Source organism: Chroicocephalus ridibundus, chromosome 1 (genome assembly GCF_963924245.1).
Source record: "Chroicocephalus ridibundus chromosome 1, bChrRid1.1, whole genome shotgun sequence".
NCBI classification, from domain to species: Eukaryota; Metazoa; Chordata; class Aves; order Charadriiformes; family Laridae; genus Chroicocephalus; species Chroicocephalus ridibundus.
The window spans coordinates 117,183,672-117,472,029 of NC_086284.1; the positions used below are offsets into that span (position 1 = coordinate 117,183,672).

Below are 288,358 nucleotides of genomic sequence, written 5' to 3' on the forward strand. Positions count from 1 at the left end.
GTACATAAGAATTGTGGTCCTTCTACCTCCAGTAAATGTAGTGGCCCTGTATGCAGCTACTACCTGTCCATTGACATCTTTTTTTTTTTTTTCCCCCAAATGCAGGAGATTAAATAGCTTTGTCTAAACTAACGCAAATATCACTTAAGCTAAGTCAAACTCTCCCACCATTGCTTCACTTTGTTTGACACACACTTTTTCTAAATGGCAGTTTAACAAAATCAAGAAATACTTTTTCATAAGCTCAATGGCCAGGTGTGCTGTCGAACAGCTTGCTGGAGGGGTAGAGTGGATACTAAAAGTACAAATGTGTTCAAAAAGTGTCTGTAGACACTCTCATAAAAAAGACCTTTCAAGGCGATTACACACAAAGGCACAGCTAGCTTTTCAAACTTGTATTCCCTGAGCTTCAGCAAGGTGAGAGGGTGTGCCAGGACAAGGATCTCTCTGTATTTGCCCAGGTCTTACACTTATTCCTAAGCACCCGCTGCCAGCTCTCCTCAGAGAGAATATAATGGACTTAGAAGGACTTTCTGTCTGACCCAGTATGGCTGTTCCTATGTAAAAGAACACAACAAAAAATTTACTCTGAAAAACCAGCTTTAAATTGCTATCTGTTATAATCAAAGCAGAAAAGCCCCTTCTTGCTATCATCAAAGCTGTTGCTGTGAGGCACACCAGCTGAACAAGATGCCACCACACAGAGCAGGGGGCAGCTTGGCTGCTGAAGTACAGTCTGAGGATGAGCCACAGTTTGAAACCAAAAGAGCACACAAAGAACAAAGTTGCAATGAGCAAACCCAAAGCAAACACCACAGGAAGCAAGAGGACCTAAGGAGATATTTGCAGAAGGGGCTGAGAGACTACTTGCTGACACTGTGGCATCCAATGCCCTTGCACGCTGTTTTGCGAATTACTGGAGAATTTCTGCCACCATCAATGTCACTTGCGCAGTTTTCCCTAGGAGAAAATCTTTTTAAAAGGTTTACAGGCGCTGCAGAAAAATCATATACTACATTGTCAGTTCTAGAGATGTACTTTCACATTTCTGTTAGACTGAGTGTAATGGCATCAATCTGAAGCCAGATGCAGACCACAGAGCAAACACAGGTTAATCATAAACAGTCAACTCTTACTCATCAGGAGCAGTGGACAGAGCGGGACTGTTTTGCTTAACCTCTGCTATTTCTAAGGTCACCTGTGGCATAATTAAAACTTAATTCATTAGTTCAAACAATGGCAGGAGATCCATGTGACCGGTAGCTGAGGGAGGAGAAGACTTTATTCACTAGTGCCAACACCTGCAAAAGAGAAACCTGCGTTCAGCTCACATAAAACTGGAACTTAAAAAGCGTACAGAAGACAAGTCCTAAGCAGCCACCTCAGAACCTGGCAGGCACCAAAGGATCCAGAGACTGCTTCTAATTAGACTAATGAAATCACAAGTGTGGCTGTATGATGCAGGTAGTTGTCAGAGCTGCTGTCTAAAAATGTTTTCCTTTGCCTTTTTGAATAACCAAAGGTATAAATGAACTTCTAGCACTTTCAGCTTTTTTAAGCTTTTGTGGAATAAAAGTTTACAACGGCATGTAGGGGCCAGTTTCACTGAAACACATTTTGGTTTGCTTCAAAAACAAAGACTTGTATAAACAGACGTCCAAGCGAACAACAAACATGATGAGCTGAAGGAAAGGGTATCTATGATTTACTAACTAGCCCAGGGATTACTTAGTACCAAGACAATATATGCATCAGGGAAGTGAACTGCACACAGTGTGTAAAGAAGAGCTCAAAGCACTGCTTGCAAATAGATTGTCCATGTGGTACTCAGCCTCCTCGGATGATGGGCTAGAAGCCACCCCTGGGATGTGTTGAACCCCAGTGCTGAGTGCCGAGAAGAGGGAGAGAGAAGGCACAGAATAGATGTGTAACTATGTGTTGGCAGGTGCTGAAGAGCCTGGGGCTCAGCCCAGGGGCAGCAGGTCAGTTATCTCCCACGCGTGTCTAAGCGCATCGCTAAGGTATCACTCACTTCAAAATCTCCCGGTCCAAATATATGACTGCCAGCTGCTCTTTTGCCTTTGCAGAAGAACTGGACACATACTTGTCCACCTCTGCACCGCATTACATGCAGCCTGGCACCTCTTTTTCTCACAGCCTGCTCACAGCCTTTTGGAAGAGGCTAACAGCCTCATCCATGAGCACGCACTTCTGAGGATCCAGACTCCCACAGAAGTCGGGATGCTTGAAACACACCTTCCCCTTCTCCCCCCCCCTTTCCCCCCCCCACCCCCCCACCCCACGGCAGAGACCGAAGAGACGACGCCTAGGCTGCAGCCTTTCCTCCCAATTTAGGAAACGCCACGGCCCCCGGAGAACTCGGGGAGCCGGGAAGGTGGCAGAAGCGCAGGGCAGCCCCCTCAAGGGACCCCTGCTGCTGCCTGCGCCGTCAGGCGGGGGGGATGCAGGGGACACACACACACACACATCCCTCCCCGTGGCACATCGCAGGGCAGCTGGGGGGACGCATCCCCGGGAGCGGCGGGCAGCGCGGGTGGAGCATGGCGGGGCCGAGCATCGCCGCGCCGCATCCCGGCGCCCTCCCCCGGCGGCGGCCGCCCCTCCCCTCCCCTCCCCGCCCCGCCCCGGCGGCTCCCGCGACGCGCGTAAGTTGCGAGGCGGCGGTGGGGAGCGGAGCCGCCTCCACCGCAGCCCTCCGGGCCGAGGAGGTATCGGGGCGGCGGAGTTTGCCCGGCCGGCGCCTCCTTCTCCTTCCCTCCCCTCGTCGTGTTTTGCTTCTCTCTCGCTCCCGGCGGGGGGAGAGGCGGCCGCGGAGGGAAGCGCTTTGCTCTCCGCGCTCCGGAGCCGGCGCCTGCCGCGGTGCGGATGCGTGTGGACGAACCCTCCTGAAAACAGCTCCCGACGTTTCCAAAAAAAAAAAAAAAAAAAACCAAAAAAAAAACCAAACCCAAACAAACCACCTACTTGGATAATTAAAACGGTAAATCTAGCTAACTTTTCATTATATTGCTTGCTGTGTGCTTATATGTGTAGATATTTATGGCTTATCTGGCTTCATTTTGTCATCCTTTGGTTTTAGTTAATTAGCTTCTCTTGTGCTGCCGGAGAACTTGAAATGCCGGGGTTTTGAACAGAGCAGGACTCTTTCTGCTTTATCCTAAAGTTGGACCGAGGAATAAAAACCTTCCTAGTTCATACCAGCCTTGCAAATATGTTTACTTGTTTTATTAACCTGAATGTAGATGAGATTTCATGTGGCAGCATCTCTTTGAGTTTGCTTTTCCTTAGTTTAATTTTTGCCGATGCTATCTAATTCAGCATAGATTTGTGTATGCTACACACGTGCAATCCTGTATGCTGATTGATTTTTGTATGCTGGTACTCACACCTGGAAATCCAGGTAGGCTTTGAATCTCTTTAGTTTATGATGTTAACAAGTGAACTGTCTTCTGTTTTCATCCTAATTCAACTTGTAGATCCTGCCAATACAAGGTCAACCAAACCAAATCAAGCAGTATTTCTCAGCCCTGTAATTACTTAGTTTCCATTTAAGTGATGAACCAGTGATGAAACACAGTGCAGTTTTTACAGTTTGTACAATTTATATAGCTTATTAATCCAGTAGGCTTTTGTTTGAGAGGTTATTAATTTTATACAGTCAGTGTATTAGCTGGATGCTTTATGAGACTGGGCAACCCCAGGCTTTCTGCACGTTATGAAAACTGACTTTAGGAGATTATATGCCTTTGCTTTGTTAGATATTATAATTTCATAGACATTTATGGGCTCTACTACGAGCTGTTCTTAGAGTATTAACCTAGCAGACACTTACATGAGGAAAATAAAAATGAGAGGTCAGTTAAAAAAAATAATAATTACTGTATATATGGAGAAAAGACTGCCTGATTCTCATAAAATAAGCGAAAATAAGAGTATCAGTTGCATAGTTGGTAAAAACGACTGACCTGAACTCTGCTGTAAAACGTGAGCTAAACTTCCAAATTTAACTCAGGAAAAACTTAGTGTAGAGTCTGAAGCTCTTAATTGATTTTGTTTCTTTCTTTTCTGAGAAGTCATTCATGTGTTGATCTTACCTACCTGTACGTATGTGTGCATATACACCTGTACAGGCACATAAAACCAGCCTGAGAACAGCCAAGCACAGGACTTGTGATTCCAGGTTTTGAGCCGCAGAGGACTACAAACAATGCTGGGGAAAGGGAAAAAGAGAAGACATTGACAACATTTACTTCTGGGCACATATTTTAGGGACCTTAACTTGGAGGCTGGTCTCAGTAGTCAAAGAGAGATGGGACCCCACGTGTCCTTCAAAGCGCCTTCTGCTCTAAACTGCTGCTTGCTGTGCTTACATCTCTATTTGAATTCACCTTCCAAAATCTTATGTTCATCCACCATTTATCTTGTTAGTGTTGAAAGTGGGGTAGAATATGCATTCATTATTTATTTCTAGTCTGCTAAATATTAAGATCTGTTGACCCAAGAGACAAATATTTTGCTTAGGGACTAAAAATAATCTTTGTTCACAAACATACAAACTACTGTGTGCTGACACTGCACACTAACTTTCTCCGGTGCTGCATTAAAGGGGAATATGGAAGTAGGGGGCCTTGTTTCTCCTGCAGATAGGACATGAGTGGTTAAGTGACTGGTTAGCAGCGCTGCTCAAACCATTAGCAACTCTGGGGAAGAGCTTGAACACTGCAAAAGGTTCAGCTGTGACCTTTGCATCAGGTTGTTTTAAGGTACAGTCAGCATACTCCTCTTGGTACCTCTGCCCCTTTGCAATTACCACTCACAGGCGTGATGATAGTGCCTTCTTTCTTTGCTGTGATTTCTGCCAAGCCTATCATAAATCTCTGAAAGTTTCTTCATTTTGTCTGGGGAGACTGAAGTGCTCGGAGTGTCAATGGAGGAAAAAAATAGATAATCAGCTCCAAGCCATTGTGAAATCTTCATACAATAACTGAAATAGAGTTTTAGGTAAATCAGAAATTCTGCTCTCCTAAGAATCAAGCCTCTGTTGTTTTTTATTTGTCCCAGAAGTTTCGGACTCTCCAGCTCTCACTTCCTTCAGTGAAACCTACAAATAAGCAAATTTCCTTGCATAATTCCTCCTCCTCCTTTCCTTCCTTCCCCCCTGCGAGCTCCAAATTACCCATTTTTTTTTTAATCCAGGCAGCAAATGAAAGGGCTAACAGAATACACTCAGGCAGGAGGCACTCACTGCTTGTAGAATCTGCCTTCTCAGTACTAAAATTCCCCTTGAGCTGGGGTTACAGACAAAAAAGGGCTCGTGCTGCACATGCCATCTCTCAGGTGCCCATGGCATTTTGTGCCAATTCCACACCTGAGGATGACATACCACTACTTTAGTGTTCAAGAGGACATAAGTGATTAAAATTCAGGTTTCTTTTATAACTTAGCGATGCCCGTCTGTTAGAAGTTACAACAGTAGGTATTGGATCTGAAAGAGTAACATCTATTTGCCCCAGTATTCTTTAAGTTATTAATTGGAAAAAGCCTAACATGCTGCCAGATTCAGTGGATTGCCCCTAGTATTAGCCCTTCATCCAGAAACAAGGCAAAAAATACGCATAGCTTCAAAATGAAAGGGAAATTTACTTCAAGACAGCTTTAGTATTTGAAATCAGTTCTTATACCTTTGTCTTTTAAATGACTAATCTCTACCTGTGGGTGTCCATTTTACCTGTGAGATAACTTTAGAAACTGATGGAGGCAATTTGTACTATAGGATTTTAGGTGATTAACAGTAGGTACACAATATAATGTATTTTCAGTATTTAGTGGGTTGTACCTCTTTGGCTTTTTTAATGTTACATTCTTGCCTGCAGGGTTTCTCTGCAATTTATGATCACAAACAAAGGTTACAGACTCTCTAATTCAAGCTTCAACTGTTATGGCATTTTTACACAAATGCTCATTTACTTTGTCGTAGAATTTAGCAGGAAGGATCAGTCGATGTGACCCATTATTCTGCAACTATTGTGTGAAGAAGTGATTCTGTCAAAAATGCTTCCCCTCATTATACTTTTTTGCAAACGAATTATATATACCGGACATAATGTTGCCCTCTACTACTACACTATGTTTCTAATTCTAATAAAGTTGGAGAAGTTTCAATGCAAGAACAAAACAAAGTAGATTTTCAGTTGACCTTTGGTGTCCATGGTGTGAAAGTTGCACAAGGCAGCTGCTCCTGGTGGACATGAAGTCCTTCAGTATACACCCTTCACATTCTAATTAAGACCAGGGCACACTTCAGAAAGTGTTGGGGATGTGTATTACATATACTTAATTTCAAGCGTTACTTTCAGGACGGTTCATCTCACAAATTAATGATGGAGCAAGAGAAGGGAACTGGTGGTCATTTCCTTCACACTCTCTCCATGTCTCCTGTTCTCCTGCAGTTCCTGGAGGAAGAAAAGCACGTCAGAGTACAGTAGACTATGCAGACCTAGACATCCTAAGAACTGACTACACACTTCTGAGTTCCCCTTTCCTATAGTAGGAGTGTATAACACGGTAATTACGGTAGCTTACTTGGAATGGTAGAATTAGGAAATGGGGTTCAACTACAGCTGTGCATCTCTGTGTATGCATTTGCAGGTTTTCTGCAGGAAAGGGTCAGAAAGCCCAAGAGTAAAGGTTAGGTAGCTAGTTCTAAATAGCAAACACGGATGGTTCTGCCATGAAGCATCAGCAGCTCAGCACCACAGCCGAATCTAAGGGCTCCCACATCACTGGCTTCATCAAAAAAATTAGAGGATTTCTATAAAGCACTAGTTGTGATATTGTCCTTTGAAAAACTACATCAGCACACAAGCAAGTAGCCTAATTGAATATGTTTAAACATTGTTTCTTCTGGTCAAAATGAAAGTTGACTTTTGAAAGTTTTGGGTTGAGTGGCAAGAGGCCCAGAATTGAAGATAGGGCTTATCAAAGTGAAAAAATGGCCACCTAAATTCAATTTTATTATTCCTTTTCCCTAGAAATGCTCCATCACCATCTTAGGCCTTATGCATTGCATTTTCTAAGAAACAATTACGCTACTATGTTAAATGGCAGTGTTACTTTTTCAGGCTTTGACTTAACTGAGTTTTCGTTCATGTTGGAAAATATAAGGGTTTGATGGCAAAAACATCCAAAAAAGAATTAGAAACTTAGATAGCCCATGTGCAAACCCATCAGTAGTTACGCTTTATGTGCTTAACAGTTAAAAAGTCATTCTCTGCCACAGGGAATACTGGTTTGCATAGAGAGCTTATTAGCAGGACCATCGCTCTGAGGTGCAAAGAGAGGCTAAGCTGATCTAGTGTATGTACTGCCTATATGTGTATGTACACAAACATGCACACCAATTTCATGGAGGCCAAATATAAAACCCACATGAATGAACAAAAAGTTGCAATGAATTCTGAAGGAATATTTGGAATGTGACCTGCTGGAGAAAGAGGAAAGGAGAGCAGAAACGAAAACTAGGAAAATCACAGAAAGGTCAGATCCATTATGCAAATTTTGGACAGAGTGGGTGAGAAGGACTGGAATGGGCTTACCTAACCCAGAAAAGCTGCTGCTTCTGCAGTAATGAGAGGTGATTAGAATCTGATGGATGTCTTACAATAATGCAAAACGAGGAATTCCTCCAAAGGGTACTTTGTACCTATTGAAGTGTGGTTGCATTTGACAGCTTCTCCTGACTTAAGAACTTCTGAACTCTGCTGCTATAAGTCGCAATCAAAATATGACAATTTTAGAAACTTTTAACCTTCAAAATAGAATTTATGAGCATTTAATTACTGTACCTGTGTAGTCATGTCTGCAATAACAATTATGGGCAAACAGACAACAGTCAGATTCTTCTTCCCCCTGTTTCACAGTAGTGGGAATAAAAGTTTATTTTAATCAAGTTTCATTCCTTTTCCCCATAGTAACACTTCCTTCCTAGAGCTGTCCGTAGTTGGTTCCTACAGCAGCTGAATGAGGAGCGCAGAACAGTTGGCTTGGGTCTTTTCATGGACAGGAATGCCAAATGTTCTCTGCTTATTGCTTCCTACTTCTGACAGAGGACACGGCGCTCCGTGAATCACTCCTAAGGTCAGCAGCACAGCGTGACTTCAGCATCGCAGTGCATCTTCTCCCCCCCCCGGCCCCTTTATCCCAGTCTCACCATCTTTCTTACCATACAGCAGCTGTGTTTTAGTCAGACCACGATCTCCTCATCCCCAAGCGTCTGAATTTCCCGGTCTTTCGAATTCCTGGATTGTTACTGATTGCACTCGCATGAAAGAACTGACACTGCCCTGACTGAAAAACTTTCTGTGTGGGTAGCAATAATCATCGTGGCTGTTGTTTTCGCCCAAGCCCAGAAGGCAGTGTGCATAACCCTTACTGTAGGGCTGCTGCAATATATGAAAACCAAGCATTTTCCAGTTGTAAGTGCAGATGATTTCTTTGTATCATAACCACATTTGTTAGCCTCTAGATGCATAGATTTGGGTCATAATTGGATCTTTTGCTGAAGAAAAGTGATCCTTCCTCTGGGAGAAAAGGAACGTTTTCCTGTCTTTTTACTTATCATGAACACCATTGATTTGATACCGTTAAAGCTATTCAGTTTATTTGTGCCAAACCTAAGATTATCTATGAAGTTCCATACGGAAAAAGAGTAGCTATCAGTACTCATTCTCTTATCCTTAGCTTTGTGCTAGATTATAAGAGATCAGCATGGCTTGGACAAACCACTGTAGTAGGCGGTGATGGAGCCCATGGAGTACAAGTTTCCTAACTCACTGCGATGACTGTGGTTCACTGAGTCACTGATGAGAAGGGCGTGCTCTGAAACCGAGACAATTGAAACAGAGAGGTCTATTATCAAAAGATGATCTTTGGGAGAAATTTCAGGCTGTGGTTTATTGGTATCTCAACCACTAGGGGATGTAGGCAAGTTTGGACCACATCCGTATTGTTTACAGATGCAGCCCAGTCAGTTATCATAGTATTTTCTTCCAACCGGGGTTATAATAAATCCTAGTAACTGCAGGGCAAGCTTCTAACTTTGCCACAGACACAAAGCAATAACTGTGGTTTGGGTGAAAATACTAGGAGGGGTGTGCACCACTGTCTGAAAAAATTTACTCAGAAAATAGGTCTTAATAACTCATTGTAACAGTTACTGTCAAGTTGAAAGGGTTGCACCACTTGTCATTGTCCAGGAGATTCTCCTGGGTATCATGTAATATTTTAACTAATAGTTTAATAATAATTAGTATTTAATTATTCATTAACAGCTTAGCTGAGGGAGTAACTTGTGCACTTGGTGGTACAAGGTTGAGGAGGAATGCAAACGGGTTGAACAATTGAGCGAGGACTTAAACTTGTTTTAAGAAGTGTAGCTCAATAGAACAAGTATCAAGGATACTCTTGGGCAGGAACAACCAAGAGTGCGAATATAACAGCGGAAATGACTGACCGGGCAGAGATATACATCCCAATATATGTCAGCAAAGTCACAGAGCTGATTCATGTTCAGATGATGTAACCGGCGGATCCTTTTTCAAAAACTGCTACGTGGCCATCCACATCCTGACGCTGGGCATGCAGGGAACGGGGACAGCAGGGCTGTTCTTCAAGGGGGAACGTGCTGGGAGCCGAGGTGACCCCAGCACGGGCAGTGCCTCACCGAAGGGCTACAGGCAAGTGCAGGCAGGCAGAGCCAAGTGCTGGTAATGGGACCCACTGACAGCCCCAGCACAGTGAGGGGACAAACCAGGGCCAGGGGCTGCCAGGAGAAAAAAAAGGTGACATTGACGTTATTTAATGACATAGAAAAAAATCCAAATGTACCGGACACAATAAGCAAATAATATAATTATACGCTTAAGAAAACAGGAAAGTCAACTTTAGAAGTCTAAAAGCATTTTGGTCTCTGTGAAAGATGCATTCGAGGCTGTTGATTTCTTTCCTAGGGAAATGACTTCCGTTCTGTCCTCTCTAACGCTTGTATCTACATAAACAATCTTCTATATTGGGCTTGCCCAACATAATGGCATCATTACCATCTCTTCTGCACAAAGAATTTTTACATTAGGGTTATAAATTAAGCTCACTTTCACTCTGCCTTCTATTGAAGGCTTTTAATTTTTTCTTCCAGCCAACCCTCAGTCTTCTCAAGGACTGTACTGCAGGTCTTATTATGAAATTACCTGAAGACTGACAGTTGCCAGTGGCAAAAAAGGCCCCTGCTGTTTTGGAAAAGACAAAATGTGTGTTTCTTTTCATCTAGACCAAAAGTCTTGGGTGGTTGTGAGGTTTGGAAGTTTTTTTGCTTGTTCGTTGGTTTTTAATTAATACTTACAGCTGTTTATATCTAGAATAAACAACTATTTTCTATTAATAATGAGGATCCGTGGGTATGTGTACACTGTCATTTCTGCTGTTAAGTCCCTGTCCCCTAATCATCCAAACTGCATCAGTGTTAGTTTGTTTGGACTCTGTTACAGAGCAAACCAACCAGTTTCGTGCAAGATAAAAGCCAGGTGTGGATTTGGAGGTGATGTGCTGAGGAGGCCATTTCAAATAAGCTTAACAGTTTAGACTATACACAGATTGGCATCTTTCTGTCCTACACAGTATTTTCCATCAGACTTTCTGCCCTTAAGGGCCTACAAGCCCCCGTGCCCTGTCCAAGGACATGAAATCTATCTCCCCCTTGGTATTATGCTATCAAGATACCATTCCACTGGGTCAGCCCTCACACCAATTTAGGTATTTTGAACCATAAAGCCTCTCAAAAAAATAATAATAATTTCTTTCAGCCACAGGGACCTGTGTTAGGTACCATGCAGTGGGGGCACAATAGTGGAGTTAACGTGAATATTGTGGGCACCAGCCACGCTTAGTCTAGGGAGCAGGGATCTCTCAGCAATACAAGCATCTTTTCTATTTGTTTAAGATATACTTGGTTCAGGCTTAAATTTTTTGTTTGCTTTTCAGATTTTGACAATAGCTTAGTGACACTAATTTTTCTCTTTGGGGAAAGCAGACAAAGCTCTCTTCAGTCCAGGGCAAGCCAGTTACTGCTAGACAGATGACAAAATCAAGCAGCAAGACGAGCAGCCTAGGATGCCTCCATTAATTTTTGACACAACAGTCGGTGGTGCTTTGAACTATCTCCAAAGACAAGTGTGACCTAGAAAAGACCTATATTTGGATACAGCTACTAAAGAAAGACAAGTAAAGAGGGCTTCAGTGTGGAGCCTGCTCATGACTGTGTGTGCTGGCAGCAAGTACCTGTAAGTGGTGGGCTATCCAGATTCCCAAGTGATAGCAAAGAACAGGAGCTTTCCAAACGCCGACAGTTTTCTAGAAAATTACTTGCTTTTTGGTGAAGCAGTTGCACAGTCTCTGGCAAACAACAGTCGGAGCTGCGTATACATGATATGGTTACATGATTTGGTACTCACACTGGAATTCTCAATACACTGTAGCCACCTAAAAGCCAAGCGTGTCATCTGCATTTAGTTATGCGATCTTTAATCAGCGGCAACAGCTCCGGGTGTATATCTTGTTTTTAAGATGACCTATTAAGCTGTCATCTGTAGCTGCTTTACCTATAACAGATAATGCTATCAGGAGAAACAAGCGCTAAAATGGAGAATGACTTTACTTGCCTTTGTTAACATTCATCTGACGCACCAAAAGGCTGCAGCTGGGCCAATGCAACCACACATGGAGTGCAAGTTCACCATGATGGTACACCTTAATTACCTCTTTCTAGCGTGGTTATGTGTCTTCTCTCAATTCTCAGGTAACAAGTCAAGTCTGCTGCTCATTAGCCCCATGCTTGATCTTATCCTGAAACTATTTATTGGCTCTCCTGGTAGTTTGTTAAGCTAATGCTACTCGTCTCCTGTTATATATAGCTATATGTAAGAAAAGAGCTGACCAATTTAGTAATTTCAAACTACTAAATCTCTCTAATAGAAGAAAGAAAAGGGGCACATAGCTTGACTGAAAGCTCACCTGTTTTTTAATATTAAAAAGCTAAATTCAAAAAACACCACAAAAGTGTGAAAAATACGAATGAGAAAAAAACAGACATTAGGTTTCATAGAATCATAGGGTTGGAAGGGACCTCTGGAGATCATCTAGTCCAACCCCCCTGCCACAGCAGGGTCACCTAGAGCAGGTTGCACAGGAACGCGTCCAGGCGGGTTTTGAATGCCTCCAGAGTTGGAGACTCCGCCACCTCTCTGGGTAGCCTGGTCCAGTGCTCTGCCACCCTCAGGGTAAAGAAGTTCCTTCTCATGTTTAGGTGGAACTTCCTGTGCTCAAGTTTGTGCCCATTGCCTCTTGTCCTGTCCTCAGGCACCATTGAAAAGAGCCTGTCCCCATCCTCCTGACACCCACCCTTTAAGTATTCATAAGTGTTGATAAGGTGCCCCCTCAGTCGTCTTTTTTGCAGACTGAAGAGACCCAAATCCCTCAGTCTTTCTTCATAAGAGAGGTGTTCCAGTCCCCTAATCATCTTGGTAGCCTTCTGCTGCACCCTCTCCAGCAGTTCCCTGTCCCTCTTGAACCGGGGAGCCCAGAACTGGACACAGTACTCCAGGTGCGGCCTCACCAGGGCAGAGTAGAGGGGGAGGATGACCTCCCTCGACCTGCTGGCCACACTCCTCTTGATGCAGCCCAGGATGCCATTGGCCTTCTTGGCCACAAGGGCACATTGCTGGCTCATGGTCATCCTGTTGTCCACCAGGACGCCCAGGTCTCTTTCAGCTGAGCTGCTCTCCATCAGGTCAGCCCCCAACCTGTACTGGTGCATGGGGTTATTCCTCCCCAGGTGCAGCACCCTACACTTGCCCTTGTTGAATTTCATAAGGTTCCTCTTTGTCCAACTCTCTAGCCTGTCCAGGTCTCTCTGTATGGTGGCACAGCCTTCTGGCGTGTCAGCCACCCCACCAGCTTTGTGTCATTGGCAAACTTGCTGAGGGTGCACTCTATCCCCTCATCCAGGTCATTGATGAATATATTGAAGAGGACTGGACCCAGTACTGACCCCTGGGGATCACCACTCGTCACTGACCTCCAACTAGACTCTGTGCCCCTAATCACAACCCTCTGAGCTCTGTCTTTCAACCAGTTATCTATCCACCTTACTGTCCATTCATCAAGCCCGCTCTTCCTAAGCTTCCCTATGAGGATGCTGTGGGAGACCGTGTCGAACGCCTTGCTTGAGTCAAGGTAGACCACATCTGCCGCCCTCCCCTCATCTATCCATCCAGTCATGCCATCATAGAAGGCTATCGGATTAGTCAGACATGATTTCCCCTTGGTAAATCCATGTTGAGTACTTCTGATAGCTTTCTTTTCCTCCACATGCCTTGAGATGATGCCCAGAATGAGCTGTTCCATCATCTTTCCAGGGATGGAGGTGAGGCTGACCGGCCTGTAGTTCCCCGGCTCCTCCTTCTTGCCCTTTTTGAAGGCTGGAGTGACATTGTCTTTCCTCCAATCCTCAGGCACCTCGCCTGTCCTCCAGGACCTTTCAAAGATGATGGAGAGCGGCCCAGCAGTGACTTCCACCAGCTCCCCCAGCACTCTCAGGTGCATCCCATCAGGGCCCATGGACTCGTGAATATCCAATTGATCTAATTGATCCCTCACTCTATCCTCCTCAACCCAAGGGAAGTCGTCTTCTTTCTCCGTTACTTCCCCCAATGCCTGGGACTCCTGAGGGCTGGGCCGAGCCGTAAAGACCGAAGCAAAGAAGGCATTCAGTATCTCCGCCTTCTCCGCATCCTCCGTCACCATAGCTCCTGTTTCATTCAACAGTGGGCCCACAACTTCTCTGGTCTTCCTTGTGCTTCCAATATACTTGTAGAAGCCCTTCCTGTTGAGCTTGACATCCCTGGCCAGGTTTAATTCCAAGGCGGCCTTGGCTTTCCTTGTTTCATCCCAGGTTTACAGTGAGATTCTTTGTGGGTTTTAGACGCTATCCTTCATAAGCAGCTGCTGTCTCAATGGTTCACATCACTGGTTACATGAAAGATTTCTGTCTAAAGCATGATGTTTAATTCCAGAAAAGCAGTCATTAATTTCTGACTTCAAAGGTCTGTAAAGCACGTCAATCATTAATGACAACTAGCAAAAATTCTGAATGTAGCAATAACTTAATATTTAAAAAGAAAAGAGGATAAATGCATCTTGCATATTTTCAGGGCTATATAATACAGCATTCTGCCATGAACAGTACTTCTTAATATTTAAACACTGTTTCCTTCACGGGTACTGGTGGGAAAAGAGGAGAACGCATAAGGAAAAGGCTGGGTTGTGAAACCAAAGAGGAGGAGAGGAAAGAAAAGTGGGAGGAGTACAAAAGTAGCCCTCAAACTCCAGTGATGAGGTAAGAAAATTTTGTTTAGGTGCAAAATGTGAAATGCACATTGACAGTTAAAAACTGGAAAATAAAAACATTAACTGAGGGACACTGAGCCAGAGAGCAGAACTACATAGTTTTGAAAACACATTCTGCCTTCAGCATCAAACTGTTTCTTGTCTTGTGTTCTGAAGAACTAAAGTTGAGGAACAACTGTAACTGATGCAACTGGGGAAATAAAAGTCGTGGTGAACCACATAACCACTGGAATGATGCAATTTAAAGCAGTAAAATTATTTGTGAATACACCTAAATAGTTTTGCCAGAACAAACTTTGACAAAACATTGAGCGCAGAGACCTTCATTTTTTAACAGTTTTGATACAGCAGTAAAGGAAGACAGTTGCAACAAGATAGCAGTATTTTGGTTTCCCTAATAGTTAGTAATTAGAAAGCACGTTCTAGACACAATTTCTTGCTCTTCAGGGGTTTTCCACTTTGCAGTACTCTTAACCTCGTGACGGACCACGCTCTCTGGCTCTCCTGCTCATTACAGGCTGTTCTCAAACAGGCTTGGAGCCACTCAATAGCAGCAAGAATGGCTCTCTAAGCAGCCTGTTAGGGAACTCCTGAAGGTACGGATGACCTGGTTCAAAGCACCTTTTTCTCCATGTAAGAGGGCCGAGATGTGTTTTGGTTAGTAGCTGTGAAGGGAGAGGAAGAAGAAACCAGCACTTTGTGTTGCTAGGTGTGCAGGTGCCCACACTTTGAACTATTTACCCTTCACCAACACTGACAGAGCTGACCTCTGCTGGAATAAAAGTGAATAAAAAGAAATTCAAGGGATGCAGCACTCCACGTTTGTTTTTTTTATTTACATCCAAATGAAGAAAGGAATGGGATTTTTTTGGCAAACTCCTCTTTCCTTTTCAATACCTATTTGCAGAAAATCCCATTCAGTTAGTCTTTCTCAAGAGACGTTTGTGAAGGCTACCTGGTGCAACGCATGAAAACCAGAGCGGGAAACAATACACTAGAAGCACTAGATACACTGTGTTGCATCTAAATCACTTGCAATAATGGTCTGTATCTGCTGTATTTGGACATATCCTGAGGCAAGGACGGAGAAAGAGGAGCATGAGTCCTGATTCTCTTTGGCAAATGATTTCTGCTACAGACGCACAGAGATGATTCTCTTCCTTAAAGCACCCGTGTGGTCTCCAGTACTCTAGTATCGCCTGTTTTTTACTGAATGTTCATTTTATTGATTCAGAGCAAGAGGCAGATCCCTGCCTATGGACAAAGCCAGGGATGATACGTGAGGTCAGGGAGTTTGCCTCTCATCTTTCTAAGTGATATAGCAATAATGCCAACTGACTTCTCAGGTGTGTGCTGAGCCTAACTGGTGACCATCTGCACAGTTACCAGGACTGGTGCAGCATGAATATCAGCTTGTAACAGTCAAAGGGAACTTCATCCAGTGGTTTAGAAATTGCTCGTCTCTGTCTCCATCAGAAAATTCACAAGGAAGAGCTTTGTACGAAATTTATCTGGCAAAATTTGGGATTAAAAGGGACTTAAGATGCAGAAAGATGAGAAAGCAAATGGTATTTTTCTGGCCTGGATGCATCTGTCTACTGAAATCTGACTTCCAGTGTGTATCAGAGAGGTCGGCAACCAAGAAAGAAAGAGAGGGGAAAGTAAATATATTTTTACTTCTTTCATAAACCTGTGAGGCACCTCGGTGGAAGTGTCACAGGAATCGCGGCAGGCTCTGTGCTGTTGCATTGAAGTTAAAAGGCAGACTGACAGCGAGACGTGTTGAAAATAAATGTAGGACAAGGCACCATTTAGGCAGGAAGGAGCAGCACTGTAAGCATCAGGAGCTGATTTAATTCATCAGAATTTACTTCGCTTAAAAATGCAATTCTGACCTTTTTACTGCCTTTTGGGGGGTTTTTTTGGTTGTTTTTTTTTTTTTTTTTTTTTTTATATATATAAAAGCAATACTTATTCTAGGTGCGGACAACTCTTTTAAAGTTTCCTTAACTGTTATTGAGAGAAATACTTTTCCAATGTCGTAATTTTGTGATGCCTTTCCTGCATATCTAAGGTGTAGTATGTCTGTGACTAACTGATTTTTACTTTCTCATATTTATTGAGACAATATTGTGTAGACTTCTTTGGCAGTGACCTGACATAAAGCTTTGTCTGTTGAGCCCAAACACATTTACCTTCTGGAAACTCATTCGTTTAATCTAGAGAAGTGTAGATTATTTGAAGAATGATAAAACTACATGTGCAGCCTGAAAATGAAGCCATTTATACAAAAGAGGTTTGGTCTTGTACAGCTGTGGGTACAAGTCACTGACCTAAGAACTCAAAGCATTGCAGGGATATTAAGAATATAAAAACATAGGTTTTAATAAATTGGTGAAGTAATTGAGGAAGACAGGAAGAAGAAGACTTGTTCATCCTGACTGAAGCAGAAAGCTTCTTTCTGTGGTAATGAGAACAGATCACACTCCTCATGTTCCCTGTTACAAATCTTCTGGACCAACACCTCTCAAGCAAGTGCTATCGCTGGATGCGCTGCCCTTTAAAGAGTTGTAGGAATCAATGAGAGTAAGGATCAAGTTCTTGCTTTGGGTAAGGAAGACTTTGGCACCCTGTCTCCTTTCTTCAGACTCTCCTCTTCCTGCCAGCTCCAAAACAGCCGAGCTGCAATAAAGAAATATCCTGGAAGTGTGGAGAGACCCTGTGGGCAGAACTGTCCTTCTCAGCTCACAGCTACCTCCCAGCCAGGGAAGAGAAGGAAGTTTTGATTGGGGGGGGGCGGAAAGAAGGGGAGAAAAATACCTTTCTTCCTTTCTTTGCATTTTTACCTCCTTCTAAAACCTAACCTAAAAGTGAGAATCAGATTTTTCTTCTGGCTCTGTAGTGGAGGGAACTACAAGAAACTGTTCTCACCTCTCATTCGGTGCCTTTAAGAGTGAGCAGCGTCACACTTGGCTTTCAGGCAAAAGCCTCATCTCCAGCATCTACAGGGGAGCAGCTCATACACTGCAATAAACTGGCTTAGAGTCAATTCAATTTAGATCAAAGTGATGATAATGTGCTAAAGCAAGGAACTAAAGAGGTAATTCAGACGATGTTTCTGCCTTCTAAAGGTTATCCAACTAGCTACTCTGATGCTTTTTGTTTGTTTGCAATTTAGATTCCAGGTTATTTCTAAGTACTCAGTGTCCAGACCCAATTTTTCATGTGTGTGCAAGTGCTTGTCTGTTTTTTACCCTGTTTTGTATATGTGATTGGAGGAGCCAATGAGAGGTAGAAGAAGGGTCCCTACCAGAATCAAGGAAATATAGGAACAAACAAATTAAAAAGATAAAAATATTCCTCGTGCAGTGTTTGCTTTTCAGATTCTCCACTGTGATAAGAAGGCGGCTGTACCACAGCCCGTGGCACTGTGTGATTATAAAAGCAAACCCTTATTTGATCAGGCTGTCCTACTGTTAACTTGCCTTTTCTCAGGCACACGCACAAGCCACCACCACCCCTTTATGCTTGGTGCTGACTGCAGCACGACTTGGGAGGGAGTTTTGAAGGCAGGAGGCTTGTCTTGGAGGTTTGGGCCACGCTGTCTGAGAAACTGCCTCTCCTCCTTGCACCATGCTGAGGAACCAAACTAACACAGTCACAGAATCACAAAACAATAGGGGTTGGAAGGGACCTCTGGAGATCATCTAGTCCAACCCCCCTGCCAGAGCAGGTTCACCTAGAGAGGTACGTTAGTTGCCACCTAACTGAGGTATGAAAGCTGCTGCTACCTCCAGCTTCATGTGGGCTGTGAGGGATCTGCTAGTTCCGGAGTTTCCTTCCCTGCCTGGTTCCTCTACATGATGAGCGGTCTCCTTGCCCTGGAGAACATGCTCCATGCCAGCATCTGTGAGTGGGCTGCAGGGTGGTTCTTCCTTATCAAGAAGGCAGGAGTTGGGATGGACGTTGGAATAGTACTTCCCTGCTTATCTGGAGCAGGGAAACAGAAAAATCATTTCTGAGCTGGGGGAAACATTAATGGATTGCAAAAGTTCAGCAAGTCTGAACTAGGCATTCCAGTAAGAGTAGTATTCAATATGTAAATATACATATTAAATATGATCTTAAAGAGGCTGCTAAATCAAAATGCAGTTGAATAAACACAGACGACAAGAAAGAGATGGAACAATTACAGGCAAGAGACTGAAATAGAACATCTGTTATATCATCTACCTGTTTTTCCCTGATAGAACCCAAGCACTCTCACTAGACCTTTATGAGCCACAAAATATACTGTCAGTTCAGCCTTAACAGAGCACTAGCTGGGGATAAGGTACCGCGATTAAAAACTCACAGAGACTATAACAGAATAAATCACATTATGTAAGTAGTTAATTTTCATAATTTGAAATTACTTATCTTTTATGCAGTCAGAATCACAATCTAAGCTGTTGGCAACTACTTTGGAGTATTTCTGGACATAGCTTACGAGTGCTGAAGGGGAGGGTAGGAAGCCGTTTTGTAAGCACATTTGTAATACTGACTCTTGCCCTGGGATACACATAGAAGTCACTTCAAAAGTGATGACGTAATGGTCAGTTCCATTCCATATCAGACATCTGATATGCCAAAGTACAATCAGAAACAGTGGAAGCAGGAGTCACAGAGCTGGCCTGAGAAGGGAAGAAGGGCACAGATCACATGAGAGAGCTTTCCACCCTACGGGGAGCCCGAGGCTGCCCCTTCCCACAGCACGGCTCTTGGAGTCGCTGCTGGCGCACGGCACAGAGGCTTGGATTTAACTTCATCCTCTGACAAAACATGTGACCTTGGTCTCACTATTTGGTCTCCCTGTGTCTTGTTTTCCTGACTCATAAGGCAAGGTGAGGAGCATTCCCTCATTTAACAAAGAACTAGGAAGAGAAATGCATTGAAGACTAAGAGGTACTTGAACTCTGCAAGGATGGGCCATGCGTGTATTGCTCGGATTGACAGATCTTCCTGCGATGAGCTTCCCCATGGCTTTGAGTTCAGCATGACTCAGTCTGTTGTCTTGGTATGGGAACATGCAAAAGTTTAAAGGACAAGAATTAGCAAGTGGTGGTTCAGTCTTACAGCTCTTCCCTCCCAGCAAGGTGACAGAAGGCTTTCACAGCTTGTTCTGCAGACCTTTGCAAGCCCTTTCCATCTTCCCTGCATGCAGCAATGCCAACTGATCATCAATTTTCTATATGGCTTTTCATCACTGAAATGTTGACGCTTCAATTATCTGGAGGCCCTGCGCTGGTTGGAATTAAAAAATTAAGAGTACTTCTATCATAGAGCTTAGTATAGTGACTCCCAATGAGTTATCCAAGCAGTGAAACTTTTGAAGCATGCTTTCCTGTAGTTCTTGTAAGAGTTTTCAGTCCTTATGTTCTCTGATACAGATTCTCTGATGTCTAATAATAAGTTGAACACATGCTGTGGTCTTGCCATTAACAGGGGCTTGCCTTGTGTCTATTTGGCAGCCTGTTTTCATCAAACGTATAGGGACTCTTGATCTCTCTGCAAGTTTAGTTAAAACTGGGCAACGAGTTCAAAAGGAACTCATGGGGACCTACAGACAGCACGATCTTGTAAGTGCTATTTCCCAAGGAAACTGGATTAAAAGGCTAGCAGCTGGATACGTGGTAGGCTAATTCAAACCTTCCTTTTCTGGCAGTAAAAAAAAAAAGGTGAGAAAATATGTTTTTAAACAATGCTAATTAGCAGAGTTTCAGTCAGAGGGAAACTGACTCCCCAGATTATTTATTTTTTTCAGTAATAGGGTCTAGAAGAAGGAGTTTTATGTCCTTGGATGACTAGAAGAAGTTACTCCAAGTGCCCCTTTTTATTAATTACTGGTGATTTGCTTTGTCAGGGATTTCCACGGCATGGTGTCTCCTTTGAAATAATTGCAAAATCATTATCTCTTTAAGGTTGTTTTGAGCAACATGACGGAAGCCTCCCATAGCTTGTTTTCCTACTGGAATTTTTATCCTTCTTGATTATCGGCTGTGTTCCCATGACAATTCCTGTACTCACGCATCCCAGAATTAGCTCCTAACACGTTCCAGCCTGATGGTACATCAAGCCCACTCAGTGCTCTGGAAACTACATGTGCGCAATAGGCTCTGAATGTGTGGGGAAAGGAAGGTCTCTAATTCGGGTATTAAGGCTATGTGATTGAAAGACGGGAGAAGGGATGGAGAGAAGGGAGTGGAGGAAGTAAGAGATGTTTGTTTATTCCTTTTTAATTTATTTTTTTTTTAATTTAAATGCTTCATGTCTGTAGGCCAGCATCTACATAATTAGTATATACTTTTGGTGAAATGGAACACTTTCTTGAAAATGACTTATCAATTCATCTTCAGAGTCAGCTTATAAGGCAAGCAGTTCTATATTTTGAGTTAACTTTCCTGCAGCTTTCCTTCATTGTACCCTCAGTTTACCTGGAAGCTCCCAGTTTCCATGAGGTGCTTAGGTGCTATTTCCACTTTAAATGCTGCAACATAGCTGGGTGCATTCCAGCTGCAGAACTGATTACCTTTCTCAAGATTGCAACAGTCATCTTAGTCAAAACCTGAGTAAATCCTAGTACAGATATACTCAAAAGAAACACCTCTGTGCTCAGTTCTAGCTGCCAGAATAGTGCCAGACCTGATGGTATGTATCCAGCAGGGCCACTAGCTCGGAAGGGACCATCTGGATACTCCACTGCTGCAAGCTAAGTCAAGGTCCATTGACAAAAAAAAGCTTCCAGCAGGTGCTGGTTTGGCTCCAAACAGCGATGACGGTTTGCTAGGAAGGCTACCATCACATTCCCATGTTCTATGGTCAGCACTTGTGTTTTGCAGCCAAGGCACAATGAAGTCCAGTCAGGACTCCTGATAGATCTTGGCGGACAGCCAACACTGCCAGCAGAACATGTTCAACTCTGATACAGCTACCTAGAGACCTGCTAGCTAACTTTTATCTGCTGGTAGTTGAGTTTCACAGATGAAAGCCGTTCTGAAGCTTTCTGGATGTTTTTGCCCCCAGCCTGTTCTGAAGAAGCTGTCCAGACTGGAGAAGTAAAGCTCTTCAACATGACTCCATCTGAGAACAGCCTACCATCTCACCATCTGTCACAACAGCATTTTCTAACATTTTCTTCTCCCTCTTGGTGCTTCTTATGCCTTTTCAAAGTTTGCCCTCTGGCATTCTCCAAATGGCACAGCAATGTTAAGCAGTGACAAATACACCTTGGGACACTTGCATTTATGGAATATCAAAAAGTCTTCTCCCTCCCAGCTAAGTACCTTTTTTTCACTCAGTATGACGGTGCCATGAGGGTTAAAAAACCAAGCTAATTATAATGCAAGCACAGTTACCAAGATAGCAGGTATAGGAGAAAATGCAATTGAGATAGTAGCTTGCTTTACTGTTTGAATGATGCTCTGAGCTTTCAGTTACCTTTACCTTTTATAGGATATATTACCCAAAGTAAGGTATTTAAAGATGCATACAGATTTTCAGTTTGCATTAATCACAGTCTCAGCACTATTAATGATTTGATTTAGAAAAAGTTATTGCAAAAGCGTCTGTTTGCTATGCAATTTGTGCAGACCTTCAGATGATCCAAACCCAAATTTCAAGTAAAGATAATACATTCAAAGGCAAGAGGGTCTCTCTGAGGGGTCACCTATAAAAGCAATATTGACCTCTCCTCCTCACAGAACCTCTGCAAGAATCCTTCCAACAGAAACATTGCTGCCTATTGTGCCAGCTGCCATTGCCATTTCAGCAAGACCCTTTTTGTTCCTCAGTGGCAAACCTGGTTGCCTCTGTCCCCCCACCATAAGGACAGCCAGCAGAGTTGCACAAGGAGGTTACTACTTTTTTCTCTGCCTCTCACCAGTTTCCCAACAGCCCTTCCAACAATTCAAAACCATGCAGGCACCCTCCAAGTCCCTGTGCCAATGCTGGTCTCCAGGCTGAGCCCAAGGCTCTGCGCAGCTCAGCCCAGCAGGAGACCATAGGAAGGGAATTCCAGGAGTGAGGGAAAAACATCACATTACTGTTGCTATGGAGATGAAAATTAGCACAATAACTATTGTGTTCTGTTTCAAAGCTTCCCAGTCTCCAGTTTCCCCCGCTTTCCCCTCATTTCTCCAAAGCTTCCCCCGCTCCACCACTGCTTCAGTTGTGTCCCAGCAACATCCCAGCACATCTGACAGACTTCTGGGTCAGGAACTGGAATGGGAATGGCAGAACAGATAAGCTGAAGTCTGGCCAGGGACCAGAAATGGAGAAAAAAAGTGAGGGAAGGTGTTGTAGAAAGAGAAGAGGAAAAGGGTTATAAGAGGCAGGGACATGGAAAAACAGCTTTTGGAGACGGCACAGAAACAGAAAACACTGTGGTACCATATGGTTACCCTCTACCTTTCCTTAACAAAGCTCTGCTCCTCATGGAGAGTGATGCATAAGCTGTACACTACTCGACAGTGAATACTGAGACTGTCATCTTCCCTCCTGTATGCACCAGCCTCTCCCTTTTCTTCAGCACTGAGAGGAAAAGCAAAGCTTCTATGAAGCAAATACAGCATTACACTTTCTTCTGAGAGGGAGAGCAAAACTTGGAATTTGATAATTTTAAACACAGTTTTCCACATCCACATTGTTACATTCAATTAAACGGTTGTGCCATTTCTGATGGGGTTTATGTTCTAGTGCCCTAAAGCTTGCGCCACTTATGTACGAGTTGTTGTTGACATGAGTTCAATACATTTCTACAAAATCACCCATGCTGTAAACATAATGCCCTGCCCTTCTGCAGAAACAATAGAAAAGGATTAAAAAGGGGTAATAAAGATTCAATTGAGCTTGTAGATGAAAATTAGGAGGACAAGGCATTTCTGATCCACTAGGCTTCACAATTAACCACAGGTGCTGGAAGCAGCATCACCGGCTGTGTAAAGTGTCTCTGAACACAATATTCATCTGCCGATACTGTCGTCTCTTGCTGCCACAGCCATTGTGCAAAACCCAGCAAACGAGCCTTGCTCTGCTACCTCTGACCCTGCAGCAAGCACCACCCCTTTTAATCTTCCAAAAACATATTCCTCTGCAGCCACCAAAAGTACAGTTGAACTTTTATTTTGCCTAGCTAGCTAAAGACACGATAAGCCAGTTGATAAGCAGAGGATAAAATGTGCCTCCGAGGAGAGCAGCAGGATGCCTGGCCCTGCCCGGACACCCCCCACCAGGGAGCAGGGCACCAGATGGAGGGAAAGCAGGCTGCAGAAAGGGCCTAAAATGTGTCTGGGGGCATTCCTACTTATGCCATTTTTATATCATAGAATCACAGAATGGTTTGGGTTGGAAGGGACCTTAAAGATCATCTAGTTCCAACCACCCTGCCATGGGCAGGGACACCTCCACTAGACCAGGTTGCTCAAAGCCCCATCCACATTGAACACTTCCAGGGATGGGGCATCCACAGCTTCTCTGGCAACCTGTGCCAGTGCCTCACCACCCTCACAGGAAAGAATTTCTTCATGATATCTAATGTAAATCTAGCCTCTTTAAAACCATTACCCCTCATCCTATCACCACACTCCCTGATAAGGAGTCGCTCCCCATCTCTCCTGTAGGCCCCCTTTAGGTACTGGAAGGCTGCTATAAGGTCTCCCTGGAGCCTTCTCTTCTCCAGGCTGAACAACCCCAACTCTCTCAGCCTGTCTTCATAGGAGAGGTGCTACAGCCCTCGGATCATTTTTGTGGCCCTCCTCTGGACCCACTCCAACAAATCCACGTCTTCCCTGTGCTGAGGACTCCAGAGCTGGACACAGTACTCCAGGTGGCGTCTTACCAGAGGGAGTAGAGAGGGAGAATCACCTCCCTCGACCTGCTGGCCACGCTGCTTTTGATGTAGCCCAGGATATGCAGCCCATATATCCTCATCCTGCTTCACATCCTTTTCTAAAAAATGGATACTGATTTTCTGAGCCCAGAAACCGAGCTACTGGAAGTTCGTTTGGTGGAGGCAGAACTCACCAAAACTACCCCTTAGTTTTTATCCTCCTTTATCCAAAATGACATAGGAACTGGCTGTTCATGCCACCTGGCTTGTGCATGGCACATGCAGCCAGCAGCATCCCCGCAGTGCCAACTCTGGGGATCTCGCTGCACCACCTTCTTTCCCTGCTGGCTGACAACAACTTGAAAATGGGCATAGTTTGCAAAGGACACATGAACAATACAGATGACTTTTTTGAGTCTTTGCTGCCCTCCAGACCCAGCATTTCCCAAGCCTCTTACACAATTTCTAACCGAGCTTTGAAGGGAAGAAAACCCCACAGCAAATTGCTTCCAGCCCCATGATGGGAGACAGCACCATGAGACTAACCTTTGCTGTGGTCTCAGAGTCACTGCTGACCAGATTTAAAAGGGCAGAGAGAAATGACTAATTTTGGCTATTAGTTGCTGTGCAAAAATTTTCAAATAAAACAGTAATTTCTCATAATTTGTCCTCATAGGCAAGCCTTCAAAAGCAGGAAAATTAATGCTTTCCCTTCAAGAATTTGAAGAGGAGGGAGAGTCTTCACGCATTTATCCATCTCTACAGCGTATTTCATGGGAGCTTGGGAAAGTCCAAAAGCAGAATAAGGTTCAGTGAGTCTCTCAGCCCAACTGTAATTCCACCCTCACTATCTCATTCCATCCCCCCTTCCCTCCTCCAGCCCTGCAGAGGGAAATACCTTCAGACTAGAAGTCCTATATTTGTTACTCCTGAAGATTCCATTATATTTCTGGTGAAGACCTACGCTTTTAATACAACACATGTAAGGACACGCCTTTCCCAGAAAACTTAAAACCAGACACGAAACAGACAGAAAAACTGCTCTTTCAATCTCAGAAAGTTAAGGAAAAGACACCCCAAATCAGCACTTTGATGTAATACTTCTCCAGACAACAAAGCATCTGACTGCTTTCTTATATGCTTATTACTAAAAGGTTATCTTAGTAGCAAATTGTAAGGTTAAACCTGAAACTCAGATGCACTACAGAATGGCGAAAGTCTGAAAATGCAGGAATCATGGGGATGGGTGAGGATATTAATAATTACCCCATTCCTTGAAAATCTTGTCTCTGTTTATGAAATAAATTAATAAATAAAATTATTACAAATAACAATGATCTTCTAAATGAGAAAGTATCAGGAACAAAAGAAGAAGCAGGGTATGTTTTTTTGCTCACATGCCAAAAGCGCAGTATGTGAAAATGTCATTGCAAAGTTCCAAAATCACAGCCAAGAGTCTCGCCCAGCAGCTACGTAGTTGAGAGAGGGATTTACCTGCTTAACCCTCTAGTGATGCAGTAACTTTGAGTGCAATTTTTTACCACATTTCCCTGTTATGCTTTTGAAAGACAGGCCGATGAAATCCATTATTTTGTGAACTTTAAAGAAAGACAAGGGATTACCAAGAGAGTTTTTTTAGCTATTGTACCCTAACCTTTCTGTATTTCTGAGAAGTTTTCTCTTTAGGATTATTTACTTATCTTAATCCCTGGATTTTTATGTACCGCACTTAGAACATAATTTTTAATAACATTACATATTCATGTTTCTATTCAGGGGTCATTTCATAGATGAAACACTCATATGAATGCCTAAATTATTTCAATTCTCAATCACAATGAAAGTCAATACAATTCAAATACCTAAACTACAAAGATGGTTTTTGAAAATGCTATGTTAGGCTGGGATCATACTGTCTTAATCTAGATACCACTTGCATCCAAATGACCTCACTGAGATATGTTTGTTTTTGCAAGGATGATTAATTTCATTTTCTCTCTAACATCTTGAACAGTACTGATCACCCCATCTAATTTTGTTCAGTGATGGTATTAGTTAGTTTCATGGTGCGAATAAAATTTAGCCCAGTGTCTCAAGAACCTGAGCATTATCCATATTAACAAAGAGTTATTGAACAAGATTTCTTTTTATAATTTTAAGCCTGAACACAATACGGTCGGTGTCAAGGTGCAGGAGACTTTCTCGCCCTTAGCAGGGTCCAGTTTGGACTAGTTACTATGTCATGAAACAGCTCAGATGGATCACAGTGGCGGTCTGTTACATGCAAAGCCATGCCTGGGTCTTCGACTCTGAATGATACCTGGATGACAAACAGTAGAGCTTCTCAGGGTACTCCTTCCCACCTATACCAACTTTATCCTATAGGAAACACGCTACTTTCTTGGCCTCTGGTACGAATGCCACCTGACAATTAGCAAGAACATCTAAGGTGACGTAAAACACAGAAATCAAGGCTGAGCAATATTAGTTTGAATCTTGAACAGGCAGAGTCATGCCACGCCGTCCAGCAGAGAGCTGCTAGATGGTGACAACTGCTTTCTCTCTTCCAAGGAGTGCAGTGCACTTAGCAAAAGGAGTTAAGACTTTTGTACATAATGGCGCGTAGGACATAAAGTACTGCTGGGGTCTCTTCACTGTCATGTAAAAATCACAAATGTTGCAGGAAGTGCTGTGCTCTGATTGCAGTGTTTTTCAAGCCCATTTTCACTTTCTCTTGCACTTGCCTTTTAAGCTTTGATCACAATGCTGTACAGCTAAAGGCACCTGAGAAACGGATTGCTAGGCAACAGATGCTGCAAAGGACAGCTTCCCCTCCCCTAGCACCGAGACGGCAAGAGACCTTACAGTGCTCAAAGTTGCCTGTTACAAAATATTCAAGGCAAAACCAGCTTAATGTTATGAAGGCAGTCAGGTGAAGCAAGAAATGACTTTGAAAGTAGGTGTTAAAAATAAACAGCAATAGGGAAAAGAGGCAATTCAAGCAAATGAAAGAGAAACATGATGGGAGGCAATAAAAGGCAACGTTAAATAAGGAGTTGATATTAAAAGTGTGGGAGCAGGTAGAGAATGAGAGGAACAAAATTAGCAAAACACAGGTACAAGGCAGCCTTGAAAACTCGCCTGAAAGCATAAATATATATAAGCTTAATTTATTGTCATTCTTATAAAAGTTTATTTACTGCTAAAAGTCTGTTTAGTGTTCATTTTACACCACCATATCAAAAATTATGTCTACTGTGAAGAAACCAATACTACTGTTGTGTTTTTCTTCGGAACGACCAGAGAATTTTACATCATTTCTACTCAGTCCATAAATGTCATCCATGAAGTAAATAGAAAAGTTCCATTTGACCACCATTTAGGAGAGAATGCAGAAGTTACATAAAAGCTACATAAATCTTTATAGAACACAAATTGGTATTTCACCCAGAACATAACTTGGAAGCCAACATCTAAATGCAAAATGTACACACTAAGCAAGCAAAGAGAAGGCTGCATCTGTCTAATGAGAGTTTCCTTTAGGATAACAAAAACAAGCTGCTAAAGTAACCTGACCTGGAAGTTGTGAAACATAGTACAGTACCACATTTAGGAAATGTGTTTTCCTCATTTAAATCCTTAATTGCCTTTTTAAATATGTAAATAGGCTTGCCCACTAGGATGAACAGTGGCAACAAAAACAGATGCTGGGTATGCAGAACCAACAAGAAAGTACTGAGCAGCAAAGCAAGCTGAGTGTTAGAGATGAAGAAATGCCGACATACAGTGAAAATTAGACTTTGCAAAGGATATTAAAAACAACAAGGGGAAAAATGGAGTTGCTATGCAGGAAGAATGGGACAGAGATTAAAGATAATCCAGGTACAGCCCAAAAACTAAGTAAATACTCTGCCTCATTTCAATCAGAGGAGATGATGTTGAGCATGGAACAAAAGCCAGAATGGCTAAATGGAATCAGGTTAGGGAAATTGCTAAGGAGCTTATTTGGTCTTTTGAGACCATATAATCGTCACAGCAGAATTCTGAAAGAACAGGATGCAAAATAGCAGGTAGAGTAACTAGTATTTTCAGTAATTCTGCTGGGTCAATCCATTCTTAAATGACTACCCAATTGCAAAGAGGTTGCTGAAAGACTGTTTGAGCTTGCTAAAATAAGAGCCGAGATGCGGATAGGGGTTCTGTCTACAAACATATCATTGAAGTAAAAAACAGAAAGAGAAAATAATGTTTTAGCTAAAGGGCAATGTTGACATGACAACAAACACATCATGAAGTCAGAAAAATATTTCTAACCTTCAATGCAATGAGGTTTGGGAACAATCTTCCAACAAGAGTAACCAGCAAAGAACTAGTGTTCTGTATATCAGTTTGGAAAATGGATTTAGTGATAAATTTGCCTGAGGCAGGTAGAAGAGAGACCATTCCTAGTCCTTTTTTCTGTAAGTTTCTTTATAATCAAGTCTCTGTGATTCCTCCACAGTTTTGTAAACATTTGACTAGATAATGTTCCAGGATTTGGTAATAAATCCTTTGCCTTGGTACTACTTGCAGTCAGCTTAACTATCATCTGTCTTGCGTACCTCTCAGTCCAACAACAAACAGGGTACATCTATGCCCTCACAAGGCAAAGGTTTCTGTTGGACATGCTGACATGGCACAAACTTTTCTAGTTCTGCCAGTTGATCCTTGATCTGAGGAAGGAAATGGAAAAGTTGAGCCCTGCCTGCCGTAACAGTGGTTAAAATCCCTCAATGGCTCAACCACCACTCCTGTAACCTTAGGCTGCACCCACCCATGCTACCCAGGGGGGAGACACATTTAAGGAAAAGTAACCAAGTATTACCTCTCGGTCCACTACTTTGAAACTTTAACAGAGTTTATGTAAAGTGTGTCAAAGCTAAAACCAATTATTGTGAGTGTTGAAATAGGAGAATAGAAAAGAAGGCACAAATCTTTTCAGATAATTACCTTTATGCTTTTCAAGTTTGGAGTACATAGGATATTCCCTCTACAGGTTTAACCAAACTTAAGTACGTGTTTTCTTTGGGAACCCTTTAGCCAGCTTTTTGCCACTGACACATCACCTTGGTAGATCCCTTTTTCCATTTGCTCTAAATATCTGACTTGTTTCACAAATATACTCTGAAGTTTCTTATTAAAAAGCCTTGCAATAGTCTAAGAGAAAAAGGGTTCCGCAAATAAAGAATAATGTTAACTATTCTATTTTTGGAAAATGGGAGTGCAGTGCCAATTAGCCTGCAGCAGTCTGAAGGCAAAATTCCCCATCCCCTACCAGACAAGGTCACTGAAGTTGTGTGTCATTTTGACATAACCTTTTAATGCATATACCCATTTAAAATAATTATTTTGCATGCCAAGCCATATCTTCTTCTTCTAAGTTCATTTCCACTGTGTAATGGATGGTTTGACATCCAATTTAATTTAGTTTTGTGATGCAATTTTCTTCCATGCCTACTATTTTCAGTGCATATTACATCTTCACTACTTCTGAATGCATCTTATTAAGTAGCATTTGCAAATATATATATATCTATCATAAATTTCAATTCTGTAATTTCTCCTTCTAGTCATCTCTAACTTCCGCCATTCATGAAAGCACAAAAAAGTCTGTAGAACAAATATGCATTTCAGTTGTACTCTGTATCCCAGTCACTGAAAAAAGACATTTCATAGCTAACCTGTATTTATTTATTCCTAAACCCAATTCCTTTTTCTAATGAATCTTCTTAATGTATTTTTCCTTTGTAACAATTGATATATAGTTATGCAATTCAATTTGATGACGGACTTTTCTTTCAAAGCTAAAAATTAAATTTGCTAACAGCTTTTTCTCATCCTCAAAACATCAGTTTGAGGTATTTGAAACACCTCTAAACCAGAACTAAAGAGAGAAACAAGAGAACTGAGGATTGTGTGAAGCCTCAGAGAATCCACTCCCTGTCTTCCCCAGCTGAAGCATGGAAAGGGCCTGGAGGGAGGCCAGGACCTTGTTACCCTTGGATCCCACATGGAGGAGGGTTTGGGGACTGGGTTTTGGGCAAGTTGTTTGGGTTTTTTTTTAAATTTGTTTTTGCAGTCTCCATATGAAGTTTTTCCTGCTTATGCAAGACTAGTTTTTTTAAAAAAGAAAAAGAGATTAAACTTTAAAAAGAAAATTCTTATATACATCTGCTTTTTAAAAAAAGTAAAAATCAGTCTATCTTAAATCTGGCAACTTCAGATGCTAAATTTCACACACACTAAACTTCAGAGAGACTTCTATTAAAGCTGTTTTTTCTACACTTCTGTTTCACAGAAGGGACAAGTTAGTTAGTTACCAACAGGTTTTTTTTTATGTTGCCTTTGAAGAGGTTCTGGACCCGACTACCCCATTCTAAACAGATTTAGCTTGATCACAATGAAACCTTTGGGAGAGGGTGGTAGTCTTTCTACTTCTATGTAAATGGTAGTTCTGCCTGCAAAGCAGCCATAAAAGCAGTAGGCAGGAACTTTTTAAGTTGTTGTCTGTCAGTTATTTACATGTACAGTATACATTATTTGCAAGTTAAATTTATTTTGTTTTCCGCAATCTGCCAGTTCTACATACTCAGGCTGACAATCAAGCAAAGTTCTTCTCATACATAATTACCTTTAGCGACGAATCCTCTGGCCAAATCGATTCACTGACACTAGAGCATTTTGTTTCCTGTCAGCATTTTCTGCACAGCCCATGCAGACCAGAACTTAACAAACAATGCTAATATACAAGAGAATGTTGACCCTGGTTCACTGCCAGCTCACCTCCTCCGCTGGGCTTGCACACCAAAGAAAACAGTTAAAACATCAGCTTTAAATGCAAGCTAGTAGCTATGACTTTGAATACACATAAATAACATACCGAGTAGGCAGTAATTTTACATCAGAGTGGGAGATGTTAGATAAATCTCTTCTCAGTGCAGCTTTTGAAGTACCTGGGACTGAGTGCTGTCGTCTTTCACATTTATTTCACTCCGCACTTGTGGCACCTTCACTTTACCCAACCCCATGAAAAAAAAATTTCCAGGACAAGTAAGTTTTCAGGGCTTGGGAAGAGATAATTAGACAAGTACTTTAGTTTTGTTCATTAAGAAACAGTGCAGATTTTAGTGCCTAAATGTCCTGGTTTTGTTTTCATCTGCTTTTGGCCTTAGAAACCTGGAGAGCGTTATATGCATTGTGCATAGGTCATAGCATGGCCTGAACACAGGTAGGGCATTCCCTGTCTGATACAATAAGCAGTTATTTTAAATTGAAAGCAACAAACTGATAACTGCTACTTAAAGAATAAAAAAAAATGTATTGTATAAAACACACTTTACCATAAGCTATTTACCTTATATCCAAACTAGTGGGCGAAGCAAAAGCTGATTTTCATTTGGAACAGAGGTTGGGAATCCCTGCCCGTCTCATGTCAATATTCAAGTACTCATCCACAGGAGTGAACTGATGACCCCCCTTTTCTTTGTTCACACAGGGTAACATACACTGGTACCTGCAATCAATATTTACTTTTGTTGTACTGCTATCTGCTTTTCATAATAATTAATGAAATCATATTACGCAACACTGGTCCGGCAGCAAGGAAACACCCATAAATTCTGCTTTGATGAAAGACCACTATGCAACACGTAATATCTGCCAGACACGTATGTCGTACCCCCTCACATCCAGAAGTCAGACAGTCCTTTGTGCCTAAGCGATTACTTTCAGTGGCAGGTGAAACTCTTCCCTACTTCTCCAGATGCATGAATTTTTCAGCTTATTGCCTTTTTGCAGAAGAGGATCAAAGTGAGGACGGTGATAAATATCTCTAACCCCATCCATATCAATATCTTCAGATATAAAGATGAAGAGCTTTAAATATGTTTGCACAAAGATTCTTTCAGCATTACAATCTGCAAGACATTATATACCTACTAGTGTCAACACTGCAGAAGTTTATAAATATACTCTAAGATGAAATTGTCAGTTAATAGCAAATAATCCTAACATTTGCTAACATAGTCAACAGAAGACTCTTTAAAACAGACAGATTGTTATTTACAGCTGTGCCAGATGGGGCAGTTTGAAAAATGTTTAACTGCTCTTTAGTTAAAATTTAAAATATATTCTTCAACATCTTTGAATATTTTTAAATTGGGGAGGTGGGTTTTTTTTGAGTAAAATTTATTTGCAAATATTTTTATGTTCCCACTGTCAAATACAATTATATGTGCCTGTAAATAAAAGACAAATTGCCTACAGAAAACTATTACTGCAGCTCACACAGCAGAAACATTAAATATTAAGAAATGAATAGATCAATTTTAGTACAAAGTGACTGAACTTTGTGGGAAACTTGTGTGTTAGTCATTGTAATATATTATTTGAACACGACACTTATACTACACTATACACTGGAGGGGATTAGTGCCATCTGTGTGTCTAGCTCTCAGATAAATGGTCATGACAAAACCTTTAAGGAAGGGGCACTGGGGTGGTGTTTTGATTCAGTGATATATTTATTTAGACCCTCCAAATCAACTGCAGGTCTCTGCTGTTTTCTTCTACCCTTTTGCAATATCCCCTGAGAAACGTAAAATCATTTTAACAACAGATTGTATCAGAATGGCTGAACCAATGGGGCAGAAACACCGTGGCACGCAGAGCTGGACACAGCTTTATGGCTTAAAACTAAAGGAAGCATTAGTTTGTCTAGAAAGACAGAAGCAATCAATAAAACAGAATTGCAATGTTCTCATCAGACCGTCAAGCAAACCGCTAGACAACTAGTTCATACTTGAGCAGCAAGCTATACTGTTTTACAAGCCTTTACCAATTTTGTTAACAGTGTGCGCGTACAGGTCAGGTAGCTGGTGAATATGCCTGGGTCTATATGGATATTTTTTGCCCCTGCAAAACAGGTATGCAGACTAAAGCAGCTGAACTGCATAATTATCTTCCATTGCCCCTTGGATATGATTCAGCTCAGATCTTCAATGAGATCTCTGGGGACGTCAAGACTTCAGTCTTTGGGTTATCTGCTAAGACTTCTAGCAGTGCTATCAATTATTTTGTGAAGTACAGCCTCTGATCCACTGAAATCTGGGGAAAACTAATTTTACACACATCGAAACAGTGATTTTTAGCCTGGGCTGCATTTGAAATGGCAGCAGGAGATACAGGGAATTAACTTGTCTTCTACTGGCAACCAGTAAAAAGAGGAGGTACTGCAGAGGATGAATACTTGAATATTCTCCCTTTTTTACCCCATCACTCCCTTGCACATGCTCACTCTCCACTTAGAGACAGAGGTCAGAGAGAAAGGAGGCAGAGAGAGGAGGAAGGCAGCAAAGACAGCACCTCTTTTATTTGGGGGAGAAGAGGGAGAATGCCTACAGCACCCACAGTACACAAGACAGTGGATCTCTTTCTGGACCACACAAACAAAGGGGTGCAAGCCGACCCACGTTCCAACTGCTCAGGAGCCTCCAGAGCAGGCTCAGCCAAGGTCACTTTGTTGGACCCACAAGCTGTACTACAAAATAAAAGTAGAGCCAAGGATGAATTCTGGCCCTGAGGCACAGGGCTTCAGGAGGACTCCCTTCCCTATGGCACACCAGGACATGATTTCCCTATGTGGTCCTGCAGTTCAGAACGCCAAAAATCACACCACCGCGCGGTTTTGGGTGCCATGCTGAGGGGTGGCGCAAGGACACAGGGGCTGGTGGGGTGGTGGTAGGACTGCCCCAAGCACAGAGCAAGCCCCATCCTTTATCTCTAACCCACAAAACCACGAGGGAACTCTCCTACCCTCTGTGGCAGGGCTTTCTCTGCTTTTGGTCTCACACATTCAAAGAGGAAGATAAAGTGATTTTTGTTTTTAGATGCACATAACACATTAATACAGTGCATCAATATGCATAAAAGTCCTCACGTTTTCATTTTGGTGCACACCAGTAGCTTAGTTTTCTCTCATGGCATTGCCTAAAGCATGAATTTTAGCACAGCTGTAGAGTAGAATCTTTGACTTTCCATTAGTATTTTAAATACTATGTCTTCCCTGCACAAATTCTTATTGCAAGTGTAGGCATTTTGGATGTATGTCTAAGAAAACTGAGTGAGAACTTGTTCTAACCTTTTATTTGTGCCAAGTAGCTTGGACATATTCACTATTTTATTAGCTGTTAAATTATCTAGCCTGTGTACTATTTCTACTGTTATGAGCTGGAAACACAAATTGCAAGATTCTTGTAAGTGGGGGGGCAATATTCTTTGTACTTTTTCACTTCTGGTTTATCACAGGTGGGGTGTGGCGCTGTTTCAGTCTCTTCTTGTATAGACCCAAAGCTTCTGTGATTGTAATTTGTCTTTTACTTGTCCTAATCTTCAGTACAGAAAAGCAGAAATACAAGCAGAGCTAACGTTTCAAACTTGCAACCAAAAGTGGTTCTGGGTTTTTTTGTTTTTAATATGGTACTAATAAAAGTAGTCTCTACCACTCAGGAAGAGTTAGGAGTCAGAAAATGCAGTATTCCAGCTGGACAAATTTAAGATGAGTATTTCTTTTGTTTTATTTTCCAACTACAGTCGCTCTAATGGCAATGGTAGAAGTGTTAACACATTAGATCAATATCCAAATGGCTTCTACTCTTTTGGTCCTTTTTTACACTTCAATAGATGAACAGGGAAAAGGAACAACAGGGAACAGAAAGAAAAAAAGCCCTGAGAGACCTGAAAGCTGAGTTTAAGTTTTCTTGTTCTCATTTAAAAATGAAATTTGCAAAGTGATAAACCCATAGTTGTTAACTCATGGTAGTTTCAGATCTGGCACAGTCTTTTGAATGCTGTGCACATCTCAGGAAAGGTCTACAACCTGTTTTTAAAGTGCTCACTTGAGACAAAGACTAACTAAATAATCTATATTCCGTATTCTAGTTTAATATATACCTTCAAAAAAGATGTGTTATTAGGGAACATGAATTTTCCAGGACTGTGGAAACTACAGCAAGTCACAGCAACTGGAGACTTCTCAAACAGTTAAAGGCCCCCTAAAAGACCTAATTTCTAGGGGCTCCTGATTCTCACGAAGAGCTGCTGCTGAGCACGGGTCAGTACTCTCTAGTCAGAGCTGTGAAGGTCTACCAATGCCAAGGTAGAACCTCAAGATATTTGATTCCTGCAGGAGGTTTCAGGCTAAGGCCATCCAAATAATATGAGCTACCTAACACCTCCACTGCCAGGTGGGTTCTTGACTGTATACTTAAGTGCGTTACACAGGAGTTGCCCTATGTCCATTGTCTCAGTAGGAAAAAAACCCTAGCTTAATAGGTGAGATTTGCCAAGTGGTATTGCTGATCCACTTCAAAGCACACCAGATTTATCATAGCCAATTTTCAGCCCAGCCAGGTATTCATACAAAAGATAGTAATTCATAAACCATGTATTACCTATAAATCTATTTCGTTATGAAGTTTTATCAATTGCTGCCACTGCTCAAGACAAGATTTTTCACATGTAACTGAGAAACCTCTGTCCGAGCAGGTCATCCTCTACTCTCTGTAGGCAATGAAGAGAAAGAGATACAATGCAAGTCTTCTCATTGTTTTAGACATTTTATTTTCAGATGCAAAGCCCTGCACCCTAGAAAGGCTACTGAATATAAATGGAATGCAAAAAAAACCCCCAAACTCCAGTTTATAGATGGGCGCATTACATGCATTCAAAGAAGAGTAAAAAAGCTGGTGAAAGCACAAATCTTATGAGGAGCAGCTGATGGAGCTGGGGTTGTTTAGGATGGAGAAAAGGAGGTTGAAGGGAAACGTTACCACTCTCTACTACTACCTGAAAGGAGTTTGTAGCGAGGTGGGGGTCAGTCTCTTCTCCCACATAACAGGCGATAGGACAAGAGGAAACAGCCTCAAGTTGCACCAGGGGAGGTTTAGACTGGATATTAGGAAAAATTTCTTCACCTAAAGGTTTGTCAAGCACTGGAACAGGCTGCCCAGGCAAGTGGCTGAGTCACCATCCCTGGAGGTATTTAAAAAGACAGGTAGATGTAGTGCTGAGGGACGTGGTTTAGTGGTAACTTGGCAGTGTCATGTTAATGGCTGGTCTCGATGATCTTAAGGGTCTTTTCTAACCTAAATGATTCTATATGTCTACATTTAACCAAATTAATCTCTTCCCTGGAATTTTTTAGACTACACTGCTATCATTAGAAGTAGAAACTGCATCTCTTCTTTTAAATGGGGGGATTAGAATTGCTTAAAAATCATGCCCCTCTCAGTATTGTGCCACTTGAAATCCTGTGTTAAAGTTCCCCAAATAAAGGGACTCTCTTACCGTAAAAATATTCTTAATCAGATTGAGCCAGCCCTGGACACTGAAAGCAGGACAGAGATCTTTATAGCTGATTCACAGAAGATGTATTGATTCTAAACACTTAGGAATATAAAAAAATTAAAAAAATAAATAAATAAAGCTCATTTCAGGGAAGTGTAATAAAAGATATAAACACTATGCTGAGCATAAAGGATGTCTGGCTGTCATTGGACCTGAAAACCTTTTAATTTTACAATGTATTCTCTTCCAGATGTAAAGATTGCTCACCCATGCTGCTGTCTGTGATTTTTTAGTTTCTAGCCTACAAGATTAATTAGCTGTTCATCAACCAAGGTGCATATAAGACACATGGCAAGAAAGATTATATTGCTGCTATGATGGCTTTTAAATAAGAGGTTTCTGGCATTTAATATTTGCTGAATCTCATCTATTGATTGCTTAGCCTCGGTGCTAATTAACAAATAGTCTTTACTTAAATTACCCCTTCAAAATATCCTACAAGAAATTCTTGACACACAAAACAATTCTCACACAGCATTTCTTTTCAGCATAAGCATTTCACTTCAGATATGGATTTTGTATGCAGCAATTTATTCCCTAGCTTTCTGTGAACTTGACTTTGTAACGCTTTGGTAAATTTCTTAAGCTTTCAGATGAACTCTTCTTCTGTTTGCCTGGTATGCTTAGCTGCCCACCTCCTCCTGTTATCAATGCATCTACATGTATGTGTCCCAGCGACAGCAATGGTGTTGTTTAGTTGGTCCTAATTTTAATCATCAAAACACTTTTGCAAACATTGTCTTTAGAAATTGCATGGGTAAGATTTCAGAGTATCATTAGTGCCTTTCACTACAGAAATAGTGGGAAAAGCAGATGGCATAAAGCTTCTGAAGGAGCAAAAGGTTATGATTAGAACTCACATCTCTGTAACATTCAGACTCCGTTTGAACCTCTCTTTCAATACCAAGCTCTGCTTTGGTGACTTAAGTCAGATGTGATAACAACCCTTTTCTGAAGTATTTTTAAATTATGTATCTTTTGGTGTAGAATTGGGCTGCTTTGCTTTTGTGCATCTAGTCAAGAACAGAACATCATCTGCCCTCCCCTCCATCCTCCCCCATCCCACAACCTTTTCAGCATCCCTCGCAGTTCAATATTCCTTGAGACGGTAGAGATTTGTGCTTGGTATCTGCAAGCTTATCAGATGTAGACTTGTGGGAGGCATGGATTGTAATTTTGTGTGATTTGTCATTATTGGGGAATAGAATAGTGGCTTTTGTTTGATTAGAAATAGTCTACTTTAAACATTATTTCTTAATAATTTCAAGTTTTTACAGTTAAATGTATTTTGTTTGATTGTGCCATTCGTACGTTTAGCTCATAACTAAAAGATTACCTGATAAATATTCTAGATATAGACAGGATAGCAGAGTAAAGTCTGGTAAAAAAAAAAAAGCTATAGTAAAACTTCAAGATCATCTGCTAGTATGGCAATCTGGAGTTGTTGTTTTTAACAAGTGTCTTGTTTTTGAAAGTATCTACTCAAAACAATCAGTGATCAAATGATGCCTACGCAATAAGAATCCATTCAATATATTTTTTAGTATTTCTACTATATTCAAAATTGTATTTGTTTTGACTTTTACACATTTTAAATACATAAAAGTTTAGTAAGTCTGAGTACTTAAAATTATCTTAGTTCTGCCTATTTTGTTTTATTTATAACTTTAATGCAAAATAGTGGATATAGCAACTGAAACCGTGTCAGGGCTTGCGAGACTCTTGCAACCAAGACCACCAACTGCGTGAATCACATTCTTAGCATTTCATATTCTGGGTCACATTTTAGGTTTTATACGTAGTTTGGGAAAGTTTCGAGGTTTTATTTGATCAATGAAAGAGATTTATGCTTTTTTACCCCTCAGATATGACCTTGCTGAATTCTGCCCAATATGACCAGAGCTCTTGAGTATCTGTGCCAATAGGCAATAACATGTTCTCACGATAAAAATGGAAGACATTTTTAGGAGATGGAGTTGTACAATGAGGGATCAATAACAAGAATTCTTACTATTTCCATGGAGATTATGTACTGGAGATGGCTAAAGGAGGAAAATCAGGAGGTACTAGTCAATGATCATATGGCTGTGAGCTGCTAGTGTGATGCACTTGAGGAAAAAGCTAATGACACCTTAAGATGCTTTAGGCAAGATAGTTTTGAAAGTGAAGACTCTCCTTTGAAAGGCCTCACTGACACCCTATTTGAACTACTTTTCTGGTCATTTACATTCTGAAAAAATCAATGTAAGCTAGAAAGGGTACAGAGGAAGAACAGAAACATTATTAAAGGAATGGATTATTCAACACAGAAGTTACAAGAGTTTGGACAGTTTTGTTTTACCAAACACAGTTGAGAGGGGGCAAACTGGAAGGTAAGAGATCTGTTTCAAAGATAACATCAGTAAAAGTTGAAGTAAATACAAACTGGTAATGGATCAACTGAAACTGGAAGTTGGGAAAGAAAAAAAAAAAAAAGTGTTTTCATGCTCATCTGCATGATCTGGATCAACTTTCCAGAAAAGCACCTGAGAAAAGTAACTTGCACTGTTTTAGGACAGTTCAATCAACTTTAGGCAAGGATTTATACACCTAAGAATTACAGCAGACAGAAAACTAAGTCTATTCTACAGGTTCTTGAATTACTGGTGCAATAGTACAGCCAAAAGATTTACTTGCATGACACCTATACTGTACTAAACCTATATACTGCATATAAACCATTTGTTAAACCTACTGAACCTGTAACTGTATCAAACCATCAGAATTTCTTTTGGTTACCAGCCAACAGCAAGAAAGTTCTTTCTGCCAATGACACATCATTTGTTTTCCAAGTTCTTCTTTTTCCTCTGAATCCTGTGAGATTAAGCCTCGCGTGCCTTTCAGCGTTCAGCTTTACTGCCCTGAAGTTGGACCCATCGATTGGCTGCAGCTAGAGACAGGCTGCAAGCAGCACGTGCCAGCTTGCCTACCAGCAGCCAGTTCCCTGGGCTAGGGCAGCAATTCCTCTCCACTTCCCTCAAGCTAAGCCAAACTACCTCAGCCCAAGCTGAAAAAAGCAAAAAAGATGAGCCAAAAACAAAAAAATAAAGAAAAAATAGCATGAGATCTTACCTTTAGCGTCAGATGCAGTTTTAGGACCTCTGGGCATTTCTCACGTCATATTATCTACTACTGCAAGTACTTAGGGCATTTACAATACTCTTATTTGTTCCATGGCTTCTGTTATTTTACTACATCTCGGCTGTGTTTGTAACAGCATTATCAAGCAACTTGTTCCTGAACTGCTTGTGAACATGCAAAGTACATGTTTTGCGGAACTTCTAAATCAGACATCTGTGGTCAAATAGCCTGTGCATGCAGGAGGCTGGAATAAGCCTTAAAAACCATTAATAGCACTTAAAAGAAATTTAATTCTGTAAAACAAATAATTGTAGCTGTGAAACATATGTTTAATTAAGTGCTCTGAAACAGCAGTTGAATTCTTCTGAAGCTGATACTGTTTACCTTAGGTAGGAGCATTTTTCAAGCTGTTTGAAATAACTGGCAGCACGCCCTATAAAACTTACTCTGAGAAATTATATTGCTAAAACACAGTAAAATGCCCAAATCAATTTCCTAATACTCTTACAGCCCAGAGCCAAATTTTAACACCTCCCCCTCGACCAGCACCTCTGGCTGACAACTCCAGAGAGAAGCCTCTTTCTACTTATGATAATGTATTCAAATACTTACTGTACACAGAAATCCCAGAGTGTTTCTCGCTCCCCACTGGAACACTTCTTGAGGGTCTTAGCCTCTCTCTGGCTTAATTTTGGAAACTTTCCCTTCCCCAGGTGGCCTCCAAAAACCACCAGTTCCCTGATCTCCCCTCCCAGCCCACCATAAACAGGGACCAAATTGATTCAGCTGGGGTTGATCTACACCATCATGCTCCTTACCTGAGTCAACCACACAGGGCAGGAGGGAAGGCATTCAGCATACTATTTAATGAGGCTATTAATCATTAGAATTGTTTTTACTGAACAAAACGTGCTGCAAAACCAGTAGGCAGTAACGCTAACTATTATCGTTTCATCTGCAGTGACAAAGCAGTATGACCTAACTGCAGCTTTCCTGTAGTTCAGTTATTGTAGATATCACAGCTGTGATTTTCAAGAATGGCCTTGGTGGTTTGGACATGCTGCTGACAAAAACAATACGTGAATTTTGAGTTCAGTGTCACAGACAGCTTTAAAGATTAATTCATTCCTCTGGTTTTGTTTACTAACATCTAATATCTCTGCTTTTAGTTGTTTCTGATCACAACGCTTGCTGAAAGAGAAAGGGAATCTTAGGGATGTATGCACGACAATTCCTTCTCAAAACAGGAATGGATCAAAGACGAGACCACCCTCCCATATAAATGCAAGGCTGAATTCTACATAGGAGCAGAATTAGTATGCTGACTGAAAGAAAACTGGGGGGGAAGCTATATCCCTTATTTAATAATGTTTTTTCATTACAGTTTTCAAAAGTGTGATCTCCTTGAGCCACGCGTTACTTCTGAAATGGTTCAAAACATGTAGTGGAAGTTCTAGGTGTGGGAGTTACAATATAAGCTATCAAGGAAAACAATATATAGATAGATACAAATCAAAACAGAGGAAGATGACCTATTTAATCATTTACATAGGGCTGTAGTACATTATGAGATCTCATAAATACCAATCCCTGTAACATCAGAGATTAATTTTCCTCATAGAGCAGTATCTTTACAGGCAATTATATACCAATTAGTATTAATTAAGATCACAAAAGATGAAGTGTCATACAGGAAGCAACTCTCTAGGGTGCGAAATCGTGTAACATCAGGTCTACAAAGCATCTGCCTGCTTAATAGGTTGAATCACTGTCACGTCTAAGCACCTTAATCCCACCCTGCCAGGTAGGAAGCTATCAGGATCCACACACGGTCTCTTGTATCCTGCAGGTACTCTCAACCTATTTTTCATACTTCCTAGGAGTTTAGCAATGGAGTCCGAAACACTGGTTTTAAACAAACTGCTGTAAGGATTTGGACCATGTTACCCAATGGGGCTCCAGTTTCTATATGCTGCTGGTCACTTTTGAGTTCAGATCACAAAAGGTGTTCAAGCTAGAGACTGAGGGAAACTAAGTATTCCCAGTGATGGGCCCTTCAGCTCCAAATTGTGCTTTGCCCTTTCAACAGCCACATCCTGGAGACAGGCATGGTCCCTCCACACTGCAAGTGTGTTCCTGGTGCCTTCTCATCAGAAAAAAAAAAAAAAGAAAGAAAAAAAAGAGAGGAATTTGGAAAATAAGAATGAAGTATCTACAAATTATAATAGATGGTTACCATAGGGAAGGAGATTTAGCAGAATCTTTGTTAGGGGAATTCAAGCCACCAGCAGCCCTGAAGCTAACATCCAGCAAGTAAAAAAGAGCTGACAACGAATGTCACAGCCCTGAGCCCAGCCAGCCAAAGCCCTTGAAGCAAGAGGTTGCAGAGCATGCTGATGCACTCAGTGTCCTGACATCAAGTCTAACCCTTCTCTGGATAGAAAGGCAGGTCACAGAGGGGACAGCAACGTACAGGAGATAGTCAGTTCTCATCTATACATATATTGGAATGGGGTGAGAAGATGAATCAGTTTATTTGGAGATGAGATAATTAAAGAGGTTTGAACCGAATGTGCAGGGAAAAAGCAGCTAATTATGCAAAAAGAAAAAAAGAGGGGAAAGTAAAAAGATTCTGGTGTCAAAACCACTAATTTATTAGAAGAAGAACATCAGCCAGCAGGTTGGACTGCACACTGGATGGAAAGCAATGAGGAAGACGAGAAGGCAGAATGATATGAACAAAAAGAAGCAGCAGCTAATGGGACAAGTTTCTGTGAAAACAAGTCTAAAGAGTTAGAAATGCATATGCAGAAGTCCCTGCCATGTACAGGTCTAAACGGGTGTGGGAGGAGAGTGAGGGGGTTCACGCAAGCAAAATCTGACATCAGATACCGATTTTTGTCTACTGTCCAAAGTTGCTGAAATGCCTCATAAAGAAAGCATGCTTTTACAGTGACAGGCTTATAATAATTTCTTCTCTTCAATCCTCGAACCCATCAAAGAAATTTAGGAAGAAACCTAAAATCATGCTAGTAAACACATTAAAAGGTGACTGTTAAAACAGATGTCATTTTAGTTTCTTTTCTCTTGCTGAACTCAAGAAAAAGCGTGAAACAGAATATAAAATGCTAGAGAGAAAGTGCTCTTTGCTAAAAGGTCATTCAAACCAGGAACTTCAAAAGATGTAAAGCCACTTAAGTATTCTGTAGTAATAGTCACTCAGCGAGGTGTCAGCAGTGAGAGACCTGTTCTATTAACGGATATCCCTCCAGACTATGCCAGTACCTGAAACATTGAAAAACACTTATTTATGCTTTTCTATTTTACAATGATCACAAAGAAAAGCCTTCCCTGGTTTCTAGGTCTTAGGCAACAAATTTCATCCAGTTTTGTAAGGAGATGTCTCCTGCAGATGCTCTAGTGAACCTGCGGAGCAGAGTAACAAATTCTGGGCCTTATTCACAGCCCTGTAATCCTATGGACTCCTGAGGAGAAAGTGACACATCCAGTGGAGATCAAAAGTACTTAGCAGCAGAGGCTCGGATCCCTAGAGACAAATGAACAGCAGAAGAAATGCTCTGAGGCATGGAACAGCCAAAAGTACAACTACAGAAACTAGGTAAAGTCAAAGTCTGACAGGGTTTGGGTTTTAGCATTAATGAAGAGGTTAAACAGTCAAAGGAAATCTTGTTAAACACCTATTCCTTGTGTTCCTTGCTGTTGCGTCCAAATGTTATTTAAATTCTGTTCTTTCCTTAATTAGTTTTCAAGTTACAATATCATATCACACTCACAGTCAGTATTTTGCTTCTCCTTTTAAAACCCAGAAAAAACTTTGCTTTTATTGAGAGCTGCCTACTCTTGGTGCTTCAGTCCTTCACTTATCTAGAAATATATGCATAGATACAGATATATACATATAATAGCCCTTATGATCTTGACAATCTATAGTAGCTGGATACTTTAACACACTATTCCTGTTCTTATGAACGTTGAGGACCAATATCCAGAGATTTGAAGACACACAACATAAAAGTGTTTACTTTAAAATGCTCAGAACAAAAGCCCGCTCTAAAAAAAAAAAATAGTCACCTGTATCTTGTCTTTTGCACAGGAGAGAAAGAGGCTGCAGTGATCTAAAGATACTAAAAGTGGCCAGGTCACTTAAACAAGCATCAGATCATTTACTGTAAACATAAGGGAAAGGTGTAGCTTGCAGCCTGCTCAGTTTTTGAGAGGGCATAGACTAAGTCAGGGTATATGCAGAAGACAGGAAGGAGGACAGGGGTGAAAAGAGAAGCCCTAGGAAATTGCCTTTGGCTTTTGTCTCTTCCCTCACCTTTCATTTTTCCACTCATATTTTCTCTCCCCACTCCTAGCAGCCTCCCCTGAAACTCTGCTCTTACTGGCAGCATCCAGCATTCACCCCTGGATTGCACCTACCCTCCTCTCAATCCTTCCTGCGTAGCTGGAGCCAGCTGCTCTATTTTATCATCAGCTCTTTCCTTAACCTGCTGTGCAAGCCTGTTAGGAGGCAAAAATAAACATAATTCTTTAAACCCTGTTGCCCAGCTCCTTAACTGTAATCCTTGCCTGAATTGCAGCCTAAACCAGAGTGCACTGACATCTTTCTCCTGCAAAAGCACCCATGTGCCAGTGGGTTTTGTCAGCAGAAGTCCTAAAGGTCCTGCAGCAACCATCAATAAATCTTATTCTTCAAATCAGCATGAGCTATAGGCATTCACTACAAGTTATATGCTCAGCTTCCAAGTCTGCCAGTGCTGGAGCCCCATAAATCCCATTTGGCTGCCCCAGCAGTGCAGAGTCCCAATGTGCAGGGAGTCACTGTCCTCTCTCCTGTTTCCCATGCAACAGCCAAAGCAGCAAATGTGACTTTCCCCAGCCCACCCTCCCCCCTGCCTCACCACTATCCTTCCCTCTGCCTCCCCCTCCCATGTCCGAGACAGACCTGACCCTCATCCTTGGGATCAAAGATTTCAACTTTATCTCCAGCAATGACAAACCTTGAGCATATTCTGTCTCAGGTGTTAGTGCCTCCAGCACTAACCAAGGTATTAGCCGCTACAGAGACCTTTCCCACAGCAGAAACCCTCCCTGGAACTAGCTTTCATCTAGCCATGCGGGTCCTGTGGTATTTACAACTAAATCTACTTCCTCAGGCTTTTTAAGCATAAATCATAAACCCAATACTAGCATTAGCCACATCCTCAGCAGTACACGGCTAGTCATGAGCCATGTGTCTCATCTCCACCATTCCTCCAAACTCCTCCTCTTCTGCAAAATCCTCCCTAACCTGAAGGTTATGGTTAAGCTGAGGGCCAGCAGGATCCCCCTATCCAGCACTCTTCCATCGCTGCATTGCTGTGCCTCTTGTCCAGACAAAATAGCTTGAGAAGAACAAGCCCAGTAGGGTAGGAGAGAATATCGGTTCACCTCACTCCTTCCTAGACAAATAAGGCCTGCCACAGACACATTTTGGCTGGTCTGCTTCATTTTATAGTCCCCGCAAGCAGATTACATGCTGTCAGAGATGGAGATGACAGCACTTGCTAGAAGCAGTCCCGGAGCAGTCTCAGTCTTCACAGGAACCACCCTGGGGCCAGTGTCAGACCTCCTTTGCAACGCATGATGCAAGATACAGTGACAGCAACTATCAGTTCGCACATTTCTGAAAACACACAGCCAGGTGTCCAGGCCTTGACAGGTGCCATGTTGGTTAAAAGAGGCTTCAAACAACAGGACCTGTCTTAAAACCCTGGGATCATTCCTGTTTGAATTTCCTTGCTTAGGGGATTTGCTATTGTAAGACTGTTAACCTGAAATGTGACACACAAAAGGGAAAAAAACAGTACTCCATTTGTATTTTCCTCCTGACTAGGCAGGCTTGAAGTCCCTCCCTAACTCTCCATCAGGATAATGTGACATTTGGTTAGACCTTATGACTTCTGGCTTAAGCAGTACCAAGCTCCAATGCTGGGAACTATTTCAAGAGGTGGTGGAAAGGTGTTCAAGAAGGGGAAGCATTACTTGGGATTGACAAGTAAGCAGTTGTGTCTGCAGAAGCCAAGGGGGAGGGTATGAGCCTGAGATTTAAGAGAGGAAAATAATGAGATGAAACACTTCTTTGCCTTTTCATTATACATCTGGTTTTCTTAGAGATTTTTTTTTTCTGTGGGAATCTGAATATGAAACTGGAAGATGTTCTGCATATTGCCCTCTTACCTCACAGCTTTTATCTGAAATTTTGCAGCATCAAGTCTTGGCTTCAAATTCTTGAACTGTCACTAAACAACAGTGGAAAATTTATAGCGGAGTGAGTGGAGTGGAATTCTCATAAAAAAAAAAAAAAAAAATCTCTTACTCCCAAACAATATGGTCTATGGGCACTTACATATTTTCAGTGTAAAATTGATTTGACTAATCTGTATGAACACTGTGTACTTAAAATCAATAAATCAATTGCATTTTTTCCATTTTAAAATGTTCTGATTTTGAAGACTGCTTTTCCTGCTACCTCTACGTTCTTACCATTTGTAATGTAAAGGGATGCTGATGACAGCGAAAAATTTGTTTTCCATGTGCTGGAAAGAAGTGAAAAACCCTGTTTCAATTATGGTTAATTAGGGTAGCTTTGCCTAACTTTATCCCCTCCTACTGAAAACGCACGCCTCATTCCAGCCTCTTGTCCTTCTTTGACCTCTCCTTGCTTACCTAATGTTTTATTCATTAGTGAGATATGGCAGGAAATGTCATGTCATTAGCGCTGAATTCGTCTGCTTTGAAGAACATCTACCACTTTGTGACAAATTGTATGGATTCTTCCATTAACAAATCAACGGATCTACTCACTTCTTTTAAAAAATCGTTAATCCGTTGTTACTACTGATAGCATGTTGCTTCTTCAAGGCAAATATTTAAATATTAATAAGTTTTAAATCCTAAAAGTTTCTAATAAGGTGAAAGCACTTCGACAGGACCTGTAGTCTGATCAGTATCTCCCTCCCCCGCCTCCCTTTCCTTATTGTTAGATGCTCAGTTTCTCAGATGTGTTATACATGGTAAATTGGTGAGATATATCTTGAAATTCCCAACTTTTCTGTGATATGCATCTGCTCCAGAGAACTGGCAAGCCTAAAAAGTTCAGCTGCGAATGCGTCAGCCTGAACCTAAAAAGTACAGATTGGAGGTAGTGACTCATTAGTTCACGATGGAGTAGCTTTGTGCAGCCAACTTTTTCCTACATTACATAGATCTGGGAGAAAAAGTTGGGAGGCTGGGGGCTGTTTTGGTTTTTTTGCTTATGTGTAGACTTCCATTCCACATTAGCCTCTAGTTTTGTATAAAATTAAGTAAATCTAGCTGTCTTCGCAGTGGGGAAAATCTTCAGAAGAGGCATTTAATAAACTCCTTTGTCTATCACTCATTTTTTTCTTGGAATTTGCCAAGATAGGCTCAAGTGTGCATAGGTACCCCCACCCACTCTAAGAAGGAAAAAAGAAAATTTCTCTGCAGAGACGGATCCAAATGAGTTTGTATGTGTGCGCATTTACTTAAGCAGCGAGAAACTGGATGAGGTGCAAGTGACCATCCTTAACATTAAAAAGTTGCCTGGTTTCTGATCCATAGTGAAAGAGAACATTGGAAAATTTCAAATCTTTCCACAGAGAATGGATAACAGATAGCGCAGCTATCTCGGCTGTCACAGGTGAGGTGGCCCACGGCAACTGGAGCAAATGAGAAATAATGTAGTTTTTACTCATAGTAAAAGGCCAGCCATCAGGAGTTTGTAGCCTGTAGTTGGAGGTTGTGGAGATGAATGTTTGTGTCTGAGAATAAATAATAGCAGCAATGGTCTGTGAATTACACTGGAATATAGTAATTACCATGAAGGATCAGATTTGTACCTCATCTTTAATCAAAACAAGGCAGAAGACTAAGGTGGCCACCCTGTGTTGGAGAAGAATAAGGAAGAGAAGAGTATTTTATATATTTGGCACTAGAAACTGAACTGCATGGTTTTTGAGCTATAACACACAATTTTTTTAATCTAAACCATACTGTGAAGCATAGACACTTTTAATGGATAGAAAGATGTGGTTTAGTACATGATTAGGTAAAAGAGATTGGAAAGCTTGTCCTTGAAAATATTTTCATTCAGATGAAATCCAGACATCTTTACCTAAATCTGAACCATCTCTAATAAATTTTCTGTCCTCAATGTAAAAGAAAGTTGGCTATTCCTCACTTCACTGTCTTTTAGAGAAAAATGCAATTACTTTCATGCAGCTTTCAGGTACAAAGCAAAAATAACCAATGCACAGTATTTTCAAAATTCCTCGGTTTCAATAGCATTAAAAATTAATTTCGTCATAAAAGAAGTCCTACTTTTTCCTTATTTAATTATAAACCTCTCTACAATGTTCTCAAATACATTAACAAGAAAACGCCCTTTGTGCAGAAAGGTAAAAAGTGATTTATCACTGCATATAAAAACAATGTGCTCAAGATGTAAACTCAGCCAGGCTGCTGGCTAATTTTTCTAAACTGCTGCAGCTTTTGTGTATGGCTTCAGATTGGAGTCCTGAACTGAAAAGCAGTTTAGCAGAATGGAGAGTAATTCTTCGACTGCACATCACCACTAAATAAACCTGTTTGAAAAAGTACCTTTGAAAGTGGCATCCTTTGGAGCTGTATTCACCAGGACCCCACAAACACCAGCCAATTTTGAAAATATTGAGTAGAAGTTGAGATTCTTATATTGCCCAAATCATATCTTATCTTCCTTTTACAATGGTACTTGCCCTTACAAATATCCACTTTCTGTTAAGCTGTATCAGTTGCAGAAGTGGTTCTTTCTTGTACATTCTTGCAACTTCAAGGAAACTCTGGTGAGAATTTGCTTTGGCTGAGGGGGAGCTTTCCCTTCGGTCGCATCCTGCTCACGTTCTCCTCCCTGAGCCTCCCTGGCAGCAGCTCTTGACGTTTGCTCCAATGCCAACCAGCATTGCTGAAAAACAGACCAAACAATGATGGAAATATTCCTAGACTGGCTGAAGCTATTTGTCTTCAAAAAATACTTATAAAGAAAACAATCCAAACCAGTGAAAGATAATAGAAACACCTCCCACTTATGCTAGGTCTACAGGCCTATTTACCTTCTCAGGAAGAAAAATATAATCAGTACCTTTAGCAGGCCCCAGTGATATCCATTGCCATTTCTATACCCTACACAGAAATTTTTCCCCAAAAGCTATTCACACAGCAGCACCTGCATCAGGAAGAAAGGAGTTAAATAATGGGAGCAGGTTTCTGTAACCCACCGTGGTGTCCAGTACCCCAAACTCTGATAGTAAAGATGAACCAACACAAAAGTTGTCTGTCTCCCAATCAGTGACCAAGCCACTGATAAAGTTTACAGCGAGATTTCCTCGCTTTTTCCAATAACTTTGTCTATATTAAGCTCTACATTAAAACAGTGTCACCGTTTCAGGAAAGTTTGAGCTATATGATCACTTTGCTAAAAGAGTATTATGTAGGACTAAAATGCTGCCTGCTTTAAAGATACGCCCTTGATACGCAAGACATTTCTTTGTGAGACAAACATACTTAGTCTACCTGTTGTACCAGTCAAGAAAAGGCATATAAATTTTAAAATCCCAGGCCCTGTCCCCTGGCTGTCAATCCCTGCCTTTCCTCACTAGAATTGCTCTGAGTGATTAAATGACAAAAAACCCTAAGTGATTTCAGTAACACAGCTTTCACAGAGAGATACTGGTGTACATCATGAGTTCAGATGATCGAGAACCAGCATGTTGCATCAACAAGTCTATTTAAGACAAGTGAAACTGTTATTTTCCTTTAATTCTGAGGAGACAGAGGCACTTAATTATTTCCTTAACTAAATCAAATATTGTTTTCCAAATGACTTAGAAAAAAATTTTTTCATCACCCAAAATTAAAGCCTAAAATTTGGCATGGGAGGGACAGACAGAGATGTGCAACTCTGTTTAAAATGTTGTTGATAGGTTAGAAAAGGAGGTAGTTTTACTGCATATTTCCTTATCTTAATTAATAAAAAAGAATCATTTCTCCTTGAAAATGAAGTTCAAGCTCTTTATTAGTCTTAGTCAAGAAGTTTCCTGATCTGTCAAGGTTTGACAGACAAGTCCTGAAAATTGTGACAAAACTCTGTGGCTTTCATTAAATGTCTGAAGATAATTTAATTCCCTCTGGCTCAGTTTTGCCATTTTTTTAAACTGCTGAGTCACCTTTTCACCTTGTTGCAGGGCCTGAAGAAAGTAAGCTTTGAAAGAACAGAATATTTTTTTAAAAGCAGATGAAGGGGCATTTATGTTAACTTCTTTCCTCTACTTACACAGTTTACTGAGGAATGATCTGTACAGAGAAGTGCAAAGCAACTCTGGCTGCTTGGCCTTGCGTATTTTGTCTTATCTTCTTAGACGTCAACCCATCAAATAAGTTAGGGCTAATATAAAGTGCCCTTCCAAGCAGTTCATGGGCTCACATGGAAGCTTTTAGGTTCTTTATGATATTACATTTATCTTTATGAGAGAAAGTTCTCTCAGTCATGGTTAATCAATGCCCAGGACTCTAAATTGTTATAAACGTGTATCCATTATTTTGATTTGTGTTTCATAATTGATTCATGCTGAAGCAAAAGAGGGGGAAATGCATGCTGACATAATGTTGCTCTATTGCAACTTAAGTTATGTAATTCCTTAAGCTTATTAGTCAAATTGCTACCCGTTGTTGACATTAAGTAACAGTAATGTTTGCAGATGGTTAGGGCTTCTGTACGTTACCATTACTGTTTCCACACTCACAGGAAGCACTTATATGGTATACGTGAGGATACAATGACAGTACGCTGAAGTTCACAGTCTAATAGAAACAACAAAAAACTTGTGGAGGGGGAAAATATAATTCCGCAACTGCAATCTGGCATTTTTGTGGAGTTTAGAAGTGATCCCTGTTTGCAACTGCTCCTTCTCTTGTGCTTTTATAAACCAACTAACTGTGTGTTGTCCTCATGGTAGTAATGGATTTTTAGGAACAATGTACAACAGAGAAATCAGCAGAAAAGTTAGTCTTTCATCATGTTCAACAAAAAAAAAAAAACAATTTTCCCTTGCCATAAGATGAGGACAGCTGTGGAAGCCAGGCTAACTTCCTGGAGCAGCAGAGGTCGAAGCAAAGCATCCATCCAGTCTGCAGCAAGACAGGTTGGGCAGCCTCATCTTTCTGCTGCTCCTGCCCACCCCTGCTTTAAATCCTCATCTGCGACATGTTCTAATCCTCTTCATACAAGCTATCAGAGGATTGTAATGTCATATGGGAAATACCAGGGGAAGAAAAACTCGGAACAAAAATCCTTCTTTCTTACAAAAGCATTCAATAACAAAGAAGGGAGAACTAAAAATAAAAAGCAGACAGGCTGCATGGGAAGGTTTGTTTAGAACTAAATAACTTCAGAAAAACAACTGGGCTTTCAATGTATTGCTGTTCCTTTGTGGGATTGCAATCTTGTTTGAGGGTGCAATATATGCCTGCAAAATAACGTCATACAGAAGTAGTCATACTCGTGAGTAGATATTATCCTCTTTAGGTAACAAAAGAAATAATAATAATAATCAGATTTGTTTCTAGAATTGAGCGGTAGCTTAAAAATTGTCAACAAAAATTACTCATAAAGATCATCCTACATATTTAACCCTTCACTTACTGTTCATTTTCATTTTTGCTGCCACCTTCTTCACAATCAGATGGCAAAGATTTCTTTGAAGTTCATGGCAATGAACATTTGAAAGGAATAATTTATTTATAGACAGATGATATTATGTAATGCTACATCCTCAGCTTCAAGCTCAGAAATATTTATTGTGCTCAGAAAAATTATCTTTCTTATTACTATTATTATGCCTATGCAGAGTAAACACATTTTGAGCATATATCTTTTTCTTTCATTTATGGCAGGGAGTTTTTGACATTTGAGCATAGGCTCTTCCTTCCTATTTTATGCATTTGCCCTCTGGTCATTGTCAACCCCTGCAGTCAGAATAACAAATTCCTCTTTATTGCACTGTCAGTATGCTGTCATTATTGTGGACTTTTTCTTCTCCTGTAAGGCTGTTTTGTAAGTTTTTTTAAAAAAGATATACTACATATGTGGTCAGGATTTATAGGACTGTACTGATCCATCATTTTCTGACACAGCCAATGCAGTCACTGTAAATTTAATGCAAAAGAGAGTTCTCATCCAACTATGGACATCAAGACATTTTGAGAAATATTATCTACTTCTAAATCCTTCTCCCTTTTATACAGGAAACACAAACTCAGCTCAAGATCACAGATTGATTTCTCTTTGCCGTTGCAGTAAGGCTGTCATTTTCTTTATGCCACCTCCAGTTCCTGCTGGCTTTGGAGAAAACAAGAATTTGTGTGTGTGATTCTGAACATAGGTCTTCCGCAATATAGCAAATGGTGCTGCCAGTTGAGCTTTCAAAACAGCTGTCGGATTCACATAAAGCTGGTTTTTTTCCCATAATTATCTTAGCACAAGATACCATTTTGAAAGTCCTATTTAGTATCCTCCACACAGTAAGAAAGACACTTTTAGTCTTGTCATGGAATTACTGCAGATGCTATTCTGAACTACAAAAAAGCTTGCCTTCGTATTCCACACATTTCACAAGACTTTTTCCATTGCTTTTCACAAGACCAAAGCCCTCATAATATCAATGTCTTTGCTAGGAAAGGAGGGCTGGAATTGATAGTTCTGCTTTTTGGTTACTGGCAGACCTCAACCTGACATAATAAATATTCAGACTTGAAGCAGGAGAACTCTGAGCCATGAGAAGTGATGGAAGCAATAAATATGAGTCAGAGATGGAGGCAGGTCCAGAATTACTTTTGCTGGCTTAATTTCTTAAAGGTACTCGCTGCCATACATAAACTGAGATTATTGGGATTTTGAGCAGATGTGAAACGATTTTATATTGGGTAAAAAGAGGTTTGTTTATGTTGTGAAATATTAAGTCCTGATATGTACAACACAACCCTCTGCATCTGTTAAAATCTTGGCTTCTGTTTATTAAACAAAATAGTTAGTGCATAGGATTTCATGCAATTTCCTAATTTTTCCCTTTAGCTGGGGACGTTCCGCCATAACAAAAATTACCCTGGTTGTAAATTACTTATCAATGGTTCCAAAAGTGATTATTTCTGTGGTTCTGTACATGTCTTCCTCTCCCATCTCAGTTTATAGGAATCACTATTCTAAAAACAGCCTCAGTTAAGGACTGGATATTAATTTGTTTTTTTAATGTTCTTAGAAAGCTAAAAGAAAGCATAATGCCATATGAATTTCACCTGCTGGCTACGGAGGATTCTCCTTGGAGATGTCTGTTCAGTTCCCGTGCTGAACCTCTAGGTCCAGGGTACTTACATTTTAATTAAACTGAAAATGATGGGAGGTGAAACAGCTACATCCATATTACTACATCATCAACAAGGACACCCACATCCATCCTCCCTTCCCATCCCAACAAGGTCTTCACAAGAGCTTTTAGGCAGCTCGCAAATCTGCCTGTGCAGGAATGCCTGGCAGCACCCCAAGCCAACAAGGTGCAAATAACGATCTAAGCACCCAGGTGGCCTCCCGGTCCCCTTCACAGGACACTGTCTGTCCATTTCGGACAGGAATGAGGTTATTGGATAGCATGCCAACAGGAAAATTCTCGACTACATGAGCACACACATTGCAGAAATATTCCTTTTTGCATAAAAGGACCAGGAGAGAAAAAGGGAGCACAATTAGGGAGGGCCTGAGTGCAAAGAGCCAACTGCTTGCAAACACAGTTGAGATAAGGAGGATGAAAATATGAAGATGCAGAAGCTGGAAGGAAAGGAGAATGGGAAAAGGATAGACTGTAGACAGAAGGCATGTACAAAAAAGACTTAGAGTTTGACAAGAAGTAGAGGCTTCTTATCTTTCTACAAGAGCTAAACAAAATCTCTGAGGTGTGTAGGTGCTACCTAGACATTTTGATACCTATAATTTCTTACCTTGGAATGAAACATAGCATACAAGATCCCAAATGGGAACTAAAGCCAGCTTCCCCTCCCCTCCACCCCTTAAGACAGAAATCCTTTTGAGCATTTTAAGTTCACCTTTAAATTATCCCAGCTCTCATACACTCTTGCATTCTCATACAGAACATAGTTTTGCCATGTCCGATGGAGTTTGTTCAGGGAAGAGGATGCAGGCAACGGTTATACTAAGAACTTCCAAGCAAAACCAGGCAAGAGGGTTACTCTGCTTCTACCTTGATCAGTTGTTGCTGATCATCTGTCAAATGCTTAATGAGATACAGCTAAGTACATTATTACTCACATCTTGAGTGCTGCATATTTCCGTAGTAGGTCATGCTGGTCACTCTACCTTCTGTCCTTCCTGGCCTTGCACAGAGATAGCGAAATTTGCATTGCAAAGGAGGGGAGGGAAAGAGAGAGAGCATGGGCACTCATTTTAGTATTTAAACTCTATTTTTGCTGCCAATAAGTTAGATTTTGAAGGTTAATGCTCTGTACTGAGAAGGAGACTTGTTTTTGAAAAATGTAAGTCTCGCGTCTACCAGTGGCATGGGTACAAAAGTACTAACAGCATTTACTTTTCCATGTTTTTTCAATACATAGACTGATGTTATAATTCATTATTTGCTGTGTGCTTCCCAGCACCCAGGGAGGCCATTGCCCTTCCTCTAGCAATAATGAAACCCAGACTTCCCGAAGTTGCAATGACAGCCTCGAGAAACCATGCTATTGACTATCGTAGCCTAGGCCATAATGTCCTGTAGATGGTACAACAAACAGGTCTGTAGCCATCCTCAAAACCTGCCCGACACAGCTTTGAGCTGTAAAAACTCATCTGGTACCATGTCACAGCCAAATGGTAGTAGAATTATATTCTGGCTAAATCACCATGTTATTCGATAACGTGTGAAAAATTATTAGGTTTTATCGTTTTTCCAGGAAATGAATGATCTTTCCTAATTTCTTTTCTCACTTGGTCTTGTTTTTGTTCATTTTTCTCTGCAGTAAATAGGATTTGACTATTAGCACCTCACTGATGCACTTGGGTGCTAATAGCATGAGATACACTAAACCTGCTGGCTTGGCTACACAGCACAGACTTCCTTCTCCTTTTCCTTTTTCTGACCATTGATCTTCAGAAAAATTCAAGGATGACTTTTTGCTTTCTCGCAGGTTTTTGGCAGTTTCTGGTGTTGCTAAGGGGGATTTTCCTACTTCCAGTCCAATCCCCAGGCTTCCTGGCACAGAGGCACCTTTTCCAAGGCTATCCAAAACACAGGAGATGGTGAGTTGCCTTCTACCATCTTACACAGAGACTCTACACATGCATTTGTGAGGGATATACCTAATTTAAAGGTGACCAGATCCATTAAGTTGGGTCATCCATAGGGGTTCTGCAAAGCATGTTGAACAGAGAGTTTTGCTGAGCTCTGTGAAATTGACCTTTCTGCAAAGTAGCGCAGGAGAAAGAGAGAAAAGTCTGCACTGTGAAAAGCCTAAAGTAATAGAGGAGGCAAACATAGCCAGGTGAGGGTTGACCTACAGGCTCATTGCAGGCTTAACTGGGCAATTACCACAGTGCAATGGAAAGCTGCAGACCAGCCAGGGAAAAGATGTCAAAAAGGACAATTAGTTTGAGAAAAGTCAGGCAGTGGCCAACAGAGGGACAACTAAATAAATGGAGAACATCCAGCACAGTCTAAGAAGTTCAGGCACTGCAGGAGAAGCTTAGTCTGCAGTCCTAGATCTGACTGACCTTCTCTGCAGCCTTGGACATTTAAACACTCAACATCCACTTCAACTGAGGGGGAAAACAACAACGGTGGCAATATAACGCTTCATTTCACAGATATATTTTAAAGACTTAACCTTTGTAAGACACTTTGAAGATGAAAAGCACAGCAGCACTCATTACTTTGCTTAACCAAATTTCTCTGTGCCTAGCTGAACTTGAAATCTTTTGATGTTAGCTCATCACAAAGATATTTTGTGAGATTTTTCTCACTTTTATGTTGGCCTGTGGCCATTTCATGCCACTATATGCTTGTTTTTATTTCTGTTTTTCCTATGCACAGTCTTTCAAAGAAGTGACTTTTCCCATAGCACATAAATGTAGTTTTTTAACAACATGAAAGATGAAATCCCCAAATTCTTGTTTCCATAATGATAACATTTCATAAAGCACTTACAACTGGTTTGAATACAAAAATATTTAAAAACAGAAGGGTAAAACTTCCTGCAACAGTATCAGGAGACAAGACTGTCATTTAATATTGAGATGTCTGGATAATAAAGTAAGAAGAAACAAATTAAAATCTTTAGCAGCCAATTGCCTGTGCAAAGGCACACAAAGTATGATTGCTCATAAGCAGACGTGAAAATTGCACAAGCTGAGAGGGGGTAGAGCAATGTGCCACCATTGGACATTTGAAGATATTCTTCCTGCGGTATTCAATCTCATTACTTTTTTGCTAGAGGAAGAAACAAAACCTCAAGGCTGATGTTTTCACATGTTTAGCACTCCTTACCCTCGCTTATATCTACACAAGTTCAGAGTCCTAGCATCTCAGGATTGTGTCCGCACTCTGGGTGTCTGAAAGATCTGGCAAGGTGCACTCTAAAAGTCTTACAGTGAGAGAGGGAAAGACAAGGTTGCTGTGCTTGTAATAAAAGAACAATCAAAAAGTGTCACCGGGTAACTGCAAAACTGATGAAAATTAAGTCATCTAATAGTTTCAGGGTAATCTTAATGAACCATAGAGATTTTAGTGAAAAAACAGGTCGGAATACAGGCCAGTTTCAGCCTTTGCAAGCCTCTCCTGCTGCCATGAAGAACACGTACAGAAAGACAAAGTGCCCAAATTTGTACAATTTTAAACTTCTAAGTTGGTTTTTAGTTTGGCCAGGAATTCCTACAACTGCCAAATAAGAGGACGAACGAACCAGGTACTGGAGGTGTATGCTGAATGGGAGCTCTTCTGATCTATGACCTCACCCCATTGCTGCCTAATTTAGCTTTTAAAAAGGCTATTAAAGAATGCATCATAAATCAGGAGAAATTCATTGCATATCTGCACGTAGCAAGGAGGAATAACTATCAAAGCTTCAGGAAAACAGCAAGGTAGATGATGCTCTTTGTCTCTAACAGAATTTTAGCCCGGGAGTTGCATGCTAGACTGCATGAAATGCGTGCTCTGCTCCATACTGGGTTCAACTATGAAAGTTAGCAGCACCTGAACCAACTGCAGGTAGGGGGTTAATGCCTCTCAGTGCAGCTGTGCCCATAATGCAGTATAAAACTCATCCTTTTCTATATATGGGAAGTTCATCAGATGTGGGGAATGTTTGGTTTGAAAGCTTCTCTCTGCTTTTCTCTTACCATTTTTAAAACCTACTTTCTTTCTTACTATTTGTTGCTTTGTCTCTAGTACAAGAGAAATTTTGGGTATTCGTTAATTCTATTATAATACCTGAGGTGACATTACAGAGAGAAATTACCTGGTAGGAGAAAATGGAAAGGAATTATAAACAGGGTTTTTTTCTTTTTCTGATGGAAATGGGCTTGCTGGCTGCATGATAGTTTCCAAAAGACAATGACAGACTGGCAGCTTAAAGAAAACAGGTCTTGACAGCACACTTTAGTGCACCGAACATTTTATAACAGTTTGTGTCATATAAAGCACTTTCATACCATCTGTGCTCCAGCAGCAAAGGGTTGCTCTGTCCCAGGCAGAACCTTTTGTCTTTGCATAGTCACAGGAGTCAATGGAGCCAGGTACCAGAATTATAAGACTTGTCTCTGGCTGGATGTACGCGGAGTGTCAGCTTCTCCCGTAAGCCCTCTCTGTATTCCTGTCAGCACAGCTCAGCAGACAGGCAGGGATGCAGAGAAGTATCAGGCATGTACCACTGTTACGTTAGTGCCCCGTTTTGTTTAATACTGGGCTGACTTGCTGAGGAAAAGAAATAACATAAGCAAAGGAGGGAAAAGGAATGCAGTTGAAAGGCGAGTGTGTGTCTCATTAGCGCTGCTACGCGAGTTCCTTATATTCTGGGGAACTAAAAATATTTTAATGAGGAAAACAGCACCTTTTCAAATATTTCTTTGTAGAAAAAGGCTTTATAAGGACGACTTATTTCTAAGATAAATATAGGTAACACATGCACTATCTGCAACTTAAATAGAGACCAGGAGGGAAACTGGAAAGCAGAGTATCCTGATTACATTAAATTGCCTTCTTCAAGTGGTGGTGGTTGTCATTATTAAATAATTGTATGTTTCTTAGTATTGAAAGAAGGGAAATCATCAATACTAATACTTACCTAAGTAAAAAAAAAAAGGATTATTCCTTATAGCACTATCAGGCCTAGGATTTTCTGCTAGTAAAATCCCGTACGCCTATGCCTATGGCAATGTAAAAGTAACTGAGTTGCCAAAATGTTCTTTGATTTCTTAGAATTTAAAAAAAGAGAAAGATGTCTGAAAAGAGAAAACAGCCCCTCCCATACAGTAAGCCCTAAATGCAATCTCTGGTTTTAGTATTGTCGACTTTAAGGCTCAATACTTTTCTCATTATCATTACTGTTTCATGTATTTTTCTTATTTTAATGAATTTCTGTGCTGCGGCACATAGCTATTTTCTTGGCTATCTTGCTTCATTATTCTGATGGAAGCAGTCTTTTAATTTAAAACATTATTATTAAAAGTATTGTATGAAAGGTTTATCTGAAAGATATATTGTTTTGGCAATAGATGCAAATCAAAATGCAGCTGTCTAGATACTCAATTATATATTTTAATGGAAGACTTTGAGTAAAGCTTAGGCACAAAGGAGAAAAGTACTTATCATCATTTATCATTTAAATTACCAGCATATTTGTAGACTATTCATATATTTCTTATACCTCAATAAGGTCGAGACTGAAGCTAGTTCAAAGGACAGCAGTTAGCTTGTGAAGCCTCTGTCCTTGGAAAAAATTGCCGCAGTGGTATTCCAAAAAGACAAGCTATTCTTGCATCTTTTCTCCAATGCATTAAGCACTAGTGTTTTTCAACATCAGGTAGGCTTATATTACGCCACTTCCTCTTTTGTAATCCACATAAATATTCACCATCTATTTGTCTTTGAATGTACTCCAAAGTTGGGTTTTTTTTTCCTTTGGGATCTTACAGGCTACTCGGTATCACTTCTGCTAAGGGTGGTCCATAACAATGCATACTAAATAATGCCTTCACTGGGATGCACATCAGAAACTAAGCTGTCCAAATTATATTTGGTTTTACTTTTAGTTTTAAAACTTGCGGGGTTGTTTTTTTTCTCAGCTCAATACAACACAACTGACTGTAGTTTACTGAAAATACTGAAGTTTACCAAATAGCAGTTAGAGCATCCTGAAGGCTCATGCTGACCAACAAACTCACACGATACCAGTTCATCTGTACCTTAGCTGAGGACATGCCATGGAGTTTAAACCCTGCAGCACTCCATGTAACTCGACCTTTCTTCAAAGCTGGTGTGTTCTTTACTGCTCAATCTTCTGCAGAGATCTCTGTAAGGCTGGGATCTGGGATAGTATCCTGAATGCTTATGAAGTCAGAAAATCATTTGGGCTCACAGAATCTTCTAAAATATTCAAGAAGACTCTCTCGTACCTTAGTCCTTCCCAAAGGGCAATATAATGCAGACTTGAAGTGCCAGCCTACCAAGTACACTCTGAAACCTCAAGGTCATGAAGTACTTTTCTTCCCTGTGCAAGTACCTCCAGCAAGACAGAGACATAAGCTTATGTCTCTGTGCAATTCAGTTTCTGTGCAACTGATTCATATCTAATATGCAGAGGGTTGGTGGTGTTTTCTTTAACTGACTTTGTATTCGACCACTGTTACTTGCCTGCTGGCCATCTTGTTGTTTTGTAGCAGTCTGTCATCTGAAAGATAGCTACATAGATGTTCATACAGAAAGTCACCATATAAATACTAGCACTTCCCTATTTGTAGATAGCTCAACTAAAACAATTCCTGAAGTTTGTATACAGCAACATTGCTGGTAGGTATACGTTTTTTTCTCAGAAACTTTTTGGCCATCTGGTTTCTTCTCTGATCGCTGTACCTGCGCTCTATTGACATATGCACTGACCTAGTCTTTTGATACCTTAACAAGGAGTCATCATGATAGACAAAAGATAGGATTTAGAAATGGAAAACTGAAATGCAGATAGGCCTTGCTTGCAGAAGGGTTTCATTTTGAAATAGTATTTGCCCCCATTAATATAAAATAATAGCCTGAACAGGGCTTTTTGTTCAAAGACTTAGGACTTTCCCTGACATTCGCTCAAATCTTAGCAGCCTCAGCTACATTCAGAAGGACTGATAATTTAAAAATTGTTTTACTTTCATATAATAGAGTTCATTCAAAGAGCTTTATCTAAATTCCTACCTGTTAAATTTGACTTTGAGGTTATTTTAATTATACTAGAACCTTCTAACTTGAAGACACTGAGATGCTGCACTTCAATCAGAAATTCCAGACAATTGGTTTAGACACTGAGGCAGAAGAAGACGACCTATCAGAAGATTGTACTTAATGACATTTCTACAAGACATCTGAAAAGCTGACCTTTGCCAAGTGCTTCTTTTATCATGCATTGTAAGAAATGTGTTACTTCTTTAGGTTATAGCTGCAGAAGACTCTATCAGCTGAAATCATGCAAGTTGCAATTCTGTTGAAGTCAGTGTACTCCAGGGAGGAAAATTTTAGCTACAAACGAATAGGGTCATTTACACTTGAGCTAAGGGAAGGCAAGTTACTGCTATTTCAGTAAAATACATACATTTATAATAGTTGGGGGAAAAATTGTTCAGACTTTAAAAATATGTTTCTAAAAACGATGGTAACTACAATATGTTTGATAAGTTTGTGTCCTGCTTTGAACACAATATGTCATCAGCTAAGCATGTTTAGTTGAATAAACTAAGCTCTGTTACTGCAGATAGGGTTAGTACAGCAAAGCTCAGCAGATTCCCTTTTGAAAGGCTCAGCAGATAAACGCTCAAATTTGGGATTTTATTCAGGACCTAAGATATAGTAATACAGATCTTTTCTGTTGGACTGGACTCTATTTCAGAGAAAAGACATCTCTTTCCCTTTCCAAAATGCCTCCAATGTTAGATTCTTGGATACTACGCATCGGGACAATGCTGTATTAGAGTCTATTCCTGCTAACTATGTCAATAACGCAATTTTCCCAGCAAAAAAATTGTCATACATCCCTTGTTGTTCTCAGTCAAAGCTTAAACATTCAGTACCTGCAAATTTAGGGTAGGATTCATCTGGCCAAAGACAGGCATCTGTACCTGAACCAATCACTCCAGGCTTCCTTTTGCAGTAAAGGAGAGAAACAGCTGCTCATAAGGAGTGAGTCTTCTGGTCTAAATAGGTCAGCTCAATCTCACCCTGGTAGTTACTTCACTCCTTGCCCATAAAGAGTGCCTAAGGTGCCAAACGGTATCTGTCTAGCAGAGATAAAAGCATCACATTGCTTTTACCTTAGGCAAACACCTAAAAGCAGGTAAGATGAATCCTACCAACAGTAGCTGGAAAAATTAGAAAAATGGAGAGTTTAATTTCCCTTTATATAAACAGCTCCATGAAACTCTCTCAATTTACTTTAGTAAGCAGCAATTTCCATGGGTTCTTCTGGGTAACAGTTGTTGCATGCTCTAAGAGTCCTTGCTGCAGAGCTGTTTTTTTCAAAGATCTCTGTTGTAAGGCTCGTCTATAGCTAAGGGCTATAACCCATGAAAATCAAAGCTTGTATGTAAGTCCTGAAAGAGTGTGTTGGTTTTTAATTGAGCCTATCATTAGAAATTTCTCCTCTGGGATCTTTCAGGTCCTTGGAAAGAAAGATCAATGTCTATAGAGAGGAAAAATGCACTGCAGCCAACTGAAAATACTACTTATTCTAAATACAGGATTTCTTGATATGGTTGTAACCCACAGCAGCTTGAAAAGATTAATTTGCTAATAAAGACTGGTTTGACAAAGCAGGATACTTCAGAGTCACACTGCTGACATGTTAGAAGTGATGGAGCAGCTAAGAGACTGCCGATGGCCTGGACATGGGATGAAAAAAAAAACGCTGCCTTGGATTTTTCCTGTGAGCGAACAGGTATTCTTTGCAGAACTTAGTTGTCAAAAAAATCTATAAAGAATGTACTAAGACTGTACACATTGTGATTTATTTTTTTTCAGTAACTCAAATTTAACAGAGCTTTCACAATGATGCCAAGGCCATGTGTTTCACCAACAAGATTATCCCATGTCAAATGCCAAGGTCATAAAAGTCTGCTAGAATTTCTCAGTCAAGAAAAATATTCACAGACATTTTATGTTGGCAAAACAACTTAACTTTTCTATGTCTGCCTCTGGATAAATGGCTCCTGGAAAATTTTCTAACATATATTTCCTGGAAATGTTTTTTCCTCCTTTTCCTACTGTTTAAAAAAAAAAAAACAAGGCAGACTGAAAATGTCAACCAGCTGGTTAAGGTTAGCTTAGAGAGTAGAGAACAGTAGAGAAAACAGTCCTGAAAAAAAGGGCTTTAGAATGCAAATTTTTCGACAGTCTTAATCAGATCTCTGCCTATCCCTGCACCAATCTAGAAATGCAGATTTAAGTCCATACTCGTTAAGATCACAAAAGGACTTGCTATTTACTTGACCAGGCAAACAAATGTCCAGTTCTCTGAGGTCAGTTACGAATGAATACAGTATTTCCTTCACTTTGGACAAGGACTTGTTTTAAAGCACACACATTATCTCTTTAACTTTACCTCAAACACTAGCAGCAGGGTAGAAAAAAAAAAAAAACCAACAAAATCAGAAATTGCCTGCTTAAAATATGATTAATATCATTAAGATGAATTGCATCATTAAGCAGTTTACATTTGTTACTGTAATTTACAAAAAGGCAACTTTAAAATACAAAAACGCTATGTTTGATCAGAAGGAGACATTAAAGCCATATTTGAACTTCATGTCTTCATTCATTTTGGTGCCTGTCTCCATAAAATTTCTAGAGTTTAGTAATTAGCAGCTATCGCACTGATCCACTAAGCCTGAGAAACCTGCTGGGGAACCAGGCAGGTATTCAAAATAACAGAAACTAACCATTTGGCAACAACACTGCTGGCCGGATGCCAAGGTTCTGCTCAGGAAGATGGATTCTTAACTGATCCGTAAGAAGAAAGGACAAGACTTGAGAGTTTTGCTGTTCTCGCTTACAAGCTCAGAGATGTTGTTCTTTCTGGACTTTGTTCTTGTCTTTCTCTTTTGCTGCTTTTAAGACACACAAACAGAAGCCTCAGCCTTCGACACTTGCAATCTATGATTCCAAAGCATAAAACAGTTGCATTACTTGCAGGCTACAGAGGTACCCTGTAACCAGTGACTGTAACCAGGAGCTTAAGTGCTGCACTGGATAAGCCATGACTGTATCTGAAGTACAAAAGCATGAATATGAAGTCTATCCACTACAGTGTATAGAATTATCCTGGAGTGGGTATTTGTTCATCGCTGTGTTATTGTAGTTGTGCCTAGAAACCCATCTTGTACTGAACAAACATCCAGTAGTAAGTGGTCCTTTCACTGAAGAGCTTTCAGTATAAACAGGCCAACTGAAAGCTTGGGAAAAACTGGGTTTGAAAATAATTGCGGTCCTGTTTCGATAGACAAATTGTAACAATTTCACTAAAGTCCTTCAGAAACTGAAGTTATGCCAGGCAACTGAAATCTGCACATGTAGGGATTTAATGGTTTACATTTGCCTTCCATCAAATGCACCTTCCATTGTGAACTTGCATCCCTAAAAATATTTCTACAAGCAACTGTTTTATCCTATACATAGCATGTATATCTTCCTCAACCTGGTTGTCTTTGGGTTATACATAATGACTTGAAGCTGGTTAAGTAATGTGGCTTCAACTACGCACAACCTCACTTCAGTCTGAAACGCAGACAGGCCAGCACAGCCCTCTTTGCTGACAGCAAGCTATGGCTTCAGCCTGCATTTGCATTAATGGGCAGGACCAGAAATCTTCAGTAGTTGCAATTATGACAAGCAGGACCAAAAATGCACATGCAAAATCCCCATCCCTGTTTGAGTGGTTTCTTTTTTTTGCCTCACTTCTGACCCCTGACCACCAGAGTGGGACTTTAGCTCCCAGGGTGATAGCTGTTTTCCAACCTTTCCAGCTTTCCCCTGTCTTTCCACCCTAGTAGTTCTAAAGAATTTTTCCAATTGCAATGACAGACTGACCAAAGATACGTGTGACGCATAGGAAAGGTGAAGCTCTTTTTCAAGTTGTTAGCAAGTTGTCCCTGGAGAAAATCAAACAGTAGTCTTCACTTATGATCTATCCCGCCAAGATTTTGAAAGACAATCACCAGGAGATATGAATAGCATTTTTCCATCAGGAATGGCAGCTTTGCACCTTCCTCAGGGTCTGCCCCTATTGGAAAGCGGGGAGGGGGGGGGCGGGAAACAAACAAAACAAAACACAGAAAACTTTGCATGTATTTGAAGGAACCCTGTGCTCTCTGCATTTTGTTTGCAGCCTCTAGAAGAGGTGAGCAAAGCCAAAGCCTTGTTTGGGGGTTTGTTGCCTTGCTGCTGTTGCCAGTTCTGGGTGGCTTGATTACAGACACTTTTATTGTAAACAGAAAGGTGCATGCCCTAGCAGAAGCACAGAGTATAGCCATGCCTGTTTCAAACAAATTAGCCTTCTGAATTGCAAAATACTGAAAAACATTTCTCAGTATCTTAAATATTTCAGTGGTAGAAAGAGTTAGTGTCAAAGTTTAGCAGTTTATCCTGCAGAAGGGGAAGTCATAAGTTTGTGGAAAACAGGGAAGTAACCATGTTCCTGAGCTTATCTTAGGATCTAAGTATGAAAACCCAAGGCATATAGAAGAAAACCTAAGGAAATCAAACTAGAGGCTTTTTGTAGTTTGAAGTGCTGAGCTAACTTGCTGACTCTTGTATCTCTCATTCAGTCGTTCACTCATGAGATGCACACACAAAATGACACATTAAGTGACATATTTTATACCTGAGTGTGGTATGAGCTCTGGTACAGCAGAGCTCTTGCTTATTCTCAACTGAAGAAAAGCAAAGCTTAAAGCAGAAGCAAGTGAAACAAACGATGATGCTGATGGATGGAAATGACTGAAGCCTCTGGCTAACCACAGCAGAGAAACCATCGCTAAATGGGAAGCTGCTACTTTTGTCACACTTGTGCGATTACAACCTGCAGGTGATACTTTTCAGTTCTCAACTGCAACTATGCTTTTCATTTCCATAATTAAGACAATGCTACTGGATTCAGTCTTTCACCATCCCAAGCTGCACCGTGTGTTTGCTGCCAAAAAAATGAACGAGAGAGAAGAAAACTTCAGCCTGGTTCTCCAGGGCTTAGAAGCATTCTTTGAGTCAGTTAACCATCTGGCAAAAGATTTCCAGCTTGAATACAAGGATCCCACGACACTAAACAGAACATGGTCCCTGTTAAGTCCTTTACATTTCACAACTATGAAACAACAGAAATAAGATCTTCCATGTCACTACTTGGGTTTCTTTCAGTGAGGCGCAAAAGATGTGCTAGTACTGGATCAAACCTTTGGGACAGCCTCTAAACACGGTCACATCAGGACAGTCTTACTCAAAATGGCTTAAAAATTCCTGAGATTAAAGTTACATGTAGAGCCATCATGTTTAATAACAGTGTTGGATCTTCATCCATGAATTTGCCATTTTCAATCTATTCTTATTGTTGGCTGCTTCGGCATTCTGTGGCAATGAATGCTGCAGCTTTAATAACTTCATAGCCAGTGTCTCATGAATTCTGTAATAGGGCATGTCCTTTGTCATTAAAAACATGCTGGCAGGTACTTCCACTGCTTCCAGTGGAATTTCTCTGTAATTTATCTTGCATAGCTAAAGGACAAATTTGTTACTTTGGGCCTCAAACTGAATATGCATTATATTGATTGAAAAAAACAGAGGGGATTTTGCTTGCACATTTCTCCTCTAAACAGTTCTAAATTAAATTGCTTACCTTAAAATAATCACTTTAGTAGTGGAAATTAAATTTCATAAACTTTATCCAAGTTTAGGATTCTCCTCCTCTGTGATAAACCTCTGGGACCAGCCAATACAGTTACAGCCCTGAAAATTATACATAAAATACATGCTTAAAATTTCAAACAAGTCTGACACAACTATATGTATTTTACATAAGGTAATGTGAATTTTGAAAATTCTTGCTTGGACTACCTTTACGCAGGCATTTTAACACTGGAAAAAAACAACCCAAAACCAAAAAACCCTATTTGGTTATACTTTAAAAATAAGAAAAAAAAACCTTTATTAAGAAATCTTTTAGAATGTTTAAGACCAGATCTGAAGATTAGTACTGACATGAATTCATTATTTACTTCAAAACAATTTATTCAGAAGTAATGGAACAGAAACAAATTAAAATGTCCCTTCAGATTTCACTCAGGGAAGATATTCTTTTATAGGTCTCTGACTCCAACCTCTCGACAGCTAAAATTAGCTTTGCATTACTGAAAGAGATAATGCACCCTCCTTATTATAGTCAGAGATAATACAGTAAATAGCGATTAGTTTTAACACGAGGTTTACAGCAGAAGCATATCTTAATTTATATTCGTTTATGTCCGTGAATGATGTCAAGCTGTCCTTTAGGTTCACTATTTCCAAATTTTGATTAAAATTGACATTTATATCAGCTTTAGTAGTTGTTTTAAAAGAAAGTATATTAATATTTTAAAATAAACATTCTCTCTGTCTCCTGCTGCCTGCCAGACAGCTTGCTCGTACAGGGAAAAAACCCATCTTATGTCAGATTAAACCTGTTATGTATTTTCAGGGAATGTAATAATCTTCATATAACAGCAGAAAAGTGTACAGGAAAGTGATGATTTTATAGTGCCATAAAATGTGGCCTTTTCCAAGGATTTTCAAGACCGCAATATGCAGGTTGATACAATCAAAATCCAACTACATAATGTGGCTGAAAGCAATGAGAATGATGTAAAACTATCATGTGCGTTATAAGTAAGGTGGATGGTTTGGTGGCTTGTTTTTTAAGCCATCCTGCCCCTGTTCACTGCTGGAAAGACAACTCAGTGCAGAAATTTTTAAGCCCCTGCAACATGAACAAGCCCACTTGTCCAACATCTCTGAATATGCTGTTTATTCCAAAGGCTCGGATGTATTTCTTAATTAAGTCTTGACAGTTAAATTCTAGTTTATGGAAACAACCTATGGTGGTTTGCGAGCCAGCGTCTGTGCATAATAAAACAGCACTTGACCAGATGGGGTTTTTACAGTTCAGTCAGGTATGCCTCGAAAGCATTATCAAGGATAAGTGGTAGCTATTTGACTAATAAGTACACTGTGTCTGCCTCTGGGATGAAACACAAAGCTTCTCAGGGAGTCCACAGCGCTGTGAAGCACAGTCATAATGTTTGGTACTTTGTTCTGCTGCAAAAATCCACAGTTTACTTAGACACGAGGTTATTTTTCTGATCCTCTTCCCCTGGTATCACCGGTGTCTTATGAGCCCCTGTAGCCAGAGGTGTTATTATTGCCATTCTCTTTAATTCCCCTCTCTGACCTAAATACACTCATCTGCTTGTTAGTCTTTCACTTATAAATAGACTTTAAATGTTACTGTGTGATTTCAAACTTATGTTAACAGATAACACCACCCACTCCTACTAAAGAGAAATACTATTTTGCATTATCTTACAAGGTTAGAGCCGTAACTGAGATAAATTTGAAACATGCTTTAAACATCTTAGACCAAATGCATGCACATTTCAGAATTGCTGTTATTAATATCTTTGCAACAATTATTTTCTTACTTCTTACAGTTACAGAGGAGATATTACTGAATAGTTAGTCTTGCTTTACAAAGGACAGCGTGGCAAAGATAATCCCCTTGATTTTAAATTCTGTTTTTCATTTGGAGCAATGACGGCCTTGACCTTGCTTGCCCTGTGGTTACTCCTTTACAAAGCCAAATGCACCAGTAAGAGTGTAAAAGCAGGCACGGCAAGCCAATGTTCAGCAGCATGCAAGAACCCAAAGGGACAGGAAGTGTAGTACCTCAGTTTAAAATTGCCAGCAGAAGCTGATATGCAAATTAACATGGAAGCCACTTAAGGGAAAGCAAGAATTCCCATTCTAGTTTAAGATATTTCTATAGAGGTATACATAATTTTCCACACAGAAGGACTAAACACCTAGAATTTAATCTCCAGCAAGGAAAAGAAAGCAGTACAATTGTAAAATAGGCACCTGAAGCTACTTTGAAATTGTCTCTGTGGGGCACACCAGCAAAAGAAACTTGACCACCAAACCAGCTGGTGTAGATAGTCTTGTATGCATGCTGCTCAGACCACGCATTCTCTGGAGCAAACACATCATTCAGCGATATCTAACTACATTTGTGGAAAGAAATCCGGGGAAAATTGCTGCATGTCCAGGGAGTTCCTGAAAGGTCAGAAAAAGATGTTATAGACCAGGAAGGTTCCGAGAGAAGTGCTACCTGCACTTCCTTCATTCGTACACTTTTCCATAAGCATACACTTGGGACACTTTTCTGCCGCATAGTTCTTATCATCCCTATATTTGGCAGAGCTGAGAACAGACATAAAGGTAGCCATAGTGACAATTGCTTACAGGACAATAGCTGGAATGAGATGATGCTCCAGGAAGGCACAATTCATTACAACAACTCATTTTACTCATCATTTCATAGTCAGCACAAGAGCTGAAGTCAACAAGTTCTGCAAGTTTGAACCACGGGCTGATCTCCTATGTGTTTCCCATGGAGTCCCTGCATACCTGGGCACAGACATCACTGCGAACAGTGCCAGACTTAGTACCTGCAGGTTTCTTTTTACAGTGGGCAATGCTGGATCCATGACCCAGGGACAAAAGCTACCTTTGGTTTGAACCTATCACGCCCTCTCTGATGTTCTCCCCAAGCTAGTAGCCCTTGTGGCACCAGGACATAGTTATTATATATTATTCTTATAACATGTTTTTTCAGGTAAAAGTTAAGAACCTGAAAAGCTATTTTATACCATGCCACTTGTATTACATGACTGTGCTATGGCATGAGGGTGTAAGAATTTGAAGATACAAAGGCTGTTCTTGGAGGGGGACAGACATGGTGCTGCCTTGTGTCATCACTACCAGTTTGCAGCAGGCTCAGGCATAAAATGCTCCAGGCTTTGGTATTTGGGCTTGCCCTATTAGAAATTGGCTTGTTCTGTAAGGAAGCCAGTATTTATAATAAGAGGATCAGAGCCCTGGAGTAAAACGGGGCAAAAAGACAACATAGTCACAGTGCAAGGGCAGCATATCCCCAGGACAAGAGGGAAAACCATTGAGGATAGGCTTCATGAGGCATAACAGCTCACCATTTCCCAAAGCTTTTTCTAGGTCTACTACAAACAGGAGAGCAACTGAGGCTGCTTATATACATTCCGCATTGTGATCAGAGTTTGGAAAAGGCATTAGAGATGCAACACTAAGTTTAGAGGATATCGTCTCCCCTGCATCTGATAGGTAATGATGATAAAGCCAAACAGCAGTCCATCAGGTCTGTGAGTAAGACAGAATTAAATAGGACAATTGTGTGTCTCAGATAATTTCCAATATAATTTAAAAGTAGTAGCCTGCTAGTTAAATAAAAATAATAGATGTTCTTTCTGAATCAAATAAGTTTTTTCTTAGGATCCTAAATAAGACAACAGTAATGTCATAAAATGGGATATTAATATTTATACATGTAAATTATAGGAAAAGGAGACTTTTAAGAAACACGTTTTACGTACAGTGAAGTTGCAATCTAAACCATAGATTTCCATTAATATGTGTAACGGCAAGAAATAGTATTCAAGGGGTTTAAGCAAACTATCAGATTGGTATTTCTAGATGCAGAGTAATTAAAAATATCTTCAGAATGATCTCCAGATAAAAGTGACACACTGAAGGATGACTTAATTTATTCTCTGACACTGAGTAAAGTAGGTTTCTGTTGCCTAGAAATGTAAAACAAACAACTGTAAACACCCAAAGTGCAGATTCCAAAGGAAATATATTGAAACTGAAAATATTTCTTGTGACTTACAATCTTCCTAATCTTAGCACAGTAGCTTTTTGCATAATTATCACGTTGTAAAAATGCACTGGGTCAAACACGCACATTCTTTGGCTTATCTGGGAATGTAAGTAGTCTCTTGGTTTGTATGCGCACACGTACATGAAGAGGGTACAAAAAAAGACCCTGCAAGCCCTGCATGCCCAAAATGACCCTATAAACACTCCATCAACAAATCAATATATTGTTCACTTACAAGCAATCAAAAGTTGGAAAACAACAAGCTTAAAATTGTCATACAACTTGAATTCAGCTCCATTGGACACTGGCTATTTGTACAGTCTTTCACCTGACCATGCTTTGTTATTTTTCCCATGGGACACTGCTACAATTATTGGACAAAGGGACCATGCCCAGTGAAGAGACAGATCCTATTATCTTTTTCCAATTAATACTTTTTCCCCCACTGCACGTTGGAATTGCTCACTCCCTCATGGTCTTTTTCTGTGGCGTTCATCACTGTAGACCCCCGTGGGCTTGCAGCATTGCCCAGAGAAGTTGCTGAGGGAAGTTGTGGATGCCCCATCCCTGGAGGTGTTCAAGGCCAGGCTGGATGGGGCTTTGAGCAACCTGGTCTAGCAGAAGGTGTCCCTGCCCATGGCAGGGGGGTTGGAACTAGATGGTCTTTAAGGTCCCTTCCAACCCAAACCATTCTAGGATTCTATTCTATGATTGTTCTCATTTTGGAAACGGAAAGAAGTCACTCACTACTATGTACTAATTGTAGGATTCCAGCTTAAGAAGAGCATAGCCTTAGTTGCCAGAGGTTTTAGCGATGCACAGCACTTTATTTTTACTTAGAGAATACACCTCATGGATATCGGCTTTTCAAAGCAGCTTATCATTTCTGCAAATCAGACACGGGCTCCCACAAGTCAAGCACTGAAGGCTACACAAAGGGAGAAGAGCTTTATTTAACTGACTTCAGAGAGTTCATAAGCGATATTAGGACAGAAAGAGGGCTAAAACTCATTTTTAGGACCAGAGGCAAAAGTCTAATCCCAATCTTTTCTCTTTCATTACATAGACTTTGATTCTGTAACAAAGCAGGCAGAAGTCTGACACACAGCTACTTCCTTCTGTGTAAAATTCTGACTTATATCCTGAGCACCATCTTAAGGTTGCACGAGCAGCCTTATACCTGCTGTTTTCTCTCAATACAGCTATTTTGCAGAATTTTCTTCCTTTTAAAAACAACACAAAGGAGAGCCCCTGGAACATCCATCACCTATCGTTACCTTCATGCACAGACTTAATAACCTTGGATAGTCACCAACCAGCTTCTTTCACTGAGCTAACCACTAGCAGAAGATGGGTACATGTTTTGTCAGTGGGTGTTGCAGCTGTTGGCTGATAGGAGAAAAACAGAGGGATGGTGGGCACAGGGATTGTTCCCCAGCTTTGGGGAGGGAGCACTAACAACCGGCCACTTCCAACCTGTCTCCTCCCCACCAATCTCTCTCTTCACATTAGTCTGCTCAGACAGCTTTCCAAGGAGGACAAGTCCTACATGGTGGGATGACGATGAGTCTTCCCCCTCTCTGTCATTCCCCATCAACCTTCTCCCAAATCTTGAAGTTTTTCATGGTCAAACTGCTGTAAAGATTTTAATAGTGGCAAAATCAGACATTTTTCCTTAGCCTCCTTCTCTGAAACAACCCAGCCGTTTTAGTTCATCCCACTACAATTCATCCTGAGGCACAAAATCAGCATGATAATTCTTATTTTCTCAACGCTACAAGAAGTCCAAAATTACATCTTACAGTGGAAAATATGTGGATAGTTTTAGGCACCGTCACCTGAATTAATTTCATGATGATTACCTTCATCCCTAAGGTATGAAGTAGCAAGTTTATTTTTCTTTTCATTCTTCGCTAGCAAACCTGGAGATTCAATAATGTCATACAACATACTGCATTATGACAGCAGAGCAATGATATGTCCTATACAAGCATTTGTCATTTTAGGTGTGGGATGATTTTTCAATATATTCAACAACACTTTAAAATATTTGCCTAAATTAGATTTTTTACCTTCTGTTACATGAATCCAGATTCTTTTCATCCATACAGGGGCATTCAAGTTAAATGGAGCTATTACCAACACTAGCAGAAATACTCTGTAGGAAATGTAAAGCCTCATGAAAACCAACAGGATGCAAAATAAGGATACTGTATTCTGTTGGGTGTATAGCAATACAATGACAGTTTGACTGGGTGTTTTTAATTAAATAAGGAATAGCCAGGTTCGTGGAATAAATACAGCAACGGTCCCTGTTTTATTCAGAAATGTGGACTCGGAACTAAAATACTTACTCTGTTTGCAATGACAGGTCATCCATTCCTCTCAAACACAACTCTTAACTAGCACTACAGGCAACAGAACTGAAGGGATACCAAAAATACAAGTTTACAGTTTAACTTCAGAGTTAATCTTATGTTTGGAATGCACTGTCTACAATCCAGATAATGCTGTTGTTTTCATGTTTTGCTCCCAGCACTTTTAACGAATAATGTTCAGGATATGAACACAATTTGAAGAAACATTAATCTAGAATATCATGCACATATCACTTTTCCCTGCCCAGAACAGCTGGCATAATTGTAGTACAAGTTTCCAGGTTAGTTCTTCCAAGTGATTTCATGATTTAAACAAGTCACCAGCCAGGACTAAGACGCTGGCAGAGAGCAGCAGTGATTATGAAAGTAATTTTGGAACATAAAGTAGGGAAGGTTGTATTGTATAGTTTCTAGCATTGTATTTTCTGCCTTATGCTCATTAGTTAGGTCACAATTTATTAGATACATCTACTAAACAAAGTTTCATTATTGTGATTACTCAATTTATTGTGTAGTTTACATTTTGTTTTCTTCCTCAAGCTATTGCCATTAATTCTTGGTGTGGAACCAGCCCATTTCATTTGCACTCAACTTATTTGCAACTTGCCATGACTTATGGGACTGCAAAAAGTTACTATTTAGAGAGACATTAGGTAATAAACTTTGCTTTTAAAACTAAATACTTCCTGTTTTCCTTAGACTAGTCCTACTTTTATTTTTTTAAAACCTTCCCTGAAGGTCCACAGTGTTAATATTTCCCAACTTGAGTTCCAGTCCTCTTCTGGAACAAAAGTCCAAGCACAGACAGTTGCTTTTCTCTGGTAAATGCATTCTGGGTTGCGGCCCAACTCTGACAACTAGGCCCTAAATCAATAGCATTTCTCCAGCAAACTGGAGATATAGGCCATTTAAAAAGAGATACCCATTGTCCTTACTGAATTTCAAAACACTACATTTAAGTAGGAATAATCACCTGCATAAAGCAGGGCTATGAGAAACTCTACAGTGAGGGCCCTAAGGGATCACAAGCTGGGCGTGAGTCAGCAATGCCATGCTATTGAAGAAAAAAAAAAGGAAAATATTATACTGTAATACATTAAAAAAAGGATATAACAAAGCCTCAAAAAGAATAAAATCCTTCTGCTCAGCTTAGCACTAACAAGGCGTCACCCAGACCCCTCTCTCCATTTTTGAGCACTGCACTTTGAGAGAGGCAGGGACATATTGAAAAGCACCCAGAAAAGAACAAGGAAAAAATTTAAAAGAGCTAGAAAATGTGGCCTAGTAAGAAATAGCAAAGAAATTAAGATCTTTAGTCTAAACAAGGGAAGCGGGTTTGAAAGCCTAAAGGCTGGTGCAGTGAGGGAGGGAATAAAACGGTCTCCATGCCCACCCAGAGCACAGCACGAAGGCGTGCATGGCAACAAAGAAGGTTTAGCTCAAATTTTCGTGTCTGCGTTGGAAGATCGTGCCTAGGAATTGTTTTATTCCTATTGATTGAGTGCCTTAAACAAGAGAAATACAGTTATTTGTCAGATGTGACAGTAACATTGGCATGGTGGGATAGTCAAGATTACTGCTCAAAACCAGTTTTCAAGCAGGTTATATTACTGCCTTGCACACACAATTTTCACAAAACCAATTTCACTTTCACAGAAGCTCAAAAGTGGGATTGACGTTAACTGAGTGTTTGGTTAATCTAAACAAGAGGCTTTAAGGGGTAGTAACTCTTTAAATATTATTTTTGCACCAGCACAGAGACTCTGACTCTCTGGATAAGTTTTCTTCCAACATCTTTTATTTAGAATCACCATTTTTTGAGGGGGGTTAAAAAATAAAAACAAACAGCAAAACCCAAACTTGTGGTCCTCGGAAGTCTATCATTGCTCGTTTCTGGAAAACTCAACAAATATTCAGACTTTTATATAAAAGCTTGTTTAAAAAAAAACTTATCAAGCATATTCAAACACTTATTTTGATTTTATCGACTTCATGTCTTCTTTTTGATCCCCTCTCTAAGACTCTTCGCATTCAGTAAATTGTCTGGAGGACTAAACATGCTCTGTTGTTTACCAAAGCGTGGTAAGGTACCTACCTATCAGAGGAATGCTGATGCAGGAAGCAGGGGATGTTTCAGACTAAGGGCTTTTTAGTGGCTTTCAGAGAACATAATTGCACACTTGGGAGGCAGTAACTTCTTAATTACAGTCCTCTGGGGAGTGGGAGGAATCAAAGCGCTAACGTGTCTGGAAGGGACTTGACACAAGTAGCCAAAGTGGCCTAATCCTATCAGAGGAGAAAACACTTGATCTGTACTCCAGAAAGCGCCCAGCCTTCTTCAGGCGCTCTATAATTAAGTACTTCAAAATTGCTCCCCTCGGTGCACTTCTCTGCTTCTGCTCTTTTATCGCCTTCATCACTTAAATCACCAGCATGGTTAACAAGCCCTGATTTCTACGTCGTTTTCAGTGGTTTCTCTGGTCTCTGGAAACTCTGGTTTCAGTGGCAGGGGATGGGATCATGGCGAAGGCACAGGGCTGGGGGTCAGAGGCGACAAATCTGAGAGTTCAGCTATCGTTTTCTGCGTGACTCGTGTCACACATGCTCCAAGTTTTGAGTGTCTACTATGAGGCACCTCAGCTGAATGCACAGGGAACAGTGAATGCAAGAGATGATTCTAGAAATAATTGGTTTTTTTAAAAGTTAGGGCCTGGACGTTGGAAAGAACTTATGCTTCAGAACAGTGTTGAAGCATTTGCTAATTTTATTTATTTCAAAATCTCATCCAAGTTTAAAAAGAACTAAAACACGTTCCTGGATCAGGACATGTGACCGACTAAAAAAAGGGAATATCCACACCACTTCTAAAGCATGTCATTTAAAAAGGAAAGCAATTATTCATTCTTCAACCATCAGCCAACCTGCAGCTTATGGCACTTAGAAACAAGCACTTTCTGCAGGCATGCTTTTTCATAATTGTCCACGCTCCCATCCCTGTCGTCTAGCCCTAGCACCAAACAAAATCAGGATCTTGGAGTTGAAAGAGAAAACACTGAGAAAACCAAAGGTGGTTTCCTTTACAAAGCAGTGTGAAGCAGTTACTTACCTTAGCTGAAGAGCAGAGTGCCGCCCAGCCCTCCAACCACCACCATTCCAGAGACCACTTTGTGAAGCGCTGTTCTGGGTCATCTTTCATACACACCCTGCATTTCACAGCAGGAAATGATGCAAGAAACTTTCAAGGTAATTATGTGTAAGTTTCAAGGTTGTTATCCGTAAGTTCACTTTCTATGAATACAGCAAACCACCATATCCATGACAGCTAGTTAACACTGACACCACCAGAGATGTCCTCCAACTTGGGTAAACTGGAGGCTGGAACAGGGTATAAGACAATGAAATTGCAAGCCTAGGCATCTCTTTATATAAAATGGGTCATTTTTTAATGCTTACCAGAAAGAAAGGGAAGAAACAAGCGTGATGCACTGTAGAATGAGTGAAGCAATCTTTTTTAAAAATTGTAACCTGTAATTGTAGAAAACTAAACTTTTGCAGACAGACTTACCAAACTTCAGTTGAACTTTTGCACTAGAAAGGCATACCGTATGAGGCCAGTGCCTCATTAATACAGCCACAGTACAGCAAACCACGAAGGAAGAAATGGGGGAGGAGGACTGAGCTAATTTAGCTCTGAATCCCACTGAAGAGAATGTCACACTCACTCCCCCTCAGCAGTGGGCTTTTCATATGGCTGCATCCAGGATGGTTAGTGGCGGAAAAGAGAAATCGCTACTGCTGAGAGAGAGCGAGCCAGTCACTCATCAGCCTAAGTGCCTTTTTGCAGCTAACCTTCTCGGTAGTACACCTTTTCCCCTGTTAAAATATGTTCCTTTTAACCTAGTCCTCATCTGGGTTGAGAGGGGATGTATTCACTTTGTAGGAGAAAGGATAGAACAAGGCACGTTGATTTCATGTTGTAGGTTGGGGTTGAAGAGCTGCCTCAAGTTGGAGGATTTTTGTGGTTTCTCAAAAATAGGTTTTGCTTATTAGACCTTTATCACTCAGTGAACAAAGTGAGTCAAATATGTGTTTTGCTGTGAAACCTGTAGGCAACACTAGCCAGAATATATTGCATATATTTATCACCACTTAGCACATGCTGCTTTCTCTCTGTAAGCAGCAGCCTAAGAATATTCCTTTTCCATTTTCTCCATCATGTAAAACAAAGCAACTGTTTTTGTCTTAGGGTCTGTAAACCTTCATATGAACTACTTCTCAGAGATCCACACAAAACAATTAGGGAGGCAAAAAACAAATCCATCACGTTACTGGTGCAGGACATCAGAGTTATCACACAGGGACCTACTGCAAGGTTCTTAGTAGTCTACAAATTGGCTGGAATGCGGAAGGTGCAGGGAGAAAAAATAAATTAAAAGAAAAAAAAAAAAAGGTTGAAAATCACTGCAGAAGCTAAATACGCCCAAGCGATATCTGCATGGTCAACAGCAGAAGACACATATCCCTTGAGAGAGGCCATCAAAATAAAGGAAAGAATATGCACAGAAATATACCCATTAGTATTTTATTGTCTAAAATATTAAAGTGGGAGATCTGATCAAAACCTGAGGAAAAATAGGGAGTATCTGTAGTTAATACGATGTTAACAGAAAGGTTAACAAGAAAAACACAACATAGGTTAACTGGCCAGAAGTTACTCTATTTACAAATAATGGAACATTAATAGAGGAAAAAAAAGGCATGAAGACAAGCCAACATTTTATACTGAACAATTATGAATGTACCAACAGCCTGAACATTAAGTTAAGGTTGCATAATGAGGCTAACGGTCTGTAGAGCTGCTTGAGTCATAACACTGTTCTCTCCTTAATGGGTGCCATAACCATTAAAGATGAAACACAATATTTGGAAGTCAGAAATAGACACAAAGCAGAAGAACATCACAGCAAACAAAAAAGCTGTTGTTCCATTCAGACTTGGGTACTGCACTGCAGGGTAAAAGACAATTGTAGCCTCTCTACGTCTCCCACTGTTCTACCTTCTAAAAGCTAAAGCTGATATACACTATCTCTGCAGGGAAGACCCCCAAAAGCCAACCTTAGTTTAGGGAATGTCCTCCATGGTTCCCTTTATAGTTAATGGGTAGAAAAATGTTCCCCAAGAGAATAAATCAGAGCAGAAACTTGCCTGTAAATTTTCTGGATTACCCTCTAGGATACTAGATTAGAAGTGTCTGGCACGACAAAAGGCAGAGCTTCAGTCCGAAGAGACTTGGCCATAAATTTGAACACTGAGCAAACAAACATCAAGAAGTTCAACACAGCAAAGTGCAAAGCTATGCACTCAGGGAAGAATAACCCCGAGCATCTGCAAAGGCTGGAAACCAAGTGAGCTGATTAGCAGCCCTGCCAAAAAAAGTCCCAAGGTTACAGTGGATGCCAGATTAACATAAACCAGCACTGCACTCATGTCACAAATAAGACAAATGTACGCATTAAGACAAGTGTGTCTAGCAGATTGAGAGGTTATTATCCTCCTCTAGTCAGCACTGATGAGGCCACACTTGCAGTACTTCATCCACTTTTGGGATGAGGGATGAGTTCAAGACAGATGTGGAGAACCTGGAGACAGTCCAGTTGTCAAGATGGTCAGGGCACATGGCTTGTGAGGAGAGGCTGAGGAGCAAGGCTCTTTTAGTCTTTGAAGAAGGGGTGATCCAGTAGACTGACGTAGGATGACCTAGTACAACTGCTTGAAGGGATGTTAAAGACAACGCAGCCAAACTGGTTTTGAGAGTGGCAGGCAACATAACAAAGGACAACATTCACAAATAGTGTCCTGAGAGGTTCAGGCTGGAGACTTTCTCACTGGGAGGAGAGTGCAGTGCTCTCTCCTCCCGGTTGCCCAGAGAGCTTGTAGTGTCTCATTTACTGAGGATTTTCAAAACTCTTGTAGGTAAAGCCATGGCTGACCTGGTCTCTAATGTTAGCAAGCCTCCAGCTACAAAGGGGAGGCTGGACAAGGTGAGCTCCAACTGTCACACCCAACCAAGACCTCTGTGATTCTGTGTGACTCCCCACAGGAGCCTCACTCACTATTAGTGGGTTAAGGGACACAAGCGATGCCACACAGAATAAAGCTGTGTGAATGAACTTCTCTTTCTGAACCTGAAGGAGCATAGAAAAATGCAAATCTTTTTGTCCTTGCTATGGGTTGTATAAATTAGAAAGAAAAGCTCACTGTTCTCTTTCCTATTTCACCTAACCCATTAATGTTACAAACAATGCTTCAAAGTAGGCATCTGTAGGATCAGCCCCACACCTTGCAACGGGAAAAAGAAAGCTTTTGAAAATAATGTTGGCACACAATACAGATACTCATCAGCTACATTAATAATCTCTAGACAATAAGGAAGTTAATGGTCAAAGTAAAATAAAGCAGTAAATTTCAAGGTGGTTATTGCAGGCTGGGGAACAAACTAAGATTGGGGGACAGTTAACAGAACAGATCTAGGCATCATATGATTAGTAACCAAACAAGTCTTTGGCAGTATTTGTTTTTAATAGTTTTCAATAGTGGAGTACCTTATTTAAATGAAGTAGGATTTTAACTGGCACCGCATGTCTGCTATGGGAGGGGAAAACTGCACACTTAGTAGTAAAGCTATCTGAATACGTGCCCAGAATTTTAAAAAAAATGTTTTTTTGTTAGAGATTTCTTTTAACACACATTCAAAGGCTTATTTAGCACAGCCTTCTCCCACATATGTGTTTTTTGCATTTCTGCATTTCTTGAATAACACCAGAAGTAAAAATTTTGCGAAATAGTAAGAGAAGGTATTTGACTAAGCCTGAAGCAGGAATTACAATACTTGACATCCCACAGAGAGCTTGTTATTTTGGAAAGTTTTGCAAGTTCAAGAGACGTACACAGTATTCATTGGGTAAACATCCAAAATTGCCAAGGCTTATCTGAACAGAACTGCTTTGTGATTAACACAACACTAACCATACATGTCATATCTAGAGATTAACTGAAGCATGGTGCAAGCCACAGATGAAATAAAACATATCCTCTCCTTGCTTCTTCATCTCTCTCAGGAGCAGTGTGGTATGAAGGTTTTATCAGAAAGACTGCAATAGCTTCAGAGGCAAAGAAAGGAATGAGTTATAAAGGCCATTCCACACAAACACTGCTAAAGCTCAGGTTTAGCATCCTTGAAAGGATCAACCTTCATTTATGAAATTCAGAGCCCCTCTCTCACCCAAAAGTACATTCTCCTGGGATAAGGTGGGGGAGGACAAGACTTCAGTAGTAGTATTCTTGTTTTTAAGCACTGCAGAGTAGATAGCGTTTCTGAATAACCGCTCAGGAGACTAGAGCAGAGTAATTCCTGCCCTGTATTTCCAGTCTGTACAGTTGTACAGGGCAGATGAAAAGTGACATTAGCTGCTTGCTTGATGTTCCTGTATAAGCAGTAAGGTGTAGATAAAATTAATCTCTACTTGACCAAATTAGAAATGGGTAGCCATGCATGCTTGAATTTACACCAGTAGACTCAGTAATTTAGGGCAGAAGAGCAGTGACTTATGAGATTGCCATCACCAACCAAGAGCTTGGTTTATAAATAATAGTTGATCGGCGGCAACTCAAAGGGTAAGAGACAGAAAGATTAATCCCCAGTAGAAGGATTTAGCAGCGTTGTTTCTTGTGGAAGAAAGTAAAAATTACAAGTGACGAAGTGCCTCTGCAACATGCTATCGAGAAGTATGTGGTTGTACACACTTTGGAGGGGAAAGGGCTCTGAGGTGAGAAAGACAACTCGCACATTTGCACTGGGGGAGGATGAGGGAGGGAAGGAAGGGGGCTGTACAGCCAGAGGCGTTGCACCACACGGGAAGCAGCGGCATTCAAACCCAAAAGGGCTTACTGCTGAGCCAACATCAAAATTTCTCACACTGTAAAGGCAGACAAGCATTATAAATAGTGCATGAATGTCCAAAAAAAAAAAAAATATAGGTAAGCATATAAAACAACATGTACCTTTCTAAATAATTTCATGTGGCTCATCTACAGCTGTAGTAAAATCTTGATCTTTGTTAAGATTTATGGAGAGACTACTGTAGGGGAAAAGAACCAAAAATGTTGCTAAAAGAAGTTTCTAGTGACTATGAAGTGAGCACTTCAAAAGGAAGGAAAGAAATCTGATTTTTCCATCTGTTTTTACCCAGTACTCAGGAAATACATTCTTAGTGAATGCACTGAAGGATCAGTAAAAAGACCTTGACCATTCTTCCAAGTCCTAGGGCTGTCAGAGACAAAACTAATTTTACCCTCAGTAAATAAATCAATACCTTAAATAATTCAATTGACTAACAAGACAAGCCTCTAGCTAAAGATGTCACCATGGACAACCAGTAGTGAAAGTTAGGAGAATTCTCTTTTTTTCCCTCTGAGGGTCTCCCCTGTGAATATCAGGTGGTGGCCATTATTATATTATATGCAAATAATTTGTCTGACTTCGGAAATGTGTGCTGATACAGATAATAAAGTTCTAGCTATTACCAACACACTTAAATGCAGAGGGAAAGCCTCCAACAACAGGATGCCTTCAGCTACAAATTTTTGTACTCTATGATGAATAATGATGCATCATAACCATAAATGAGGCCTAGATCCTGCCCTTAATCTATAAGCACAACTACTGACATTATTTCTGAAAGGCGTAACTGGCCTTTATGAAATTACATGGCTATATTTCTGCTCATCAGTGATGAACTACCAAGGGCACTGCAAAGACCTAACTCTTAATAGAAGTTCTATAAACTGGCTACTGATTTTCTGACCACACAGTATCCCCAAGCAGCAGATAGGTGTTATGTGATGATAATTTTGCAGAAATCTGGACCTTTGTACAAGAGCAGAAGCCTAGCAATAGGATAGCAAAGCACACGCAGCATGAGGCCAATGCAGGATAGATAAACCACTGAGCTATCAGGTCAGCTATCTCCCAAGAACCCAAACTAACAATCTCAAAATTACAAAGAGTTCAGTTTTGTTCTTCTCATAACCTAAAGCACAATTCAGCCTTCACCTCACCTGCTCATGACAAAACTCAGGTCAGCTCTCTTTCCCTTTTTCTGCCTTTTTCTAGCTGTGATATGAGGATTAGGCATAGATAATCTGAGCTCCAGGTTTTGCAGCAGGCAAATGAAGCTGCTGGAAACATTTTGCCAGCTGGAAACCTCCTATCTGCCAGTCCCTCATAATCTCTTTTCTGCTAGAACTAGAAGAAAGAGTTGCTGTGACACCAAAGGAGGAGACAATTTTATAAGTTATATGCCTGGTTACCACTTTAGTTTTGTTACCTTTCAGGCTTTGTCACAACTTTGCTTGTAGTCTCTACAATTTTGCAAGAATTGCCATACAAAGCCAAAAATTCCTGTCTTAAAAGAATATTTCAAGGCTAAAGCAATACTCAAGCTGGAAACTGCACCCCATACTTCCTTTTTAGATGCCTGCAGTCACTACTGACTCAGTGTAAGGAGATGGTTAACTCAGGGGCTAAGAGTAATTACAACAGCTGCAGTCGCCACATGGCTAATTATTCAGGGAGCTGTACCAAAGCAAAAAGGTACAGAAAGATTGCACATCTACCTGTCCTTTCTCTTCTTTTCAAACGCATTGAAATGTAGCTCCTTTGGGGCTTGTCCTTTGCAAGGCAGATAGTAAGTCATGTAGGAAGTTGCTACCCTGTGCCTTTAATGATAAAGTACAAGTAATCACTCATTATCATGAGTATCATGGATTTCACAAATACCATGAAAAACATCTTATCTATGGATTAACAGATTAACAAATAGATTAGTTTCAAGCAACCTCCTTGTTTTGTTACATGCTGATATTTAGAAGTAAAGAAACTCCAGTTCACTCCTGTTGGAGTCTTCCATTCAGTATTCCCTGAAGTGGGAGCAGTCCTCGTAGGGACTTTTAGCCAGGACAAAAGCATTCTTTTAAGCAAGTAGGTAATCCAGAGAAGAGAAGGAGGTTTCCTCAGTGGAACCACAAAGTGAAGAAAGTGGTAAGTTATTTTGTGAAAGCAGTTTGTTTCATTTGTATTGAACATGAGATGAAATGCTCCAAGCAGCACTGAAAACAGTAATTAACTTTCATTTTCACGTAATATCAGTGACATTTTTCACCAGCACGCATAGTGTTGCAAATGCTGTTGCTCAGGGTACTGAACTTATTTACAACCAGACAGTCACAAGTGAGGGAACAAGAAAGAGAGAGAGAGAAATAGCAAAAGATAACCACATTCCCCAGAAAATTCAGTAAGAATTGGTGAGCAACACTGGGAGGCACTTCCCAAATACATGGCCACGTCCAGGTGACAACGAAGCAGAAAGGCAAATGGTGCTGCACCTCCTGCCAACTCATAGCAATAACTTTTCTTGCAAACAAAAAATAGATCTCTGCTAAAAGGCAGCATGTGAAAAAAAAAAACAAAACAACAAAAAACCACCAAACCCAACACCAAAAAACCCCACAACATCTGGAGAATTAGGAACAGTTTTGACTATGCTACCCCTTCATATGTCCATTGGGGCTGCTTTTTTATTTTGGTAGTGTTTCTGTGTTCCCTTGTCAGCAGTGAGTTTCAAATGAAAAGGTAGGAAAGCTTGAGACCAAATTCCCACATGCCTCCCATCCACTCCCCTTGCCACTCTCAGCAAGGGGAGAAGGCGGTGGGGTGGCAGAAGGAAGAACATGCACAAGTGAGAAAATCTGTTAAGACCACATTTTAACAGAAACCACTATAAATACGCACTTGGGGAAATCACAGCACCCAGTATGTAAGAACTGAGTGCTATAGCTGCAGTTGGCACCCTGCCCCAGTCCCAGCAGCCCAGCATTGACACAAGCGGGGAACGCAGCCTGCTTGGCTTGGTGGCTTCCAGGGCCGGCACCAGCTTTGCGGGTTGGAGTTGGGTGAATTTGGAGGATCTGGTGGAAAAGTGTTTGAGTACTTTGAGATCTTGGTGAGCTTAACAGTAGCTGTTTTTAACAGCAGCTACTTTAAAAAAAAAAGCGCTAGGTGAAAAGCAGTGTATATGAAAAGTGACTCTTGAAGTATTTTAAGGATTTTCTACAAATCAAGCAGTTGTGGCTAATAATAATAAATCTTTTAGAGTCTGAATGTTACGAAGATCCTGACCCTCACTTCAATTTTTTAGTCTCCTGCCTCCAACACATCCTATCTATATGCCAACGCTACACATCCATGGTCCATGTTTTATGTATAAAATGTGTTCAATTAGAATGAACTACAATCATGTCATGAAATTATGTATAGCATAGCTGCATGATGCATATTTGGCTTTTCCCCATAGAGAAGAAAGTAAGCTTATATGCAAAGAGATCAGACGAATCCCTTCTTTTGCCTTTACAATCTTGAATATACTAGACTGTAAACATGTACACAACATTTGAATAATACATATATCATAATACTTGAAAGAGTGGTAAGTATTATAAATAACAACTCTAAAAACAATACTTCCAGGAAAGATTTCCAACCTTTACAAGGCTTCCTAGGATTTACAGGCAGGAGTTCAGATGCAAAACCTAGCTAATAATGTTCTCCTAGAGCTCTTCTCTGAGGTAATTTACTCCTTGGAGTCCCTGTGGGACAGCATACAAAACCTTCATAGGACACTCAAGCTTCTCAAAACCTCCAGGCTGCTGGAAAAAAATAGTAGTTAGCAATTTTCACAGCTTTATGCAACTTCAGTCCTCCTTCATTGTGAGCTTTCAGGCTAAACTATTAAAAACCCAGAAAAATTCATCTTTTCTTATACCCCCCAGGGGACTGATGAGTTACTTCCCAGCTAATTTCTTTGCTGGCTCTCTTCTCATTGTAAACTACTACTTTCCCTCCTTTGAGGTCCCACTGTTCAACTACAAAAGGAACAAATGACTCCTCTGGGTGTCTCACCAGGCTGTCCCCGACAGAAACTGCTATTGCTGACCCCAAGGCCACGCACATCCAGGGGCTGGGTGGTTCTTGCCCACCCAGCCTACAGACACCCACACAGTCCAGCAAGGTTAAAAGCACACACCATTCCCAAACCATAAACTGAGTATCCTCTACTGTGTCCTTTGGCCAATTTAGACCAATTCAGGCCAATTCAATACCCTGCTGCATGCACACTGGTTACTATCATTTAAGTGTTTCATGGGTTTCACTGCAGGAGGCTCTCTTCTGAGCTGACTGCAAAACAGCACGCCAGCACCTGGCAGCAATGCCTTTCGCTGTCTCTACCCACCTTTAAGTGTTGATGTCAGGGCAGGAGACATATGTAAGATTGCACTGGCTATTTTAACTATCTAGAAAATTACAGTCAGATAAAGTGATCCTTAAAGTGATTCTTAAAATTAAGTAATTCACTAGGGAAGAGAATCATTTATTTGTTTCTTAGAGGACTCACTAATCCTGCTAAAACCAGCGCACAGTGAAGAGAAGGAGGCTGAAATGAAATATCATTATATAGGTCTGCCAAGCAATCCCTACAGCCCACCTGTCTGAAGTACTGCACTCCAAGCATAATTTGGTGAAGCCAACCCACCTTCTCTGCAAGACCTAGGCCAGCCTATATCCTCATTCTCTGCAGACGAGATCAGTGGGAGAAGGAGAGCCCACACTGGACCTCAAGACTGAGGCACACGTGGTTTTTAGGACAGAGCACATAGCACCTGTCAGGCTATGAAAAGCCCCAGGAAGGTGGAGCCATCAGGGTGTTGAAGGGTTTAAAATCCCCAGAAGCACCAAGAAATGGTGCTTCTTCCTACTCCAAATTATTTTCTAGAAACACATTTATTGTCCCATCTCAAAAGCTCTGAAAAATTTTCATGCATTAGATGGATTGTCGATGTGTGAGACTCTGAAGCCAAGCTCTGAGAGCAGAATTCAGTTTTGTCCACCTCCTTACTCTGAATCAGGATAACCTGATCTTGAGCTACAGCAAAATAAAAAGCAGCCAGGAGACCAGCTGAGAGGGAAGGGGAGGTGTTTGGTTGGTTGTGGTTTGTTGTTTTTTTTTTTAATAAATAAATAAATAAAAATAGCTAACCCCATCACTCATCAGGTATTCCAATGCTGGGACTCTTTGTTTGATGCCTTCAGTTTTGACTCAAGCAACTTAATTCAGAATGGTGATGGCTCTTGTTGTAACCAGGCTGGTAACAGAGCCTTTCAAACCTGTCACCAAGACATCACAGTGATACTCCATCTGCTTCTCAGCTGAGGTTTTTAAGAGACACCACCCACTCCAAGGGGGGTATCAGTCTTTGTAAATTGAGAGCATCCACTTCAGGGGCTGTGACCTGCGCTCTGCACAGTCTGTGGTATTCCTGGCAGAGAAATTTCTTACTGGAGGTGTACGTGGTCAAAGAACAAAATAACATTCAATGGGCTGGGAAAGAGAAATTTTGCAACATTTTATAAGAGTTGTTTAGGATATTTTCAATACCAGTGACTTAGAGACAGAGATATTAAAGTAACCAATATATTAAGAAGGAAAAAAAAAAATCTGCCAGACTTTCCAGCAGATTTAGAACACAGAGACTGGCCAGTTTTCTACTGCTTTTTATCCTCCATTACCAAAGGTTTCAAAAGCCAAAAGACTTTCTCTTCTTTAAAAGACAGCTGTGTGCTTTACAGGACCGAATAGATTACCCTGCCACTTCTTGTAGAAGATCATGGTGGTTTGAGTGTATCAGGCTGTCCCCAGTAGAAGTTAAACACAAATGTTTCCAGGAGGCAGTAAATCTAGAGCCTCACCAGAGAGGGAAGAAATCACCATGAGAGGAAAAGGTTAAAGCACATAATGGGGGAAAATCCTTCCACGCAGGTGCAAGTTTCAATATTTAGGAGAATATGGGAAGGGAGGGATCCCTATGGAGCTGCATCTCGTAGCACAAGCTGTGGACTGCAGAAAGAAGGAAGGTGCAGCACCCCTCCTCTTTAGCTAAATCCTTGTTCTTTGTAAAGCTTCCTAAGGGGAGCAACACAAATAGGGCAGCCTCACGCTGGGACTTTCCAGAAAGGTTGCCTTGTTCCTTTCTCAGCACCGCAGGTGTGCACATACAAAGCCACTGAAAGCCTTACCTTCTAACTAGGGGCGAGCGTAGCTAGTACCGCCAACCAAAGGGAAAGGCCAAACGGGAAAAGAGACACGATGAAAAGACTGTTCCCCCAGCTCAAGTCATTAAGCATGTCAGCATACCCACTAGAAAAGCACGCCTCTGCTCTCTTCATCTCTTTGTGAAGGTGGATTTTATGTTTGGCACACCTGCTGGTGTAAACACCTCTGCTGGAAAGCGCACTCAATAGCCAGGTTAGGGAGTACCGCTGAGAGCAGCAGGGAAGATGACAAGCAAAGCGCAGGCTGGGGTGAAGATGATCCAGAGGTTTGTTCTGTGCTCTTTCCCATCCATTTCCCGTGGGAGGTAGGACAAGCCATTTAGCCTTCCTATACTTTCTCTTCTTTTTTGAAAGAAGAAGGTATAATATGAAACTCTCTAACACTGAGAATTGTTTTTTAAAGTGCTTTAAGATAATGTAATAGAAAACTATAGAAGTGTGCAGTCTGTTAGCTGTAGTTTATTAATAACCATTTCTTTTGTGCAGGGATGGACAGTAATAACTCCAGATCCATACATCGAGTCATAGCAGTTTCATCCATTTCAACAAAATGGAACGGAATATGTGTTCTCAAAGAGAAGACTGTGTCTGTCACACACAGTATAGGTAACATTTGTCCTGTCTCTAGTTGTGAAAACACAGAACTAGAGAGAAGGCGCAAGATCATTGATGATAGATTTCCATTCAAAGCACACTGTTTACAAACTGAAATGAGTATTTTCAAGATACTAGCAGCATCATGCAAATTAACTTGGAGAGGTAAGAGCCCTCAAATGTGAGGGCCTCACAGTAGGCCATTTTAGGATAGACAATATGGTTGTTTCAAGCAATTTAGTAGTGTCAAGATTAATGGTATTTGACAAATCAGAGGTTTGTCAGGCAAGAACAAGCTCGTTACTGATGTTGAGAAAATAGGTTTGCAATTTCTTATACGATGATGAATAAAAGCACTACTTCTAGGAATAAAGCTGTCTATACGTCTATTATTGCTCAAGTACATTATGCTCTTGCCACACAGCTCATACTTGTTTACACTAACTGGAAGAAACAGAGTACTAAACCTCAGTGTGACTTTAGGCTTCTGGAAATCAATAGTGCCAAATCAGGTTTGCCCTGTAATGAACTAGATGTCAGTTGGCAAGTTCTCCAAGACACAAAGTGCTAAGCAAGAGCAACCTTCCAGAGGGCACGATCACAGCCCTCAATCACCTTGAATTCCTTTGATGGGATGGTGACGGTGGCTGATGTCAGTCAGTTTGGGACCCCCATGTCCCCAGTACAGCATCTGCTGCCCACGGCTGATGCTCATTTCTGCTCAGCCAATTCCAGCAGAGGGGAATCATTAACTCCTCTCCTTGCCCCCACAGAACTTGAGCAGACTTTCCTTGCACCCTAGCCGCAAAATAAGAATTAATAACAAGCAGAGCAGAGCAGGACTGAATCAAAACCCTGCCAGGCAGAAAAAGTTTGGGATGTTCACCTGCTGGGTCCAGAGAGGCCCTGGAGCAAGTCAAGTGCCAGATCACTGTGCCCTGAGGGTGGCTTGGGTGCTGCCTTGCTGTAAAGCTCATTCTTCTCCAGCACAGTAGCAGTGGATATTTTGGTAATTTATAATGGCTGGCAGACTCCATGGAAAGGAAAAGGGAACACTAAATCTCTGACCTAAACTCTCACATAGACTTAGCCTTCCCATTAATTAATGTACTAGCCTGCAGCTGCCCTGCCCTCATTTTTTAAGGCATGATGAGCCAGAGAGGTCCTTTTAGACTAGAAGGGCAGCACAGGAGACGCAAACTAACACTCCTTTGACTGCAGCTTTTGCGTAAGCACTCCATCTGCATGTTGCACAGCACATTCACCTGGCCAGATAAATTTTATAATTAATTACTCCTGGCATGTCTTTATGCAGCTCCAAATTTAACTATCAGAAAAAGAAAGCAACAAAAGACTCTTTTTTTTTTTTTTTTTTTTTTTTTTTTTTTTTTTTTTTTTTTTTTTTTTTTTTTTTTTAAACAGTCTCAGTTCTTGAGGAATATAGGGCTGTTTAAGGATGCTGTTCCAGTACAGAAAGCTCTGTGAGAAAATCAACTGGCCCTATCTTCATTTGCAGTAGGGTCTGGTCTTCTATAAAGAGATTTGCTCCCATAAATAGATTTCATATCTTTTTTAATCTGTGAATAAAAGAAATGACCTCTTATAAGCATAATGCTTGACTGCCAAAATTTTGCAGATACTATGAGCTACTAAATGTACCCATGACCTGAATCTTCTATCCGCAAAATAATTTCAGACCCTCCAGTTTCTTAAAATGTTACTTCAATAGGCTGTTTGGTACAAGTCATTCTTCCTTCCCTGTGGTAGTTCAACTTTCACTGCTCTGACAAATAGCTTTTGGCTGAAGGAGTCTGCTTTCAGCTGAGGTCTGCAGAACAATGTGCTAACCAGAAAAGCAGACCAGAAGCTCCAACTGTCCTACATGCTCGGTGCTCTCCATCCCGCTGCCATTACCCCCTGCCATACCAGAGTGCATGACTCGGATAAATAACTATTAGCCACAGAAAGAACTGAGAAGTATCTTTCTTGCTAACTGACCTTTCATAACACACTTACTAGCTGTACTTATGAAAGTTTGAATATCCCAGGCTATATAGAGCTGAAAACTGTTTCTTACTGAGCTCTTTATTCTTATGAAGTACATCGTTTCAAGCAGCCAAAATTGTCTTCTGAACCAAATTAATTTGTGTAACTTTACAGCCTGGTAATATAAATCAGTATTATTTGCAAGTTCAGCTCTATCAAAACTGTCCTAAAAGATCCAAGTTAATTTTTTTTCTAAAAAACATATGCTGTCCTTTCTTTACAACTAAAACAAATTGCAGTTATATTCACTTTGAAGACCATATGTAACAGCTGATGCCCAATTCAGTCATATTCCCCTTGTAGTAAAAGCAGATCTTACAGAATCTGATCTTCTATAAGAAAACATAAGGACATATTTCCCCTTACGTTACTCTGAGATATTTAAATTTATGGAAAGCTATTTGTGACAACCATCAATGGCTTCCTGGAACTGGTGCACATTGTATCAAGCAGAGAATAGCATTTCTATGGCAACTGTCTCATCACATTTCAAAAAATGGATGAACAAGAAGCACACATCACATTCTATGTTTTTCGTTTCCTCAGTAGTATCTTGTCTTTCCATTCACCCATCTCTTTACGGCCAAGATAGGAATGCAACACTTTTCAGTTAAGTTCCACAGCTGCTGGCTGCTCGGCCATTTGGTCATTAAAGCTCTGAACTGATGCTGACAAGAGATCTGTGTTATTATTACTGCTTCTCCTCCTGGCCCACAGCAAGGTACAGCCAGCTATAACTTCAAGTATTCCCATTTTCCTAGGACATCAGACTGCCAAGGATGTCCAATTTATCTCTGCCAGAAGCCTTTCAAACAGACACAGCCACCACCGCCCCGGGCTGGCTGCTGCCACCAACCGCAGGGAGGGAGGAAGCCCATGGCTTATCCCAGCACAGCTGCTGCCATCGCCCCTGCCCTGACAGAAGCAGCCCAGCAGTCCTCTGGCTTTCCAGTCCAGCTCAGTTCCTACGCCCTACACCTCCCCTTCACCCCCGAGGCAGCGTTAGTCACGCTTTTTTCCCCACGCTTCAGAGGAGACCTGAGCCAGCGCTGCAATGCTATAAGCAGCTCGCCCATTTCTGAATCATACCTTTGCCCCAAAGGGCGACAGAAAGGCATCATTCATGTTTGCTCTGCTCTTCTAAACTCTTCTCTTTAGCGCACCTCGTATAACAGAGGAAAAAAATTGCTGTACGAGAACTGGAGTCTGACAAGCATGAAGGACGGAGGAACTTATGTTTGGGGACGAAATACACAATAGTAGCATCAGGGAGACTGGCTTTCATGCTGCAGGCTTCCATATTTGCACCTGTGCTTGCTGAGACTGCAATAATCTGAACACAGAGGCAAGCTGCTCCAATTTTAGAGTTTCTGAGGAGAAACATAATGGTTATTTTTAACAAATAAACCAGTCTCTCCAGTCAAGAGAGACCTGGAAATCCCCTTTTTTTTTTTCACCCCCCTTTTCTTTCCAAAATGACCACTTTAATATCCCCAAAGAGAGAAAAATATTTAAAGCATTATGTGAAAACACTTCATTCCCCTTTGAAAAGGGCTATAAACAGCTACATCTCCTCATTCTGCACCTCAAACTGGGTATCACAGAAAAGACAGGCAAACAGCATGATTCAACCATTTCAACTTTCAAGGTCTTTTTTGAAAAACATTCAAACTTTTAGTGTTTCTGGGACTGAAACTTGTCAGTCACAACCCCCACATTTCTTTATGCTATGTTCAAAACACAAAATATGTAATTTCTTCTGTTAAGGAACTTTTGCAAATCTTTCAAAGAATGAGCAAGTTCTGCCTTATTTCACTTTTCTTTTGTTCAAGTTCTGAACAGTGTCAGTGTGCTCAGACTTAGAAATACTGCACTGACCTGCTTTAAAGATAAGCGTGCACTGGGACGGAGTTTGGTTTCCCACACTTTCTTCCCCGCCCCAACCACCCTATGATATCAGTGAGAGGCGTCCAGAACAAAATTGAGCTTAGGAGATAGTGATAGTGCCTCTTCAGTAAAATTTCTTCCTAGCAGGTTAATTTTTTTATTTTTTTTTGAGACACAGAATTAGCACTTTATATTGCATGCAGGCAAAGTATGTATAACTTGTCCTGCTACTGCAACTCTGCACAGTCAGGATGTGAACTCTCAATCTTCAGCCAAAATACTCTAGAAACAGAAAAAGTGCCCATAGTCAATTTGCTTTGTACTACATGAACTCTATTATCAGCTTTACATACTGTATTTGTAACTTGGCTTACTTGGCTTATTACTGAAAATGTCATTTTAAAATAGTTATTTTAAACATTTCCATTAGATACCTAATGTATCCCCTAAACCAGTAGTCCAGCAAATTAAAAAAAATTCATCAAGCCAGTAAAACATGCTTGCTTAGCAAATTTCTCTCCTGATTTGTCCTTAAGGATCACTTACTTTAAAAAGACTTTGTGTGTGTATGTATAATGATCTCCCATCATTTAGCATTAGCTGTATGCAAGCTTATATTCATATCAATGAAATTGTCCATACTTTAGTCTTTTCCTCAAAAATTAATTCAATAAGTCATGTAATTGCTGCTCTAAAAACAGCTATATATTTATTACAAAAATGCACAGAACAAATATTTATTGTGTTTATACTGCTTCATGCTGCAGCATTATGTTAATCAGCTCTCTTGAATAAATGAGTTTTATAGGATTCAAAATAGAGAGAATAAGATAATTGGAGAATTGATATTCTATTAATGAACCAATGTCATTATTGCAGAACTGACACAACTATTGCAGAAATCCTTGCTCATCTACACTGCACTGCAGTATCCTGGATAGGATTCTAGAGGCCTGGACTTTCCTCCAAGGAAAAGAAGGTCTGGAGAGGACCTTCATCATCCTGTAACTCTTCAAATCATCAGGGAAATTGAAAACGAATAAGACAAGGTTTTATAGATATATTGTATTTTTGTATATATATATATATATATATAAAACAAGGAAATTTAATATGACAACCCCAGTGTGCTTTGAGACCACGCACTTAATTGTTGGCTTCTGAGGACAGCCAACTCTGGAGGCATTTGCAAAGGGTACCAACCAGTCTGAGGAAGGTTCAAGTAGGGGACAGTGCTCAGGTATAGCAGGGTGGGCAGAGATACTGTAAAACATGAAACTTCCTATCTTTCTGGGTACAAAAGTCTTAGAAATCCCTGCCCATCGTCCTTTCTAAACACAACTGCAGAGTAACTCCCAAAGTTCCCCTTCCCCAGATACAATGCTGTCATTGCAATGCAGGAGCTTGAAGATGTAAGCAGCAGCAATTTGAGGACTCTAATCAGATAGAAGCATTCATTGTACTACTTGAAAATTATGAAAAGTCCTTTGCTTAACAGCATTATCAAAACTGCTACAATGCAGAAAACATTTATGTGTCTCTCACTAAAACAATGCTTCCTGCTAGCCTAGCAGTTGTAACTTTAAATCCCAATATCTAGGTCAAAGGAATGAGCAGAAAATTGCAGTAAATTGTCAGACAGCGCTTTGAGGTTGTGCAACTGAATGCACAAGACAGCACTAATCTGATGATGAGGGGGTGAAAATTTGATAAGCCATTCCGAAGCAGATGTTTCTTCAACAATGCCCCCTTATGCTGGTCAAATGCTTAATATAATCTTGAATCTGGCAAGAAACTTTAAACCAGTCAATTGGATGTTTCCCACAGAGAAAGTTATAAAACATTTCTGGTTGAAGGGAGGAATAAAATTATACAAAACATTGTTTGATTTAATACATTTTACACAGATTTAATAAAATTAGTCTAACTGATCTGAAACTACCAGGAAACCAGTCTTGCAGCATACATTACCAAAAGTAACTTTCTATGATTATATAATCAAAAAAAAAATGCTAAGAACAAATGCGACTTCAAATAAATGCAGATTAAGCAGCGAAATCCCTTGAAGCCTATTGCAAGTACCGGCATATCGTAAAGAGAGTGAAAGACATGGCGCACCAGCTTCCCATAGCAGAGCCTGTACCAGCATCACTCAGAACTGCCATTTTAAAATAACGGCCCAAAGGAGCTTCTCCAAGTTATTCACATATCACTTAGGAGAAAGGACGTGAGAGTCATTGGGAAAAAAGTCCCAATACCATCAGCATGAGAAGAACAAGGTAACTGAAATCCACAATGCCTTGTCAGACCTTCCCAACTTGAAACACTGTCCTGGCAAAAACGTGGGCAGAGGTGGTACTGACAGCAGTGCAGAAGGAGCAGGTGCCTCCTTGCTGCACCTCACCTGGCCCAGGACAGGCTGGAAAACATGATTTGGGAACACCACGCCATGGCGTCCAAGAGGACCAGAGAGCAGCTGCTGGGAGGAGAGATTCACCACTCCTCTTCATCCCTGACAGTTTTTGCTTTGGTGAGGGCACCTGGCACACAATATATTCTCAGAAGTCCCACAGCAATTTGGGAGGTAGCAAAGGGTGATTTTTGTGCAGGCTGCCCAGCCCTGGCAGCAGGGTTTCCATCTTTGGCTCCAGTTATCCCTTTCAGGCTATGCTGTTTCCTCACTACCCCGTACAACAACAACTCCTCCTACCACCATATGACCCCCCCAATGCTGTTAGGAAAGATACCTATTCCTTTTGTCTTTTGTGTGTGTGTGTGTGTGTGTATGTGTGTGTGTATATACACACACACACACCATATATGTGTCTATATACACATTCTTCCAATATTATATACGGTTGTGGTTTAACCCTCGTCGGCAGATAGGGCCATGCAACAACTCACTCACTTCTCCCAGTTGGGACTGGGGAGAGAATCGGTAAAGTAAAAGTGAGAAAATGCGTGGGTTGAGATAAAGACAGTTTAATAAATAAAGCAAAAGCCACACACACAAGCAAAGCAAAACAAGGAATGCGTTCACTGTTTCCCATTGGCAGGCAGGTGTTCAGCCATCTCTAGGAAAGCAGGGCTCCATCACACGTAATTGTTACTTGGGAAGACAAATGCCATCACTCCAAACAGTTCCCCCTTCCTTCTTCTTCCCCCAGCTTTATGTGCTGAGCATGACACCATATGGTATGGAATAGCCCTTTGGTCAGTTGGGGTCAGCTGCCCTAGCTGTTTCACCTCCCAACTCCTTGTGTCCCCCCCAGTCTACTCGCTGGCAGGGTGGTGTGAGGAGCAGGAAAGGCCTTGACTGCCTAGCAACATCTAAAACCACCAGTGCACTATCAAAAGTATTTCCCATCTGAAATCTAAAACATAACTTTTTTTACTAGCATCTGGTATAGTGATAACTCTAGCCCAACTGAAACCACAACTTATATGTACATACAGTGTTTTCACATAGCCACGTACTTCAAAATTACGAGAAGCAAACGCTTCATCGTTACAGTTCCCTGCCTTCAAATGGCGAGGCCTCCCTAGTGATCCCAAATACTCACACATCTGCTGCAATTTCCTTTGAGAGAAACTTCTTTCACCCCAAAGGAAATTTATTAACATGCCAAGACTTCATTAAGGGCACTTTCTAATTAAACTACAAAGACTCATTGTTCTTTGCACAAGATGAGAAGAGAGTCACAATTCATTGTCTTTATAGAGACATATATTGGTTAAGAAAAAATATATATATTTAGCAGCTTGCAATTTCATGTCCTTGAAGTTAGAAATGCTTGTATAGTTTAATGCAGGGAAATAGCCAGCCTTTGCTGTGTTAGACATGGGCCCTCAACACATCCCAATGTCCATACCATGTTTTAAAAGTGTATAAATTCTTTGAGATTTTAATTCTATTGTCGTAGACTCACTAAAAGTTCTTTAGTTCCATAAATTGGGCCATTACCTCACATCTGAGATTTCTGTATTCGCATTTATGAGAAACTGATTATTACAAATAGGATAAAATCCAACTGGTACCATATACTATTTTCCAATTAGAAGAGAGAAGGAAAAAGAGAATTTTAATGTCAAAAGGATTACAGGAAACTGCCTACCTTATAAGCAAGGAATTACAAAGACAGGCTGAAATGAGATGAAGCCTCAGTTCCCTATTGCCTCTGCGCTGAGTTACATTTTAGACGGTGTAAAGATAGCTGGTGAACCCCTATGGGATAAATTCCCCAAGAGAAGTGACCTCGACATTAACATTACTACAAACTTCCTGAAAAAATACTTCTTGCATGCCCTTGCTCTGTTGGTTATCTTCATTGAGGAAGCACTGCAGCCCTGACATCCCCATAGCTTTTAAGCACTTCTACAATCTTCTTGGACCACTGTGTAACACCACTAAAGACATGATAAATGTTCCCCTTGGAAGTCTATCCGACAACTTTCTATTATTGGTATCTTGGGCAGGATTTATTTCCTGTAGCTCTAGAGGTCCACATTGCAAATTTTTAGATCTGAATTAGTCTTCCTAGGCTCCCTTTATATTCAGTGGGGAGAAATAAGCACCTTCAGGCATAATTCATCTGACTCAACTGAAACATCTACTTCAGAATGAGAATAACTATGCCCTAGAGATGCCAGCTTCACTGTGTAGGGTAACAATGCAGGATTAGATGGCCACATTTAATCAAATAAATTCCACCATTTCTGGTTTAAAGCATTATTTTCCCCCCATGCTCCCAACGTGAACCGCAACACATGGGTACTGAAATATGCAGTTATAAGGGGAACCTGTACATGATAGCACACTAGAGATTTCGCCCTCTAAAGAGCTGCTCTTGTTCTGAGAGTATGACATCTCCCAACAGAAGGAAATCATCAGTTTGCTCTAATTAACATGGCTGAACATGTGTACTAAAATGGACTTCCTCCATTTTCCATCCTTACGTTCAATGATTCGACAGAATACTTCATGCTTTTAGGTGCCTATTTCAATCCAAAACAGTCTCCGAATAGCACTTGTAGCTAATTGATTTCTCTTAATTTACTTCCAGCTTGCTCTCTAGTGGTCCATCATGGTACTTTTTTCATTTTGAACACAGCAGAAGGCCCTCCTGCGAGAAAAGCTTCTCTGAAATTCCCTGTGGGGCTTTCAAGCCACAGTTCACGGATGAAGAAGCAATGGGAGGACATACACCACCTCCAGCCATGCAAGAGGTGCACAAGGCAGCTGTCATTCCCACCCATTTCCTGAGTGATTAATCCTTTTGACCAGTGACAAGGACACAAGGTGCCAGCTGAAGCTTGCCCCTTTGGGATTATTAACATGGGTGGCTGCTAGGGTCACTTCTCTTGAGCTTTTAAATGGGAATTTCCCAGAGGGAACAGAGTGGTCACTCTGGGAACTAGCTGACTTTCACAGGCCCCAAGTCCATTGTATTTAGTGTCATTGGTGCAAAGACAGACTCAGCTAGGTTTTGTTTCATCCATATACTCGAGCAAGGTACCACTGTGTTAGAGTAAATATTAACTGTGGACTTTTCTCCACTATTAGGAGCTTAACCCTAGAGATAGCTTTCTCCAATAGGGAAAAAAAAAAAAAAAAGTGCTTTCTGTTACCATGAATCTTTCATCCAGCTTCTGCCAAGACAAGCTTATTCATTGTAAGACATGGAGGTAAAGCTCAGCCTAAGAGAGGAAGCTGCCAATGTTAAATGTGCTTTAAGACAGCCTACCAACTACACAGATTGCTCAAATTTTCCTTCCTGAACTTCATGTGTGTAATTTGCTTGCTGAGGTGCCAAGTGCACCAAGGATAATGCAAGTTCCCTTTGTGGCTCATATGCAAGCATGTGGCATGGATAACCTGCCCCAGAACAACACTGGTGATGCCTCATCTGGTGCTGGGTCATCTGGCATCCTTGGCAGAAAAGCTCTTTTCTGGTCTCATTGCTTTCAAACAATACATCTTGCCAACAGCACTGAAATCAAATACGTGTCACAGTTTAGCTTCAGCAATCTGAAATGGAAAAATTATCAACTTCCTAGTTAAGCAACAAGTTAACTTGACAAGGAGGAGAATGTGGCCCTTCGAAGTGCAATTATTTTCAGCAACACTCTTTCTTCTGGAAAATTAGTTTTCTTCCTGGAGAAAATAAGGCATGGAGAGAAATCTTGCAAAAATTATTCTACATAGACACATCTGCAGTGACATCTTTTTATGTAAGAGACCTTCAACCTGTACCTCTGCTTTAGGTACAAGAAAACTCAAGGACCTTCTTCTGTCTTATTATTCTTAAACACATCAAGGAGTACTTAGTCAAAGAATTTTTCTACTGGCTGTACTTGGAGACAAGTTTACAGCTGCTGACCAGCAAAATTGTTTTGAAGTTATTTATACTCTGTTCTTTTGTTGCACTAGCAACTAAGAAAATTACTGCAGCCTTATAGAAGACATGATGAACATTTTGATTTGCCATGTCTGAATCCATGTTCTTAGAAGTTTAAGGCACTTAAACTTAGATGGCCTTTCCTTGGAGGAGACATCTTTTGGTGGGTGATTGTAATGGATCAATTAACAGGTTCAGCATTTGACTTCAATTCACTTGGCACTGGAGCTTCAGGAGAGCAGGCATTTTCTAACTGCCTGAACAGATGGTTGCGAAGCAAAGTACTTGCACCCTAACCCTAGCTTGCACCTTCAAAAAACTCATCTACAGTTCCACACTTGGGTGAAACCATATTTGCTTCAAGATAAAAAAAATATTATAAATGCAAAGTACCACTAAGAACAGTAAGTGATCCTTAATAGTAAGCTCCTTGTCTCAAAGGGCTTTTCAGCATCCTAGATGCCCATTATATTTCCACTCATTTACTCCAGGCTTAATAAGTCACCCCGTGTTTTCAGTATTCCCTCTTGCACTCATAAAGCCTGCATTGTACTTTCTCCATCAAAAGAAGTCCTCGAGCAGTTCAAGCAAGAGCTAACAAGGCCATCTGTAACTTTTCAGTTCACTTAAGCTGGGTTTCTACCTTATGGATCAGAAGCACTGGACCAGAAAAGCAAATCTCCTACCTAGGACATGCATCAGGAATTATTTGCTGCTGGGTTCTCTGCTGCAGAGCTAATGGACAGTGCTCATTGCTCAGGCTACTTGCAGACTGTACAGATTGGCAGGGGAAATGTAACCAACTCGCTGCTGACAATCGGTATGGATGGGGAAAGACAGCCAAATGGGAGCATTTGGTCAAATTGCACAGAAAGACATCATCCTAAAAGCTGCATGAAACAGAAGACTGAGCTCAACTTGTCCTCAAGACACTTTTGCCACTACAGCAAAAGGAAAGTACTTAGTCTACCTCTCCTGGAGCACTAAGTCATTCTTTTTTCACATTGCTTTGCAGCTAAAGCAAAAGCCAAAAGCTTCTCTAACTTTACTAGTTTCTGTGTTTCTAGTACACGAGGAAGGAAATAGGAGGGGCAGCATCATAGATACTCCGTTGCTAATATCACCAAACATCTGAAAGGTTAATAAAAAAAAAAACCCAACCAATTAAAGTGTCATGTACTGTTGGCAATTGTGATGTCCAAACATAGAAAATCTGGATAATTAAAGCTATATGTATGTGACTTTTACATTGTCACTCATTGTTATTACTGTCATAATGCTAGGTGTTGAAAGAAGGGCTACATCTCCTTTATAGAGAAGGTTTATTTGATTAACTCCATATATGCAGGTAGGAAAATTGCAGTAGTGCCTAGAGGAACAGAGGCACCATTAAGCCTAGGTATTGAATATACAATTGAACAGATAAATATAGTCCTTGACACAGTGTTGGCAATATAGCAGATAAGGGAAATGCTATTAAATGATACTTCATTCTTTTAAATTGCTACAATTTTAAATACTTAAGTATAATTTATTTCCTAAGGTGGATACTCAATTGTTTTAAATATTTAACCAAGATGAAATGTCCTTTAACGATATGCAGGAAGTCAACTAGATGTTGAAAAGCTTTCTCAGGAAATTGGTATATGAAGTTCTTTATCCTGTTTCATGGAGAACTGGAGATCTTTATGAGCTTTTCTGTGGTCATAAACAGAGCTCTAAGAAAAGCAAGCAGTCGATTCTATGCCTTTTGGCTAAAGTTAATAAATACAGAGTCTTGGTTGTCTTTTCAAAGAACTCTTCTATATATGACTATAGCAATAGCACTAGAATCTTCTTTATAGCTGGTAAAAGATAATTTTTAACTACACAAAACTAGGTCCAGAAGGAGGCATTTGGATTCCTCACCCCCTACCAACCAATTTTCTAGCATCTGTAGCATACTTATAGGAATAAAAATACTCTGATTGAACAGGACACAGGATTTGAACATGCCTTTAACGTTAGGATCAAATGGTCTTAAAGGGCAGCAGACTTAAATGAAAAGCAAAGGCTTGAAACAGCAAGCATTGCACAGAGTGGCATTTTTACTATAGTCAGAAGAAAGTTTCTACGCTCATCAATCTCTTTTTTTGATATATTAATGATCCAAATATTGCTTCTCCCACGAGTCTCAAGGAACATTTGTGACATTCTTAAAGGCAGTTACTTTTTAGTCTACCTGCTCTGAGACCACACATATAAATACTTAATCAAATAACTTATGAAAACTTTTCAAAGGCAATTGCCTTTCTCATGACACACCTTTCACTGGTTTTACATAACTGCTTTTAAAGTGCAAGCACAGTAATCATAGTCTATGGCAAACAGAATATTAAAACAACCTATTCCCTTACGTAAGTCATTGCAATTTATAACACCACTTTTATTATCAACCTGCAATGCAGCCAACACATGCAGCTGAAGAGGCCTGAAGAAATAACTGTTATAATGATTCTTATAAGATGAAAGTGGCGCATACAGCTGCAGTCAAAACCCAAATACTTCAGCTTTGGTTTCAGGCTGGAAAATAAAAAACTTTGTCATGCCCTGAAATCCAGAAAATTAAGAGCCCCCTGCTACTGATTTCCTAAATGGATGTCTCTTCTCAACAATTATACCGCTGACTTTTGTTAGTGCAATACCGACAATGACGCAACTGAGCTTCCTTCTAAGGCATACTTCTTACCCACACAAAAACTCAAGAAAGCACACTCACAACAGCTGAATAAAAGGTCACAAGTACCTCTCTCTACTCTTACATGTTAGAAAAAGAAGACCTGCCAAGACATCAACTTCTTGTACTTTGAAGACTGGTCAATATCCTCCTTCTGAATATTCTGTAAAAACTATCATGGCAGCAAAAGATTTTTAATTACATTAGGCTAAAAAAAAAATGCATTATTAAGAAACAATCAAACAGTTCTTTCCTTAAAGCCTACTAAAGCTAACAGACCTTAAGCTTTGGTCTGGCAAGTGTGTAGCCAGAAAACATGTATGATACTGTCAGTGGCACAGGGCAAGGAGCCCCAGATGGAGTGCATCTAATTTTCTAGTTGGAAGGAAATCTCTGGAAAAAGGACTGAGAAATAATCACCTTGTGTTCAAAACCCCCGATATGTCTGATGAACAAAATCCCTTTTCGTTGCATTTCGTTATCCCACCAGGAGGGGATGAGAGAAGAGGAAAGAAAGAAAAAGGATCTGCTGCTTCCCTGAATACAGTGTTAACAGCGGTCCCCTAAGGCTACAGCTATTCACCGCAGGTTTGCTTCAGAGACCCAAACTTGTAATAATCACTTGTCTTTACGAGGTTACCTCGAGCAATGTGCAAGCACTTGACCGTGCTAACATCTGTAAATACTGAGCATCGTTGTTTCAGAGCTGCTCTGCAGCATGACTTTCTGGGGATCATTAGTGGCACTCCACACCACAGCATCTGAGCAACCTTTGATGAAATGAAATGGCTCTGATTCAACTAGCCCACAGGCAGACCAAAGGAAAAACAATTGTAAACTGTAACAGATTATTTGAACTAGGTACTTCCTAGCCTAAGTGCATTTTATTCCTTACTTCAGTCCTTCAATGCCAGGACTCTCCACAGAGCTGACAATTTTCAATATATTAATGAAGCAGAAGTACTGGAATGTCCATTTTACGTACAGAGACAGAAGTCAGTCATTCACCCAAGACTTCACAGTACCTTTGCAGTCATGAAGGAACAGAAGGGACACCACCATCCTGCTTGGCACCAGCTGCTGGGCATCCAGGTTGAATGCCAAGGTGGCAAGGAGATGCCCTGGTGCAGAAGAGATAAATGAGTTCAGGGAGGCGTGAAAGTGCCAGCACACTTGTTTGATCCATATTGCCCCAGTCCAGCATCCAACAGGGACCTTCCCAAAACAGTTTTGGCGCAGATACCAACTTCTTCAAACTGAATAATGATCTCTAGCATTTAAACCGACTCATCTATTTCTTGAGCCTGAAGAGACACACTTTGCTACAGTTGTCTAAATTGGGCAAATGCAAACCAGCAATAAGGGCAGCTGAGTTCACCGCGTTGGGCAGGGACAGCTTCTTTTGTCCTGCATTACCCACATGAACACCATCATTCTTGCTGGATGTTGCTGCAGAAGTGCTATCCGCACAAAGAACATACTTCCCTCTTGCCATCCAACTTCAAAACTGCTCACCACAGGAAAAGTAATTATCTGTTAATCATCACAGAAGTCAGAAGCCAACATAAAAGCAGCAGATATATAAAAAACCCCAAAACAGCAGACTGTGTCAGGTACTCATTTATCTAAATTAAAATCTTTATCCATTTCAATGTAATAAGGAGCATAAACCTACTGATCCCATTAAATACAGCTGAAACACATCTTACAGCAATGCTTTTCATCATAACAAAAGGTTAATCTAATGATCCTGTACTATATTCAATGGTTATTAGAAGTAGTCAAATTTTATTCTGGGGATTGGTTTGTTGTGGGTTTGGTTTTGATTCTGGTTTTTTTTTTTGTCAGGGTTGTTTTTGTTTTGCTTCTTTCTTCAGTTTTCTTCTGCGCTTACTTTCCACATTATATCTCATCTCCAACTGAGATATATGAAAAACCTTCATGGCACTTAAAGGTCTGCAGCATTTTTTCCACTGCTAGCTGAAAATAATAGGGAAGCAAGGACTTCAGTAAATTTGAGCATTTTTCCCTCCTACAGCACTATCTCAAATCACATGTTTTCTAAAAGCTCCCATGCTGTTTGTTATAGGGATTTTTAAAATTAAAATTTGGGCTTAGATTAATTGATTAATAAATGGTTATGTCTATGAGGTTTTCTTCCATGCAGTACTTCATATTTTCTAATGAATTGAGAGTATTAACCGTCAATATTGTGGTCAAACCAGGTCATACTGAAGTAATCAAAGTAAAAAAATTACAGGTGCAGTCTTAATAAAATTTTATTTCTAACACAACAGATTCTAAGATTTTAGGAAAAAGTTAGCTGCATGGCCTAAATAATGCAAAGAAATGTCATTATCAGAAACAGAGAGAACAAAGGAACTGGAATAAATTATTTGCAGAAGGAAAATACCATGATTGGTGGCCTGGGTCTAAAGCAATTCATTTGAATTGTCAGAAAGGGTAATAAATGTTGCAGTAGAGGTCAAGCAACAGCAAACTGGGGAACTGCAACTAATGGTTTTTCAACCCCCAAAACCCGTAGGTAAACACCTACAAACAGACAGAGCTTCCAAGTAAAGACAATATAACTGATTTCTCCAGATGCTGGCAACAACATTCATTTTATCTGTTCCAACAGCTTTTCTTAACACAGCAAGTCACTAACCAGACCCTGAGGGCCCAGTTATCCCCCTGCCAAGCAGGGCCTGTACCTTGGAGGTGGTAAGGAACGCGCACCCCTCGCACACCAGCACCTGGGCACAGACAGCAGCAGGAGTAGCGGGTGCTGGAGCTTGCTGTGCTCTGACAGCAAGTGCAACAGGGCTCCCACTCTCACAGGGGCTGAAAGTCTTACTGGAGCTCCAAATATCCACCCGCAACCTTCAGGAACTAATGCCACTGCTGAAAGGCAGCTCCCTCCCCATCCCTCGCAGCGCCTGGGTGCAGTGTGACCTGGCCAGGCTGGGGGCCACCAGAACGGTGTGGTGCCCTCCGTCCCCAACCAGCCCTGTCCCGCAGCCCCCAGCAAGGCGAAACAGGCCACGGACAGTGATGGGGTCAGCCACAGACTGGCCACCCCCAGGTACCACACCAGCCGAGGCACAGAAGCAGAGCTTTCCCATGGAAGGGTGCAAGGGCACTTATGGAGGTGAGACCTCCCTAAGGTGAGGATACACACCTGTGGCGTGCCTACAGCCAAAGCACCCCCTGCCACGACCCCTTCCCAACCATCATGTCACAACTCTGGAGTGCCAGGCAGGCAAATATTATTTGTGTGCCCTTTTAGACTGATCAAGTATGTTTTTATGCTGGCTGCCCACTCTAGTTGTATAAATAAGTGAGCATAAAGTCACAATAGCTCCCAGCCACATCAGGCAGGCAGAGGCTCCACTGGCTCCCTTACCCAAGATATCACTGCCTGCTCACAAACTCCCTCTCCTGGTTTGGTTTTTGGTGGTGATTTTTGTTTTATTTTGGGGTTTTGGTGGTTAGTTTTCTGGTTTGGTTTGGTTGGTTTGTTTAAAGTGCATGCTCCAAAGAAACCACAGCTTGAAACAGCAAAGAAACCAGAGCTTGAATCTTCAAGCATTGGAGAGGAAGCCCACGTAACACAGGACCTACATATTTGAGACAGTCCTTACATTCTGCAGTGGATTGATCCCAGGGATCTTTTTTAGGATTTGCTGCACTACATGTTATATCACAAAGGTGCCAAGACGTAGCTGGATGGGCCATATACAATTGGTGTCATCAGCTAGTGATTTGGCTAGTTCTCCTCAGGCTTGCTAGCTTTACTTGATGCTGTTGACACTCAGGTCGACAGATTAGAGCAAGCACCCTCTTTATGTATGTGTATATAACTACCTGTAGATAGATCTGTACCTTTTTAAGAAAGCCTCTAAACCTTGGGACCATGAGGGGGAATGTTTGGTATGTATGACCTAGCTACATCCTAAAGATTGAGAATCAAGAAACAAAGAGGTAAAAGAATCCCAGAATGTAATGTCATGATTTAGTGTCTAAAAATGGGGAAAACTGAAATTAGAAAAAGAAACAAGGGACTATACAGATGTGGATACTTGCCTGAATCTGTTCATTGCTCCTTTCCAGAAGAGTTAACGTTAAAATATTCTTCAGCTTCAAAGAGCAAAGGCTTATTTTGAGCACTAAGGAAACATAGTTTTTGATAATGACTTCTTAAAATAGAAAACATAGAAATGACGGGAAAAAATACAATGCAATATATACATGTGTACCTACATGAGGGCATACAATGTGAGACCCTATACTATATTTCTCATTACTTGTCAACAGTATATTGCTGTCAAAATGTTAAAAGCCTTTTTCCATAAATTTCAGCAGCTTCAAAGGGTAAAACTGAAAAAGCATTTTAGCAGAGAGCTTCAAAGACATGATTTGGTCTTTTCCAATCTCTGGTAGAAAAATAGTTTCTCATGATATACTCCATAGTTAAATCCTCCAACTTCCCAGTGTGAGAGTTGGGCTGTAAGCAACCCAGGGAAAGGAATTCAGCGTTTCCAGCAGCGCTAAGCACAATGCTGCTCCCATACGTAACAAACAAGCCAGATCATACAGAAGCAATGGCTTGCCTTTGATTTTTCCAGGCCTCTTCCAGTCTCTGAAGATCAGTGCTCTAACCATTTGCCTCTGTCCTTTACTCCTGCTTTTTACCATGTTATTATGTGAAAGCACATCTTATAATCTTTATCTCTCTCAGGAACTACAGGGGCCGTAGACAGCCTGCAATTGCTGAGAATCCACTGGAGGTTTTTGAACTCTCCTAAAGCAGTTCAGAGTATTGACATGCCTTCTGCAGATTTGGGCAATTAGATACAGTCAGTTTAATGCTTCGCTTCACTACCAAATTAATATTACATGTTGTCATGTGCAAGTACCGTTGAACACCTTTTTAAAAAAGTTCTTGTGAAATATTTTGAAATATATTGCAAGTACGCACCAAGATTACAAAGAAACGTTCTTATCATACAAAAGACAAATTTCATTTTCTCAGCATACAACTTAAGGAGAAAACAGTTGATAGAATTATTGCTTCTTTATGTTAGTATTATAATCTAAATCAACAAAGGGTTGAACAAAGCTATCTTTTAGAAACGGCATGCTTTTTTCTGACTCAGGAAACAAAGCACTGAAGTGCTGTCTAAAGCATTCCTAGGATAAAATAGTATCTAAACTTCTCTACTAAGCTGAAGGCTTTCATAATCACAAAGTTATGTTTTAAAAGATCTTAGAAAGCCAACATCAATAGATTCTCAAGAGGGAAAAAAAAAAATCAACAACAGTAAAAAAACCACCTTTGAAATTTTGTTTGGAAATAGTTTTTAGGCTTATCATTTAAGATTCTTTAGCTGCTTTATCAATGAGAAGTTTGGGGGACCAACGGAAGCTGGATGATCTTGTTAGACAATTGCTGTCTGTACTGAACTCCTGGCACAACAATAAGTTTGTTTTTCATAATTAATTCTGAATCATCTGCTTAAGTTTTAAGAAGCTGTTCACAGTCATCTGTGCTGTATGTCAAGTGTCACAACTACATCGGAATTACGCAAAGGAAAAAAGTTGTGTGTGACAGTCTGTTATTTTCCTAATCAGAAACAAAAATGAGTTCATAAAGTCTTAGAGAGCTTAATACCTTATTTAGTAATCACAGGGTCTGCAACAGGAGACTTGACGGATTCAGGAAGCTTCTTAAGGAAGATAAATCCTTGTTTCTGTGTTTGGACATATTTTAACTGTCCTGCTGCTACAAGCTTTCTTGAAAGTGGTGTGCTCTTAAAAATATAGCCAAGGCCAAATGTTTCCAGGAATTTTTCAGCAAGCTGTGATGCCAGCTGTCCACAGAGGCACTCGTTCTCTGCCAAAACATGGTGCCGAGATCCCTGTGCTGGCCGCACACAAGTCATTTCCAGACGAGCTGCTGGCCTGGGCTCGCCGGTGGCTGCTCCAGCTCGCCTCCCTCCCAGCCTCACCGCAGCAACCCGCACAGAGCCAAGCAAACATGCCAGCTTCCTCAGAAATCCCAAATGCTGACTTCCACTGCACCGCATGGATGTGCTATTTGGCATCCTCGTTCTTCAAAGAAGTTACAGTATTTGCATACATTCAATGTGATTCAGCAGCAGTGTGGGATATAGACACGTAGAAGTGCTGTGCAGGGTGTACTCCAGCACCCCTCCTCCCCAGGCATTCCACTTCCTCTAATTCTCCCCCAACTTTCCCATCTGAAGCACTTTCCCTTATCTCCACAGCTCTCCTCACCACACACTTGATTTTATGCAGGCTGTCCTGGGCCTTATTTTTCCAAAAGCTGGTACTTTTAAAGGGGATCATGTTGCAATGCAATAATAAACTGAAAGAGAGAAAGGCATGCTCAGAAGCTGCAGACTATTTTGAAACTGTGAAAAGGAGAAAAGATAAAGCCCAATCTGCACTAGAGAATTTTTGCCAGCATAGCTTGATCCCAGATCTCAGACATAGATGGTTTATACAGGCCTGGAACAAATGCTTTTTTGACATTAGCACTTATGCCAATTTAGTGAGCGAACTAAGCTCTTCTGGCTAAGACATTCAGTTGTGTCAATGTCAGGATTTAAATCCCTTAAAAAAAAATAATAAAAAGCCCCACACAATTGGCAAAGCATATGAAAGCAGCAAATGAGGGCTTCCTAGGTATCTGGTACCCCCTCCCTTTGAAAGATACACTCCCTAGACAGAGGTTTCCTGTGGTGCTTATGGAGAATCTGATCAGTTGCCTTACCACATTAATGCTCTGCCTCAGGAGAAAGCACATATAAGAACGGCTCTATGTTTTGTATTACCAGCACTGCGGCCCCCCATGCAGAGTACAGCACAAGTCATGTCCTTTTTAGTACAGACCCAAGTTTGAAGGCACAGAATCTGGATTTTGAAAAGATAACCCCCAACCTAACCGTACACGCTGAATAAATCAATCTTAGCAGAAACATCTGAAAAACATTGCAGCGCCAGTTAGGAAGCACCATTTGCAACTGTACAATTATACCTCTCCGCCCCTTCACTACGTGAGCTCTACCAACAGGAGTCTCTGTTTACCCGTGAAGGAGGCTAATAGCTTGGATCTCTATGGGTTGGCACAGTACCACATGGTGTGGTTGAGTCCACTGTGAGTCAGTCCAACCACAGCTATCTAAGCCAGCCTGACCTGAGGACAGTTTAGTTACTGCTCCTAAAATGAAAACTCCTGGGCCGGTTCCCGGGTTAAGATTTTATCTGACAGCTCCAATACAGGACCCTCCTGTGCAACACTCTCTGTAACTTTCCCAGCCTTCCACCTGCCTGTTTGGAGCTCCACCTGTGCTCTCAAAGTTCACTTTTTCCATGCTAAGCTTTTGCGTAGCAGTTTTGAGAAAGACTGTTCATTACAGACCATACAGACCACCCTCCACAGCTCATGCTCATTGCTTCCTGGGGGTCTGCAGCTTGCCAGTCTTTCAGGCAGCACAGGATCTGTTGTGCCATTCCCCTATGGCATGTTCTTCTCCACGAGATGGTGGAGAGCAGGGTCCAATTCCCTTTGCTACCTAGACAAACTGCAGGAGCCTGCACTTGCCTTTCCACTACCCTTTACAGGGTCTGTGCCTAGAGCTGCCGTTCTTCACTGGTGGAAGTCACCAGGGCAAGGCAGCCTGGCACTCTCTGACAATAAAGCATTGTCTGAAGGAAAAAACAAACATTCCTCCACAACAAAATCCTTTCCCACGGATGCATCACTTTGAGAAAGCTTTCAACAAGTTCTGCCTGTTTTTTCTGGCAGCATGTAGATTACTTCCTCTCTGTTTTTCCCAAGGAGACTGACAAAAAAAAAAAAAAAAAAAAAAAAAAGGGACACCAAACCATTTCAAGGTCTACTTCCGCTAAAAAGTTGATGCCTTAATTTTCCTCCCACTTCCAAACCCACCAACTTTAAGGACTATTTTATTTGTTTTGCTTAAAATACTTCTTGGCCAGGGCTACATATGCATCATTCCAAGGAAACAGCCTGAATTGTCTCAGTCCTGATAAAGAAAATATTAGAGAACTGCTGTTTAGTGCAAACCCAATGCAGATTTTACTGTCTCATAGGGTTATTCCATCACATATGGATAACAAGACCTAGGGAAAGAGCTTCAGTCTATGAGATGATCAGATGAGGACTAGAATGACATGGTGAAAAGAAGCACAGGGAAAGACACTGGGAAGTATGTGGTAAGATAGTCTTTATAAAAAAGCATAAGTCTCCAAAAGCTAGGCAGAGATGAGATGGCAGATTATGTGAATTTTGCCATCTCTCCAAATTGTAAGTGATTAACCACAGACTTGTACTATTCTTATGTCACACAGAACCCCTGCTGCAGAGGAGGAGCACACTGACGCGTCACCTTCACTGTTCTTCCAACAAACTCTTCTGAGATCAGCTCTCCTTCAAAGCTGCCCTGGTGAGCACACAGCAGAAAAATAAATATCCTACTGTTGTCCCAGGTGATAGTTTGAAAATGATGTCTTCTTATACTGTAGATTGAAATAGAGATCTTTTCCAGACACATATTGGAAGATATTGATTTATTTTTGTTACTGTCTGGGAGTAAACAAGATAGTTTCTTACAGTTGAATAAAAGCTTTCACAATTATTATATAATAAAAACCACATTTGACAAAATTCACAAGAAACTAAGACATAAGGTGCCCACGTTATCTTAGAAGTCAGGAGCTATTCCACCAAAATGCCTATTAATGAGAAAACTTTTCTTTTAAGTTGAACTCCTCCTTGTAATAGAGTGTAAAATAGCATAATAGAGTGATAGGTATATCAGTGAAAAAGGTTTGTGACTTACAGTTGTGCACACGTGTGTTTTCAGAGGGCTGGCAAAGAACACATGACCCCAAAGCATAAGGATGAATGGGAAGCAAGAGAAACAAGGCTGCATTATATTACTGTTCAAATGAATTAAAACTACCTCCAACCTCCTTGCTCCAAAACTGCTTTGTGATTCCTACAGGCTTCAAGACCTTAATGTGAATGGTAGTGTTTTGAAACACAAGCAAAAGCATTCTGCATTTTCACTTTGCTGTACAAATCTTGTTGCTAATCATTAAAGCAAGCAACTCCTACAGTGTGAAGCTAGCTGTACAAATTATATAGAGAGATGGGTGAATAGTCATTTTGATACATTGCCAATCCAAAGAAAAACTTGAAACAAAGAAGACAAACAAAAACCTTGCTTTTTCTTCAACAGAACTAAAATAAAATTTTTAAACATCTTTTCTTAATACAGAAAGGAACTTTTCAGGCTCTTAGATGCAAGCTCAAGTAAGGATAGGTGCCAAAGAGCAGGGATAGGAAGTGAGTGGCCCACTCATGATATGGAAAGTCCTAAGTTCAGATCCCGACCACCCATCCAAAGGGGTATGTAATTCCAAGGACAGAGTGCTGACCACATGGTTACATGGCACTTTGGCTGTCTGTATAGAATGCTTGCCATCATGAAGGTACCATTTTGCTCATTGTAGAGCTTACACAAGTGAATGGGGTGCCCAGACACTGCTTCATTTCTCAGAGATATTTATTTACAGAACTCAGAACATCAGCAGCAGAAGAGATGGCAGGACGCAGCTCCCACAAGCACTACGGTCCAGGACCTGGTCCTCTGGGGCTGTTCCACACCATATACAATATAAGAGGCAACTATCCAGGCCACTATCCTGACAGCTCTGGACTAGGGATTCAGAGCAGCCTCAAATAAGAGAGGAAACTGAAACCCCTTATCTAATGAATTATAGAAATAAATCACTGCCATCTCTTCTGGAGAATTATGAATATGGTTCTGAAATTTTCCCTTTCTCTAGCCAAAATGATCAAATTCATAACAGGTTCACATTCCAGTCACTCAACAACTGAAGCTGCATTTGGGAGGCATGCTTACTGTTTTATATAAGCAAGTCTGTCATCCTGCGGACCATGCTGTTCTTGCTGCTCCTCTCCCGCTCCCCCCCCCAGCCCCTGCCGCCCAGAGGGCTGGCTGAGAAGCTGGCTTGCCTCCCTCCCATCCCCCTCAGCTAGATTAAAACAGATGGCAGAGGCACATAAAATAAAGCGCAAACACAGATGAGTGACTAATTTTCCAAAAGGAGACAAAAAACCAAACCCTCAACTTCCAACACTAGAAGCAGCAAGGAATGCATAATTACTTTCTGAACATCATTCTTCCATATACCAAATGCGGCAGTTGCTACAGATATGATGACAATAAGCAGGGGAGGTATCCTCCCGGCAGGCTTGACAAGCAGCATAGGGCTACACTGCAGTCTAACAGATGCAAGTAGAGAACATGGCAACGGCATCAAGGAGTGCATCACAGACTAATCCCACCTATGTAGCAACACTGCTTCACAGACAGGTTTTGCTGAGCTCCCTGCTCATGGTTCACAGAATAGTAGGAGTTGGAAGGGACCTCTGGAGATCATCTAGTCCAACCCCCCCTGCCAGAGCAGGGTCACCTAGAGGAGGCTGCACAGGAACGCGTCCAGGCGGGTTTTGAATGTCTCCAGAGACGGAGACTCCACCACCTCTCTGGGCAGCCTGCTCCAGTGCTCTGCCACCCTCAAAGTAAAGAATTTCCTCCTCATGTTGAGATGGAACTCTTATGTTCAAGTTTGTGCCCGTTACCTCTTGTCCTGTCGCTGGGCACTACTGAAAAGAGTGGTTACCTGCCTGAGTTGAAAGCTAGCTCAAGCGGTACCTCCCCAGGAACTGCAGTGACACCTTTGAAATGCAGGAGGCAAGGAGCTGCTCCCCATGACAAAGGCACAGGAGCCTCTGTACTTGTTTTCAGCTACCTGCCTCTGGCACGTAGGGTTGCCAGGTTTGGGCTTTGAGAGTCTGGTATTTTGCAGACTAGAAAACACAGTGCGCTTGGTAACGCTCATGAAGTAATGAAGCAAGGACCAAAGCCTCCTGGAGGGAGATGTGTCAAAGGAGTCACAGCCAGCACGCTGCAATTTGTATAGCCTCAGTAGGAAACATGAAGGTGAGTTAATTACATCAGGGAGATGAGGACAGAAGCTATTTCAGTGCTTCACTCTACCCCTTTACCAGAGATTACTGCCTTTGTTTTGGTCCTGACAGAGCTGGTGCTTGCATCTCTCTTGCCTGCATCCAGTGGCAGAGGGCAAGTTCACCTTCCCTGGCAGCTTGAGCAAGTCCTTAGACTTCGTATTTCAGCTGCTTCAGTGGAAGCGCTACCTCCCTCCAGTTGATTTTGCTCCAGGAGCAGTAACATGAGAGAGCAGACATATGGGGTGGTAACTTTCAGGGCTAAGCCTGTCAGACTTTGTCATTTTAGCCATTTGGGATTATTTCTGTTGGCTGAAAGAATTTAAAGAGCCATCCAGAAAACTAAAGCAAGCATCATCTTTGTTGTGCCTGACACAAAACATACTGCAGCATATCATTTTGCCAACACAAGGACTCTTAGACTGTAACATGGCTAAGAAAAGCATCGAATGCAGGTTTACTACGCAACTTCTGTGCCTTGCTTTCAAGGCACAGAAATGGACTTTTCTTTGCCATTCTGTAGGAAATCAGAGCACCAGCGCTCAGGCAATAAATGGACTTGTGCATCTCTAAGCTGGAGGCACCTGTTCTCCAGGACTCTCAGATTTGTTTCCTTCATGTGTTAAACTGATATCCAGGGCACGCTGCAAAGCCTACAGATTTACCTGTGCTTCTCTTGAGGGGTGGTTGGGAGGCAGAATTCCATATTATCTTTAGATGATATTAGTTCAATTGATTTATCTGGGATTATCAGTTATTTGTGGTCTGTGTTTTTAGGAATGGGTCTGTTGTGACCTTCTACAAGTGGAAATGATAGCTCCAGTTAATGGAGACTCAAACAGCAAAACCTAAACAGCTTTTGAGATACTCCCCCAGCTTACCAATACATTTCAGTCCAGAATGTGCCCAGTTCCATGGACTGAGACGGTACCACCCAAAACAGGGAAGCCAAAGCATTGCTTCAGCATGCACATACAGATATTTGCTGACAGATTCATAACGCTACCTCCACTTAAGTAGCGGATACAGAGGATTAAAGAAAAAAAGAAAACTAAGAAAGAAAAAAGATGTCTTAAGCATGCAGAAACATGGAGTGGGTATGGAAAGCTGGCAGTCTTGTGATTTCTGCTTCGCACTTCAAACTGCTGATAGACATCTACTTTACACTCCAGGAACGGCAGGTTTGCAGCAGCTGCCTTCAGCTGGCAAGTAACTTCTCTTACAAACCTGCCAGTCACCCCTGCCTTGTCCCAGGGGATGCACTATAGCTTTAGGACCCTTAAAAAGAGTTATTAGGAGAAAAGAACTTAAGGACAGCACACTAAGAATCAAGTGAAAGTGCTCCTCTCCTCTTCCTCATCTGTTGGGATGCTACGGTTTAGGCTCAACAAAGTACATATCCCTTATCAGATCCAAGTACAAGCTCACCGTTCTTAGACAGATTTGTTTAATCCAAAAGAGGATTATTTCCCTCTACTTATATTTAATATGATGGATCATCACTAAGCTAATTGTCATTAGTATATCATAGAGTTGGTATCTAAACACACACAGCCACATTAGGAAGGATTTTTACAAGCTCATAAATACTGGTTTCAAAAGCAATTTTAGCTCCCAAGCAAGGCTGGTACTTCCAACTACTTTACCCTTCTATGGTTATTTCAGTCTTACCTCTAGTAAGCATCTGGTCAGCCTATACAGGACTAAATGAAAAAAAAACAGGATAGCTGAAAACAAGTACAGTCTTCCCTTTCATTGGGGAAAATAAGTTTGTAGGACCCATTTCCACCTGAGCAAGAAAGCTAGACCTTTCTAACTGGCTTACAGATCAGTTTGGCCAATAGAGCAAGGGATCCTGCTGGCAGGTGAAACAGGTCATCATTTCAAAGCCAGCTGAAGCCTGTTTGAGTGAGAGACACAGGAGGATTTACCTGTGCCACTGGCACAACTTTGTATTTACTTAATGCACAAAGGCTATTATGTCTGTAGCATTTTAAATACCCCTAGTTCAATCAGTTGCTCATTTTGCTTTCTGAGTACTGTTACGGCTTTTAAATAAAAGACACATTTTGCTAGGAACCCACATGGAAAAAAGCAAGCAAACACCCCCCTCTCAGTACACTCAGAAAACTTGTATTCAAAAGCAGTACTTAAACTCTAATCAGCAAGTTTTCTCACTGCCTGTGCTTAAAGCAATATAAAACAAACCAGGCCCAAAAATCAAGAGCTGTAAACTTGTAGTTCAGTCTAAACTCAGAACCCCAAAGAGCAGGATCGTGATGCCCTTCCCAAAGGCATTTTCAGCCATGTTACTCCAGCAACCCGTGTTTCATATTATTTTCCAGGTTTACTCAAAGGCAGAGAAGTGCTGTTTTGCAAGCCTGTAAGGACAGACTAATGCTATTGAACAAGATCAATCTTATTACTATTTTGTAAATCTCGGACATAAATGGGTGGGTTTGGGCTTAATAATATAAACATATGCTCCTGCAAAACTGAGAGCACCAACAACATTTCCTTTTCTTTGAGTGCCCACTAGACAAATTCAATGTTTACTTTTGTGATAAGGCTGCACAGACATTTTCCCCCATGCTTGCTAAACAAGATGAGTAGGATGATATATGTGCTTTTACAGAGAAGGAAGTACTTACGTTCTGGTGACCTTAACATGCCATATGTGGGAGGGAAGAAAAAAAGATTTGTAGAAGTGGCTAATTCCTCAAAAAGAATGTTCATGTATCCAAGATAACAGACATGCTATCTTAGGTGAACAGCAGCTTCCTTTGTTTACAGGGCTCTTATTCAACAATCAAAGGCTAATGTTTTAATGGGTCAACTGAAATACCATACTTGTATTTTAATGGCAATTATAGAATAATTTACTGTCTTAAGATCAATAAAGTACAAGACTTCATTTTCACCAATCTTAAATTCAGGACAATATAATGCAATCAAAGCTTCAAGTCTTTCAAAAGTTTTCCAACAGCTGCATGTTGAAAAGGTAATAATAAAAGACAACACTTCCAACTGCAGCAAGAGCAATTCTACGGAATTTTATATATCGATGATAAACTGATAGATTCAGCTTAGTCCTTCAAGAGGGGCACTGAGTTGCCAGTTCCACAAAAGTAGCCTTAAAGACATTTGGACTGTAATAATTGCTTTGAAAACAGTTACCTTTCACTGCTGAACCCATTTTATAACTGTTGAAATACAGATTTCTCTTCATTTCACCTTGGCTGCAAGTTTGTTTTCATTCACCGAAGTAAATTCACTGCTCAGAGAAGAGAGCTCCAAGTCTTCCATGCTTCATTTTGAAGTCTCCTGTCAAGTATGTGGCCACAGGGAGATGGCCACACCACGGGGCAGAGGGACTGTGCCTGCTCCGTGAGGCAAGAGCTGGTAGACTCACAGGGGGACAACAGCAAAGTCCAAGCTGGAAGTACAGCGTGTCATTACACCAGTATGCCCACAGCACCCGGGGGTATCACCTGAGATTAGATCTTCCCTCCACATATAAGAGATAATTCATGCTACTAAAAGAAGGCAATGCAAATATGCAAAGTAGGGTAGCAGGAAAGTACTCCTTTAGCTATTTTACAGAGAACTAACTGAAGCACTTTAATGAATTTGCTCAAAAATTGACAGGGAAAGCCTACAGCAGAGGAGCAGAAGCCAACTCTCCTGCATCCTAATCCAGTGCACTGATTACAGGAACATCCTTCATACTCCTAAAAGTGGTTCGGTTGCTTGCAGAGGACAGAAGCCAGTCATGGCCAATGACTGAATTGAGTTCAACTTAGCAAGAGACAATCCAGAATAAATTCATCCTGGAAGTGATCAAAAGAGAGAGAAGCAGCAATCCTTAAATGCTGCCAGTGTCTCAACTCCACATATTTATAAAACTTTTATAGCTAATGATCACCCAATAACCTTGCGCAAATTCCCACCACAGTTAGCAGAGGACCCCCATCCCACTCGGACAGGAAAGCCACCAAACCTTGTGTGTAACTGGCAGTCCTAAGCAGCACAGCCCACTGAATGGCTCTGTAACCTCAAAAGGAGCCACTACCTTGGAGGGCAGACCTTGTCACCATACTGCTGTCTCCCTTGGATGGAGCCCCGCTCTTTGGTCTGCACACAACAGTCCATGGGGACCACTCTGGACACCTCCTGCCGGGGCTGCAAGGGCAACAGAAGAGGGTCTTAACGCTCCATGTAGGAACCAGAGGGCATCTGCCCAGATCAAAGAGCAGGTTATGTCTCACGAACAGGAGATGCCAGCACAATTATCTAACAGTAGTACACAAAAAACTCAGTGTGGTAGTCTTCATTACTGCTGTATTTCTATGCTAGCAGCCTGAATGAAATGTGGGTGTACCAGCTGATAATCTTAAAACCACACAGAGAAGCATAATCAATGCACATGGCAAGTACGCACATTTCCATCACTTCTTTGCTTTCTTTCCAAGCACTTTCCATGCTTCTTAAAAGAGCCTCCAGATCACTGCAGCACTAAGGAAACCTACTATTCCTACACACCAGTTTTGCTAACCCACCCATACTATTTTCCTTACTCCGTGGCCTCAAACTGAATAATCTTTCAAAAGCTATTAATCAGCTTTCATTATCTCTCAATTGCTTTTTGCTTGCTTGCAATTAAGGACTAACATCCAAAGATTAGAAATTCATAAGGTAATGAACCATAATGAGTAACTGTTCTAAAATATGATCAACTGCTGGATATCAACAGAAGTCTGATTTTTTCCCAATAAACTTTTTTTTTTCCCCATGTATTTATACAAGCTCAAAAATGAAGATTTATTTAGCAGAAGTTGAACATTCGCCAGAAAATACTATATGTGTCTATTTCTTCTCTGGAAGGCAGCTAGCTATAGACAAAAATATCTGCAAACTAGCAATTACTGTGGATTCAGAAGGTTTTAAGGTGACACCGACATGAGGAAAGATCTATTTTCATGTGCATGAAGTGTATTTCAAGTTCAGGGAGAGGGACACAGAGAGAAAGAGAGCACATGCATGCTGTAATTAGCTCATGTACAGGACAAGATTATGCCCAGCATTTGTAAATATCACCACATAAAATACATTTCCTTTCCTTGTTCTTCCACACAATTAAATGTTGGTCAAGCAATGTTAAAAAACATTTTGAGTAGGTCAATAGCATATTAAACACTGCCTAGGTTAGAATATCAAACCAAATTACTGAGCTGGGTCCAAGGTTATCTATGGTATATGAGATTTTTTTTTAAGCCACTCCAGCATAATACCAAAAAGCTTTAATTATGTTAATTTTTTCCTAAGAAAAATTATTAATTTCTTTTACATATTTCCCTACATGTGGCATCCAAAGCAACAGAAATGCACCCCACTCACTACACCCCAAAATTTGTCAGACAAAATCCCACTTAGGTGTTCATCAGGTAGATCTTACACACACAAGAAATTGCAGGTCAAAACTTGTAACAGGACAAAATCTCATCTTCTTACGTGAGTTACAAGCTCTAGTCTAAAAAGCTACAAACACCTAGTTCAGCTGCAGTCCATAGAGTGCTCAGAAACTCTTCTTGATAAGAAAATAGGGTGCACACACCCAGAACATAACCGAAATTTTTTTCATCAGTATTTCCCAGCTTTTTGCTTCCTGCAGAGCCATAAGAGAAGTTATACTGTTTCCGTAGAGAGTCATTAGCAGAACAACTAGCATCCAAGTTTTCTGCAGTTTTCTATGTCAGCAATCACAGAATAGCAAAGCTTGATGAAAAGTAATGATATTCTCAAGACTCTAATCTATTGTAATATTTCATTCCGACAACATGCCAACCATTTGAAGCTTTAAAATATATTCAGCTGTTTCATTTTAGAGCTGTGTAAGAGGAAGCACTAAAATGAAACTTTCAACATGCAACTGTTTCTTCTCCTGTACTGCATTGTACTGCAATGTTTCACGTTTCTGTTTTCTCTTGAAAACTATGTCCCAGTTTATAAAGCCCATGGTTTTCTATACATAAGGAAAGACACACATGCTTATGGGGAAAAAGGAGTTTATACAGAAAAAAGAAGTATTGTGCCTGCTTCCTGTGGATTAAAGTTTTCAACGGTCATTGCATTGCTTAGCGGAGTAGACAGGGCTAGCCTAAAAGCAGTATTAGTACTTCCTTTAGGATGAGACTGTCCACGTTTAACCAGTTTCAAGGCTCCGCTACAATCCAGTCAGAGTAAGCATTTAGCAGGAGGGCTGGCTCAGCAGCCCAGGGGCCACAATGATGCCACTGCCCTGCTTGAGGAACACGCTGGTTTCTCCATGCAGCACCCCACAGGGCAGTGCCATCTCAGGTGCCACAGCACACTCCTCTCCCCTGCCATACAAACATGCCCTTCCAACAGCACGACCAAGGAGAAAGAGGAGGCCCCTGTTCTGGAGGCAGAGCATCCCATGTAGTGCTAGCCAGGAAAATCTCTGTCCGGAATCAGAATCTCTTCTAATGATAAGTCTGAGGTTCTTGTAAGTTTGGGGCCCATAGTCTTCTAAGACGACAAAAATCAAGACTTCCTGGAGACTGACGATGCACTTTCTGAATGTTTTTACTTTTCCAACAGGTAACTGCTACGGGTAAAGATCACCTTTAAAAGGGAACATGGATTTAATAAACTCAACTGAACAGAACAGTACATCAGAAGAACTGTTCAAATGGGTGACATCCAAGATTCTCATTTCCATTACCCTGTCTGTGCTTGCACTAATGACAACAGCCATCAATTCTCTTGTGATGACTGCAATAATTGTGACAAGAAAGCTCCACCACCCTGCCAACTATTTAATCTGCTCTCTTGCAGTGACTGATTTCCTTGTGGCAGTCCTAGTGATGCCTTTCAGCATTGTCTACATTGTAAAGGAGACCTGGATCATGGGGCAAGTGGTGTGTGACATTTGGCTGAGCGTGGACATTACTTGCTGCACATGTTCCATCTTGCATCTCTCTGCCATTGCTTTGGACCGGTACAGAGCAATCACAGACGCTGTGGAATATGCACGGAAAAGGACACCTAAGCATGCTGGCATCATGATTGCAGTGGTATGGATCATATCCATTTTTATCTCCATGCCGCCTTTGTTCTGGCGGCACCAGACAACCAGCAGGGATGACGAATGCATCATCAAACATGACCACATTGTTTTCACCATTTACTCTACATTTGGCGCCTTCTATATCCCGCTGGCCTTGATTCTGATCCTTTATTACAAGATATACAAGGCAGCCAAGACATTTCACAGAAGAAGCGTCAGCCGGATTGTAAGGGAAGAGGTAAATGGACAAGTGCTTTTGGACGCAGGTGAAAGAAGCACCAAATCAGCTTCAATGCCCAGCACAGCGGAGAAGACATCAGATCCCCTGGTAGACTGCGATAAAATCAATATCACCCTACGGAGTCCCAGGTCTGAATCTAAGCACGAGAAGTCCTGGAAAAAACAGAGAATTTCTAGCACAAGAGAGAGAAAGGCAGCAACTACTCTGGGTCTGATCTTGGGGGCATTTGTGATCTGCTGGCTCCCTTTTTTTGTAAAAGAAGTAGTTGTTAATACCTGTGAAAGATGTTACATCTCAGAAGACATGTCTAATTTCCTAGCATGGTTGGGATATATAAATTCCCTTATTAACCCTCTAATCTACACAATCTTTAATGAAGATTTCAAGAAAGCCTTCCAGAAGCTTGTGCGGTGTAGGCAATATCTTTAAGAGCTTTTGTTCATGTAAGGAGAATATACTAATTGTTTTTTTAACCTGTATAAATTTATATAACTGAGGTGACATTTGTTGTATTTAAGGAAAAGCACCAAGACTCTGTATTTACATTACGACTTTTTTGTATCAGTAGTACTGGGAGCATAAATTGCCCAGGTTTTAAGAGATGGATCATATGGGATCAGTTTTGCTCTGGAAAAAAGAGGTAGCATATTGTGGCTCTGATCCAGTTGGGATTTGCACAGCTGCCTAGCTTGAAGCATAAGGTATTACCTTAAATATGAAGGAAATATACACTTGAAGTAGACAAAGAAAGAAATTTTTTTTTTTTTTTTTTTTCAGAAAAAGGCAAATAACTCTCAGTCATCAATGAAATTTTAAGTAAAACAACACACAGGTTTTAAACCCTAATCGCAAATAAGACAGAAAATGCAACTTGGAATTAAGACGTGTTTTTATTAGTTTGGCACAGGCCTGCAGCATAGAGCCAAGCCATTCCCAGCGAAGGGTAGTAGCTTTAAACATATCTAGCATCATCCTATGTTGATTAGCTGCAGCTGCAGCCCTGCCTTCTCCCAGAGATGAAAACTTCCCTGTGTTATGCCCTTGTAGCAGCCCAGCAGCAGGCAAGGCACTTCCATGGGTTACCATTTTCATAGCGAGCCATTGCTTACCCATGACAGATGTGGACATAGCCCCAAGAGAGACAGCCAGACAGTTGGGGCACCCCCAGTGAGCTGGGTACATGTAGTGCCCGGTGCTCTGAGACACCGCTTCAGTAGGGACTAGGGAGAGTTAAGCTCATAAAGAGCAGCTGGTCCTTATGGAGATGTTAGAGGGGATGAGATACTCCTTTCTTCATGTCCTCATTCCTACCTCACACACCTGGCCAGGTATGGCCCCAGGGACTTTCTCAGTACCAAATCCAGCCACACAGTTTGTGTCAGGGCCCCCCGGAGCATTGATGATGGTGTGTGGCTTAGTGAGGTTTGGTTGAGGGTCACCTAATGAAACACTTGGGCTGACAGCTCTGGCTCAGTATGTTCAGCCCTTCACCCCCAGCAGCCTGATGTCCTCCAAGTCCTTTCTCGACTGCCTGAAGCATTAGGGCTGTGCACCCTTTTTCCAGGCATGTGAGAAAGCGGAGACTGACCACAGTGCTGGCAGCGTGGCTCTCTGGAAAAGGCTGTGCAGCAGCTTCTCCAGGAAGGGCAGGGGGGGCGACCCAGTCTGCAGTGCACACCTCGGCAGGGAATTCTGTGGGATGCTCACTGCCTGTCACCTCTAAACCCCTCCTTCCCCCAGAGCATCCATCCCCCAGTTCCATGTCCCCAGTCCCAGCAGAGCTAAAAAGACCTTGTAGGCACTTCAGCCAGCGCTGGCAGCTGGTTCTGTCAAAGATAACCACAATGAACAAATCCCTTTGTGGGCTGCCTTCTAAGGTCTCAAAGATGCCCCCTTGGCCAATCTTGATTTACATGCTCTAGATGCCAAACCACAGCCCTAATGAGTGCAAGAATACCTCTCTCCTCAAAAGCAGCAGTGCAAGTTTGCCAACAGCTAAAGGTACTAACGGAGCAGTGGGCTTTTACCCCTGAGTGCAGATGAGTCGCTAAGAGCCACATCTAAGCCCGGGGATGGGCTGTGCACTTTTCAGGACAAACAGATTCAGGCTGTGTCACTAAGACCCCGGCTTTGAATTCATTGCCAGCCATTCAACGCTGTCTAGGAGGAATCGGGATTTGAGGCTCCTTACAGGAGCAAGCACTATTGTCATCAGCAGCAGCCTCCTGCAAAGGCACTCTGATTTGGCACATGGGCCAGCAGCTTAGGGACATCAAAAAGAAGCTGAGACATGAGATCACTATGCACACCTGTAGTTTGGGAAAGCTATTACCAGTGTTTGCAGTTGTTCTTCCAAGAGACTCTCAGCGGTTTGCATTAGACAAGAAAACCCAGAGAGAAGCCATCACTGTTGTTTCTCTCTCCCCCTCTCACTCCCATGTATTACAAGCGCTGGAATTCCATAATTTTTGTATTTCACTCACTAGCTACCAGCTGACACAACAGCTGTCTGAGGTGTTTCTTGCAAGATGACAAGGTCTGAAATCTGAGATATTTAACTAATTTGTTTCTGTCACTTACGACTTACTGTATTCTGCTTTCACGTCAAGGTCCAAATGAGAAGCTATTCAGAAGTACTAGGAACAGTGCACTTGCTTTAATTTTGCTTGATTTTAACCCAGCCAGGAATCTAATGGAAAGCTCACTTGTCATGCCATGTAGCTCTAGCGCAGCAGTAGCACAGATACATTTTGAAGATACTAGGATGCGACAGAATGGAATTTGGCTCATGCTCAGTGCAAGCTAGCGTACTTTACTACCATTGCAGTCAGAGCACAGCCTCTGCAGCCCCCTGACCTTGACAATGGCTGTATTATGCTGAAAGAAAAAAAAAACTGCTTTAAACATCAGCTGTGCTCTACTGTCTCCAGAAAGAGCCGTGGAATTCAGCTTTGTAAAAGGATTAGCAGAAGGCAGCAAAGAAACCCCCACTGAAACATTTAAGATTGAAGACCTCTGTTTCCCACGTTTCCTGACTACTGAGTCATAACATTGGATTTGTAGGGGCAGGGCTTCCTCCCCTGCTTCTCCCTTTATGACTACTGGAGGGTAGAGTATATTGTTTATCCTCTTACATGTAAGAAGTTTGACAATATTTTGTGAAATCAAATTGGAAAAAAAACCAGGAGATGCTTTCGAGGAGAAAAGATACTTAAAATACTCATATTTAAATAATAATGGATTAAACTCAAAGAATGGAACGATATGTAGATAAACAGAAAATAGCTGTCATTTATGCATTGTTAACAGTATTATACTCTGAATCTAATTAAGCTGCTAAACATTTCTCAAGATGCAGGGTGGTTTCTTTTGTATCATTTTCACTGAGCTGTATCTGCTCACCCTTCAACACCCCAGTGGTGGAAGATGCAACTACAAGAAATCTAAGCAAATGAGCAGGGAGTTATACTATTAAAAGCTCTTGCAGCTTCTGTACTATCATTTCTTGGTGTCTGACTGCAACTCATCACTCGTTCTCTAAGAGAATCCACTGTGCCGAACACTTTATCACACAACCCCACACTGTATCATTTCATCTCTATCATTTATCCATACATGGTGATGCGTTAAGAAAAAATTTGATTTCCTCTTCCAAAATGCATAAAGGTGAAGATTTCTGTGGGATGCTGCTTTCCTCTCCCCATGAGGTACACAGGCATCCACTGGAGCTTGGTACTGGATTCAAGGAGGAAGAAGGAGCAAGATTTTATGCACTGGAGATAAGATTTTTGGCAAGTAGCTCTGTGCCCTGTGAGAGTTCAGTCTCAGCAAATAGAAAAATTTATGTCTGGTTTCCTAATTTACATTAGAAGATTGTGTGTGTGTATTGCAGGGAAAGGGTTTACATCTCCTCTAGGTTTTGCGCAAAGCTTCCTGGATCCCTATCCCTGCTGCAGCTGCCCTCCCTGTTGCTGTTTGCTGCCCACCCATCCGCCCATCAGTTTAGATTTCTTCTCACACCCAGAGAACTGGATTTGGAGCAGCTGACCTGCTCCCACTTCAGCTTTCACAGAGAATAATTCCTGAAGCAGCTGTGAACACTACATCCAGTTCAGGTGGATGGTTTTTGCTAACAGCAAGCGGTTAAATACACCTCATTATCGTGTACTCATTTCTTTGCCTTTCCTCCCTGCCAGATGCTTTATTGGTGTCCTTTCCTCTTGAGGATGGCATAACCCTACAAAGAGCTTGAGGATACAAATATACTTGTGTTTTAGTGATGCAGTCACACTTGTTAACGCATGACTGTACCACCCAGAAACACCCACCTCATCCAAATATGCTTTTGGCAGTCACTGTCTTCAGCTGGTGCCTAATTGTTCTTGGTGCTAGGGAGGTACACGGAAATAACTACGTGCCAAATTATTTTCTCCAGTAGTTACAAACTCAGCATATTTTTTCTAGGCAAGTACACATTACTATCTGGTCTTTGCATTTCAAATTCCCTTGCAGAAGGGAAACAGAAAATCACCACTGCAGCCATTGGAAGGAAGGGGTTTTTTGAACTCCACACACCAAAGAGTAAATGCTGCAAGAAAAGCATGAGGTAACACTTGTAGCACCCCTGTAAGGATTAAGAATAAACCTAACACTGTGTCTCACACAGAAAGAAGAACTGGACGAGCGCGTGGGCAGCTGTTCTCCAATGGAGAGACGGGTCAGCAGTCACCTACTGGTCACAGCAGGCACTCACAAGCACTCCAACAACAGCTGAGCAGTAAATGGTGGCTGCTGGTGGTTCTCGTATTCCTCCTCCAAAAAGTGCTGCTGCATTACAGGGACAGTACTATCACTATCAGAACTGCTAAAAATTACCAGCAAGATGTTGATATCTCCTCCCCTGTAAAATCCTGAAATGAATTAAACAGATATTTTTTTCTCAGGATTTTTCATTTGTCTTCTGGGGAGTCCGGGTCAAATTTCTTATTTTCCTCCTCAACCAGGAAGGCTAAACCTCTAAAAGAAACATAAACATTTCTTTGATCTAGTGTTTCTAGCCATCATTTAGTAATTCAAGAAATGAAAGCCTTGATGATACTGAGCTTGGCTAAGAAGAAAGATTCCAGAGAACAGAACATACAGAAGTCAGCAGCATTGGCATGAACAGTCAAGGTTACCAATTGAATTCAAAACACCCTTCCTCGTGTCAAATGCCTCACTCATAATTGGGTACCAATGATTGAAAGCAACCTCATATCCTCATGAACTTACTAAACTAGGTATTTCCTAAATTCCAGTTGTTGACTTTAAGTGAGTTATTTCTTAAGAACTTTGCAACTCAGGAAAATTTCAGAGGGAAATATTTTTAGGAAAGGAAAAATACTGTGTTTCATTAGCCAAACTACATTAGTACAATTACGTATCAAAAATATTGGTTGAGGCAGAGTGAAATCAAAGAAGATGCTTATTGAATGCTGTTACTTGTTATCCACTAGTAGCTCAAATCTATTGTAACCACTCTTGAGGACATATATTTATTTAAGCTATTGTTTTGAAGGTATTCATCATTACACAGCGGATGGGCAGTACTCACAAAATTAACCTCCTTTTCCACTTAAAGGCAAGATAGTTCCTATACATGCGTGATACTTTCTCTCGCTAAATTAAACCTTTTCCTGTGCTTCCTGTACACTCATTGATTTGAAACTCAGAGCATTATTTTATGGTTTGGGTTTAAAGACGAAAAACATGTTTAATGCCACAAAAAGCACTAATGCTAGAAGAGCGATTAATCTTCTCGCTTTCAGTTTAGATCATGACTGGTAGTAGACATTTAATGCAATAGCTAGCTCTCTGCTGGCATCACTCCAAGACGCAAAAGCTGTGGCTAATTTGTATGACAGCAAGCGTCTGCTAAGCAACTCACTTTTGGCTAAGCCTGGTTTCCCATATTTCACAGTACAAAGCTGCATAAAGTAGTCCACAGCCATGAAATAAGAAATCAGCCAGTTCGCACTCCAGTCGTTTCTAGTCTGGCAGTCACTAGAAGACAGTTGTTCCACAAATACACACCATTAACCAGCAGGAGCAAAGCTGTGTCTTTATCCACAGCAAAAATAGTCAAAATCTTTCACATCCGTCTATTATTTTGGAGGTATCCAGGGAGCAGCCTGAACTCGTGACCAGGTGGGCTCAACACAGACCAGAACTACTCCTTAATCAGATGCAAAAAGAGACCTCTTCAAGGAGAATGGCACCAGCAGCAAGCTTAGTCAGTAGTAACTCGTAACAAAACAAAGAGCAATCCAGCATCTGGCCTATCTTCCCTGGCAAGAGGAGTTCAACCAGGTATTAACGGTCCCTTAATATCAGTTCCTGCAGCTTATTGTCTATCCTAACTGAGATGGGCTCTTTCAGCCCTTCTGGTATGTTTAGCAAGACAGTGTTGTACTACCTCATCAACTCTGTGCTGGTCAGTACAGGGTTTGCATGCCCTATTGTCATGAAGTTCAGCTCTGAAGCTTGAGGACATCATTCAGCTTGGGTAAATGCAAAAACATTGGAATTTAAGATGATGAAAATTCAATTAAGGGTTTTCAGGTTGTGGATTTTTCTTCCATATCGACTTTGACAGCAAGGAAAACACAGTCATTTTGAACCCAAAACAGTTTTCCAACAAGATGTATCTATAACAGGCAAGCGTGACCTTATTTTTCACACACATAAATGTATGGTCTTTTGCATTTTGACAAGTATTTCTCCCATCTTGCTTTCAAAGTGTGGAAGAAATATTAATTAACTAATTACCTGAGGTAGGTAGGAGGTCTTGTCTCCCTTTTACAGGTAGAAAACCAAAAGCCAAGGGCAGTAGGCAACAGCCCCTCAACCCGGATGATGTCCTGGGGTGCCATTCAGCATCTAAAACAAGAGAAGGAAACACAGGGTGTTTTCAAAGCTAGTGCAAGAATCACAGAATCACAAAATGGTTGAGGTTGGAAGGGACCTCTGGAGGTCTTCTCATCCAACCCCCCCACTCAAGCAGGGACAAAAAGTACAGACAGCTTTTTAATATCTCCAAGGATAGAGACTCCACACTTCTCTGGGCAACCTGTGCCAGTGCTGTGTCACCCTCACAGTAATAAAGTATTCCTTACAATCAGACGGAGCCTCCTATGTTTCAGGCCCATGGCCTCTTGTCCTGATGCTGGGCACCACTGAAAAGAGCCTGGCTCCATCTTCTCTGCACCTTCCTTTCAGGTATTTATATACGTTGATAAGTTTTCCCTGAGCCTTCTCTTCCCCAGGCTGAACAGTTACAGCTCTCTCAGCCTTTCCCTACAGAAGAGATGCTCCAGTCTCTTCATCACCTTAGTGGCCCTTCGCCGGACTCTCTCCAGTATGTCCATGTCTCTCTTGTACTGAAGAGCCTAGAGCTGTACCAAGTACTCCAGGCGTGGCCTTACCAGTGCTGAGTAGGAGGGAACCTCAACCTGCTAGCAACACTCCTCCTAATGCAGCCCAGGACACCAGTGGCCTCCTTTGCTGCAAGTACACATTGTTGGCTCATGTTCAGCTTTGTGTCCACCAGGATGTCCCCAGGTCCCTTTTTGCCAAGTTGCTTTGCAGCTTGTCAGCCCCCAGCTTATACTAGTGCATGGAGTTGTTCCTCCCCAGGTGTAGGATTTTGAGCATCCCTTTGTTGAACTGCTCAAGGAATCACGTACACAGTCTAAAGGTAGAAAATGAGAGCTGTGGAGCAAGGCAAATCAGAAAAGGGGAAGGAGAAGGAAAACAGGGACAGACAAAGACTGAGCAGTTTTCTCCTGATAGAGCCAGGCAGCCTTGAAATAAACTTTCTTGAATTCATCACACCTCAGATCCAACTAACAGAAGTGCCAGTTCACTTTGAAGGTGCCGAGCACTTCCCAGGAGCTGAGCACAGAGAGAGAGGAGATCGTTTTGCCATCTCCATCCCAGACAGGGTCAGTAGAGCACCCTATAGCTGAGCACACAGGATCCTTCTCGAAGACTAGTGTGACAATACTAGTCAGCACCAGGTGCACACAACTGGTGAGACTGGGGAATTGCGAGTACTCAGATTTTAAAGGCTACGAACAGTACAGAAAAAAATTGAGTAGTATCAAAGCACATATTTTAAAATTTTATCTACATTTCAACACTGCCCTCTCAAAAGCCACCTTGAGCACAGGAAGAGTGCTGAATGGAGACTTTGTCCCTGGCTTTAGACATGGCAAGAGCAGGGCAGGTTTAGATTAGACATTAGGAAGAAGTTCTTTACAATGAGGGTGGTGAGAGACTAGCACAGGTTGCCCAGAGAGGTGGTGGAGGCCCCATCCCTGAAGACATTCAAGGCCAGGCTTGATGAGGCTCTGAGCAACCTGATCTAATTGAAGATGTCCCTGCTTACTGCAGGAGGGTTGGACTAGATGACTCTTAAAGGTCCCTTCCAATCCAACACATTCTGTGATTCTATGATTCTGTATGCCCTGGACATACACAAGCTACACAAAGTCAAACCACTGCCACGTTTCATGCCTCTCCTTGTTAAATACCCCAGTGTATGCCAATCCTCCCCAGCCTCTGCCAGCCCGGCCTTCGCCTGTGTCTCCAGCTCACTGAACATGGTGTTAAAGCACGTCATAACCAATTTACTCTACCGCTTATTTTTTCTTTGACTGGCAAAGAATAACAAAAAGCAACTGAAACACCCTCTAAGCTCTAAACCCTCAAACAAGAAAAAAAATGAAATAAAATAAAGCAGTCTAGATTCAACAGAAAATAAATCAAGTAACACTTCTCCAAGCCATCCCTTCTATTCACTCCACTCCACGCTCTGACTGTTTTTACCCACAACACAACGCACACTGTGAATGAAGGGTAAGAGTTATTTCAGTGTAAGGCTTGACTTATTTTGTGTTACTGGACAAAAGAGCTCATTTAGAGATCCTTCAGGTGAATGAGGAAGGCTATGAAATGATAACCTGTTCTGCCTTCTCTCATCGCTGTAGAAGGAAAACCAAAAGAGGAGAGATGCATTACAGACTAACCTGCAGACAAGGAAACACAGCACGGATGAAAGAAGTGTCTCCTGTCTGTTTCCAAAGTGCCTTGTGCGTATGCTACGTGATTTCTAGCCTTCGGATAGATGGATTTTAATTTTCAAATCACGCTTAATAAATGCAACTAAAAGCCAGGCTGGATGGGGCATTGAGCAACCTGGACTAATGGAAGGGGGAAGGAGAGGGAAGGAGAAAAGACAGAGCAGGCTTTCACCGAGTGCTGGATTCGGCCTCTGTTTGCAGGGAAGCTCTCCAGGGGCCGAGCAGCTGGCAGCCCTGGCCCTGCTCCCCTGGCTATGGGCGGCTGGGAAGGCCTGTCCTCCCGCAGCCCTCCGCCTGACTGCCCAGGGGGGGCACACTGGGAGGCAAAACCAGAAACAAAATTCAGATGAGGAGCGTGGCAGCTCACCCCTCTGCTCACGCCATGGCTCTGACAGGCCTGAGCCACTGCGAAGTTCATAGACACCTCCCACTAGACCAGGCTGCTCAAAGCCCATCCAGCCTGGCCTGGAACACTTCCAGCGATGGGGCATTCACAGCTTCTCTGGGCAACCTGTTCCAGTGCCTAACCACTCTCAAGAGTAAAGGATTTCCTCCTTATATCTAATCTAAATTTCCCCTCTTTCAGTTTAAAACCGCTACCCCTCGTCCTATCCCTACACTCCCTGATAAAGAGTCCCTCCCCATCTCTCCTGTAGGCCCCCTTTAGGTACTGGAAGGCTGCTATAAGGTTTCCCCAGAGCCTTCTCTTCTTCAGGCTGAACAACCCCAACTCTCTCAGCCTGTCCTCACACCAGGGGTGCTCCAGCCCTCCGATCATCTTCATGGCCCTCCTCTGGACTCGCTCCAACAGGTCCACGTCCTTCCTGTGCCGAGATCATCTAGTTCCAACCCCCCTGCCACGGGCAGGGACACCTTCCACTAGTCCAGGCTGCTCAACGCCCCATCCAGCCTGGCTTTTAGCTACATTTATTAAGCGTGATTTGAAAACGAAAATCCATCTATCCGAGGGCTAGAAATCACATATCATACGAACAAGGCACTTTGGAAACAGACAGGAGACACGGGAAGAGATTTTTAGGTTGTTCTAGCCGTCCCAAGCCATTCGTGCCGGCGGCGGGGCAGGCCTCGGCCCGGCCGGGAGCCCACAGCCGGCCACGGAGCGGCCGTTTCCCGGGCGGGCGGTTCCCCCTAGCGGCCCCGGGAGCGCGGCCCACCTTCCCGCCCGCCTCCGCCGGGCCCCGGCGGCGGGCTGCCTCAGGCCCGCGGGGTCGGAGCGTTCCCCGGCCCCCCCGCTTCCCCAGGGACAGCCAGGGGCCGCGCACCCCCCGGACCGAGGGTGCCCCCCCCCGGCAAGCCTGGCTGCCTGCCCGGCCTCGCCTGAGCAGGTTTCCTCCCTCACCCCCCGAAACTGGCCTACCCGCGGGGTCAGCGCCCCAGGCAGTGTGGGCCCGTCTGGCTGAAAAGCCCCAACTCCCCCCGTCGCTGTCCCCAGGTGTCCCCACGGTGCTGCCACCAGCTCTGCGGGTGTCCCCCGTGGCCAGGGCTGTGTGGGTGCACCCTTGGGTGGGGGTTACCCCCAGTCCCGGTAGCACAAAGGGCCTGACAAGCTGGGAAACCGTAAGTAGGGGATCCCTCCCCTCCCCAGCAATGTTCTCAGACCCCATGTGTCTACATGCACTCCCCTTCGTTAGGGCTTGATCATTAATGTCTAGTAATTTAGAGACTGACTGCAGCTAGGTACATGCCGACACACACACGGATGAAGACGAGTTTCAAAGTCTGATTAACACGCACAGCAACATGAGGGGTCATTACTACTGCGATGGGTGGGTGGGAGACGGGAAGAAAGTTGCGACACAGCTTTCTTCTGGGTTATTACTCACTTCTGCAGCACGAGGCTCCCAGGACAGCCATCCACCAGCGGCAAAGGAGCTTTCCTAGGAAGGGGAAGGGGACATGACATTTGCTCCCTCTCATTGCTGCTTCGAGTCTATGTCTCTGTAACGTTTTGTTAGCCAAAGGAGACTCCAGGGCATTTCAATTAAAGTTTACAAGTCTCCAGGGTTCAGCAATGTTTGTGAGACCTCCCACGCAAGGGTCAGGAAAGCCCATTGTTTGAAATGGTGTGCAGAAGCATCTACACAGTTTGAAAATGTACATAAGGGAAAAAAAAAATAAATTACCAATCACCAGAGATCAGCTCCCCTGATAATGTCTAATAATACAGGCCTCTGTGGCAGGTTAAAAGTTGGTTTCTAGAGAAGTTGTTTCTTTCGCAGTATATTACTGGTTTTATTTCAGGATTAAATTCTAAGGAGCCCTGAGCAATGCCAAGCACGTAGGAAACAGCAACTCATCTCTCCTTTTAAAGTAATAGTGTTAATTATAACAACTGTTTTTGATTCGGACTTGTTTGTGGTTACCAGACTAGAGGTTTCATTCACAGTTGCTCTTCACCATCTTTTGCTATTGCACAGTTCTGTGTAAAGTGGCCAAAACTTCCTCATTTCCAAAAGCTGTAACCCCTCATACTGCACTGGTGTAAAGGACAAAGCAAGGCACAGGGCAGCGGAGAATTGTGCTCCAAAACTATAGGCTCGCCAACAGCTGGAATCTCATTCTAGGAAAGAAAAATTATTCACACTTCAACATAATTTAAGTCTTACTGTCTTCATGTATTCTCTGTTAAATTCTACCAACAGGGTCCCTGGATTTGGTGGCATCCTGGGCAGCAGGTTACAAAGCATCCAGGTTCATAGAGCAGTGAGCACGTAAAACAAACACATTCACAAGAGCAGCAGTGGAGGAGTTTGAACACTCATCTTCCCTCTTCGCTGGACTGCGTCTGGAGTACCTGGTTCTGAGCTGACTGCAGCAGTGGATGTACGATTAAAGCCCAGGAGGTGTACTCCATCAATAAATATTGTCTAACTGCCCAAAACTCAGACAGCAAATACACTCATGACATAGGTTTCGGCTTTTTATGACTGGTCTCAACAGAGAGGGAGGCAGATGGAAAAGGAGGATGGAAATAAAGAGAAGAAAGGCATTAAAATACAGTAACAATATGGAGGCAGGAAAGAGGAAATCCTGAAATTAATAGATGTCTTTGCTATGTTCCTGTCACAAGATCACATTAGGGAAGGGGAGTGAAAAATGGACTGAAGAGTTTCCCATGCAACAAGGCCAAGTACCTGCAGGAAGTCCTGGCTGAGGGTCCCCTCGCCAGCTTTGAAAAAAAGAGGATATAAATCAAAAGAAAAATCTTTCAAAGCATCTCAGGTGTGGTTTGGATGTACTATCAATGCAAACTGCAGGTACTGAGTAGAGAAGCTTTAAAGTCTCAACTGAGACTGCAGAAAGTACAAAAAGCAGCATGTATAGGCCACACAAATATGTGTACGCAAACATAGAGTGCAAGTGTCACAGACAATCCTTTCCAGAGTTAGAAATTATCAAATATAAGGGATACATGATGGTAGATCTTTTCTGAGACAGTGGAGAACTCAGGAGCTGAAAGGACTGTTTCTAATTCCCCTGGCATTTTTCATGCTAAGGAATTCTCTCTTGCATTGCCTAATCATTGATTTATACCCAAGTGTTTCAGTTGGTCCCTGTCAGCTGTCCAATTCCATTCCCATTACTGGGAAAGCGAATCTAGAACTGTTTAAGCAATTCACTTGCAGCTTGAATTTTATTTTTTTTCGTTAAATATAGAGCTGCTTTGCGAAGTGGAAAGGAAAATTATGACACATTTTCTGACTTGTGTGCTTCTGTCAACATCTCTTCTCCTTTTTTTCTGTCCCATATGCTCTCTTTCACTGTCATACAGACAAAAAGCCACCAGACCTGGAAATTTTTCCTTTTCCAAGTTTTGTTGAATTCTGATGGGGAGGAAAAAAAAACATCAAACCAAAGATTACTCCAAATCTTCCATAAGAAGTGTGAGGCCAGTTAGAGTTATCTATGCTGCATTTCCAAGGAAATGCACAGTGGCAGTATGATGCCTTCTCATTCCCTTCTGCTGTGGGATATATTGCTGTAAACAAAGTGGGACTTGGATAATTGCAAATATACGTACACCCTAAATACAAGCTAGTTTTAAATAGTGGCGAGCTCACATTTTCAGGTTGTTTAGGGAGCTGTACAAACAATAACTTTACATTCAGCATGGTCATAAGCTGGTGCAAACCACATCCTCCTATTTAATAGCGCAGGAAAGCGTGGGGAAGATTTTTTACCAGATAGTACTCTTCACAATATTTAACATTTGTTTGATGCAGAAATAACATAACGACTCTACCTGCAACATTTCACCATAGTGATGTTTTTGTCAGTTTTAAGTTGATGGTTGGACTAGCTGATCTGAAAGGTCCCTTCAAACCTAGGCAATTCTATGATTCTAAATATGAAGTAAACTCCTACCCGTGTTCCCCTATCCCAACGTATTTCTTTCTGTCACTACATGACATACCCAGACAAATGTTCTAGCACAGGAGGTCTCCTTGATCAAATGTATATCCTGGAGTTTCACTGCTGAAACAGGCAAGAAGTTCAAACGGTATCATCAGCGTTGCAGGAGATCACAGGTATAAAATGAGCTATCTTCTCTACAGTACAGAAGGTATCTGTCAAAGGCCCTAAAGTAAAATGAAGCGAGTTAATGATCTAAAACAGGTAAGGACAGCAGCTTCCCAAGGCCCTGGAAAAGGAAATGAAGACTGATGGCGAGCCAGACTGTTGAATGTGACTTGAAGCATAAGCAAAAGGAGTGAAATCCACAATCCATCACCGAGGGAGAGCACCTTGCCAACAGGTCTCATCTCTGCTCAACTGAGCTGATGTCCCCTCTGCCTGCAACTGCAGAAGGACAATGCAGGAGCATGCTGGCACCCAGGTTCACAGGGCTGAGGTCACTGCAGGCTGGGAAAGGCCAGCCCACACACACAGCTGAGGAAGCTGCCAGGCCTGTATCCCTATAGAACCTCCACCCAAATACAAGGACAGGGACTACCTCCTATATAGGCTGCTGTCATTATGCTGTGTTAGGGCATGGGCACATCTGAGCCTTTTGAGGGCCTTTTTTATGCAAGGAAATCCCCTGCTGACCAATTAGTACAGCTTGCCATTTGCTTAGCATCATGCCGAAGGGACAATGCAGAGCAGGCCAGCATGAATATGCTCCGGCTGACTCTGATCTTTGTTGCCAGAAGAGGCATGACAAGTATCACTTCCCTCAGCAACGCATTTTCTGGTTTGGCTGTATATACAATTAAAGCATTGCTAAGTTACCTGAAACGTAAATACAAAGTAATCCTTTACTGATCCAGCAAAAAAACTGTCATTTCTGCTACCATCTCTCCCCTGCTCTTTTAGAGGTGTATTTCTGTTTCCTCCTTTCATACTATGTCCCACACATTGGGGTGGTTTACTTTGCTCCAACCCCACCATCATGATCTTTTCTCCCCTCACATTGGTGCCCCCCACTTTTTCACCGTTGGCCCAGAGAGGTGGTGCTTTGCCCAGAGAGGCTTCACAGACCACACAACAAACAGAGTCTGATACATAACTCCTACTTGCAGTCACTGCCCACAAACTCATGTTTTTCCATTTGCACATTTGCAAGCATGACAAGAGAGCAAAGTTGAGAACCCAGAGTTTTTTCAAGCATGAACCAGCAAAGTACAGAAATAAAGATATTACCCTGTCCCCAAAAGACTAAAGAATACTCCCCAAGAAAATGGGGATTACAGAAAAAGAAACTGGGGATAAACCAGACATTTATCTGAATGACAGTGCTATCAGTCAGCAGTTTTCTCTGTCAGGTGGCTGTTTTGTCCAGAGGTAACTGGGGAATTCCTTCCTTCCAGGCTGCTTCTGCCTGAAGTTCATCAAATCTAAAGGTATTAGGCAGTGTCTTTTTTGGACAGCCTGTATAGCTATATGCTGTGCAATCTCCTTGCTGATCTACTCATCTCTTTTTCTAAGGTGGCCCAAGCTGTAACAATCTAGCCACAAAACTCAAGCAGCACAAGAGCAATTCATTAAGTACTGTATTTCCTATTTTCACAAACAAACAAAAAACCCAAGCTTATCCCACTCTTCCCTTTCACAGATGTGTAAATTTTCTACAGCCTTTTTCAACATCAGAGATTAAGAGCTGAGAAGACATTTGCATTAGTAAAGCCGAGGTCTGAGTTGGCAGCTGGGTTTGGATCTTTAACCCACTGAGATGCAGATGTTATTTGTATCCTCAGCTCCCATGTTCACAGAGGGCACAACAAGCTAATAGAAATATTCAAACAATCCAGCCTTAAACATCAGGAGCCTCAGATGTTTTGCTACTTCTGTTGAGCTGTTGTATTTAACACAATCCCCCTTGCTGTAGTGTCTGAGCTCTTCATTGTCTTTTATCTTGATTAAAATAATGCATCTCCAGGAGAAACAAGAAAGTGCTTTTGTCCTCAGTTAGAGATGAAGAATCAAAGCAGAGAGAGAAAAACTACTTGGCTGAGATCACAAAAGAAAACAGCAGCAAAGAATTAAACCCAAGTCTCCTCACTTACTATGACATTATCGTATTCTCTTCTGAGGCTTCATTATAGAATTTTTAAAAGTCTGCAAAATGCTACAGTCAGAAAACAAGCAGGGAGCTCCTTCGACATAAAACTGCAGGGTCTAGAATAGAGATTTTCTGAAAGAATATGTATGTATTTATTATTTTTAGCTGGTATCATTATTTTTAACCCCTGCTGTTCAAAATCATGGCTAAGGCTTCAGAAAATAGTACAATTGGGATCCTTTTAATTTGCCACTGGGAGCTGTAGTGTCCAGGTCCACTGAGTTTTCAATCATTTCAAGACCCAGGAACATAAGATTTCTTCTATAGTCACCCAGTAAATCAAACACAAAAACTGGGACTCAAACAGTGGGATTTTAAGGTGAAACAAAACACACACAAAAAAAGACTTTTTGAGTAATCAATGAGAATGAGCAATGCTGTAGTCAGCTTGTGTTGTCAGATATTGGAATATGAGAAATGACTCACTGGAGGGAATTTTGTATGAAACCAGGAGGAAAAATGTTGAGTGTGTATCTATGGAAGTCCAGAATTAAATTTCCACTGTGTCTATTCAAGATTAGGCTAAGGTGACTCCCCAGACCAACACCTTCCTCACACCCGAGGAAGGGGTGTGATCTCCCAGAAATGGGTTAAGCAAGGCCACCTGCATGCCAGATGACTGTTGTCACATCATCACAGCCAGCTGTTTTCTGATCCAGATACAGTCGCTGCAGGATTTGAGGAGGTGTACATCCTCCTTAGGTGTGTGGGGTTCTTTGGTGTGTGCATTTATCCCCCTTCCTAAGGAACAGACACAGAAAAAATAATGGGAGTTGTCTTGAATATTTGCCTTGTGTAAAGACAGATTTGTTCATTTTCTTCTCTGCCCAAACACCTGCTGAATGTGAAGTCATTACACATCAAGCTAGTTACGAGGCTGATAATTAAAATTTCCTAATACTTTGCACTAAAAGACATTATCAGTATTACTTCTCTAATCTCCTCACTGCGCCTACCCTTTCTGCCCTGAACAGCTGTCTCAGGGCAAAGAGGTGTCTGGGCTGGCCCACTTTGCTATGTGCTGAAAGCAAACTTGGACCAAAACGCTCCCCTTGGTACAGAAAAAAAATCCAAGCATTTCTCTGGGATGGTTCTTACCCCACGCCTTTTTCTACTTACAGACCACTGGTTGTGCATGACTCCAAACACAAGCCCTGTAGAGTCCCCTGGCTTTCCCAAACCATGGGGACATGAGGAGGACTTCAGCTGAGTGCTGTTCCCACCACAGCTCTTCTTGCATGCCACCTGAGAGAGCCCACTGCTTAGCATTTGAAGGTATTTTGCAAGACCAGCCTTAGCACAGCTGCTGGCAATTCCCTTTTTCTCCCAAACTTCTTGATCTTTTTGACAGATCTCTTTGTCAGTTAACCATTTTTCCCTGTCATTGGAGGGTCTCTGTGTGTTCCTAATGTCCATTTCAAGAGAAATTACCCTTATTTCCAGAGCTGGCTGGGGCTATTGTTTCCTTTGCTTTAGAAGAGAAGTCCCCAACAGCTTTACATCTTTAATATAAAGAAATTCCAGGCTTCATTTAAAGTGAAATCTTGAGCTTCCTAGTCCGTTCTTCACCGTCTAGTTCCCTCCAGTTGTGCATGGTTTTCCCGTTCTAAACTAAGAGTCACAGACCCACATTCCAGGTCACACCAACTAAATCAACTTCACTTGCTCACTTAAGGGATTTTTTTCTACATCCATCTCCTTTAAGTTGTTAATGTTGGTCACAGTAACAAAATTTTAAGTAGCATTACCATCTGTTGGTTCACTGACTGCTCAGTTAAACAGATCTTTTAATTGTCACACGCATGGCCTATGACTGCTAATGGTTTTCAGTCTCAATGACTGAGAAATTAAAACTTCCCATGATACAAATCTCAGGAGTATTTCTCTCTCTAATACCATTAAGTAATTCTTTGTTCATATCCAAATTCAACTGCTCGGTGTATCCCAGCAGGGGCTCCTTTGACATCCTTTCCTAGAACGATTTTGATCATAACTAATCTGCTTTATTCACATTATGACTTTTTTTTTTATAATTTATTAACATCTTTAAAATACGATTCTACTCCTCCACTACCTTTAAACTGTTATTTCTATCAATTCTGTACAGTGCATTTCGGACATAATTGTTCCTTGTCATGTAATAATCACTGCTGCTATTCCACCTCGACGCAGTCAACATCATATTCAGTTTCAGGCTCCGCACATCACCTGCAATGCACTTGCCTGGTGTGAATACACAGGCATGTCTGTTGTATCCTATTCACCCCATACTTTCTAGCTATTTACTCTAGTAAAAGTAAATAATTTGACTATCAATATTGCCAACTTGACTACAAGTAGCAGCAGTGTTACTCCTTTTTTCTCCTCCTTTTATTATAAAAACAGCTGTAAGGGTTTCACTGCTCTCTCAAACCATTTTCCTCATTTCTTAGTTTAAAGCTCTTCTCATAAATCTTGTTAAGTGGGATCCCAGGAAGCTATGTCTTCATTATCCATCCTCAGATGAGTTTTCTTTGCATGGCTTTCCCTCCTAACCACAATCCTTGTACTGACTGTACTAATTTGCAATAATTTTTCTGGCTTTCACACTTCCTTCCAAGGACTCAAAGTGTTTTACCAAAGATCACCTGAACATACTCTTCTTTGAGTATCATTCTGGCACAGTTATTTTTGATTCATTCCAGGCACTGACACTTGTCTTAATAGGGAAGAATCCACTGCTGATCCTTCGTATGACTTTCTGGATTTTTTTCAACCTCAACACCCTGTCCCAGGTCCTTCCTCAGGGCTACAAGTCCATGATACTCCCATTCACTAATGACAACCTAACCAGTTTTTCCTCAACAAGGGTCATTCATGCTCCTAGATGTGCCCTTTGCGGGGCAGGTGGGAATCTCTGGCGTTTTCTCCCTACTGTCCTTCATCCTGGGCAGATGTTGTTACAGCCTCTCCTTTGGGTCAGTTTGTTTGGGCAGGCAAAAAGAGTAACATACATAACTGTGAAGTGTAAAGCAATTGTTTATCAGCTAACACACATAAAAGACAGTTAGGATCTTTTTTGAACTCTTAGGCTAAGCACTACTGTGCTCATGACCCTGATAAGGCATCCGAGGGCCTTTGCTGGCCAAGGAGAGGCGGGCAGAAGGGACAGCATCATCCCCTGCATCTCCCTGGGACAGATCCACAGTGCTGCTGGGATACCCTCTGCCACCAACTCTGTTGACACTGATGGCATGGGCCAAATAGCCCATTGTTTCCTGGCTGTCCAACTAGCTTGACCAGCCTGCTATTTTCTTTCATTTTGGTTTTTTCCTTCAGTATTTAATATTTCTCCCTATTGATGTTTTCCCTCTTGAAGCCTTGATCTGCTAACAGTGTTCTGACTGAGCCAGCTGCTTTGCTCATCTTTGCCACTAACTCCTGCTTCTCTTGCCGCTTCTTGATTGTTTTCTTCTTGCAAGCGAACAGGCCTTCAACTCCACCACAGTAATCCCTCCTCCTCTCGGCACCTAACTTCCAGGTACAGAGATGAAGGTCCATGTAGCCTCTTTTCCACCATATTATCACTTCGCCGTTGGCATTTTACCACACTGCCCCCACCTACCCTAACCCTGACCCACAGGGTTTCTGTCTCACTACTCATAGTGGAGACACTTAAAACATAAAAACCTTCCAAGTATATGTGTCCTATACCTTCTGCCTCCAGTCTTTAATATCTCTGGAAGTCTTTTCATTTCCTTGATTGTTCACTCAGCTGAACTTACTCTCCTCTATTCTGGAGCCTCCCTTTATGTAAATTATTAAGAAGCAGGTATACTTTTTCACAGAACATAATTAAATTAGCAGAACCCATTGCTGCAGTTTATTTTGGAGATTAAAACCAAAAAATGGGCTAAGAGATTGGAGTCATTATGCAGGACAGGTTTATCAATGACTACTAAGAGATGATTCAAATGCAACCTCCATCTCACAAAGTCCTACATCCTTGGCTGTAAAAAGCTAGGCAAGGTTTTCAAAGTGCAAGATAGCTGTATTTTCCTATGTTTTTTTTCTCTTCTCTGCTGCTGGCCACTGTTCAAGACAGGATACAGCATTGAAGTTAGCCCTGCTTTGAGCAGGGATCTGGCCCAGTTGACGCCCAGAAGTCCTTTCCAACCTAAATTATTCCTAGACTTTATTTATATTTCCTCTAACTCAACGTGGATGTTGGGATTTTTTCTTACGATGCAGCAAGTAACTCAGCAATAAATTATTCGTGAACAAAGTCACGTAGCTACTTGTGAATGCTCAGCTATGAGGATCTAGCCTACTTAGTACACACAATCCCAAGCACCCTCGGTAAATCACAAACTGCAGCTAAAGCAGACAGTATGCAATGCAGCCAAAAATCCCACTAAGCTACAGATGGATTATTCCTGTCAGAGGTGAAAGCTAAGTGAGCAAAGCCGAAATAGGACCTCAGGATGGTAGCTTTCTGCCACTCTTATCAAGATACTGGGACAGGGGTTGTTTGCTCATATGTTTCAGATGGCAGATAACATACATATACAAAAATTAAACTAAAGCAGAACACTTTCTGGCTCTCCATTCATTGGCTGTTATCCTGCAACAACCAAATAACATTTTTTATCAAAACAAAAATGCGGAGCTCAGGAAAAGGGCCTTGATCAAGAGCCCTGTGGAAAGAAACTGTCCTATGTATTGCTGAGATCACAAGGACAGGCGAGTTTCCTCGGTCTAGCACTAGCTACACAGCAGGGAAATGCACTAGATTCCTCCATACTCATTCACTGTCCGCCTCTGCAAAGACCCATCACAAAGATGCCAACGTAGAAGCTGTTTTCCGTGGCATGGACACCAATCCACTAGGAATGTACAGCTCATTTAATGCAGGCCAACTATGCTGGCAGAGAGAAACATTCCATAATCCTTCTTAAACAAATTGAGGTGAAACTTGTAAAGAATCACCCAGTATTCATCTTTGAAATAAAAATGTCCTTGTCTAGTATTGCAATTCTGAATCATCCTGTAAAATATGAAAGTTAGAACAGTCCAGAGCCATCTCCAGGATGTCACTTCTCCTGTATTCCTAAAAAAAGAGATGGATTTCACAATGTCTGGGCTAGCTTGCTTCACAGCCGACTCCTTATTCAAATTCTAAGGCAGCGTAGAGGCATTCAAGTATTGGTTCAGAGCAAATTCAACCAAATTCCACCAGGGCTGAGCTCTACATTGATGGCACTAAAACTAGAAGGGCAAAAAAATTCTCTGCCTGTCAGATAGTGCCTGTATATAAAATGTTTGCTGAGTGTGAACTCCAGAGCTGGGACTGGTCTTGACATTGTATCTAGTAGATGTATTCTAAGCATTTGGCTTTTTGCATTTATTTTTTTTTGCAGATATGCTAATTCTCAATTTGCACTTAAGCACAATGGCTTTTTAAGTGCAAGCTGTTGTGCGATAACAGTACAAAGTCTGTGCCATTTGGGGTTTTTTTTTATACATAACTACTGAATAAGTTAAACGGGATTCATGCATTTGCAAATAATTGTACAGATTGACATTACATCATTCTCTGTGGTATTTCAGCATTTGTGAAGAAAACATGAGGCTTAGCTGGCAACAATGCCTGAGTGCAGCCATGGCTCCTATGTTTTCTTGCCGAGCAATCCAGGGTTAGCAGGTCACCAGAAGAATCGGTCTGTAATGCTTTTTCCTAGACAAATACAGGAGACATGACAGGAGCATACTCAATATTTGGCCCCATCTATTCCATGCACATTGTTTGTGTAATCATCAAGAGACATCAATACACAAATGTGTGTTGATGCTGCAAATCGGCATTTTTCAGTGCCTTCTTGGAGCTGATGCTCAAGTTATTTCTTGCATATAAAACAGATTAAAAAAAAAATAAATCACACTGCAGGAAGAGCTTGTTTAACAAAAGCTATGTTTATCTCATCAGCTGTGTAGCTCAGCGGGAGTGGTTTGACAGAGCACAGCATGGGTTGGGGGGATTTTATTTTGGGCTAATCACAGTCTGATCCTGTGAACTGAACGCCCGTTAGCAGCTGGAGAGCATTAGGTGTACCCCCAGGGTGCATATTCTGCTTTAGCTCCATCAGAAAAGATGCAGTGTTTTTGGTGTGCTCCAAGGCTGCTTGACAATATGAACCCAGCACAGTAAGCATGGACCATCGGGAGTTTCTTTTCAAAAGCACATTCCTCACCCAGGCTAACACTATGCAAATGCATCTGCCAACAGATGACTACAGAAAATAACAGCTACAGAAGAATCTCAAGGATAGAACATGGACGCCAGCTTTAGTGTGATCAAGCCTCTCTGTACCAAAGTGTTTGATACATACAGAGCTCAAGTCGCTTTTTGCTGATTTGACAAGCCATATTTGAAATGTGATTTTCTAAGAATGTGCTATGGAGGGATGATGACAGCTGCAGCTGAGAGCTAAAGAATGTTTTGTGTTTAGCAAAACATTTCCTCCATGCCTTAGCATCTTCTTTAGTCTTTCTTCTTCCCTCCTCTGTCCCTACCCCAAGATGTTTCCTACATCAGAATTAACTCCAGTGAAGGCAAAAATATCAACAGTTCCAACAAACTGCTACAGCTGGTCATAGAAGGGCAGTAATGACCACCAGGGATTACATTTTTTTCTGCCTTACACCAGACTGATACCAGGACAAGAGAGAGGCTTAAAATACTCAAAGGAAAGGAAAAAAAAATTCCATTAGTCTGAGAGGCACTTTACAGTCAGTCAGATGGGATTTCCATTTGTGTATCAGCAATTCAGATTCTTTTTCCTAAAGAAGGAAATTATATGCAAACAGTATTCTAATAGAAGACAAAGACTGGGATTTTGAGTGCACAAAAGAAAGACTTATTTCAGGTTATGGTTTCCACAGCAACTTTTAATTTTATCCCTCATGTGTCTATCTGTCTAATAAGGTCTTTCACAACATTTGTATATAATGAGATATTCTGTTGATGGGAAATAATTAAGAAATTAATTTCTCAAGGAAAAAAACATAACTTTTTCTGTATATATTCAGAGCTTCACATGCACAAAGAAATGTACATATGCATAAATATTTTGCATATTTGTGTTGTGCATTTTTATTTTTGCTATATATAGCACCATGACATAGGCAACCACTGTTGATTACACAAGAATGACAATGATAAAGAATGTGACAGTAGGTGCAGGTGGTAGAGATTACAACCTGGAGGCAGGCAGTGCTCATGAAGGTATCATAGCTCTGCAGGCACTAACTTGCCTGATTAAGGAGGCAACCCTAACTGACTGCTGTTATTTGATTCTAATCTTCCTGATTTGAATATTTCAAGCAAGTTGAAGATAAAGGGAAGCAGCCAGGCCAGAGCTTTTCAGTAGCTGGCTCACTCATCTTTTTTTCCCCACAATACTCCTCTCTCACACAAGAGATGAAGCGAGTACAAGCAAGACATTTATGTACTAAGCATACTGTTCTGCACGTGGCCACTTGTTTTGCACAGACGAGGGGGTTGTATACTTCAGAGATAACAAATATAAGATAGAGAGGATTTCAGGGGGTTTGTCCATGGTTTCTCTTTCATATGCATAAATGGAAATCCAAAATATAAGCACAGCTAGATATAAACACTAGAGTATGGCATATAAACTCTTTTGGACTGTGGCAGCAGTCAGCAAAAATCAATCCAAAAAGCACTTACCTTTGCTTGCTCAGCAATACTTATTGTCAGCTGAGAGAACAGAATGAATGGAAATGATCAGCCTACTTTTGAAGAGCTACAGAGATACTCTTCAAGTTGAGCTAGTCCTATGACTGTTCTGTAGCACTGTACACCCCATCTAGGCAGTCCCTAAATTCTTAGGTTTATCTGCAAGCAAGATGCTCTGAGAGAGGGCCTGGGTACCATTTCTTTTTCAAAGAGAAGACAGGGGGATGGGAAGTTTTGCTTGGAGGAATATAGCAGTTAAGAGACTTGAACAGTTCTCGCAGAAGCTTCCTGGGATAAGATAAGGAGAAAGATGCAGAGGTTGGGAGCAACCTCTGCGACTGTGAGGCAAATTACCAGCCTACTCAGGCTGATGAAAGCTACTCAGGCTTTTGAAGATGTTTTTCACCAAGGATATCGAATGCAGTTGGTGAGACTCAGGTCAGATATCCAAAACAGATCCCAATTAAAGGAATAATCTGTTGCATTCCTTCTCATGCAGCGAGAGATTATTCCTTATCTCAGGCTGTTCCAGAGCTCTCTGTGCCAGGCACCAGGTTAAATATTGTCAAGGCATGGGAGCCTGCATCAGTAGCATGGGAGGTAGAGAACAACATAAGCCTTCACAGAAAAATAAGAGAGCAGGAATCAGGAGTCAAAACAGAGGCCAACTCAGACTAGCCCCAGTCTGAACAAGGAAGTCCAAGAGGCTTGCCCGGGTACTGTGTGCTAAACCCTGTGACAGTTGATTTAATAACGTCAAAACACTAGAAAATACCCGGGAAACCCAGCAGCAGATGTAGTGATAGCTTGATAATGACAAGACACAGAATCTGGAGGAAGTAGAGCAAAAAGCCTCCTTATGCTCTTTTTTCTGCTCTTCTTGGGGGAAAGTTTTACTTTTGCAAATGCACAAGGAGCCTGTGGTTCTCCTCTTTCTCTGAAAATATTGCTTATTATGATTAATCGGGTGAAATAGCATCTATTTTCTACAGTGGAGCTCAGTCCACAACTTCTTGGTTATATACAGTGTTATTAATATATGAGTCAGACATAGGTATAATCCCATTCAGAGAAAGCATGACATTGTATCAGAGATATTTTGTTATTGTGTCTGACCTAGTTAAAATCACTGATAACTAAGATTGTTTGAAAAGCCTCACTGATAAATGCCTGCTTTGCTTCTCTAGGCTGGATGTCTATCGCTGTGAGTGGTACAAGACCATGCAAACTACAGAGGAAAAAAATAAACTGGCTGTGAGGTTTTTGCATAATCATGCAAGAGAGTTGTCACCCGAGGACAAATAAAATGCTGCATATTATGCATTTAGATTTGGTAGGTGAGCTTAGATTTGCAGAAGCTGGAGCACAGAAGTGGTTTATAGTTAAGAGTGACTAACTTTCTATTATGTATTAGCCAAAAAAAAATAAGTCAAGGGCACCTGGAGTAAGTATGCCTCCAAGGAGAAGTTTAGTGAAAAGCAGTAGAAAATTTCAAAACAAGTCACTATTTGAAACCTTTGTTTCCCCCTCCAGAAAAACATCTTATAAAGAAAAAAAAATCATAGAGAGGATGTGTCTCCTACTACAGCAATTGAATGGAGAATGCAATTGTATTTGATGCCAAAAAGAGAAGGAAAGAAAAGTGGATAATGAAATACTTAGAGAAGATAAAAATCAATAAACTGAGAAAACTAGTGCATGAGAACATTAGGGAGACAACTTTAAGGAATAAAGAGAAAAGAAAAGTGGGTAATTGATTAAAGAAGCACCATTAAGAGCACAAACACAAACTATTCCAGGACAGAGAAGTGATAGGCAATGTAGTAGAAGTCCTGCTTGGTTAAATCATGAGCTTTTCACTGCCTCCAGCACATGGAAGTTGCATACACATTGTGGACACAAAGTCAAGTAGCTGAGGACAAGTTAACAATAACAAAAAAGACTTCACAAAAGCAAAAAGACCAAGTCACGAAGACATCAAAACCAGCAGGACAATATTCCACAGGTGTTACAGTTATTACAGGAGAACCAAGGAAAGTATTATTTTCTCATCAGAGAAGGAAAGCTATGACAAATGATGCCAAGAAGGCTAAACCAAAAAATACAGCTGAAAGAAATACCAACTTAGGAAATGAAGGTTTTCACTGAACTGGCAAATACTCTTAAGACGTTTTCCCCATTTCCAAAGTCTACAGGAAAATTATTTATTGTCTTCATTTCAATCCTGGTGTTGAAAATTGGGATTTTAAACAAATCTTGTTCATAATCTGAATTTACATTCCAATTTATGGGATTCTAAACATAACTTTGTCAACTATTCTTTTTTTTTTGCATATTCAGTGAACAGAAAGGGAATAAAAAGAACTGTTCGGCAGCATTGCAACACCTCTGTTGCCAGAAGATAAATTGCTCACAGGTTAATCAGAAAGCAGAAATCATGACCATTGCCAAGAACGCCCTATAAACATTATGAGTGAAAGTCCACACAATAAAGAGGAGCATTCTCATCTATAATCACATGGAATCATAGAATGGTTTGGGTTGGAAGGGACCTTAAAGATCATCTAGTTCCAACCCCCCTGCCATGGGCAGGGACACCTCCCACTAGACCAGGCTGCTCAAAGTCCCATCCAGCCTGGCCTTGAACACTTACAGGGATGGGGCATCCACAACAGCTCTGGTCTCACCACCCTCACAATAAAGAATTTCTTCCTGGTATCTCATCTAAATCTCCCCTCTTTCAGTTTAAAACCATTACCCCTCATCCTCTACACTCCCTGATAAAGAGTCCCTCCCTGTCTCTCCTGTAGGCCCCTTTAGATAGTGGAAAGCTGCTATAAGGTCTCCTTGGAGCCTTCTCTTCTCCAGGCCGAACAACCCCAACTCTCTCAGCCTGTCCTTATAGGAGAGGTGCTCCAGCCCTCTCATCATCTTCATGGCCTTCCTCTGTATCCATTCCAACATGTCCTCTGCTAAGGACTCCAGAGCTGGACACAGTACTCCAGGTGGGGTCTTGCAAGAGCGGAGTAGAATCACCTCCCTCTACCTGCTGTCCACATCTAGTGCCAAAAAGCACAAGTGACTTTCAATCAACTGTGCATTTCACTAAATAGTCAGTCTGAAACAGCAGTGGCAAGGCAGAGCTGTTGCAACAGCCCTGGAGCAAGAACTCACACTCTAAGCCTTTTTTTTTATTATTATTATTACTTATTTTTTCTGTCAGAGCGTACGAATAGCTTACTCCAGTACCCATCACCCTTCAGTGTCTCTCTCACAATGATTATTCAATCAACAGTCAGGATTCTCCTAGCCATTTTGACAAGGCCACAGAAGAGTATGTGGAAGTTTGCAAGCTAAAACATTTGCCTTGCTTAAGTTTGCTTTCGGTGCAAATAAAATCAGTATAAGATCATCAAAATTGTTCTTGCAATTCAGGAAGAAAGCATGGTAAATATAGTCATAAAAACATTCTCAAGTTGGTTATTTTCCAGACCGAATTCCTACAAGAGACAAAATACACAATTTGGGTTATTCTTTGGATTACACCAAGATGCCTATCCCATTACAAAATCAGCATGACAGAAAATATTTAAGTGTTTTCCTTCTCGTTCTCAAAACACTCAAACAGATGAAGTGCGAAATTAAATCCAGGCGGGAAACGGGCAGTTTCTCACATCAGGCAGCCCAGGAGAACACAGCTCGGGCAGGAGCTAGCAGCTACCAGCCCCCGTGGCAGCTCTTGGGCAAGCGTGGGGAGGGCTCTCGCACCCACCCTGCCACACTGGCCCAGCGGCCGGGCACTGCTGCACACTGGTCCCTGCTTCTGGGAGGGAGGGAGTTGGCAGGGGTGGAGCTGGCTGCAAGCCCAGCTCAAGCCTTTCTGACCGAGGAGGAGATAAACCGCCGATGAGCCACTGCAGCAGTGGCAGGCCCTTCCCTCCTTCCCCTCGCTCCCCTGAGGTGTGCGTCCCATGGCTTTTAGGCCTTTGGTGTGCAGCTCATAAGACCAAGAGGCACGATGCGCACCGCTCTTTGGTGATGGCAGGCAGAGGGGGAACCATCAAAGCCCATGCCTAGTTTCCCACCCACCATGAAATAAGAGTGCAGAGAGCCTCCTATAAGACAAAAGCCCATCCCTCACCACTCACGATCAGCAGTTAAGGTACCCAGTGACAGGCAGTGAGAATGGAAAAAGTAATTCATCACACTATTAAGTATTAAGCTGCATCAACCCAACATCATCCTCGCTCTCTCAGTCTTATCATTCTCCTCTGTCAACCCCCTTTTTTCCAGTCTCTCCCATTTTCCTCTCTCTGCTTCCATACAGAGTCATTCAACTCGCAGATCTCTGTGTCTCATCCCAAGCACCAGCTGCCTTTCCCAGCCTAGGCACGGGCCCTCTGCTTGCCTCATCTCATCTTCCTCCTTTCAAAGGCGGTGCTGTTAGCAGAGCTGACAGGCCCACTAGAATAGTTATCACCTGTCGGCAGCTTGGATGTAATACATACTCCTGTGGTCCAAAGCTCCAGTGAATTAGAGATAGCTGAAAAAGCAGCAGACTTTGTATCTGAAACTACCTACCACTTGTGCCAGTATTATAACGCATACAAAAGATGAGCAGAAAATTAACTGAGCTTGTTCAATTATTATGTTCTGCCTAGAAGCATTATTCATGTCCCAGCCTTTCTTACAAGCACCCCCCACCAGCCACATTATTCTCTTTGGCCTAGTAAGTTTTATTAATCGTATACAACGAGCTTGAAAAGCATAAGGGCCAATTTTATTGCAGGAGGGAGATACAACAATTAGGCAGCTGAGGGCTTTCAGTGCCTGCAACATGTGGGTTTGCCTGAGCTATGGGTTGATAACTCGAGCTTTTTGTTGGCAGTAAACAGGTGATGATCAAAGCCTGACTAGGCTACAACGCTTTCAGCTCATTTTCTGAGAGGTTGCAGCAGGACTTGCTCTTGAAATAAGAAATCAGGCAAATCATGGTCCAACGTGGCTGTTAAGAGCTGTGGAACTGCCAGGAGGGACCTGAGTACCTGCAGCACAAAGGGACCTATCTCATTGCCAGAGCACCTTGTTTCAGCACATCAAACAAAAGCTCCTCAGAATTTCTAGGAAATGCTGACACATTGCAGGCATCTGGACCAATTCCACCAACTACAAATTAAAGGGGAAAATAAAATCACGAGCACAGAAGCCAGGCTTTTCAGCCACGTCTAATTATCACAGTGATTTTTCTGCAGAGGGTCCTACCTGCCACACTATCATCTTCCCTGCCTGTCTACATTTGATCTTACTCTTCAACATTTCACTTGGTGCAAAGGAATTATGAGAAGTTCTTGCTTTGCACCCTAAAAATCACAACACAGTGCACCATGACTGCCAAAAGCAGACTGCTCCACAGCCTAACTCCCTTCATTTTGACAGCCATGTCATCCTTCGGTCTGGCTGCAATGGTCCAGCTTCTGAGTAAGACAGACCCAAATTGCTGTAGTTGTCCACAGGAATGATCCATGCTCACTTGTCACAATGAGCGACACCAGGCTAGGAGCCCAGGTATAGACCCAACTGGGCAGTTCCCTAAGAAACAAAGAGATTCCCCTATTTCAGAGGCTTCCAGTCACAACCGACTCCTCGACAGCACTGTGACTGTGAAAGGTCCCAGTTGACAGGGAGAACAAAAAAAGGATGCTGGGTCATGCCCACCACTGCCAGCTGTGGGCCAGCAGAACTGGGAAACCACTTCTTAGACCAAGGCACTGCTGTGGATTTCACTAGAGCTACAAAACACTTTTTCCTAGCCAGAATCACTGAAAACCTGCTTTCGCTAATTCTGAGCTATCTGCTACTTATTTCTCTCAGAGGCTGTATGCGTGGAATGGTGCGTCTTCTTCCCCACGGAGGACATGAAGCACACAGCTCTGAGATAGTGACCCATCACTGACATGGAACACCACAAGAAAGGCTCTGCTCAGTTACCCGGCAGGCGCGAATGGACTGCCTTCTGTAGGTACTTTTCATTAAGGCAGAGAGTCGCTCTTTACGCCTTCCTGATGAAAATGAAAGGCTGGAGTGATGTCAGTAGATGCCCACCGCCCATGTCTATTTAGAAGTGATAGAGTGAAGTGCAATCAGAAGGCACTTGGGAGATCCTCACGCCTAAGAACGCTGCAGGCGCAGAGATGACTTCCTCCAGCAAGGAGCAGGCAAGGGGCATTCGAAACACACATTTGAGTATACTTACTGCTGCATTAGTGTTTGGAAGGTTTGACAAATCTGACGAATGAAAACTGCAATTAACAACCAATTGGGGTGGGAGGGTGTCGGAGGGGTGTTCATCTTGGGGGGATGAGCATGAGAAGAAATAAATTATTTGGTTAGGGTTGGGTTTTTTTGTTTTAAACAAGCACACCACCTGCATTTTTCACAACTTAACACTTCTGTTCTCAGTAAAACCATGCTGTGATCTCAGCTTCTAAGAAACTAGTCAATAAACATTTACCCATATAGCCCCAGGAATCATTTAGGTAAATATTTGCGTATTTGCACATTTACTTTAAAATGAATCTTAGAAAATTGCCCATTGCTATTTCTCATTTCCATATCAAGTAAAATTTCAATTTGGCTTTTTTTTTTCTTCCATTATCAATGCAAACTGAAAGTTTAACTGAAAAAGAAATACATTAAAAAAATAAAAAGTAAACAAAGTGACAAATACCACATTGTCATCTGCCACATGTAATTATCTACTCAGAAAGAAAACCCTCTTTTATTTCTGCATTTCTGCTGGATGCATTTCTTTAAACTTCTGTGTTTTGGGGTCCCCTGTGTCACTTCCTGGTTTCCACCACAAAATCGCAAAGATAATGCAGTTGTGAAAATGGGAAGAAGTTCTACATATTCACCAACAGTCTGTTACTGTGGCAAAGAAATATGTCAATTATTGATTTGAGGGAAAACAGCACATACTTCAGAGTCCATTTTCAAACAGAATTCAGATATGTATTTCCCCAGCTCGGTCTTTAAAAATTTCAAATGCTTCAAGAGCTGATCTTTAGAGAAAGAGAGAAATAATTTACTAAAACAGGTTGCTTTCCCCCACTGTCTTCAGTCAGGAAAGACAAAGGCTTTTGTGGGGCAGTTTTGAGTGTTCTGTTGGCCTGCTGTACGGCAAGGTCTGAGATTTGTTAGTTGAAGTACAAGTTCAAGTAACTGAGTGTCATTAGTAGCTAAGCTGGTATTAAACTGCTTGTGCCTACACTGTTAATAGTTCATATATATCATTCTTGGATTGTAGTTCTGATAGATACACTCTGATAAGACAGGAGGCTTGATGACTTCTCTTTTCTTACGTGACGGTGTGGACCTGAAGTTCTTAGTCTGCAATATAAAGAAAAACACGTACCATTATATTACATTGTAGAATTTTGTGGAATCACCACACCTATAGAGTCCAAACAAAAAACAAGACCAACAGCAACCTGGTAGGTAACATCACTTTTGCAAAAGAAGCATAAAGTTATTTCTCTAAGCTCTGCGAGCAATGGGGTAGGGCACAGAAGCTGAAACCTGAACTGACAGAGAGATGCAACAACTGCCTTCATGGAGCCTACCCAGGACAGCCTTTGAATCTTTTTTTCTTAATGTGATTGAAAACAAATCTTGAAACGTTGATATTTTCAGCAAAATAGATGATAATGAACAATGCTAACTCCTCTGAAAAAACCAGGCAGGCCACAGGCAATCCAATTTAGGCACCTAAAATTACTGGAAGCTTTTGACTTCAATCTCTACAACTCCCACTCCCGTCAGTCAAATTGTCCCAAATGCATTAGAAGAGCATATCAGGAAATTAATCATTCTAACTTCAGAACACCGTTTGACTAGTTTGCAAGAAACAAGGCACACGGCCATTAATTTAACCGTGAGCAGAAAACAAAACATTAAATAATTGCTCTTTCAATGTGCATTAAATGACGCAGAAGCCCCGAGGAAAGAGCAGCATATTATCATGCTGTTAAATATGTATCACGACACACAGGAATTAGAGAGGAAGTAAAAGCTGCAGTGGCAAATTTATCACTGCTGTTTCATAGCTTCTGAGTGTTTGAACTGCAACTTAAAAAATAAAAGTTTCATGGCTGTGTTTGTCTCTAATACAGCATAAGGAAGTGCACACTTTTCCCTCATTGTAAAATGCGTGTCTGTTTTCATTCAATCTTTAATCAGGCAGGTTTCTGCCATCAAGGGCAATACACATTCTTAAGCAAAAGATCAGAGTTAAGATCACTCTGTGAAACAGAAGTATGAAGACATTAACTTTTGGGAGATTTAAAATTCAGCTTAACCACTGACATTGCGTATGTAATTTATAGTATTCTTAGGCAGGAAATGCACTACACCACTCTTGATCTAGTACTTAAACAATTACTCAGATCCTCTGAATATACATGAAGATAGGGCCATCCAAACAATAGACACCCTCCCAGATACACTGTTCCTCATTCCCCCCTCCAAGTACACACAGAGATAAATGGGAGTTTTGTCAGAGCAGACACATTGCAATGAAATTACATGTTTTAGTGAAGAATACACAAAAAAAAACCCCACAAAGCGCACACACACACACAAAAAAAACCACTTACTGCAAATGGTACTGCCGACCCATGTGCTAATTTACGTAACCTGAAAGCTAAAAGTGAGATGTCAGGAAATTAAAATGGTTTGATGGGGCAAGGTGCACAGCTGTTACGTCTATAGTTCTCCTCTAGCTGCCCTCAGATGTTGAAAGACTTTCTTCAAAATACAGTTACACTTGTAGGTTAAGTTATTATTTTTTATAATCTGCTCTTGAACACACTATTGTTTTAATTTTTCCCTTCATTGAAACTTTTGCTCAACCTGGCAGCCATGACTGAATTGACTCAATTCGGTGCTTTTTTCCTCAGTTCTGCAGAGACACATTGAGCCAAGAAAGCCAACTGAGCATGTTTTCTCCTCTCCTCACCTGCCCCAAAGACGCATGTCACTCTGTGACAGGGACAGGCTCCCGTCAAAGTGCTGCAAGCACTGGTCAGCGCTGCCACCACCGATGACAACTGCCCTTCTGTTTTCTTCTCCTGTCTTTTTTTTGTTTTTCCTCATCCTGCCTTCTCTGCTCTTCTAGTGCACACCTGCCCTCATTGTTCCCTCTTGCCAACCCACTTTCGCCCCTTTCATTCAGACCTGGTTCATGAAATACATCTGGAATGTAATATGCCCAGTGCAGGGGGAATAACGTGAAAGACATTGAGCACAAAGAAGAAACCCAAGAGAAGCAGTAAAGCTAGAGCAGCACTAAGGCAATGGAGGAGAGTAAATCAGGCACCCTGATTCTCTGCAAGTTCCCTCCATTTACAGTTCACCTGACTCTACATTGCCTTCTCCCAGTGCTTCATATCTCCTGCTCTCCTGAAAACACTCTTGCCTTCAGCCTGCTGTTCTCTCTTCCTCCCATTTTAAGCCTCCACTTGGGCTTCTACTCCCTTTGTACACCATCACAGCCATCTTACTCAACTCCAAGAGTAGTAAACCATCATCTGAATTCTCAGTATCAAATTATTCAGTATGAGCCTGGCCCAGTATCAATGAAATCTACACAGCTTGAGAAACTGCGAGTGTACTAGAGGCAAGTATGTACATTTGGCCTATGCTTACACTTGCTCAAGGGACAACTTATGATTCCTGATGGAAGTTGCTTGCGTGAAGTCATTAGACTAGTTTGCAAACCGTCATTCTTATGTATAGGATTTTATGTCAGTAAATGCAGAACAATCAAAATAATTCTAAAACCTCAAAACCTACCCTACTCTCGGAAAGAATCCTTTTCATCCTGGATGAGTCTCTGCCATACATATAATGCATTAATATCATAATAACTATGTCTCTCACAAAACTCCGGACTTGTTTTGAAGTGTAATTTATTTTATTTTGGACTTTTCGAAAAGGTCATTTTCCTCAGTCCTTGCCTCCCAGCCCACTCTCTGCAATACAGTACACATCCTTGTACTTGAACATAGTCAGCAATGGAATTGTAATACACTTCAGGGTCATCAAATGACTTACCTCTGCACGTGAAAATCAAGCATAAAGTCACACCAATGACAGCAGCAACACTCGCAGATCCTCCTATCAGGAGATAGGGAAGGCTGGGGGAAGAGTCTGAGAGATGAGAAGAGAAAGCTAGTTACAGAGCTAGATGTCAGTATCCACCAAGTACATGATGTTACTACCTACCTTAACGAGAGGAGAAAGCTAATCCTCCACCCCCACAGCTCAAATGAGCTGAGAGACACAGAGGAGATGTCTGGATGCCTACCAGCACTAGGAAGCCGCCTCACACACACAGTCATTTGTGTGTACAAACACACTTTCATTTTCAACTTGCCTGCCTGCACGGTCTCCTTTGTTCTAAATTATATTAGCCCTGCAACAACAGAACTGACCAGCCATCCCTGCAACATGCTGTTATTAATGACTGGTCTCCACTGACTTCTCTCCTTCGTGGCTCTACTGAGATATTTTGGTGATATGAGCACTTATTCAGCTGTTCTTACAAATTCTACTGCAATAAGCTTCTAACAGGTCCAGCAAGCCAGCTGAGAATCTGAATTTTACCCTTTATTACCTTTGGCCCTGGGAAAGATCACTTAAAACTCACAGGCAGACATTCTCCAAGGAATTTTTCTCCAGACCATCACCGCTGTGGGAAGCTGGACAAAATTCAACTTCAGGAGTTCAAAGCTTCACATCAGTGGTTCACATCAAACATTCACATGGTTTGCATGGCAAGGTTTTGGTAGCAGAGGGGCTGCAGGGGTGGTTTCTGTGAGAAGATGCCAGAAGCTGCCCCCGTGTCCAACAGAGACAATGCCGGCCGCCTCCAAGACAGATCTGCTGCTTGCCAAAGCTGAGCCAGTCAACAATGCTGGTGGCACCTCTGTGATAAGGTATTTAAGAAAGGGTAAAAACTGCTGTGCAACAACAGCTGGGAGAGAGGAGTGATAACATGAGAGAGAAACAGCCCTGTAGACCACAAGGTCAGTGAAGAAGGAGGGGGAGGAGGTGCTCCAAGCACCAGCACAGAGATTCCCCTGCAGCTTGGGAGGACCACAGTGGAGCAGATATCCACCTGCATCCCATGGAGGTCTGCGCTAGAACTGGCGGATGTGCCCTGATGGAAGCTGTGACCCAGTGGAGAGCCCCTGTGCTGCAGCAGGCTCCTGGCAGGACCTGTGACCCCGTGGAGAGTAGCCCACACATAAGCAGGATTTCTGGCAGGACTTGTGACCCCGTGGGGGACCCACACTGGAGCAGTCTGTTCCTGAAGGACTGCACCCTCTGGCAAGGACCCAGGCTGGAGCAGTTCGTGAGGAACGGCAGCCTGTGGGAAGGGCTCACGTTACAGAAGCTCATGAAGGACTGTCTCCTGCGGGTGGCACCCCACTCTGGAGCAGGGGAAGTGCGTGAGGAGGAAGGAGCAGCAGAGATGAAGTGTTATGAACTGACTGCAGCCCCAATTCCCCTGTGCCACTCAGGGGGAGGAGGCAGAGAAGATGGAAGTGAAGCTGAGCCTGGGAAGAAGGAAGGGGTGCGGGGAAGGTGCTTTTAGATTCGTTCTTATTTCTCACAATCTTACTCTGATTTGATTGGCAATAAATTAAATTAATTTCCCCAAGTTGAATCTGTTTTTCCCATGACAGTAACTGGTGAGTAATCTCCCTGTCCTTATCTTGACCTATGATCTTTTTGTCATATTTTTCTCCCCTTGTCTTGTTGAGGAGAGGGAGCGATAGAGCAGCTTAGTGGGCACCTGACGGCCAGCCAAGGTCAACCAAGCAAAAGCAGAATGAGGAACTCCCGTAAAACAGAACAGGGATAGAAAAAAACCACACACTGAAAGTTTCTCCATACAATGCCACGAAACATTTGGTTTCAACTTACTAACTCAAAATTATTAATTTCTCTATCAACATGCACTAGGACTTTGACTTATAACCCCACTAAATAATCTGCAGAGCCCTGGCATTCAGTGGGAACAGCTGCATCGAACAGCACAAAAAAGCCCAACAGCACGATGAAGAGCAATCACAAAACAATATTATTTACGTGACAGGTCTAGGGACAGAGTCTGGTTTATAGCTGGGTGCGTAACCAGGCAGGTGACGGTGGGAAGCATGCTGTTGACCCAGCCTATGTAGCTCACTCTAGTCACTGTTCCATTGGGGTGATGGACTTCTTCCTCGGTGCTGTGATTGCTTTCAGGGATCCAGGAGATGTCAGCAGCTGGCTTTCCAGCAGATGCCTGACAGACAACCGCTCCACTCTTGCCATAGGTCAGAGTCACTGCAGGAGGGACTACAGAAGAAGAAGGAAAAAAAAAAAGGCCACAACCATTATTTCTCGTTCAGTATAAAATCACCAACTAAGAAACTGAAAAATAGGTGGTATTTTTTAGTTTGTGTGACCAATTCGAGAGATTTTAAAGTGATTTGAAATATTAGCATCAACGATCTTTACAGAAAAAAAAATACATCAAGAAGTCCAAGGTGAATACCTCCAAAATGAGCTAGCTGCATCTAAAAGTCTGCTTCCTCATGTTGTCCAAAAGGTGACTACAGTAGTAACAGGAGAAGATGAGATGACAGAAAGGGGCAGATTAAATGCAGATTTATAAGTACGGCATGTACATACTGAAGAAAACACAGCTTGCTGAAGCTCCAGCTAAAATATTTAGAAGATTGGGTAGGTAGAATCAAGAATTTGATAGTAGGGCAATAAAGGAGTAATTGGACAAAACCGTTCTGCCTAAAGTCCAACAACACCTAAGCCATTTTCAGAAAGGCAAGACCTTGCAGGGAAGAAAAAAAAAAAATAAAGTGACAAAAATTAATAATAGCAATTATAGATTTCCAAAATTCATTTCCCATAATTTTTAGCTATATTCAGAAGGCTTAACTAATATGGTCAGAACACAAAATCTTCTCCTATGTTGTTTTTTTTTAATTTATGGAAACCTAGAGACAGTTTACCTGACTATCCGAAAAGGATGACTTGATGTATTCATTATGTTTCACAATATTCTTTCGTTCCTGCCTATGTTGAAAATAGACTAATTTAATTTTTATTTGAGTGATGCAGTCTTATAAACAGCTTTCAGTATTTCTGGAAGACTGAAATATTTCCAGATAGTGTCATGAAACTTTTGCTTCCTTCCTATTCATCTCTTACCCCAGAAAAACACACATTGACCTCACTAGGAATTTTGGTTCAGCATCCTATTGCTCAGCTAATAGCAGCAATATTTATGTGATATCTTCTGTTTGCATTAACTTAACAAAGAGTTTATACTCCTGGTTGTGTGAACATTCACACAACATTCAAACCCCATGTTACACCCAAAGAACTCTCTCAGAAACTATGCAGACTGCTGGATTTGTGCATTTAAAACTCTGTCTGCGAGTCAGAAGCTGTTAAAAAAAAAAAAAAAAACCCAGATTATTTCTCCATAGAACAGCCAAGTCCTATTGGGTAACTTCTCACACCTTTTTTCCCCTCTCCAAATAGCCAGACTACATCAGCTTACCTCTTTATTTTCAATTTCAGTATGCATCCAAAATGAATTTGGTCTTTTACCACCAAATCAAATCATTTTGATCTCCACACACACAGGAAAAAAACAAACAAACAAGCAAAAAAACCCAAACAAAACCACAAAGCATGTCTTACCTATCACAGTGAGAGAAGAGAAAAGAAGAAAATTCCCTGCACTGCTGACAATTTCACAGCTGTAATTTCCCTCATCACTAAGGTTCACAGGGTAAATACGAAGAGCGGGGTTACTGTCAGGTGAGTATTTCCACGTCATCCTCTCACTGCAGTTTAACATCCTTGTCTCATTGTGATCACTTCTATAGGCCAACAAGCAGCAACCGCTGCATTTCATCTTCCAGGTCACCATTAGCAAAGACAACTTGGAGGCGTAAGGGCAACTCAACACAGCCTCATGACCGGCCTCCACACTCACCATGTTGTGAACTACATCAGAAGAAAAAAAGGCATTAAAAATGATGCTACAGCCATTGTCAAAACATAGAAAACTCTTGACTTCATCACACTTAAAACTTTCTGCTTCCTACTGTACTGACAGTCTTGGGGACAGATTGCCCTGGGCAGATGCATCAGTAGCATTCGATTTCCAGGTCCGGCTTCCTGCTGTCACTCTTTGAAGCCTGAAAATGCAGCGGAGATGGTGCCTTTCTGCTGTGGACACTGTGCAGGTATGTGATACGTGCTGATGAGCTGCAAGTCCTCCATCTTTTTTTAGACACCAGATTTATATCACTTGAAGATGGGCTTTGAAAAACTGAGGGGGGAGGGCAAGATTCACCCTTTATGGGAAAGGAAACTATTTTTTAAAAAAATATTGTGTTACTGAATTAAGCGTCTTGGTTAAAGAGCAAATAAAACTGGGGATAGCAGTAGAACATACACCTGTAACAAGATTAAAACCCAAGATCACTTGGTGCAGTAATACACGAAGAATGTTTAGTCAGGGGCATGTATAGCTAGATCCCTTTTCTACCAGAAATCATAGCTCTCCTGATATTGTTCCAGTTGAACAGGAGATGGGTCTTGAGATGATCTGTGTTGGATTCCTATCAGATATATCATCCTGTGCCTCTGCAAGGCACACAATTATTTTGCCAGCTGAGGTGACATCACTCTCTGCGTTCATATTAAACAATAAGAAAAATTTCCCCCGGTCAACTGCAAAGTTTCGATGTACTGGTCAGTTGGAAATACAGAGTACCAAAGAGTGCTGCATGTAGTTTTAGATCTTTGTCACTCACCTGACCCTTCAACCAGACTGATTAGCAAGAAAGGGAGCGCAGCCAGAACTGCCCACGTCTGAGCCATCTTTAGCAAAAGGAACCAGCACTGCAGAAAGTGAAGGCAAAGAAAATGGCACATCGCAAATTGTCATGCAAATTCCTTCAAAGAGAACATACAGTAAAACCTCCGTTTCCTTTGAAAAGAGAAGTTCCAAGACCTCATATCAAGTATCATTTCTTGTACTGAAGAAAGTAAAGCAAAAAGGGTTTTGAAAATTAAAAAAAACAAAAAAAACAAAAAAAAACCAAAAAACACTACTCTTTACAAACAATTTTTAAAAATCCAGGATCTCTGATACAATTTTACAGGCAACTCTAGCTGTTCACTATAGATGCCCAGCCAGCTAGCACAAAGATAGCTACAGACCTCTTATTGCCACTTCATAGACTTACATGCAGAATACGAAAAAAAAGGTTTTGCAAGAGCAAACATGCATGCATTACAACTCTTTCTGAAAAATCAAGGTAACAGCATGCATAGGAAAATTCAGGATCTAGACTTTATCAACTATTTGACAAAGAAATTATTCCTAACCCTTGTGTGCTTTTAATTTCTTGAAAGGTAACTCCACTTCTGTAGTAGAACGAGAAGGTCCTACTGCAAGAGATCAAAAGCATATGAGTTTGTTTCCTGCATTCATAGTCACAGTGAACTAAAAAGGCATCTAGTAACTTATGCTATTCTGCAACTATATGTACTTTTTAACAAACCATATCTTTTCAATTGGTAGCTCCTTTTTGGCAAAAGGGCAGCAGTTTATTGGTAAGATTGAGACGGTGCTGTCACCCCAACACATTGTTTTCTGGTTCTCAAAAAAGCCACAGAACTCCATGCTATCCAGAAGCTTTCCAATCAAAATACATATGGTTATCAGTGGAGAATTTTGATGTAAACCCATTCAGCTGTTGCTCGAACATGGATTTGGCTAAGAACATCACTGATACATACTTTCCTACAGTCCAATATCATACATAAACGACCCCAATTTGGGATGACAAACTTGCATTACACTGTCCTGAACAATATCCCTATGTATTCCCACCGTCAAACTCCTGACCTCTTCTGCACAGGTCTCAAGGATGAGCACCCTACTGCAGTAGGTACCTGTGCTGGTTCTGTCACAGCAGAGGTTCACAACCAATGCACTGCTGTGCCCCCAACCAGCCAGGGGATAAAGCCGAGTTCTCGGAGCGCATGCCTGATTCCACAACGCTACAGTAGCCATATCCTGACTGCAGTTTTCTGATGTTACTGTCAGAAATCAATGGCTGCACTTTTGAGGGTCCCTGTACCCTGCCCATAAAGCTATCTTGTTATCCATCACTCGCCTCTGCATTCCCTCAAAGCGTTGTCTTGGTAAAGTTTTTGTCATTCTCTCCTTTATGCTATCATTTGTATCTCTTTAATCTCTTACTTTCTGAATCAGTCACCCGCAGCTAGAGATGACTGGAAAATTGTGTTTCCATCCCATGGGAAATACCGATGCGTTCTTTTCATTCTCAAGTCAAAACCCAGTACCCACCAGACAAGGAAATGTCTTCGTGCAACAGCTGATTTGGAGATGTCGTATGTGTTGCAACAGGACTTTCCTTCTGGGCTATTTAGATCACAGGCTGTTCACACCCATATCTAAGCATGCTTCTCAGTACCTGCCGAGAGGAGGAGGAAAGGCAGCCAGGGTTCACCGTGCACACAGAAATCTAAATCCTCCTCTGATATCTATTCCTGTAAAAGTGACAGGCTTCAATTATGCAGCATTAATGATTTCATTTTAAATGTAAAAATATATCAAGTGAGAACACCTGGTGCACAGAAGAAAAACCAGAACATCGCCGCACTTGTTGCACAGAAAGAACAAATGCTGCCACATTCATGAGCCGAGTGCAAGAGGCAACAGTATATTCTTAAATACAACGCGATACGTATGCACATTCAGACAACAGCCTGATGGTTTTCGTCACAGTTCTAACAAAACACTGATGCATCTGGATGAAAAACTTTCACTGCAGCCTGGAAACAAAGCCAGTGCGACCACATTGATCAGTATTCTACTACTAACGTGCAACAGGCAACCTAACTCTTACCTTAAAAAAACACCAAATTTAATTTTTGTTCACTTAAAATCTTTGCCACAAATGAAATATTTTATTTTGTGTCATGTTATTCAGTACTGTCGAAAGATTTGGGGGTTTTTTGCAATTTGGATAAATTACGCATGTAAAAGTTGTTTTCAATCAAAAAGTTTGAAAAATGTTTTTAACCAAAAAATAAAAAAAGATGCTTTTTGACCAGAATTATGTACTGAATTTGACCCAGTTTGCAAATAATTTTTTCAGTCTCTTTCAAAAGAAAAGTAAAAAAAAAAACCCTCCACAATGTTTATCAGAAAATTCAGTATTCACCGATTTTGATGGATCTATAAATATTCATAACCAGAACATTGCCATATTGGAACTTGTCCCAGAGATCTATCTTTTTTTAAAATGCATACAAGTCTCATATATGAGGTTTATTTGCTCAAAAAGAACAGGCATTAATGATTAAAAATGGGGCCTTACAGAAAGAACAGAGTATATTACTGTGTTTAAATATTCATGTATGAAACACAGAATTTAGACAGCAATTTTTAAGGTTCACAATCCTTGAATGCTTGTGCCTGTAAGCGAGAAGTTAGTCTCAAAGTAAAACCCAAAAAGGAGAAACCAAGCACAGCTGAAGCAAATTCATTTTAAAGTAGCAAATGAATATTTGTAGATGGTCTTGTGTTATTTCCTTTGATGGAATTAAAATGCCTCAATAACGACATTAAAATAAATTAAAATTTTTACTCAGCCTTGACGGCGGTGGCTGCCAAAACACCATCCAATAGGTGCGTCACCATTCCATGAGCCTCAGCCTTCCAGCTGGGGAACAGCACCACTCACGCTCGGATTCATCCCAATGAATGCTGAGGCTGGAGGACAGTCACCCGGTTGTCAGCCTGGAGAAGAGCCCTCCAGCCACAGGAGCATGGGAGATGAGCAGCAGCAGGGCCAGGGGGCTCCGGTCTTCTGATACTCGCTGTCCTGGGGATGAGTAGAGAGACGTCAGCCCACGCAGCCCGTCCAACGTGGACGCTGGTCCCGGTGGCTGCTTATGGGGTGGCTCCTGCACACCAGGGAACTGCAGAGATGTACCTGGAGCTCCCCTCCGGCTCTGTCCTCACAAGGGCCCTGGATATAGTTGCAAAGAAGTGAGAACTACCTCAGTTTAGGACTGTCCATCCCAAATAGCCCCTGTTTTCAGCCGTACAGTTGATTAATTTCTTTTTGCTGATGCTCCTGAGATCTTAACAGGCAGCAGATTTTTCTGGCAGACAGACATAGCCTCTTCCCCCTCTGAAAGAGCTCAGTGAAAACAAACTGCTTGGTTGTACACTCCCCTGAAGAGCATGTGACACAGTTAAAACTAGGGAAGCAAACTGCTTTCTGACATGAAGAACAAACCACAACCTTAAGTTGTCTGCTATTACACATCAAACACAAGCTACAAGCCTTGAGCTATGCAAAGCACCAACTTAAAATCAGACAAGTCCAACACAATGAAAATACACGTTAACACAATCTGAAGGAGGAAAAGGTGCAGATGATAAAGAAGCTGGTATCAATCAGTGCATCAGTCGTCACCACAACTTTTTAAAACATAATCGATATGTCGATAACTCAGCAAGATATGGCTCTTCTTTGCACTGGAAGCACGTTTTAAAGGGTAGAGAAGACCCTGCCTCAAAAGTCTGTTCTCTGTAACACCTGGCGTCTTTGGACTAGAAGGGACAGCAAGAAGAGTAAGCAGTTGCATGCAGCTGTGGCAACTCTCTCACTTCTTGTAAAAGGATAAGGTAACAGTAAAGACTAGTAAAAGCAAGGCTACATTATTTAAAATCTAAACCCACACTTTTAACAGTCACAGCCTTCATGCAGCAGCACCATCCACTACAAGGTACTCGAGGTTTCCACCTCACCACCAAGGCCCCTCCTCAAAGCCACGCTCCTCTGTCACTCAGCTCTCAGGGGGAGGCATGGTTTCTGCAGGTGTGAGTCCTTGCACCCTACACAGGGCTGGCTGTCACCTCAGGAGGCCAGGAACCTTTATGCTGAATACTTGCCAATCACACAGCAACATAACTCAGGAGCCAACACCTCTTCTGAAGTGACAGCTGCTGGTTATGCCGTATTTTCAAAATCCCCGGGTCAGCCTCCACTTTTAGCTGTCCTTTTGAGCATGGGAAACTCTGGAAGCTAGGGTTATCTACTAGTAAGGCATTTGCAATAAATAACTGGAGCAATCCAAATGGCAGTTTTAGAGGCTGTCCCATTTCTCCTCAAAGTTTTAACACGAGCCACTAGACACCAGAGTTGTAAGAGTTACCTGAAGAAATGTAGCAGCAGATGGCTACCAAGATGATTAGGGGACTGGAACACCTCTCTTATGAGGAAAGGCTGAGGGATTTGGGTCTTTTTAATCTGGAAAAAAGACAACTGAGGGGGGATCTTATCAATGCTTATAAATACTTAAAGGGTGGGTGGCAGGAGGATGGGGACAGGATCTTTTCAGTGGTGCCCAGCAAGAGGACAAGGGGTGACAGGCACAAACTTGAGCACAGGAAGTTCCACCTAAACATGAGGAGGAACTTCTTTACTTTGAGGGTGGCAGGGCACCGGCACAGGCTGCCCAGAGAGCTGGTGGGGTTTATGGAGTTTGAATGTCTCTGGAGACATTCAAAACCCGCCTGGACGTGTTCCTGTGCGGCCTGCTCTAGGTGACCCTGCTGTGGCAGGGGGGCTGGACTAGATGATCTCCAGAGGTCCCTTCCAACCCCTACCATTCTGTGATTCTGAGATGTGTCCGTGGGTCTGCATTCCCCATGCATCTCAGGGACCAGGCCCCAGGCTATTTTTGTACCGCCTGTTCACTCCTTGTGAAGAGTTTTGCATCAGGTCTGGGAGCAGCCTGCAGTCCCTGCTCAGGGGACAGACTGAGCTCAACTGCTGCCCCTGTTGCTCTGGAGCAATGGTCCTCTCCTGGGAATTCCTCAAGTCCCTCCGTTGGAAATGAAGTTACAAAATATAGGAAGACTTTGAATGCCCTGGGAGGAAGATAAATCATATCAAAAGGGGCAGAAGGTAGATATTCCCAAAGCTGTTCATTCTCAGAAATGGAAAAGTTTGGGGGGGAGAGGAGAGGTTGTGCGCTTGCTCTGTTCTTTGCCATCTCCCTTAACCATCTGTGGCTGGCCACTGCAAATGCTACTGGGCTAATGGACCTTTGGTTTGACTTTACAGCCTCCTGGTATATTTATTCTCTTAGAGATAACCCTAGCCTTGAAAACACATTCATGAAGCCCTGTACCAGCACAGCACAAGATGGTTAGCACTGTTAGCGACTGGAGATGCTGTACCGCCAGAGTACATTTTGTTCTCAGGCTCCCTATTTGTCTTACACTTGCTGGCATCAGTGGTTAGCCACTGGTGGCCACAGGTGGCTTGTAGCTGCAAAAATCAACCCATCCAGTTCGTGAGCCAGTTTCTTTCAGTTCCAAATATGTAAAACTGTAAAGCTTTCTCCACAAACTGGGAAATAGAGGGTAGATGGCTTTCTAAAAGGGAGAGAACTAGCCTAATAAAAGAAGCTCTCAAAACAATTACGAACAAATTATACTAAACAACAGTAGAATTGCAGTGTTTTGGTAACACATACATGAAGGTGAATACGTTTGAAGCTTACGCCACAGCAGAGCAGAGGTTTGTGGTATCTGTGTGTTGAATTCATCAAGATACTAATACTTAGTATAATACTAACATTAGCATTACAACAAAATAGGGTTTTTTCCCCAGGGGGAAAAAAAAAAAAGCCATACAACAGATGAGTACTTTGTCTGACTTTTTTTTTTTTTATCTTTATATAGGTGTAATTCAAGAAAGCAGGTGGGCATCTCCTCTCTTCTCAGAAACATTTACCTTCTTAACACCAGCCTATCTAGAAAACTGCTTAGTCCCGTGAAGTTATTACGTGAACCAAGTTGTACATCTTACTTGTGTAGCTGCCATGCAGCCAGCCTCTTCAGAAAGCACTGTAACCCAGTGCTGGGAGCAGAGAGCAGGAGCAAAGGATGAATAAGAATAAGAACGCTGCTCAGTAGCCTGTTCTCTTCCTTTCAGAAAGAGTGAGGACATTTGCTTTACGTTTTCTGTTGCATGGGGAAAAGAAAAAAAAAAAACAAAAAACCAACCAAACAAACAAAAAAAAAAACCAACTGGTCCATGTACCCAACAGCTTGACTTTCCCAGGTATGAACCATCTGCGACTCTCACCAATGTCAGCAAACATATGGGGGGAAGCACTGCTGATAATGAAGCCTTTAAAACTTGACACTTCCAGGTTAAAATGTCCAGAGGCAATTATATTGCTATTTCCAGAGACAAAGAAAAAGGATTTCCTTTTTAACAGTAGACATTTTTCCCCTAATTGCACAGCCACTGGACCAGCATGGCTGTGCTCAGCAACTTCTGCTCCTGGCCCTAGAGGATCCCCTTACCGCTTGTGGGTCGTTAACCTCAGGGGCTTCTCACTCGATCCCAATACCCCAGCAACCAAGTCTATCAGAACAGAGATGTTTGTGACCTTAACTACTTTAATTCCTGCCTCTTGTGGACCTAGTGCAGCTTGTTGCCAGTTTCCCAGGGAGAACCTGGGAACCAACAACCTCCAAGTACAATTACTGCCTTCAGAGCTGTGGATAATCCAAGAAAAAGTCTCCCATACAAGTATCGAAAGGTGAACAGAAAAGAGATGGTCTATAGGTGGACACCTTCCAAAACACTTCAGTAAGAATCGATCTCAGGCTCCCCAGGTGAAAGCTTCTTTCACATCTTTCAGCCGGAGGTATTGGCCTCCCACTCCACAGCCAAATGTGACAGAACTGCACCACACATCCCAAACTGCAGGTAAACAAGCTGCTAACCCCAAATAATTCCCACTTTAAAAAGAACAGCAATAGCAGAAGAACTGGTACATAGCAGAAATAAAAGCCTGAGTGGTCCTGCCTCATCCATCCGTCAACCTTACGTGTAGCATCACTAACCATGGTTTAGGCACGGGTGGAGAAACAGGACTACCAGGCCTCTCTCCTTCAGCTGTTCACTGCTCGCCCTCCTTCACACCCCAGGGAAGATGTTCTCTGGAAACTACATCTTCTTCCTCCCAGGGAGAGCTGCGAACATCCTGCAAGAAATCCCAGGAACCCCCAACAGACTCAGCTGGGAGTCAGCTGCTGCAGCCTCAAGGAGATGCATACTTGGTCCTCCTCAGACTCATCACATAGAAGTTGATTTATTTTTTGAGGAAGCAAAAACCTTGTCTCCTCTTCCGTGTTTATAGAGCAACCAGATCAACACTTCCAAATATGAAATCCATACTGTTATCACATGGCAAAGGAGAAGGCTCAATAGCTTTCTTTCAGTGGCTTCCATTTCTGTGATTTTTACATGAAGTGGAACAAATCAGTTGTATAAGAAAGCATACCTGAAATGGAAACCTATATCTATATTGGAAAAAACTACACATCCCACCTCTCAAATGCAAACTAAAGTCATGACACCAGTATCAGGATGGCATTTATCACTGCCTACAATCTTTTGGTGCAGTACAATAAACCAAAGGGGATGCTTCTGCTTTACCTGTTTCCTTCCTCACCGCAGAGGCTTCTTTGCTGTCATAAACTCCTTTTCTTATGAGCCAGCTTAAGACGTATAGCTCTGCGTCATTTAGCGGTTTAGAAAAATTCTCCACAGTGGTTTCCAGTCAAACTTTTCGCCCCATTTATTTCCTGTGTTGCAGCTGGTTAGCAGCACTTCTGGCAGATTTTATGCTCGATGCGAGGGAGTATGATGCAGAAGGGTACAGTTGCCAGGGGAAGCCCAGTCCTATGGCATGTCCTTATTCAGGCTCGTGCTGCCTGAACTGCGTGGCCTTTCTCTAGACCAGTCCTCTGCAGGTGGAAAATGTGACATGAAGTCAAGTAAGCTCCCACAAACATTGATGCTGTCATGGGATTCTGGGCACTGCTGGTAAAAGATTTTCTCATCTTCCCAGAGTGGCTTAAAATGCAGCTCAGAGGGGAAGGTCCTGAGGACAGGGTGGCAGAGCAATGCCTGCTCCAAGCTGGGAGAACATGCACATCAGGACTTTTGGCTCCTCATTCAATGCCCTGAGGTGCTGTGTGAAAAGTTGAGACAAGGTGCTACAAAACAAGCAAGAGAGAGGGAAATAAGAGGCAAAAAAAAGAGTCAACTAGCATGCACTGTGCAGGAAGTGTCAGAAGCGGACTCAGGAAGCCTCCCCGTTCCCCACCACAAGGTCTTCGCTACATGCATTCATGCCGCAGACCACAGCCTTCTTCCCAGCCTTCCCCTGCCCTCAGGGCCGTATAGCCCAAGCCACAGTGCACCGCTATGGACCCACTTAACATACACATAAAACATCTTAAGTTGCTAAAGGTATCTGCTGTGGCTATGTGCGCATGTTGCGACATATGTATATTTATAAAAATCAATATAGAGAGATACAACATTATGCACACACTTTTAGAGCTCTTGCACTTAAGTAACGAGGTATCTATCCTCAGCTAATGAGGCTGTGTCACTGATTATATACCATTTTCCATATAACTCTCTTATTAAAGTGGACCCTTTCAGTAGAGCAGCTGCCAGGGTTGCGACTCCCAAAAAGCCCAGCTTGCCCAGGGCAGACACAACACACGCCCCCACACAGAGCAGCAGGCAGCCATTAAACCTCACCCCACAGCAGGGCGTCCAGCCCCATGGTGTGGCCCAGGCTCAGCCCCACCACCACCTCCCTCCCCTCCTGAAGAGAGGATCCCTCCAGCCCTGGGGCCCAGAGTCAACCAACTGTCTTCAGAATGGAGACAGGAGAGCAAAACGGTGCCGGCAGCCCTGCCTCACCAGTTTTCCTCACCTCTTTTCCTCCTCAGCTCCCTGCTTGGAGAGCCAAGAGCTGTGTACCTCACAGCCCTCCCACATGGCAGGAAAAGCTACTTGGCCTGTTTGCAACGTCTTCATCACTAGAAATCTGAGTCACACATTGCTTCTACGTGGTTTATTGTCAAAGCTAGTTTATGACTTCGGTAATGATAAATAGCCTCAGCTAAAGGAATTAAAAAATGCATCCAAAGGGATACACTGGAGGCACCTTTGAACTATATAGGCTTCCAACAAGCCCCTTTGAACAGGATGATTTCCCCCGCGTGAGGCAATGTGTCATGTAAAAGAAGGTAAGTTAAGTTGAGGACGCTAACTGCAGTTTACATGGGAGTCCCTGCAACTGAACAACGAAGAAAACAACCTCATTCAAAGTCCAGATTCAATACTTTATAGTCCAGCACCTCTACTCAACCAGGCTTATGTACGTGTGCTACAAAACTTCTCCAAACTAGCTTTAATGCAGTTAACAAGGGCATAAGGAAGAGTGATCTCATTATGCCCATAAGCGATCCTGGCTGAATGCAGTTAGACAGTTAGACTGAAAATCTGTTTTCACTGAAAAAGGCATTTTCATCTGGAAGGTTTGGACTAGCAGTCTATATTTCTTTATCAGTTCTAGAAATACGTATTTCACTACCTACTCAAACTGGTCTTTTTCCTGTTCACACAGGGCAGTTCTGAGGCAACTACCAGAAGGACTTTTGGTCTTTTCTGTGAAATAGGCAGATGGCATTGACCTGGCAAATAACAAGAAACAAGCATCATAGGTTTCTGTTCAGCTCCTGAAAGAAAACCCAGCTCTGGCTACACTGCTGTCAAAGTCAGGGAGCGGTCATCCTGACTTGTGAAAGAGATTTTTATTCGGGAAAATTAACATTTTCTTATTACTGAAGGGCACTTACCTCACAGAATGCCTACAGTCTTGACTACATGTCCTCCATAAGCCTATGTACCTCTGTAACAATTGTTGTCCTTAATAGACAGATTGTATAGGTATTTTAGAGACTGGAGTTTCACTAAGTGTGTTCATGTCCCCAGTTGCCATGGATATATGCTCATGCTTCCTTCCTCAATATAAAATGTCCGTCTGGTGTCTTATTACTTACAGTCCTGCTGCAAGCATCTTGTATTTATGACCTTTCAGCTCAGCACTCATTTTCACAGTAGTTACAAAGCAAACTATTTGGAAACAGCTTCTATGCTTGTACATAGCATAGGATAAGGAACTTTGAAGAGTTAAAGATCTCTTTGAGATCAAGAGCAGTGCCTCTTTAAAATTCCTACTTCATCTTCTAGTGCCTTGCAAAAATAAAACCGTAATTCTCCTTATTCTCTTTTCAGCTGTTCCTTATAGTTGCCAGGAGGTGGAAACATAGCTACACCAACCTACAAGAGAAGCATCATGTTGATGTGTAACTGTACAGCATGCTGCCTGCCGAATAGTGCTAAAAATACCTGCAGACTGAATTGGCTCAGTGGACCCCAAAACATAGGATGATACAATGCCCTTCCTGGGTTCCCCCCACCTTTCCCTTCCCGCAGCTAGCGAGACGTCTGTACTGCTTGTTACTGCTTCTCGGCATCAAGGATGCCCTTTAAGCAGCTGGTTCTGTCAGATGTGACATACACGTTTATTTCCGCAAGCATTCAAAATCAGGCCGCCTTTGATGGAAAGGCTCACAAAGCAGCAGCAACTGCAGCCCTTCAGAGCTGATAAACAATCAGATACCTGGCAAAGCCATGAGGAGATAAATGATCACTTCACGTATTTATTTAGAAGATATGTGTCTGCTTTGACATTGAAAAACATTACACACGTGCCCAAGTATGAAAAATGACGTGGCAGAGGTCAGAAGCACTCATCAGACAAGCTTTAATAACCACAGAAGCAGATACAGATGTAACCATCTTCGCTTTGCCATTTGGTCCCAAATTTTAAGTCCCAAGAGAGGACCCCTTAGACAAAAGGTAAATTTACATAAATACTTGGAAAAGGGGAGAGGGACACAACACTGTTAAAAGACTAGATAAAACATCAAAACATCCCACATTAGGGTAAAACATTGTACCTGGTTTTGGTTTTTGTTTGCAGAACAGGAGTTGACACTGACTTCATTTCTGCTTCCTGTGCATCCCCCCACTTGAGCTCATGCTGCTGAGAGTTGAATAAGGGCCTCAAGCTTTCTCAGCAAATTGGAGAGCACAGAGGATAGACCAGAAATATGTCAGAAGATGTTTCAGAGGAGAAAACCTCCCTGCATGGGAGGCAGGTCCCAGAAAGTACGGCTGGAAACAAACCATCTCTTCGTTCCAAAAAAAACAACACTAAGAAATCAGTTGCCTCAATGAAGGCAAAACCTGGAAGAACTGACAATCGATGCGAGAGAATTTCAATTCTAGGACTAGAAAAGGCAGGAAGAAATTCTTCTTCTCTACCTAGGAGGTAGATGAGGTAAAGTGAATAATCCCAATGAACCAGTCCAGAAATAAGTCCCCCGAAACCTTGAAAAGTGTGCCATGAAACACAACGTGAATCCCAGACATTCATCATGCACAATAAAATGGTCTCACATGTTCTCACAGCGCCTCAGGAATATTATCTTGTTTTAAGCAAAGCAGCTCAGACTTCTTGAACAGGATCTTCATGATACAAGTCCTTGGGTGGAAAAAAAGACAAAGACACAAACACACACACAAAAAAAAGAAACGAAAAGAAAAAAATCTACTGGTGTTCAGGAGCAAAATGTACCAATCCAAATTAATAAAACACAAGCTTATTCAAAAAGTGACTAATGCAAGACCACATCTCAGAGGTTATATTGAGAGGTCATCTGGCCAAGAGAGAGACTTTCACACATCTCAGTCAACTGCCTGAGCTCAGGCTCAGCATTTAATTTGCGAGATACCTTCTGTCACATCAGCACACAACTGGATATTCCCAAAAGGCCATACAGGAGGCATCTGAAGTCCATAAAACAATGGGTTTGTGCTCATTCAGTGCTCCCTGTTTTGGCAAGACTGGGAATTGGATACTGAGCCAGGTGACTTCTGTGGATGTTGGCCGGAATCCAGCTCAGTTGCACCTTCTGCAAAATCGCTCAAAACCAAAACCAATGTAAGTTAGTTGTGATCATTTCCCCTTCCTGCCTGGGGAGTTTTAGCCCGCTAACCTCTATGGAATTGTTACAACGGTACAATGAACACCCATTAAATACATGGAACATGCCAGAAAGCCACCTATGAGAACTGTGATTTTCTAAAATCAATCATCAGCTCTACCTTCAGAAAAGATATAGATAGATAGGATAGATAGATATCTTCTTACCTTTGACATACACAATTATCCAGGATATCATGATCACAGCCCACATCTGCTCCAGCTCAGAATCCACCCTCGGAGCTTTGTTCTGTTCCAGGTCTCCCTCTGTCCTCTCTGTGGTATTGACAACGCTCACACCTGATATAACAATGATCAACACGCACATAAGTCTGCAGAACTGCATCTTTTCTTACCTAATACTTCAGTCACCTAAAAAGGTGACTGAAGGTGTAAATTTTATTCTGTTTTTGGTGAAAATATGTTGGAGAAAACTTTAAGGCAGCAAAAGAGGGATATAATCCCTATATGTTAACAAATCTGGGAGAACAGCTTGGAAGGAATACAAGCTGGTTTTTCAGCCTGTCCCCGATCAGAACCAACCTACGAAGCTCTAGCTCAACCTAGTAGCTCACCACCACCACAACCGCCAGACAAGAACCTCGGCTAGTTAGGCCAAATAAATATCCCCTTCTGCTGGAACTTGGAGCTGAAGTCACTTGGCATATACAATCAGTTAAGACCTGTATAGAAACGATTGCACAGGGCCACAGCCACTGTATGTTTCAGCCCTCCCAGTCTTCCTGCACAATATTTTTTTCTCTTCTAAGTAATGAAGCAAGAGAAAAACAATTCGCTTCAATAAGAACAAAATAATTCACAGTGGCGGCTTCCGTGTCTCAGCTCCAACTCCTTCTAAGCACCAACCCTCCCAGAGGTATACATACATTACAATGAATTCAAGAGGTGGTAAAACTAGACTGTTTGCATACACAAAGGTCTCCATTTAAGAAAATACACAGATCTCCCTTTTAGAGAAAATAACTTTACTGCTTGTGAATGTAGCTACAGCTATAAACCCAGAACAGATGGTAGGTGAACTGGGACAGACCTGCACCTAACTTGAGACTAACATACATTTTCCCACACTGCTTTTTCCACCCAGTTCCATTCAGCTCTGGTAACGGGGCTCAGATTAGAAATCCCATGGGAAACTATCCCCATTAGCTCCGAGAGATCCACAGCCAATCTAAAACAAATCCCCAACATTTTTCATGTTAGTCGTGCATTTAGCACGCACAGACGAAGAGACAGGAGTATGAAACTTATTCCACATGTCACAGCGTGGCAGCAATAGTTTTTAGTTTCACACCCTAGGAGGAGAGGATACATCTTCATGAACGCAGTTTTTATCATGCAGAAATTTCGCTTCAGAGACGACCACGTGATCTCCCCAACGCCCTCTGCAAGAAAGCTCCTGGACAGGTAGAGCTTACCTGTTACATTCACTCTAATGAAGTGCCCCACAGCAGTTAGGAGAGTATTCTTTATTTTGGCCCTGCATTGATAGTGGCCGCTGTCTGACTGCTCGACTTTCTGAATTTCCAGAAGCAGAGAGGACATGACTTTCGCCTTGGGGTCTGAGTTTTGTGAGAGGTGCAAGCTTTCCGTCCCCTTTCCAAACCCAGTCTCGTTTTGCTGCTTTGCATTTTTATACCAGTGAGCCTCTATTTGTGACGACTGATTCTGTTGATGCCTGATGAGACAATTCAAATTCAGGGTCTCCCCTTCTTCCAGGTATTTTGTGGTAGGTGGGTAAATGATTTCCAGCATACTGTGTTCTGTGGTGGAAGAGAGCAGACATTAACCGAACTGCGCCAGGCCAACACCCCCTCCCCCTTCACAAGACTCCTCCCATTTGTTTATGCACTGTGAAATCAGGGGCTATCTTATGCTCCAGGCATGCACAGAGCGCCCAAGGTAACAGGTACCCCAATAAAAACAATACTTTTTCCTCCTCATGTGAGAGGAAGAAAAAAAAAAATCTCTGTTTGCTATCATAGATCTTGCAAAGGCACTGTGCGGACAGAATATTCTCTATAAGCTTTGCTTTTTTCATAAAAATGGAAGATGAGAAGAGCGTCCTTTCTCCAAAAAAGAAAGCGAAAGCATCAGGGGAGAGGGATATTTAAGCGTTTGGATTTTTCCTCTTCAACTTGAAGGTTTTTGCTTTCATCGAACATTGAACTATTCCATGGAAAGATAATATAAAAACACTGATTGGCTCAAAATATTGTTCGTTTGGGATCAGATTTCACCTCCTAGCTCCCTCGGGAAAAATTCAGAAAACAAAAAGCTGAAAAACATCATGCAGAGCATGCCCTGCTGGAAGTCATTGCAATAGATATTCTTTCTTTCCCGTACCCCAGGCAGCATCTCTCAGTCGCACCAAGTAACTCCTAAACAGGATTAAAAAAAAACGCCAACAGCACACTTTTCCTTGCCAGGGCTCCTCCTTACCCGATACCAACATTGCCAGAGCTGCCATTTGGAACACCAGAACGGGGCTGCTGCCTCCAGCCATAGTGAGGAACTCTGCTATCAGAGGCATCTTCCACACTGAAAAAGGAAAGAGAAGAAAAAAAAAAAAAATTAAAATCATAGGCGGTTATCCGGGAGTTCTTCTCACGGTACAGAGGAGAGCTAGTATCACTTAGCTTGCTACTGCGAGCCTGTCCTAGTACTTACAGAGCAGTCAAAAGCGCACAGTCCTTCCCCTCAAGCGACGAGCCTGTAAATGACAAAGTAACCCTCTGCGTTTAAATAAGACAGAGACATGAAAGCACATATCCCCTTTAAAAAAAAAAAAAAAAAAAAAAAAAAACAAACACCGAACAACAAACCAACAAGACGACAGATGCCACAAACCAGATCACCCACACACATACTACCTGTATACTTGGGTTGCAGGCAACAGGCTTATTGGCACTAGCTAAAACACCTGAAAGTTAGACCACAATCACAGAGTTATTGCGGCAGCCTACAGTGAACTGAACAACTGTCAACAAACTCCTAAAAGCTAGCAAAATTCCTCTGTAATTGTTTCTCCTCCTCAAGAGGGCACCTGCATCAAATTATTCGGCTGGAGCAGGCAAGAGCCTGGCTCCCAGCAAACTGTCTCATGACATTAAAATGAATGTGCAGAACAACAGGCTACTGCCATCTCTTTTTCAATGATGAAAAAAAAAAATCAATTGTTGTTACTAATGTTACTGTATTTGTGCTCTGAGTAGGAGAATTTTGATGTTGGCGTGAGGAAAAAAATAGAGAAATTCTGAAGAAAAGAAAAAATAATGCTTACCACAACGTCCACCTGTTTCAGACTAGTGTTAAGAAGCAGGAGAGCCTCTTTCTTTACCTCAGAATATAGATTTTCCTTTTCCCTGGAAAAACAAAGCTGTCTTTTAGAAATGTCTCTAAGTGCCAGACCAGCAAGTAGAGCTCCGCACACTGCTGGGAAGGAGAAAACCAAGAGTGGTTTGCTTGGCCTCCATTTTCAAAAATGAGTGGGTGCCTTGAAAGATTCTGAGGTTAAATAAGTAGCCCAAAATCAAAAGCTTTGCTTTTGTTTGCTTGGGTTTTCTTTTTTTCCCCTCTCACCTACAACCTTAGACCAAGACATGGAAGAAAGCCATGGCAGGGCTTCTAGTTGTTCCACATTGTCCAGTGCTTGTAATCTGTGTACCTGAGAGAGTTAAATCAGTTCCTCTGGGTATGCTCTGATCTTCTTGTTGGTAGGGGAGGACAACAAAATGATGGGAGTGAAAGTGACAACAAACCACTTATCTGCACTTTTCTATACTGCAGAAATTCCTGTGTGGGCTGTACTTGCAAGAAGTTGAACGTCTTGTTGGTTTCTGTGTTATTTTAACTACAGTATCTATTCACTTATTCTTATCTTTTGGGTCTTTATTTGCTTTCTAAAAGGGTCCCCGTACACTTCCCTGGTGTCAAGCTTTCAGTTATGGGTCAGCTACCCGGGAGCAGGAGATTTTATTGGCTTTCACCAGATAAGGCCAGCTTAGCTAACATTTCCTCTTTTAGATGACCCAGTAATTTTTGGACACTTAAAAGACTCAGACCAGGTTTCATTTTCCGAGTGCAGACAAGAAGCATGAGTTCAATTGCTCTTTTGATAGCTTTTGAGATGCGTAGAGCATAGTGGTTAATGTAAGGGGAATGATCGGAACTGCCAGTTCACAGCCTCTGCAGCTCATTAGAGCAATCAAAATCCTTGCTATTAGCAGAAAGCAAAATCCTTGCTATTAGCAGAAAGTAGTTCAGTGTCCCAGACACGTTTCCTGAAAACGTACACTCTCTGTGCAGCAAAGCCACTACTTTCCAGAGCTGCTTCCTAACTTCCTTAAGAAGAATCCACATCCATGAAAGGGGCCGACTTGAGAGCCCAGACACAAACATCAGCCATTCACAAGGCATGCACAATTCAGAGAGCAAGGCAAGATATATATTTTTTTTTTCCTCTTCTCCTTCCAGTTTCCTATCTTAAGGCCAATCCCAAAGCAATCACTTCTCCTGCGGAGCAAGCAACCTGTTCTTTGAAGTCCATTCAGCATCAGGTCTGTCAGTGCAGTGTAAACCCAGTTACTCAGCCTTCACGGTGCAGCCTGTGGATACATGTTCACGAGCAAACAAGACTGAACACGTCTGAGGTTCCTCCTCAGAAATAGGGCAGTGAACAGCATTTTTATTTGAGAAAGGCCTAGGGAGGCTTTAAGCCAGCAATGTGAGCTGCACCTACATTCTCGACAGGCATCTGAGATGAGTAACATAGGAAAATACTGAGGGTGCAATGGAATGACCCCGAGCATACCCACCATGTTACTTCAAACAGAGCTTAAAAGAGGAAAAAATCCTCTATTTGAAACATACAAAAAAAAACCCAAAAAGCAAGTAGCAAAGTTCCACTTCCTGAGTAAATCTGAATAGGTGCCCATTGTTTTAAGGCAAGTGAGATCTTCTCAGATGTCTCAGCATCAGTAAATCCATCAGATTCAATACAACAGTTAACAAATTTTCATTACAAGATTGCAAGCCAAAGATATATCAGGGCAAGGAAAAATATAGATCATGAGGTCAGACACTATGTTCTCCAGTGTCCTCATGTATCCTATGTATTTCCTGCTTTAGGAATCTACACTCTCATGAAATAAAAAAAAAAAAATAACGCTGCTGCTTTCAGCTCTCGTGTGTGTTTACATTAAATCAAAATATAAAACCATAGATAGATTTTAGCTGTTGCAATCCTGATATTTTCATCCTACTTTGTTTAACTAAAAAAAATTTTAAGAAATAGGCAATATGCGAGAAATACATGCCCTAAAAACACATGTCCTGGGGCTGCTTTGGACTGTCACCTTCATGTATACATACCCATGATATTGAAAGAAAAATTTCAAATAAGGCAAATTCCAGAATTTGTCTTAGTGGTATGCAAATCATATCCAGATAGCAAGAGAGGAAGTAAAGTTCAGTTTCACCTAAATGATCTACTACAAATGAAAAACATATAGTCATGAGGAAAAACATGTACAAGAAATAACCAAGTCAAATCAAGCAGTTCCGATCTTTAACTAGATAACACCATATTCTATATTTACAACAGAGGTTCCAAAAAGGCATTCCAGAAGATGTACCAAGTTTTCCTAGAACCAAATCCTGACAGCTCCAGCTTTTATCTCTGTAAATGAGATGGTGGAAAAGCCTGGTCCTCAACAAATCTGTGAAGAAGGATGTATCCTCTAGGCGGTCTGGAACCGCGCTTGCACCACTTTGGACACAAGTGCACCAGGAACAGGCATGCCACAGCTGTGCACCACATGCTCTGGATTTCTAATAATCCTGCTTGGAGTCTGTACTAGGTACTTGTCTTTGCCATGATCACATGGCAGGATTGCATTTTGGATGCATTGGTCTACAACTCAATGATGACCAAAAGACACCCTTTCACCCTCCCGCTTTACTAAAACCTAGTTTGCTGGGTTTGCTTTTGTAGAATACTGCTTCATCATTGTCCATTTTATACATTGGCTTTTATAAATGACAAATGGGCTGTCATTGGTACTTTCTTATATCTAGAATAAACAAAAACCAAACAAACAAACAAACAAAAAAAGCCCAAAACATCAAAACCGAAGAATTCTATACTTAATTAAAACATAAGGCTTTTTTCCACAGGGGTCATTATTTCTATTAATCATGCTGTGAAGGAATTTAGAACTAATTTTGGAGAGAACACAAAGAGCTTACAAATTTTGTGCTTCAAGATATATGTATTCTGTAACTGTAAAGAGAATAGGTCCAGATACCAATTAGTGAAAAGATGCGCCTTCTTTTTTCATTTTTTAAAAATCAAAACAGTAAAATTAATAACCTCAATCACAGCATCTCATTAATAACATCTCAATCACAAAACTTCACAATAACCTCAATAACACAAAAGTAAGCAAACCTTGAGAAATCAATGCTCCGCTGTTTTCTAAGCTGATTAAACATATAACTTCGCAGTATTACAGTGAATCAAGAGACTAACATAGGCAAGTGATCAAACCCTCAAACTAATATAACAGATTATCATGCCTCACCAAGTTAACCCTAGGAGAATTTAAGACAATGACAACATCCTTCAGTTTCAATTCCCTTACTTAATATAAATGTCTACCTCATTTAAGTGTCCATTAGCTGCTTTTTCCTTACACCTAACTGTCACCAAACACAGTTACGGAGGGTTCTTATTCCATCATCCTTTTCTTCAAAAGGATACAGTGGGCTTTAAGAAGGCATGACAGTCAAATCACATAGCAGCAGGTTAAAATACAACCGTTAACACAAGAGAATCTGGCTCAGTGACACGTTGTGGTTTAAATTTAGGAAATCATTAAAGGACTCTGTTGGGCATCTCTCATGTGCACAGACAAATGAAATAATCCAAGAGATTGAACAAATAGTACAAATTTCATCCCCCAACACCACAAAGGCAAAACTAAAAGCAAAAGAGAGCAGAATTACACTGCTTGGGATCTTGTCTTTGGCTATATGGACTCAGATTCCGCTGAGCTTACTGCCACACACACGAGTTTCATTCAGGCTTATGCTGGCTTCCCCAGTGACATAAATCTTTAAATTCTTCCTCCTCTGGATGACGTGTCCAAGCAAACAGCTTAATATAACTTCAGCTATGTCTTGTGGGTAACAGAATTTTTCCTTTTCTGGTCTTTGCGTCTTGAGAAGGCATGTCGCGCTTGCTCCAGCTCTGAACCCAGTTCAGCATTTCAGGATCACTTTGCTTTTTAGGCTCTGATACAGTCATGCCACTTAGGATGATCTTCAAGACAGGCAATAAACTAAGATGTAAGTGGGTATTTCCCTAGAAAGTTTGAGTGTCATCTTCCAGCTGAAATCAGAGAGACAAACTCTACTGTCACCAAAACCAGCTTTACCCTTACAACCAAACCAACCTTATTTCCATGCATGCATTTGACGGAGATTTATTCTCTCCTTAGTACTTAGGCATGGATTTCTGGTAGGATCCATATTTGGATCTATGTCTGACTTGTTTGAAGGGGATTTTAAATTAATAAATATAAGCTCATTATTAACTTTTACATCATATTTAAATAATTTATTTTTATACTATTTTTTTTTCCTTACAATTAAGTAATCTTGGGTTCAAACAGTGTCTAGATCTATATTCCTCTCAAAGCTTACAATAACGGTTTTCGATAGTTGCACAGGAAAAGGGCTGCATTCTGCATTTCTGCAGTGCCAGGCATAGCAGTAGCCATTTCCTTTTTGTGGCAACAGAAAACAAGCCTTTCAAAGCCACAAAGTGACAAGAACTAATAAAGAGCAGGCATTATCCACCCCCACATTTCTATTAACAGTTCTATAAGCATCGTATAAGCCTCATCAGAGCAGAACACAATAGTTCCCGCAACACAAAAGCAGACAGAGAGTGACCGAGAAGATGGAAACTTCTACAGGAAGTTTGTATTTCTCTTTGCCTTCAAGGCTACATTCAGACTTTCCATTATGATCACTGATCTCAGAAAGACAGGTAAATGAATGCTATTCCAATTTAAATCCTTCTTGTAGCAAGAGTGAACGCACCCGGTAAGAAATCTGAGGCAAAAGTTAGGTCCTTGGCATGCAGAAGAGTCAAAATAATTATCCTGGATTACATGAAGCAACATCCTTTATATTTGCTGAGGCTCGTGCTCCTTACCCCTCCACACGGCAGCTCAGCCTGAGCTTAGGGTAATGAAATATCAGCATAGCGCCTTTTCTGACAGAGTGAAATTAAATACTCAATAATATAGAGGTTAATACAGAAATTAAGGACACTTCCTCGACGGATAACAGACTTGGGGGGGGGGAGGTGGGACATGACGTGGGATAAGACGGGACACAGGCAGCAGGAAGAGGAAGGGGAGATGGGAAGAGATTCACACTTGCTGCTGTCAAAGCCTTAGGCCCGGATACTCCCTGTCTCACGGGGCTGTATTTTTGGAGGAAGAGTATATGCTTTCTGTAGTGATTGTGTAAGCACCTCTTCCTCATGCTCCTTAAAGAAAATAGTGAAGTAGACATAGTAATTCTTATTTATACATCTCAAAAGCTTAAAAGAAAAGGAACACGGGCTACTGTCGAATTCAGAAATCCATCTCCAGAGGGCAAGAAATGCACATGCAGCTGAGATCTAAGTAACTTATTCTCTTCTTTCACAGATCAGGAAAAAGAACAGTTTTATAAGGAATATACGCTAGAAAAAACAAAGCTCCATGTGCTGAATGGAAAAAGGCAGACTAGTAGATTTATAACATTATTTTTTATGTCTCAGCATCTTGCACATCCAAAGACGACTGAATGATACAGCAATTAAAAAGCAGAATCGAAGAAATACATGTCTAGAAAACGCCCAACAGAAGAGGCTGGAAAGAAGTCTTCCCACGTTATGAGTGCCAGAGGGAAGACAAGAATTCCAAAGGTGTTGCTATTTGAGAAGCATTAATCAAACCAACTTCAGCTGTTGTTATGCAAACAGTCCTGCAGACAGCCTGATTGCTGTACATGCATGTGAATATATATGCCTTCCTACAGCCATTTACTATGAACAAACACATAGCTCCACCAGAAAGTCTACTTAGCTCACATAATTCCTCATTTTCAAGACCTTCAAATTTCTGCCTCAGCAGGAATTTCCAGATTTTAACACTGATTTCAGCCTGACATCACAGAAAAAGAAGCTCCACAGGCACATCTCACAGTTAACTCCGTAAAGAATTCTGCATCTAAAAGCCCAAATTCACGATCAATACAGAGTATCTGTTGAACAGCTAAAGAAGAAAGCATTGTTTATAGTTTATATTCTCCAGTAAAAAGGTCACTAGGGAAGACGATTCAATATTTAAAGCCCAAAGAGCAAAGCCTGGGGGAAGATGTCTGCCACTGTAATTCCTCACTGACAGGTCCAGGGGATAACAGAATACCTTTCTTTGCTGCAAACACAGGGACAGCAAATGATTTGTTTCTTCCCTCCCTCATTTTTAAGGAAGACATAAGCCCAAAATGCTCGAAGGAGGGGTATTCTCCCCTTCCTCTGCAAGCCTGCAACCCAGCAGGACTGCAGTGTCATTCCTGTTTGCTTCCCCTTTTCTTTCCCTGACATTCTTTACCATATCAGGAGCATGTGGTCACCAGAAGAGAAAGAATTAATTACCGCTTGGCTGTGTGCAGGATGACTGATGAATATTCATTTGGTAGTCGAAACGGACTTTGCCTCATGATTAAGGAGGACTTCAGTGAACCAAATACTCCCATTACCAAATCACATGGTGCTTTATATAATACTTGCCAAACTAGAGTGGAAAAACCGTCACTGGCAAAATAAGGGGCAAAGGGAAAGGGCCGCACTGATTTTGAACAGCTTAAATACAAGAACAAATAAAATATGCCTTCATATTACTCTACTGAAGGAGACCTTAAAACAGTCCAAGGCTCCGGTTCACGTAGCTGTGGAAGGAAAGACTTAGCTGAAGAGGCTGCTGCCCCCTCGGATGGGAACAGCAGCTCCTTCAGGGAGCGTATTTCTGCCTGAAAGAGGCTGCAAATCAGTCTTCAGCCATCACAGTTCACAGCCTTATGTACTTATACAAATTGACGGTGATGTTGCCTCTTGTTAATACATTGGGTTGCAGGGTGGCCTTAGTCCAGGCGTACCGCCTTTCCGGAACTCAGCTGCAGGGGCATCATTTTCTGCAGGGAGTAGGGGACAGCTTTGCAATTGTCCCAGCTGGAGTCAGCAGAGGACACAAATGAGCCTGTATTCGCCCAACACGCTGCATTTGAAAATGAATTTTCACGAACTGCTTGTTTGTCATGAATCCAAGAAAAGGGTGGCACTGCAAGGACACTAGTGAGCTTGCGGTCGGCAAATACGCAGTAAGCAATATAGGTAAAAAAGCACTATTCAGAAATCCTCATTATATCGATTTTTAAGGGATGTACGTGCTCCCAGGCAAGAAAGTTCAGCTGTGATTGGTATAACCACCATTATCAAGATTTAGGAGAGGGAATGTTTTTACAGCAAAATATCCACATAAACCTTTTGTCAATAGAACAATGCTGGCACTGATACATATCATTTGAGCGCTTTATTTTCAGAACCAAATATATGAACTATATTCATTCAAATTTAGGGTGGGACTCCTTGCACAACTGTGTTAATAACAAAAAGTAGCTTTTAGTCGACTGACCTTTGTAACTTTACGCTTGTATTATAAACATTAAATACCTACTTCACCAATCTGTCATTAACAGCTCTGGTTTCTACTCCTCTCATCCAGTGGAATGGCCATGAAAGCGGTTTCTTCACCATCTCTTAACACAACCTGGTGAGTCACAATTTAAAAAACCAAAACTGCTTATAAAAAAAAATTAGAAGTCAGCCAGAGGCTAGCGACACCTTTTTTTTTTTCCTCTCCTTTTTTAAAAAATAAAATCAGGAATCTGTATAAACTCTTCAGATGTGAATAAGTAAGTTAAATAAGGGCCATCCTTCTGGCAAACGGGCACACACTCTCCTCATGTCTGTGTCCCACACAGGGCCAGGAAGTGACCCGGGCCACATACTTCCTGGCAAAGAGCGAGACTTTGGTAAATGTCACTTGCTGAAACTACCCCCTGGCACAATATCAACTGGGCCAGGTCTGGGTCTCTCCACTCTGCAGCACTCTGCCAGCACTGTGAGACTCTGGAACAAGCCACCTGTACCCCCAGTCTCAGGCTACTAGAACAGGTACAGCAGAGATCTCATCTTATTTCAGGCACTTAATGGGAAAAAAAACATTACCTTTACTGTCACCATTGCCCACTTGCCAGCAGAGGACACATCCACCCTTACTTGAGGTTAGGCAGCTCTTCAGGTTGTTCAGAAGAATGCGTGGACAAGGATGCTGAGGCACTTTCTGTTACTGCTATGTGCTCAAGTCAGCTCCTTGGAAAGCCTTCCAGAGGATCAAAATAAGATGCTTCAGACAGGCAATACCAAAACACCTCTACAGTCAGTGCTTTATTCCAGGTGGCCTCCTGGAAGCACTAGAAAGTGAGAAGTTTTTGCTTTGGGGGAAGGAGGCTAGAACTTACCAAAACCTGTGAATTTACTCATGCCAGAGATCCTAACAAGTACCAAAGTTAAGAACACAGGTGCTTCTCTCAATTTACCAACATGCTGAGTAAACCATGTGATCACTTACAACTACTACAAAATGCTTATTTCTGATAATTTTTGGTAACACAGGTAAGTATCACAGAATTTCTTCTAACCAAACATCAGAAAAACCTTGGTAAAAAGGATGATTGAAAATATTTTGTAGATGTTAACCCACAGAAGAATGCAACGAGGATAGGAACAAAGGTCCTTACGTTACTCCATCCAGACTATAGATGAAAAGAGACATACCTTGGAGAAAGCAGACCCAGCGCCAAAGTCTGGTCCCTGTGCTAACAGAACCACACCACCTAAGTCACTGTGGCCAACTCCTGTAATACAAGAATACTATGAATTCAGAGGTTTTCCCAGGTTTTATCACTTTTCCCAAAGTGTTAAAAGGTAAAAATCCTCTTTTATTTTTTTAGGTTGCTTATTTTTGTCACTGCATGAATATGCTTGAGAACACTCTTAGAAAAGGCTCAAGAACCAGAAGAGGAGATATTGCAAGCTGCCTTTACGCTGATCCATTCTTAAATAATTTTCATTCTACTGGTGGAAGGATAGGAGAATTTTTGTCCTCAAGGGCTTGTCAGCATTGGATGCATTAGTACATCTTCCATACAATTTACAGCTCAGTCCCGCACATGCAAAGATCAGCTCTAAGAAATGCAGGGTCTTGTTCTTCAGTGCACACAGAGGTACATCCTCCTTGCACCTTGTCATCAGCATCCCATTCAACCTGTTGTCATGGCCTTAGGGCTAACCACCAGCCTCAACTCAAACTCAACCCCTTGCCATTCATATTTTCTAACGTTTCATCATTCACCACACCATAAGCTTAAGTAGTCTGTTGACTGCTAGACCTTCCTCCCTCAACTTTCTTTTCAAAGCCTTTTGAAACTGCTGCATGACCATACTTCCCCTTCTAGAAACACAGAATGTTTCTATGTTTCGCTAAAATTTTACATTTGTGTAGCACCTTATTTTCGAAAAATCTTGTCTGGACCCAAAATGACCTCAAAGTGGCACTACAATGAAAAAAGTACATCTTGCTTCAAATGCTGTGTTGTTTCCTTGTATGCGGACCTAAGATCCTTCTTTGTGTTCTTATCTGCACTGTGCTTAGCCACAAAACTATGAGCCACTGTGATTCCCCTTCTCTGCGTCCCTCCTCATCCAGTCTTTGTCTCACTTGTCTGAAAGATCGCAAGGAGAGGACAGGGCAGGGTCTGACTTCTCTGGTGCTTACAACATTGGGGCTCACTTACTTCGGTTTTTCGATTGTATGTCATACAAAGAGGAACAACTCCTAGTCACAACAGGCTTGTAAATCCATTTAGAGTAAGTGGATTACAGTAAGGCTTTTATAACATCAATGACTGTTCTGATGCAGCACATTTACGTTACACTTATTTCTATTACTTTTCCTTTGAATTAAACAGTTGGAGCAGACAGCCAGGGAAAACACAAGTATTATTTCTACTAATCCAACTCCACAGCAAGTTAATGAGGGAAATATGTCATTTTAAAGCTTTCTAAAATTGAATGAGATTTTTTAACAAGAATTTCACAGGGTCAATTCATTAAATATCTTGGTATACCAAGACTCAAATTTGGAGGCTTTCCACCACATTAGAAACATCATCAGTTTAACTCGTGTCTATAAGCATATCCTGCAGATGCTTATGGCCACTAGATAAGATATGCCCTTGTGGTGGGTTGACCCCAACCAATAGCCAAACACCCAATGCCCTATTTCTTGGCCCAGGAGTATATAAGGTTATTTCAGAAATGAGTGGCACTGTTTGACTCGATTCTTTCTGGGGCCTTTCAAGCTTGGGATGGCATTTCAAGCAATGGCATGGTTTACAGGGTGTCTCCCATCACCCAGTAGGCCCTTCCACAATGGTAAGCACATAGCACTTGCTTTGGCGGGTTCACAGCAGTGGTCCAGTGCAGCCAATTTGCCAGGCCTCACCATATTGATATCCCAGCCACCTCCCTCCCTCTATCCCAGGGAGACTTTACTCACACAGGCTGCTTGACTGCAGTGCATGTTTCACATGTGTGATGACCTCAAGAGTCAGGGCCACCCCTCAGTCATGAGGTCATCTTTTAGTTGTATCTCTCCCAGTTAGTCCTTATCTTGAGTTCCTCAAGCTTTTTCATCCTATTTTCTCCCCCTAGCCCTGCATAGGAGGGCAGTAAGAACAGCTCAGTGGGCATCTGGCTGCTGGCCGAGGTTAACCCGTCACAATCATTGTTCTGGCACCCAACATGGGGTGCACAGATTTGAACCAGTAACCTCTTGATCTGCAGTCAAATGCTGCTGGCCCAGGTCAACCCACCACAATCCAAACCTACTCCCTTTAAGATGTTCCTTATAGCTGGACAAGGCTCTTGCCCAGAGCAAAGATCAGGCTTGCCTTGGATGACCTCCTTGACCAAGTTTTTGAGTATAATTATCAGCAGAACAAATTTCAAAGCTGCTGAGAAATGCATGTGATTAGCACTTCTTCAGACAAGGACAAGGCATCTTATCAAGGTGTTGAATACATTCAGTGAAACTTGGTTAAATAAATCATCTTTTAAATCAACCTTTGCCCAATCAAAGTCCAGCCTTACTTATAGGTACAGCCACAGGAGGGACAGCAAAAGAGAATTCCTGTGAAGGCTGCTCCACACAGACATACAGGTAAGAAATTCCTGTTTTGCTAATCTTTCTTCCCTTAGAAAAATCATTTTTACGATCCAAATAATTTCGCATGTAAAGCTTTTAGGGATTACAAGGAGTAGCATGTGGTGCACTGTAACCTTCCTTCCATTTCTAAATATGAATAAGTAATCTTTCCCATAAAAGCCCACTGCTTCTTCAGCTTTGCGTACCACTAGTTTTGCATGTTAACTTCAGGAATTAGCCCAGATTCCCAGTGTTTGTCAAGAAAAACTGCTTTGAGTTGTAATTGTGATCAATATAGTCTGATGTGTTCCAAACATTATCCAAATAATAAGGCAGTCCACGCCTACGTGGAGCCAGTCACAGTGCAACTGCACGGAGACTCAAAAAAGCAAGAGGGGAACAAGCGAATCATGGTCTGTAGACTTCCCGTCCCTGCACGCTGAAATTCCCCATATCCCCCAGCTTCAGTGACACCTGTGTCAAACCCCCACTGCACATCCACACTGTTCTACGTGCTGCCCAACCAACCTCAACAACGCACTTTCAGCTTCAAGAGCAAACAGTCTGTAGTGCAGGTAGCCACAGAGGTGGTGCTGCAAGTAGGCTGCTATCATGGAAGGATTTGACTGACAGCTACTTCTAAAAAAAGGAAAAGAAAAAAAAGCCAGTTTCCACATACATTAGTCACAGAGGTGATATAAACACAGAAGAAAAACCACAGAGTCGCAAAGAAATCTTTGCATGGAAACAGATTAATTTTCTCAGTATTTATTAGGCTGTGGTTAACGGCTGATCTCTGCAATGCAACTTTGGCCTTTTGACAGACTTCTGTCAGTAGAAAGAGGCAGAAAAAAAAATACCTTTCCAGTAAAATACAAATCAAGTTTGCTAATTACCTGGAATTTCCAATTGGAGGAAGCTGTCTTCATTTGTCTTGTTCCTCTACCACCATGGATCTTCGGCAGCAGTTCCCAAAACAACTATCTTTGGAGTTGTTCCCTGGTCACAACTATTGCTTACTTTGAGCCCATAGTATTCCTGATAATGATATGCATTACCCAAACCAGAGTTTCATTTCATCATAAAAGCACAGAAGACTTTAGGTTGAAAGGGACTTCTGGAGATCACCTAGTCCAACATCCCATACAAAGCAGGGCCAAACTTAGATCAGGTTGCTCAGGGCCCCATTCAGGTAAGTATCTCAAAGGATGGAGATTCCACAGCATCTTTGGGAACCTCTTCTAGTATCTGACCGCCCCCAAGATTAAAAACTGTCCTTATGGCTGTCTAACTGGAATTTCCCTTGCTGCAGCCTGTGTCTGTTGCTTCTCATCCTACCACTGTTAACTTCCAAGAGAGTTTTTTCTCTGTACAATCCAGTTAGGCAGTTGAAGACATCAACAAGATCTTCCCGTTACTTTCTCTTCCCAAGACTGAACAAACACAGCTCTCTCAGCCTCCTTAGTGTTCCAAAACCGAAATCACCTCAGTGCTGGAGCGTGTCCAGACGAGAGCTGCCAGGCTGGTGAGGGGTCTGGAGACCAAGTCATATGAGGAGAGGCTGAGGGAGCTGGGCATGTTTAGCTTGGAGAAGAGGAGGCTGAGGGGAGACCTCATTGCCCTCTACAACTACCTGAAAGGAGGTTGCAGAGAGGTAGGTGTTGGCCTCTCCTCCCAAGTGAGTAATGACAGGACCAGAGGAAATGGTCTGAAGTTGTGGCAGAGAAGGTTTAGGTTAGATATCAGGAAGAATTACTTTACTGAAAGAGGGGTCGGGCACTGGAACAGCCTGTCCGGGGAGGTGGTTGAGTCACCATCCCTAGAGGCATTTAAGAAACGTCTAGATGTGGCACTTCAGGGCATCCTCTAGTGACAGAGATTGTAGGGGTTTGGGGTTTTTTGTGTGTGTATGGTTGGACTCGATGATCTCAAAGATCCTTTCCAACCATGAAGATTCTATGATTCTATGACTAGCTCCAGTATGTCAATTACCTAGGGAGCTCAAAACCGGAGACAACACTTGCATGTGATCTCACAAGTGCCAAAGACAGGGGAACACTACCTTCCATTGACCTGCTGGCTATGTTCTGATACCATCCAGTGTACAGTTGACTTTCTTCACTGCAAAGCTACACCACTGACTCACGTTCAACTTGGGCACTTGAGTGTTGCCCAGCAGCACTGCCTACTGGCCAGCCAGCAGTCAGCCTGTATTGTTCTGTATGGTCTAGATACAAAATTTTTTTTCACTTCACTTTCTTGAACTTCATGAGGTTCCTGAACTCATTAACAATAACACTGCAGTTACAATGTCATTTCCTGAAACTTAATTTTGTTTAGTTAAAATAACTAAGAACAGGAAAGCCTGGTTAGGACAATGAGGTTCTTCCTTGATCCCACCTGCTCGTCCATCTGTGCAGGTTGCCCAGAGAAGTTGTAGATTCCGCATCCTTGGAGACAGTCAAAAGGCTGAGAGAGCTGGGACTGTTCAACCTGGACGACTGAAAGCTCAGGGGAAACTTAGCAATGTATAAGAAAAATATCTAAATGAAGGGTACAAAGAAGATGAAGCCAGACTATTTTCAGCAGTGCCCGGTGACAGGATGAGAAGCAATGGGCACAAACTGAAACATGGGGGGCTCTGTCTGAATGTAAGGATGCTTTTTTTACTACAAGAATGACTGAGCACTGGCATAGGTTGCCCAGAGACATAATGGAGCCTCCGTCCTTGCAGATATTCAAAAGCTGTCTGGACTTAGTCCTGGGGAACTGGCTCTAGGTGGCCCTGCTTTAGCTTAGGGGTTGGACGAGATGACATCCAAGGCCCCTTCCAACCTTGACGATTCTGCAATTATGTGAAATCCCATTTTGTCAGATAAGGTTCCTATAGCATTCTAGTATTTTTTGTGCTGCCATTATTTTTCCTTCTGTAAGACTTAATTCTGGTATTAAATCCTTACCTCAGTTTTCACTATGTTCTCACAGGCAGACAACTTCTCTCTTCCAGTTCTGCATCTTGCTTAACTTCATTTGAGATAGGGAGACAAGAAAAGTGAGGAGGGCAAGGAAAAAGGGATCGTTTTCTTCTCCCTAGCCTTGTTAACTAGCTTCAACTCTGCACAGCTGGATTTCCGGGGAAACAAAACCCCAAGAATCCTGAAGGAAACTGTCTCAATATGCATGTAGAGGGAACACATCTAGGTAAACTTACTGATTTTACTCACACATATCTTTTCCATCCCGTCTGGCAGAGATGACTTCAGTTCTGCAGCCCCGAGAATGTAAAATGACTAAAGAGCCCCAAAAGACCTACGGATTCTACCTGCGTATGGAGAAAGACACAGCAGGGCATCTCATCCGGGACGTGAAAAAGAACAGTCCAGCTGAAAAGGCTGGCTTGAAGGATGGAGACAGAGTCCTCAGGGTTAATGGTGTGTTTGTAGACAAGGAGGAACATGCACAGGTACATCTCTGTTTAGTCTGGGATCCATACCACTCCCCCCATTACCCACAGCCACCGCCACTATATGAAGCTTTCTCAAGCTTTCTCTTCCAGTTTTTATGGTATCTTTTCCTAGGAAATCCAAGAGCTGAGTCAACTGCTTTGAGTATCTCCCTGCATCATTCATTACCCACCACGGGTATGAAATGTCTTTGAGGTGCCTCCAGAGTGCATAAGTAGAGGGATAAGACAACAAAAACAGCAGACAGTGCAACCCTTCCTGGGGAGAGCTTTTAGGTCAATCGCTCGAACAACTACTTGCCATTTCACCTTGTCCACTACAGGTGGTGGAGATTGTGAAAAACAGTGGAAATTCTGTTGTACTTCTTGTTCTGGATGACGCGTCCTATCAAAAGGCAGAAAAGGAGGGAGTGAACTTGGAAGAGCTGAGTCAAAAGGGGTCAACAGGACAGCAGCAGGAGCACCGGTCACCACCACCCATGGCCAATGGAGCAACCACTGCAGTTCCACAACCTCGGCTCTGCTACCTAGTAAAGGAGGAGAAAGGCTATGGCTTCTCTCTGAAAACCACAGAAGGTGAGAGAAGAAATGGCATATAAATACATATTGTCAGCAGGGACAGAGGCAGCCACCATTAACGTGTGGGGGCCAATGGGGACACACAAACCACTCTCGCTACCAGAAAGAAAGTGAGAAGCAGCCAAATGAGTTCAGATCCATCTCTAGTCCATTTCTGTAGAGCATGCGCAATGCATGGTTTTCCAAGAACCACATTTCTTATGGGGTGGAGAAAAGATGGGGGGAAAAAAGAGATAAAAAGAATAAGCGATTTTCTGCTTGTTATTTAAGCCCACTTACCAAACCCAAATTTGCAGTCCCTGCTCAAATACCAGATATAAACTTAAGATGCTACATTAAGTCCTGTTCCATTCCTCACCTCAGGAATCAGCATATGAGGTTCTACACAGCTGTAATAAACACTTTTCCTGATTTGTAAGTCATTTCATTTAGAAAGCAAGGTATTTGGAACCTCTTCCACATAAGACCAGTCAACAGGATAGGGAAGTTTTCTGGAAAGCATCACCTCTAAAGAGGGTATTTTGGAATGCAATATAACGAAAAGACCAAACATGGAAGCCTTCCAAGCACAAGAAATTGTGAAATGTATAAAACAACAATAAAAGGAGCTCCTCACTTCAGACTGGGAGGGGAGGGAGGCAGGAATCAAATCCCTCTCAGCTATCTTAATCAGCCCCTTCGGCACTCTCTTGGTAGAAAAAGAAAAGATTGTTTGAGCTGTAGAGAGTGAACCAAAGTCTCCCTCCCGCACAGAAGTGATTTTTCCAGGACAGAATAAGAGACAGAGGTGTGCCTATGTGGAAGGTCTGTGGTGCCACCATAATCTGCACATGAAGAGAGACCAAGAGTCTCTAAGGACATCAGTGCCGAGTTTCCTTAACCATTAAATTCAGGCATATTTCAGTACTTACCCTGTGTAATGAGCTTCCATTTATTTTAGGACATAAGGGGTTGTTCATAGTAGAGCTTTCATCAGAAGGAGCAGCTGCAAAGGCTGGTGTCCAAAATAACGATCGCCTGATTGAAATCAATGGAAAAAATGTGGAAAGTGACACACACGAGGAAGTGGTGGAAAAGGTATTTGTTTGTATATTGATTCATCTTCTGTTCTGGCCCACTTTCACAGCAACCTGTCAGGGTTACTGAGGAGGCAGGTCTGGCTGATTTGAATGCTTCACAGTAAATCTCGGAAGCTACTGTTTTTGTGTCATCAACACAGCAGAGTACCCCTCCGCTTTGGCTCTGCTGTCAAGCAGCCTCTTGAACTGACTCTGAATGAGTACTGCCATCAAGACAGTCCAAAGAATTTTAAATAACAGAAGTATACTGCTGCCAGGAGCCCTATTAAATAAATCATGCTCTGTTCCTAGAAGTCCTGGAAGCCCTCCTGATAGTAGAAGGGCAAGTCACCAAATGTGGTTTTCAGGGCAGGAAGAGAGGGAACTCTCTGATGATATAGTTAGCATGGAACAGGGAAAATTCACGACTTCAGACAGTAGTTCCTTTCTCCTGTTAGGAAGTCCAAAACTAATGAAAATTACTGTGCAAGTAATTTCACTACTTGGCCTCAGCTGCACAGAAAATTGCTAATGAGGCTTCCAGCTTTCCACCACTGGCACTGCTAAAACGCAGCTGGAGTTGAAGAGATTTCAGAGAGCCACAAGGCAGGCAGTACATAGTCTGGCATTCCTGCATCACAATTCAGTGCACACTAACAACTATGGAAACATGCAACACCTGTGTTTTATTGAGCTGCTGTAACAGTGCATGTTTCCCGGAGACACTGTTTTCCACTGATGCTGGTTAAGATGAGTAAAGAGGGCGCCCATTAGACTAGAAAGGAATAAGAGAAGGATGGACTTGGAGAGGTTGAACAGACAAAAAAAGACAACTCCAAAACCTCAGAGTCAGTAATACAGGGAGATGGAAGATGACCAAGAGCGACTGAAACTTGACTCCTGTACTGTAATCTAAAATAGTGGTATAGATAGCATGATAGGTCTATATTGTAGAGTTCCACATCTAGATAAGCCAAGCACTATCTGCTGAGGCTCTACTGGCACCATATGCCACTCTCATGGCACTCTACAGCTAATTCCCTAGAGGTCAGGAACACAGTATGAAATACAGAAAGTTTCCTCATATATGTGCCCAAGATCTTGTCACGGTCCAAATTTCCGACTGGAGAAAAAAAAATAAAATCAACTTGTAGTAGCACGGCCTACACCTTATAGCTCATTCACCAACAGCACCCACACACCAGTATGTATCAGCACATCAGTTACCAAAGTATCTGCAATTCCCACATGTTGTTGAAGGGGCGACATCTGAGATTGTACATGTACTATCACAGGTAAAGAAGTCTGAAAATCATGTTATGTTTCTACTTTCAAATGAAGAAACAGACCACTATTACAGAAGCCAGAAGATGGTACTGAGCAAAGAGAGCGCCAACCTAAGATTGCTTCCCCTCAAACCACGACTTATTGAGACCCAGAAGGGAAAAAACGGTTATGGCTTTTATCTACGGATGGAACAAAATACTGGTGGTAAGAACCAAGTTAACGCACAGACCATGACATTCACTATACCGTTTTCTCCTGTACAAGGTTTGCAGACCTCATTCTCTTTGGCTTCTTCCTGGTCATCTAGGAGAAGTCCTAGATAGATGTGTTGCAAACAGCACTACATCAGGAAACGGTCTCAACCCGAAGCACAATTCTGACAATTAGCCTTTGCCATGCATTTTAATGTCTTTAAACTTACCAAGCATACACCTTCACATCAATCTTTTTTCCCTTCTAATCTTAGACCATGTAATCAAGGATGTTGACTCTGGGAGCCCAGCAGCCAAGGCGGGTCTCAAAGACAATGATATCTTAGTAGCTGTCAACGGCGAGCAAGTGGATGGTCTGGATCATGAAAGCGTGGTGGGAAAAATTAAGCAGTCTGAGACAAAAACCACACTCTTGGTAGTGGATAAGGAGACTGATGCCATGTATAAACTGGTAAAAAAATGCAAACTACTGCTAAGAATTGATAATCTATCATTATAAAGAGACATATGCAGCAATGAAACAACCAGTCTGCTCCAACAGACATTTCTTCAACTTGCAGAAAATGTCCAAGATACACCCATATTTCACCAACCTGCCTTGCATTTGTACATACAGCAAGTCACTCACTAAACACCCAAATTTTTGGCCTCTTCCAGATTTTTTATAGGCACTATTGGAACAATTCTAAATTTAAACACACCACAAGAAAGGTTAGAAGTTTAAAACAGCAAATTCAGAGCTATGCAGCTGTGTAACCATTTATGAACAAAGCGAGTAACAAAATTCCCTTTTCACAGATGAAGACTGTAGTTTTCCACTTAACCAGAAATTAATAGCAAAAAGTGCTTCATCGCAGCTGAAGTCTGAGTCGTTAAAAAGGTTTCAAACAGAACATGTTGAGCATGAAAGCCTACTACAGATTTCACAACAGAAGTTTTTATGTTAACAAAGTTTTTTGTCGGTTTTTTCAGGCTCAAATTTCCCCCTTCTTATACTACTACAAAGTACAAGATCCAGCTCCAGGTAAAACAGATGAAAGAGTGGAGTTGCACACTGAGCAGAAAGTGAACCACAAACCAAGAATCTGCAAGATGGTGAAAGGGCCTAGTGGATTTGGCTTCAGGTTAAACATGATCAAGAACAAGCCTGGAGTGTTCATCAATGAGGTACTAATGTAGACTGAGGAACAAGGAAAAGCTCAGGTAGTCTGTCGGACAGCCTCCTCCCTTCCGTCCTGCAAATACATTCAAGAAAAGCCACAGGAGACAAAAGTCTCTTCTCCATCGCTCTCAGATAAGAGATGTAATTGTTAAAGTCAGACTGACATCGTAGGACCAAGATAAAAAATAAGCACCAGAAAACATTCCTCATTCTGTTAGATGTCTAGAGGGAAGGGGAATCCAGCTTTCGCATCATTTTTGCTTTTATTCATGAGGCTGGCATGCTAAAATTAGTATTTTAAATAGATTTTTTTTTTTGACTGTAGAACATCCTAAATGTAAGAGAAACACTTTCGCCCTGCTCTACCCTCACTTCTCTGAATTCCACAGCTGGCAAAAGTCAAACCTCTACTGTCTCAAATTATGTTTGTGCCTTTAGCTTTCTTGAGAGGAGGGGTACCACTCATTGCACAGGCATCTGTGAAATGTAGTAAGTTAACTTTAAACCTACTGGACAGGGACATGCAAATAATAAGAAAATTAGTTTTCCCTCTGTCTTTACAATGCTACCATGCCACGTTTCTATAATGAAAGCCTGTCAAAACCAAGATGCATCTTAAATCTCAAACCGACGGGTTCCATGTTTATTATGTCTAAGCCTATTGCCTGTTCCAATTCATTTCTGCCCCACAAATCTCCCCTTCCCCACGCTTATTTTGCCATAGTAAGGAAAGCCATAATGCAGTGGTCTAGCTAACCATCGGTTGTTAACGCATCTTTCCAAGTTTTATACTAATACCACAGTTTGACCTTGCCTTTGCAGATAAAAAACCACGGGCCAGCTGACACAGCAGGTGTAGAAAATAACGACTTTTTGGTGGAAGTGAATGGGGTGAATGTGATCAATGAATCCTATGACAAAGTGGTGGCAAGAATCCAAGATAGTGGTGACAGACTAACGCTACTGGTGTGCAGCAAAGATGCTTACAAATACTTCCAGGGCCAGAACATTCCCATCACAGCCTCTATGGCAGAGCCAGTCCATGACACTTCTGAACCTCTTGCTTATAAAGAAAACAACCTCTCAGAGCCAGAGAGAAACTCACCCGAACCAAGGGAAAGGGTAAGTAATACTGCATTAAGTGCATGTTGAGAGGTCATCTAAGGGATAGGAAAAGAACTTTCTGTCAACGTTACTAAAAGGGAAGCTGTTGTCTGATTATCATAAACAACTCTTCCTTTCCCCACACGTAATACAGGTGAGTATCTTTAATGCCAGAGTAAATCACAGAAAAGATGAACATACAAGAGATTTTATGGAACAATATAATCCAAATACAGTAGTCCTCAATGAAGATGGGAAACAGGCAATACAATCCTGAAAGTACAGGGAAAAAAGTGCTTAAATACACCAAAAAGCATAAACCACTTTAGGGGAAATCAGGTGAAATATTTCAAACCAGATCATTTTGTAGAAGGAAGAGCAACTGATAGGTTATCATGACATTTTCTAGGAAACGTGACAACTTGAAAATATTTCACTCACTTCATGCCATTAAAAAGAATCTGAAGCACGGCCAAAGTCAGAAAAACAGGAAGGTATTCCTTCTTGAAACAGTCATTTTGAACCCACCATGTGGTCAGCCTTAAAATATTTAAATGCTTCTTTTCTCATCATGCAAAAGATGCAGACAAGGAAGAATAAGACCAATACAGTCTTCTATTCATTTTTGATTAGCCTTGTCTGCAAATGTCCAGCTGCAAGCTTTTTCTCAAAAGTTTCTTAGTCACCAAGCTGCATTTTGCAGACCTGAAGTTAGCACCACTTCTGTGTGCAAATTCAGCAGGTATGGGAATTAAACATCTATTGAACAAATTTGTCTCTAAATGTACTTAACCTAAGAGCGCTTGAACAACAACAATCACATTTGTTGGCTCATTCTGCCATTCAAACAAGTACATGATTAGTGCAGATGAAAATAGGAGTCCTTCATAACACTGCAGACTATCAAGCATGTTTACAGACTAAAAATAATCAGAATCTATTTGTTACTCCTCTGCAGTCAAGCTCATCCTCCTCTTCACAATCAGCTGCCTCTACAAAAGCAGACAGTGACAACAATGACGACACAAAGTTGTGAGGAGACAAACTACGCCGAGAAGAAAAAAAAAAAACAAACCTTCCAAATCCTTTTTCTTCAATCATTCTTTGCTACTACACCTCCCAGAACTTGACTGTTCCTATGAGTGCCATACCTGTAAAGGACTGTAATCTCTTGCTGAAATGCAGCTGCCTGAAATAAACACTTCAGCGTAACTTGCATTCATTTAACACACTGCAATCATACTTCCTTGGCTTTCCGCCTTGTAAATCAGGCAGTTACTCACTTACTTCTGTAAAGGCTTAAGTAACTAGCAGTATATAATTAAGTATACTGCAGCAGAAGGCAGAAACGTTTTATAGATTTGTAAGCATTTTAGCCTTTTAAGGATAAGCTCTTAATAAAGAGCAACTGATCCATCTCCCAGGAGAGGCCGTTCTAATGCCTAATCCAAGTCCATCAACTCGATCTCTGTGGTGACTCTTCCACGCCGTACTTACAGCAGTACAGCTGCTGCAAAATGGCACAAGCCAATGTACTCTGTGCATTACACTCCTTTCTCCCGCTAACATTGCAGAAATTTCTTTCAAACATTAAGCTAACCTCATCATTTATAACTCAAGATGTTTAAGCGCTATTCCCTCTTCCATGCATACAGTTGTGGATCATGGTATTTAAAACAGCACACGTAATTCAGTCGTGCAGGTTTGTCTAACTCCAAGTCAATGCCACATTTTCTTGAACGTGACATAAATGGCTGTGTAAAATTGCTGCTGTATACTTTGCCTCCTTGCTGTACACTGAAGACAACACAAAAATAAATTGTTTAGAGTGGTTATTTTTCCCTCCCCAGGTCTTACTCTCACAACCTATTATGTTCCAGAACAATTTTAAAACAAACAAAGCCTAGAAGAGTGGCTATGGGAAGCTACATGTTTAAGTCACATGAATAAAATTTACTTTTATGCCTTGAATTACATGAAGAAGGGGAAATGGGCTACTGTGGAAGAACACACAGGTTGTGGGGAACACCACATTTACAGCATATATGGTAAACAAGGCATAGCTGTGGTCTTTGACTTCACACTGAACTCTAGCAAAGAGGAATCCAAACCCTCAGTCCATTTATGCAGTGAGAAAAAACAAAGTAGAGATTCAGCAACAGAAAGTTAATCTTCAGGTCCTAAGGCCAGTAGGTACTAGTGATACACACTAGTGATACATTCCATACAGAAATGGAGTGAAATTCTCTCCACTTCACTTCTGTCAGGCAGCAAATCCTAGTCACTTTCTAGCTCACTTCCAGCCAAATCTTTGGGGCTGACAAAAAACAACTGTGATGCTTGCATGAGATATTATAAAAGCTTGTTTAATTCCAGACTCAAATATTCAATTCCAGAATTGCCATCCTCTGAATCCCAATTATGAGTTATTTTCAAAAGAAAAATCACATTTCCTTGGTGCCTTCTCTGAAGATGTTCTTCTCACAGTAAGAGGTCTTACCTCAGACAACCTACTGTGCAAGTTCCAATGCCCCTAGATATTGGTGTACGCAGGAGTGCCCTTATTCCTTGCCAATGAACTATCTCACATTCAATACGCGCATTCCCTTTACTTCGAGCTGTGGCACCTTAACAAGATGAGCCACAGAGCTTGACGATGACATGTGTGAAAGATCAAAGAGCCAGTTACGCTGCTGGAATGCACAGAGTAGTCTTGGCTCTCTTCAAGTTTTGCAGTCCACAGGAGTTGCAGCAGTGCAGTTGAAAGGACAGAGAGCAGTGCGCGACTGCAGTCCTTAACTCAGAGGGCCATATGCTTTTCTGGGGCTTGTTTGTGTGCTAAATAGAGAAAGAGGATACTGGACAGTGCACTAACTAGGAATATCACATCAAACCAACGATGATAAAAGTTGAACTGGAGCTCTCCCAGGACTTCTGTAATAATAGTGCGATACTCTAGAGGCATACTCATCCGGATCAGGAGCACTGATGACACAAAGTACATACCCTGTAAATTAAAAAACAGAGAAAGTAGTTATGATATCACAATTGGCTATGTGGCTAACACGGGTCAGCATATGAAGATTTTATTATATGTATATGTATACACATGCAAATAAGTATGTATGTATAAATGTGTGTGTGCCCATGGTTCCACATACTCACCATTATCTGTGCTAAAAGCAGAACAATAACATTAGAGGACTTGCTGCTGGAAATGGCATAGAAGAACTAGGGGAAAAAACAAAACAAAACAAAAACGTTGGAAATAAGCAGTCAGATAAGTCTGATGTGCCTTAGGACGGCATGAAAGGTACATACCATTCAATACTTTTTAATTTTAAAAAAACTATACTTTCTGGCAGGGTGCCTGTACCCTACTTTCAGAAACTTGCAGTCTTAGTCTTAAACATGAATCTCCCTAAACCAGTGGCGCCATGTGGTAGAAGTCATATAACAATATATATTAAAGCTTAAGCTTAGGTATCAAAAGCCAGGTCAGGACAATGAGTCACATGTCTCTTGAGTTAATGCCTTTCCAGTCCTACCAGCAGCTCAAATTAAGCAATCTAAATTCTTTTCGTCACCATCTCATCAACCTTACTAATGAGCCCTGGCTACAGCATCATTTTGAACCCTTGCTTACATTTAACATCTCATTTAACATCTACATCTCTTCCCAACAGTAGTAACAATAGAGACTGAGTGACGAAATAAACTGCAGAAGGTATTCTTCCTCCCTTCCTCCCTCTGCAAGCATTTAGATTCATATATTTAAAACATAAATGTGCACTGAAAGTTTATGCAGTATTTGTCCCATCTAAAGTTAAAGATCTGATAACATCTGTCCTGGTCCAAACCCACATACGAGTCCTGGCTCTTACCTTTGTTAGTGTAATTAACAATCCTCTTATAGAGGTAACAATGATTATTCCAACAAGAATAAAGGAAATGTGCTGAGACCAGAATTTCACCTGTATCAACAAGAAAAATAGAGTTAAACCTCTAACCCTAATCCCATTTGCACCACAATGTATAGCTGCCAATTCTTCACAATATTTGTATTTCCTAATTTTACAGATATTCATTGTAGGCAGGTTTCTATAACAGACGTTTTCGCAAATATATTAGCAATTCTTTACTCCAAACACATGAGAAAAACAGATTTAGCTTACATCAATCACAAAGAACCCTGTATTCACAAGGATATATTTAAAAAGTGTAAATGGCAGAACACCTATGTGTACGATCAAACATTATCACTCTGTAGCTAAATGAATTAATCTAAGCAGGTTGACTAAGGCGTTTCCATTTTCCCAAAACAAACAAGCAAATCACTGCCTCTCTGGCAAGACCACATTACCATCCCAGCATAAAATCAGTGTGAAAGCAAAGTTCACGGTGCATTTTCCTGTTCTCCTCAGTAAGTTAGAAGTCAAAGACACATTCTCAGGACTCTATCACTCTCTCCCTATCAGCAGTATGATTTTATTTAGGTAAGAGAGAAATTGCAGAAAAGGCTGTAAGAATTAATAAAGTCTCACATCAAACTGGATTCCCAGATAATTTACGGTGATCTCAATTCCTCTTGTGACTGGATCAGTCTTCCCCACACGGTCAAATACAATATTGATGGTTGCCTGCAAGAGAGAGATGGATTTACACTTAAACAAGAAAACAAAAGCATACCTCACTGTTACACGTGGGACACGTGCATGACTCTTACTTTGTATCACCAAAGAAAGGGGCAGGGGGTGGTCAGATTGTCTAAGAAGGTACAAAATGCACACCTCTAAGAATTGCTTGTCTAATGCTCTACACAAACCAACAGCTTTATTTCAACCAAGGGCCAGTTTCTTTCAGAACTTTCAAAATCAGGATTTTAAGGAAACTGGAGCATTACTTGATGAACTGCATGTATAACATGATCTATGTAGTGTGTGACATTTGCATATGTCCACATAAAACATTAAAACATTTACTTACCATGAAGATTTTCCAGACACAATAGATGGAGAAAAAATAACCCAAAAAATTAAAGTATTTTCCCTGGAAAGTTTTGGAATATTCTATTCTCTCCTGGAAATACAAAAGGAGGGAGGGGGGACAGAACACACAAAAAATAAATATATCATTTCCACAACAACCCACAACACAAAATTTTAATTAAGCATCAATAGCAGCAAACACAGTTTTATCCTTCTACACCTCTTAATTCAAATGTTTCTGAACTCAAAAATTTTAATTCAAAAAGTTTCTGAATGGCTTTAGGGACATGGGGCATACTCCAGTATGTATCTGAACGGAAAGGAAACTGCCAAATGAAAAAGACAGATCCTCACTCCGCCGCATCACAACATTTCAACATTTACCTGCTGAACAGCTTTCAGTTTCTTGCAACATACATTCTCTTTCAACCTACTCTGGCCTCCCAACACCCAACTTGGCTATGTACCTTTGTTGCATGCAAGTCAGCAGTTTCCAGAAAAAGCTGCCGACTCAGCTCTTCTAGGGCATCCACTTCTTGCTGGATAAGGGACAGATCTGGCAAACCAGCACAGTCAAGGCTAGAATAGGTCACAAATTCTTAATCAGAAACAAAACATTCCCCACCTTCAGCCCAAGGGCCACATCTAATGGTTTGATCACTTTTTTGATCCAGATCAGTTTTTTTGATTAAGCCTTAATGCTCCTTGTTAATACTGCACCCAAAGAAATCAAGGATACATATACTGCCCACTACATTTAAAGAAGGTAGGCAGTACACAGTATTGAGGCAGTCATGCAACAAGCCTGGGGAATCAATCACAGAATAGAACCAGAACTCTCGAAGACTGCAGCTCCACTTTGATCAGTGTCCCTTGTCTCTGAAGTGCATCTCACGTTACGTCACTCTCACACCATCTTCATAAACAAAACTGTTGAGTAACTGCTCCAAGAGATTAGTGATTATTTTTAAGAGTCTTGTCAAACAGCCAAACTCTGATTTGGCTATTCCCACACCTAGTGGGAAAGGAGAGGAAGAAGAGTCCTCAGCCTTAAATATGCAAACTGCACACTTTAGGTGGTCTGGCAGAAATCGTTGGTAGGCAACTGTAAGTTAGAGAAATACAGACCCTTGCGATTCATAACAGATTCCTCTTACCCCTTTCATATGGGCAGAACAGTTTCTATCCACCTGTTCCTATCCACCTTTTTGTCACACTGCTATAGTACCAGTGTCCAGCCTATATCATGAGAACAATTCATTGGTCAACAAGTTGCTTCCTGCCCTTCTTTTTCTCACAGCTTTCCAACATGGCAGAAAGCCAACTAAAGACTAGGTAAATTGTTCCACCAACCCATTGTTTTGCACAAGTATGTCACAGGTTCATCCCAGAAAAGCATATTTCAAGTTATGAGAAAAATACACAGGTCAGTCATAGTCACATGAGCAGAGGATACATCGGAATAGAAAGTTGCCTCCCACAACAGTGATGTGATGGGGTAGGCACCCGCAATGTGACACTGGAAGCGTGCACATCTGTCCTGTGATCTGCTGTACACCTCAATCATGGTGATGCAACAGCACACTTATAGGGCAGGGCAGCAGCATACAACTCCTGACTGTGTCACAGCAAAATTACGTGTCCAACCCCTGGGCAAAAGGTCAGACAGTAGAGTGCTAGAAAGCAAACTTCCCAGGAGACATTAAGCCTTTTGCTCAGACTGCTGAAACGTGTTGAAACACAAATGCTTTGTAACTGGCCCAACTAACACTCTTCATTTCCAAACAGAAGAAAGCTGGAGCCACCTCCCGAGACAGGGGCCAGCATGTAGATGAAGGATACTTTCACTGCCTGAAACAGATGTTGTAACACTTTTTATCATTCCCCAGAAGCCAGTGGGTTTGTTATGCACTTCTCCTCTCTGGAACATTGTCCTATGAGCCACTGCTATCCTGAAAGAACAGAAAACACAAGTCCTTAGGAATAAAGTATTTTTATAAAAAATCAAAACACAAAAAAACCCAAACAAAAAAACCCACCAAAAACCAGTTCCCTAGAAGACACTGTTAAACTAAATTCACTGCAAACAGATGCCCCCTCTTTTTTTCCCCCCCACCTAAGCACCAATCTTGCTTCATAACATTATCTTGATTAGCTCTGGAGTAGAGCCCAGATCTAATCAAGCGAGATTCAGTGAGACACTTCCCAAGACTTCCATTCAGGATCCTGCTTCAATCCTTAAAGGAATTTAAACCCAATTAAAAATAAAAATTCAAATGGTTTTCTCAGTCATATGATTAGTCGCTTTCCTCAGACGCATGACTGTGTTATCTCAAGTTCAGGAATCGGAAGACTTCTCATGCTCTTCTCTCCCCTTGAACACCTCTTCTTTATCACTGCACAGCCGCCTCCTCCACAGAACCGTGGGCGCGGGATGGTATGCAGCAGCACTCTCTGACATGCTGTCACTCACTACTACTGGCCTGCATGACAAGCTGTTATGAAGCATAAACACATAAATCCTTCACTGGACTGAACCACTGGGCGCTTCAGGCGATCTGAACATCACTCCTGAAGCTAATTCCAACACTACAGCAGCAGCTGCATATCGTCCCTCACACCCCCATGTGCACTGCAGCATAATCCCCGCGAGCAGCGCTGGCTTCTGGCCTCATTCCCTCACATTTCTCCCCATTGAAATTTGTGAGCCAGTTATCCACTCCTAAGCTGAACACTATTCATAGGATTGTCAAGGCGATTCATGGTTCGACAGTGTTTAGGCCCCTTCTTGTAGCTGCAGCCAGTATTGCTACATTTGGCACAGAGCCCTCTTCAAGGCTGTTGATAAGCAGTGTAATAAAAAAATAAATACCACTCCTCCTTCACATCCAGCAAAAGAAACACCCTTGAGGCACCACACATAACACACATAAAAGCACACGTGGCCGCAGACTACAAATAACAGAGATCTTAGAACAATTCAATTCATCCTGATAGCTGCCAAATATATGAATTGCATTTTTAATCCTTGCTTTTTTCCCCAGTACCCAATTCACACATTCCATCCCAAACAATCCACAGCATTGCAGCAAAAAATGCAGCTATGTCAAGGCAAAGAGCAAAGCTGTAAGTATACAAAGGCAAATCTTTTCTTCTGAGAGGTGACAGGGATCTCTGTACCCACACAGTAGTCAGGCGTTCTGGAGACCTCATAGAAAGGATCCACAGGCAAAAACCACACACTTTGCCTGTGTAGATAACATGAAGCAAAATGAAGCAACGGTGTCACAGAATCCAGGCATTTCAAATCTGAGGCTTAGTCACGTCATACCTGCAAGCATGAATATAAAGAACTTGCCAACCTTAGAGGCGAGTTTCCATAAGGTTCTCTCAGGAAGCAGAGAACAATAATTCCCGTGCATCAGGGAAAACAGCTTTCAACAACTATCTCCTACTGACAAGGAAGCCAGCATGAATAAGGGTTGGTATGAGAAGAAATGTCAAGATCAGCAAAGAAAACAAAAAAGCTTTATGTTCTATTGCCTTATAATCCTTGTGTGCGTTGGTAAGTTCTCAGTTAGCAGCAGTACTGAAAAGGTGACTGGTAAGTAACTGACAATTAATGGAACTATAGCATTTACTCTACACTTTAAAATACTGCTATTCCCACTTGTTCTGCCAAATGATTTTTGGATTGCATTTAGACTGATACAAATCTAACTTTTTAAACTCTGGTTCATCTGAGCAAATAGCCCAATTATGCAAGCTGCTGTCAAAGCCAGAAGAGAATAAAATCCACGGAACTCAAGCTTCTGCTATTTCTTGCACACTTCTGAGACTACACAGTTTCAGGGGTTTTTTTGGTTGGTTGCTTGGTTTTTTTGAACACAAATACATGAACTTCAGTATAATACCCAAGCAATTAACACACTTTACATGGTTCTTCATAACAGTTAGAAAGTTGCTATATTCAGAAGATTTCCTGGCCATAGGAAGGCAAGAAAGTGCTAGTCAGTTACAAGTCCCAGACATCCTTACTTTTACCCCAACATCACTCTCTGTGGACCAGAGGTCCAAAAACACTGTACAAAACAAAAGAGCAGAGTCAGAAGCAGCATTACACAATATCTTTTAACTCTAAAGCCAGTATTTTACTATCCTCCTAATCAATTAAATCAGTTCAACCTGAGTAATTAAATCCTCTCACTACTTTCAGTGTCACACATGACCACAACTACTGAGTTAACATTTGTTCACCACTTAACATTTTTGAAGGGGAAGAAAAATGTTATGCTTTAACTACAGTTCCATAGGCTAATACTGATCAGCAGATATGCACACTGGTGACTAATTCAGCAAGGTTAGACTGTCTAAAAGGTCTCTTGTCATACATTAAAAGATTCCATTGAAACATTAGTGCATCAAAAGTAAAGTCAAAGGGACTGCTGTGAGAATTCACTGTCAGACATTCAAACCTTTAAAGTGACTATGGTATTTATTCTGCACAACTAGTAAGGCATGTAATACGTAACTGGCAACAGCACATACCTTTTATGTGTAAATGAAATTACATTGTTTCCGAAAGCAGTTTTTTTGCTTGGGATACATGGAATAAGCTAAACCAACAAAAGCTGAGTTCTGATGGCAGCTCGTGCACTACACTACATTTACATTAGCAATGTTTTGCAATTCTGCAAAACTGAACTAATGTAAACCTTGTCATTTGCAAGAACATAGCTGTGTCCACACCAGCTCATTAGCCTGCTTCAGCCTTGACCAGAAAACACCAGATCCATAGAGCCGGAGAGCGCTCAATATGTATGAGCCAATTGCTGTACTAGAACTGCCAGAGAGAGCACCAGCTGCAGTGGCTTACTCATCAGGAGAGAAAGGTGCCCATCCTACAGGCTAGTCGAGCCACCATCAGAGAGTTACAATTTGCCTTGGAAGCCTAATTTGTGCCAATGCAGTAAGAAAGGGTGTTATTTAGTGCACGTGTCTGGGGAAAAAAATGAAGTTGTGTATCAGGCCAGAATGAAACACCACACAGCTCAACCCAATTCAGCAACCTGTTTCACTGGAAAACGCAGCCCTGACAGGACTAATAATTTTGGTAACTTCAAGACCAATCTTATACTATACTGACTGAAAATCCTTGAAATAAATCATTTCATGCTACTGCTGCCTTCTCACCTTTTTTTCTTGCTAACGATCATGTCCATAGTCTGAAGGAGTCGTCGCTCCAAAGCCAGAATATCTGCATCTGTCACATTCCTGCAAAATGAAAAAACACCCAATTAGGCCAGCTATCCCATTTCAGAGGAAATATGCACATGTCCATGAAATAAAGAAGAGAGAGGCCTGTACAAGGAGAATACGTTTTAGCAATGGAAATGGTTCTAGCACATAGACATGGTAATAGCTAGATTCAGAAAAAAAGTTTTGAAAAAACTTGGATCGATGCTACAGGGAAAGCAGAAGAAAAATCTCAAAAAAGGTGGACAAAATATTTCACAAGGCTGGAGTTACCTGAGAAAGTAGGACATGTAAGTGTATGGACAGTTGACAGCCCCAAATCCTGACAGCAAAGCCATGAGTGTCACCCCAATCACACCCACACGGCTGATGAGCTGTTCTATGGAGAGGATTCCTGAGAGAGACAAAACACAGCATCAGTAACCTTGCTCTCTTCACTCTGCTCCACACTTGGTGCTTCCACAACGTAACACACATACAGAGCTGCTTAATGAATCTGCCTTCCCACTGCAATGACCAGGGTAATATGAAGTACAGTCAGGGACTATGAAAAGAAAAAAGGTAGAAAGAAAGAGAACATGCTTTCTCCCTCAGAAAGCATGTTACCATGCTTAGAAACAGGGATGGGAAACTATAGCTATGAAGAAGCTTAAGACAGATCTGAGGAGGACTAAAAGTCATTACTTTGGTTCTAAATTAATAAAACATTAGTGATTGCACTTTGCTGAGATGGGAGCACAGATCATCCACCAGACACTATAAAGGAGGCATGTTCCGCAAAGCTACTTCTGCGATAACCAGGAGTGGAGTTACTAAGCCAGTTAGTTCGGGCAAACTGGCCCAAAAATGTCTGAACCATAGAGAGGAACCCCTATTCTGCCAGTTAGAAGTGACCCCCCCCAGACCAGATGCAAATTGTTCTTGTGGCACAGTGGAGTTATGACAGCATGGGAAGCTTATGCCGCTCCTGGCTGTTCAGTATTCATCTTGGGGGGACACGCACATTGTTGAGGTGACCACGACAAGTACCAAGTGGACTCTAAAACATATAATCACGTAATACAGCATGAATATCAAGCCTGTGCTGTAACCAACACTAAGCATTTATTCTTCTCAGCCATTAAACACAGACCTCAACCTGTCTTCTTAGGGTACAGTGCCATGTGCTACTAAACATCACTCACTTTTTTGGGAGCTAGTTATAGAGCAGCTGCCACACACAGCACATTTGGAGCTTACATGATTGCAAAGCTGAGATGGCCAAGCGCCAAGCCGCATTTCATGCTTCAGAGAAGGGGAATAAATGATGAAAACACGGCAAAAAGACTTCACAAAGGGAGACTGAGACACCCAGTCATGTGCAGCTGCATAGAGATTTACACGAGCTACAGAATGTGCTACAACACACTGGCCTTTTGCCCCACACACTGTCAGACCGCAGCAGTTAAAACAGAGATGCCTTCAAAATGACATGACATTCCACTGGTTAAAGCAATACTTTCCCGTAACACTCACAGCAACCCTACTCTTGTGATCAGGTCAGATAAAATGAATGTTTTATCAACTCAGATAAAGATACAAGTTCTATCGGAACACTAGTATGTAAAGCATAACCTTCCTTCTACTACGAGCTCCCAAACTCAGCTCTGTTAAACAAGCTTCAGAGCAACCAGGCTCCTGACTCTGAGCCCTGATTGATGGTGCGTTTCCCAGCTGCAGCACACTGCCATCACCATCCCCAGGCAAGGCACCCCCAGGACAGGATGCCAGTGCACTTGAAAGGGCCCCACTAGTCATTGCAATTCCCCCGCTGCAGCACAGCACCATACATGCAGGTGAGCAGGGTAGGGCACGCTGAGAAAGACACGCCTGGTAATGAACTGCTATTCATTAAGCACAGCCTCCCGTCACATCTTCCTTCACAACAGGGTCCTTCCTACCCGTCTGAATTGGGCCGCCACCAGCACACGACAAAGCCCCGCAGAAGCCTTGTCAGTAAACGCAGGACAGCAGCACCCCAGCAGTACAGCAGGGAAAAAAACACCTAGAATCCTTTGCTCTAACCTTATGTCTACACCTGGTAGGATAAGGCACTGTACAACTGTAAAGTGGAGATAATCATCCTGTAAAGCAGAAGTTAAAAACAGAAAACACCCCACTACCAGTTCTGGAAATCTGCAATTGTTATGCAGCTTCACAGAACCTTTCGAGTGACCTTAAAAGGATTACCTAAACCCTACGGCAAAGTTCCCACTGGCTTATTATATTCTGCAAACTCAAGCGCTTTCTGCAACTGAAAGTGGATACACGGTTTTTCTTAGCAATGAAACACTAGGCAGAAGGATCCACAGTATACACTCGCCACTGTATTTCAGTGGCAAATGACACAATTACAAAACACAGATACACGCTTTCTCTTAGGAAAGTTTTAGGAACACAGATGAAAGGGTGGGCAGATCCTGCAGCATTTGGTAACCTTCAATTTTTCTCTTACACAGAGTACAGAGTGAAGCAGCCTCCTAGAGAACAGAAAGATTAAGCCGACCGTTATCTACGCAGACAGACATATTCACCAATTTGAGTGAAACTGACTGAATTTCACCTATTGAGAGCAATATACAATTTCCCAGTGCAAGGGAAGGGCAACTTAAGTTACACAGGAAACCCAGGTGACAAATAGTCTGGTTCTACAGTGTTATAATCCTTCGGCACACCAAGGTGCCTGCAGGGTTTAGTACAGTTAGGCACATGCTAACAACCTCTGTTGGTCACAAACTAGGCCAAGTGCACACAGTATCTTCACACTATAAATACTCTTGGTGCCATGACTGCAACACAGAGATACCCAAGTTAATTCTGCACATAAATAGCTCTGGCGACCAGCAGAACGTACCAACTCGCTTTCTAGTACCATGCAACCATACTGCCTCTGGGCTCAGGCGGTGTACAGAGCTGTACCGAAGCCCGCATGCGCTGCCAGACGTGTTGCTGGCTACAGTCTATGTAGCTCTGGTGTTTAGGCGCCCTGCCATGCTTTGTCAACTGGACGGCCACCTATGTTACATTGATCTGATTTCAGTCACAAGAAACAATAATCTGACTGAAAAAAGTCAGATGAAGGACTGGTTCTTATATACACTGTGTTCTTATATACACTTGGTTCAGTTAGGGCTCATTCATTTCCCTAAAGTTTTCCTGTGGCATGGAAGAAAACTAATGCAAATAATTCAAGGTCTATCCACCCATTTCTGTCCGCCTGACAACCTTCAGATTGCAGATTTCAAAGCACAGCAGACTCTCAGCTGCAAGAACTACTTTCTACAGTCCCAACTGTAGAGCTGAGACAATAATATCTCCAAGATAAAAAGTGAGATAACAAAGCCTATTTTCAGGAGGGAAGGAATGAGCAAGAATATGAAACTCACCATGTTTTGGGCTGAGAATGGGAAATGGATCCCCCAGCTTCCAGAAGAAATACATAAATGTCAACCACAGAACACATGCAAAAAGCAGTTTCTGTCTGTGCACTAACGGAGAGAAAAAAAACACAACAGTATTTTAAAGTTCTTTCTTTAGAGGTCTTTCAAGCTCGCAAAATTGCTACATCGGTCCAAAGGCTATTTGAGCACAGATGCCCACTGACAGAGCTACAGGTAGCAGTATGCACCCCTTTGCTTCCTACAGAACTGCCATTTGCAAGCAGTAATGCAGCGACACACCTCTTTGGCTTTTCCCCACGGATGTACGAAGAGGGCTGCGCTATGAACAGGGATCAGTTAGCTGTATCTTTCTTGTGTGACCCTGAACATGAAACTTGAAAACCTCACCTTCATGCCAAAACTACACACGTAATACTCCCAACCTACATGCCTAAGTTTAATACAAAGAACGATAACTATCAATAGCTCAAGGGAAAGTGTTCATTAGCACACGGAAGAGGCCTCATCCAGACAGCAGTAAGCAAAAAAAGCAAAAGTAATTTATTGAGCTGCTTCTTTAACCCCCTAGCAGAACAACACAGCCTTGCCAAGGGTTCCAGGGTTTGGCTGCAAGCTTACCATTGGAAACAAGCAAATTTCAGTAACATTACTCTAAAGTGCTCAAATTTGTCGAAACCCATAAAGAAAAGCTACATTGGTTGCTGTCAGGTAAAGTATCCCCTAATTGCCCAATAAACAGTTCATGCTAAAGCATTAAGTATCAAAGAGAAGTTATGTAGCCAGAACAAAGGCAGTGGAAGGAGGGAGCTATGGGGCAAGTGACCAACACATCTCTCTCTCAGAAAAGTTACTTCTCATTTGCACGCGTAGTCTCAAATTATCAGCCTCGCTGCCATAAACCAAGTACTCACATAGTCTGATATTGCTCACAACAAAGTAACCAATGTAGAAGGGCACCATGAAGACTAAGATGAGCAAAATGACACACAGGTTCAGCTTCCAGTGAAAGTATCGAGAGCTAAAATAAAGCCAAAATACTGATTAGCATGCTATCATAATACAACAAGTTTCTCACAGACAATTGCATGTCAGTGCAATCCTTTCAACCACATCAAATATTGGATAATATTGGCCTAGCGCATAGAATATTCTGGATTTTGTTTGTTGTTTGTGTTGGGGGGAGGTTGATTGTTTTATTGTTTTGGTTTTTTAATACAGAGCTCAAGAATCTGTATTTCAAAATTAACAACTATCCAGAAAAAGAGACTGGGTTAATTTTATCAAATACTGTATTTTCTACAGTGACTAATGCCAGTTGCAGCACGGTTCATTTGATTTACTGCTTATCTAGTTGAACAGTAAATCAAAACTAAGTATAAGCAGTAATTAATTTTGTAATGAGCAGCTGAGTCAAAAAGGGCTAATTCAAACTGAAAATATTTAAAATATTTAATGTTCATAATTCAACATGTTTCACTTCAAAGTGAGTTGTCTTATGTGCAAGACATTGCGAAGCAAGAATTTAAAAATACACATATATATCAAAATGATCAATACTCCTCTGACCAAAGGAGATCAGTCAAACGTAGATGAGATTCACCTTGGCTGAACTGCCTTTTCTCTTAGCTTGAATAGAAAAGTACACGTCCTGTTCCCAACATTAACTCATATCCTCTTATGCCTGGTGGAAGGAGAAATTATGAGGATCCTTGCCCCTTTTCCTAGCTAATTCAGAGGCAAACATTTTCATCTATATTGATGTCCAGCCCTTTATCGAAGCTTATAAAAGCATTCTCCTCAGTGATGTCTCTGGCTGCAAGCTCTACTGATTAATGACACACAGTCGGAACTAATATTACCTCTTATCAGTTTTGTATTTCTTGCCTTTGAACTCCTTTGAGTGCTCTCTCATGCTAGTGTGATGAGAGAGAATATGCAGGAAACCCAGCTAGCCTCTACGTGTTACTGTTCTATCTTCTCTTTCCTACTGAGTTCTGAAGTAGACAGTTTTAACATCCCCTTTATATAGAAGTCTTCGCTCTATGTCAAGGGAGGATGTGCCTTTGATTCACAAATACCATGTTATTACAGAAGTAGTTTTCACTTCCTAATTAGCTTCACATCTTACTCGCTGCTCTGGCCACCACAGAAAAACTAGCGCTTATAGTTTCTATAGGCCTTAACATCTGAAAAGTGCCCTTCAGCACGATCTGAAGCTTCACAACACTCCCATAAAAGAAACCATTTCTTTCAACTTCACAAATGGAAAAAGTCAAAGACTAAAGCCTTGCCCCAAGGACCTAGACCACACTAATAGCAACTGTATGAAAAATGGGGAGCTCATGACTTCTAGTCTCATGTTCTGTCAAATAAACAAATCCTGCTGATCAAACATCTTTGAGCTGTTGACAATTTTCTCACTCCATTTCCCCAATCTAAGACTAATCCATTCATTTAGAAGTCAGACTGAAGCCGCTGAACACAAGGCAGGCTAGGCTTTAGTGAGCTCCCAGACTCACCTGCTGTTCAATACCCCCAAAATCTCAAAGATGATGAGTTCAAACATGGTACAAGAGAAGGCAAAAGTCACAGAGAAGATCACCTGGACCACATACTGTCGCACCTGCAATGGAGAAAACAAGCCAGAGACATCAGGTGTTTCCATTCCTAGAATGGCACCCGGATATCCCTCAGGTAACGAAAAACAAATCACAAGGCACACTGGCACACAAATGGGTCTCTTGCTTCAAGGCACCTTGCCCTTTATCTAAACTGGAAGAAACAAACAGCTTGTTGGAAAGCAGAGGGCAAACTCATAAATTGCTCACTATTACCCTGATTGCAGCTACCTGCACATTTAACAGAGACGCCTTACACAGAAGGGATGCAAGCAAGCAATGCCCTCTGTCAACTTGACTAATGACAGACCCTTGCTAACACAGCTCTTGGATCCTAACCTTAGATTTAAAAATAAGATCCATATCAGAAAAAACTTTTTGGGTCTGAATTTGGCTGACACTTAAGGCATCTCTGACCTAGACTATATTCCCTCATATCCCTCTAGGGATAAGAGAATGCAACGGTTTTACCCCATCCAATTCCCTCAACAATTAAGCCACAATGAACACACCTCACGGAGTTTAAATCAACCACTGAATTTGGTTTTGTCACAAAAATTTTACAATTAAATAAGGCAGGCTTACTCAAGCAAAAGGCAAAAGAGTTTCCTGTTACCCCTGCACCTCCTCCACTTTTTTTCCTTTAACAATAGCCAATATGGAAACTTTCATTGGCCCTAGAAGAACCCATTTCCCCAGATATCTAGGCGTCTTTCAAACAGAAGCACAAGAGGAAATTAAAAAGACAGGAACTGTAGAGACAATTAAAATTAAGATAACAGGGCTAAAGAGAGGAAGAAGGACAAATGCAGTTTCAAAAATGTTTCTATAATTGGGAGTAATTTTTAAGATATAGAACTGTAATGAAAGGCTCCTTCTCACCTCATAATCCTTGAAGAGCTTACGCATGAAGAACAGCCACCCAAATCCAAAGAACAGCACCTGCAGAAGAGATGAACCACTTAACATTTGTAACCAGCAACTTGCAAAATACAAAGCTACTTCGCTACTGACCACGGATGAAAGATATGGAAGGAAAAGAGCTAGGCCAAACTACCCAAGATCCACAAAAGATTAAAACTTAACACGGTATCATGGAAGGAAGAGTATTTTAGATGTTCAAGCATACCATACACAGAAGGCTACGACATTACAAAAGATCCAGTCAAGACAGCCTGTTTTTGTATTCCCAAATTCTCAGAATTCCTCAGTTCCTGGCCTGCCAGAATCCTTGGCACTGTTGTTTCTTCTTTCACTCTTCTAATCTACAGAATTAAAGTTTATACTTTTTGCAGGAAACACTGTAACAGAGACAAAGCAAACACCTGAATGTCCACAGCACACACATCTTCTAGGGATGAGCAAGTTTTATAAAAATATCTGCTGCTTCTTTAAAACTAGAAGGACGTTCAATTTTTATGGAGAGGTCTTAACACTAGATCTGGTTATACACTGATACAACCTGGAAGAAAGGTGTTAAAAGCATCTTTAAGGTAGAGAAAAGGCAGTGTTGAATGCCTCAAACCACAATCTGGAGTTGCAGAAAGCCACACAGAAAAGGTAGGTAACGCAGGAGAAGTTAACAATGCTTTGCATTTCAATGGCTCTCAGAGCACTTTAAAAAATTCAGTTTCAATTTAATTTCAGCACAGACCTGAGGAGACGGACTTAATATCACAGCTATTTTACAGATGAGTAAAATGAAATAAATACCAATTAAGCAATGTGCTCAAAACTGTAATTACCCATCTTCGGCCAGAAAAAGGAGACTGGGTTGTCAGGCCTTCCGGGGTAGTCCTGTCTATTCTGCAGAAAACGAGTGCAATGATTTAAAAGAATCCAAGCAAAAAGAGAATTCTGAAGATGCTAAATATTTTTTATAAGGGTCGTTTTGACCAAAGCAAAGAGAAAAATCAATATATGTCAGAAAGCATGGGACAAAGACAGTATTTCTTTTCAAGGGCCCATGGAAAAGGCCAGAGCATTCTGGCCCCCTGTGGAGACAAGAAACTTTCAAAGACAAAAATGCAGGAATCATTGTGGATGACTCCACTGTGCATCAGGAGCAACTGGATCCCAGCAGCAGCAAAGGTTAACAGAAGAACATGATTTACAGACAAAGAATACCTGGAAATCTGGGCAAGAAAGATCAAATATATTTGTCTTGAAAGAAAACTGAAATAGGAATGAGGTCTACTGATTAGTAACAGCTGGCAAAACCTGTTTGAGGAGAACTTCAGACTTTAAAGTAATTGGTAGCAAAAAGAAAAAGGTAAGATACTCCGCAACCCTCCCACCTACAGGTCATAAGTCAAAGAAGTATGATAAGCAAGTGATATTTACACAAAGTAATTCCACATTTAAGAGTGTAAAAGAGGAAAAAAGTAGAGGCAAACACCTCAAACCAAAATAACTAAATAAAGTAAAAGAAAGAGGAGATAATCGAGTACAATAGAAACAGAGGAAGTTATATACAAAGATTAGATTTCCCTTGTGTTAGGGACTGTAATAAAACATAGACAGGCATTACCTTAAAAGTTCACACTCTAAGACACCACAGGTGAATGTGACACTTTAAGTCTGAAAATTCTCGAGCATTTGACAATTACATGCAGCAATTTAAATACCTATCTTGATACTTTTGAAGACGATGGGAAAACGCAAAGCTGCCATCACAAATGAATGAAAAGCTATTAGGTAAGCTAGATCTTGGAATGCAAAGCAAATGACAGGAGCAAAAATCAAAGCATTATCAAGTAGGAGGAATGGCCAAAAGCTGTGCTTTCCTGAAAACTGTCAAGAAAACTACGGAGTCGTGCATGAAAGTCTATATGAGACAACCAACTGATGTTGAGAGGGGAAAGGTCCTCTCTCCTCAGCTCATCCCTCCTCATTACAGAACAATAATTTCACACCAGCTCTGAAGCTTATCAGATCCCTCTGTGATCCTGTTAAACTTACTTAAACCAAATAGTGGAGCGAGCACAAATAAGAGAGCATGACCATGCAGCAAAGCAAAAGTGAAGAGGGAGCAGAACTTTCTCCTTTTGGCAGAAGCGAACAATTGGACCACCTCGGCTGCCAGAGAGGCAGACAAGAGGAAAGGAGAGATGCTTACTGAGGAGAGGACAGTCAAAGGGAACACAATGGCGAGATAAATTACTAGCAAAGAAAGCTAATGAAGAAGGAGGGGGTATTTCCACATGTTAAGACCACAACCCACTTTGTAATGACAAAGATAGGATGACGTGAAATGTTTTAAAGGGCTCCTAGGTGAATTCAGCTGGTGTAAAACTAAGACCGGTTGAAAGATTACTTTGATGGCAGCAGAAAGAAAAAGCTGAAGGAAGCGCTGAATCACAGATGGATCAATGGAGAAGGAGGCTTTTTAGTGGTGTCCTTTTAGTGGTATCAAAGCAGATCATGAAATATCTTCCGAAGTCGTAAACAAGCAAACTCCTCAATAGCAAACCAGGGGTAGAAGACATAAGTGACCAGCCTTCTTGAAGAACATCAGCAGCAAAGTACTACCTAGAGAACAGCAAGATGAACTTTCCTGTCTGTCCCAACAAAAGAAAATCCAAATTTATAGCAGCGACGCAGCATGACAAGGGAAGCACCATTCCCCACAGCCTCTCTACGCACTACGTTCTGACTGGACAACTGCGGGAGGGCAACGGTCACCCTGGCACGTAAGGAAGCGGGCCAAAGATGTGTACTCCTCATCCTGCCCTGCGACAGGAGCCCGGGCGGCCGCAACGAGACAAACCAGCAGCCCAACACCCCTTCGCGCGCAGCGACGAGCTACGGTTTTGGTGCTTTTGGTTTATTTTTTTTTTTTTTTTCCCACCTTTGCTGCTGAGCAGCGGATGGGGAAGGGCAGCCGGGCGCGCAGCCGTTCCCTCCCCTCAGCAGGCGAGGCCGAGGGGGCCGGGGCGAGGGCGGAAGGCGGCGGCAAGGCCGTTGCTCTTGACGCCGTCTCCCCCCGATTCCCGCCGCCCCGGGGCTCCGCGCGCTCCGCAAGGCTGCGCGTGCGCACCCCCCACAGGCACCGCCCCCCGCGCACTCCCAACGGCCGCTTCCGGAGGGGTGGCGAGCGGGCCAAGGCCGCAGCGGCGACGCCCCCCCCCCCCCTTCCTACCCCTCCTCCCCGTCACCCCTCCAGGGCGGGGCGGGGCGGGGCGGGGCAGGGCAGGGCGGGGGGAACCGCGCCGCGCAGTAGCGGGGGTACCTGGGAGGTGACCATGATGCTGGAGTCGATGAGGAAGCTCATGGCGGCCACCGGCGGCGCCGCTGCCGCCCGCCCCGCTTCCGGGCCCGCGCTCGCCCCGGCGGCTACAGGGCGCAGGCGCGGGGGGCGCCTGCCTCAGCCCGTCCGGGGGCGGGGCCGGGGGGCGCGGCTGGAGAACAAGCTCCGCCCCGGCCGGGTGTCGGGGAGGCAGGTGCGGTGTTTCTGTGTCCCGCCGGACGGGGAAACACGGGTGGGCAGGATGCACCCGCCGCTGTGTGGGACCCCTGGAGGAAACGTGTCCCCTGTGTCCTGGCGTGGGCAGGGGGTGCCCCTCCCAGCGCAGGAGGAGGCCGAGGGAGGGAGGTGGTGGCCGGGGGGAAGGAGGTGGAAACACTATTCTGCCATTTTAGCAGCGCTTGGGCTCCTGTGCAAGAGTGGTGACAGCTGCAGGCCCGTCTCCCCACCGAAGGGGAGATTGGTGTGTCCCACCTGGGGCCCTTTGGCATCTCGCTGTGCCGAGAGCCGGCATGAGGCTGGGGATGCCTTTTAGGCCATGCAGTTATAATGTACCCAGGCACGGGGCCAGAAGGGAAGTAAAAGTTCAAACAGGGAATTTCCTGATGCCTATCGGCGTGAGTGAGAGCCAATCCTTCGTGCCACGTCCCCATTTGAACCTCATGGCATCCGTATCTTTTTTTTTTTTTTCCCATCTCTTAAAAACACACCTCACCTTTGCCACTCAAAACACTACATTTGGAATAATAAATCGTACGGGAAGAGAAAGAATCAAACAGGGTTAGTTGGGAGTTTAACAAAGCACAGAGCCCCTGCTGATTGAAAATCAGGAACCTTTATTCGTTACAACTCATTTCACTAGGAAAACGAATCTATGTTAGGTTGTGCCGAGTCACCAAATTAGTCCCACAGGCTCTTTGATTGTTTGGCTTTCTGTCTTGCTGCCAGTCGTCTTGGTTTTAAATTTGTCTCCTTGTCTACAGCATTGCAAAGAGGAAAAAACATTCAGCTTTCATGGGGAAATGAACTGAGGGAGCAGATTACTGTATCTGATCTGAGCCTTTTTCTTTTCTTTTTTACAGCTTCTGGTATTGCCGCCAATTAATGTAGAGCTGAGACCTGAGCTTCCCTGTTCTTCCTTTATGTATCTGCTACTTAGAAGCTGGTCTTTCCTAAAGTGTTGAGATTCCTGAGCTTGGAGGGATTTGTAGTTGTTTTGTTCTATATTGGTAGGTTGTGGGGCAAGGTTAGTTTTGGGTTGTTTTTTAAAGACGTAAGTTAACAGGAAATCCTTTAAAAAATGAATTATACAAAGCCAAATTCTGCTCTTGTTTACACCTTGGCAGCTCTGCTTGCTTCAACACAAGGTTAAAAAACAAGGCAGAGTTTGGTCATAGGTCTTTAAGCTTTCTTCTTTACATGTGTTTATAAATAGACTTGAAACGTGCCTCTGCTTAGCTGTAAATTACTCATCTCTGAGCCTTGGGAGAAACACACAGGGAATAAGATAATTCCTACTGGCAAAACTCATATCCACCTCCCAACCCCAGGACTTTTCTTTCAGGGAAGACAAGAAGCGTAAAAAGAAAATGGGAAATTTATTCCGTGTTGTTCTTCCTTAGCTGATGTGCATGTGTGGGGAGAAGGGTCTGTGGCACTCCGCAGGTACAAAGGCAACTTCTCGGTTGTGAGAGGCTGGTAGTTTCGTTAAACACAATACAGATGGAGGTGGCCGGAGAGGAGAGGCAGCGCATGAGGAAGAAGGGCTGGCCAGTAAATTGACAGGTTTCCGCTCAGTTCCGTGTTTTATACTTCTACATATTAAAGTGTGAATATAGCTCTTTTATGTTCAGTTTATAGAGGGAACTAAAGTCAAGTCTTTCAAGTAAAGCAGAAAGGTGGAGCATATTGAATTAAAGCAGTTTGTCGGCCAAGAGTATATTTAGAAATAGCACAGGTTTCCAGAAGGTGCTACAGGGCATACTCATGACAAATAGGCTTAGCTGGCAGCCGGCCATCCATTTTCTTTTCTCTCCAGAGGTTTTCATAAATAGGAGCTCTGAAGCTCAGAGTAATCCGACATCATTCCAATTTCTGAATTTCTTTTGAATTTATTTGTGGTTGAGTTCGGGTGATGATCTTCACTGGCAATAGGTTAATTCCTTTATGGGGTTTTCTATGACTTTTCTTTGAACTAACATATGTTTATTAAGAAACTTAACTAAATATTTTTGTTCCAGTAATTCTTCATATACCTAAGTAAAGGACTGGGAAAAAAAAGCTTTGCCTGTGCTAGTTATGGTTCTCGATTCTACCAGGTAAGTAGAGGAACCAGTGCAAAAAAGTTCAATTAAATTATTTTAAAGTTGCTGACCTTAAAATCCATAAATACCAGATTTGGTGACAGGCTGGGTTTCATTTGTGTGTCAGGTTGGCTTGCCTTGTCCTTACAATGAGGTAGTCGGCCGATGAGCTTGCAGGCTTCTTCGCTTCGGCCTTTGCCTGCAGCCTGCCCATCAGCTGGCATCCTGCACTGCGTCCTGGGATTCCCTGCTGCCCTCCTGCACGGCCTCTGCCCCACAGCTGCCTGTAATCCAGGATTTTTTCATATGCTCATTTGTAACTGGTTTTCCTTATCTCAGTCATCCTCCAACTGTCCCCCAAGCTTCAGGGAAACACCACAGGAACCAACTTTTCTGTTTGATGTTTCACCACAAATTCTTTGCTGTATTGACTTAAAAGTTTTTCGGTAGGCTACTCCATGACTTTTCCAAGCAATATAGCCTTTCCTCCAATAAATGGCTTGTTTTGCTTTTACTGTGCCAGGCTGGATCTAGCAAGGCAAAGGCCAACAGTCTTTGTTTGTTTTTTTTCAAAATGTTCTGTCAGTAGGTCTGTAATCACCATTTCTATTCAGTTCTGCTTCATCACAGATCAGCAAGCTTTAAAATACACCATTTTTTTGTTGACAGAACATTAAAATGCACTCCTCTGCACTTTCAGATGGGTTTAAAGGCACACTTGACACTGAAATTAAAGGGAGCTGGAAAGACCTAAGCCCCTTATGTTTCCATGATTTTCTCTGTTGACAAGCACACTCTTTTTTTTTTTTTTTTTTTTTATTTGTAATGCTCTTTCCAAACCAGTTACACAACACATGTTTCTTGCCTCAAGCAGCTTTTCTAGCTACCAAACATCAGCTGATTGTGTTTGTGTGTTGGTGTCTGCTGCGGTGCCCAGTTAGTTGGTGTTGCCTGCTGGGACAGTCTAAGCAAACTCTACCAGAACATTCCAGCGAGGCAGAAAGTGCCCCACACTCATTGTTCCACCATGCAGCGGCTGCACTGAGCTTTCAGCCTCCCATGGGATGGAGAGTTCGGGCTGGAAGGGACCAGCTGGTCCAAACTTGGGCTCAGTGCAACATCAAAGTCAGACCAGGGTGCTCAATGCTTTTCCCAGTCAGGCTTCATCCTCCAAGGATGGACATCCCACCACGTCTCTGGGCACCCGCTTTAGTGTTGAACCACTCTCCATTTGAACAATTTTTTTCCTTGTTGGCATTTTTTAGTCAAAATTTTCCTTGCTGCTCCTTGTGATCGTTGCCTCTTATCTGTTGCTGTGCACCCCTGTCGAGAGCCTGGCTCCATCTTCCCTGTAGCTCCCCCAAGTTGGGCACCCAAAGACAGCAGCTAGACCTCCCCACCCTCCTAGCCCCCTCCTCTCTAGGCTGAACAAACCTTCAATGTCTCTTTGTCTATCAAGCTGATGAGAGAAAAACTCCAATTGTTGGCAGAGACGTGAGTCTTGCCTGTTCTGCTGAAATAGGTGCATGCCAAGCTAGTTGCAAGAAGGGATTGTGTGCCAGGCTATATCTTGGCAAGTCAACACACATTGATTTGCCATGGTTACTAGTCGACTATAAGCACATTTGGTGTTGGCAAAAAGCCTTTCCTGAGCCATGTTAAAAGGTGTAGCGCGCGCACAGAGCCTAAGAAATGGTAGTGTCATTCTGTTGGGGGAAAAAAATTATTCCAATACTTAGACAAGTTCCCTGGTTTTGGTACGCTTATCCAGCCCCGGCCCTCAGGAGATCTGGCACCATATACTGTTTTATCACAACTGCCTCGGGCTTATAGGAAGGCTTTAGTCTAGTTCTCATGGATGTTCCTGCCTTTACTAAACAAAACTACGCCTAGGCTAGGATTACTTTTAGTTGTCAGCCTGAAAAGCCATTTTCTATACAAAACAGCAAACTGCCACTTTTTTTTTCAGTGTTGTGTGACACAGCCGCTCTTTAAATGTAAAACTGCACAGTCAGTGAGTTACTGAGTGGCAGGACAGACTGGACTTTCCTCCCTCAGTTAAGTAGATTTCATGCCCACACAGATCTAGAGAGCAGAGATTCCCCCTAGATCTCTCCCCTCCTACAGGAGGAGGAATCTGTACCTCATTGTGTTTCAGGGCTAAGAAATCGCTGGTATCTATCTCACTTAGAGGAAAGAATCAGTGTAACATGGTAATTTGTGGGTTTCCGTTCATGAAGCGTGGCTTTTTTTTTCCTGTGTGCCATAAGCAATTGTAAACTCTTCATGGAGACTCTGGAAAATTTACTTGGAGTTTGCACTGAGTGGTTTTAACAGAAGCCCAGCAATATTTTGCATTATACCACCCTCTCCCACATGCCTTGCAAAGACCTTAAAATTGTTAGACCTCCACGAGCCTGCGCCCCCCTCCCAGGAACTGTCTGATTTAATTATAAATGCTGCCCCAGAACGGATGCTGAGGATGGAGAAGAGTGGTCCACGTAACCACACTGTCGCTGCTTCATCTGGCCAGGCCAAGGCTGAGGTAGGAGAAAGGGGTGGGAGATCAATGGAGGTTTTTTTTACTCATGGCAAATCCACATCTGTGTTGACGTTGTCAGTGCAATGCAGCGCTCACATTTTCAATCTACCGTCCTTCTGGTCGAGGACTCATATAGTAACCAAGTTAGCAGTTCTGCCGGGAAATAACAAGGATACCGTGCATTTCAGCAGTGCTTTTCATCAGATCATTCCTACTCACTTTACAAACAGAATTAAGGAAGCCTCACAACATCCCTGTGAGGTAGGTGGAAATTCTTACACCCACATTACAGGTGGAGAAAACAGGCACTGAGAGGTAAAGTGATTATCACAGCAAGTCAGAAGCAGAGTTGGAAATAAATCTAAGATTATTATCCTAGGTCCACTGCTCTAGACACTAGAGAACACCAACTCCCACATGCTATTGTAAGCTAAGACACTACCTTTCTCTTCTATTTTCACCTCCTTTGGTGATTTTGACACTTGCATGTTATGCTCCTTGCAGAGAGCCATGTGATCAGGAAGTAATTTATTTGCACAGAGAGCTAAGGGGGTACACACACCTTTAAATGATCCAGGCGTGGCTCTAATTGTCCAGTGACTTCCCCCTTCCCAAGAAGATAATTTTCCCTGTTCTTGACATATATTTCTATGTTTTGCTTAATTATTTTTCGAGTGGAATCATACACTGAATCCACAGCTCTGAGGCTGTTATGCAACTTCACTAGGAATTTCTTGAATAAATGATTAAATTTGTCTCACTGAGAGGGAATAAAACACGTTTATATGCTATCACATCCAGAAATAGCAACAATCCTTTGCTCATCTGTAGGGCCTCCCATCCAAGGACCTCCCATTCTATTACTAGGACAATGTATCGAGCCTCACATTGTCTTTGTGAGGTAGAAAATGATTCATGATTGTACAAGAAGGAAGAATGACTTGCTGACAGTCCCACAGTGATTTCGTTGCAGAGATGAGGCTGAATGCCAGAAGACCAGACTGTTAGTTCCCTGCCCAGTTTGCCGAGAAGCGCTGTCTTGATGCTGTGTCTCGTCCTTGGTGGCACAGGTTCACTGGCAGCCTGGCAGAGTCCTTGAAAACTGGCTTGAAAAAAAATAATAAATCAACACGCAGTTGACTGGATGCAGGAGGACAACGCTGGCTTGTTTCATTGTGCTGTTGTGACCCGGAGGAAGAAAGAACGACAGAGTGTCCATTGAGTACCTTGCGTATAGTGCACTTTACTGAGGCACTCCAGTGAAAAAGAATGACATACTCAACATCTGATGATATTGTGAACCATATACCTCTGATGAATAAGCAGTCTTCTTACGCAGTCCAGTGCTCTAATGAAGGTATGCACATCAGAGGTCAGGAACGGGGATGGTTATTAAAATACCTAGTATGTAAAAGGACTTGTCAAGTAATTAGAAGTAAACAAGGGTGGGGGTAATTCATCTAGTCCAGTGCATTGGTATCTGAAAGGGTTAGATGCTCCGAAGAAGGTAGAAGATACCTCATACTGAACCGTTACAGAGTTTTGATTTTTACTTGCAGAAGAGTGTGTTTCCAACCCCCAACAAGCGGGCTGGTTTATGCTTAGAACCATTAAAACTCTCTTATACCTTTCTGTGAAGAAAATAAAAAGTAATAGACCTCATCTAGTTGAAGTGTGGTGATTTTGCTGTTCATCTAAATCTTTGCCCTTTCTTGAATTCTAGTGTCTTGAATTGGGCACAGTGGACTCTCTTCCTGCTGAAAAACATTCTCATTCCTCAGTTGCCTTTCATTTGTGTTAACTGTTCTCCTGTTTCTGTATTAAGAGAGTGGATAAACGGTGGCCTCCAGATTCTCTCTGTGCATGTTCTTTTGCATGCGTTGCTTTGACATATTCCTTCCCAAAACTGAGGAGGTACTTTCCAGTCTTCCTTCACAAGGAAAGACCACCTAACAGCCTTTGTCCAAGGAGCAAAGATTTTGACCTCAGGCTGGAAACCTTGGGAAAATACAGAGGCCCAAAAGGAGCAAAAGGATTAATAGTATATTTAAAGAAAAAAATAAATGTGGCACCGCTCTGGCGCTGAAGAATCCCAATGCACCCTGCAAACTTTCTACATATGTACAGCGTACTTCACTCAGCAGTCAAGTCTAGCCACCTTGGCGCTCGTGTAGGGCAGCTGCGGAACAAGGCAGGGGAACTCCACCAAACAGGTTGGATCAGTGAGTGACAGACCTGACTGCACTGGTGGCTGCTGGGGCTGGGACACAGGGCAGCAGGACTGGAGGTATGAGCCCAAGCCTACCCAGAGCTCTCTCAGACACCCATTTGACTTCAGCGGGCTGTGCGTCAGCCCTGCTGCAATGGGAGACCGCAGGGGGTCTTTTCTAGCTAATGGCGGGATGAGAGTTTTATGCATTATGCCAAAGACCTTTTTTTTTTTTTCCCCCTGAGCTGGATTAGAGCCTGCCCTGGGAACAATGGGATGGGCTTCAGCCCAGCAGAAGGAATTTGCTTAGCTGGCAGGGTCTGAGGTTTGCAGAGCAGAGCAGATGAGAGTGCATACCTGCGCTTTTCTGGAATGAGGCTCAGTTCTGGGGGGACATAGCTGTGAACCTGAAGCCTTTGAACGCATTGCTGCACTGTCCCAGCCAAAAGGTGCTGCTGTAGTCCTAAAATTAGAAATCCGCAGACAATTACACATTTGCAAGCACATGCTTTTCTGCCTTTTGTAACAAAAAAGATTTTGCTGAGGCTCTGAGAGTTCTGTACAGACCTGTTGGCACAAAAGGTCTAAATCATCTTTTGAAAGGCCTTGTTTTACTTGAGACTTTGGCATTTAATAGGGAAGCAGACCCCTGTCTGTCAAATTAAAAACAAAGGATGTCAAAAGACTGTTATCATATCAGACTTTTCCAACTTGAACAACCAGTTTTGTATTTAGAGGTTTGAATAGTCACATAGTTACCCAGACCCCTGGTTTAGATTCACAGGTGCCTTCAGGACTCTGTACCTGAGATTTGCTGAGTGCCCTGTAAGTTTGGGAGCTCCAGGAACTGAGCACATGTCAGGATCGTGCCATGAAGGCATGTATTTGGTTTCATGCTCTGGGGGCTGTACCTGTTTCCTCCTTTCACAGAAGCCTTCCCACGTTTGCTTTGCTAAATTGAGTTTCAGATCTTTAAGTCACAAGACTACAAGTAAAAAATACCATTTGAATTTATTCTTTCCAGTGCTCTGAAATAGGCTCAGGGCTGGATGACCCTCTTGGGAACAAATAATCCATCTGTGGGCATCTGCTAAATTGTCGTAGAGAGCTACTGTTAACCTTGCCCACTGTCAATGTCACTTGAAAAGCAGAAATATTTTTGGCAAAGGGAAAATATTTTTACCTAATTCAGATTTGCGTTCACAGAGGAACTGGGGACATTTTGGCCTTTATTTTCAGAAAAGAGAGGGGAAATACTGCTAACTATTTTAGTATGGTGGTACTAAGCACAAAATTCACTTTGTGAATTAAGTAACTGCAATTCCATGCCAACAGCAAAAGGGACATCTGCTCAGCATGCCATAGGCGGCAACAGAAAAAGAAATACTAAATACACTTGTTGGTCAGTCTTCCCCCTTGCTGTCTGAGGGGACAGATCTTCCCCACGTTCCTAGAGAAATGTGGAACACAGAGCTTCCAGTAAATACGTTCACAGTGGTGACATTTTGGTTTCACTGCCACGTTAGGTTTTAAAATACATCAGTTTGTGTATAGTATAAATATTACTAAGGAGCGTAAGGAGTGAGCTGGCATGTGGAAACAGGGAAATGTTCCTTTTCAAATGGGCATACAGGGCAAATAAGGCACAGTTACCATGATAGTACCTTTCCAGTTGAGAAACTCAAGAGGAAATAATATTCAAATGGCCGTTTTAGCACTTTGCTTAAAAATATCTTTTGATTCTTTCTCTATCTCTCCTTTTCTCTTCAACTTTTTCCTTTTCATGTGCTTATCCTGCACCTTCATACAGTCAAATCATCTGACCTGGCCCGGCTGCTGGCTTTACTTAGCCTGCTGAGGGGTCTCATATCAGTGGCGAGTTCAGCAGGTGCTGAAGGCCCTTCCACTTCATCTCTCACCACCTCCTCTGCTTTCTTCACCCCTGGCTCTTCCCGAGGTCCCAGCTGCTCCTCTTCTTGTTCCTCCTCTTCCTCTGCTCTTACCTTCTCCTCTTCCGGTTCCTTCGCTGGTGCATACGATGGTAACCTCTCATCGAATGCCCTGGAGAGATCCTCCAACGGTCCCATACCAATCTTCTCCTCAAATTCATTGAAGGCTGACGGAAGGGGACTGGGCTCAACCCCTACTTCCGTGAGAGGGAAATAGTGAGACACCGGCTTCTCTTCTTCCAGCAGCTTGTAGCCTTTGGCCTTAGGGATGGAGGTGACTGTGATGGCATGGAGGGGCTTCTCTGGGATCTCCCCAATCTGTTCCTCCGCTGGTCTTCTCAGAGCCTTCCGGATCCTTTTCAGGATCAAGTGACTGATCTCCACCAGGTTGAGGAAGAGGGACACGGAAGCCACCACCAGCATGAACATAATAAAGATGGTCTTCTCCGTGGGCCTGGAGACAAAACAGTCCACAAGATTGGGACAGGGCCACCGCCCACAGCGGTAAAGGGGCAGAATTCGGAAGCCGTACAGGAAATACTGACCTACTATGAATCCTACCTCAAAGAGGGTTTTGAAAATGATGTGGAAGATGTAGGTTCTCAGGAGGGTACCCTCCAGGCGAAACTTCTTGGTTCCATCAGGGTTGTTGCCTTTGTTTTGATTTGGAGCCAGGGGCAGCTTCTCTTCATCCACCTCAGCTTGCTGTCGTTTCTCAGCTTCCTCCCTCTCTCTCCTCTTCTCCTCCATGCGGACATGGTGCACTGCATGCCCAAAGTACATTAGCGAAGGCGTGGATACAAAAATGATCTGCAGGACCCAGAGCCGGATGTGGGAGATGGGAAAGGCCTCATCATAGCAGACGTTCTCGCAACCAGGTTGCTGGGTGTTGCACACAAAGTCTGACTGTTCGTCTCCCCACACTAGCTCGGCAGCTGTTCCCAGGATCAAGATGCGGAAAATGAAGAGCACTGTGAGCCAAACTCTCCCGATGACAGTGGACTGCTCGTTCACCTGCTCTAAAATGTTCCCCAAGAAACTCCAGTCACCCATTTCTTACTGTCTAAGGAAAGAAAAAAGAAAGAGAATGACCACAAATTATGCTAAATTTAAAAGATTTCAGGTTTTCCCACTGATGCCTGTTGTTGCTTTCAACTAGTGTTTCCCTAATATGCTTTGAGAACAGAAAGAAGGTTGCTTGCTTGCTTATTGCCTGATCCCAATGATTTATTAGCAGAAGAAGGGCTGGGAAGCCAGAGCAAACTGCTTGCTAAATTCTTTCTTCCCTGTCTCTAAATGGGCAATTACGTATCAGCTGGGGAGTATATTTAACTCTTTTTCCAGGTAAGAGTCTTCTGTGGTGCCTTGTAGGCTTCGTTGCGTGTGCCTGCTTAGATTTTGTACACGTACAAACACTCGCCAGCAGTACAGTAGAACAGATTTATCAGCAGGCAGCTGCAGCGGTTAGAAAAGAGAATGAAGGTTTCAAGCACCCAAGCTCTTCTGCAGCAGAACCACACACGGGTCAAAGAGACCTCAAACTGGTGACCATCTTGCACCTACACAAACCTGAATTCCCTATAGGTTGCAAACATTAATTCTACATTAGAAATCACTCTGTTAGGTAAGAATAGCAATAACAACATCATTACTATGTTAGTAATATTGTAAAAGCTTAATAACTACCATACATACTAGTTTTGCTATATAGTATGCATTATATACAATAAAATTATTCAGTGTTATTGGGGTTATTCTTTGTATCCTCTTCTGAGTTCAGTTGCCACACGGACATCAGAACCAAGACGGAAAGAAACACAAAGTTCTACAACTGGGACCTAAAATACCATTTTCTCTCTCTCAAATGTCAGTGCCGCTATCTCAGACTAACACAGAGCTGAAAGCCACCTACAGATACCCTATGGCTGTTTTCAAGTAATGCAAGTCAAACATTACATGTGTCGTTATTTTTGAATGATAAGAAATTATTTCTAGGCCAGGACTTCATCCTGTGTATCCTAAACTTCCCACTATATACGTTTAGGCAAGGAAAAATCTACGAATGAGGGAAATAAAGAGGAAACTTGTTTTGGATGGGCTGATTTAATGCATCACAGCAGTCTGAAGTCTCTGAGGAATGCAGAATATTACAGTGATCCAGAAAAAAACAACTTACGGACTATGACAAGTGAAACAGGGAACATTATTCACAAAATAGCTGTCCACAGGGATCTAGAAGTTCATCTCTTAGATACTGCCTCCATCTGTAGTTTCCTAAGTGCAGACACGTGTACCCAAGTGCTGGGAAAAAGAAGGGACCGTCAACAGCATGGAAATCTGAGTATCTAAACTTCCCTCCTCCAGATAGCACTGGGATATATTTGTAATGCCATATGTTACAACACACCAACTCATACCAGTCTGTTTCAACTACCGTGTGTATGTGTTCACACATAGAAAAACACACAAAATATTGAGAATTTCACAATTGGGGAATTCTGGGGAATTTCACAAATTTTTGACAACAAAAAAAATCTTTCTAATGTCATTTTTCTAAAACAAGATGGACTCGTTTCCCTTGCCTTCAAACCTTGTAAAATCTTAACCCCAGACACCCATGTTAGAAAACAAAGAACAAAACACAGTCCTTCAGCTCGCACAAACACCTTGCATGCGTAAGCGGCAAACATATAATTTAATCACCAAAGAAAATTGCTACTTTCTCAGTCATTAAAGTTGTGTAAAAGAGTGTGTTAATGTCAGCACTTACATTAACAAGTCTAGCAGAAGATTATGCTGTTTACATACATTATCTAAACTGATTTAAACAATCTCTTTCTGCAAATTCACAGAGCAAAGTACACTCGACAGTTACCAATCATGTGCAACTCTGTAAAAAACACAACTACACACAACATAAACTTCATTGTCCCCCAGGCACCGCAGATAACTCCATCCCTTTCTTTCTTTGTGAGTCACGCTGATATCCACAGCTACCATTTGAATGTTTCCACCGCAGCATGCAAGAGCAACATTCGAGATGTGATAAACCTTATCATACGGAAAACTGACTGTACAAGAGAAGGAAAAATGTTTCCTGTCTAACTCCATCAAATGTCTCGCTTGCAGCTTGCTACATTTGGCTAAGCTCTTCCTGGAATCACTTCCAAACTAGTCACGTTTTTCAAAAATCTGTCATGACCATCCTCTCTGTTTTCTGCAAGTGAGGTGGTTTGAGGTCGCTCACTCGGTTCAGCTGCAAGGAACAGTTTTGGGTGGACTAAAGATGAGTGGTACAACCAGTTCAAATGTCTAGGATTCCACCTGTGAGCAATCAGCCCCTCAAGTCTCAAAAAAAGGTGCAAGCAGTGATTTTAGGCAGTCACCTTCTCCCTTAAATTCCCTGCCATGAGGAAAGACTGCCTCAGCCCACTCGGAGCCAACAGACTCGTGCTCTTAACTCGCATGGGCTTGTTGCAAACCCCCCACCCTGCGCTTCCAGAACTTGCAACCTGAGCACGCTACCAGCGAAAAAGACCATATAGGTTAAGGACGTTGAGCAAGCAACTTGCCGCTGCGAAAGGCTCCACCGAAGAAATGTGTCCCCCTCCTCTCTTGGCACTCTGCAGGGAAGAGTGAACTTTTGTCTCTCTTCTTCCCTACCCTAAAAGTCCCAATCTTGTCGCACGACTGAGCAGATATGACTGAATTGGCTCTGATGGTGGGTTTTAGTTGCCCTGCAATATTTAAGCTCCGAGCCAGACGGCTTTATGAAGTGAGTGACAGTTAGTGACGTGGGGAACAATAGGGAGAAAAAAATAGAGAAAGAGAGGCAGAGACACAGAGAGGAGAATCCACTGAACATGAAAAAGCAGAGGGGGGAGAGGAACAGGCAACAGGCAGTGAAAACCTAATACATGCATAAATGGGAGTTTGCACAGTTAAGCAGGGACTGAAGCATCTCTGCAATTTTGCCATGGTTCAGCACAGCTCTGTGTGTGTCCCCACTCACTAGTCTTTAGGTGTTGTGGTGTCACAGGTGAAAAGTGAGGGCCAACATCTCTGACGGTGGCAGAACTAATTGAATTAATTCGTTATCCTACACGCAGCTCTGACAGCCAAGTCGCATTGCTGATTTCCAGCACAGGCCGTCACTGAGGTACTGGATCTGCATTTGGCATTGCCAGATACTTTGGGCTGCTCTTTAACATCTTTTACCTGGAAAAAGAAGCAGTATGGGAAAATGAGATCATGTGTCAATATTAATCAGAGGTGAGAAATACCAATTTTACAACCTCGACTTTCAGTGTCTTGGTTCTGCTTAGTTTTTGCTCCAAGTGCATCTTGCACATGCATCAAAAATGTCTAAAACAAACTGTTTTGTTAAGGAGTGTAGACAAATTCCAGCAGCCCAGCAAAGAGGAACGTTACCCCAGGGGCACTCGCCTGCCCCCAGCCACCTGCAAAAATGCCGGAGAGCCTGCAGAAGAGAAAAATCGCAGGCTCAGTAACGCATCCACAAGTACAACTGCCCTATGAGTTTTGATTATAAGCCAAAGGATATAACTTTATTCTGAGGTGTTATTTTTGTAGTCTTTCTGTACGAATTGCTCAGAATATGCTCTTGGTGCTCAGCTCTGAAGAAAAAGAGGATTACTGGCAGCAAGATCTGCTAAGCAATGATACAGATGCCAGGCTCATAAAGTGATGAAGCAGCAAGTAGCTCTCCTCTCTCTTTATGCAGACTCAACAATGAATTTAATTCCCCAGAATGGCATTGGGAGACGCTCTGTCTCTAGAAAAGCTGTCATTTGAATGAGGTATCCTGAGGGCCACAAAGTTCTGTATCTTCAAACCAATGGTTTCAGGCCTCTCTTCAGGGTTTCTGGGCATTGGTGCCCATGTAAGTTCAGAGCCTCATTTCAGCAGTTGTCTTCCCAAGCAGCTTTTAAGCTGAGTTGCGTCCCCCCAATGTCCAAAGCACAACTGGAGGCAGAGATGACGTTTTTCAAACTGAATTTCAAAAGAGCTAAAGGGTAAGTGAGAGATGGAAAAAGAATCACATTTTGCAAGAGGACCAGTTTGGAGACACAAAAGAAAAATCAATTTCTATGCATGTGCTTGGAATGAAGGTCATATTCTTAACACCTTAATAAATCACTCTCTTACTACAGAAGTTGTAGGGGTCTATACATGACATTTTTCAGCCTGTGCTACATAAAAGATGGGAAGGAGAGAGGACACGCAGAGGAGAAGGCACAAGTCCCAAGAACATGAAGTGAACAAGAAAAGGCACAGTTTGATGAACAAGAGGAATAGTCCTCTAGTGAGGGAGAGTAAGGAATACCTTTGTTGCTTTGTTTTGCTATATGCTACTGAGATAAACTAGGATTAATACATGAGTGACTGGTCATGACTGCCACCCTCATCCCTTCTCTGGGAAGCAGTAAGAGAGGGAATACTAAATGACATCACACCTTTAAAGAGTGCCTGCAAGCTGGTGCATCACAGAGGCCAGATGGTTCAGACGTTAAACTGCCCATCCCTTTTCAGACTGAAACTGTCTTTTTGGAAAACTCAGCTCTGGCTGAATGTGCATATCCCTTTCTGGGCCTTATCTCTCTGATATAATGAGCCAAAACCCAAATCTGGTCTGTAACTACATGGCTGTAGTCCATCTTTAAATTACATCCAGCTACTGTCAAGAGACATTCCCCATTAACCTTCTATCTGCCATTTGCAAACACTATCCAAATATCAAATACTGTCTGGCAAGTTGCAGAACAGATTGCAAGATGCAGAAATTATATTCAAGTCACCGATCATTGGGTATATGTTACCTTCATCCAAATGATCGGAGTGACTTTCTTTTTGCTATCACTAGGGTGCAGAGCCTTTTAACGTAGGGCACACTGAATTTGATGGACGTTTCTGATTCGAGGAAAAACACAGAGTCGGTTCAACAGGATGCCTTTTACAAAGGCACCGCCGAGCTCTGGGACAGATTCTCCAGCTCACTAGGGCCTCCTACCACTGAAGAAAATGGCCACAGAAAATGGCCTAAGTGAAGATGGCCAATGAGGAATTCCTCTTGTACTGGGGCTACACAGGGAAATGGTTGTTGGAGATGGGGATGAAGAGGAGAGGGCAGAGCAGGAGACAAAGAAGGGGACTTGATTCTCTCAGGCATCAGGGTAATGCTGGAAGTCAGGGCTGCCTTTGTAGTACGAAAGCAATGGATGTGAAAGAAAGGTGTAGATCATAAAACCAAAGGTCTAGAAGACTGGACCTCACACGCAGCACACGACATGCGCTGAATCTGCAAAAGAACTGCAACACTAACAGCGCCAGACTGATAATGGCCAACACTCCCAACCTGGCTATCTGGCCCAGCATTTATGCTCTCATTAGGCAACATATAGAAGTGCTGAGTATTTCCATCTCCAAAAAAACAGTGCTAGAAATAGTAGCAGCTAATGAGAGTAACACTGTTACTCACAGTGACTTCTTCTTGCCTTCAAAGAACTGTGGAGAGAGATCTGCACTTTAAAAATGTTATTTCATTTGGAAATAAGTTTGCTTCATGGCTGACTTCTCATCCTTTAGCTGCTTTGAGTCTGGTGACTGAGCTCCCGTCTCTGGCACCACTGAGACTGTGAAGTCTCCACTGCAACTCAGCCTTTTGCTCAGAGACTACGAGGTCACTTGGGGAATGTGGGATTTTTCATTCCAAACGGATTTCCAACACAGACATGATGTCAGGACAAGGCAGGGCCATGCTATTGAACAGCTCTGTTCATGCATGACAGCAGATTGTGCAATTATATAGCGCACAACCCTGCATAACGATACCTCTCCCTCAAACAAAGTTATCTTCTCCTGATCTGCTTAGCTAGAAAGTGGCACGTTTCCTGTTCTTCTGCTGAACACACAAACCTTTTGCTCATGGCCAAAGCTGAACACTAGATACATTCAGCCTCCCTACAAGAAGCTGGGAGCTTTACCCAACACTCCTGTTTGCTAGACGCTACTCAACTTAGTGGACACCTGCTTTCTAGTAGTAACTCATCTCTTTCTTTGTCCATCCTAGAGTCAAAGCAGTCTATTGGTCTGAGCACTAGGACCAGAATCTCCCAGATTTCATCTTCTCTCTGCCACCTACTGGTTTCAGAAATCATTTAAATGTAGTCAGCCCTGGGCAAATCTTTAGGCAGAACTGGCCATGTCCCTGCAAGACTGGTAAATGTCACTGTCTGCATTTTAAGGGCAGAGCTCTGAGATTTAAAGGTCCCTTCCCACCCAACACATTCTATGATTCTATGATTTTTTTCAGGACTCTCTTCAGAGCCCTCGAGGCACTGGGGGATATAAGTTGCTGGGGAATACATTTTGTTAGGGAACTACAAACAAACCAAAAAGAAAAAAGAGGGAGAAGGATATAAAGCATCAAGAAGGAGGAAAACTGGGAAAGTATGTAACAGGAAGGCTTGGGCAAGAGCACAGGAGAAGAGGTGAAGTCAGGGTTGGATTGTGCTGAGCCTCAAGTGGAGGATAAATACTTATGGGAAATGTGTTTTTAATTTAAGGGATGGTACAAAACTAGACAATGAATAAAGATAAGCAGGGCAAAAGTGGAATGTCTTTCAATATCTATTTAACTTAAATGCAGTCCTTCTCTGAAAATTACTGTTATAAGAGGACCTGGGGAATTACAGGCCAGTCAGCCTAACCGTGATACCTAGAGAGATACTGGAACCAATTATGAAACAATCAATTTATAAGTAGCTAAAGGACAATAAGGTGATAAGAAACAACCAGCAGGGAATTTTGAAGAACAAATCCTGTCAAACCAGGCTAATTTCCTTCTTTGACTAACAGGCCTGGTAGATGAGGAGAAAACGGCAGATATAAAATACCTTGACTTCAGTGAGCATCTAGAAAATATCTGGATCGCAGGGTCCCAGAGCAGCAAGCAAAGTCGCCATGCAGAGGCTAAACAGGTTGAAGTGCCATAATCAAGGGTAATTATCAGGGCTTCACTTTTCCAGCTGGGAGGATCATATCCCTGAAGTTCTGCCTCCAGGGCTGCTCAGTGTTTCCTCGCATGTTTTGGGCAACAGTCTAGAGGACAAAACCAAAAGGATGACAGCTGGGCGGTGGTGGGGGGCATGGGGCGGCAGTCCCTCCTGAAGGCAGGGGAGCTGGGGCCGTCAGAATTTGAGAGGAACGTGAGACACTGGAGAGGTGGGCTGTCCTCTGCAGAGGTGACTGCAGCAAGATACAATCCAGGAGAGGTGACTGCACAGACACCAAATGCGCTGGTCCAAACTAGATGGTAACCGTTTCAGCAGCAGTGCAGCAAAGAAGGAGCTGGGGTAAGACCAAATACGAGTTGTTAAGTGAGATTCCCGCAGAAAAAGACAAATCTCGTTCTGAGGTGCTTTAAGGGGACTTTTGCGTATAAGGCAAAGGAAGCAATTATTTTGTGCATTTACACGATACCGCTGAGCTCTCAGCAGGAACAGTGTGTCCGGTTCCAGGCACTACATTTTACAGGAGATGTAGACAAATTGGAGAGAGTCCAAAAGAGAATAACAAAATGATAAGAAATGTGAAAAAACATGACTTATAAGGAATAGATAAAATAACTGAGTTTGTTTTCTCTAGGAAAAGAACAACAGGAGGGGAGGCATGATAACAGTCTTCCAGCACATAAACATTTGTTATAATGGGTGGAGAGACTAAGCAGTTGTCCTCTACATTCACCAGAAGTAGAAGAAGAAATAATCAGCTTAATTTGCAATAAAAATGATATAGCTAAACATTAGAAAAACACTTTGCAACGGTAAGAATAGCAAAGCACTGCAGCACACTGCTTGGGGAGGCTGTGGAATCACAGGAGGTTTTTATGAAGAGGTAAACAAACATCTGTTAAGGACGATCTTACCATATAAGCAGGAAAACAATCAGGGGGGAGAGGGAGGTTTTCTGAGGTCTTTGGTTTACATTTTTATGTAGGGCCAAAGACCTACAGAAATCTCAGAGAAGTATTTTCTGCTTGAAAATAAAAAGTATCTTTCCACCAACCCTGAAAACTCAGCCTGGACATCCCAGGTTGTCTACACCACCCAGTGCAATGCTGAGCTGGGGAGATACCACCTCAGGTCTGGGGGCAGTTCGGCTGTGTCAGCAAAGCGTTCCACTTGAGTTAATTATCTCCTCTGGAGTGGGGCTAATTAGCTGGGGCAGCGTGAAGCACAGTGGTGCTATGCTGCGCCCCGTGCTGGTGCTAGCTCACCCCAGGCTACCAGAGGTATCTCCACACTGCCTTGCAAGGAGGGCTGTCCTCAGGGAAGCTTCGGGAGGGTCACTGCTTTGTTCTTTGGCTTCAGTGATGGCTCTGCACGCCCTGTGTATTTAGAGGTATTTGCTCACCACAGCCACATTTCAAGCCATTTGTTCTCTTACTGTAGTAACTGTAAGGTTAAACACCATAGCTAATTTAGAGTGTTTCATCAGGACACCGACGCTAAACATGAAAAACGGGGTGCGAGCGACCCGTGCTGCTTCCCACGGGAACCTCTTTTTCTTGCTCTGTTCCCTGCGGACCTTTTCCAGAGACGCTGATTTTATCTGAGGGCAGGAGGAATAAGAGCGCCCCCTCCCCGACCCCCCCGCTCCCCACCACCTTGTCCCAGGAAAATTTTTGCAGCAGCAGCAGCAGCATCAGCAGAACTCGGCAGCAGCCTCTCCCAAGCGCTCTCCCGGGCTGCCGCAGCCTAAACCACTAGCGGGCGGTATCTTCTCATCCGTGCCCTGTACAGCACCCGGGGAGGATGCTATGAATGAGAAAGGAGAAGGCACGGTCTGCCTCTTACGCCGTATTTAAGCCTTGCCTCTCTCTTCCCTCTTGAACTTTTTCTGCAAGATACAAAACTAAGGCAAGGCAAACGCAGGAAAGTAGTGGTGGTGCCGTAATACCTATTGTGAATATGATTTTTAATAGTACTTTCACAGTGGTTAAATAGATGGAGTTAAACCGACATGAAGGTCACTTTCATGTCATTGATTTTACCTACAGAATAAGTGAAAGCTTTGTTGACAAAGCACTCTTTTTGCTAGTATAATTTGTATTTTCACTTGAATCTGCATCCCTTATCCAGCAAATATTTCTCATGTATACCAGCTGACCTCCATGATTCTGCCTTTAATAACAGCACGGTTAATAATAAAAACTGCACTAAACTTACAAAGACCACACAAGGCAAAGGAGATGAACACGCACACATCAAGGGTAGGTGCTATGGTACTGCAGCAGCAGCACAAACGGGGCTAGGAAGAGAAGAATACTCTTTTAGACATATGATTTTGTGCATCAGCATGATTTCACTTAAAACTTGACCAGGCCATTCCTAGAAACGCAGACCTTTAAAACAGTGTCCTGGTTAAAAATGCCAAGCTCTCACGCTAGTGCAGATGCTATTTATGAAGAGGTGCACTGGGAAAGGGCCCAGAATTGTAGGCAAGGTGTAGCACGTACATTATGGAGCCATCATATACAAATATGCCTTTCCGAGGTCTCCATATACCCTCTTCTTACCTGTCCCTTTCTCTGCCTCCTGCCTAGAACCTACCACCTTGTTGGCCATAGAGGTGGAGCGCGTCAGCTAGAGGACATCACTGAGAAGATCTGAGAATACTGCTGCATGCTTAGGTGGTCTGTGGACTCAAATTTCTCTCTGCATGTATTCTAGATTACGGCTCTTCCACCACTATTGAGATACTCCCCACAGAAATGGATTAACTGCAGATTAGGGAGCTGTGAGGTATCAGACCAGTTAAGGAACACGTTGCTCACAGCCAATCTGGCCTATGTAAAGTGGATCCAGGGAAAGCAGTGACAAGCACCTGATAATACTTCCAGTAATAATTAATTGCCCCAGGCCTGCCAGTAAAAGAGGGACTAATAATATCTCCCAGACTCTTGAGGGGATCTCCGTTTGTTTGTTTTATCAAGACTTTTAGTACAATCTCTTAACATCCTCAGGCACAAGGATCTGCAAAGGACAAAGCTTCAGAAAGACCTGAACAAGCGGGCATGTCTGGAAACATTCCATCTTACCTCACTGTCCATGAGGTTTGTTGCCTTCCAGTTTCTGCTGCTGAGGGCTCATTCCATATTCTCTTGTCCCTTCTTCTGTGCTCTTCTAACACCACCAAAGCTTGCCTTGCTGAGTGGTAGGCTCAGGGCTCTCAGGAGCGTTGTCACCACCCACTCTCCACCTTTATCTCCCTGCCTTCATTTCCACACCATGGAAGGACGTGATGGAGGTGCACTGTGCATACAAGGTGCGGATGTGGCCCAGAAGAGCTCAAAAGGAGGACAGGGGAGTGATGTAGATGGCAAAACAGGACATTATCTCTGTCCTTCCCAGTCCTGAGAGATGCGCGTACCTGCCGTGCACTTTGGCTGACCTCAGCTTCCTATTTCCCACAGCAGAGCATGTTCCCAGCCTCTCTGGGGAGGACATCCGCGGGGACGGTTCCTGTTTCCCTGCCCTTTCAGTTATTTGCCTTCCTGAGCCTGATATGATTGTTTCTTTGGGCACAGTGTAAAGATGCCAGCAAGGAACGGAAGCCTCTCATGCCTCAGCCATTTATTAAGAAGAAAAGGAGGTTATTGAACTTGGAAGCTGTTGAGCCAGTCGTTCTCTTTTCCTGATCAAGAAGATAACCCGTCCATAGATAAATCATCCATCCAAAGGTCTTCAGCATTCCCTGAGACAACCTGGCTTCAAACTAATAAACAGCCGGGTGGAGGGAGGTGGGGATTATCTATGAACAGACCTGCCAGAAAACATAGGTGATAGGGCTGAAGGGCTTCCAGTTTGGAGAGACCTGTTTTGTTTTCTTTCTTCATTATTACCAGCAAACTTCAATCCCTGAAGTTCTGCTATGGCTCAGTGAATACGATATTCTTAATAGCAACATGGTTTAAAGCATTATCAGGACCCTTGTAAAAGAAGCATTAAGACTTTGGGGGTCTCCTGTTCTGGGTCAGACCTGGCAAAACTTTCAGCAGCTACTTCTATGGCAAGTTCCACCTTGACATGGCAACTGTCGGTTAGTCTTCCACATGTCCTGCACTACGAGGCCCCATTCTTGTCCGATTGATAAACACCCTCATAATGAACACAGCTATTACTACAGATAGTTCCTCAGCAAAATGTCCTGTGTCTCTCCAGTCCCTGAAGCTCTGAAGTGTGAACACGAACTCTAGTATTTCTGTCGGCCACCCTGCTTTGGGCCAGGATGCAGCAGGTTTCGTGGGTTTCTAATCCCTCTGCTGTTTATCAGCTCCACGACCAGTGCTGGGTGTATTCAGCTGCAGCCCTGGCTCTTGCTTTCAAAAGCGTGCCCTCCTTTACAGAAGCACAATATAGAAGTCAGTTCCATTCTGATACATCCTCTTTAGCTGTATACAATTATGGCATCCCTTTCCATTTTATATTCATCAAGGCTTTGCCTGCCCAGGGGATTACAGCTATAAGGCATTGGAAAAGACGCTGGGATGGTTTGTACAACTGAATGTTAAAATCAGTGGCTCTAGCCCTAAGAAAGACTGAGTGGGCAGAATAAGGGTAAAAAGAAAAAGTAATGACTGCTTGCTGGTTTGTGATTTTGAATCATAATTTCCTAGTTAACAATATTCAGTCGGTGTTCTAGTAACAGGACTGATGATATGGCTCTGGAACAGATAACCGAGCAGCACCAGAATATGGGAGCACTGATTATTTGAGCACTAACCAAAGAAAAAATAAACATAAGTTATGCTCAATTTAACACATGCTGATGTTGCTGACTCAAGAGGAGCCTTGCGGATTTTTAAATGTTCTAAACAGCTTCCTCATTTTGCAAATCTTAAATCCAAAATGAACAAAATCTGTACTTCACCTCATCCGGATGGGTATAGTGATGGTAGAAATGAGAGACCGGTAGCAGTTTTACTGATCCCCAGTTAACTGCACTGTTATATGAAAGCAGAAGAGGTCGAAAGTGGTAATGCAGTGCTTTGAAAGACATGACGCTTCTAAAAGTCCTGTTTCCCAGCCCTGAGTAGAATTCTGGGCTAAATCAACACAAAGAAAGCATCTAAATAAGAAAATATAAATAATCATTGAGAACTGCTTAAAAATTTTCTACTAGGCACCAAAAATACGCAACTCCCCAGTAAACAAAAAATAGTGTAATTGAAAAAACACAACCAGATTTAAAAAGGGAAGTGGGAGTGGCTTTAAGAGAATAAAACACGTAAAACAAATAGTAAGAGAGGAGAAGCTGAATATAAGTTAGAAGATAGGAATTATAAAAGAATGAGGATGGAAATGAAAGGGAAAAAAAAGACTGATAAAGTTTGGGGTTTTTTTGAAGTAAATTAAGAACAAAATGAGTCCTCATCATGATATTGATCTGTTATCAGATGGAAATGTTAGATTATTCAATAATAATGCAGACAAGAAAAATGAAATCAATAAATACTTCTATCCTACTGCTGGGAAAAAAGAAAGTAGATGATGAAGACATTGTTGATGACCTGTCTATTCTTGTAATATCTCAGAGGAATTAAATACCACCTACTAGAATCAGGCATTTTAAATCAGCAGGACTGGATACCTTGCACTGAAACTTTCTTTTTCTTATTTGTTTTTTAAGCTGCACAGGATGTCTCTGCACTATTTATATTGATTTTCAGTACTTCTTGGTGCAATGGGTAAGTCTGGAGGAAAAGAAGAAAACTCATAGCCTGGCAGTTGGTAAAGACCATGTAGAAGGGCATAATTATTTTATAATAATGTCATAACTGTAATTACTCAGAGGTAAGTACAGACCTGTGATAGAATCTCAGTCCTGAACTAAATAATGAACTGGCTAACACAGAACACAGGAAATAAAAAGAGGGAAATAATATAACTAGAGGCAACCAACATGGTTTTATAGAAAATTCACCCCATTGAAGTGTGTTAATACTTTTCTCTGAGGAAATTGCACATACCGTTGTTAAATATGACAAAGCTGCTACAATATACTTAAGGAAGGCAGTTTCCCTTCTATCACATGGCAATTCGATTAAAGAACTTGCTTGACATAAAAATAAGATAGCAGTCATTAAACAGACTATAAATGACCTATCAGACTGGTCCCAAAATACAAGTGAGAACTAGAAGTGATTGTTTTGTTTATAGCATGTGTGTACCAAGATCCTGGAGGGTGTTTGGCGCCACGATATTTTTAGTCAATAACCTGGAAGAAAACTTGAAGTGTTTTGCAGATATCACTAAGTCCAGGAGAGGGATGAATCGCGAAAAAGAGGACAGCTGATGTAGAGAACCCCTGATGGCACAGTGAGTTGGGCAAACACAAAAAGGGTTTGTTTTAGCACAAGGAAGGTCGTGTCTTGCACATCCGCAAGGAGATCAGCTGTGGCTCTGCTATGGGGAACTTTGTCCAGGGAAACAGTGACTCTGCGGAGAACTCTGAGCTCAAGGGTAGCTGAGGACTCTGTGGAGAACTCTGAGCTCAGGGTAGCTGAGGAACTGCATATGAGCTCGCAGTGCAACACTGCACTTGATAGGGCTAACGCGATCCTTGGATGTTCACGTAGAGGCAAGGTGTGTACATACATCACCTCAGTCCCGCCTGGTTTATTCTCCAATGACAGTCCTCCACTGTCAAAATCTCCCCACTATGTCTTCTACATGACCCCTAACTCGGCAAATTAGAAAAAGAGTGCTTATTTTCTGGTTCAAAAGTCAGCTTGTTTTAATGACTACCTGCCAGCTTGAATGAAGAAGGTACCTCCCAGGACTGTCTTCTCACCTTGTACTGATCATATGAGATCTTCGATCTACACATGTGTTGCTAGTATGAAATTTTAAAGGTCTAAATCTGCTGTCGTCCAGCTCCCCAAAATAATTTATGATCTGTGAGGTAGCCCAGAAAGCAGTGTCACGAGTGGTGATGTACAGCATCATCCTGGGGATTCTTGCTCACACATTTCAAAAGCTGGTCTGATCTGTGAGCGATGTCTCCTCTCTCAGTCCTGGAAAGATAGCACCCATCTTTGCTGTCCATATAAAGGAAGCGGTTTGAAGGACACGGGCAAGACCACACGAGAAACAAATGGGAAGCGAGAAGACTAGAATTACTGCAAAGCAGAATGAGAATAGCAAAGAACACTCAGCAGAAAAGAAAGCAATAAACACACGGCCAGAGCACAACCCTTAAGCGCCAAAGGACAGCTCACAGACAACTTGAACCTAGACCCTGCCTCCTTTAAGCTTAATACAGATGCTGCCACACAAAGCACCTAGGTGCGTTCATATCACAGGGTGTCATGCACCAGCACCTGAGATGTCTACAGCACTCAGGTGCATATGTCAGCATGACGGTGCCAGCAACCTCCTGTCTCTTACTGTACTCTTTCAACTCTACTTATCAGAGTACAAACGCCAATCCTGGTGAACCTACGAAGACTTATGAACAACCAGCCACCAATCACGTACCCCGAACAGACCCAAAAAGATACAGAGACTCCTGCACATTTTTTTGGATGCTATTTGCTGAGTACATTGTCATGTGACTATCCTACAACAGGACAGAAATTTTAATTTACCTGGAAATTGACACCTGCATTAACAGGTCTCCCTGATGGCAAAGCCTTTAGTCACCAATGAATCTCAGATGCCAAAGGATGGAACCACTTAACTTTCCTGCAAACTAGTCCAGTGCTGTTACACTTTTTGAATGTATTGCCTATCCTGCCAAAGCATGGAAAACTTGGAACTGTCCTAGAAAACATATGTCCTGGGAAAAGCAAAGGCTGCCAAGGAATTGAGGAAAGGGTGTTGATTTCTGACCTTTTCAAGAAAGGATACCTGGGCAAAAAGGCAAGCAGGGTGCAATAAGTGTCTTATTCATGGAACAACAGAACAAAATAAATAAGATAGATAGGCTTTCTGCTAGTTCAGGGAGGAGAGCAGGCTCAGGCCGGGACTTCTAGAGGCAGCATTTAATCTAGCTTGTGTCCCTTAGAGAGAAGATAAAACTTCCATAGACTGCCATGGAAGGACATTTGTGAAAATGCCAAGTGCTTATGATGATCCAGGCTCAACTCTCCCTTTTAGGCAAGATATTTAACAGCAACAAAAGCAAAAATGGTTGGACACAGAGCACACATCCCAGACCCGTGGAAACCACTGCCACAGACTGAGTCTGAGCCCTGAAAGGCTACGTTTATTCAAGAGTACTTATGGTTTCAACAGCTCTGTGTGTGTGTGTTACAGAAAGGAATGGTCTTCTTGGGAAGGATTACTATCTGAGCAGTGAAGCCTTCATGCAGCAGGGACCAAGCGTTCCTTTTGAGTCATTAACTCAGCTGTTTTGCACAGCAATAAACCCTAGATAAAGAAACAGCCAAGAGCAGCACAGATTGCCAGAGGGGTTGGGTAGAGCAGAGGTCCCTGATTCAGTTCCTGAAAAAAACCCTTCACTTGTAAGCTCCATGACTAGTTATCATCTGCCTCAGTGGCATGGGTCATCCGTGAGCAGAGGCATTCCTGGCATCACTGGAAACAAAGCCAGAGAAAGGGGTCATGGCATGTTTCTGGCGAAAGCCATCAAAGCCAAAAGCTATAAGGACTGGAGAAAGTCTCCTGGGGCCCAACTGTGTGAGCACCGCCATCCCGACCGTGAGCTGGCTTGCAGTGATAACATTGTGTGCTGAGGTTGGCACACAATCCAGGTGAAGTCACAAGAGGAAAAGCTTCCCACCCCGGGCAGCCTCAGCGGTCACATCCACAGCTCCTCGCCACGCTCCACCCAGCCAGCCCTCCTGTGCCACAGAGGACGCGCTGCCCTGCCTGGCTTTCTTCCACTGTGTTGGGGTAGGGCTGGCTCACAAGTGGCCATTGTGTTTCCTAGGAAGTACTGTTACAGCAAGTACCTGCTCATACCGGCTGTGCGCAAAGGCTCGGAGCTTCTGCTGGTACGTATTAATATTGCCCCAATCTCTGTCTGCGTTTCATCTTTCCAGCGCTGTTCTCAGAAGTTTCTAGTTGTACGTTGCACCACCGACTCTTCCACACGCACACTCTTGGCCTTTGCCAAGCTTGGGGTCTGTGGGGAATAAGGTAAGAAATTAAGCAAAACCCTAGCATCATGGGAATATGGTTTTACCACACAAAAAAATAAAATGTCCATGGGGGATGGAGGAAAGAACTCATTCTTGTTTGGCTCAGAAATATAGAAGAATAATTGTTCAAGGTTTAAAGTCTGAAACACATGACAAAGCCATAGATGATTGTATGCAAAGGAACGCCTTGGCTCGGCCATAGAGAACGAGAAGCAACACTGATAAATGACAATTAATACCTCTTATCACTGAGCACCTCAGTGGATGCTAACAAAGCCTCATTTACTTTGGGATATCACTGCAGCATAATCCAAGAAAAAGGTGAACCAAACACTCTGAGTTCAGGCAAGAGGCCTGCATCTAGCCCATACCCTCTTCTCCCAGCGAAGATGCTGCCTGGTTGTTCCTGCTGGGGACTCTGATTTCTCCCACCCTGTAAAACCAGACAGCCAGGCCTATGGGTGCCACCACAGACAGTGGAACAGTGCTCTGGGATGAGGAACCAGTGTCAACTCCTCTTTGAAATGTTGGTGCTCACGTCCACCATCCTTGGTGGTCTTGTAGCGGTGGAGGTGGCTGCCAATGTTATGAAGTGGGAGCACAGTAGGTGGTTACATGGGAAACAGGAATGAAGGGGGAGCAATGCTGCTTATCGGAGCAATAACATGTGAAACTTAAAGAGGAAGACTGACGTGGTTTGGCTGTTTGCGGGCTGTTCGCACAGGGCAGGTGAAAAGGAATAATGGCTTGGGTTGGGAGGGGATGCCTACTGCTCTTGCCGTGAGGCCCCAACTCTCAACCCCATAGCTGCCAACAGCAAGCCAACCTCCAACTGTAACGCCAGAAAGAACTGCTGTGATCATCTAGACCCACACCTTCAAAAATTTGGGTCAGAAGACTTGGCAGAAATCCTTCCCTTCTCTGCAAGGGTCTGCTTTCTGACAAGAATGCAGCCACAGCGTGAAAGCCTCCTGTGGAGGATCCTCCACAACCCTCAGTGAGTTTTTCTAGTGGTTAATGACAATGTTAAAAAACAGTGCTCTTTTTCATATGACTTTTTTTTTTTTTTCCCCCCAGTTTTTGGGTCTTATTACCCTTCAGTCTGCTAGGCCACAGAAAGTTTGCTCCCTGTGTAAGCATATATAGACACTGAAAAAAGTTAGCATTCAGCTTTCCCTTTTCCCTTCAACCTCTTTCACTGGAAGGCACGCTTCCAATTCTTTAATACCCTCAGGCATTGTCCCTGAAACCTCTCCCCTCCAGGAACCACCAACAAAAGCACTAAATAGAGTACATGGGAAGTGACCACGTTAGTGCTAAATGAGACACGCACTCAGCCTCTCCTAGAGCTATTCATCTTGAAGTTATTTACCGAAAGCTGCATGAGTTCCCCCAGCTACAGCATCATCCTGGAATTTTGTCATCAGCCAGTGAGCTGCTCCAGCCCCCGCTCCTTCCCTGTCACTGCTTCCCGAGACAAACTTGCCAGCTGATAAGCATAGCCTGTATTCCTTAGTCTTTGACATGTGACTTACAGCAGCTAATGTTATGCTTGGCCCCATCTTTCTGAGTGATCCAGACTATTGCAGTAATGTTTGGGGGGTTTTTTGCTTACTGATTTTTGAATCATTCCTACTTATGAATGACTATTTTGCTGTCTTTCAGATCATTGACGGTAGAGTTCAATAGTATACAGCCAAAAATGACCAACTTCACCATGCTTATTCCCCCTTACAATTACACATCTCCACCCATTTGGAGGACTGACACGTTTCCTGTGAAGTTCTAATGTCTGCGTTGCAAGAAACAGCAACAACAAAAATCTCTAAAAGCACTATACCAGCACTATCTATTCCCAGCTGAGTCCACCTTGTGTGATTTGATTGTAAGTGCTTTAAGGTAAATTTACCATCTGATACATGTTCCTGTAGGGCCTTCCACAAGTGGGCCCCTAATTAAGAAACAGTCGTCTTCCTCTCTGGCTGGGACAAAAGCAACTGATCTACAATTCTCGAACTGCAGCTAGGATCTTGTCTTTCAGAAATGTAAGATTTCGCACGAAAACACAGGAACGCGAATAAGTTGTTCCCAAAGTGTCTGCAGTGCAAGTCCCCGATCCGGCAAAGTTTACGCGTGTGCTTAACTCCATCCTGTGTTAACTTCACCCCGTCTCCATACACACTAAAATACAGGCTTTCTGGTTTTGCAGGACTGGGCAGCAGGAAGATGCATGGCATGCAACACGAAGGTGAAACAGGAGGTTAGACAGTCAAAGCTTTTCTTTATACTGTTGTAAATACAAACCTTTTCTCACATCTTCTTTTCCGTTTTGAAATACACAAATACGGGATTGCATTCCCATGCCTGATTGCCTCAGGGGCAGTACAGAAATTACACAGATTGCAAATACACAAATATATGGATTCCCTGGCTTCCAAGGGATTTTTGAAGATTAACTACTTAACCCCTAATTATACTGACACTGGCTGGCTAATTAATGAGGTGAGGCAACACCCTTGGCTGGTAAGATTCATGAAGAAAAAAGGTGCGTTATTCCATGCCAGGGTGGAGAAGGGCTCATGGGTCTGGCATCTCACTGTGCAGATTTCCCATCTGGGACAGAGTCCTAGTAGTCTGTATCTACAGGAATGTCTGATCTTTCCCATTTTATTGTAGGATCGTTGTACGAGAAGGTATGAAATCCAGCAGCTTTGCTCAGTGTAAACAAAGGGTCCAAGTGGCACAGATCCTTCCTGGAAAGGCACTGGCGTAGCTGATTAATGTGACAACAACATATCTCCTAGAAGATTTCACTTTATCTATAAGGGAGGCTTTGGTTTCCCACATTACCCACGGTTTGCCCACGCATGTGAGACCGCACACCAGAGAGGAAGCTAGCACACTCCTGGCTGCTCAGGTTGGGTGTTTCTGTTGGGGAGCAGAGATGTGGTTATAGGGTGAAACAGTAGTCATTGCTGTCAGGAAACACCAGCCCTTGCAACAGGCTACTGGATGTTAAAATTTCAGTAACCTCCACTTTAGTCTCTTGACTAGGATCAGGAAATACAATGCAGTGTCTTAGAAGCACTTCCAAGCATCAACACCCTGCATGCTCTGCACCCCAAGGTATAGCCGTGGTCTACGGTGACAGACCTATAAAGATTTTTAACGCAAAGAGCCCAAATGCCAAGGACAGCTTCAGACACCCAAGCTGCAATACCATCACATTCAAGCTAGCAAGAGAGGTGGAGATAAACAGAGCATCTACGACTACTGCACGTGGCACTTGCCCTGTGATCCAAAGTAAAATAGCAAATACATTCCTTTGGTCATATCTTCCTTCACGTTACTTCTGGGAATACAGACTTTACTCAAAGATCTGATACAGAGGATCCAGACCATGCTAGAGCCACAGCCCCCAATTATGAATTCAGGATAGTTATCTAGGGGACAAATTCTGCTCTCATTGAATTTGGAGGACTTGGGGTCCCATAATTTGTCTACTTGTCCCCGCAGAGGCCCTTAACGTAGGTAGCTGAAAAAAAATGCAGTATTTATGGAGTGTATTAAATGGCTGGGACATTTGTCCATAGTACAAATCACTGTCAATACTTCTCCCACCTCTCCCTAACTATTTTCTTCCTCTTTCTATCTTTCTTTTTGTTTTTGACTCCTTCCCCTGTCTGTCTCCCTCTACTTTGGCTTGACTGGGCTTTTATTTCTTCTTTACCACATGACTCTATCTTCTATATCATCTTCTTGGATGATCCTCACCAGTAGCACTGGGTGGTCCTTCCCCCTCTGACCGATGGGCTTCAAACCTCTCACAAAAACATATCCCAGTAGTATTAGGCCTGTATGGAAAAGCAGACATCTTCTGGTTACTGTTAGATCCTTATTTCTTCATACAGGAAGAGCCTGTTTATAGCCTGGAGCCTGCAAAGACTTCTGGAATTTGAAATGCCTTCTCCTTCCATTTTGAGGGCAAGCAGCTGAAGAGACCAGGAATCCTGTCTCCCCTCACAAATATCTTGGTCTTCCAGATATCAACCTTACCTTTAGATCCTGCAGCTCAGCAAATGTGCTATCATATATCCCAGTGTTTACCCAGCCTATGCAATCGGATAGGCCACCTATATTGAAGAGGGTGATTAACGTCTAAGAACGGATGGGAGGTGACCTTCCACACAGCCATGATATATTTTTGGAAGGGCAAGGCAAAGTCAGAAGGGCTTACTAAACTCTTTGATCACTTAAGCTTATGGTTACCAAGTAACCATCAGTGTCCTTTCCATAAACCCATTTATTCTTAGTAACATGAATCCCCATCCCCACTTCTGCAAAATTAGCATCTATTCCTAAGCTACATCTTTCACCCCAGCTATACCATCATCCCTCAGCAGTTTCAGTCACCCATTCCCCAACTGCTTTCCTTTTTCTGATTGATGACATGTTGTGCATCTCGCTTACTGCATCCTTCTCTCACCTTCCACAGCACCCCAATCACTTGACATAAGCAAGCAGTGGGCCACAGTTCGAAAACTGCTACTTCTAAGGCCCCCACGAAATAAATCGTAAGAGAGTCTACTTAATTCATGCTTTTCTCATAGTTTCTCTCCCTCCCCTGTCAGTTGTTACGTTCACATCTGCTGCTAACTAGCCTCATTTTTGGCAAAGCACAGCAGGAGCTCAAGAAATCTAAAAGTCTGGTAGAGTTATAATTCGAGAAGTAATCCCCCACTTCCATTATCTCCACATCCTGCTTTTTATTTTCTCTATTCCCTTTTTCTTCTCCTCCTTTTGTTTTTGCTGCCATGGTGAACTGTTACACTAGGTCCACGGCAAACACGAGCTGGTTACTGCTGAGCACAGGAGCAGTTCAACTAGTGGTTCACATCCCCTCATTGCTACACATGGACAGAGAGTGGAGGTGGCTGGTGCTGGGTGCCTCAGAAGAGCACCAGCAAATACCAGCACCCTTAAGGGACATCATAGAGGTTGTCCATGGGAAAACGCTGACTGAGGACATGATTTAAGGACACGGATATCTCACACCTATCTGTAGCAGGGGTATCCATCTTAAAATAGGACTCACCACCTTGCTGTCTTTCCTGGTTTGAGTACATAATGCAGGGGTTTTTTTGTGAAAAAGCACTCCAGAAAAAAAAAAAAGATAGTAAGCCAGGCTGATGGTGACATGGCCCAGTAGGCCACTAATTAGGACACTGTACTAGAATGTGGGGGGAAAAAAAAAAAAAAAAAAAAGAAATACAAGTTCAACACTTTCTCCATTCATTTGACCTCAAGTGTCTTGGGCAAACGGCTTTTCCCTTCAGGCTGGAGCTCATTCTAGGATGAAATTCACCCAAATCTGACAAGGAAGCTCTTTAAAATTTCAAAGAACAATAACCAGACAGCTAGGTAAACTGCAAGTGTACGTCTTGGTCTTACATGGGCAGATATCCAGAGGGACATAAAGGAAGCACAGTCCCACTTTTTGCCACCATGACAGCTTAGCCTAACACTATGTACACTTCATTTCATATGCTCTGCTGATCCACCGAGCAAGTTTCAATAACATAGCTTCCTTCATCTCTACAAACAGTGGACTTCAGTGGTGAAGGGGCTATGTGCTGTTTCCCACCCTCCAAGAAAAGAAGTAAGTTAAAACTGGTCATTTACCTCCTGGTCCGAGACACCGGCCCACAACGCTCACCTTCTCCACCAGCCCTGCACTGTGCACCTATTGATCTGATATGCCTTTTCTGAAAACCTGTATAAAAGCAGGCCCTGACAGAGATAGGCAGAGGAACAGCTTGCTTATGGAAGTGAGAACTAGATACCAAGTTCCTCAGGCTGCTACCAAAGGCAGACTTTGGGGAAGTTACCGACAGATACCCTAGACTTCCAGGTTGAGGGGGCATCAGCAGTGTAGGGAATCTAAGTACTGGTCTCAAGAGCTAACAGCGGGTGCCAGGTGGCACACTGGTACACAAATGCCTTAACAATATTCAGCTGCCTAACTCCTGAGTGGGCAGTTATTCAGTATTCATTTCAAGGAGGATTAGGTGTTTACTGTCTCCAAGGTGGTGTGCTCCTGATCCTTCAACAGGGTCAAGGAAAAAAGTGTGGAGGTGTAAGAAAATCAATTTTGAAGGCTTGGAAAAGAGCATGAAGGTGAGCGAGCAGATGCAGAAAGAGTCAGTAAGTGGTTAAATACCACTCATGAAGATGGCAAGTGTGAGAGGATAGCAGACAGCCATGAAATGGGGACATACGGAGTCCACATGGAGAGGATGAAACCTGAGAGAGAAGCCACAGAAGGATTATGAAGCTGGAGAATGACAAGGGTAGGCAGAAGGACCTGGGAAGCAGGAGGCTAGGGACTGCAAGCAGCACTGCAGGAACTGAGGACAACTGAGCTTTTCACTTGAGGATGTAGGCAAAAAGTCAGGTTTTAGAGGAAAAACTAGTGAGATTTGTCAGGTCCATATGCAAGACAGAGCTTGGATACAGTAAAACGTGCGGTAATCTGGATGTCACTGTCAGGGAGAACAAGCGGAAGTGCTGGGGGTGATGAGGAGAAATGGTCTTGGGAAAAGGCCCAGGTTTCCCACACATCGAGTTCCAGATGTTGGTAGGGGATGATGGAAGACTGGAGAAATGGGGAGACACTGGAACAAAGAGATGGTAGTACAAGATGTTGGACAGAAACAAGAGAAAGAGGGCGGAGGGGGAGAACAGTTCAAAAGCACAGGAAAGATCAAAGCTGGTGGGAAAAAAATGAGAGACTCCTAAAGGTGGATGGGGCAACACTAGATATTCCTGTGAGAACAACTTTGGGATTATGATATTGAAACTAAACTTCAAGGTATCCAAGTATATATTGGAAAGGAAGAACTTGGCAAAGATAATGTGAATACAGGGAATGTAGAAGGAGTTTTTTTCATTCTGCAAGTTTGCAGCATGTGGAAGTGATTACAGGGATGATTACAAGACTAGTGCTGTATAAAAGATACAGGAAAATAACATTCAATGAATAACAGTACAGAGTAGAGCTGTAGCCCAAGAAGAAAAAAAAAAACAAACATGCTGAGAGCTGCATAAGCCAATTTTCTGAATACGATGGAAAAGCAAAACAGCAAGTCAAATTGAAACTTTTCATTGATTTCACTGGAAGTTCCTGTTGTTAGCGACAATTCCTTCCTCTAAAGTCCCTTGTTTCACCTTTCATCATTTAAAGCAGTTGGACCAGTGAAGCTGAAAACAAATCTTCAGCCATGAAAAAAGTGAAGGACTTTGGCCCCAAGTTCTTTGACAAAATCTGCAGAAGTTTTTCTCCAGCAAGGACTTTTAGCATCATGACTTACTCTCCAATTCAGGAAGAAGGACACTATGTCTAGGATCCTTTTTTTAAAAAAAAAAATAAATAAAAAAAAAAAACATTCTTAAACATCCAAATTTCTCACTTAGAAGGAAAATTATTCTTTCCAGCCAGTTCCATGGCAGGTTTCGTTGTTCTCCTCTAGTGGCAAGATACTGTACACCAGTTTGGCACCAGTTACAGGTTCCGAAAATGACATACCTGCTCAGTAGTTGCTTATCGTTTTATATTCAGGGGTCCTTAGCACAAACCTATAAAGATGACATTCCCAAGTGTATCACCACAAGTTGCTTACCTGTAAAAAAAAAAAAAAAAAACTTAAAAAATTACCATGGGCCTACAGGTTGCAGTTACCAGTTGAAAAATAATACTCTCTTATAGTGACAAGATTTGTACAAGAACTACTTAGGTACTTAATGCCCCAAGAGAGAGAAATAAGTTATTTCTGGGGAAAAAGGACAACAAAAAACCCCTGTGCATTCCTTCCCATTATCATAACTCTAGTGTTTATAGCTCTAGGTACTAACATACTGCGATCACTTCACACGGCTTACATTTCCAACTCCACTAGGTAGTGAAAAGCAACAGCTATCCCAACTTCTGCAAACCCCTATTCTACAAAAAAAAAAATAATCATGAGCTGCCATGCCAATCTGACCGGCACACCTGGTGCTGCATAAACCTGGAAGGTTATTCCGCCCTCGCCTTGTCTCAGGTTAGGGCCGTTTCTTTGTTACCTTGCTGTGGACCGGCGTCCCACGCTGGCCGCAGGCGATTCAGCCTCCCATGCTCTGCACCCTCCTCTGCAGAGCTGCTCGGGAGATTACACCGGGCGATGGCATTTTATCAGTGCCGCGACGAGGCGAGCGCAGACACGATAAGGAAGCGTTAAAAGTCAACGAGGTGCCATTGACAAGGATTGCAGCTGGGCTCACGCCTCCCCACCCACCATGTGTGCGCTGACGCTGTGCAGCCCCGTCGCCTTCTCACCAGCTGCTGCTTTGGCAGGCGGCACCTCTGGCCCTCTCTTCTCGGCACACAGCCTCCCGTCCAGCCAGCCAGCCCATCGCCGCTGGAAGCCATCACAGCATCAGGCCCGCAGGGAACAAATCTTTTCCTTACAAAACCCCCACGGGTTCCCTGGTGAGCATTAAAGAGATTTTTCATTGCTCAAACACACCGATAGCGGGGTAGCCTGCTTGCTTTAGTTCCTCCCCATCATTCCTTCCCAGTGAGGAAAGATCTGCTCCCTGAAGTGACTGCTTTCCCAGACAAGCATTTGCACCCGCTGCCTGGAGCGGAGCGGAGCCCCCAGCAGCACACCTGGCACACACCCCGCAGGGATCAGCCCCCTGCACAGGCAAGCCCCAAGGCTTGGGAAACCTGCTGTGACTAACAGCTTGATTAGGACCCAAGACTTTTTCCACCAAGTGTTCAGGGGCAGGTGAAGATCATGAGAAATTAATTTCTTTTTCACAGCCGTGTGCACAATCCCCAAGCTGGAACCACACAAGCAGCCAGCAAGCCACAGACTTAACCACACCACAGGGTTGTTAAAGCCAAGATATCCTGGTTCTATCCATGCCACAGTGACCACTAACTCCGCATAGCAACAGATGAGATAGCCCGAGTGGCCACAGACCAATGAGAGCATTTCAAAACAACCTGAAACTCAGGAATCTCCTCCACAACCTACATAACAAGGATCCACACACATATTAAGGACACTAAGGATGCTACCACAGCTGAGGTCCAGTATCTCAAGCAACACTGCTCTAGAGAGCGACCAACTCACAGAAGCACCACTAACAGTTCTGGCACATAGCAAACCCCCACAACCATTGCAATGAGCTAAAGGACTCCGTAATATTCCCATGAGGCAGGTGTGGTTGCCACAACCGCCCCCTTCCCAGCTGGTGCCAATGAAGTCCTTACCAGCAGCCTCAGCACAGAAACCCAGTTCTCAAAGAAATTCTCAGTTCACCTCCAGCAATGCCCTGCCTGTGCGAGGCTGAGATACACTGAGTGGTTAACTAGGCAAGCAATATCTTGCCGGTCCTCTGGCACCCTGAATTTACATTTAGAGAGAGAGAAGAGAGTGGAAGAGAGTGCTGCTTCTTCTTGGTGTGTGTTTGCTGGAAAACACCTTCTGAGGTTTCCATGCTTTCTGTTTCCGAGTCTTTGCAAAGACACTGGGGGCGGGAAGAGTCTCTCCCTACTCCTTGAGGGTCAATCCAAACACCCATCCCACCACGCAAGCGGTAGGCAGCACAGGCAGAGCCCCCTGCTCGCTCCCGGGAGAGCAGGCATGTAGAGGGCACGGTGTCAGGGACAGCCCTCACCACGCCATACCATGCTTGCGTTGGCAGGCACCACTTCCCGTGCTCTGTAAAGCAGATCTGAGGCTCCCAGGAGACTTAAAGACCCAGGAATATCATTAAAGGGGGATGTTCCTTTCCCAGAAGAAACAGACTTTCAGTACAGGAATTCCATCTAAGGACACTCCGCTGTGGATGTTGCCCTGTTTATATTTGCATGGGGTGACAGTATCTGTAATGTGTATCACTGTAGGGATATCTGAAAGCAGCTGACTATGTACAGTAAAGACCCCATTCAGATACCTAGTAGATGCCATTTTAGCTTAATCTGAAATGTTTTCTCCATTGTCTGTAATTTCTATTTTTTCCCCACCCCTCAGGACAAAGGCTTTGTCTGAAGACAGGACTGTGTTTCTGCCAAGTACCACGCTGGGAACCTCAGGGGTTTGTCCTGCTTTGTATTCTTCTCCTTTACATTATTTTTAAACACATCCCAGCCCCCCACCAGGGAAAAAATGCAGTCTTTGAACCAAAAGGTGCTGGAGAGCTACGGGCAGGGGGACCCATGGAGGTGGGCAGGTATACTGGTATGTGTGGGGAGGGACAGACAGAAATCACAGCAAGGGCAGCGTGGGCAGCTGCCAGGTTCCTCTGGTGCCCTCTCTGTGGGGGACACAAACGCTGGGCCTTCGGTCCTCCCTGTCTCCAGATGCAAGCAGGCCTACGGGAGCGGGCAGAGCATCCCTCCCCACATGACCCTGCTGCCAGCCAGGCTTCCTCCGTTGCCTGACAGTGCTCCATGGCCCGGGAGATGAGCCTTTGATGCTAGAGATGCAGAATTCTTCCTGAACTTCCGCAGTTTTGGAAAGGAAAAGAAAAAAAATCTGTTGGGAAAAAAAACCAATATTGAGAACAGTTTCCTTTGCCCACTGTCTCCCTCCGTCACAGCGGGCCCTGTGGCTGGGCTGGGTGTCCCCCTGTGCCAGGTTTTTGGGCCTCAGCATTGGTTGTATGGGGTGTTCCCCCAAGGAGCCAGGTCTGGCAGTCCCCAGTGCCTGCTGCCCCAGGGCATGGCCATCCTCGCCCTGTCTCCCAGCAGGCACTCTCGGCTCCCGATTCCTCTATGTCACCCGTCCTCAAGCGTTGCAGTCAGGGACCTAGCAATCTCCTGAGAACACACTGCGTTGTAGCTTTTTGCCTGGAGAAGAAGCACCTCACGGATGGGCCGTTCTATGTCTGCTCCCAGCCCCAGGCAAGAGCAGCAGGTTTGCCGGTCTGGCAGGCTTCCCCCCAGCATTTTCACAAGCAGTTGCCTTACCTTGTTTGAGCTTCAGGGAGTTCAGTTTGGGGTGAAGGGTAGGTCAGCTCTTATCTCATATCTACACGCACAAATGTAGCCCTTACCAGTTCCCTTTCCAGCCCCCAGAGTTCCTGCCCGGCGGCACAGCAAGGACCACGCTTTCCCCCTGCGCTGGGGCCTTTTAGCAGGAGACAAGCTGTGCCAAAGAGCCACAGAGATTTGTTTGGGACCCCCCAGCTTTAAGGACAATCCTGGGGGCATCTACAGCCTTTCTCCTCTGCAGCCTTTGAGGCTGCAGCTCATGGCTTGGGGAAAGGGGAGAGCCGCAGCCCCCTGGTCCAGGCTGGTGAGAGCAGCCCCAGGGTGATGCTCAGGGATGACAGGAGCAGAATGAACACCGCCCCCCTCCAGGACCCTGCAGGCACTGCGAGATTCAGAGACTACAGAAAGCCACTCTGGCCCCCTTCTCCTTCTGGAAAACGTTTTTAGGGCAGCTGAGGTGGATTCAAGAGCTTGAGCTACAGGATCTTACAGTTTGTTTAAGAAAATACTGGTTTTTGTCAATTTTCCAAACGTCTGTTTGCACACAGACTGCCCTAGCATCCTGCCAGGGCTCCAAACACTCATCTATGGAGAAATTTTCTGGGAACCTGTGCCTGCATCCTCACCTCGCCTTCTGACCATTTTAAGAGCAATCACATAATATGAGCCCACGTGGAAACATGGGCGTCAAAGGCTGCGTTCTCCAAAGCCTTGCAGATGAATGTGACTTAGGGACCCCTGCCCAGACCACCACCACCTTGTCCTAACCACAGCACATCACACACAGCTCAGAGTCCAGACTAGCAAACTGCATCTATATCCCTCACTGGAGGAGGCTACCACAGGACAAAGCCATCATAACTGAGTGGGGGTGGGTGGGAAGGCAACAGTGGAGCAGGCAGAGACAGTTGGTCCCGTGTGTTTTCTTTCCTTAAAGATAAAAATTTACCCCAGTCAAATGAAAAATCAGGAACAATGCAGGAATTTTAAAGAGGCCCAAGCTGCCACCTGACTCAGCGTCTAGGCAGGATATCGATTAGCGAGGCTATTCTTTATTCCTCTGCTATTGTTTTAAGACTGGCCTCCCTCATGACAGCAACAGGCGTGGGAACACAGCAGCTTTAGTGTTAAAAAGCGCTTTTATCACTGAGCTGAGTAGAGGGGTCTCTGGGAACCAGAGATGATGTGTTTGATAGTCAAGGAGAGGCCTTCAAACCAAGAAATTCTGAGATCTCTAAGGCCCTGCTAACAGCTCTGAAAGCACAGCAACACAATGCAGCACATCCCCAGTACGGCACATCTTGAGTTGTGTTCAGGCACTGCTGAGTTCAGAGAGGTGGAGGAAGAAAACAACTCTGCCTGCTAAAAATTCTTGGAATTTTCCTTGAGCCCCAGTAGCTGCTGTGAAGGCAGCTCCTATAGATATACCCACCCTGGGTTTAAACAAGCCAGACCGGGTTCTGTAAATGGTGTGGCACAGCACAGAGAATAGCTCACCACCCATGTCCTTATCCCTCCTTTTGAGCAGGTTTTGCTGGCCAGTTTGGGCTCCAGCCTGCAATGGCTGCCACAATAACGTCAGTAGGCGAGGGCACCTCCTCCTCATTCAACAGGACCAAACAACTGTAGGGTGGCATACATCATTGCCACTTAATCTACCCAGGTGCCTGCAGCCCACCAACAAGTCACTGCGAGTCCCTACCTAATGAACTGTTGGACAGTCGTATGGTTTCCTGGTAGCTCCAGGCAGGAATAAAGCAAAATCTTTGATTTCCTGGTAATTTTCAATGCACTAAAAAATTAAAACACGCTTCAGTACTTGAACACAATTGATTTGACTGAGTAGGGGGCAAACAGTGGCCACCAACCAGGTTTTCAGCCAAAATATTTCTGGCTCGCCTCAGGGCTGGCTCCTGATTTTACATTCTCTGTAGATTTGTTCTTCACTTGCGACAGTATCTCACCTGTAAACACCTTATATATACATACGGGGTGTCTTTTTTTTTTCACTTACCCTTAAGACAAAATAAAAAATGAAACTCCTTCAGGCACTAACTGGACAAACATCAACAAACATATGAATTCACTTCAAAGACACCCCAAATGAAAGCGCGCAGTGCACTGGAGAGTAGATCTCCAGACACAGGGCATGCTCTCTGTAGACACTAGATATTTATTCCAGCATCTAAAACACACTCTGCAACATTGCTTCACGTTTCTGTGTAAGAATACGCAGTTTGGTAACAGTGTGACTTCACCAACTTTTTCGGCAGGCTTTCATGCTTCTGTTTCATTCTTTCCGTGCATTTTTCAGCTTCCCAAAGTTTAAAACCAGTCAGGACTCAGCCAAGTTTTTCCTCCTCCAGTCTGTGACAAATAGACAACCAAACTAAACTTAAACATTTTTTAATAGATGACAGCCTCCCTTCTACCAGAGCCATGTTAGCACACAAACACACACTGTTTTTCAAAGATGATGGACATCCTCTGATGTTATCTCAGGAGCGGTTATTTATACTGCCTCCATGCCAGCTTGTACTCAGTGCCTAGCACAAAGCAAGCCAGGCACCAGACTGGGAAGCTGAAACACAGAGCCTGGCTCACTCTGCCCGGTCAGGCACCATAGACACCACAGGCTGGAGCCACTTGGCTCTATGAACACAAACCCTGCTCTAGCACTAACCGGCAAATCAACCCACAGATAAGCAAAGTAGCTACTGCATCAGTGCATGAGCTAAGCAAAGATGTCGATTATGTCCTTATCGATATATTTGGGTAGTCAGGAGTCAAGGAATCCATCATTTTAACCCATTACTCCACAGCCCAGAAAGCAATCCAGTAAGTGCAGCAGGTTGCAATTTAAGGAACAGCTCCTCTCTCCTTGAGCTCAGTGGCAGAGCCATATTTTCACTCCTTACTTTCCGACCTTCTTCCTCTTCCAAACCCGGCTTGCTCTCAGACAGTGAAGGTCCATCTATAAATCACAAACTAACAGGACCAAGGCACAGATTCCAATATGATCCTGCTATCATCAGTGCTGTTGAACTGTCAGCATGCTCCCTGGCAATTTCTCTCTCAGCCAACGATGCTCTCCCAGGATGGTTCAGGTGCTGGCCCAAATCATCATGGCTCCCACATGGCAGCAGGGACAAAAGCACCCTCTTTGGGGTCTGAGGGAGGGCAAGGAGAGCCAAACAGACACAAGCTATTTGCTCTGAAGACCAACGGAGCAATCTCTCATCAATATTGTTGTCTTTTCACTCCATATTGATCAAAACCCAGAACTTCTGCCTGCAGCAATAAGCCCCCTGTTTGGGCCATCACGCCTCTCTTGTGACCAAGGAGCTGGTCACAATAATGCTTCCTACAGCTTTTTCCATGAAGGGTAAAGTTTACGCAGGAGCCTGGAGAGCTTAAAGATGGACGTGCTTCCTCTGCATTGAATTTCACCTGTTACCACACTGCTTTTTCTACTGGACATTTTGTATTACTCCATCACATGAGTCCAGGCTACAACCCCCACAGGACTCGGGGCATGGTGCCTCACAGAGCGGGAGAGACGGCTCTTCAGAAATGCCTCAAAAAAGCCCTGGCACAGGAAAAGACAGATGTCAATCTACGAACCATTTCAGCAATTGTTCCCTAACTGGAACAGGACCTCAGAGGCAAGGATAGGCTATGTGAAACCTGGGGACAAAGTATCCTCTGCCAAGAGAGTCCCAATCATGGCACAATCCTCCAGAAGGAAGTAAACAAATCCAGAATGCAGGTACCCATTTTTTAGGAGTCCTTCCCCTTGAGAAAAGTCTGCCATGAAAATATTCTAACAAGGAAAAGTCAAGCAACCAAAACAAAAAAAGCTACTCTGACAGAGCTGCACCTAGAAAAGCAAATAACATGTATTTTTAAACATAGAAGACTCTTTCTCGGTGAGCAATCTGACCCCCCAAATTAGGAATGTCATTGATGCCATGGAGCATATGTGCCAATGTGTAATATTGCTCACCAGATACGTATGTAGGTAGGTACATTTGTGCTAGTTGTGAATTTGGTCATGTTCTTGTCCCTGTCCATGTCGCTACTATGTATTTTAAACAGCATTTGTGCTACATATGCTTTGGGACATGTCTCTCTATTAATTTTTTTCTGTGTTAGACTGGCAAACAACTTCAGTAATTTCCTTCTTTTTACTTATTCATGATCTATAACAAAGCTTCTTCCTCAAACCAAGGCCCCTTGGCGTCCCAAATAGCTTCATCTGAGGAATTTTTTAAAAATGACGAATCATTTCTCTTTTTACTACTTTTCTTGATATGCTGAAGAAATTCTGTATGCTGATATGATTTACCTGTACAGAAGCTGCTGCACTGACCTTGACCTGCTACAGACCTTCTGGTCCCAGCAACTTATCGCATAATTCAGGTGGGACGGGACCTCAGGAGACCTGAACTTCTTGTTCTTTAACTTCATCAGCTGACACCAGCCTTCCTTTTTGATACCAGTTTCCCTAGCAGTTCTTCTTTACTACCAGTACTAGGCAGACTAGGAGTCTAGCCTGGATTGTGGCAAAGGGGAGGAGTGGTATAGCTCAGAGGGCAGCCCATTATCAAATAAAGCAATTTGGAGGCTGCCATATTTAATGCAAGAAGCCTTAAACAGTCCCAGAGGTCAAAGGGCTTTAAGATGTCTTAAGGTACGCACGTGGTGGGTTTTCCCTCTTTCACCACAGCTTACAACGCAAACCAATATGAATTTCTCCATATTAACCACACTTACTATGTTGCCATCTGTTCCAACAACTGGAAATGCTGCAGGGTATTTCAGACCTCACCAGCTGGGTTCAGCAACTTGGACAGGAGGTAACAGCAGAAGACTAAAGGAAGCAGGAAGCCCAGAAATTTCCATCTTTGGAGATCTCTGGCCATTACCAAGGCCAGATAATATTAATGTTGGCATCACATTACGTTTCTTCAGCTCCATCTTCTTCTTTTTTTATAGCTGAACCATCTCACAGCTTTGTTGCGCTTGGAAACAAAATATGAGTTCCCATCCAGTTCAGCACCAAGCAGATTGCCTGCACAAAGCAGGCCAGATACCACGCCACACATCACCACTGACCTCTGCGTGGATTCCTGTGATGCTGGTCTATTTGCTTACACAGCTGCAGGCTACTATTTCACATCACTTCGGTAGCTGAAGGACAATCTTGTGTCATTCCTGTGATGGAGATTCCATGTGGGTCCACTTTTCAGAGTGGAAAATAATTCCTTTTAACTATATGAAGCAATTTCTCAAAGTATCTTTTTTTGATGCAAGGATGATCACACACTTCTGAGCAGAGGAGGAAAAATGGAAAGGATTGCTCGGGTTGAAGGAACGTTGTGTGACCTGGATTGGAAAGAATTTGACTGGAAGCCTGGATTGGATTTGCCCGGACCTATCAGATAGGAAGGGGAGAAGAACTTCTCTCAAAAGCTTTTGGGATGCGGTTGTAGGGAGTGCAAGAGAAAGCACCTCATGTGACCAGTATGGGCAGCCACAGGAGGTCCAGGAGAAACGTTTAAGTCAGATTTAGATTTACCCTGGACTGTGGCACTTGGGGAGTTCTCGATCTTTTAGCAATCTGATGGCATTAAAGCACCAGCAGCTACTCTCAAGGCAGTGTTCCTCCTGTCTTCCAAACAATTTGGGAACCGCAAATCAGTGCAGACTTCTTAGCTCAGTAATTGTAATGTTGTCTCAGCATTTCTCTATCAGCATACTTCAAAGCCCTTTAGATTTTCTCCCCAAATGCAGCCATCCATCCTCCTCCAACAAATCTCAGACTTCACTGATTATTACCAATAAAATTATTGATGTTAGAAATGCTGAGGCAGAAAGATGAGGCTATTTAAGAACGTTTTACCAGATGTTAGTTGAGTGATACTGCATCATTTCATGCACACATCGCAAAACATCTTTCTTCCCTGTGGTGTTAAATTGTTACTTTCCCTGAGAGAGAAATGTGTTCTTTCACAAAGCTGGCCTGGGAGGAAAGTGGGGAGGAGTGTGGGAACAGCAGATAACATCAAGGCTTCCCATTTCCCTATTCTCTTTTTCTTGTGAGCAATCTCGCATGGCTTTTAACCGCTGCCATTCATATTCTGAAGTGCTCTTTCAGTGGGTATATCCTGTGGTGTCCCTGGTTTGGCGACAACACTCCGAAATACTGAGTGCATTGTAAAAAAAATCAGTCTTGGGTTCCTCTTCGTCTGAAAGAACCAATTTACTTTCCTCCTTCAACAGGCATAGGATAATTATAGGAAGCCCTCACATCATACCATGTGGGTATCACATGCAAAACCAACTATCATACTAACGTGCATTACTTAGGCATCTCTGTTTCTCACACACACAGAAATCCAAAAACCATCATCCCTGACCAGCAAAAAAATACTTACTATTTTAATAGTTATTTTTATCATAAGTCAATTGGAGGGGGGAGGTGTTTTCAAGGAAAATAAATTTCTTTTTTCTCACCAAGAAACCAAAGTCTGTATTTGAGTACAGAACTTCAAGATTCATCTCAAAGTCAGTGAATTTTTAGCTACCTCAACTTGTTTCAATGAAATTTAAATACCTCTTTGTTTTCCACCAGTTTAAGGAAAATAATAAACATCAGCAAACAAACACAATCCTGTCTGACACCGCTTATTAGTCAGATCTTATCACCAGGTTTCTGCAGGAGCTCATAGAGGGGTCTTAGCACAGTGCAAGCCCACTTTAATATCATCTGTCAACCATCAGCGCGATTTGAAAAGAGCAACCCACAAATGAAACTTCTCAGTACAGGCTAGCAATTTTGCGTATAGTTTTCTGCTAGATGTTGCATGATCACACTTCATCTTTGCTTCTGCTGGTGTTAAAAACAAGCTGCAGTGTGCAAAGGACTCAGTGAGAGTGCAGCGCCTGCATTTATATGGAGCAGTCAGCAGTTAGGATTAGAGCAGAGTGCATCATGATATGTATGAGGAGCAAGGGGAGAGAATTTTAATTAAATTAAATGGGAAGCTAAGTGGGGAAAGCCCTATGTTAGGCCATTGGTGAGTCCAGAGAAGGGCCACGAAGATGATCGGAGGGCTGGAGCACCCCTGCTGTGAGGACAGGCTGAGAGAGTTGGGGCTGTTCAGCCTGGAGAAGAGAAGGCTCTGGGGAGACCTTATAGCAGCCTTCCCGTACCTGAAGGGGGCCTACAGGAGAGATGGGGAGGGAGTCTTTATCAGGGAGTGTAGCGAAAGGATGAGGGGAAATGGTTTTAAACTGAAAGAGGGGAGATTTACATTACATATTAGGAAGAAATTCTTTACTGTGAGGGTGGTGAGACACTGGAACAGGTTGTCCAGAGAAGCTGTGGATGCCCCATCCCTGGAAGTGTTCAAGGCCAGGCTGGATGGGGCTTTGAGCAGCCTGGTCTAGTGGGAGGTGTCCCCAAACACTGCAAAGGGGTTGGAACTAGATGATCTTGAAGGTCCCTTCCAACTCTAACCATTCTATGATTCTGTGACTTCAGTGCTCAGAGAATTTCCTAGCCTCCTCCCCACTCCTCGTAGCTTCAAACATGAGCGTTGCGGTGGCCACCTGGAGAGCCAGCGTGGCTCTCTGTGTGGCCTTGGCTGGCTGCTGTGGAGAAGCCAGCGCACTCACTTCCTTGCCTTTGTGGCTGCAGGTGATGAAGGCATGCACCTGTTTCCTCTGCAGGCTGTGTCACCTCTTCTGGGCAGGGGGGATGTTACAAAAAGTCATGCAGACGGCATTTTACCAGGAAACCCAGGTGTCCAGAAACACAGTTAAGGAGATTTGAATTGACCAAATCCTTCACCCTTCCAGAAAGCAAAATTGGATACAAACCTTTTCCAAACTTTCCTCTAATAAATACCCAGGACACCAGGCTGAGAAGTATCGGTGCCTGATGCATCCCTGTGAGCCACACAGAAGGCGCAGCATGAAGGAGCAGGGCTGCCTGCTTCTCTCGCACTGCTCGAGTCCACCTCATGGCACGCTTTGGAAAGGGAAGTCCCTTGTAAGGTGCCTTCCCTGCATGCTGTGCACCACAGCATTGCTGGGACTTAGTCTAGCTTGTGAGCTCTTGCCAACAAAAGAAACGTAATTTTATTCTATGTGTGGGTGGATTTGTGCGCACAGGCACGCTTCGCACATGGGTATACGGTCTTCTAATTTAAAATGTACCCTTCTAATCTGCTTGGGCCAGCCATGTCCCCCTGCCCCCTCCATTTGCTGTGATTTGCATTGTTCACAGAAGGCTTCAGAATCCAGCCGACACACATCACAAAATTGGTGGGAAGAACCATTACTCATAAATTTGTGCTATTAATGAAGTTCTTAATTTTACCCAGGAGGTCATGTCTTGAAATGCTTTCAGACCATCACAAAAGAGAACAAGCTGGCTGGGAGCAATAAGCACCATCTGAGAATCTTTCCGTAACTCAGGCTGTTTACTTTTCAGTTTCACTCACCACCATCCAAGCACATGTCTCTTTTTCCTCAAATCCTTTTACTGTTTCTTCCTTTGAAGCTGACTCCCAGGGAAAGCTCTAGAGATCTTGGCCTTCAGAGCAGATTCAAGTCCTGATTTCTCTTCCCCCTGCAGAGAATGTATAGAGTAGGCTGAGGTCCTTCTACCCCACAGCAAAGCTAGTTTGCTTTATGATGAGACGTGTGCCTGTGATTCTTTCCACACCGGCAATATTGCCTAAGCTGCCTTTTTCTAAAGCCTCCAGTTTTAGGGCTGGGAGATCTCAGAGCAGCACAGCTAATTAACCCCACCACGGGAGAGCACATCCCAGGAACTGGGTGCTGGCACTGGCACCACATGGCAGCATGTCGCAGCTTTCTGCGATCCCCCAGCATCCATATGTCCAGCTGGCTAGTAACATCGGTCATCCCAGAAGTTTCTGAGCAATGATATTGGCTCCTGGTGGAAAAAAAACAGGAGCTTCAACGATCTACAACATCTTCCAGTCTATGACATTTGTACACAGAGGGACCTTTACCCACACGAATGGCCCCAAGCCAGAACTATATCCAGTTACTCACATGACCAAATCTTTGAAGGATCCCAGCCTCAGGGACTACAGAGAGTCCAACGGTCCTGAGCGACTGACAAGAAGATGCTCACAGCATACATTTGGGGTTGAAACACTACTTAATAGAACAAAGTGCGAATTAAGTGCTACCAGTCCAGATGACGCAGATTCCAAACAAGTACAAATAAAGTATTTTCCGTTGCCAGAACACCACCATGTGATTTGCATGTGGCATCCCGTACAGCAGAGGCAATTGAGAGGTATATCGACTAGCTGCCGTCTGCCACGGAATTCCCCCAGCACAGCTGGCCTGGCTGACATTGTAGGGTGCTTAACTTCCAGGCTGTTAAATCTCATTGAAATCAATGCAACTCAAGAATGTACTTAAAATTAAGTAAACGCCTACGGACTGTAGAGAACTAGGATGCTGCACTGCTCTATGTGCTTCCTTGGCTGATTTGTTTATCAAGGAAGTATCTCAGGGACAGAAATCAGAGGAACCTTCTAAAACCTGTAAGAATACCTTAAATGAATGTAAAATTGTTGCATTTACATTAAAACTACCAAGTTTAAGACCCAGTTTCTTAGGCCCTTCCAGAGTCATGCACTCACTTTGACCCCCTTACAAGCATCTAACCCGGATAAATTAAAAGGAACATACAAAGCGAGATCTTCTACCACTTGCCAATACAAGATGCATCATTGCCCTAGGCCTCAGAGAAAACTGTAGCTTTGCATTCCCACTTTTAGTTAAGCTAATGAGGAGAAGAAGGAAGAGAATTTTTGAGGTGGGTTCTTCTTCCTTTCATCTGAAAAGCTGTTACTGGGTTGTTCAGAGCTTGTGTGCAGAGCTCTGCGGGCTCACTACCTCTCAGCGCCTGATTTTCTAGAGACTACCACTGCACCGCTGAAAGGAGAGGTGAGTTCTTCCTATATGCTCCCTGGAAGCAGGCTAAACACTCAGCAGAGAGCCCTCTGGAAAAGGGATATGGGTTTGCATTAAGCAGAGTTTGTAAATGCTTCTCAGTTACTTGGTTTAGTCTCTTCTTGTTTCCTTACGAACGATGAGACTCCTTAGAAAGGCTCGGGCAGCACGGACACTTTCTGTTTGTGAGTCTAATGGTTTGGCTGTCCATTCTTCTCACCAGCCGCATGCCAGCATGTTTTTAGTGACTTAATGGCACTGCTACTTTGGGGTAGCTGAATGGGGAAGCAGACTGCAGCTGCTTCTGAAGGATATAAATATTTTTTACAGTCAAGGGGCTCCAGCAGTCCTATAGGATCAGGGACACCTGGGCTCTATTCCTGGCTCTTCTGCAGACCTGCGGTATTGTTTCGCTCCTTTCAGTAGTTCTAAACAAAGATCTTTTCCTGCCAAATATTGTAATCTCAGGTGTGAGGCTTCCATTTGAAAATTTGGGCCACAATAAGGAATTTGGGGTGATGGGGCTAGCCTATGGATGCAAACTTGGGTATTCATTCTATAACAAAATCCCATGAAAGCCAATTGCACTGGTGAACACCTCGAACGGCTCAGAGGCCAACCTTATTTGCACCATTTACCAGTTAGCCATCTGCTCCCTTCAGATATTATTTTATGGCTTTCCTTTGTTTTCACCGAGGCCTAAACAGGAATGAAATTGCGAGTCTTGTCGCTAGCCCTTCTAAATAAATAGCTCTGCCATGGCTCTAATAAGTTTGACAAGTTGGTCCCAGGCCCTGGGCAGGAAGCTAATAAACTTCAAGTTGCTTTTCTATTGTTTTCCTAAAACAATTTGACTTCCTTTCTGATAGCCTCAAATTCCTTCAATAAAAATAGAGTAGCTGGGAGCCAGAGGAAGAGCTGAACTTGAGCCAAGTTGTGCTTACAATGCTGCCTGCGTAAGATCACATTTTTATCCCGATCCATGAAGACTCTTTAAAAGAATAGCAGGCAGACAGCTGCCAGTGCATGTCAGGAACAGCTCGGGAGCTAGTCTCCCCCAGCATCGGTCCTCCAGGCTTGAGGAAATCTCCAGCCAGTGAGCCAGTGCCAGACCATAGCAGGAGGCTGAGCTCCTGGGAGCTGGCTGGGGTTTGCTTACCCTGTCCAGAGTGTCCTCCCTCACACACGGATTTCTTCTGGGAGCCGGACACTGACAGAAAGAGAGGTGGCCTCCAGCAAGACCAGGGGGCTGTGATAAAGTTCACCCTTCAGTCAACTTTACCTGCTACCTGTGCAGGCTCAGCAAAAAGAGGTAAAGGTCTGTTCTTTCTTCTCTTCTCACTTCGGGAAACATATATAAGTATGTATGTATACACACATGTATTTTTGTAAAGCAGCAATTCATCTAGCTGGAAGTTTACAGGACAAGATGAATGTCCTCTGGCCAGGCAGGCGAGGACTCCTTGCTTGAAAATGACTTGCTGATTCTTTGGACAAATCCTTTATGCTTTCCATGGTTTGGTTCCTCCACCTGTAAAGCAAGGAGAGTGTTTATAGGAGCTGTATCATTTGCAAAGCACTTCTCAACTACTCAGAGATGCTGCAGAGTTGAGAAGTGGAAGCAGTAGCTGTGAGAGTGCTGTGCTTTATTTCCAGTAACATAAAGCTGACAACTAAGCATTTACTTTAGGAAAGATGGTCATTTCCCTTCAGTGAGACTAAATCCTCTTCAAGTTTTTCTTGCTGAAAACTTTAGTGGCAAATGAGACTGATACACAGTGACATTTCACGCCTTGCTGTTTCTTGTTTCCTCTTTTCTCACTCTGTGCTGGTATGGTACTCTGGGTTGGGAAGGGAAAAACATCCAACTATAATGGAATAATTTGGGATTTTTTACTAAATAAGGAACTGTGACTATAAAACTGTTCCCCTTCATTCAGGGACCCATCGTCACATGCTACTCCTGTTCCCTTGGGCCCAGCCTGTCCTTGGGAATTTGCCTCCTGCTGGAGGATGCCTTCAAGCTGTCTCCAGAGGTCTAATGTATAACAGAGATCTTCCCTCTCCCTCATTCTCTTTCAATCATATCCGTGCATGGGGATTTTAGATAAAATGTTTCAAAAAGAAGGTGGCATCCATTGGTGCTTTCAAGAAGGTACTAGAGGTGCCTGTCCAGTGTGAGACAATATGAAGAATCAGAATAAGTGCAGTGCTGTGGCCAAGCGTCAGAGATGAAATACATACGAGAAGTTTCTATCTCAACCGCCGTTGTGTGGTGGTTTTTTTTTCTGAAATTTCCCAATGCAGTAAATCTGATATCCTCCCCAAGCACAATGTCCTTAGTAATGGCAGGAAAGTACAAGACATTTTCCCTTCAGACAGTCTCTTGAAGTTCTCAAATCTCAGGAGAGCATCTACCCACATTTGAAGCAGCCTTCCAGCAAAGCCAGATGCTCCAAGAACATCTGTTTTATGTGAAGAAGCTCTTTCATATGTGAGCTCTCATCTATACTACTGCATATTTGCAGACTTTCTCTGTGCATTGTGCTGGTTTGCTCTTTTTGTTTATTTAAATCCCTGACACAGAATGAATGCTCCATTAAATATCCACGGTATCAATGCCGAAAAACTTATCACACAAACTCTATTCAGGATTTACCTAGCTTCTGTGTGAAAAGGAGCAGCTCTGATAAGGCAATAAGGCAAGTACAGGAAATAGAATGAAAAAGGGACCTCTTGGCTTATCACGTTCAATCCCTTTGAATAATGGGCAAGTACAAAACAAATGGCCTTTTCTAAACTTACTAAGCTCTGTCCTAAATCTCATTAGCTTTCCGCCCTCACTTGTGCTACTAGAATGCTGCTCCAGCACCTCCTTCCCTGCTCTGTTGCTTAGAAACCTTCTGATTTCCAACCTAAATTCATTCATGGCCAATTTATATCTATTTATTCTTGTGCCTCATTGTCCTTTAGCTTATGTAGCTCTCCTCTCTCCCTAGCACTTACTTTCCCAACCTCCAATTCCTAAAAGTATTTATAGGCAGCAAATCTCTCCTCTCTTAACCTTTGTTCTGCCAGACTAAGTAACTAAGTTCCCTTACAGTATTCACCCTGCAGGCACATCACACCATGTTTTAATTACTTTGGGTAGCTGCACTAGCATGAAGTTCAGTGCAAAATAATTAACGCAGAAAAGCTCAAACTGATACCGCATCTATTTTCAAATCAGCTCGAGTATCTCTCTGCAGTCACTTCTGTGACTAATAAGTAAACTTACTCTTGGCCGAGAGACACCCTCTGTCCCTCTCATCACCCCGTTGCCTTTCTTTGCACCTGTTCCAGGCTGAATATCTTTCTTGAATGTGGGTGAGCAGCCCCGCACACTATTCTGGTGGGGTCTCACATCCTCTTGGACGACATTAATCTCACTCGCTGCAACTGAAAATACTGCTTCGTCCTGAAAGCTCACTTGCCTTTTTCACCCCCACATAGCATCGCTGTTTCCTCCTCCTTTGATGACCTTCACCCAGGACTTTCCCCATCTCGGTCCTGCCAATTAGGAACTCCCAATTGCTAAGAGAGATCCCTGTTACTCTCTGAGCAACAAGCTCCTAGTGTGTGACTCTGCACTCTCCCATCTAACCTCACCTCCCTGGGACGACAGTCCCAAACAGCCTTTAGGTCTCCTAGTGCTGGAATCCACCTTTGCCCTGACAATACCTCCCAGATTTGTTCCATCAGCAGATTTCATTAGCATTTCTACTTTCGGTGCCAAGGTAATTAACACAAATATTAAAAAAGATCAGTCCTGAGAGCAATCTTTGAGCGGCCTCACAGATAACTTCTCTTCAACCTATTAGGGAACCAGTGTCTCAATTCTGTCAGTCTCTTACCCTTTTAAGGATTTAGCTAATAATCCCCGTCTTCTTCATCTGAATCTTCTCCACTAATTTGCTTTTTCTGGGACACTGTACCATATGACTTACTGAAGTCCAGGTAGATAAGGCCTGCTATGTTTTTTTTTTACCTAGAGGGTCAGGAACCTTGCCCCAAGAAAGCTATTTACCTTTGATCAGAAGATCGTACGTGTCTTATTTTCCCCTTACCTCCTCATTTTATTTCTCCTTTCCTTCAAAATCTGTTCCACAGCGCCATAAACTACTGAGATCTCCAAGGTGCACATGGCAAGCTGTCAGCTGTTCTCCTCATTTCCACTGTCTGGGGGAGCGTTCTCTTCCACTTGCTCTCCTCACTCAAGTCGTACAAGTTTTGCATAGCAGTCTCTTGGGGAGGGAAGGAAAAATCCTTCTTTCCAGCTTACCAGTGGGCAAAACAGCTATTTCTCTAGCTGTGGAGCTGGAGAAGCTGCCATGACGCCTCTGTTTTCCCTTGAAGAGGGTGCAGTAGAGAAGGTAGACATATTGAGGGGCTGGCTGAAGTATCCATACAACTTCTCTACTCACCTTTCTGTCTTTTGCCTCCCTGTCTGCCTTCACCCATTTCCTTTCAGTGCATCAAAATTCAAACAGTCCCCACCACCACCACCAAAAAAAAAAGAGCTTAGAACAGTTACCTCACATGCATGATGCATGTATTGGGCAGAAACACTCTCCCCTCCCTCATTCATTCCACAGAACTAGACTGGATCAGCTGGATTCAGAGGTTAACTCTGCAGGCTAAAGAGTGTGCCGCTCAGGAGCAATACAGGCATAGGAAACACAAAGGACTGAGCAGGGAGAATCAGACCTGGTCACCCTGAGTGTACAGCAAAGTGTCAGCCACGCAGGGAGGGGATTACATTTCAGGCATCTCACTCACGGGACCTGCCTCTCTATAGCACGTGAGAAACACTTGACAAGCCTTAGCTAGCCTATCCCAAAGCCATCTGTGCGCTAGATCTGTACTATGAACACTGGTTTTTGGACACTTCTGTGATGAAGTTCTTGACAATTTCATTGGCGTAAAATCAACAGGACCTCACGTTAAAATGCTCTATGGAAATTATTCCAGAAAAACGAAAGAACACAGTGATATTTTCCTTCCCATGAAATTCCACCACAGGTATACACTGCCAGGCAGAAGAGGGAGAAACAACTCCAGAAATGTTCCCATTTTAGTTGAAGTCACAGAAGGCCTTTCAATGAAGTTAGAAATGAAGTGGCAAATGCCTATGGGTTTCTCCATACCAGGAGTTTACTGAGCTGCTATGGGAATTTACTGGGCACTGTATGTGCCGCAGTAACCATCGGTGAGGATTCAGCCCTCTTGATAAGGAGTTGCACTCTTAACTTCAGAGTGAGAGCATCCACACAGGACATGCCTCCAGAGGTAGCGCCTACACAGCACTGTCCCTGCGCAGGCTGGCTCTCAATCTTGTGACTAAAGGGGATGCTAAATCAGTGGGAGAACAATGATTAGATTAGTAAGAGTTGTGAGCCCTGTGTTTTAGTCTCTGGACTGCTTTTTCTTCATGATCTACACTAGCTGCTGCATAGGGACCACTGGGCAATTATGTTCTGAATGGGAGATATCTAGCCCAGGAAGGATTGCTGGAGGGACACCCGCCAAAGCTTGTGCGCAGCAAACCAGTTCTCAGGGTAGCGGAGTCTTCTGTGCAAATCTCACTCTCCTGACACTGGTTCTTTGAGACCAGCCTTTATCAAAGCCAGAAGGCATCTCTGATTGATCTTCCTCTCTGAGGCCTGATGTGCAGGAATCAGAGGCTCGACTTGACACATACATGAAATACAAGACCTTCAGACACTTGATGTGCCAAAAGCATTTTTTAGAAAGGCCAGAATACTCATGCATCAGACTGTGTGTGCGCGGGGAGGTTGTGGGGAGGCAGTGCGTTGAAAAAAACCTCTCCTGACAGGCAGGTTATTCTGTATTTTTCAGTAAGGGGGCCTGTAAAACTCTCCTGGGAAGCATCAGGTGCCCTTTGGGACAAGGCTGCAGCTGTGCTGGGCTCCTGGTCCATGCCAGCAGAGCAAGTCCTATGTTATTTGAAGAGGTGGAGGACCCTGCTGCAACTGCAACTGAACTCTGCTTTGCCAGATTAAGCTTGAATGAGTCAGAAAACTGTCCTTCGTTGATGTCTTACATGGAAAAAGCTTCCCAAGGTCTGACTGGCATAACTGTGGGGCAACCCTGTCTCTTGTCGTTTAAGGGAGGCTTAGACCATGGCATGTTATCTGGGGGAGGAGGTGCGAGGAACAGTGGTAGCGGCAACTGGAAGGGACGGCATGAAGCTGGCAGCGAGTGCATCCCATCGGCATGGGGAGGGTGGCACAGGAAGAGGCTGAGAATGGAGAGGGAGGACTGAGATCCATGGTCTTTAAAGGAAAAACAACAGGAAACTGGGTTTGAAAATAGAAAGATTAAGCTGGAGGGGGCGGGAGAGACAAGAAAAGTAGGTGAAGAAAGAAGAGGGGGAAAGGCAGAGAGGCAGTGGGGAAGACAGAAAGTGACACAGAAGGGGGGTGGAGAAAAAGGGAGGAAGAGAGAGAGAACCACGTTAAAGGAATAAAGCCAAGCAACTGAGAAGAACAAGGAGTCCAACTCAACTACAGAAGGGAAAAGTGCTAAAGCAAGGAAAGGAGACCAAGACAAGATACGGAAATCAGGTAAGTAACCATGAGGGGGAAATAACAGAACTGCAGAAGCGTCGACGGCAGATCAAGCTGTTTTACTCTCAAGGGGAAAACAGCATGAGGGGACAGAAAGACTTGGTGAGGCAGGAAAAGAAGGATGGCCAAAAATAACTTAAGAAATTTGCTTTTTCTTTCAATTTCTCTCCAAATCATTCCCACTAGTAACAAGATGGGCTTGGGACGTTTTAAAAATTAAACTCTTTTTGCCACAGGCAGCTACAGAAATGATGAGGAAGCCTCCCTGCAATGAACATGGATACCGATAGATTTCAATGTCCAGGAAAGCAGGATAAGGGCCCCAAGTGTCCTCAGACAGTATAATGTGCAAATTGCAGTGTCTGTCAGATCCCATTTCAGCATGCTGTCAGGCTGCTCTGGGGAGGGCGGTGAAGGGAACTCTTACCTATGAGAGGCTCTCAGGGTATAAACCCTTTATCAAGTGTCTGCGTGAACCGCCTATATTCCGAAGTGCGCAGGATGGTTTCGAAATATTGTGGCCGTTTCTTTTCCTTGCGAATATTGCGTCCTGGCTGGTCTGTGACATGGAGCCTGGGAATGTAACTCAAATGTAGAGAAGTGCCTTGCTCGTATCTCCCAGTCACCCGCACTGCGCGCGCCGCGGGAGGAATGCCTTTCTTCTCCATCCCGACGCTGCCCAGGGCAGCCTCAGCAAAGAGGCACGCAGACCTAGAGGGACAAACGCCCTCTCCCACTAGCAGCTGCTGCTTCTTTTTATTTGCCCTCCTAACCTTTTTTTTCCCTTTTTGTACTTGGAATAATTATTCAGTTACCTTTCCATAATTTAATACTCCTAGCATTGCTACCGCATGTTTCAAAGAACAGCACGGCTTGAAAACACAATACCCTTCTACATCTGCCTGGAAAGAAGCAATCACAATGAGTGTAAAGGTTGCTAATTGCCACCTCTGATCTGTGGTAACTCTCTTGATTTCCTAAAGGCTCATTTTACTGGCCATTTGTCATGTCTAATGAGCTTTGTGGCACTCTGATTTTAACGGTTCATGTAAACTGAGGCACTGTCTCTGCCCCTGAAGTACCCTAAAAACCATCAGAAGATCACGTAAGTAGCATTTCTGGACAAACCTCAGCTAAAAAAGTCACGGGCTGAATGAGCCTTAATCGTTGAACTCTTCCTCCATGCTAATAAACTTGTCAAAATACCGTGGTGAAACAGTGCGTGTGACAGGTTTTCCCTACTGCTGCCTATGTGATCCTCTCTTTAAGGCTAAAGAACTTAATGCATGTAATATATGTGTGCATATGTGTGTGCAGCTAGGAGCAGTTTATACTGTTATTCAGAAGCCTCACAGTATTCAGTATTTGCACCAGAAGCTAAAAAATTCTGCATTTGCTGGTCTTTTCAGATTCTACTCTGAGAAGAGCGCAGATTTCTAACTCTCTTTCCCCTTTCCTTGGGAGCAGAACAGTAGTTTAGGAGAATTCCCGAGGCTTCAGGGTTTAAAATACTCATCAGGCTCCGGTCACTTGGGAACTATGTTAAGTATTCCTGCTACTATAATTATTTGGGGTTGTTGGGTTTTTTCCACTCGGCAGTATATATTATCACAATATTTTATTATTACAGGCTCTCACATGAAAAATTTAAACCTTGCCAGAAAATACAGGACTTCATACCCTAGCCTCTCTTTTCTTTTTGACCTTGAGACAGATTTCAAACATTCTGCACGTTTGCCCTTGTTTTCTGACTTATCTCGCAGCATTGAAAATAGACAAGAAGGAATGAGTAATTCAGCACTATACTATGTCATTAGGGAGCACATTTCAGAGACTACTCCACACCTCGGGTGCTGTTGTATGAGGCATGAGGACGAAGGCTTAAAATTAGAAATACTTCCCAGGAGGCACCAGAGAAACTTCAATCTTTGGGCTAAGAATTCATAAAGAGGGGGGGAAAATCCATTTTATGGCTATTGATAAGCAACAGAGAGATCTCTGGCATGCCAGCTCTTTCCTGAAACAAAGAAATATTCATGCCACACAGTAAGTAATGAGCATAGAGATGCATACTTCTAAGTCTCTCTAGTGTATCTTTAAAGAGGGGTCAGTGGTTTATAACGTAAGAACTAAGGGGTTTACACTTACTTACGTTTCCATCTTTCTTCATTATCTTTGTCATTACGGACATGCCTTGAGAATGGTTGAGAATTTCCATACGAAACTCCTCTCCCTTAGAAGCAGAAAAGCCGACAGATGCCTTGGTCAGGGCACAGGGTCGCTCGAGAAGCGAAGCAGTCCGACAAGGCTGCTGCAGAGCTCCGGGGTCTTCAGCTGCATTTGGATGTCTGGTGAAGAAGGGAGGGAAGAGTAGGATGGGAGAAAAACTGTCTCCAGTTTAAAGCTATCCAAGAGGACTGGAGTTAATTCTTGCTGCTTACTCCAATTTCCTCTGTCATGATGGGGCAAATCACTTAAGCCACTTTCTTCACAAATTCCCCCTCAGCGGTGTCTCTTGTCTTTTGGATATCGGACTTCTAGATGTATTCCAACTGGTGGAAGTGATAAACTCTCCCACTCCAGCATTAACCAGACAGAGCTCTGCTTTGAACATAGGTTATTTAGTGCTAAGTACACTGAAAAAAAAAAAAAATATTAACAACACCACCAAACAGCTTCCAAAATTGATGAATGCTTTTTATCTTAATCTCTCACTGCCTTAGTTCTGCAGCCGTAAAGTTGATCTAATACCATCTCTTCACATCGAGGTGGTAATGAAAATAAGCAAATTAATAATTGTGAAGCAATCAGATACTGTTGTGATGAAAGCCATAGGAAAACCCATGAGGAAACTAATAATTCTGTCTTTAGAACTGGACTTGAATAACGTACAGTAAATGAGGCACAGGCCACCCACTGAACAATGAAGAGAAAACAAAACATTGAATAGCTGCTGTTCAAGAAAGCCCCAGCCAGGCTGGCACAGAACAAGGCAGGCATCCTGTGCAAAGAATGAGGTGACAATGTGAGGATGTGGTTAAAGACTCATAGCTATGAGGTACCGGCACAAAGAGATTGAATTAAGATTACTGAGAACAGTAACTCTAGCAATTTCCTAACTCCCTACCGCTGGGTTTTACAAATTTAATATTAGTTGTTTTTAAAGCGGGCGGGGGTGAGGGTGGGTGTTGCAAATACATATGTATATACACTGAGTATATAAAATAATCCACTCACAAGCTATAGCCAGACGCCACCCTGAATGAGAAACTAAATACAGCAATGAAACTGGAATGTGAAGACAATCCTACAGATTTTTGGGAAGAAGGAAGAAATGAGATTTGACAAGGTAGTACTAAGTGGGAAGTAGATATTCACTGAAAGATTTTCTCTTTCTGAAGCTGAAATCATTAGCCATCTCGGTGCTGTAGAGAGTTAAGTGGTCAAAACTGCTAAAAAGCTGGGGCAAGGCTCTGCAGGGGGGAGCCCGACTATAGGAGAGCAATTGGGAAGTGATAGGCAGGGAGAGACTCGGGGAGAGGTGGGAAAAAAGGATGGGGAAAGTCTGAATGAGAGCCCACTGCCTTCTCCCACTACCTCTCCAGTCTGTTTTATTTCAACACTATAACAAGTTGCACCTCGTGCCGTCTATGAACCAGCCTAAAATCACATGGGCAGGTTTTTTGCTGCTATATTGGGCTCGATGTGAAGCCTGCCATCACTGCCACGTCTCCTTATACCAGCCTCCCCCACCGCCTAAGCAGCGCTTAAGATCAGCTTCTCTCAACAGAGCTCAGGAACAGCTTTACTACAGCAGCCCACAAATTTCTCAGCATGTTTCCGTTTTCCAGAGCTCCCTCTGCCCTGTTTGGCTGTCCCCTCTCCTGTATACAGCACTGCCCAATTTAGCATCATCTGCAAATTCATATAGGTTAGCTTCTCCCTGCAAAGATAAAGAAACTGGAAAGAACACCAAGCTCTGTGATCCTGAACTGGATGCTCTTCATCCTGTTAATTTAAGGAGTAAGCTGAGTAATATCCATTAGCATCTTTGCAGCATTTACACCAGAGAGAGAATTGCTGGTTTTTTTCTAGCAAAAAGCACATGTGAGCCTTCACTTAAGTTATCCCAAGTCCAGTTTTGTCACATTTGTTGGGCTCTCTAGGAACCCACGTTTCTCCAAGGCAAAGAGAGGGAATTCCAAGGGAACTAGAGGGTGCTCCCCGCATGCTAAGTGTAAGCCTGGATACCACTGTCATATAACTATTTGATGCAAGCTTTTCAAACACAGTGGGACAAATTCATTCCTCAACTTGACTCATCTGAGTTCAAGGTCTTTTCCGTTCTCAGTCTCCTGCGTCTACATCAGGCAGAGCTTGGACCTAATATTTGGGTATATGAAAGCACAATTTGACCCTGGCCAAGGGCCAGGAGGGTGGTGGGTGTGTGTGGAAATAGCATTAGACGTCCTAGATAGATAGACAAATAAAAAAAATTCAGCTAACTGTGAGTCTGCAGCTTCCGCCATCACTTCAGATGAAAATATTCTACATAATACTGTCATCTGTGTGCGTAACACATCCCCGATGTATACACTTGGAGGTGCTGAGTGATTCCCCTCTGCCTGTGTTTCTGTGTGCGTCAGGGTTGTGTGTGTGTTCGGGAGGTGACAGGTCATTCAACTCCCTTATCTTCTCACCCAGTCTCTTTTTTGTGAGCTCTGAGATTTTCCACATTTGGAGAGGAGGGGGAAAGCACACCTCATCAAGGAATAACAAGCTGTCTGCAACTGCAAGCAGGGCCAGTGGTCTGGATACCAGTATGACCCTTCCAGAAATTGCAGTGAACTCAGGAGGAGCAGAGAGATGAGAAACATTAGATGTCTGTCTTCTAGGACAGGAGCTGTTAACACAAAGCTCTGTCTCTCCCATGAGATTTGAGCACTGGAGTCAAAGTCACTCTCCCTGATACTGGTTCAGCACAGGACTTTGAACCCAAGGAACTAGCAAGGAGACTATGCAAACATGTCAGATTTATTTTAAAAAAACAACCATGAAGTACAAACCTATTTAGTCCAGATCTGTGTGCAGATCAGAGTTACAAATTTGGCTAAAGAACTGGCCTATTTCAGGCAGAAACATACCATAAGCACATGCATGCATATATGAAGCCAGAGGGATGTCACTTGGACAAGAATGCCTAATAGGTCATTGCTTGTCTATTGTACACACGTATGGAGGAGCCCATGTCAGTAAACAGTGAACAAAAAGATACCTGTTGAGGTGGGCTTTAGCATCCATCTATGTCCCAAAGCTATGAAAAGCCTCTGGAATTCAAAGCATCGCAACCACACTGGACAGAGCATTTCTAACTTTATTCATCTTTTAATGTTGTAAGCCACGTGCCCCAAAAATGCATCCTGACCCGGCAACAAAGGAGCGCTGTGTATGTATGTTGAAAAGGCTGCTTCTTCCTTTTGGGCACTGACCATGGCTGTGGGCTCTGCCAGCAATAACAAGATGTTTGTCTCTTAGAAAAGCACCAAAAAAGAGAACCTCTGGTTCTGCCGGGTGTACCTGCTATAGAAGGATAGCACAAGAGGGATTTCTTTTGTCTTGGGGCACAGGAAAGAAGGGCTGCGGTCTGTAGAAGCAATGTTGTGTGACTACCACCAAGCCTAAGAGGCAGGGCTGCATGGAAAAAAGGACACAAGTTTGCAAATCACAACCCCTGAGCTCTGTCCCCGGGCTGACACTAACACAGTGACCTTGAACAAGCAGTTTGCCCTTTCTGTACCCCAGTGATCGCCATCTGCAAGATAAAGATGACGGCACCTGCACTACGTTGGGACACTGTGAGGCCGGACTAGTGCTAACAGGGGTCTGGAGATCCTTAAGTAAAATGTACAGCTGCATAGCAAAGCAGCATTGACTAACCTCCAGTGCAGAGCTGGAAGTGTCCTTCCTAAGTGTCTACAGGTTTGAGCATCCAGTTTTGCATTGAGGGGACCGCTCAGGTCTGGCTGCAGCCTGACAGTTGTCAATGCAGGGGAAAACATCTGTGCCCTTATACCCCCATCTCTTGTTTGGACCTGCTATGAGGTGACACAGAGGGAGAAAGGAAGGCTACAAGCAATTCCTAGGCACCGACCGTGCCACAGCTGGCCTGGATGCCCCCCTGCACGGGGCTGTGACTCCTCATGTGCCCAGTACCTAAAGGAGATGGCTGCCTCCCCATTTGGGAGCTCAGAGGGGATGGTCTTGCTGCATGGCCTCCACACACAGCCCCACGTCTGGTGTGTGAGCCTCTTCAGGACGTCTTGGGCCCCAGCCTTCTAGTTTATTGGAACACCTCATTAACTATCAGATACATCTCATTAACTATCAGATACACACATTTGTATCCAATTGAGCAAATCACACACACAGACTGGGAAAAAAAAACCATAGCTTTGACTTCGTTACTTTTCCCCTCCCTGGGAGCCATGCCTCCCACACACAAAGGAGCCTTCCTCGGAGAGCCTCTCTGTGTGCCTGGGACCTGCCAAGGGGAAGAGGTGAGCCCAGAGAGGGAGAGCAGAAGCAATGTCATAATCAGGCTCTCCACTTTATTTTAGAAACATCCTGCAGAGATGGCGACCTCCTGTCACCTTCCTTGTGGGAAAAGTTAGCGTGAAGTGTCAAGCTCAGCTATTTATATCGCTGCTGATAGTCTCGCCTGTCTTCTAAAGAGGGGAAAACTTTCTTCTTAAAAATTCCAGGGGAAAGAAACTCACAGAAAGAAGAGGACTGCACAGGAACAGCCCTCCTGCCTCTTTGGTGTGAATTTCCTAGCTGTTCCCCAAAGCCCCAGCTGGTCTGTCCAGAACAAGCGCGCCAGCCAGAGCAAGCGGCAGTGATGCAAAATGTTCAGAGCGAAATGAACAGAGCTGCCTGCTGCTCAGAGCACGCAGCATCACAAAAAAGATGGGCAAAACTGCTCCAAGACCAACAGACACTTCCCCTCCCCTTCCCCTTCTGAAAAAGGTAGCGCAAAAAAAGGATGGTGGAGAGCAGCTCGTGGCTGGCTAAGCCAGCCTGGAGTACTGGCAGGTGCCGTCCCCACTGGGGTATTTTTATCGTGGAATTTGGCAGTCACAAGGCAGCACAGAGATGGGCAGACTCCACGCTTGGCCTGCATTGTGATATTTGGTTTTCCCCAACTTTAATATCGTTCCAGGTGATGATTAAGCCGCCACGGCCACGTCGCTGGGTTTGTGCCAGGCTGTGCTGGTCTTTGTCACATACGCGTTTCCCGGTGCCGAGATCTCATGACTCCGCACAGCTCCTTTGTTGATCCAGCAGAAAACTGACAGCCCAAAGCATGGCTGAGCAGTGGCACAGCCCACAACTCTGCATGAATATGCATGACGCAGCTGTCAAGACAGTCTGCTATCAGGTGCTGAGACTCCTCGAAGACACCCAGAGGTGCTTTTCGCCCAAGTCACACCATAGTGAGACAAGATTTGTCCGACTGAGTCCACACTGGGAATATAAAGGGCCGCAGATGCTCACACACTGAGAGGGCAAAGCATACGGGGACAGCAGTAGTCTGGGAATGAGGAAAGGAGACTATATGGAAAATTCCCAAGAATAGCAAAGCCCTGAGGAGAAAGGTTAGGTCAGAGGCAGTCCTGCACGGCCAGGAAAAGTTGTCAAGAGGCAACAACAATCATTCTTTGCTTGCTGGCAGCAGAGAACTAGATGCTGTCTTCTGTTCTAGGAAGCCCTGGGACTGGCTTTGCAAGAATAGCTCGCAAATAACTAAAAAACATCTAAGCCAAAAACACTGCACGAGGAGGGAAACCCCTTCTCTCGGTATCCAACACCCATTTTCCTGTGGCCACCTACCCCCTTGCAGCAGCCACCTGGCTCTTCATGGGCCTGCAGCAGGGCGCTCAGGAGGCATTCTGGTCTTTGGGCAGCCCCTCCTTGGAAGGGAGCAGCCAGCAGGAAGGGCAGAGGGAATGGCCCTAATATCTACCCTAAGCCTCATGGCTACTAGCCTTGGATCCTTCTGATTTACCTCCTTTTGGAAAAATATTGTGCATGTGTGAGGCAGGTAAATTAATGCTATTCTCACATCCCTTAACATTTTCCATTTCTGGACTCCTCTTGCACTTGCGTTTGCCATCTTTGTATTCTGTACACATTGATTTTTACAATTTGCAAGTGTCTACGTGTCCCTTCCATGGGAAAAACAAGCCATAGTAAAACCCCAAACTACCTGCACATGGTAGAACTGGTGGGAAGAGGTGCTCAGCCTCCTGTACAAGGTGGGAAGGAAAACTCACCCTTGGCACAGCCAGGGAAAACTGTTCATTTTTACCCCAACAAGCAAGGTGAATCAATAAAAGGCAACTGTCAGCTAGCAACAGCAGGAGCAAGACGGGCAACTGCAAACACCATGAACTCACCTGGAAAAATGACGACTCACACCATTATTCATGCTGTCTTGGAAGGAACATTCCACACATACAGTTCTGCTATACCGTCTTGTCTTGGATGTACCTGTACAGTGAACTGTAGGTAGCTAGTTGCCTTGTCTCCACTCTGTGGAAAAAAAATAATCAAAAATCCTGATTTCAATGCAACTGTCTGTAAATATTTCCCATCACTGATTTTTCTGCCTGTGTGTAATCCCCTGGTGCCCACAGAATGAAGCCGTATGCAGATTTCCACAGAACGCAGTAACAGCACCAAAGCCATTTCAGAAGATAAGACAGACCTGCAGTTTTTACCAGTGCAGACAGAGAGGAGTCAGAAGGACTAGCTGATTTTCTATGTACTGCTCGTCCAGTTCTGGGCTGGTAGCAGAAAAAAATGCTTGAGCATACTCTGAGCAGCCACCACGATCCACATCAGCACGATTGCCGCGTGCCTGACAAAGCACAAAAGAGCCAAAGCCCATCCTTAGCTTCCTGGCATGCCCCTTCTTCCCCCTCACACAGCTTCCTGATGATGGTGGGGCAGCAGGTGGTCACCTCCCTGTCTCCTCACCTGGGCAATCCTCACCTTTCCTCAGGGCAGCCCTCAGCAGCACGAGGAGTTTAAGGATTTGACTTTTGATCTTTGTCCCATCCATCCTTGCAGATGGACACTGCACATACATAAACAAGCGATGGCACAAATCATAGCGTGCGCTGCTACATTAAATTATATCACGTACATAACCAGAGGAGGGGATATTTTTCCCTCAACAAGCGCGCCTCTCTGTTCTCCAGATTGTGCTCACAGCAAATCTACACAATATTGCTGCAGTAAATTCTCAGCGTTCAACAGTGTCTACTCTCCACAGACGTTCTTTGTACAGTAAAAATAATTGGCTCTTAAAGACAAGACAAGGGACGATAAAGAAGGAGAGTTAACACTTTTGGTCCCTACGGCTTTGGGATTTACCTTGTCTAGTGCTTTTAATATTTCATTATGATCATTATCAAGTTTTTCATTTATATATTAAAAGGATATTTTCAAAAAGAGTGGCTGTGGGAGAACATTATCTCCGAGGTAATACTGCACACTTTATGGCACCTAGCCCTTAACTCATGCACAAGGGAGAGCTTCGCAGTGCCCTGGGAAGGTAAGCACAGTGAGTATAACTGGATCAAATGATTGCTCAAGCACTCCCACAGAGCCCCACAAAAGATGGATTAAACCCACCGGTCTCTTTTCATCCAGGGGGTTAAGTGACTTGGCCAGAAACAGTCTGTCAGGGTCAGAAACCAAACTGAAGCAGGCTCTCCTACATCCTCACGTTCCAATTTTACTACCAGCCCACCGAACCTTTCCTCTCATCAGACCACATACCAAACAGCAGTTCCCGGGAGCCACTGGTCCTTGGGAGGCGTTTCAAAGCAGGATTTTTTCTTTGCTTGTGTCATTCAAACTGTGAATTTTGTCTCAGAGCTTACAAAAAGAGGAGGGAGCAAGATTCACCGTTTAAGACTTTGCAGCAGTTCCCCTTCAGAGCGGTGTGACAGGGTGGCAGCAGGTTAGGTTCCCAGGACTGGCACAGCTCACTGAAGTCTTTACGCTCCCCAAAATATTTGCAGCTTGTAAATGAAACACTGGCAGCTGGTGACGCTGCAAAACGAAAGCAAAACCTGTGGGCAAGGGGAAGGTTTTCTCTGCATTTCTTTCAGTGGTGGCACCGAGCTCAGAAATGAAGCCCAGAGCTGCAAGCACTTCACGTTCCAGGTGTCAGTGCAGGTATTACTGAAAGGCGACGTAGGAAAGTGCCAAGGCACTGCTCAGACCAAGCTCAGACCAAGACTCCAGCCTTGTCTCCCAGGGGATCAGCCCATCAAGGATCCCCCAGAGTGTAGTTTGCAGGCAGATGAATACTGCTTTAACTACACAGCCCACAGAGGATGCAATATGCAGACCGCAGTGAAAGGACTTTCCGAACCAAGAAGAAATCTGGCTCACCCTCAAAGTTTTGGCAGCCCATTTAACAGGTTGTAGTTGGATTATGCAAAAAAGATCACTTTTTGTTTCAGCAGCTGAATAAAAAAAACAAACACCAACACATTGTTTTCAGTGAATGTGAAATAGTTTTCAGCAAACCAGACCTCATTCATTTCAGGTCAAATTAAAACATTTCCTTTGACACAAAACAAATAATTTCATTCCGTGCATTCCCAGTTGGGCATTTCCTAACCCTCCTTAGAACCACTCTTTTCTATTTCCTCCCACAGAGGCCGCATCCAATTCTCCATTCAAGTGAGAAACTCCTCCTCCTGAGCAGAAATGGGAGACTGGAGTTTCCTGGGAGAGTTCCTTGAGGAGGTCCACAAACACTCCACAGTGGTGGGGAAAGTCTGGTTGACCGTGCTCTTCATCTTCCGGATGCTGGTGCTGGGTACAGCAGCCGAGTCCTCCTGGGGGGATGAGCAGTCTGACTTCATGTGCGACACCCAGCAGCCTGGCTGCGAGAACGTCTGCTACGACAAGGCTTTCCCCATCTCCCATGTCCGGTTTTGGGTCCTCCAGATCATCTTTGTCTCCACCCCATCTCTGGTGTATATGGGCCACGCGATGCACACAGTGCGCATGGAGGAGAAGAGGAAGATGAAGGAGGCAGAAATAGAGGCCCAGGAGATGAAAAACAACGGTGACACATACTACCAGCAGAAGTGCCCTGTGGCAGAGAAGGCCGAGCTGTCTTGCTGGGATGAATCGGGGGGCAAAATCATACTCAGGGGCAGTCTGCTGAACACCTACGTTTACAGCATTTTGATTCGCACTGCCATGGAAGTGGCCTTCATTGTGGGACAGTACATCTTGTACGGGATCTTCCTGGAGACCCTGTACATCTGCCAGCGGGCACCTTGCCCCCACCCCGTCAACTGCTACGTTTCCCGTCCCACAGAGAAGAACGTGTTCATCGTCTTCATGCTGGCTGTGGCAGTGCTCTCCCTGTTCCTCAGTCTGGCCGAATTGTACCACTTGGGCTGGAAGAAAGCCAAAGAGAGGTGCTCCCGGTCTTACAAACCCAGCCCCAGCACAACCCCCGGCAAACTGGAGTCTGCTCCACAAGTAGAAAGAGCCCAGATGTACACTCCTCCACCAGATTTTAACCAGTGCTTGTCAAGTCCCAATGGGAAGTTCATCAGCCCCTTCAGTAACAAGATGGCCTCCCAGCAGAACACCGCAAACTTCGCCACTGAGAGGGTCCATGGTCAGGAGGATGCTGCTGGTGAAGGATCCTTCATTAAGTCCAACTATGTGGAGAGTCCAGAGGTGGCGAATGAATGTGCGGCACCTGCCTTCCCCGAGAACTACTTCAATGAAAAACGCCGGTTCAGCAAGACCAGCCGTGCCAGCAGCAAGGCAAGGTCGGATGATTTGTCTGTGTGACCCGTCTCCAGGAGAGATGAGGAGAAGGAGGAGTCTCAGAGCTCAGTAAAACTTCTGCAAAATGGACTCGAGGCTCTCGCCACTAACCTCTCTCTGTTTTAACACCCTCTTGCCCCTTCGTTACATTGCAGACAGCACCTCTCACAGCTTAAGGCAGGGGCAGCCACTGGGGAGACATGCACTGAAGACAAGCACCAATCTCAAGATATGAAGCTCTGGGCCATATTTTCATCATGGAGCCCACAGGGATTGGAGACTCACCATCCTTAGCCTAGCAGAGCACTGGCCAGCAGACTCCTGAGGCTGCCCAGCAGGTATCCACTGCGACACTGTATTCAACAGACTGACTGGACCTCAACCCCCTTGCATCTTCTTTGGTGTCTATTCAACATCTGCTACAGCAGTTCGGCAATTGTACTGAGATGAAGCTTCTCTCACCTGCAGGGAGCAGAAACACATTGGTAGGCTTTCAGAAAGAAAGACTCATCTGCTTTGTTCTTGCTCTTTCTAACCCTCCCTTTCTCTACCTGAGCCCAGATATTTTATACCAGTTTACCTGTACAATAAATCCTACTTGAATTTTTTGACACTGTGTATATAACTCTTCCCCATAGATAAGGACATCCGTGGTCCCCCACGCACAGCTGTCTCATGCCTGATGTTGGAATCCTTTCCTCATTCCTAAGTCAGCGCAGCAGACTGGCCCCAGGGCCTAGGGATATCGCTTAGATGACCAGTTGATGAAGACTAGGGAATTTTCCCAAGATACTTATGTCATCAATTCTAAGCAAGACGTCCATTAACAGAAATAGAGACTGTCCTGTGAGAACAAATATCCTACTAGTAAAAAAGGAGGAATTACTCTGTGGAATCAAAGTGATTTTTCCCCTTTTTAAACTCATCTTTCAAGCAACATGAATGCTGCTGAAAGGGTGCTGCCAAATGCCAACTTGAGAGAAAAAACATCCTCCATTTATCTGCAGAAGAGGTACGGCCTGTGTCTTCTCTCACTAATCTACCAAAACACTTCAGCATCTTTCGCAAGGAGCAAGAGTCCTCTCCAGGTCCTGCACGTTGTTCAGCCCTTGGCTGCTCTCTCCAGCCTGCCCGCCAGTGCAAGCCAAGATATCTGTCCTCACAGCAAGTCCCTGTTCTGCCATCAAGTCATCTTCATCTCCACTCCATCCCTAGCCCATATGGCATAAGAAACCACCCATGGACCAGCTCTTTCCACCACTGTAGCCTCTCAGAGCAGCCACTGGGGCCCAACACTGCACAGTGAGTCTGGTGGGTGAAGTCTGTAGGCAGCTCCCACTCCAGATACATTTTCTCACTGCAGAGCTGACACCCCTCTTTTAAAGAGAATTGCTAAACAGAGCTAAGCTGCTCCCTGTTGTTTACTCTGCGCTGCCCTTTCAGACACAGGTCACAGCTTCCCAACTTTGGACTGCATGAGCGAATGGCCTGGGACCGGCATATGAGGGGACTGAGCCATTCCCTCTCTTAGGGGACGCTGAAAGGGATTGTGAATCCTTGCTTCTGATACGTAGTTAGCTTTGGTACAGTTCCCTGTACATATACATACCTACATACTCACACACGGAGAGGGGGAAACCATTTTTTTGTTTGTAAGGGTTTTTATATATGTGTATTTTTTAATCCTGAAAAGACCTGTGTGCTTAACATGAGATTTTAGTCAATCCTGCCTAGGTTTCTCCTAATAAAGTTCTAACTCCACCTCTCCATGTTGATGTTTCTCCTCTCACGTGACTGAGAATGAGCTGCTAGCATCGATCAGGCTGCCCGCCAGCCTCTCAAGCTCGGAGATCACAAAAATTCCCATCACCCAGAGTGGCAGGGATGAGGGGAGGGCTCGGCCAGGGGGATAAATAATAAACATTGGGAAATGATTGACTGACTGGCTAACAGAAACCCCCTCCAGCTCCCTTGCTTGCCTCTGCATTACACCAAGGAAGACTGGGAAGAGCCAGACAGAGAGCAGAGCTTCCTCCTCTTTTGACAGAAACACTCCCTCCTTGCATCCCCAGGCACACCTCTGCACCCAGAGAGGCCACCTGCGATGTGAGGCCAACTCGGCAGGAAGAGTGTAGCAAAACCTGTCCCCTGAGCATCTCGTTGCTTGTCAATGCAGTTACAGGGACCTGATAGGCTTTTTAAGAGGCAAGGTCTTGAGGGACATTGAGAATCCACTGCCAACCATCTCTCCAAAGAGACCCAGCTCTCTTAGATGTAGTTGTCCAGCCCAAAGAATACCCTTTCTTCCCCCAGCTGATGCCTCTCCTCTGAGCTTCATCCCTTGCTCCCACTTTCTGACTTTCACAGGCTCCCTCCTTCTGACCTTGGATCCCCCTGTCCAAACAAAGGAAGTGCCCTTCCTTCCTTTCTTCACACAATCTGCCATCCCATGGGACTCTGCAGGATGGGAAGCTGGAGACCAGTAAAATACTGGGTACCAGCAAGGAGCCTGAGAGGGGGCATAAAGAATGAAACTGGAATTTAGTGAGGACACCAGGACAAGGACATTTAACCGTGTTAGAAACTGCAGGGGCCTTGGTTTGGGGGTTTTCAGCCCAGAAAGGAAGATGCCACCTGAGCACCCACAGCCACACAAAGCAGCAAGGAGGCAGGATTAGTCCCACAGACCTGGGGTTTTTAACTGGCATGTGCACAGCCCTAAATAAGCCTGTCCCTTAGGAGACATGCAATGAGTAAATCAGGATCTTGTTGAAGCATATTCACAGCACATCAATCCCCTTGGAAAACTTGGCTATTGAGTGATATTGCTGTTTCATAGGGCCACTCAAGCACTAACCCAGACCTTGTTTAATAAACTATTCTTGGTTAATAATAAGCAATAACCCAAACTTTAAAACCTCTGTGCTACAGACACTCAGAAAACTTGCCTCTGCTGGAGAGCAAGATGTAGCCCAAAAATGAGGATAAGGATCTCCTCTGTGCCATTTCAGACCTCTGCAATCCACACGTGTCCACAGGTAGTGTTTTGTTGGTCTTTGAGACCACAGGAATACAACTATCCCAGCTCTCTGTCTCCCAGCCCAGAGAATGCGTGCATCAAAGCAGAAAACCTCTCTCTGCCACTCATTTCTTAATGCCTCCCTGGTTCTGTCTTCTAGGTATAACAAGTGGGGAATACTTGATGGATGGATGTTTGCACTGGCTGACAGACCATAAACTTGCGATTTTTTGGAATCCACTGTCAAGGCTGGCCAGGCTATCACACCACGACAGGAGCACATTTACTTCAGCCAGTGAGCAGAGAGGCTGGCCTGTCATTTCAGACAGATTTTGTATTTATTGCTTTGTACCAGATGGGTGGATGGACAATCTTATAGTTGTGACCTAAGTCAACATTATATATTAAATTCATCCCCTGGATAGGCACTCAATCTTTAAATGGCAGCATTACAAAGACAATGCTCCAAGGCGGGGTGGGGCGTGGGCGGCAGAAAATAAGTGAGAACTTTTCATTCTGCTCTCGTCCCTCTTTTCTCCAGAGTCGTACCTGCTGGGGCCTCCTCAGCCTCTCAAAATGGAATTCTCCAGCGAGAGCTGGAACTGACATCTAACAGAAATACCATCCCCAGTTGTCTCCTTGGTCAGTACACCTCAAACCATTTCAGCGTCACATCCTCTAACTGGTGCCTGAGGGAGCCGGGAGCCACTTCTGATCTACAGCCTTGTGCTGATCAGCTGCCCAGCCTAAGATAGGAGAACAGGGAAATGTGTCTTTCACCAAGATCTTAAAACAGAAATACTTAATCCTATAAAAGGAAAAGCTATATTTAAAAATGCACAGAATGCCAAAACTAACAAAGTAATGAATCGAGACAAGGTCACGCCTGTAATCCCACTCCTCTCTCCCAACAGGACAGTGGGACAGCTGAGCGGGCCAAGAGACAAATGAGGAGGGATATACTTAAAAGTAATGGCTGATCCAGAGCACATGGGTCGAGCAAGTTTTTTCCTCTTTCAGAATATGTGAACAAGGCAACACTCAAAGAAACTCAAAGCTGATAACATTTAAGACTTAAAAAGGAACAGGTAAAAAGATGCCAGGCTACAGAATCTCCCCTCGTTCACTTTTCCAAAAATATCACTGAGGCCAAGGAATTAAGAAGATGCAAAATCCAAAGAATAAAAGCACTGTGTGTTCATAGGAACGAGAGCATGCTTGACTGGACTGCAAATGGCCGAAGTATGAAGAATGCAGAAATTCACAATGGAAAAAGTCAGCGTAGCGTAGCAGAGAGCCCAGCCTTCATCAATGGCGAGCACTGCTGACCACCAGCATCAGCAGGAGCCATGGAGCAGCAGCTCTCCAGGAAGCCTAAGGCAGGCACGAGGGGAACCGCTGTCCCCAGGGGAGCCCTCTCTGCCACCACTGCTCCCTTGGGAGGCTATCAACAATGCCGTCGGCCCAAAAGGATGCCCAGGGTCTTTATAAACCCGGCCTTAGCAGGAGAGTCGAGGTACAGAGTGCACACGTCCTCTTTCATTCTGGCCCCAAGAGTAGCTGGCACACAATTTTCTACTCATCCAAGCAAGGAAGAATGACTTTAAGAACTGGCTTGAAGCTGAGAGGCAGCTGAAGGGATAGAGTGTCACTGTTTCAATCATATCCCACTATCACTACTGGTTTTCTCTGCTCAGTAAAGCTCCCAGGGAAGTCTGGTGCTTTTCTTCCGACCTGGTGAAGTAGCACCAAGTCCACGAAAATCAGAAATTTCCCAGTGGTGAAAACGATGACAGAAAAGGGCAGCTATGTCTTTACAAATGGCATTTAAATAAATAAATGAATAACCGTACCAAACAACAAAACCAGGCAGCCCTGTTAAGGGCTATAATATCAACCTGGAATTTGTTAAAGAGACAAAAAAAAAAAAAAAAAAGCAGGGAAACCAATGACATGGGGCGTGGGGCTCCGTACTGCGTTCACATCACACCCAGCTCTCGGAGCTGAAAGAGCTGGTGGGGCTATGAGGGGCTTCCAGCTGCGATTAAGACTGGTTTGCAGTAAGAAACACCAGGATAGGGACTGGTCAACTTTTACCTTTAGCAGTCAAGTGAGAACTCAGCCTCTTCTCTCTTTCCTCAATAAGACCTCTGACTGTCCCAAGGAATTTTGGCACCTCCTCCCAGAAGGGATTACAGGACAGATCCCATACAGTGCTGATGCCAGTTTCTGCACCCATTTGTGAATACAGCACAACATTTGGGCAATTAGCTTACCAGCTGCAGCAGAGGTGTGCATGGACTGAGAATGGAGAGTGGCAGCTTCTTAAGATACACTTTTTAGGGGGAAAAACTGAGACTGAAGGGCAAAATTAGTAGCTTTGCTTTTGCCTTAAGTGTTTGTTGTTTACATGGCCTAGATGATTAAGTATCTTTGTGAGGACCACAGGAATTGTAATACCATATATATATATATATATGTATCTCCTTGTCATGAAAATTTGATGGCAGAAAAAGAAAGAGGATCAAATGAGCTTATAACACTCACTCTAGCCAAATAATGCAGAAATGCTTCATTTTTCCTCCAGTGAACATGGGTTTACATTTTTTAAAATGAATTTGCTCAGACCACATTCACATACCACCACTGGTTTCCCACAGACATTTGAGCAATTGAGTTTGACGGGCAACAGAGTTCTCAGAAAGCGAATGTCAGTCATGGAAACTAAATTTTAAATTCATATGGGCCGATTTCTACCCCAGAGGCAGCTGTGTGTTCCTCCAGCCATCGGGAAGCACAAACAGTATTGTGTAACCAATCCTGCCAATCACAAACCAAACAACGCACCTCCACTGGAGAGTACGTGCAATAAATACACACCAAAGTATGTTTTAAAGACAGTTATGCATTAGAGCAATAATATAAAACATCTGAGAGAACCATGATGTACTGGCATTCTGCTGGTGGAAATGGTGGTTTCTTCAAATGCATTTTTAGCTCCTTTTCACTAGCCCCTAGGCATTGCCCGAGACATGGCTGGGAATCTGGGAATCTTCAACGCCCATGCAGGAACCCCACAGCAGCATGTGTGTGGATAAGGCGTGCAGAAGACCCCACTTTGCTGGCTGCTCACAAATTTCCCATAGGAAGGTTCGAATCCTTCAGCAGCTTCTCCGCATGAACACTTTTCACTGTTCTGTGCTCCTGCATAGAAGGTTTTGTCACCCCCCTCGCAAGCCCCAATGCTTCCCAAGCACAAAAGTAGCAAAAGCACCGTGAAAGCACTACGGTGCCAGCATAAAACATGCTCCCGTCCTCTAACGCAGTTTGCCATGCAGGGCTTTGTAGCCTACCTACTAACACAAAAACCCCAGTCTCTGGATGAATAAAAGCAATCATATCATGTTTGCTAGTAAAAAGTATTCCCCCAGAGCAAGCCAGGAAGCAAAACTCAGAAAAGCTGCAATATTTACCTATTCTTTAAAATTCTCTCAGTCTCTCACGACTGGGGCCTGTGGGACTGCTACATTAAGCCACTTTCCTCCCTTGAGGTGGCTACATCTTATTAATGGATTAGGGACTTTTTTCTTTTTTGCATTTCTCTATTACAAATTCCGTTCGGCTGGTCCGTGACAAGCTCCTGCGAGGCAACAGCCCAACTGCAGCCTTTGCAGGAGCAAGACCAAGCCTCCTGCAGACCAATGTTATTTTTTCAGAGGACATCTCCATCTCTCAGGGCTGGACCACAGCGGGAAAACGTTCAGGGATTACTCTAAACTGGGTTTTGTGGCTCACTATTCATACACTGGAGCTCCTCTTTATTGTAAGGTTAATTTAGACAGGAAGGTCCAGGACAGATGCGGCCATGCCTGAGATCAAAAGGAACTATTAGGGACCCATGAGAGAGTTAATTTTTTTTGTTCGTGTTAGACATGAACCTGACCTTAAAAAGGCATGTCGGCGATGGTCAGCTATACAACAATATAAAGAAAGCAAAAGACACGTTGAGTGATTTCTCAAGAAACTGGATATGCGCTGCGAGGACATGACATTTTTAATGGCAACCCCAGCAAAACCCGACACGCTCATATTCAGCTACACACAGGATTTCACTAGAAATAACGTTAGCAACCAGCTCCTACCCTTAAAAGGAGTCAGATTAGCAGGGAGAGGCAAGCCTGAGGTCAGAAACTTGCTGCTATTTGTTTGCATTTGTTTTTTAAGTTAAATGCCGTGCCAGCTCCTCAGCCTGGGAACAAAGTTTGAGGTTTAAAGTGCTCCTGACAGAACCAGTTTGATGGGTGCCAGGCTACGGGCAAGATGTTTCAAAAGCCAGTGCCTAAAATTAGCCATTGCTAAATCACATAGTCAACTGAAGCCGTGTTCAGTTCCCACCTTGCTTTTCTTCCACTTCAGCCCAGCTTCAAGACAGCACTTTGGTAAACATGTGTCATAGAAATTGCCATCACCTTCACTGCATAATATGCATGTCAACCCAAAAGCACTTGTGCTTTGTAACTGGTATCCCACTGAAAAATGGGCTTTTTTTCAATTCATTTTCCCCTTACAGATCACAAGAACTCTTTTCTCACTTTTTTTCCTCTGAAATTAGGTTTTGGATTATTTTCTCCCCCCTCTGTTGTCTTATATTTTCTTAGGATACAATCACACTTTCCTCTCCATATTTCTAGTTTCTCCAGATTCCTTTAATCTCTGGTATTTCCAGAGAAATGCTAAATTTGAGGACTTTCTGAAAAGTTCATTAAAGTGCCCAGCTCTAAATCAACAATAAAGACATCCATCAAATGAAAGAGACCTCAGGACAACCTTCATAGAATCATAGACTCATAGAATGTGTTGGGTTGGAAGAGACCTTTAAAGGCCATCTAGTCCAATCCCGCTGCAGTAAGGAGGGACATCCTCAACTAGATCAGGTTGCTCAGAGCCTCATCAAGCCTGGCCTTGAATGTCTCCAGGGATGGGGCCTCCACCACCTCTCTGGGCAACCTGGGCCAGTGTCTCACCACCCTCATTGTAAAGAGCTTCTTCTTAATGTCTAATCTAAACTTACCCTGCTCTAGTTTAAAACCATTGCCCCTTGTCCTATCGCTACATGCCCTTGCAAACAGCCCCTCCCCAGCTTTCTTATAGGCCCCCTTCAGGTACCTTCACTGATTCCTGATGGATATCTCTGACCGAACAAGCACATCACAGCTGCCAGCACAGTGAGGTACCTGAGAGGCTGAGGAGATCCTCAGAAGCACAAACACTGAGATACCTTAGCCATTTTCCTCTCCCAGTGCAGACCTGGGGGTAAGGTGAACAGCCCGCTTCCTATGGTGCAAATAGCCTGTGGCTTTTCAAAGTGCTCCTCCCCACAAGTCAAATCAGGGCTGCCACCACCCCAGTGTGTATTTCTAAGCAAGCAGCAAGGCTGTGGTGCACATGCAGACATGCATCACATCACAGCATCACACATCCATACTGTCTCAGACCCCGAAACACAAAATACGGCCAGGCCTGGCTGCACCCCACATGCACACAAAGCCAGCTCCAGTGTTACCCCCAGTATCTCTGCACCATAGAGTGCCCTGCAATGGCAGTCTACAGCTTGCTCCGTTCCACTGACCGAGACAAAGAACCAATTTAATCCTGATATGCAAGCGCTTGCAATGGGGACAACACTTCTGACAACCGATTGCTCTTCTAACAGAAGTGCTCCTATAATGAGAACTATCATTTTAATTAACAATTGGAAGTACAGTCTAGGGGATGAGGTAATTTCTAGTTATTGCAATGGGGTTTAAAAAGGTATGCACCGGTACTAATGGAAGTTACTGACCCCATCACAAATCATTGGTTAAGGTCCTCTCCCCTGCACTAAGCGGACAGTCAGACCAGTCACCCCAGCATTAAAACCTACAAATCTGTGAAAAAATCACTGCGGTCAATACACTGCAGTTCATAATGATTATTTTTTGTCCACAGTGCTGCTGTTTTTTTCAATCCATTTAGCAATGTTCAGTAGCTCCCCACTTCAAATTAGGGTAATTGAGAGTAAGAGAATATGTAATAAAGTTTTTTACTAAGGGAGATGTGCCCCATTCCCTTCTCTGATTCATTTGTTGACTCTGTTGACTTGCAGTCACGTTTTACCAGGCATTTTTCTTCAGAAATGCCAAATGCGCCATGAAAAACGTGGTGCTGTCCCTTTCTTACAGCCTCACTATCACTGCAGAT

The 288,358-nt window shown here is 42.8% G+C and overlaps 7 protein-coding genes across 31 annotated transcripts; 3 read left to right on the forward strand and 4 right to left on the reverse strand.

Annotated features, from left to right (window-relative positions):
• The first annotated feature begins 2,957 nt into the window (after positions 1–2,957).
• Positions 2,958–122,398, forward strand: HTR1F (5-hydroxytryptamine receptor 1F). Its single transcript, XM_063347897.1, has 4 exons — positions 2,958–3,001; positions 55,217–55,328; positions 108,908–109,002; positions 118,239–122,398. Exon 4 carries the CDS (start codon positions 118,277–118,279, stop codon positions 119,375–119,377), a length of 1,101 nt encoding a protein of 366 aa, XP_063203967.1. The 5' UTR covers positions 2,958–3,001; positions 55,217–55,328; positions 108,908–109,002; positions 118,239–118,276; the 3' UTR covers positions 119,378–122,398.
• Positions 122,399–145,623: 23,225 nt separating this feature from the next.
• On the reverse strand, positions 145,624–162,326 carry LOC134521431 (cell surface glycoprotein CD200 receptor 1-B-like). Of its 9 annotated transcripts, none has more exons than XM_063347922.1 (9): positions 160,578–162,324; positions 160,163–160,399; positions 158,857–159,059; positions 157,292–157,379; positions 156,168–156,476; positions 154,548–154,796; positions 152,505–152,600; positions 151,046–151,092; positions 145,624–149,780 (listed from the first exon to the last, which is right to left on the reverse strand). In XM_063347922.1, exons 4-9 carry the CDS (start codon positions 157,356–157,358, stop codon positions 149,664–149,666), a joined length of 885 nt encoding a protein of 294 aa, XP_063203992.1. In that variant the 5' UTR covers positions 157,359–157,379; positions 158,857–159,059; positions 160,163–160,399; positions 160,578–162,324; the 3' UTR covers positions 145,624–149,663. The 9 variants fall into 9 exon arrangements, 7 of the variants coding, with proteins under 7 accessions (XP_063203992.1, XP_063203982.1, XP_063204015.1 ...); XM_063347912.1 differs by having other exon boundaries at positions 160,511–162,324; XM_063347945.1 differs by having other exon boundaries at positions 158,984–159,059; positions 160,168–162,325.
• Positions 162,327–168,050: 5,724 nt separating this feature from the next.
• LOC134525980 (CD160 antigen-like) lies at positions 168,051–176,534 on the reverse strand. Of its 5 annotated transcripts, none has more exons than XM_063357634.1 (7): positions 176,209–176,534; positions 172,831–172,912; positions 172,218–172,260; positions 171,990–172,088; positions 170,966–171,310; positions 169,698–169,829; positions 168,052–169,458 (listed from the first exon to the last, which is right to left on the reverse strand). In XM_063357634.1, the coding sequence occupies exons 4-7, from the start codon at positions 172,078–172,080 to the stop codon at positions 169,367–169,369; spliced, it is 660 nt and encodes a 219-aa protein (XP_063213704.1). In that variant the 5' UTR covers positions 172,081–172,088; positions 172,218–172,260; positions 172,831–172,912; positions 176,209–176,534; the 3' UTR covers positions 168,052–169,366. The 5 variants fall into 5 exon arrangements, with proteins under 5 accessions (XP_063213625.1, XP_063213704.1, XP_063213460.1 ...); XM_063357390.1 differs by having other exon boundaries at positions 168,052–169,469; XM_063357725.1 differs by having other exon boundaries at positions 168,059–169,028; positions 176,209–176,531.
• A 7,299-nt stretch (positions 176,535–183,833) lies between these two features.
• PDZK1 (PDZ domain containing 1) lies at positions 183,834–194,003 on the forward strand. Its single transcript, XM_063347974.1, has 9 exons — positions 183,834–183,952; positions 187,189–187,400; positions 187,724–187,976; positions 188,920–189,056; positions 190,333–190,528; positions 190,791–190,987; positions 191,509–191,703; positions 192,521–192,820; positions 193,761–194,003. The coding sequence occupies exons 2-9, from the start codon at positions 187,191–187,193 to the stop codon at positions 193,836–193,838; spliced, it is 1,566 nt and encodes a 521-aa protein (XP_063204044.1). The 5' UTR covers positions 183,834–183,952; positions 187,189–187,190; the 3' UTR covers positions 193,839–194,003.
• A 1,144-nt stretch (positions 194,004–195,147) lies between these two features.
• Positions 195,148–213,464, reverse strand: GPR89B (G protein-coupled receptor 89B). Its single transcript, XM_063347984.1, has 14 exons — positions 213,336–213,464; positions 209,987–210,046; positions 209,006–209,109; positions 207,398–207,504; positions 206,472–206,573; positions 203,320–203,440; positions 202,984–203,064; positions 199,633–199,742; positions 198,258–198,346; positions 197,789–197,881; positions 197,347–197,442; positions 196,687–196,776; positions 195,968–196,033; positions 195,148–195,809 (listed from the first exon to the last, which is right to left on the reverse strand). The coding sequence occupies exons 1-14, from the start codon at positions 213,375–213,377 to the stop codon at positions 195,603–195,605; spliced, it is 1,368 nt and encodes a 455-aa protein (XP_063204054.1). The 5' UTR covers positions 213,378–213,464; the 3' UTR covers positions 195,148–195,602.
• A 777-nt stretch (positions 213,465–214,241) lies between these two features.
• GJA8 (gap junction protein alpha 8) lies at positions 214,242–261,889 on the reverse strand. Of its 11 annotated transcripts, none has more exons than XM_063348007.1 (6): positions 261,756–261,889; positions 259,102–259,229; positions 247,130–247,223; positions 239,356–239,528; positions 222,229–223,416; positions 214,242–220,867 (listed from the first exon to the last, which is right to left on the reverse strand). In XM_063348007.1, exons 5-6 carry the CDS (start codon positions 223,404–223,406, stop codon positions 220,711–220,713), a joined length of 1,335 nt encoding a protein of 444 aa, XP_063204077.1. In that variant the 5' UTR covers positions 223,407–223,416; positions 239,356–239,528; positions 247,130–247,223; positions 259,102–259,229; positions 261,756–261,889; the 3' UTR covers positions 214,242–220,710. The 11 variants fall into 11 exon arrangements, with proteins under 11 accessions (XP_063204077.1, XP_063204141.1, XP_063204108.1 ...); XM_063348071.1 differs by lacking the exons at positions 259,102–259,229; positions 261,756–261,889 and adding an exon at positions 247,666–247,735 and having other exon boundaries at positions 214,242–219,596; positions 220,762–220,867; XM_063348038.1 differs by lacking the exon at positions 239,356–239,528.
• Positions 261,770–280,876, forward strand: GJA5 (gap junction protein alpha 5). 3 transcript variants are annotated; one of them, XM_063348092.1, is made up of 2 exons: positions 261,770–261,908; positions 277,962–280,876. In XM_063348092.1, exon 2 carries the CDS (start codon positions 278,014–278,016, stop codon positions 279,121–279,123), a length of 1,110 nt encoding a protein of 369 aa, XP_063204162.1. In that variant the 5' UTR covers positions 261,770–261,908; positions 277,962–278,013; the 3' UTR covers positions 279,124–280,876. The 3 variants fall into 3 exon arrangements, with proteins under 3 accessions (XP_063204162.1, XP_063204171.1, XP_063204153.1); XM_063348101.1 differs by having other exon boundaries at positions 261,774–261,914; XM_063348083.1 differs by lacking the exon at positions 261,770–261,908 and adding an exon at positions 267,022–267,222.
• The last annotated feature ends 7,482 nt before the right edge of the window (positions 280,877–288,358 follow it).

What these genes read in the sequence shown, in the direction of transcription:
- HTR1F (XM_063347897.1), top strand. Translation starts at nt 118,277, where the DNA reads ATGGATTTAATAAACTCAACTGAACAGAACAGTACATCAGAAGAACTG.
- LOC134521431 (XM_063347945.1), bottom strand. Translation starts at nt 157,358, where the DNA reads ATGGCTCAGACGTGGGCAGTTCTGGCTGCGCTCCCTTTCTTGCTAATC. An exon ending in CAGTCTGGTTGAAGGGTCAG is followed by an intron (nt 156,477 to 157,291) that starts GTGAGTGACAAA and finishes CTTCTGATGTAG; the next exon opens with TTCACAACATGGTGAGTGTG. An exon ending in CTCTTCTCTCACTGTGATAG is followed by an intron (nt 154,797 to 156,167) that starts GTAAGACATGCT and finishes CTTCTTCTGTAG; the next exon opens with TCCCTCCTGCAGTGACTCTG.
- LOC134525980 (XM_063357555.1), bottom strand. Translation starts at nt 172,080, where the DNA reads ATGCCTCTGATAGCAGAGTTCCTCACTATGGCTGGAGGCAGCAGCCCC. An exon ending in CATTAGAGTGAATGTAACAG is followed by an intron (nt 169,830 to 170,965) that starts GTAAGCTCTACC and finishes TTGTTATATCAG; the next exon opens with GTGTGAGCGTTGTCAATACC. An exon ending in GATAATTGTGTATGTCAAAG is followed by an intron (nt 169,470 to 169,697) that starts GTAAGAAGATAT and finishes TTTGGTTTTGAG; the next exon opens with CGATTTTGCAGAAGGTGCAA.
- PDZK1 (XM_063347974.1), top strand. Translation starts at nt 187,191, where the DNA reads ATGACTTCAGTTCTGCAGCCCCGAGAATGTAAAATGACTAAAGAGCCC. An exon ending in CTGATGCCATGTATAAACTG is followed by an intron (nt 190,988 to 191,508) that starts GTAAAAAAATGC and finishes CGGTTTTTTCAG; the next exon opens with GCTCAAATTTCCCCCTTCTT. An exon ending in CTGGAGTGTTCATCAATGAG is followed by an intron (nt 191,704 to 192,520) that starts GTACTAATGTAG and finishes TTGCCTTTGCAG; the next exon opens with ATAAAAAACCACGGGCCAGC.
- GPR89B (XM_063347984.1), bottom strand. Translation starts at nt 213,377, where the DNA reads ATGAGCTTCCTCATCGACTCCAGCATCATGGTCACCTCCCAG. An exon ending in GCATCATGGTCACCTCCCAG is followed by an intron (nt 210,047 to 213,335) that starts GTACCCCCGCTA and finishes TCTCTTCTGCAG; the next exon opens with GTGCTGTTCTTTGGATTTGG. An exon ending in TGCTTTTAGCACAGATAATG is followed by an intron (nt 195,810 to 195,967) that starts GTGAGTATGTGG and finishes TTTAATTTACAG; the next exon opens with GGTATGTACTTTGTGTCATC.
- GJA8 (XM_063348038.1), bottom strand. Translation starts at nt 223,406, where the DNA reads ATGGGTGACTGGAGTTTCTTGGGGAACATTTTAGAGCAGGTGAACGAG. An exon ending in AAAGCCAGCAGCCGGGCCAG is followed by an intron (nt 220,868 to 222,228) that starts GTCAGATGATTT and finishes TTCTAATTTTAG; the next exon opens with GACTACAGCAGCACCTTTTG.
- GJA5 (XM_063348092.1), top strand. Translation starts at nt 278,014, where the DNA reads ATGGGAGACTGGAGTTTCCTGGGAGAGTTCCTTGAGGAGGTCCACAAA.